The sequence below is a fragment of the Argiope bruennichi genome, chromosome X1, assembly GCF_947563725.1.
Source record: "Argiope bruennichi chromosome X1, qqArgBrue1.1, whole genome shotgun sequence".
Classification (NCBI taxonomy): Eukaryota; Metazoa; Arthropoda; class Arachnida; order Araneae; family Araneidae; genus Argiope; species Argiope bruennichi.
The window spans coordinates 31,659,331-31,947,688 of NC_079162.1; the positions used below are offsets into that span (position 1 = coordinate 31,659,331).

The 288,358-nt window shown below is 29.3% G+C and overlaps 3 protein-coding genes and 1 long non-coding RNA gene across 7 annotated transcripts; 3 read left to right on the top strand and 1 right to left on the bottom strand.

Moving 5' to 3' along the window:
* The first annotated feature begins 12,128 nt into the window (after positions 1-12,128).
* Positions 12,129-74,981, top strand: LOC129959137 (uncharacterized). The gene is made up of 7 exons (XM_056071962.1): positions 12,129-13,923; positions 58,900-59,026; positions 62,750-62,868; positions 64,794-64,949; positions 66,540-66,843; positions 72,528-72,674; positions 74,516-74,981. Exons 1-7 carry the CDS (start codon positions 12,613-12,615, stop codon positions 74,599-74,601), a joined length of 2,250 nt encoding a protein of 749 aa, XP_055927937.1. The 5' UTR covers positions 12,129-12,612; the 3' UTR covers positions 74,602-74,981.
* A 4,583-nt stretch (positions 74,982-79,564) lies between these two features.
* LOC129959491 (AT-rich interactive domain-containing protein 1A-like) lies at positions 79,565-235,157 on the bottom strand. Of its 4 annotated transcripts, none has more exons than XM_056072344.1 (18): positions 235,015-235,157; positions 228,275-228,513; positions 195,840-195,885; positions 171,798-171,843; positions 155,690-155,868; positions 139,957-140,160; positions 105,008-105,096; positions 103,344-103,460; positions 101,044-101,691; positions 99,896-100,227; positions 98,167-98,202; positions 94,944-95,132; positions 93,718-93,931; positions 91,434-92,217; positions 90,605-90,833; positions 88,794-88,968; positions 85,359-85,582; positions 79,565-84,759 (listed from the first exon to the last, which is right to left on the bottom strand). In XM_056072344.1, the coding sequence occupies exons 7-18, from the start codon at positions 105,060-105,062 to the stop codon at positions 81,979-81,981; spliced, it is 5,784 nt and encodes a 1,927-aa protein (XP_055928319.1). In that variant the 5' UTR covers positions 105,063-105,096; positions 139,957-140,160; positions 155,690-155,868; positions 171,798-171,843; positions 195,840-195,885; positions 228,275-228,513; positions 235,015-235,157; the 3' UTR covers positions 79,565-81,978. The 4 variants fall into 4 exon arrangements, with proteins under 4 accessions (XP_055928319.1, XP_055928317.1, XP_055928320.1 ...); XM_056072342.1 differs by having other exon boundaries at positions 90,605-90,836; XM_056072345.1 differs by lacking the exon at positions 98,167-98,202 and having other exon boundaries at positions 90,605-90,836.
* A 10,333-nt stretch (positions 235,158-245,490) lies between these two features.
* Positions 245,491-262,241, top strand: LOC129958879 (uncharacterized). Its single transcript, XM_056071600.1, has 5 exons — positions 245,491-245,806; positions 246,353-246,462; positions 253,261-253,296; positions 260,713-260,919; positions 261,890-262,241. Exons 2-5 carry the CDS (start codon positions 246,417-246,419, stop codon positions 262,111-262,113), a joined length of 513 nt encoding a protein of 170 aa, XP_055927575.1. The 5' UTR covers positions 245,491-245,806; positions 246,353-246,416; the 3' UTR covers positions 262,114-262,241.
* A 10,888-nt stretch (positions 262,242-273,129) lies between these two features.
* LOC129958689 (uncharacterized) lies at positions 273,130-281,646 on the top strand. Its single transcript, XR_008783281.1, has 3 exons — positions 273,130-273,381; positions 274,192-274,378; positions 277,811-281,646. It is a non-coding gene; the product is annotated as an uncharacterized LOC129958689 (long non-coding RNA).
* Positions 281,647-288,358: the final 6,712 nt, after the last annotated feature.

The following is a 288,358-nucleotide window of genomic DNA, read 5'->3' on the forward strand; positions in this document are numbered from 1 at the left end:
AATGTTTAAGAATACCAATGATAATTTCAGAAGCACCGAGAATAATCAAATAAATTGCTTATAAATTAATAAACGAGATGTTTGACTGTACTTCATGAGAGACATGTTTTAAATTTATTATTCTTTCATATCCTATTTGGTACTAAAAATAAGTTAAAGCTATTATATTTATTCCAAACTAAATCATGGAAATTAAGGGACCTAGCAGAGCCTAAAATTCAGGAAATGCCCTCTAAAATAAATATGGCTTTAAAGCTGAAATGGTTGGAACCTTGAATGTCATACCAAAAATCTTCGACAGCCTTCAAAATAAAAGGACTATTACAAGAACGTTTATTACACAATGCTGCAGGATTTCTTTTTCGAAAATAACCATAATAACAGCGTTCATTGTGTCTTCACATCACTGAATATCATCACTGATAATTCGTTCCTATTCTTGAATTCTGTTGAAACAATGAAATCTTGTGTATACTGATTATCTATCATTACCTAGTTAAGTGGTTTCAGGAAGTTTAAGCAATTTTTTTATAGTAAATATAACCTAAATCAAATCATTAATTGTTTTTCTAAATTAATTGCTTTTAGAGAAATAAATAATAATAGATTAATCCACTCAGTGCCTGAATGTTATTTTTGTTTAATTGCATTTCAGATTTAATATTATGATTAAATAGGTTTTAAAAACATTAATTTCATGGAAATCAATTCCATTGATATTATTAGATAATATCAAATATTGATAAATATTAATTTCATGGAAAGTGATAATCAATAATAATATTTTTATTAAAATGTTATAAATTATTTACCACAACACTAAATGTTTACTTACTTCGATAAATGAATGAATATGTAATAAGAAATAATTTACAAAGAGATTATAATGGTGTTTGTTATTTCCAAATCTTAGATATATCAATATCAAATTAATCATTAATGAAAAAAACTTTTATGAATATATCTCAATGGAATTTTTGAGCAAAGATAATTTTTAAATGGTTGTTCACTAAAGATTTTTTTATGTATTTTCATTTAAGACTAATAATAAAGTTTGTTTAATACACAAACAAATATAAAAAAATCCTTTATAAACATAGTTTCTAATATATATTATAAAGATCTCAGCAGAATTTAATTATATTATTCTCTTTTTTCAGCAAAATTTTAAATTAATTAAAGTATTTTATCTTATTGTTTCCGGAATAAAACTGCTTTTTTATTTAAGAATATTAAATAGATTTTCAATCAGCTTCCGAAATTCTCAATACAAGAAAAACATATTATTTCTGATTTTGATTTACGGTTGAATACGTGATTCAAATCATTCTATTTTATAATAAACACTGCACTTTAGCATAAAGAATTGCTTAAAAAGTACAAAGTTATTTTTCAGAGAAAAATTTCTCGGAGAGCGTGTAAAGTGTTCCATGATTTCAAAATATCATTCCGTCATTTCAAAATAAGAATCTTTTTTTAAAATGAAAAACCAATATATATCATTTCTTTCTTCAATTAACATCAAATCTGAGTAAAATTAATTTTATTTATAAAATGCGGATTAATGATCCGTTTTCTGTTATTCGATATTACTCAGCCGTAGGAAAATAACAAATGTTTTGTAATTTCATGGCAACACATCAATCAACCAATTAAAATGAATTATAACATATGTTGCAGCAGTAAAGCAGTTGATTGTCGAATGAATCAGTAAATGTAAGAATAACTTTCGGTGAGTTGTAACTTTTGATATACTGTGAAATCATTAGTATTTCTCATTATTCCCCCGTGTCAATACAGGTATACTAAATTTGCATGCATTCTTTGGTCATAGAGTTTTAAATACGCATTATTATTTTAGTTTTTCTAATAGACCTTCGGAAATCTCTCATAGTAAAAATTTTCCTCATGTTCTTTTTTTCACAAAAAAATGTTTCATAAAAAAATCGTAAGATGAATAACAGATATTTTTGACATCCATAGGTGAAACTAAAATATATTTATTGAATTTTCTATGTTTTTTGAAGCTTATGATAGAACAACGATTCAATAAGAGATTCCGCCTCCATTTTGTGAGGTTATGAGAAAATTAATTTTTAGAAATGATTGAAAATGTTCTTTGAATTGAGCTCTACGATACCTTTAAACAAGAGGTACTTGAATTACGCGTGTAGAATGTAGAATGAATGACTGAAATTGATAGCAGGTTTAGCTCCAAGTTGTCTATCATTATGTGCCATGAACTTTATAGCTATTAATTCTTTTGTTTCTTCATGGTCATTGCACATCTGATCATAAAGCAGCGTTAGAAAGCTATTTCATAGGCTAAGTTAGCACTTTTCTAAGTTAGCACTTTCTAATTTTCTTATACGTGTGGAAAGAATGTCTGTAATTTTTATCATTCTCTAAGAAAAATGAGAAGGCCAATCAGCTGTAAAGATGGCTGTTTCTAAGAATTCGTGACACAGTTCTAGCTCTATGCAACGGATATGTAGAGTATGGGCGTTTTTCGCGAATGAGAGCGTCAATTTTATAGCAATTATAAATTAATTTTCACTTTCAAATTAAGATATAAAATAAATATCAGAATTTGAGTACTGTTTTTTCAATTAATATGATGGAATTTGGTAAAAAATTTCTCTGCATTCTTTAATTAAGTAAAAAAAAAATTAGTTAAGTAAAATATATATATATATTTTATGAAAGAAGCACTTAAAAAAAACAGCTGTCGTTCACGAAATAAGAAAAATCCCAGAGGTAATTTCACTTTACATGTACATTTTTACCAATCTTAACTAAGTTGGAACAGGCTTAATTTAAATAGCTGCATTTATACTTTTTATTCGAAATGCATTTATTTATTATTACTTTATTCCAAAATTTATTTGAATTTGCTTGAAACTATTTTCCTATAGCTTACCTCTTCATTTACTGGGTTTTACGACAAGTTTATTTTCATTATATTGAATTGCAGATTTTTCTAGTTTTTTTTTTTTTTGACAAAAAAAATCTACTAAGCTTACTAATGAACAATTAAATAATTTTCATCGAAATAGCACAGTAAACACGATATTCTAAAAAGATGAAAAACTGGTGTTGGAATCATTTTCCAAGGAAATTCTTCCAAAAAGAAAGTAGTTGGATTTCTTCAATTTATTATACACCGATTGAAAAATGCGGTTTGCTGTCAACGCCCGTGCATCAGTGTTCTGCTATATTGCGTGACGTTAGTTAATACATTAGGAAGCAAGCTGATTACTTTTGTCGTATTCTTAAATTTGTTGTAACTTAAACGATAAAAATTGAAATGATTATGTGAAAACATAGATTTAAATGCCTTGTTTAGTTATAAAGAAGGAAATGCCAATAAAATGCCGATTAGGCATTTACTTAGCATTTTAAAGAACCTCACAAGATGGTGACTGGTGATAACGAGAACAACTTAGACTGATGACAACCAGATTTGTCATTCAAAGCATTAAAAAAATTCCTAAGTATGCAATGCAATATATTAATAAGAAAGCTAATACTTCCACAAATGGCAAAGGTTTATGTCGCTTCACATATGCTCATCTTGGGTAAAGATTGTTCTCTCTTGACCGAGAAGCAATTCGTCCGTCCAAAATCATATACGAAGAAAGCAAAAACTTAATTCAAATTTAAACCCAGTTTCAAAAATGTAAACAACAACAATTGTTTATTAATTGGAACTCATTAAGTCAATGTCAGTCAATGGAGGTCAACTATTTCTTCAAAATATTTTACAAACAGTTATTCGAGGAATGTAGCACATCTTTCAATTACCTATTGTGATGCCAACAGCAAGAATTAAGTAAGCCAAAATATTTCATTCCATATCATTTGTATATTTGAAATAATTAAAGCTAAGTGAAGTCGAGACTTTTATCCGTCTAACTCTTTCCCAAAATAGAAGTTTTTGTTAGATATGTATTGTGCTCAGCAAGAAAAATTATTAAAATTTCACGGAGACATCGGGAATTCATGAAAATGCATTGCCATTCTTTCACACATACCGCAGCATTACAAATGCATACAACTTGAAATAATAGCATTTTGATAATTCTTGGCATTTTTTATTTTTTGGACAAAATTTTAGGCAATAACTACCGGAAAGAAGATTTCTTAAGTCAAAAATAAATCTAAAATCAAATGTTTGAAAAAATCATATTATGAATGTGTAACATGTACGTATGCATTAAATGATAATACATAGGAATAAAAAATGCTTCCATTGAAATTCTGCCAACAGATTATTGGATTCCATTTTACGAATTATCCGTTAAAACTTTGAAAATACAAAACTACGGAACTTGAAACCGAAAATTGAAATTACATTTTTTGACATCAAAAGAAATTTTAATGCATTCCCTTCTTCAAAACTTAATATATTTTTGTTTAAAAAAATAGCAACTAAAATTTGGAATTTTTATTAATATTTTTATAGAAATTTTATTTAATTTTTTGTAACTGTTTTTAAAGAATAAAAGTCTCGATTTAATAACATAATAACACTATGTTTATAGGGTTACACATATACGATGAATTTTCTTTTTTGTATTTTGCTTCAGAAAATAAACATTAATGATTTACGTTATTTGAAAAACTCCTTTCACGTGAACAAAAGTTATTCGACATGTAAAATATTATAGGACTTTTTTTTCACATGCTATTCATACCTTTAATTTAGTTTAAATATTGATTTCTTTCACTTGTATCATCATTAAATTATATATTGAGCTGCATCGCAGTTTATTTCAATTTATATAAAGCTGCATTCCAGTGTAGGTTTTGAATTGCACCACACGTACGAAAAAAAGTTTCCACGTGGCATAAAAATAAAATGCTCACAGGCTGAATACTAACGAACAGTTTTGACCTTGACCTAGAAAAAAAATACCTATAAAAACAAAAAGCAGATGAAGTCACTTTCCATGAAGATGATAAACGTTTGACATACATTTACATCTATAGCAAACATTTAACAGAAGAGTTAAGACCATAATAAGAGTGCAAACAGAAAATTATAAAGACAGATATATATTTAAGATATGGTGAAATAAGATCTTTATACTCGCAATTATTAATCGAAGGAAAATTTTAAGTTCGGCCAATTGCAAAAGTATATGAACAAATAAACAATGTCAGACGCTTTAGAGAACTAGGCGGAAATAGTGAAAGAATGACCTATTGCATGTTGATATTCAAGGACAAACGTGTCATTGCCACTCCTTTCAAGCCAATTACTTGAAGCATGCAATGTCTACAGTACCTCTAGGCTATTTAGATCAGTCAGTTCTTCCGATTTCTAATTTAATATATATTTGTTATTGATAAAGGTATTAAACGGAAAAATTTCTTTGATATTTGTTGAGAGAAAGTATTCATTGAAGAACTCTGTTTCTTTTATGTGGAAATATTTTGAATGAAAAGGTCAGAATTCCCTTTCTTTGACAAGTGATTGATTTTTTCCCCCATGATTCCTGAAAGATCATCAGTATGCGGTGTTACTCATCAAAGAGTTAACGCCGATTTAATGTGTTTTTTTTTTTTTTTTTTGTGATTTTATTTAACTCATTTTTGATTTTGAGCTGTCCCGCCTCTGCACTATAAATGTACAGAACACAGAAGAATATATACTAAACTTTTCAATCAGTGTACAAAGTTTTATTTTTTCAAAAAGAAACTTTGAAGACGTTATAAAAAAATAAGAATAAAGCAAAAAAATATAACAGAAATAGTTTTAAAATTATAAACAAAAGAAATTGAATTAAATATTGTAATAAAAAATACTACATCCATAAAAATTCATAAACAAAATATAAAAACTAAAACAAAGTATAAAAATATTAGAATTTATAAAGAAAGGTATCGTGAAAAATTTATGAGTTTAAAAAAATAGAAATAATTAGTAATACTAATTTAAAAATAAGAAAAAATGCTGAACAAAGCACATTTAATTGATGCTCAAATTTTCTAAATTACAAGACTACAAATTGTTAACACTATAATTTATGCTAACAAGAATTTACAAATAATTTTGCAAACAATAAAAAAAGGCGAATATATTTAGGAATACAATTTGCATTTTACCTCCAATTAATGCAAAAACACTTTGTGATATAAAAATTATTATTGCATCCCAAAACATTTTGCTTGATTTTTTTTTACAGAATTATAATGAATAAAAATATAAATATTCAGAGATTGGTAACTAATAATAAAAAGGCAGTTATTAATTTTTAACATGATTTATTAAGAGTTTTTTTAAAAAAAATTATTAAAAACAAGATTTTCAACGAAAAATAACCCCGAGTATATTTTTAAAAATTTCATTGAAGTTAAAAGTAATAAGTTATTGAACAAAGGACAGTAAATGATGCAGACCAAAGAAAAGAAGAAAAGAAAGGTGCATAACATATCTGTAAGCTAGTGTCACATCTGTGAATTATAAAAGTTGTTTATTTCTATTATTTAGAATGTTATAATGCAATTCATAAAAATAAAATATTTTTTTAAATTTGAGATTGATTAGAAATTATATGAATTAAATTTATTTTTATCGAATATATTTACTTTTAAATACATAGAATTTTGAAATCTGTTAAACCATACAACTTTGCTTATGATTAACAGCATTATCTTGTTTTCATAAAGATTTAAATGGAATATAATTCTAATAGAGATTCAATAAGATGAAATTGAATGTTTCGACAAAAGAAGCTTGCAAAAGAAACTTCATATTGAAATCGAAACAATTACCATAGTGAATTACCATTATCTCAAATTAAACTGAAGGTCAACATAAATAATAGCATTGTCTATGGGCGTAACTAAATAAATCAGTGACTTATCAAACGTTTACACGCAATGAAACTAATTAAACTTTCATCGTGACCTAAGGAGAACACCGAAGGCTTCTAGAATAAAAGGACCACCCACTCAAGTTCAAAATGAGATTAAATGTTGGCGTTTTTATGTATAAGAAAACAACCAGAACAAGACACCTCTGCTGTAATAATGAAGATTCATGCTCGTTTCATTAACTCTTAGTTAAATAAATCATTCGTGTAGTTTCATTACACATTAATTGTTAAAAAGCGTTAGTGTTATTATATTCATATAATGCTTGTTCGGATCAATCGACCGAATTAACCTTCGGTAACAAATGCAATCATAAGATGTTTCCCACAGAGTGAAATATATGCGGAAAAGTAATTTTACAAGAAAAAAAGACTAATTATGCGTATACATTTTCTTGTGGTATTAATTTAATTCGCAATACTGCTGAGATGAATACGACTTTTTTGCTCCTAGCCATGATTAGTCTCAGTCAAAATATACACCCATCTCTTGAAAAAGACTATTGACTCTAATTAAATTTGATTTCATGGAAAGAATATAAAGTGATTCATTAATTATAATGCAGTAAATAACACTGGAGCAAGAAGAAAAAAAATTTCTCATATATTCAATTTTTTAAAAAATTTTTAGCATGATACTTTCTGGAATTTATGAGCAATCTTACAAAGTAAATGAAAAACAGTAATTCATTTTTAATTTTTTAAGAGCCTTTTAAGGTTAGAAAATTCTGCCATATATTGTTGGTCTTAGTCTACAGCCACGACGACCCGCCTACCCGAAATGGTGTAAGAACTTAAAGGTCGTCGGGGAGATGCCATATATTGTTATTATATCATTAGGGAGTGATAATGTATTAAATGAATTAAATATATCTTATAAATCTTTTTTTGGAAGCAGCTGTTTTTTTTTCCAGCTGTTCATCCCATGAGTTTCCTTTATGCTCTGTTTTGGTTGTACTGTAAACATTCTGGTAAAATTTCATTGCGAAACCTATTTCGAGAATTATTTATTCAGTGAACTAGCCATAATAAAATATTTCATCTTAATTTTTCTCGTGTAGTGAAAATGACAGTTCGCTTTGGATCTTAGTAAGGACCATACGCTTATTTCCCCTGTCTGTCTATTCTGTTAATTCTGCATAAAAATTTACTCGGTCCTATTTAAATCTCAACATCCAAATGCCAGTTTAAATAATGCATACGGTACTAGCAATATATGAAGCTCCAGCATTCTGTAGAATGACTAGGTATTTGTTTTCTGCAAAATATAAAATAAGAAAATTATTTGAATATACTATGTATTTTCCCTAGGCATTCTATAGATGCTATTTAGGCAAAATATGAAAAGAAACTGATGACAAGGCTTTATTTAAAAATGCTATTTAGAAAAAATAATAATAAAAGAGTGCCATTAAAAATATTTTATTTAAAATAAATATAGAAAAAGGATAGTAATGCAAAATAAAGTTCAAACTTTTCTTTTAAAGAAAACAAAATTGGTACCTACTTATGGTATAAAGAAAAGACTTCTATTCTGAAAATCAATTAATTTTATTTTTTATAAAAATAGCTATAAATATATTTTATAACAACCGGCTCATCAGACATCATTTAGAATCTATAGAAAATGTGTAAAATTTTTACTGTTTCTTACTTTATCTAAACTTGTCTAGGCATTCTATAGTAAGGTAGATTTGAAACTTTGCAGGTAAGACTTATAAGATAAACAGTTATAAGATAAAAGTGGCATTTGTTGCTAAAATTTTCATACTTCTTAAAATCTTTTAGCCATTCGACTTTCTCGTATTCTCAAATGAATTCCACGTACATGCGATTTTTTTACGACCATTATTTTATATCTACAATGCTCTGAATAATGTTATTTTAATTCTAATAATGCCATACGTCAATTACTTTCCAATCCGTTATAGACACATACAAGATCATTTCACAGATGCCATAATATATTGCTCAACCCTCCATTTACTGCTATTCATCCTTAAACAGTTGCCACCGCTTAAAGGATAAACAGTTGCCACCGCTTAAAGGTTTTAAATAGTTAACTTTCAATAACTTATATTTGTTCTGATGGCGTTTTAAGAAATCCTTTTAAGATGAATATCATAAGTATTTGATATAAAATCTTGCTGGAACTATCGTTAACATATTACTTTAACCATTCCGAAACTTTAGTTTGGATTCTAAACAGCCGAAAAGGGGAGTAAATACTTAATGCTTGGGCAGAAACATGAATGAATGCACGAGACTGTACTTCACTACCGGAGGCAAGATCAACAAAGCTTCTTTTCTTCCATCGTTTTAGAAGATCTTTCTTTGTTCAAAAAATATAGAATACATGTAAAATTATCACATTGGAAAGATTCAAAACATTTTAAGTACTTTGGCATTATTCTATGAAAATGTCTTTTAGACTTGCTGCTCTTTCAGCATTTTGTCATTTTTCTTTCAACCTCTTGTCCCGAAGGTCTTCTCTTCTTTCAAATTTAAAAAGGCGTAAAATACATTTGACAGTTACTGTTTCAGAAAATAAAACATTCTCATTACTTTACAGACTTGAAATTCAATAAGCTTTATTCAACTCCTTGTAGTTGAGCAGCAGACAACGTCAACCACAAAGCGAACTCGCTCTACAACAAGATAAAGACACACGAGTTTCAACATTTTTGCACTTCGCACCTTTTCAAGAAGTAGCATCAAAATATGACCTTGCGTCTCTTCTCTGAATACGTGTTTGGACATCTGTTCTACATCTATAAATTTAAGGATAAACAAATTCAGGCTTCCCTTCTTCATTTTATGTAGATAAGCCAAATACTGTAGACCGACGTGCCTTCTCTTTCAAATTGGAATCCTTGAATTTTAGAATAATGCAACTGTTAAAGATTTATTTTATTCAGCGAGAAAAATTCGTTTCTCCCAAAAATCATTTTAAAATATTGAAATACCATTTAGCGTTTCTATTTTCCTTATTTCTCAAATAGGTCGCTAGATTGTGTATTTTTTATTTCAAGAGGCAAATGCTTTTAAAATTACAGTATTAGCAGGTGTATTTCAATTGCAGTCTTTTTTTAACGAAAAAGTAATTGTTATCTTGTTGTAATTTGTTATGTATTTCGTAAAATTGAAAAAATAAGATTGTCAAATGATCCGTAATCTTTCATTTTTGACATTGTTCAGAGTCAAATTTGCAATGTTTCATAAATTTAGAATAAAAACATAAATTGCAAAAACCTCTGACTTAGTTCATACATCAAGTCACCAGACGTGCCGGGTCAGGAGAAAATATTCAGGATTTTTCGACTTTTGGTCCCGGATTTGAATTAAATGGATCAGTTTATTCCATTTCTTAATTATAATTAAATAGTTTATATTAAATAAGATGAACTAAATTCATTAAAAAAACGCTTAAAAACTCTCTTTTCCAACTTCAACAAGAATATGGTCATCGTAGTATGTTCACTCTGTGATAGAATATGGTCACCCCAGAATTTTCAATGATAAATTGTGGCTACTCTAGAGTATTCACTGTACGGCAGAATATGTTCAATTTACGATGTGCATTATATAATAGAATATAGTCACTCAAGAAGGTTCACTGTATAAAAAAATATGGTCAACCTAACACCAATTTGAATAGTATGCCTGGAGGACAAATAGTAAAAGTAACAGCAAAATAAATTTTAATAAAAAATTTAAAAAGAAACCCTAAATTTTTTAAATACATTTTTTGGCTTTTCTTTCTACATTAAAAAATTTAATAAATAACAGCTTTACTGCTTCTAATTTTTTGTATCCATTTTTAAACATGTTTTTGAATTTTGTTCATCGTCACTTCTATCATAATCCGGTTAATGTCTCGAATTCCGAGCCCGAATTCTAGAGCGTTCCCAGTTGATGTTTAAGCAATCTGATGATTTTATTCAGACCTCAATGATAATACTTCTTTAGTAATTTGGAATATTTAATTAAAAAAATTCGATGATTTTTCTACCAAAATACATGACTTGAAAAAAACAAAAGAATGAAAAAGGAAAGCATTTGTATCTAACTTGATCGATTCAAAGCGATCCATTTGATTTGATTTTCTACCACGGTTACTTTTTTAATTACGAATAATTTCAACAGCATATTGTTTTTATTTATTCTAACTTTTATATGATTTAACAAATAGCTTAATTAGATTCCATTCGAAACCTTCGTAAAAAAACAAAACTATTGTGAAAAAAAACCTTAATTTTTTGTAAACATTTCTGATTTCTCTGTACATGGTGCCAATTACGAGCTTTAAAAAACACATGCTTCTTAGTTAAAAATCACCGGAAATCTAATAAAATATAAAATATAAACAAATTCAGTAATATATTATGATTAATGAATTAATAGAAATAATTTTGCTATTAATTCATTACAATTAACTTTTTGCTTAAATTTGCTTACAATTAACTTTTAATTAATTTTAGCAGAAATTCCAAATGAAAGTGCAAGGAAAGTAAGAAAAAATATTTTAAAATTTTTATTTTGAGCATCGCCTTTTAATTAGAATCTATTAATAAAAGGATTAATAATTTATTCAAAATTACTAAAAACCTTTTCTGCTTTTTTCCATAAATGTAATAAGTTAATAAGTAAATAATTTCATAAATATTTTTTCTCAATTTTTTTTACATTATTTTAAAACAATTATATGTGAAAACATGATAGTGATTTAAAAATTAGTCAATACCCAGTATCAGATTAAATGTAATTTTCCAATCCCAGCACCGACAGAATATCTAAAGTTTCTTAATTTTAGCAATCCAATAACAAGAATGCATTTTTCAGATCACTTCAGAGAAAAAAAATGTTGGCAGTAAAAATAACAGAATTATAACATAATTTCACCAGATATTGATTTCCTCCTGACAAGATGAAAGTCTTAATTAAGAAAACTTCAATAGTGTCACTGACACATTAACAAATACGAGACGTCTTTGTTTTTCAAAATTAAAATCTTTTTCATTTTAGAATTCTTTTGCTTATTTAATAATCATTTTCCTTGCTTTATAGTCTGTGAAACTGTGAAAGCTATGTGAGCAACATATTAAGGACGCTTGCGCACACTCACACACTCCTTTCCGAAACTCGTTTGCTGACCAAATGAGTGAAAAAAAGAAAGGGAATTAAATGTAGGTCAACCCCGTGTAGACAGAACTTGTCTATCAAATTTTCTTACTTTTCACTCGAAGGCAGAGATGGAAAACACACGCTTTACTGGAACGCTTAATTGCTAGTCCATTCGTGTTGACCAAAAGCATTTCACGTTGTGATCTTCAGATTAATACGGTACGAAGCTCAGGTATCGCATGCGTTTATTGTCATGGTTGTTTACATCTGAAGGCTTATCCATCCAGTGATCTTTCTACCACTGTCTCCGTTAGCCACTTTTAAAACTTTCGATTGTTTGTAAAGAGGAGGTATTGTTTCTGTTTTGTAATCGCCGGTTTGTTTTTGTTTCTACCTTTTGCGCTTAAACAGTTTTGTGGCAGTAGCGAGTAAGTAGAGGACAGTTACTCTTAGTACTTTTTCATTGCATGAATCACTTCAAAAATTACTAAATTTATGATATACAATATTTGAAGAACTTTAAAATATTATTTGCGAATACACCAAGTAAGTGTTACAAGTTGAATCTTAAATTGTATTGTAGCCGAAGACTCATTAAATTTAAGCTATGGTGTATTTGTATTTTATATTTCTCTTATTTGTTTTAAATATTGACGTTTCGAAAGAATGTGCTCTTCCTTATTGGTGGACCGAACAATACCACATTCAGCCATTCTACCAAATATCAGGTCAACCTAAAACTACTTATAGATACCGTGAAACATTTCACAGAAGCGATCCTAACAATTTTGTGCATATTCAAGAATATAGCGAATATACTTGGTGGGAGCATGATACTTCATCTAATTCTAGAGAAACCAAACTTTCACCAGAAGATATTAATCACATGACAAACGTTATCTTTTCAAAGGATGGTAGCATTAATGGAATCATTCCCGGGAAACGTGGTGTTACTGCTGCACCAGGTAATACCAACAGAATGTCTCCTGGAGTCTTCGGTGTAAAAGGAGGGGCTCCTAGAGGTTTAGGAGTGAAAGGAGGGCCAGGGTTTGGAGTACAAGGCATGAATCCAGGTTTTGGTGGGCACGGTTTGAATCCAGGTTTTGGTGGGCAAGGTTTGAATCCAGGTTTTGGCGTGAAAGGTATAAATCCTGGTTTCGGAGTAAAAGGACTATTTCCTGAAAGTGATGGCACAAATGGAATGGTTCCCAGAGGCACCGAAGACGAATTTCAACACCGAGATGGTAATACTAATGGAATGGTTACCCGAGCTGATACGAATGGAATATTTACTCGAGGAGATACGAATGGAATTGTAACTCGAGGCGATACGAATGGAATTGTAACCCGAGGTGATACTATGACTACTCGAGCTGATACTACTGTCATGTCGACAACTCGAGCAGATACTACTACTACTAATGGAATGGTTACTCGAGCAGAAACTGAAGGAATAACTATTCCAGATGACATGAATGGAATTATGACCGATGACGATGTAATGCGAACATCAGGCATTACTCCTGAAGTTGAAACGATCAATCCTGATCGAGAGAGAAATGAAAATGAAGACTTGGATATTAATAAAAATGGAGATATTATGGATAATGACTTAGAAATGAGTGGTGCATCTAAATCATTGTCAGAACTGAGAGTAAAAGAGCCCAAAAGCAGTGGCAGTTTCTTAGGAGGATGGTTTGGTAAAAGATCTGGTCTTGAAAACGAACCATGCAAAGTGTCAGAGACAGATATTCATTCTCTTAGAAGTATGATAGAGAAAATGTTCAGCAAGCCAAGGGAACACATGATAAACCCAGAAACCAAGGAGAAGGCAAGAGAAGACATCCTAAACAAATTCCGCAATTATGGCCTGCAAGTTTGGACACAAAACTTCACTACACCACCTATTAAGCATCCAGTAAGTGCAAATTTTTGATTTACCATTATATTTTAAAAGCAAATAGTTAATATATCGAATCTTTAATGTTTTTTTCTAATTTCAAAGCTATTAAATTTTGGTCATAAATATACAGATATTTGTTTCATTTTTATTGTTGTAATTTAACACTGATTTTTCGATTTTTATTTAATATAAAAATTAATTGATAATTTTTCTTACTTTTGCTGTGAATTTTAAAATTATAAAATCATAAAAATCAATTATTAAACAATTATTTAATCATATAATAATTATATAAATTGATGATATTCAACAACTGAATGCTTCGTAACTATAATAACACGTAATAATACTAAATAATAATAAGTAACAATAACGTTCATATAAAACCTTATAAAAAGTAAATTTTATTTCTATTTTTGAAGAAATAAAACAAATGAAGTATTCATATAAATATTGAAGTGTTTCTAGAATTGGTATGATAAATTTTACCTTTTGCTAATTATTATTTAGTAACAACATTACTTTAAACAAAATTGATAGATTATTGAAAAAATGTGATAATAATTTGTTTGAAATAAATTAGTAATCTGATACGAAATATTATCCTTATATGATATGAGGAGATTACCATTATGATGAACAACTGACTTCGAAACTAACAAAAAAATTCACTAAGACATTTTTGGTACTTACTCAACAATCAACTGCATAGTTACATATTAATATATTTCCTTCCAATCTTCAACATACCTTTACTTTGACCAAAATGTTAGTTTTTTTTTGGGGGGGGGCTATAATATTAATTGCAGATACTTTTCTGAAGAGAGCCATTTAAAAATTAAGAATCGATAAGCGAATTTAATAAAACTGTTTGAGTGCTTGAATGACTTTTTATCGCAGAAATGCTAAGTCTAGATCTTTATGTTAAAATCATTGTATGTCCTTTACTGATGCAAATTAATTGATGAATTAAGCTTTAGAAAAATTAAAAAAACTTCATTAGAATTATCTAATCTACATAAAATCAATAAAGTCTATATCTGCTATAATTCATATTCATAAGATTATCCAATAAGTTTCTCTGATGGATGTGCATTGCAAAAGATATAATTTAGAAATTATGAAATTAGGATAATCGGTCAAAATTTCTCGTAAAGATAAAGCAAGTTTGAGTTCATAGTTAGGTTGAATATTATGTGGCCTATCCTAATATCTACAGTTTAGAAAATTATTTTCAAAATGTTTAATTTTGTGAATCATGTACCCATATTTAATAACTGAAAATTACTAATCAACATTCACATTCTCTTAGAATTCTTTGTTCTATTATTAATATAATATATTCTACTGCATTAATTTAATGCGGTAGAATAATATTAATATGTATTCTGTGTGAAACTTAATAGAATGTGGCAGATGTTTATACAATTCATTTATTTGTTTCTATTTTTCCTTTCTATGAATTAGCATTTGTTGTATAAATTAGGTCGCAAAAAAATTGAAATAGAAAAGCAAATGCTACTAAAGAAATCGAAGAGAGATAAATGTGTCGAATGAATAATTCAAATAAATGCAATCTTTGAAATGAAAGGACTTACTACAGGATTAATTAAATGCAAATGAGGCAGACGATATTCTGACGTTTTTCTTTTGACTTAAAAAATCAATAAAGTTTAACTGCAATATCTGCGTGAACATTTATTATATTGAATCATCTATTCTAAATAAAACAGTAGAACAAACTGGTTTTGGAATGAAATATAGAAATAACCGCCTCTAAATAAACCAGTTAGTAAACATTCGAGTTAAAATTTCGTAATCATTTTGTGATATGAACGAAATTTGAAAGTATATCTCATGTGAATCACGAAATGGCGATTTCTCACCTTTTCTGAGTAATTTAACACGATGATCACTAGCTGTCAATATTTGTTGCGAAATGTAATGGATTATAGAATATTTTAGCGGCCCTATAATAACAGTTCCATTGATAATTTATATCTTACATAAATTGAAAAAATATTTAAATTGACAATTGCACTACATGATCGTTGCACTACCGTTCATCGATTTAAAAGAGTGTGCAAATGAAAGTAAATTTTTTAAAGATAATTTTGAATCTAAATTCTGGATTAAAATTAATTAATTTAAATGTCTATTTTTTATTTTCTAAATTTAATTGTTTACTAATTTATTACTTATTACATGAAATTATTAAATTATTCAAAATCAGTCATGAAAAGGAAAAAAAATGGCTGTGTTGCAAATATGAATCCTGCCAAACCTAGATTTAAACTGTTTACTACATGTTTTCAAGCGATACGAAGCAAAATATAATGTTTTAAATTCATTCCATTTTATAGTTTCGGAATTTTGTATAACATTGCAAATATTTTGCATCTATTTTCGGGCATTACTTCTTGAGCGTAATTAAATAATTTTTCGAATTCTTAAGATGAATAAGTTACTTCCCGCTTTAGTTTGTTGTTAAAAATAGTGGATAGTTTTAAGTTATTTGGTCCTAAATTTTAAGTAGCTTAAAATAACAGGGTACACTAAACCTTTCTGTCATATTTAAAAATGATCAGAAATAATTGCTACATTATTAGGGTTTTAAATATCTACATAATAAACACAACGTTCTATTATACATGTTACAATGTATTGATTTTATGTTTTTCCTGAGTTCCGAATGTACGAATACAGATTTCTCCAGACAATTGAAATATGTGTAAATCAAAATGTGTACAGATTTTAAGTAATTTGATTTATTTATAAATATCTTTATATCTTTGTAAATATTTTATGTTGAATAGATCCTTAATATACCTATTGATGTATTTAAATAAGTTTTTGATAGTAAAAAAATATCTCAATTGCTTGAATGTTAAATTGCAGATCCGCGACTTATCTTTCAAAAACTCGTGAGGTATATGGATTTGGCGTACTACAAACTTTTTCTTATGGGGTGTACTTTTTCTTATTGTGTTTACCGGCATGTACAGTTGTTTGTACTATTGAATTGCTGCTCTTTTACTTAACTTTGCATTGTTAACCTGTGAGATCTTTAAAAACTCTATAGATAACTGTAGCCCAATTGCATCACTACATTCGTGATGGCACGATCACTTATGAGGCAAGACAAGAGCATCGTGGCCACCATCTAATAGATGGCAAGCACATCTTATTATTTAATGAAAAGGGAGGGCAATACTTTCATGTTTCTTCATCGAAATTCCCGTCTTTAAAAGATGTTTAAAATTTCGTGAAGTTGTAATCTACAGGTATATTCTTCAAGCTGGAGAGGTATGAAAATTTGCCTTTCGTAAATTGAAACCGGGACTGATATCAAAAATACCATGTCCTTCACCAAAGCCCTCTTATGACTTCCAAATGAGAAGTTATTCTTACGAAACTATGAAAATAATTAAAAAAAGAACTGATTTAATGTCTCTATGTGATTTAATATCTCTATGTTAATGTGAACTATTTGTTGTACAGATAATTTCACTGATTTCTTTCAATTGAATTTCAATAGAATGAATTGATATATCTTAATTTAATAATGAAATATTTATTATTTAAGATTCAATTTAAAAGAATTCAATTAAAATTTGTTTTAGGCTTATACATAGCATAAGTTTTAATTTTTATGAACTAGCGAATTTTCTAAAGCTATATTGAATGAATTCCTGTCCCAACATGCCTTTATAATAGATTTGATTCATTCTTAAAAATAATTGCTGATTAAGCACACTAGTATTATTAGCAACCTACATTTTTTATTAAATAAGGGTTAAATTTCACTACTTTGATAAACAAAGTAGTATATAGCAAAAACATTGCAAATACAATGGACTCCCATATTAAGTGAATTCATATAATACAATGCAGTTCGCTGTATCAAAAATAAAACAAATTTTACATTTTCACTTAGTTTTATTTTTTCATATGCGAAATATACAAAGTGAATTGTTTGTAACAGTCAAAAGATTTGAAATCAACATTTTGACAACTCTCCACGATTCAGATGTTCCCTAGTCCGAATAAACATATTTTTGGAATTATGTCTGTCTGTCGGTGAACCGATAACTCAGGAACTCTTTGAGCTTGGTGGGTGACATTTGTTATGTGAACTTAATACCAAGTTTGCAGATTTCTATCAATTTTGAACGAAATCTGTACTACGGAAGTTTGTCCGTCCGTTTTTTTTTTTTTTTTGGAGTCTATTTGAACATGATAACTACAAAATTCCAAAGGGTTAAATGGATAAAAATTAATATACAATTTTTTCATCTAAAGTACAGATTTACATCAAATTTTGAACAAAATATGAACACATTTGCACGCAAGCAAACGCAATAACTCAAAAACGTAACGATTTTGGTAAATGAAACTTAACATGTGATCTTGTAATTAAAACTTTAGTTCCATGATAAATTTTAATTTCAATCGATCAACAAAAGGCGTCCAAAATACATACTCATTATACTGCAAGTGACGAAAAAAAAAATTTCTTGATATTTTCATCTTGACAGAGTCGAAAAAACTCTTATACCAAGGATGTGATTAACACTTACTTCAAGTTTTCTATATCTATGCTGTACAGCAACTCCAATTGTACTACCAAAAAATGATAACGATGGATAAATAATTTGTTCTATTTGTTATCAGCATCATTAATTGCATATTGAAGTTTAATATGATTTTTTTTTCAAAGCTATAAATATTTTTGAAAAATTATTTACTGGCCGCTCCTTATTTTCTCATTATGGTTTACATTTTCAATAGATTAATTGAAATTTTTAAAGAGGCAAAACAATCGCATACCGGATTAAAAAGTAAAAAAAAAAATCCGCTAATTCTTAATTAATGAGATATAAAGTACGTTCGGATTTACCAAATAATCCAGTTAAAATTACTTCCCGAAAGGTAAAAATAATAATAATTTTTCAACGCGAATATTTTATGACATATTGTTGGTGTAGTTATTTTATTTTTTCGATAATTGACTATGGAATGTCTGCATTATTAAAATCGGGAAATCAGGCGTAACAGAAGCTTAGAGCGGAGTGGAACCTGATTTTTAGCATGCATTTATTTTGAAACGTTTTTTAAAAGTCTTTTGTTTCGGCCCGATTTCTTATTTTCTCTTTGTATTAGCAGAAAGATTGGATCGCATGCTTTGGAAACACCTGCGCACTATTATCAGGCAGCTGTTTCAATGCGTCTGTGAAAAAACGTAGAAAATTAAAAGGAATTATGATAGGATATTGCATTCAATATTTTTAGCTCATTTAAATGTTTGAATTTAGTTTTAGTTATATCAACGACACATTTGAATTTGAATGTTTGAAGAGTAAAAATTAGATATTTTACTTAAAAACTAAGATTGATTATAGCACCTATATAAAAAGGTAATCTGTGTGTTTTTTATAATTAGGATGATGTCTGTTTGAATATTTCTTTGATTAACGTATTTTATTAATATATTATGGTTGTTTTAGAAATTGAAATTGGTATTTTGAGAGTAACCCTTTGATCAAGACAATGCTTTTGTGCCTGGGATTAAAAATAAAATTTTTTTGAACTCAACAAGGGTTTGCATATATGGTAATTACAACAGCCTTTAGTAATGTTATTTGAAATGCATTCAATAAAAATGTAAAAGAATTACAGCTATGAGGCAATTTTATTCTTTATTTCAACTCTATCCTAACACTAAAGGCAACAAACAATTCTACCGGGGTTTTTTTCGAAATGAAGGCTGATATACTAATTTATGTTGGAGTTCTGTGTGGTTTTTTTGTAAATATTTTGTTATGGGCGTCAATCTCAATGTAGTATATTATTTGTAAAAATAATCGGTATTTCTTTAAGCGAGATCGTTCTAATAATTTACGCGGTACGAACACATAACCTTGCTATAATATAAACAATTTTTACTTAAAATTTCATTAATTATTCAAAGAATTTTTTTACAATTATTAAATTTTTAAACTCAATCATTTTCATAATGCTTAGTTTTAAAAGTATCTCTTAAATTTAGTAATTTACATCGTTATTTTGTGATATTAACGCTTCAATTATTCTGTTCGAAATTGTAAGAAATAACTCCATTGATTTATACGCTTTCGTGAATTATTCTTCGACTTCCTTGTTTTTATAAGAAGTAAAACCCTGTTAGTTCAGATTGGATGAATTTTTTGCTTTTCTTTTCGGCACCAAAAACTACTTATTTATTCTTAACCATGATAAGAGTAGGCGTTGCCAGAAAGGTAGAGTTACGATTTAAAAGTCGAATATGGAAAGTTCTCTAGTGCTGAAAACATGTAAATTATAAAAAAAATGATGATATCAATCTGACTTTTATTCTTTTGGCTGAATACTTCCTTGAGACACCTCTTTGCTACTCGAGAGGTTTCTGGAATCATGTTTCTTGAACGAAATTGGGGAACTCTCTATTTTCCGATCACCGTCTCAAGCGGTTATTCAACTCTTTAATGTTAAGTTATAGACGCTAAAGAGAGATGTACTTTTAAAAGTAGGTGGTTTGCATAGATTACCAGAAAAACAGCTTTTCTGACTTTTATTTCAGAATGTCATGATTTCGTGCAGGATTTGAATGAAAAACATCTAAAATCTAGTAATTGTAAACAAATAACTTCAGATTATGTGAGTTGAACTTTTTGCTGTATTCGTTTTTCAACAGTGATGTTGCAAGAGTTAAGAAGTTAATGCTCGCATTCATTATAATATTATATATATATATATATATATATATATATATATATATATATATATATATATATATATATATACTCTTTATTTTATTCTTTTTACGCGAAAAATTATGAATACGAAAACACTTGATTCAGTTTTTTTTAAGAAACACAAAATAAATGCTTTAGGAGCCATTTCATATAAAATAAAAGGTTTGATAATTACTTAAATATCCTAATTTCTCTCAAAACTCAAGGATTTAATGCTATTTACAGTTAATTTTTTGTGTGGAGGAGGAAGGGGGATTATTTACAAGTTATGTGTAAATAATTCACACATTGTAAGCTTTGAATTCTACAAATACAACATGCTATCAGCATTTTAGAGGAGTTGTTTGTATCGAAAATTTAAAAAAATTGGCAGTAAGTGAGCTCACCTAACATAGTTTTTCAGGCCTTAAAAATATTGATTGTGACTTTGTTTAAGATTTGATCTCATTCAACTTGATTTAGCTCATCTGACGTCTGTTAAATATCAAAGTATAAAATTTTATAAGACTGCAAAAAATGAAATAATATCCGAATTAAGAACAATTCTACATTTTTAATGGCATTTTCAGAGAAGGATCACGGTTTCTTGAGAATTCAGAGAACTGGATTAATCCCAGGGACCGATTTCTTGTATATGAACCTGATGCAATCTGCCGTCGCAGATCAAACATCTGCCACTAGTACGAGGAGGAAATTTGGATAGGAAAGCGTTCTGCTGTTGTAATCGTTATCTGACCGCGGAGTAAAAATTACATATATCACTCCAAAAATTCCTCGTGTTTTCTCAAAATGGAACTCAAGCAAATAAAATTGTAATTAATCTGCAAAATCTTTTTTGAGATAATCTTAAAAGGGGTAAATTCATACTTTCGTGTGGCATATCAAATGGGCACATTTCATTTTGCACAAGAGAAAAATATCATAATGTCAGAAGAGAGTGTAAGACAACGAGTAGCCGTTTTAGTCTTGTGACTGTGACGTCACGCAAATTAGCTCCAATAAGAAAATGATTTAATGCCATGTTTTTTCTGTTTATTTTCTGACATATTTTGAATATTTTAAAGATGAAAGGGGAAATGCAGTTATAGATGATTAACAAACTCTTGCAAAAATTATTCTATGACGAAGAAAAACGAAGAAAAAAAAAAGGACAAAAGATTGAAGAATTTGAAAATCCATTAGACTTTTATTTCGCAATAAACATCTTTTTCTTCTTTTTGTTAAGCAAGAGACTGCCCTCAAATCTAAATGGGACTGTCAATTAAACAAAGATAACCGGAAGATGATTTGAATGAAGAGAAAAACCAGGTGTAAAAAGTTTTCACTGAGCTGCTCAATATCCGGATTAGTTGATTGCCTAGCACTTAGACGACGAATTTAAATAACATAAATGGGGTAAATGAAATAAGGCCTTATCAGCTGCAACTTCCTATAAGTTTTTATTATTGTTTTTTTTTAAATTTGTAGCAAGATTTAGGTCTGGAATTCAATGAAAAATGTGCTATTACTTAGAGGGAAGTTTTGTTCTGAATCTGTTGTTGGAATAAATAATTTTGTTTACCTCACTTATAAGAACAATATAGTAATTTAAAAATGACCACCAAATGGAAAATTATCTACTAATTACTTTATGGAAAAAGCTTTCAAAAGTTTTTTCGATTTAAACAATTTCGTATTTTTAGATGGTGGTTTCAAAGAAAATGAAAAATCTATCTCATTACTACATTACAGATTTTTTAAAGATATTGATTTGTAAATTGACTATTAAATACTGAATTGAATAAATGAGCAACCAGAAAGTAAAAGAGGCAAAAATTGAATAATAAAGCATCGATCTTAAAGATGAGATTTTTAAAAATAAAGGGATAGTTAAAAGTTTCAATTAAAAAAGGAAAACCATACACTGGAAATCGAATACGGCATATAAACACATTCTTAAACAATAGGGTAAAATTAGGTTTTACAGTTAGAACCGTTATTCAACGATTATGGTAAGATTACACTTTGTTTGTATTTATGTTTGTTGTCTTGTGGATTAAAAGTGCGCTTCCTGTTTATTGAAAGGATCGGTTGTGTTGATATCTCTCAAACTGACTTTTCTACAAATATTTTAATAGTACTAAAAAATCCCACAATTTTTAAAAATAAACCAGATATTATCACAATTTTGAGTGATAGTGATTAAATTCTACGTAAATTTTTATATCTACTGCATATTTTTTTCCATTCATCACATTTTATATACATTTTATAATATATATTTTTAAAATTACAAACTTTGATTTTCTTTTACAAACGGAATTCAGCTGCTACACGTTGTAAATCGCAGTGCCGGATAATATTGTGTAAAGTTAATCATTTTCTGAAAATGTTTGGATAAACATCAGGATCATTTTTCTCATTTAAAAGAGGCTGCTTTTATTGTCTTTCAAATGAAAGCATCAAATAGTTTTCATTGTGTAAAAGTATTTTTTTTAAAATTTCGTTTAATTGATTTCTCAAAAATGAGAGATGTAATTCTCACTTGCTCAAATAAGTATAAATTTTCATAAAACAAAATGAAGAATAAATAATCTAGAAACTCTTCTTCAATTCGTATCCTCTTTGAATGACCTCTTTATCGAAAAATTTTGAAATCTTTTCTTCATTACCTAATGAGTTTGAAAGAAAATGTACCCGGAAATGTTTCAGAAACGAACGAACTTATTTTCAATTAAATTCACCGAAAAAAAATGACAAAGATGAACTGCGCAATAACAGCTAATTTAAAAACATCCATTCTTTCAATCTGTCTATTTTCAGTATTGTTTCAAAAACTTTGAATTGAATTCGTTAATTTAGAACAGATTACAATTTTTTTTATTAATCATTAAAAAGCTTTATGAAAGAAAATTTTGTTTTTCCTCTTCGTCTAGCGTGTCCATGGATATATGTTTGCAATTTAAGTACTAACTTTCTGATAAATAAATTAATTCTTATTCAAAAATATATGGACAAGATTTATAACTTTAACCGATACGTTGATTTAAATGAAAAACATGAGATTTAAATCCGAATATGATAGATATTATATAATATTGGAAATAACGCCGGTGGAAACAGAAGCTGGCAATTTATCAAGTTCAGACTAATTGTTTGAAATCTTTGTTTTAATTTTGTCTCTCCCGTAACAAAATATGAAATCATAACATTTCGTTGTTTGAGAATGCTGAAATCCATTAGTACTTTTTCTTTTTATTCTATAAATTTTTCAACTTAAAAAAAAATATTTTTAATTTTTCTTATCATTTCTTTAAATTTTATTTCCAGAATGATAAAAAATATATTTATTAATATATTGGAAAATTGGATAAATGGAAAATTACGATAAATTTTGAATTTTATTTTGAAAATCGATTTTTTTTTTCATTTCTCATTCGGATTCAACAGTGAAACCTGCAAGATGTGCCGGAGGGTTTTGACACCCCTGTTGTGGATGATGCCCCTCCCTCTTCTGGGGGCAAAAAATATTTTGTGGCAGAAATTTTCCTCGAGAAAAAATGTTGCTATTTTTTTTACAAGTAACTTTTCTTTATCTCATCAGAAACATTGCTCGATTTATTGTGCACATAAAGATAGCCGAGTCCTGAGCGTTGTTAAACGTAAATACTTTGATATCACATTCACTGGCATTTTTGAGGGCAGAAGATGTTGTTGCTTTCCGTCAATTGCATTGCAACAAATCACATGATTTTAAAGAATCGATCCGGTAAATATGTGTCATGTAGTGATTCAGAATAAACTTCAAAATCTCATGAACTTTGTATTGTAAACGGTCGTCAAAATTAGTTTTACATCATATAAAAGAAAAACTTTATAAAAGGTTTCTAAAACGTTGAATTCAGTTGCACTTATATCATTAGAACGTACTATGACTATGAGCTAGTATATCGTATTTTCTAATAAAGCGTAATAGAATTTGCCCATTTGTGGTTATATTTGTTTTGTAATATTTTTATTTATTTATTATAATTTAAAAGCCTTGTTTTTGTAATGTGAAACGTACCACTGAGTACATAAAATTGGAAGTAAAATTCTGCTCTCTATTTGCAAATATTTAAATACTTTTCAAGCCTTAAAATTTATCTGACAAGTTCTAATATTCTTCTTTAAAATCTTTGGGATAAAGATAGAAAGCAAAATGTTACATATTTAAAGAAAGCTACTGAGTTGTACAAATTATGCATATTCTCATAAGTGAATACGAAGATTTATAATTTGATTGTCTAATCCTATTTGAGTTTTTTTATCCGGATATAAAATTTAAAATGGCTTTAATTAAGGAAACATAATTAATTGATTTGTGGTTGAATTTTTCAGCAGTGGGGGTAATCATTTCTTTTGAAATTTGTACAACCAGAGAAATAGGTTGCATAGAAACAATTTCCTCTAAAGATTTTTGACAATATTTTTATATCCCGTTTACACAACAGGCTATTTAACTAAAAGATAAATAAAGATCTGTTCAAAATTTGAGAGAATATTATTACCCTCTTTGACTCTCGCCGAACAAACCGTGTTTCCCCGTCGGGCAGACCATGACCCCCTGACAAGTGGACTCTAACTTTCCTCCTATTCGCATATGTTTCCAAATCTAATTCCATTTAATCTCTGAAATATTCAGAAAATGATATTAGGGCCACGGTGATAGAATCTCATCCTCTGAATTAAGTCTGAAACATAAATATACAGATGATCCGTTATGTGGGTAGAATTAATGCGCGCTAAACATACATACTATAATGGATTCTCATCCTAGTTAGATCTGTGAAAGTCTAAAAATGAGATACGTTTTCATCTAATCAAAATTAAGTGAAGAGCTCTAGCCGAAAGAACCTATTATAAGTTTAGATGAGCCGTAAATATAATCTAAAGATAGGTTAAATTAAGTCTCTTTTCAAAGTTAAGGTCTGTGACTTCTTATATAAATTTAATAAAACCGAATAAAACATTTTTATTTGAAGAATAGTGGTTATTAGGAAATTATTCTATAAAAAATCTGTTGTATACATCATAAAATAACTCATTAATAATTCAAAAGGAAGCTAACTTAATCAAGTGAAAAATTCAGAGAATTTCTGATGATGATTTCGAGCTAATCGTCAATTCTTCCGTGACGAACAATATTTTTACAAAAGTTTTTCAACTGTATATCCATAATTGAATACTTTATTTTATATGTTCACGAGTGACGCTTTCTCTTATATTTTCCCAAAATTGCCGTAAATCATTTTATTTTTATTTCTCTCTTGGGTTTTATGGGTGTCTTTTTGCGCTTGATCAATAGCATCCATCCACTAGTATTGCGAATCAGAAGAGCAGAACTAAAACTTTCGATTAATTTTCTGTTTGTCGGTCGATAATCTCCGATTCTAAAAGACGATTAAATTATCGAAGAAAAAAGTTTTGAGCCTTTCTCTCATATAATTTTAAGCATTGAGTTTTATATATTTAATTTAATAAAACCTATATGTTTGCTGAATAAAGCCAATTTACGCGATGCCATAGTCTAATGATAAATATAATTGCGTATATCATCTAACTTCAAGCTGCCTTATGAGGCGGTGACGTCATATTCTTTTTCTTCCTGCAAAATATGCATAGATTCGAAAATTAAATAGGAAAGAAGCATGCAAAGCATATGACGTGAGCATACATCAATGCTTGGCAATCATAGAAAATTCGAGATTAATTCAAATAATGATTATTAAAATTCTGGAACGTTGACGATGCAGAATATTTATAGCAACTTTGGAGGATTCTTAAATACTTTTAATTCCATAAATAAGTTAGAATTTTCAGCTCAATAATGAAATAGGAATGTAACCAGAAAGCTTACAAGGAAGAAAAAACTGTATTGAATAGCAATTGTAAAATATCAGATTGTTCGAATTAAAAGTGCCCTGTTGAAAGGACTTTACTTGTAACAATTGAATTATAAACAGAATTCAGTTGTTATTTAATAACTATTCAGCCATAGTCTTGATATATATTAATTACATGTTTTAAGCGACATAAAAATACATATACTAATCCATTACTAAAAATCGTCAGAGGCTTCACAATGCCAATTTAATTCATGTATAAAAGGTAATATTAAACAAGGAATTCTGTGATAAAAATTATCTTCATGGGATATTTCTTTTTGCATACTTTTATACGAAATATTAAAAGAAATCTATAGGAATCGTCAAAAAACTGGAGTTCGAAATTTTGACGAATCTCCCCGTTTAAGACCTCACTGAGTTCGAAAAACACATTTTTGAAACTATGTCGGTCAGTCTTTGAACACGACAAATCAAAAACGCTTTGAACAGGGATAAAATTTGGTAAATGTCTATAAAATTTGGATTGACTGTTTCGAATTAAACATGAATTAAATTCTAACTAAACGCATCTAATTCATTTTTTCCCTTTAAAGCTGATAAATATTTAGATTAAATCTATTCCGATTTCATTAGTCTTAAAAACAGCCGCCAGAATTCTAAATCATTGCAAGCTAGTTTAGAATTCTGAATTACAAAATTAGACTCGGTAATATATTCTATCTACACAGGAATCATCCTTTCGAGAAATGCTACTACCTTATTTTTTACTCTCCATCTATTTTAGCCATGAGTTGATTTTATAAACTTTAACGATAAAGCAGAAACATAATAAATTTCAGATAAAAAAAAAAAGATTCACAAACAGAAATAAAATTCAAACAATTTCGAATGCGGAACTCATCTTCAAATAAAAGGTCGCTAGCTTACATATACATAAGCAATCATATATATTTTTCTGGGTTAATAAAACAAAAAGAAAGCTTTTTAATTGGTTTATTGTGTTATGTTAAATAAAAAAAATCCATTCAACTACTGCAAGCATTTCAAGTTAATGCTAGGTTTCATTTTTGCAGCAGAATTCCGTAATTATACTGATTTCAGCTTAAAATGATGTTTAAAATCATAATGTCGTGTTTTGTCTGCCAAATCGAAATTCGTTGAATGAAAAAAATTAAAATTTCAAAACCCATAATGATTCATAAAATTGATTTTTTTACTGGCCACTTAAGTTTCCAATTATTAAATATTCCTACTTTAAAACTTTCGATCAGGTTTCTTAAACAATGGTTTGTCCTTATTTAGTTCTACCTAATAAGGAGTGCCATACTGAACATCTTCACGGATTCAAACTGTAATTTCAATAATTCCTTGAACTACATTAGAAAGTATCACGCGATTACAGATGCTAGAAAATGAAAACAATATCTACTCTAAATTGCTGTTTTGAAATGGATATCGGATATAATGATTAGGTCATGAGGTTTCGCGAATGATTACTTATTGAAGAAGATCTGTTTATTTTTATTCAATAAAGTGTTGATGCAATAGTCTGAATCTGGGAACTCTGGGAAAAAAGAACGCGAAAGTATTTCACGTTGCAAAACTCGCCTCTAGTAGGCAGAAATGTATATCACCTGCTCTCTTCATTTTTTGCAGGCGTCAAGCCGTTATAGTTATATGATGTAAAGCCGTGCTCATTATTTTATAAATGTTGTAAGTCAATGTTCACTGGTCACACAATTTCCATCTTTCTAATGGCAATTTTTTTTTAATTATGAGAGAGTTTCTTTTTCAGGAATATGTGTGCTTGAAAACATTCTGAAAGCTATTTATTCCCTTTTTTAAAAATCAAATTCTGGTAATGTATTTTCACACACAAAAAAATTGTGATAAAATCTTTCATTTCATTCATTAAGCCTTCAACAACTCATCTATTAAAAAAAAACTTTGTTTTAATTTTATTGATTAATTAAAAATATAAAAGCAATCTTAATTCTATTTTGATATTTATTTATTAATTCATTATTATTAATAATCAGTTATTGAATTGTGTTAACTAAGGAAACTAAGGAAAAACATCTTAATTTTATTCTAAAAGACTAATTAAAAATGAGAATAAATAAAAATTTAATAGGAATAAAAAAAAAATGAATAACCTATTTTGTAGATTTTTGACAACAATATGTATTCACAAGTTAATGTTGGAATTGAGTTCCAACCAATTTAACTCTTGATGGACATTGCGTTTTAAACTACCATTCTAAGTGCTTAACCTAAATTACTGCGAATGCTCCTTTGATTTTACTATTACACGAATTCTAATAAATCAAGTATGAATGAACATATTTTAATATTTGTTTTCTAAAGCAATATTTTAAAAATTGGGAGGGTTATTATTTTATTCTGTAAAATTTTTTTTGTATGATTGTTACTGCAATTCACTTTTGTGCTTTTTTTATTAGTATTTTTTTTTTAAATTTTCTAAGCAAATAAATAACTAAATGTGATCTTGAAACATCTGCTTACGCCAGAAGCAGATGCAACGATTTTTATTTTGCCTGATATTTGTTCCCGAATCTTTTTCGCAATAGCCTCACGTATCATAGTCACGTGTCGTAAAATAAACAAACATATTAAAAAGCAGAATTTGCGAAAACCAAAGAATGTAAATATTTCTTTCTTTCTTTTGTTCGTAAACGAAAGGAAAAATTAATCTTATGCAAACTAATTCTATATTTTTAGCCAGAATTGTGTAAATTTATATAAATCTATGTAAAAAACCCGAAATAAAATAAAAAAATCATTTTGAACTTATTTTTAAATAAAATTTCTTTATTAAAATCTTTCAAATAACATGTTTAAAGTAAATTATTCAATTAATCACTAATTTATTTAAAATTAAATTTTGAAAAGCAAAAAAAAAAAAAAAAAAAAGGAATGGGATGCAAATATACCTCACTGCGCAAATCTTTATTGTTTTATGGATTTTTTAAGAATAATTAATAGTTTGTAAAAAGACATATCGGTAAATCAAAGGTTTGAAAAGCCTTGAGTTGGAGCCTTCCGTTTTGATACACAACGTGCAATTATTATAAAACACTAAACTGGGTTCGAATAAACTATGTTTTTTATGGTAAAAAAGTATTCACATTTGAGATACAGCAGAGACAAGAAAAATACGGTATTTTTCACTGGATCTAAGAATATTTTTTTGAAGTTTATACTTGTGTTATCACTTCTTTTCCAACGTTTCTTTGAAAGCCTAACAAAGCTAAAAGTCGATGATTTTCAACTGATAAGATAAATACAACATCACTTTTGAAAAGAATCAAAAGAATGAAAGCAGATTGCTTAAACAAATACAAAAGACTCGCCAGATGGATACAGTATAATTAACTTTCTGAATTTCTCGCTTTGAAAACTCTTTTGAAATTACCTTTTGTAGTTAGACGCACGAGTGTCCACTCGAAATCCTTGGCCCTTCACCAATTAAAGGAAACACGATACAATGACATTCGACTTATTCGTCGTCTTAAATAAGTTTCAAGGAGAGAAAGGTATTAATTATATGAATTTTACTCATAGCTGAAGAATTTTGCTTTGAATCTTATTTTTCTTCATTTTTGTATTGGAAATAACTTGAGGAGAAAGAATGGATATTTCTTGACTTTGAATAACAAATTCTTTTTAACGAATACGATGATTGTTCAAATAATAGTATTCTGGAAAACGTAAATTATGAATAGCAGTAGAAGAGGGATAGATTTAAAAAAGTGAAAATTCTATTCATTTTTCATGTAAGAGACCTACAAAAATGAAATAAAGATGTTTTATGATAGAATAGAGGGTATTATTGATTGGATTGTTGAAATATAATATTGTTGATCAACCCACGCTTAAAACGTTTTTTACTCAACATGATGGAATTTATTTTATGAGAAATCCTCTGCATAATTGAGTTAAAAACTCTAGAGGGAAAACAGAAGGTGTTAAAATCAACACCTTCTGTTGATTACACACCTTCAGTTCAGGTATTAATCTTAATTTTTTGTTTAAATTCGAGTAAAATATTTTGTAATTACTTCGGTAATCTATTTGCAATAACAGGGATTAAATTGTCTAAGGCTTCCACTTCCCCCAATCATGTAGTTAGCAGCTGAACATTATCCTCTGCTAAAAGACACGCTTCCTGCCTTCTTGGCTAAATGGCTCAAAGTTGACGATAAGTAGCTGCTGTTTTAAAATCTGATTTTGATGCGGTAGTACCTTGCATCTTTTTATCTTTATTTTACTTTTATACAAAAATAGTTAAATTTTATTAAAATCACGGTTCTCCTTAATAGAAATTGTCAATGTTCAAATTAAGATACAAGACTGTTAATTGTAATGTCACTTACCTTACAGAAGAAATAATTTTCCAAGGTTCAGAATCATTGCGTTCGCAGACTCCATTTTAACTCTTCCATATATCATTCTTTCGATAAGCACACAAGTATTAGCAGTTGATCCAGTTGAATTCTGGTCAGAATGTTTTTATTTTAAAAGTTTGCGCTATTTGATTCGTTTTTGCTATTATTTGGTAGCAAGTTCTCATAGAAGGCGTTTCTCTATGTAGACAAATAAATGAAATTTATGAGTCCGTTTGTTAAAACAGACACATAACAAGTTTCTGTTTCTTCCAAAATAACTAAGTAGATGAACGATACTGGCAGTCAGGTTGTAATTTAGTAGCTCAGAAATTTCTTCCTACGAGTGCTCAAGCCTTTTAACGCAGCAGCAAAATAATAAAGCAAACACAGAGAAATTTAACTTGTTTTGTTTATGTACCGTTTAAATAGGGCAACTGTTTTTTTCTGTCAACCGTTTACAAGTATTGAATCTAAAGAAATCTGATTTGTAATCCTGCATTTCGATTCATTTTCGATAGCACATTATTCTTCATACATATGTGCATCAACTTTTTACGAAATTCTTTCTCACTGGGTGGCATTCTTAGACGAGGAAACTAGGAAAATACCATTTTCCTTTTCACAAAATCTTTTCGCAGTGAAACGGTTACTCTGCTCCTGCCCGATGATGACAAATAGCTGAACCGGGGAAATCTACTATTAATGATCATCATATGTCATCATTTAGACACTTATTGCATTTACATGATACTATATAACAGTATGCTCTGAATAAAAATGAATAATTTTAAGAATGAATTATTCATAAATCGTTTTTCAAGCATTTTATTTTTTTACAGTCAAATAATAATCTGGTTAAAAGAGGGCTTAACGGATTGATTTCAACTGATGTAAACTTTCTCGCCTATCACCATTTAGGATTTCAAAAACTGTAGAATAGTCAAATTATTACTTTTAAAACTGATGCACTAATTAAAAATAAGCTCTCGGTCAATTTTTATATAGAAAATCAACAAGCATTTTAGATATAAATTTAAGGTTACAGAATTTTAATTTAGAAAAAAAGCGAAAAAATAAGAACTTCATTACTCTTTGTTAGAAAATTTTTTCTTCAATTTTTTTTTTCTATTTGCATCTTATTTTAAACGTTTTTATTACTAATAAAAGGAGCTATAATATATTAAGCGTAAGTTTTAGAAAATGCAATTAAAATTTAAAAGATAGGAGTGCTATCTTCGGATCTCAAATTTTGACGAGAAAAATTAAAAATAAACTGTTTATATGAGGATGGGTCATGGAAAATGTGTATCTTAAAGAAAAGGCGTGTACAGTTCTGTCAACTGAACTAGTTCAACCATTGTTGGAATGCCCTTGAGATATGGAAAACGTGATGATTTTTTGAAAATTCAATTGCAGTCTGACCTTGCTTTGATTTATGTATAAATTTACTTTCTAAGAAATTTTTGATGATTTTGAGCTTTTATGGTTCATTAAAAACACTTTTGGAATGATACAACAAAGGCAATTTAAAATTTAAATTATAATTTTGGTTCTAATATCTATAACTAAAAGGCTTTCCTACAAGCAAAAGATATTTTCAATTACTGCGCATCATGGCCATCACCACGTGTAACAAACGATTTATTTTCTTTTGTGATTAAACGGGAGATGAATCGTCTGTTGGATAGAAGCATTAAGGAAATTTGTTTTAGACGTTATTTGAATCAGTTTTTTTATTTGATTTGTTAAAGTGATTAGATGGAAGATTTTTTTTTGTTGAAAATATTATGAAGTGATAATGTCTATATAAATTTATAAAATTCAAATGCATCCTACATTACAAGTGAAAATTAAGATATTCATTATACAATAGCAATGAATGGTTATTGTTTGCGATGATGTGTAATTTATAACAGTTCACATAAAATAATGGTTTAATCTTTCAGTTGCTTATTTCACTTATTTTTGATGTATTTATCTTATTATTATAGAGTTGAAATATATTATACTATTATTCCTATAAATAACAACTTTATTTCAAAAGTTTTTGAATCTACTTGCAAACATTATATTTAAATAGGAATTTTTGAAAATTTTGCCCTTGGCTTTACTCTCTAATTCTAGTACAAAATCGTTATAATTATCCGGATTAATGCGGACTATATACTATTTCGGAGTCGAACATCCCCATAATTGGATAATTGTCAGAAAAATGATTAGAAAAAAAAATGAAATTTGCTCATAACATTTTAATTTGATGATTACAAAAACAATGTATTTTATATTTTGTATCTTTACATATTGTATTAAAATGTTACTTAAACCAATCAATGTCTGTTGTTTCGCTATCTTAAATTGTTTGCTTACGAAAAGATTTTGATGGGGATTTTTTTTCCTTCAAAAGGAATTTTCTCCTCCTGAATTCGGCTTAGTCCTACAGTTCTAGGCCATATTCAGTCCTTCGGCCCCGAGGCCCAGACCTAAACTCTAGACCTCAACGGCCCTTGTTATACGGATAATTGTCTTTCTCCTATAATTACAATTAGGGGGGTTTAATTGTTTTCACCATTAATACCTATCCTGAATTTATATATATATATATATATATATATATATATTTCTAGGGAGAATATCTTTTGGGAGATATCCCAAAGAATATCTTTTTGCAACCTAAAAATTGGAAAACAAATGAAGAATTGAAATAACAATTAATAATTGATGAAAAAGGGGGAAGGAGAAAAATTTTTGTTCAGTAAATTTTTAGAAAATGTTTAATTGAGTATTGTTTTCGAAATTGTTTATTCTCAAAAGTAGTGAAAATCTAAAAGAAGAAGGTGCAATGGAAGTTTTCGCGACTCGTATTAAAGAAGCTCCCAATCTAGAATATTGTGGTTCACAACTTGGACTCTCTACACAATGTAGATGCCCCTTATGAGGCAATCAGAGCTTTCTTTCATTCAGCTAAATCTGTTTTGTATAAAATTTCTAAATTGTAATAGAGTGGTGGTAAATTATTGGGGTGAAGGACCGCCATGTATGCAAGCCTGGGGTATGCTGAATCCGTGGGTTCAAAATAGTCTTCTGCTAGTCTGAATACTCTTCTGCTAGTACTTTAGATATATTAACAACTCGTTTTTGAAAGCAACACTAGCACTATTTTGAATCTCAAACTTTGAACCTGGGTCAGGTGACGAGGATGACATCTAGCTTTCACAACCATCTCCAGGCTTCCACAATTTATCCAGGGGAGGACATTTGGCCCACAACGTCGAATTTAGCGTGCACAAGGCTCATATACACTGTGGATCAGCAAGGAAATCGGGGTTCGAATCTGTAGCTCTTTGGCCCTGAAGACAAGACTTTACTACTAGGCCACACTGTCACTACTAATAAGAAAATTAGAGATTGGAATGCTAGCTCAGGTGTTGTTTCGTCATCTGACAGCGGTTCAAACGAAGACTGTGCCGGGAAAAAAAGTTGTTTCAAACGGGAAGCTAATATAATTAAATTAATCCTGATTTCTAAGGGTATTTTATATTGTAATGTATCGATAAATGCCATGTAAGTTAGGTCATTAAAATTATTAACGAAAAATTAGCAATTCAACTTATAAGTACGGTTAAGAGTATATATTGCAAACTAAGCAGACAACTTTGATAACAGTTTATAAATCAAGTTCATATAAAAAATGTACGGGTCTTTGAGTAAAATTAATAAATGAAGTATTTTCATTAATGATATCGAGTTCTTTGCCTTAAAGAATTTAATATGTGATGAAAATCATCTACGAATGGAGTATAAGATAAATTGTAAATACTCGTGCTAATGACGAAACCCCTAATCCTGCTTCCATTATCATTAGAAATATTCGAGACATGTAGCGTTATTTAATACAAAAGCTGTCCCTAAACAACAGTCAGGGGGTTCTCATTTCTCAGCAGTATTTTCAGTCCATTCGACACGATGTAGGCATGAAACACAATTCATAGGTTAATGACAGAGCTTTCAGTAAGGTAAAAAATCTATGGACTGAATCTCGGATCTATGGACTGAAACAAATTATTCCATTTCAAAAAGTTAGAATATGAAAGTAAATTATTTTCAGATTTCACATTATTTTGAAATTCCATATTATTTTTAAATTATTTTCAAATTCCACATTATTTTGAAATTTCATATTATTTGTAAATTATTTTCAGATTTTACATTATTTTGAAATTCCATATTATTTTTAAATTATTTTCAAATTCCACATTATTTTGAAATTTCATATTATTTGTAAATTATTTTCACATTTCCCATTATTTTCAAATTATTCAAATTTGAAATATTTGAAAAAAATTAGTAAAATAATTCAGTTTGAAAAACTTTTTAGGATTAGTTTGATTACAATGTCTGCTATTTTTAGGTTTTGTGTAATAATCATTCAGTTTAATATTTCTCCAGGATATGGAGTAGGCCAGCAACAACGGATGAGCAAATTTATGGAGTAATCCGAAATTGGACGAAAAATCTTTTGAAAAATTTTTGCAAACAGTATGGGATCTGGGCATAAAATTATGACTTAATAAATAGTAGATTTTTATACTGAAGAAATTGTCGGTTCACTTTTCTCACAAAAAAAGCGATAAATTATTTTAAATTTATTTTGTGCGTTGAAACAGTTCTCTTTAATTTGTGACAGCAGTTGTTTTAACATAATTTTGACTATGTAAGAAAGCAGTGAATAAAAATTTATATATTTTTTATAAATATTTTGAAAAGTTGAGAGGATGACTCATATGGAAAACCAATTCCTTCATTTCAAAATGCAGTATAAAAAATGAAATCGTGAATTGTGCCTTTTCATGCAAACTTTGAAATGATCTATTAAATAAAATAAATTAACTCGATCTATTTTAATCAAACGGACTTTGGTCACGAACACTTTCATTTTCATTTTTGAACGGTTACTAAATGTTTTATTTATATTTATTTATTAGTCATTGGACTTACCACAGCACGCACGAGCAACCAGATGTCCAAAACAGCCTTGATCCCATTGACTTTCAATTATCATTTTGAGCATGTTTTGCAACAATATCATCGCCTACAACAAGTAGGACGATAAACTCGGGCACACCCGGCCCACAAAAAAATTTTCGAAAGTGAACTTGTTTCGCCACTTAACTGAATAAATGTTGCAAAATTTTTGGTGATTGCTTTTTCATCGGCCTAAAAATTAAAACCATATTTTATTTCGATGTCAGAAAATGTTTAATATGCATTTATCACTGTCTGGCAATAATTTAAATATGCAATCCGTCAATTTAAATTGTAACACTCGTCCATCAGAGCTTGCACGCGCGGGTTTTTTATTTGTTGAAATGCTTGTCATAATATTTAGTAAGCATTTATGCCAATGTCGAGAAATTTTCTTTCATATTTATCAAATATGGTATTAATTTATCACTGTTTGGTATTAATTTGTCTTTATGTTTCAAATTAAATTATTTCCGCTCGATTAAATTCAATATATGGAATATTCAATTATCGGATGGGAAACATGATTTTTAGTTGCATGAAAATGATCTGGTTTAATTCCTCTTCAGAAAAATTTCTGTTAAGAATTTTATTTGGTTTATTTAATTTTTCATTCGTTTATAGTATTAATATAGCATTTACTTAAATTAAAAGTCGTAATTTTAAACATTTCAGAACTGAAGAGTGAAATTTAAATGTAAAGAAACTAGACTTAATTTTCATTAATTATTTAAAATTGGACGGGTATTTTAGGTAAGTGAATAAAAACTAAATAAAATTTTTAAAAAAAGCATTTTTCTTTGAATTTCTGAAAGAAAAAAGCACTAAAACCATTCCATTGACAATTTTATTTAAATAATAGTTAAGTAAAGTCACTAAAAGTCTCGGATTAATCCAAACTGTAACAATTTTATACTTCCAGTCCTGAATTGAAGAAATATTCCCAAATGTGTCCTAAATATGAATAAAATGCTTCAAAATGTCCTTTTTTTCCTTTAAAATAAATAGTTCGTATTAAAATTCTTAAAAGAAGGCTGGTTTAAAATTTTAAATTTACTTTCAGAAGAATTCTTCGAAGTTATTGTTAAGCATTAAACCAAATCGCCTGAGTCTTTCTTTCTTTCGCCACAGAATATCCCCGAACTTGGAATCTCTAGGATTCCCTGTCGGTTGAAAGGATATACGTGGGAGTATTTATTAAGATAAAAGAAATACACATAAAAAGACAAAAAAATCAATATACACAAAAAAAGACATAAATATCAATATACACATAAAAAGGCATAAATATCAATATACACATAAAAAGGCATAAAATATCGTCAATACACATAAAAAGTAACTATATACAATATTATAATGATGAGGGAGGTGTTCGGTGGGGAGTATGAGCAGATGAAATCTATTGAAGGTAATATATTCTGGAGAAGAGCTTGGTTGAGAAATGAAACGAAAATTTTATACTGGGCTTGGGTCTGGAGAAATCAATTCCTCGTTCTCTTGTAGGAACCGCACAAGATTTCTAATTTTAACCTTGGACATCTTGTTTCTCATAACGTTGGTCCACCAGATATTTTCTAGGTCGTGGATGGGTTTTTTGAGATGAAAAGATGTGGTGAGAGGGCAACTAGTGGCATAATGAAGGGGATTGCCTACTTCGCCGCAGCCACATTGATCAGATCCTTTAATATGGAATCTCTTGAAATATGAAGGGAAAGGGCCATGGCCAGTTGCAAAGATAATGTCAAGCCTATTCCAAGATGATGGGTTAAAGGACACTTTCGAGATGATTTCCTGAGTCTAGGGAATAATCGCAATTTTCTGAAATGTTATTAAATATCATGTTAGAGTCATGCTATCTCACCTTGAAAACCTCATTTCGATTGCCCATAAGGATGATAATAATAAGAATTCGCAAATCATGCAAATTTCGATCACCCATAAGGATGATTGTTCTTATTTATACTTGTTGGGAGGAAGCTTAATCATTAGTTGTAGAGTGATGCAAAGTAAAAAGTATCTACAGGGTGATTAGAGAACTGTCAGATTAATACCGCAGAGGAAGTGTAATTCTTATAGTTTAGTAATATAATATATGTACACGCTATTACACATACGAAACAAATCCTTCTGGTATATCCATAAAAACATTTCTTTAATTTTTTTTATTCATCAATTCAGGTGTGAACGAATTTTAATTGGAATCCGAGAATAATAAAATATGCATTTATTTAAAATGGTATAGAAGTACCATATAGAATTACCACATAAAAATATCGCTCATACTTTTGAGTCTATTATCAAACCACTGCATACTTACATTACAAACTGGGATTTCATCTGCAATTCGTTCTGTAGAGAAAGAGAGTTAAATAAAAGCGAACCTACAATGCCAATAACCATTAGCTAAATTATAATAAAAAATTTATATGTCGCCAAAAATCCCCATAGAAACTACAACGTTATTGGATACCTCATACTAATACGCAATATGAATCCAGAAACTCATTTCGTTGCGATAGCACTTTGACTTGGAATTTTTTAATGTTTTTATGATGTATTCGAATATTTTTTTCAGATGGTAAACACTAATGCATATATGCAGTTGTGTGGGTGTTTCAAACTCATGAATAGCTCACCAAAGTTATGTGATTGAAAAACGGCGGGAAAATGTGTAGGCCACACCTTTCGCAGCAGTTATTCAAGATGCTATTGTGCCATTAAAGGCAAGAAAAACAGTCAGTTTTGACTGCAAGATAGTAATTGCGTTTGATACAGAGTTTCGACACTTTTCTAAGAGAATTTCAAAGTAAATGAATAAGAAATGTCCTTCGAATCGTCGTTGAATTCATCCGTACATACCTGAAAGTATCTTTTAGCAGTGCATCAAAATGCTTTATTAATGCTTTACTCCCTAAAATATAGCTACAACTCTTGTTTACATTTTTCTGTTTCTTGCGCAATGAAAGATCGTATATAAGTTGCTGAAGGGAACATAATAAAGAATGGAGAACAAGATCAGAATGCATTTTAAGGAACATAACACGAAGCAAGTGTGAAATAGTTTTTCGTGAAAGAAAATTTCAATGGACAGTTGAAAAAGAGTTATTTAATATGTAGGTCACAGTGTTTCATTGCCATAAATATTTCCTACTGTTTATCTGATGCAACTTAGACAAACCAGGCTCTTGCGCCATTAAACCATACTAAATCCATCCACCCACTGTTTTTGAAAACTTAGTGGCCAATGCAAAATGTATCATCTTTATAAGACAAAACATCTTTTAACTCAGTGATTTCATTAGTATAATAAACTGATAAATAAAGTCAAAGGAAATAGTGAAGAAAAATTATTTGTGTATCTACCCTTGTCTCTTTAAAAACCAGAACGCAGCCTGTTCAAGTTTCAATTACAATGTTTATTTGTTCGGAAATTTCGTCAACAAACAAAAATTGCAACACGGCCAAATCGCTTCAGGTGCGATACATTCGGCAATATTCTGCCGTCTTTTGAAACAGATAATTTTTTAATTAGGTCAGTTAAAATTTATAAGTTCCTTGATTCTTCGCTTTCTTCATAGGTAATGAACAAAGAAATAGAAGAGACTGGTTGTCTTCAATATCAATAAATAGGTTCTAGCAATTAAATACACTTCAGTGTCGGTTCATGTACTGTTTTCGAATTTCTTGTTTCTTTCTTGCTTAACCTGTTAAGAAACCTTTGACAAACGTATAAATCTCAAAAAAATGAGCGAAGGTCTTTTCTATTAAATTCAATTATCTCATTTATCCTTAATTCTTTTTCATTTCAAAAGGAATTAAGATCGATCAATCACCATCTTTTTATTATTTTAAAACTGATAAAGATAAATGATTGAAATTAGTTTTAAAAATAATAATTATAGAATTTCATCTATTTATATTGGTGTTCAGCATATATATTAATTAGACGACCGACCACAGCTGTATTCTTTATTAATATTTTCTTTCTTTCTTTTTGTTTCTAATGTTGTTTCTCGAATGTGTATTTGTTTATAAACTAGTGGATATTTATTTTTCGGATATCTTTGAAAGCAATTCCTTAACTCCACATTTTTGAAATTCTAAAGCCTTTTCAGTAAAAACAAAAATGTATATATAATAAATTAAGTTTATCAGCTTTCTTAAAATTAATTATTTTCTAACTACTTGAATTCAAACTTCGCTTTAATTATTCAGTTGCGGTTCTTTCTCGCGTTTCTCAGCTCCAATTTCTGAAACCTTGACTGTATAATGTGTAACTGCAGTATATGTAAAAATCACACGGCTAAAATAAATGCCTGCTTACCTAAATTTCAGTAAATCTACAACTTGAAAGTATATAAGCTCTGAATTCTTTCATATGCCTTTCTTTCTCCTCTTTCTCCTTTCTTTCATATGCCTTTTTCAAATCTCTGCCTTTCTGCTGTGAGAATGTCGCTTGAGTGATGACAAAGAACTTTTAAAAACTGCTAAAATATTAATCTTTTGTTTAAAAATGAAAGAAATATTATAGTTGTGAGTTAAAGATAATACTTATCTTGCTTATTGCTTAAAAGTTTCATTTCATTATATTCATTACATTATAAAAATTTTTATGTGATGCGCTCTTCATAAAAGAATGCAAGAGTTCATTTATATGTTAAACTTTTGTTTCATAGTTAAATGGAAGAAAAATAATGAAATGAAAAATTAAAAGTATCAGGGAAAAATATTCTAAAAATAAATGCAGAAATTATTAAAAAATATTTCTCTTTCTAAATAAAAATAAAATAAAATAATTTTCTATTTAACTTTTTTCCATTTGGCACTCCACTGGCGCCGCTACGGGGACATTGAGTTTAGTGCATAATTTAAACACATATAATACATTTTTTTCCCTTCAAAAAATATAGATAGACTTTTACTGATAAATTTTGGTTGCTACTCAAAATAATTGTACTGTCTTTTAAGAAATTTAACGACGAGCAAAGCATTATAAGCATATAATTAGGGGATGCCAAAAGGGTGTTAGAATTTGTTATTTGAGACCAAATAGTCCATTATGTTAAGATAATGAGCACATTGCAATGCTTAAAATTGAATTAATAAATAAGCAAAATTTTGTAGTAATAATAATCCGAAAAAAGAAAATCTTAAATAATAATAATAATCTAGAACAGGAAATTGTATTTTATTGTTGCAAAAATCATGAAATTAAACGTGAACATACAGTTGAAATCCCTGCTATTTCAAAATTATGTGTTCCATTGTTCTTAAATCTATAAACATTTTCTGCAAGAACTTTCCTCTAAAAGCCAGAAATAAAGAAAGACATTTTCTCATTTATCACTTATGTCAACAAATGCAACCTAATAGTCCGTTATGTCATTTAATGACCGTTCACCCGCAATGGAACAAAATCCCATTAAATAGTGATAACAATAAAATTCCAGACAAAGAATGTTAAAAGCAGGGAAGGACAACAAAATTTTATGATGGTGGACAATTGAGCAACCGAACCTGTTACTCAATGTCCTAAATATCTGCTTTTTTCACGGATCGTTTACTGTCGTTTTTTTTATTGTAACAAAGAGGAGCTCATCCTGATAGATGAGCACTTTTCAAACAGGCCATCACCAGGAAAGAAAGTGACATCAATTGGTTTTGTGTTACGAACCAGTTCACTTTCGATCGTTTCATCAACTATAGGTGCACTTTGGCAGGTTGCTCAATACTTGCAAGTTGCTTCCTTTTTCTTTAATGGGTTTTTATTTTTCAATTCAATGAGGAAATTATTTTATTTTGATTATGAATTTAAAATAATAAACGAATAAAAGATAATTACAGGCCGTAAAGTTAAAATGAGTATTCATTTTTTTTATCAAGAATTCAAGCGAAAGTTAACTGGTTTTTTATTTTTCTTGCCCTACATTTTAGTTTAACACCTTCGCACAAAATGGCGCGTCTGACTCACGCTTCGAATTACAGAAGTGTTGGCTGTTTAAATTTGTAATTATGTCAAGTTAAGTTAAGCAATAATTAATTTAAAGTAAAAATTGCTTGGATACGCTTAAGTACCTAGGGCGTCCTTTACGTTCTAATAAGGATTGAAACGGCAATAAATATCTTCAGTAGGCTGAGTCATTTGATTAGATGAGTAAATAAAGTCGTTGATCAGGGAATTAAAAATACAATTTTTAATAATTTCTTTTAAATGACTTCATCTGAAGTATAGATCATGAGCTCTGGACTTCCATGTGAGATAACTCGATTATCTAAAATACTGAAAATTACCGAATCTTAATCAAAATACGTAATATCAGTAATATTCAAAATATTTTAATTACTAAACATTGACATCCATGTTAATTGTTCCTATATCTTTCCTGCAAACATGTTTCTATATCTTTCCACCATTGCTGTTTTTACTTCGGTCTTTGTATTAATGTGTTTATTCTAACATCCACTTCTCTCCAGATATGCTCTATTGGATTTAAATTCGGCGATTGGGATGGTATTTTTAGATTTTGTGGACCATTATCGAAGCATTGGGGTATAGCACTGAGAAGGTTTATAATCATTATACTGATTAAAAAAAAGGCTTTGTCCAATATTAAAGTTTTGGACTGATAATTTATTTGTTTGAATATTCTTTCATGAAATAAAGAAACATGATTCATTATTCCATCCATAAATATCAAATTACTTAGTCCTAGAACTATTACGCAATCCCACTCAAGAGCATCTCAACCATCGCGCTTTACTGTTCCAACAAAATTCTTTGGATTAAGTGTTCTTAAAGCAATATACTGATTAAAGAAGCCTAACAAAACCAAAAATGTTAAATTTTCTTTCATCTGCAAATAAGATATGATTCCAATACGTTTTGGGGCTTCTTTTTCATTAATTTCAGGAAGGAGAGATTAAGCTTTCTACTTTTTGCGCTTACAAAGACTTTTTTACAGGCTTCCAAATTTTTTTCTTTGTAATCCAGCTGATCTGAGCTCTCGTCGAACAGTTTGACGCTAAGTTTACTTTAGTTTAGTTATATTAACGTCCCGTTTTTAAAGCGACACTAGGGCTATTTTGGGACGGACCTCGTAATTTTGAACCTCGGTCAGATGACAAGGATGACACCTGAGCTGGCACCCCCTCTCGAAACTTCCACACCACACCAGCGGGAGGACGTTTGGCCCCGACTGATTTAACGTGCACCAGACTTATTTACACGGCGGTTCTTCGGTAGAATCCGGTCTCGAACCTAAAGAAATCCTTCTAAATTTGGGCTTTTTAAGACAGTCAACAAGCTAACTGGCATGTGAGAGAAATTATTGTATTCTTCAATATACTTTGACAATATGCAAGGGTAGATAAAAATAAAGGAAGGCAATTATTTCTTTCAACATTCTGAATTTATTTATTAAGAATGAAAACAGAAACGATCGTTTAGACGATTTGCAAGTAATAGATATATTCTCTGAAAAAAGGAGGTATTATAATGGATTCTTTGCATTACGTTTTTATGATTTGTGTCCAACTGAGATAAGCAGTGGAAAGAACTCGCTAGATTTTACCGTCTCCAAGAAAACTCATGTCTAGAGATTCCGTCTCTATTGATTTAGTTTAGTTTAATAATAATTAATTAACATTCCGTTTGCAAGCAACACTCAGGCTATTTTGGGACGGACCTTGTAATTTTGAACAGTGATCAGATGACGAGGACGGCACCAGAGTTGGTATCCGCCTCTTCAAACTTCCACACCATGCCAATGAGAGGACCTGTGGCCTCAAAGGATTTAACGATACCAGGCCCGCGTGCACGATGGATTTTTATTGGAAATGGGTCTCGAACTTGGAGCTCCTCTGGCCCCGAAACTGAGACATTATCACTAGGCTGCCATGGCCTCCTCCGCCTCTATTGGAAGTAATATAATGATGTAAAGTCAACAATATTTCAAATTTTATCATTTATAAAAATTTAAAACATATCAAGGTCATAATAGGTCATAATATCACATCATAATAGAAATAAGACAGCAATGGCCCGGAAATAAAGAAATGGAAATGTCTGAAACTCGATTCCACCGGAAATCCTTTGTATATGTGAGCACAATGTGTGTCTAATGTCCTATTGTGTGATGTGGAGTTGAACAGTTCTGTCTTAGATGCCATCTCCATCATCTGTCCGTCCTAAAGCAACGCCCGTGTTGTTTCAAAATGGAATATTAATTTAACTAACAAATTAAACTCTGTAATGCAAATAAGTATACAACCTTTCATTGGATATCATGGTAACTAAGATACATTAATGCGTTAACAATTGAAATCCGTTTGCTCAAATTATGTGCATATAAAGTACGAACATTCTCGAAATCCTTAACAATTTATTTAAAAATGCAAAGTAAGAAAATATTAACATTAGTTAAATTTACCAATGTTAAGAAGAATAAATGTAAGCAAGGAGAAGGAGGAATTCAGAAAACTGATTGTATCAGTAAATTGTTTTTGTGAGCAAATACATTCACTGATAAATGTAGCAACAACTGTTTTCATAAATATGAAGCTAAAATATGTGAGTTTGTATAAGACAACATTGTGCATCTCAGTTTTTGATAATAATTGTAAATATATTGATGAAAATTTTGTATTTCTGTAGATACGAATGAGATTTTAATTTTTTTTTTCTGAATACTTAGATATTTTATATGAAATGTTGAAGTGTTCGTCATCTGACTTATTCCTATCAATTTACAAGCCAATCAATAAATTTCATGACTTCACTACAAGTTAATAACATTCGACATCGGTGGAAGAATGTGACAGACCCGATTATTGATTAGAACTTATAACCAAAAAATGCTTGTAGCAGACACATTTCAATAACCCTTTCATTTTTAATTAATTAATTACAAGGACAACTGAATACATTATTCTACTTCAGTTATTTCCTACACACAGATGTTTGATTTATCCTTGAAGAAAGAACTTGAATTCATGTTTGATTATTTAACTTATTCAAAAGGGTTCCACTTACTATTTTTTATTAGCTTATTAAATATCAGTGCCTTGAAATAAATGAATAAAATACATTTTTTATTCACATTTTTATAGACTCAATAATAATTAAAATGAAATTAATACGCATGGAGAATAAGAAAGGAAACGTTTCGAAATATATAAAAATTCCACTTCTATTTATAGTTGAATAAATCATTGTTCTATCTGCGTTAGTTATTAACCTTTTTATAAAACCTCAACTAAAAACTTACCAAGTAATTATATTGTATCATATACGTGCGAAATGATCACTGAACACGAGAAGGTCGTGGTTACGATTCTAGAATCGATCCCACCAAAGATAAATTGCGAAAATTCCATAAAATTCTCTTCTGAATCTACGATATTATAAATATAACTCAAATAGTTTTGCATTTTTAATTCATTTTCGAAATTTTATTCATTTTCGAAAAAAAGATTGTTTCCTTTTTCTTCTAAAATTGAATTTTACAGAAAGCGTTTGGGTTTTGAAACCGTATAGAAATAGTTTGCTCTTTGAAACCATACAGGAATCGTTTGGACTTTTTTATTTTCTACTTTAATTCTCAAGTTTATTTATATTAAGATAATATACAAATAATTAGGCATAATTTTAAAGAAAATTTGTGGCAATTAAACAGCAATTTGTCCATCTTGTTTATCCGTCAGAATGTGAATATGAAAACTCAAAAATGTATCGAACTTAGTGAATGAAATTTTGCATACATTTCCTATCGCCACAAATGTACTTGTGTATCAAATTTTGGACTAAATACCTCAAATGACTGATTGTTGATCGAAATGTCTATTCGCATCTATATGTGGGAATAAGATGTTTCTAAACGCAACAACCCAAATAGATGAATTTTAACATGCCATCTTTTCAACAAAATTGTTTATCAGTGCCGATTTTTTTTTAACAGACATATTGACAGTGCGAGATAATGTTTTGAAATTTATACTTGGTTTCCTTCACATTATCAACATCTGCAGGTCTCAACTTAAAAAAAAACAAACAAAAAAAACATGCGGTTTTCCTCAATGATGATTTTTTTTATTTCATTTTGATTTTTCCATTTTGAAATACATTCTTAACTATTCCTTAAACTTTTATATTCTACTCACTCAAGTGTTTCCTGCACAATTCTGTCATTTAAAAAAGTTAACAACTGAAAATATCTGTAGTTAAAAAATAATATAGGCCAAGTTAAATTCGAATCACGAGTCCATAAAATAAAATTAACAGCTCAAATCAACCGCAAACAACGAGCATTTTCTTCCCGGAGCGTGAGCAAGATCCATATCATAACTGCATTTCAGTTTGTGAGAACAACTCGTTTGGTTTTTAAAATATAGTTAAAAATCAGGTTTCAGGTTTCAGTTAGAGCAGATAGAAACTCCAGGAAAACTATATATCTCGTCAGATTTTTTCGATTCATTATCACACTGCCCTTGACCAAAATAAATTTTTTACCTGCAGCGACCAACTCCTTGTCCTTCCAGCATTATGACTCTGTCACGGCAACCTGGTTTTTCCTGGTTACTTTCTGCTTCGTCTTTATTGTTCAAGGCACGACTTGAAACTACTCTCCTTTGATCTAAGTATGAATACACCCTCCTAATATGTCCATGCGATTTGTAACAAACAAGGAAAGGTTTTTAGCTAAAAATGAAAAGAAAAAACGTTTTTGACTCTGAGGATTAATATCCGATGCGTAGAAATCTACCTTGATGTCCATGTCTGACAGCATGTGAAAAGGCTTTTTCCCTTCAGAATAAACCCTTTTGTTTACGAATTCTGCGAGCTAAAATGAAAGCAGCTGCAATTAAAAATGATTAATGTAAAAATAATGGATTTGTTGTATGATAGAAAGGTGATTTTTCTGTTTAATACAACCAATTGTTATTAAATAATGAAAACAGCTGCAGTTAAAAACCTTTAATGTAAAAATAATGGATTTGTATGATAACTATTAGTCAAAGGAGGTTTTTCTGTTTACTATGACCATTTATTATTATCATTTAATGGGTTTTTCGTATTTAAATTAAGTCAATTGGGATATTTGCATTTTAATTTTTTCAGCATTGTTTAAAAATTAAGCATAATACTTAAGAAGATTAAAAAGAATTTTTTCTCACATACGAAACATTCATGTTCTAACGTATTTCAATTAGTAATTTCAAACATTTTGCAAAATAATTATCATTTGCCTCGGTGGGTTATAATTGTAGAATGTTTTTTTTTAAATAAAGTTTATACGTGATGTAAGGATATAGAGTATTTGGTAATTTTACTGATTATAAATCAGATATTTTAATGATTAATTTTATAAATAGAATAATATATTTTAAACATTTTAAAAAAATTAATGTTTATTAATAGTGGAAAATTATTTATTTCGATCATTAACTAGCAGAATAGCTTTTAAAAATTTTAAATTTTCAACTTTAAATGCTGGAAAGAGGGTTTTTTTGTATCTATTAAATATATCGTTTGTCTTTGTTCAAATATATCGTGACAATTTAAATTACGTTTACTTTTTAAAATGAAAGAATAAGAATACATTAAATCGAAATAAGATGCAAATGTTATCCCCATTCTTCGGAAATAGTTATAAAAAAGGATTGAAAGTTCTGATAGGTCTTAAATAACAAAGAAAATTTCGAGTATTATAGAATTTTTAGTAAAAAAATACTGTTAAATTAGAATAAAACAAGTATGTTTTCGGCATAAAAAAATTATATTTCGAAAAAAAACTTGAACGTTTTGATGAGTATTAAATAATTTTGCTAAAATTTGAATGTAGGTTGTTAGTAAAAGTAAGTATATTAATAAACGCTTATCATATAATAAACACTCCGTTATCCGCTGAATTCGATGTCACGTCTATCATGAATTCCATGAATAATGCGCAAAATGGCAGAAATAAGACATAAATCAACATGAAAAAGCTTTTGAACAATTTTTATTTAAAGTTGGGATTTACGCATACAATTACGATTGTATAAACAATAGATCAATGTGTTTACAAGATGTAGATTTTATTTTTCACAAAAAAAATTGGTCTTTTTTTTAGGGCTAAAGGTGACTAAAGGTTTTGCAAGAACATTTTGGGGTTAACAACCATGGATTATTAAGAGTTTATAGTAATATAAAGAAGATTCAGATTAGGATTCTGTCTTATAAAAAATTTTATTGCGTTTTATCGCAATAATTTTTTATTATGTGCATAAATTAAATTCGTTAAATATAACTGAATAAAATCTGAAGAAACTTTATTGAGAAATTTAGATTTAAATTTTAAAGCAGTTGGAGCAATCTCTCTAAAAATTCCTAGCATACTCTTTAATAGATGTACTTGTGTATTATTAACCGTATGCAACTGGCGAACAATAGTTAAAAAAAAAGCTTATTATAGAACTATCTTTGGTGATTTTTTTAGCCTAATTGCTGAGACTAGGTTAATACAAAAGTACTAGATAGACAAATCAGTATTTTGGATTTCTTATTTCGGACAGATTGAAATTGAAATGTAGCACAGAATTACAATTGTTGTCCCAAAATTTTCATATAAATCAGTGCGTTTTTTACTTATCACGTTTACATGCTTGTGAAAGTACAGACCTCTTTAGCACAGAAAGTACAGAATACATATCTACACTTTAGATCTTAAATATGTGTATCAAATTTTATCCATCTAGCTTTCTTCAATTTCTAGTTAACGTGTTTACATTCGGTCAGCTGGTCAAACAAACTTCTACTGAATGGATTTCTTTCAAAATTTAATAGATATCTACAAATTTGGAGTGCTATATACCAAATTTCATCAGTATAGCTCAAAGCGCTTTTGAATTATTTGCGTTCACAGACAGTGTGGCAATCGTAAATTGATGAGCAATGAAAATAAACATGGATTACTCACCTCGCCTGCGATCGCTTTTTCGCGCTGAAATGAAGTCACATCGAACGTACGAATCGATATTAATGCGAGTTGCTATTAAATTAAATCAATCAGTCATCAACACTGAAGAGAGGCAATCTAAAAAATACTAAGACATTTAATTATTTGAAATTATTTACAGAATTATATACATGATTTTTAGTATAAACATATGCGATGGAGCTGTAACACCACACATCTCAAAGTTCGCCGAAGAAAAAAAAAAAAAAAAGAGTTTTTTTTTTAATTTGTTTTCAGGAATTCCAGGAGTTGAGTTGTCTCAGAAGAAGTGAAAGTGCTTTTCGTGACAGACAGACATAATTCCAAAAATGTGTTCTTAGAACTTAGATAGGTCTGAAACGTGGAGATACGTCAGAATTTCGAGTTCGAGTTTTTTAATGATTACAATATTTTCTTATAGCATATATACAGTGGATAAAAAAAGTATTGGCAATTGCCTATAAATGATCATATTTGCTGACAAACTATGTTTACAAATTTTATTTTAACATAGCGATTACAGAAGGAGAAAAGACAAACAAATATAACGAAATTTTCATTTAAATATTTTTTTAGTCAAAATCTACGAGAAAATCCAAAATTTACATGATAAAAAAAGTATTGGCAAAATTATGAAATTGACAAAATTATGAGAGAAAACAAAATCAGATATGTTTAGTACTTTGTATGCATACCTTCTGCATCTATAACAGCTTGTAATCTATTTCTCATAGAGGAAACTAAGGTCTTTGTTGTACTGTTGGGAATTTTGTGCCATTCTTGCAAGAGTAAACATTTGAGGTCGTCTTTACCTGAAATTTTATGTTTCCTGATTTCTAGATCCAGCAGGTGCCATAAATTTTCAATTGGATTGATGTCAGGCGATTGAGGTGGGGTTTTTAACTGTCGAGGAGCATTGTAGAGTAGCCATTCATGGCTGAGATTCGCTGTATGCTTGGGGTCATTGTCTTGTTGAAAAACGAATGATGTTCCCAAGCCAAGATTTTGGGCACTGATTTTTAAGTTATGGCGCAAAATGTCAATGTATGTACGTGCTGTCATAATACCATCAATAAAATACAGTTTGCCAACTCCATTAGCTGCCATACAGCCCCAAACTAAGACGCTGCCTCCACCATGTTTTATAGTAGCAGTTAAATGTTGCTCTTCCAATTCAGTATTTGGTCTCCTCCCCACATATCGTCGTCCATTACTGCCGAAAATGTTAAACTTTGATTCTTCGGAAAAAATAACTGTGTTCCAAAACTCTTCGGATAAATCAACGTGGGATTTTGCGAAATCTAACCTCTTTCTCCTATTTATTGTGAGATGAATGGTTTCTTCCTAGCTGCCCTTCCATAATAACGTCCCTCGTGTAAAACATTCAGTACAGTCTGTACGCTGAAAGTCTTTTGCGAAGTGAAAACAACATCTCTAGCTATCTGGGGTGCACTTATTTTAGGGTCTTTCTTAACCTTGTTAATAATGGCACGTTTTTCTCTTGTAGAAAATATTCGAGGTCGTCCACTTCTAGTCTTAATTTCCGTTGATCCTGTTTCCTTGAACTTTTTTACAACACTTCTGACGGTAAATAAACTTATATTCAACTGCACTCCTATAGCACGATAAGTCAAACCTTCATTTCTGAGCCTAATAATCATGTTTTTAACACTAACGTCCAACTCCTTCGATTTCGAAGTCATTTTACAGCAGTAATCGCAAAATAATGCATAGACACTTTTGGAGTAGTTTTGCAGACTTTCTACCGGTAGAGTTTCTTATCAGTCGAAACACGTGACTTCAATGTAACAAAATTTGCATAGCAGTTAAAACTTCGCCAATATTTTTTTGGCATGCAAATTTTTGATTTTGAAAGAAAAAATCGTAGAAAATGCAAATTAAAATAAAAGTTTTACTATTTTTATATATCTAAGATGTCTTGCATTTAATTACGGCAGCTAAAATTGCATAACATTTTATTTATTTGTCAATATGAATAAATTAAGGCAATTGCCAATACTTTTTTTACCCACTGTACAATACTTTCTCATTGCATATATATACAATACTTTCTCATTGCATATGTATATTCTTATAATAGAAAGCAAAAAGACTAAATATTGCGAATTTAATGCATTGCATAAGAGTGGAACGCTTGTCATTAAACAGTTGATTTTCTACATTAAATAACATTTCTACATTAAAACAGATACGATTGCTTAATAAATACACCATAAGAAAATATCACATTTTTAACTTTTTGTTCTCCTTCGTTCTATCGATTTATACTCTTTTATGGCAGTTGCCATTATGTTAATACTTGGATATAACACATCAATTTCATCTTTTTTACTGAGAAATTTAATTTAGGTTACTAAATATATTTCTATGGTTTAAAAGAAAAAGGTGAGATATTAGATTCAACACTGACTTACAAGACATAATTATATAAATTAAATAGTTTTGGTTATTTTTTTCCATCAACAAAATTAATCTTTCATTTATAGTAAAATATATTATACGAAAGAAAGATTAATTTTGTTGATGTAAAATGATTTGATCTTTATTCATCGTTATTCTTTAGTTTTTTCTGAAAAAAATTCTTTGAAGCTAAAATACAAAAGAGCTCCTTGTAATGCACAAAAATATATTTTGCAAAAGGCATCGGTGATATTGTACGTATTTTTTAACATTGGGTAAAAAGTCATTTTTCATTATTAAATAGTCTGATGCTCATGGGAAGAAGACAGAATAACAGACAAAAGATAGTGCAAGGTCATGATTTAAGAAATACTAGAACCGAGACATTTGTTCGACAGTCCCAAGCACTTGTCCGTTCTAAAAAGTTCAATTATTGGATTGATAAATATTTTTTTTATTATGTGACTCAAAAATTATTTACTCCATTTTTACATGTTATGCTAATCTAGAAAATTAAATATTAACAATAAATTCAATATTTCAGCGAAAGGTTTATCTACTCATGTTACTGGAGTAGAAAAATCTCTTTTGGAAACTCAACTTCTGAATATAATTCACAGATAAAACTCCACCGAGGCTAACATTTGAATTGTTATTAAATTAATAATGATTTATTTTAAGCTAAAAATCACCCACTTACACTAGTTAATTAAGTTTAGTTTAATTAACTCCCGGGTTTTAACTATTGGAAGAATATTTTGGGTGTAGTATAATTTAATTATATTAATGTCACGTTTTGAAAGAATACGAAAACTATTTTGGAAAAAGGTTTATAAGTTTGAATTCTAATCTGATGAATAGGGCGACAACTGAGCCTGCACCTCCTCCACAAACTTCCATTCCACACTAAATGACCAATGATGCCAATGCGCACTAGGCCCATGTACATGGGATATCATAGGTGAAACCGGTTATCGAACTTGGAACCCTACGTCCTAAAGCCTAGATCCTCCCACTGCGCCTCTTGGAATATTTTCAGACAGTCCTTAGAATTTTGAATCGTGGTCAGATAACGAGGTCGACACAACAGCTGCCATTTAATTTCTAAGGTTTGAAAGTTTAAATATTTTATTTTAGTCAAATGAACTATAATGTATACCCTTATTTACCACCCATATTCTGGCGATGACTGTAAGCCTTTTAATAAATAAATAATGGTACTATCCCCGGCGACCTTTAAGGTCTTACACCCTTTCGGGTAGACGGGTCGTCGTGGGGTAGATTAAGACCAAGGTTTGAAGTCTCATTAACGAGAAAAACTTGACGTAGAACGGCTGATTTCATACGCACTAAGGTTACATAATGGCGGAATTTAGGTGGAATAGGATTCCCTCAAATCTGAAATCACGATTTTATCACCAGGCTGCTATGGTTTTTCCTTTATCAAAGAATGCAACATTAAAGATTAGATATTTTTTTTATTAAATTAAAGAATCCAGAGCAGTCTAAACCCTTACCTTACGGAAGTAAAATTTACATACCGACAGATTATTTACCTCTATTCTTATGATAAACAAGAAATACCCCAAAATCCTTATTCAATTCTTTTCATTAAATTAAAGGATTCAGTATTCATGAACTCTTTTTTTATGGGTGGCATAGGTGCTGTACTAGAATATTTTCCGTTTTATGTTAAAATCGGTACAACAGTTGTACTATTTAATTGTTATTTCAATCCCTTCATGTAGCTATTCTGAGATATATTTAAGAAGTAAGACTAAATGGCAATCTTACCTTTCTATCTATCCCTGCGGTGGCGGAGAGGCTACCTCAAACAAGGGATAAGAAGTTCCTGTCTAAATAAGTAAGTTATTATTTCCCTGGAAGGGCCAGAAAATGCGCTGTTGCCTAGTTAGCCGGTCCACTGTCGATGGGATGTACTTTTTTTTTGAAGGGTCGGTACATTGCTACTTGCAAAGGAAGCTATTATAGACTACAGAACTCGGAATTACAATTCGGAGTAACCGAATAACAGCAGTGATGTAGTCTAACCCCGGATTTCTTGACAAGGCGAGAGTAATTCCTTTATGATTATTCCTTATCCCATTGTGCCACCACATGTGCAATTATTAGATTAATGATGATTAATTATTTGTTAATGATGGAAGGCTAAACCTTGTTAATAACTCAGGTAGTCAAAAGCAAAAAAAAAACCTTACCTGAAGATGGCTTAAAAAATGGGAAACCACTTTCCTGTTTTATCTTCAAAATACTCTTTTTGAAAGAATATTTGAGATTACATCTAACTATTTTTGGAAAATTAATCATTCTAAATTACCCTAGAAATAGCTAAAAAAATTCTGTATTAATTAAAAAAGCATTCAAATTACTCTTAAGAGTGAAATAAACCTTTCTAGAATAAACAGATAATAAGACACGAAATATCCTACTCCCTAAATACTAACTAGCATTTAAAAAGGATAAAGACAACCCAATTTCAGATGTCCAAACACAAACAGAATTAACTTTCTCTACCAGAGTAATAAGCTAAATCGGCCTCAATAATACCTGCTAGTACAGGTTAAAACAGGTTACCAACCAGCATCCTACTCCTGAAATATACTGCGACATTTAAAAAAAAGATAAAAGCAACTCCATTCCAAATGCCCGTATATAAACAAGATGAGCAAGCAATACCAGACAATTCAATGTAATTTATGCTGAGATGTCTTATGTCTTCAAATATAAGAAGAAACGGCATTATCCATCTTAAGAGAAATGAACTCTAATAAAACTGCTTGAAAAGAATGCAAGTCATAGGTTACGGAATGATGGTCTCTTGTTTTTTTCAGATGTGGAAAAATTTGATTGAAATTGCTTTGACGGCTCTGAGAACCATTCTTATAGGTCTTGTTACTGTCTCACGTATGTGGGACAGTACTTCTTCTTTTGACAGCTACGAAAATAATAGTTAAAAATAAATTTTAAAAACTTTAATAAAAGAATAATTAAAACAATTTGGTTTGACAGGATTAGGGAATATGTCTGTATTCCTAAAATTTCAAAATGTGTTTTTCTAGTTTGTGCGTGTTTTCTAGTTCGATTAGTTCAGTGAGATTTTTTGATTTAAAAGTGATCATTTACATAAAAAAGATGATTTTCTAATAAGAATTATTAATTAGATGGTTCTTATGTGTATCGTTTTAGTTGTAGATTTTTAGCTCCCTTCTTGGGAGTTTCTGCTCATTGATTTGTACTTTTTGTGTCATATCGTACCAAAAATGAGTGCAAGTACGTTTTTTACACACTTTCATTTAACACATTGACTGCCGAGCGAATAATCTATGATTCACATTTACTAATTAGATGGCCCTTTCACTATTTCGGTAAAGAGATAGCAGAGAAAAAGTCATCTAATTAAATAGACGGATTCACAGGTTTGAGTTCAAATTTCAGCATGTATCTTATTTGCGGTATTAATTAGTTACATTTTTATTTGACTTAATTTCTTTCATCTTTAGCAAGATGGAATTTTGGGAATGATTTTTCTCTCATTTCTAATACTATACTAGAGTTCTGAAATTTTGTACAGTTGTGTGTCCTAGATAAAAAAAAAAAAAAAAAAAAAAAAAAAAAAAAACACTATTTTAATACTTTCCGAGCTTAATTTACTAATTAATCCATCAATATTGATTCCAAATGACAGGCGCCATCTGGTAGCAAATTTGAGAAAAAAATTATTGCAAGATCATATTATGTTTATAATAAAGAATAATGAAATATATTAAAGATGCGATCATAAATGAATCCCTAATTAATGTTATAATAAATAAAACAACATAAACATTCAATGAAAAAAATACATGAATGCGATTGAAATTACAGTATATATACGTAGAGTATTTCTATCAATCATTTACCATTTACCATTTCTATCAATCATCAATCATTTCTATCAATCAGAGTATTTCTATCAATCAGAGTATTTCTATCAATCAGAGTATTTCTATCATCACGCATTTACCATTTTGGTTTGACTATCGGATTTTTAATAAAATAATTATTTTCTACTTTTTAGTGCAGTACTTGCAAAAAATCTACGATTTTATATATATATATATATATATATATATATATAATGTTATTTTAAACTCTTAATTTAATCCAATTTAATGTTCAAGATTTTATCTTAATTTATCCCATCGTAACTTCATTCTAAAATATTCTCTTATTTCGTGATCCAATTCCACTTTCAGTTTAATTAATTCCTCTGTAAAAAATAATGCGCCATCAGAACTACGTTTCAAATGAAAGTGATACTTCGGTACCCTTGAAAAGGGGTCAAAGGTCCCTCGGTGCGTGGACGGAAATCCTATATTATATAAGGCTAGTGATCATCTGTTTTTCCTTTTTTTGCCTCTGCTTTACTTTTGTATTGGTGCCGCGCTGCGTCTAGTAAAATAATCATGTTTGTCTCCCATGAGAGAAGAGAGAGAATAAAACGAAATTAAAAATACCAAGTCTCTTCACTGCTTCGAACCTACATTCTATTTAAACCAAAATATGTTACATATTATTTAGCCGACAGGATTCAAAAACCTTACACACACACACACACACACACACACACACATAGAGAGAGAGAGAGAGAGGTTATTTTCATGTCATGATGATGATAAAATCACAGTTGCCACTAAGCTACCCCATAACTCCTCAAGTTCACACAACAAGCTAGCACTTAAATAGCTCTATGAACCAGTTGTAGCGTGGTGGTAAAGTTACAGTTGCCACTACTCAATTATATAGTTGCTCAAATTCTGTGTTCAAGCCTCGATTCCACGACATCTGTTAAATTTGCATGGGATTTGCTGCTGCGGCTGCCTGCCACATAATTCCATAGTCTAAAATTGAATCATAATTAGGTTCAGAACTAAATTCGTTATTATTATAATCAGTGACAGCTTAAGTTTATAGTAACGGGAAATTTAGGAATTAATATGAATACGCAGTGTTAAATAATCCTACATATGACGCATATATTTTTAGGAATAGCGAAAGCATTTATTTTTAACAATATTCTGCATTTTGTGTAGTAAAAATTTATTACTGCATTCAGTGGTATTTGAAGCACATAGTTTTCCATATATTGAAATGTCACTGATTATATCACTTTCAAAAAGACGTGTTGCTCTAACAAATAAAATGGAATCGAATATCCTTCCGAATTTCAACCAAAACTCTTAATATCAAGCATTAGGATAAAATTCGCTGCTATTACTGCAAAATATTTTAATTTACGATTATATTTGAGCCAGTCCATCACAAAAAGTGTTTACTCCGATAAATAGAATATTTGGCAATTTTTTGCTCTCCTACTTTTTTATAGCACGCATATTAAATTTCCATAAGTATAAAGGAACAAATAAGAAGCAAAACAAATTTACTCACATTAATAATAAAGCATAATAATTATCTAAAATACAAAGCATGATTTTTATAGCATATTCCTCTAAATACTGATATTAAATGGAATCCTATTCTTATTGAATATTCTATACATTCATAGGGAAAATCCCAAGTTTCATCGTTGCCTTTTATCTACATTAAGGCTTACAAACACGTTTCGCAGATTAGATTTCAGCAAAAAAGAATTTGTTGGACAGATAATATTACAAAACGAATTCTTCATATTATTTGCTTCCTATAGACGAATAAAAGCATTAAGAAAGTTGCTCTGTCGCATACAAAATAACTTACGTGTCCTTAACGTTATAAATGGCATTGAGTATATGACCTGCGGATGCAATAAAGTACCTTTTTATTTTGTATGTGTCTTTAGTTTTACTTCCTATATCGATAAAGTTTAAGTTTCGGTTTTATAAGTTAGTTTATAAATCAAGGTTTATTGGAAACATGAGATGCTTAAAACTTATTCTTGATTAATATTCATATTAATGGAAAATTAAATCTTTTAAAATCGAGGTTTTGGAGATGAAATAGGAAAGTGCTTATATCTTTGCTTTACCTGAAAAACCAGCGGAACTGGTCTACCCGAAAATTTCTTGCATACTCTCAAATAAATGTACTTGTATATTATTGATCATGTGCCATTGGTGAACAATGGTTATGAAATAGACTATTAGATTAACGATTAATCATTGGAATGCAATTAATACACAAATACCAGAAAACTGAATGTGTATTTTGGACGCCTTTTTTCAGACCGATTGAAACCACTATTTGTCATATAACTACAATTGGAGTCACAAAATCATATGCCTAATTTCATATATTTAAGTCAATGCGTTTTTTAGTTATTCAAGTTTACAGGCTTAGGGAAGTACAGACCAACAAATGATCAATACCTTGATTTGATTCCAAATTTGACACATATATACACTTAGGTGTTAAATCAGTGTATCAAATTTTATTCGTCTAGCTTTCTTCATTTTGTAGTTATATTTGGACAGTCGGACAGACAGATTTCCTCAGAATGGAAAAATTTCGTTCAAAATTTGACAAAAATCTAAAATTTTTGCATATAGACCTTAGGCTGAATTTCATCCATATGGAACAAAGTGCCTTTGAGTTATTTTGTTCATAGGTAGATGGCCAGACAACTTCCAAAAAATTCTAAAAAATAGTTTTTTTTTTTTTTTTTTTTTTTTAAAGAAAGAGTGGTGTGAAATGTGTAAATTTGTCAAAATCTCGAGGTCGAATTTTTTGACGACAACAAAAAACTACTTCTCCTGGTATACTTCGTATACAAAAAAAAAAAAAAAACGGCAAGTCTGGCATGAATTTTACTTTCTTTTATGAATTTAATATTTTCACTTGATGTCTCCTTCTTAAAGTAAATTTCGTATCTTAGTTCTTTCTTTATCGCTGTTTACACTGTCTTAACAAGTTTATTTAGTGTTTACATAACATTGAAAAAGAAAAATGTAATGATTTTGCTTTTAAAAAATTCTAAACTGTAAAAAATGCTATTTTACTAAGTCAATAAATAAGTTGTTTATATTATACTTTCGTTTTAAAAAAAATCGCTTATAATCCAAACATGTTCTTTACTGATGGAAAAGAAAAAATTAACGCCTTAGTTCGACTAATATTTAAAAAGAAAAATCTTTTAATTCCACACATTCTTTCTAGGAGAAATATATACGGAACGCATTATTGCATCTGTTTTTCTAAATTAACGTATTACCGAAATGATACTCGAAATTATCTGTAACTAGCAGTATTTTTTCTATAATGTCAAAACAAAGTAGAATAAAGAGAGCCGAAATCGAATCACACTTAATAATTGAAGCACTGAATACTTGCAAAAAGATTTATACCATACACTTTCTTGAACAAAATCTGATTCACAGTGAGAAAGAATAGAAGTATTTACTATGCTATGATGAACTATGAATTTAATTCTGTAATAATTATTCCAATTTAGGATTAGTGTATTTTTAAGTGTTTAGTGAAATAGCATGAAAAGGGAGTCCTATTGAGATTATTTTTCCCCTCTTAGAATGGAACCGAAGAATACAACGAAGGGGTCAATCTTGTCGGTGTTATTCCTGGATCTCAAAGAGGACGTTTGGATGATGAAATTGTTCTTGTAGGAGCTCATTATGATACAGTAGCAGATTCCAATGGTAAGACATCAGTCACCTTCATTCCAGTTTACGTGTTACATTTAGAGGCGCCAGTAATTTCAGACAAAATAATTAATTAAATAAAAAAAGTTTTAATATATTAAGTTTTTAAATGGGACTAAAAAGTGTGAAATAATTTCTTCTAGCTCCTTATATATTTATAAACCCGTCCTAATCCCATACAGATTGCCCTGAAAATTTGTTGTTGAGAATTTTAAAAATTCCCAACAACAGTTACTAGTAGAAATGAGACTAAGAGGTTATGGGGCTGGGAGAAATTATTTTATATTTTTAGTCTGTTTTAAAAACGTGATATATTAAAAAAAACATAAAAAAATATTTTATGCTTTTTAATCTAGTGTGTGTGTGAAATTTAGCAATAAATTTTTAAATGATTTTCCGATGAGATACACTCGATGATAAAATCTGTACCGAAAAGACAAGAAACCAATTAAATATTGAAATGCCATCCAGTTCTGAGCTATGTTTAATGTGTCAAATCTCTAGTTCATCGGTAAGTTAATTTAAAATCGGTTGCAAAAAATTTGTATAGAAAATACAAACAAACAAAAAAATGAATAAAAACTTTTCAAAATAAAACATGGGATACTTCGATATAATTTCTAGTCAAGGATATTTTTTTCTCAAAATGCCCCGGCATTCTGCTGCACTTTTCCCAGATTTTAGGAAGAGAGGGGCTGTATTGTGCCTTAGCAATCTGAAGAAGGGAAAATCGACTTTCAAGAAAGGAGATAATTTTATTTCGAATTGCACATAATTTTATTTCTTATAATCGACAATATATTTCATACTTCGTTGGCATGCCATTTATTACTGGATAGAATGCCAAGAATATGCTCTAAATATTAACCGTTTTATATTTCAAATAAAAATGGCAAATGGCCGGCAAAGCTTTAGAATGCCGGCTAGCAAACTTTGCTGACAATATATATATAAATAATAATAAGTTTGCTGACAACACATGTAACACGGGTTAATGGATGAAACAAAAATTTCTCAAAATGTCTGGTAGAAGATAGGTCAATATAGTCTCTATTTAAATATAATTCTCTTTATCTTTGTAAACTCTGTCAATAAAGTTGTCAGGTATTAAGAAAACGTCAATCGGAAAGATCGGCCTAATTTTTAAGAAATAAAAGAATTTATTTATCAACATATTCTTTTTATAATAAAGAAGGTATGTTATTTTCGCGTTACATATGCAAGATCTTTCGAATCTAGAAGTCTTTGAGGTGTCACTGAGTTCTAATTTCCTTTCAGAAATCGAAGGCTTATCCTTATTTGCGACAGTGGCAATTAGGGCATTCCTGTCACAATGAAAACATTAAACACCACAGGTCATTAGGTGTTTACTTCCTCCTAGAGACTTGTTCGAGAAATTTCAATGCTAATTATTCTTATTGATGTTGCAATCATGAGAGTCACTGATCTCTTATTGATTTCTTCTTTTAGCAATTATCTGTATCCCAACGTTGAATATTTGCATAGCTATTTTTTATTGTTCTATGTACTTTCATTCTACTTACTTAGAATTTCCATCATAATCTAACGACAATTTAACAGATTGTTCAGTGTCACAGTGATTCGGAGTAGAATCTATGAATCTTGGATAGGTGTCATTCGAAAGAGAATAATAATAATAAAAAGAATAGATTCAATAAAAAAAGGGGTTAATGAACTCGCATTTCCATTTATTATTCCCTTAAATATTTACGCCTTTTTATAATAATATAAATATTCAATTCTTGAAAAGGCTACTACAAACTCTTCATGTAATTTCTTTCATAAACTTTGTGTTTAGTACTATTAGTCCAGAGATGTTAAAAAAAAATTAGAAATGAATAAAATTAACAAATCTATATTAAGTATGAGCCATTTGACTTGAAAGATCGTCAGTTGATTCCTTTGCGTTAAATATTATCCCTTAAGTATTACAAATATGCATTATTTTTGAAAACGCCTTCCATAAACGTGAAGATAAGTTGATTGTAATTATTATATCGAATAAAATCTGTCAGGTATTAACAGGGTATTCATATTAAAATTTCACTTTAAAATTCCTCTATATTGAAAACTTTTGCACCAAAATTTGTCAAACTTGGAGATTGTATAAAAGAGAATCGTAGTGGTTTTTATATCCTTAATAATATTAATAATTAGCATTATTAATACCTCAGTAAGCCATATCAGGGAATAAATGGCACTGCATGCTGCATTCAGAACAGAAGATTTCGACTTAATGTAAAATCCAATATTTCTACAAATTCGAAGTGGCTAGTAAAGAAAAGAAAAAATGCAGTTTTGATGTTGAGATCTATTTATATCTGAATGAGGGGGAAGAGGCAAGAATATCTGCTGAATTTGGTTACAAGAAATTTCTAACGTTGCTAACCATATCCCATTGCATTAACCAAAGTCATCGTCCGGTGAGGTTTCACTAACAGTTTCATGACTGGATTATTCTTTGAATAGTAACCTATTGTAGTATCCATTCATACACCTTAGTTGTAGCTACGAATTTGTGTTAAGAAGATTCATGGCATTAGATCTTCAACAACTTTTCATCTTGGAGTGGTGAACTTTATGTACTATGAGGTTCCACATCACCTTGCTACATGTGTGAAAGAATTGTATAGGTAACACTGCGCAGGTCATAATCGACTAATTAAACAACAGTGTCATTGCTCGATATTTTTTCGATTCATGGTTACTTCGATCCCAGACGCCAAACTATATGATTTTTCGAATATTTGAATGTGTTATTTTAAAAATGTTTATTGTGAATTCATCAGAAATTTATTCAAATTGAAAGATGTCAGCCTTTGACATATTTGGCTAATTTCGACGAATATGAATAATGAAGTTGAAAAACGCTGTTTATTGTGACATCATTAGAAATTTACTAATTTTTTACATTTATAAACTTTATAAAGCTATAAACATTTTTATAAAATCCGTTTGATTAACTTAATGGTTAAGAACGGCTCTTGAGCCATAAAACAACCAAACCAATCAACCATTAGAAATTTATTAAAGTTGAAAGATGTCATTCCTTGACTAATTTCGCCTAATAAAGTTGCAGAAAAGGCATTGCCATCATTTTCTTTATAAAATTTTCTATGATATCAATGTCATTAATAAATCTTGACCCCCTCGCCCCATTACTACTCTCATTATTGCAGGAAATAGAACACTATGACTTCCTTAAATTTACAAATCTGATAACTTTTGAATCGATAATTTCCCTATTTCAGGGATTTCAAATTGAAATTTTAATATTAATATCTTGTATTACCTGAATGCCTCATAATACTACAAAAATAAAGAAAGAATTTTTTTAAAAAGCTGTATGCCTGATTATTATGCTTTCAGATACATTATAGCTTTAAAAAGCTGTGTGTCTGATTATTATGCTTTCAGATACATTATAGCTTTAAAAAGCTGTATGTCTGATTATTATGCCTTCAGATACATTATAGCTTTAAAAAGCTATAGCATCAATTAATAGAAATGAAAATATTCGAATGTTTTAAATTCATATCTGAAAGAGAAATTTACGCGATGCGTCGATACAAAAACACACACGATGTTTGATTTCTGTATTTTATAGTTCTCTTTTCATCATAATTAATTCGAATTTACAAATACACTTTCATTTCCTAGTGATTAAAGGCATGATTCCTTTTGTTTTTATAAATTTAGGAGTGGATGACAATGGAAGTGGATTGGCTGTTATGTTAGAAGTTGCCAGAGCTATTACAGAAGCTCGATGCAGATTGAACCATACTCTCATGTTCGTAGCTTTCGATCACGAAGAAAATGTAAGTCAGAAAATTTATCAGTAGTTTTTAATCCCTGTAGAAATAACGAGACAAAAAAAAAATTCGAATTTTTTATATATTTTATTTAGAATTTTAAATATTTCCGAATGTAACATATATCGCATTAGCAATATTATTATTTTTGTATATTTTGTAGCAAAGAATAGTTCGGTAAAAATATGAAAACATTTATTAATAAAATGAAATTTTTCAAATACTTTTATTAATGAACTGAACGATAAAAAAATCTATTCATTAAAAATCTGCAGAATGAAACAGATTATAAACTGGCAGAAATATTCTGATTAAATTCGAGCATTAATCACATTTATAATATATTTTAATTTTTTAATAAAATTTTAGGATTTCTTTTGTATGATATACTTTGTGACTTATCTTCCTATTCTCTCACACTATTATAATTTTATCTTGGATCCAGATTTTCTTTAATTTTATCTTGGATCCAGATTATCTTCCACATTTTTATTAAATGAATTATGTTTTTCATTTTAGCGCACTGAAGAAGAAACATAAAAAAAAATTCTCACTTTAATCTGTAATTGTTCGCATTTTTTAATTATAAATATGACGGAATCTTGTAATCAATATTTTTTAAAACTCCTGTCCAGATAGCGTTTTTCATATGGAACCAAAATTGAAATGAAATCAACCATTTAACTGACAATTAAATTAAAAAATATATTGATACTGTAATGCCGGAAATTCAACAATTCAACCTACACGAAGATCAAGGTTGCAATCTCGCCATTAACATTAACATTAACAGTAGCTCTGAACGATGCAGCTGAAGCAGCGCCATCTAGAGTTGTAAAACTTAAACAAAGACCTAGGGAATAATCAATATGCTACGCTGCTACCGAACGTTTCTCCTATGTTTTTCTATTTTTTTATTCATTTTTTGCACATTTTTGAAATTAATATTGTAAATTTGATCAAATATGGTAACCTTATTGATCAAATATTGATTATTTGATCAAACAACGTAACCGTAATAAGTAACTGTCACATTAATTAGACTAGTTAATGAATCCACCACAACATATTTTATTGTCATAAGGAGCACACAATGGTCAAAATTTCAGAACTCTAATAATCAATAATTCACTGAAAAGTCGATTACAAAATTCCATCTTAAAAAACACGAAAGAAGTAAAATAAAGTCTGATATAATAAACTGCTTTTCTAAAGAAAAGAATTTCCTGACATGCATTGGACGCTGTTTTAACTGATTTACTAATTATACATCCTACTAAACTGTGCTTTTCATAGTTATTTTTTTTTTCAGATAATGCTTTCAAGTTTTTTAATTCTGGATTAACATGATCCTAATATATTCAAAAGCTACAAGTATCATGATTAACATTTATTTTTTCTTACGCATGTAATAATTTTTAATAGCAGGGCCCGAATTAGCCTAATTGGGGCCGGGGCAAAAACTTCTTGGGGCCCCCTTCTGCGAAAATTTAGCTGAATTCCGCCCTTGAAAGCCATGGATTTACAAAATATAGATATTTTGTGTTCATACGATAGATAAATGAAAAAGTTAACGTAAAAATGACGGATTTTATACTGTACAGATATTTTGTTTGAAAAAAAAGTTCCTTAAAGAAGGAAACGTAAAATAAACTTTCTATTTGATTTAGGGGATCTCTCTGATGTGGGGGACAGGGCAACTGCCCCGTATGCCCCTGCCTTAGTCAGACTCTGTTTAATAGCTACAGTAACAAAAGAAAACTTTATTTATTTATTTTTTCTTTAACAAGGAACGGGTTGTATGTCTTACCCTATGGAATGGTAAATTAAAATATATAAATGATTTCGTGATGAACTAAATGTAATAATAATTTATATCCTATAAGAACATGATTGTTTATCTATTTACAAACATTGCACTTCATTTTTAGGGAGCAATGGGAAGCAATTTCTTCGTCGATCATTATTTAATCCCTGACGAACTGAAGAGAGCTCGGGCCCGTTTCCAAGGAGCTTTCATCTTAGATGGAATCATGAACTATAATGATATTCCCAATACTCAAGAACTTCCTGTGGATTACACTGAAGTAAGTAACGTTTGACTCAGAAACCGTGCCTATAATTTTTGATTCATAGTGATTTTATTCCGTAGAGGGGGGATACGCAGAAAGACCAGCGCTTTTCGGGAGTTCTTTATTAGATATGTTTTTCATTGGGCTATTCTTTCTTGATATTGATATTCATTTCCTTTTTGAATCTTACTAGTTCGCTTTAATTCGAAATCTGTGCAATGTTTCTATATATTGCTTTATAAAAAAAATGAACATTTACTCTTCCGTTTTTAATCCCTATTTTAGTAAAATTACAAACGACTGAAGCATGCGCAGAAGTGCACAGATTATGAAATCGAAAGTATCTGTGTTTGATTTAATATCATAAACATACATGGTGTATTTCCATAACTATAAATCTGGGCTAAAACTAAGAGCATTAAAAGTAAAGCGTACAGTGAAGAGACTAAACGCTGTATCCTGGGATTAATACAGTATCCCTAGTGAGAAACCTTGGAAGTCAGATTTTATCACAAGAGCTATGACAGACATTTAAAAAAGATCAATTGCAAAAGTGTAAAGAGTATCATATTTCATATAAAATTATCCTTCTCATACATCAGTTATTAATTTGAAATCTTGAAACAATTATTCTAAGTATCCTTTAATTATCATGAACTATCTTCACGAAACGGATGAAGATGATGGTTTTAAACAAACAAAAAATTGATTGATTGAACTAACATTTTAGCCAGAAATTTGTGCAGTATTGAGATATTAAGTCGCCGTTAGTTGATTGAACGGTATAGATAATTATCTGAATTCACCAGTAATTATTGATTTATAATCTATAATTCAAATTTCTGTTGGTTAATTCGAGATCAAACTAAAAATTATAAAACAAATTCTTAATATCCTAATTATTTTCATAAATAAAATATGGTCATAGCTTTTTCTCCTCAGCGAACATAATTTTTAAAGTCCTAGAATATATCGAAAATTTAACTGCTGTTCACTGTACTTAATTTAAAAACATAATAAAAAAGCAGTTTCATTTTTTTTTTTAATTTTTGAATACATTACTTGTTTTTACATATTTATAAATTTACTATACTGTTTGTATTGCAATACAATATTGTATGGCTTTTAAAATACTGCAGACATTTTAATTATTAAAATTATTACCTATTTGTTGAAATTATTAATATTATTTAAAGATTTTAATTTTAATTATTGTTATAGTTATTTATTTAAATTACTTACTGTTTATTTATCAATTTGTATTATTTATTAAAGATCGTACGTAGTAAAACCAAATCTTTACTGCCATTTTTACTGCCTCATTCCCTAACTACTTCGTTTATAGATCCCGTTTTTCTTAATTTGAAATGTCAAGTCGAAATTTTACTATAAAGTCGAATTTCCCGTCAGTGTCAAATTAGATTTGCCAAGTTCCATTGTATTTATAGAGAAAATTAATGAAAAAATAAAAAAAAATCATTAATAAAAGGAATGCTTTTCATAATTTAAGTTTATAAAGTAAAATTTTGTGATTTTAGAAATTTTGAACTAGGTATGCTTAAATTATGAAAGATTTCTTACAATTTTTTTTATTCTTTATTCTAGTCTCTTCCAGGTTTTCAATACTTTGTGAATAATACTGGTAATCGAGGTAATTTCTTAGCTATGATTTCAAGAAATGAAATGGATAACCATCTGAGTAGAAAACTAATGGACGCTTGGCAAGATCTTGGAAACCATCAATACAAGCTGTTTAATTTAGCCGTGGATATGGGCAATTCTATTCCAGATCCATCAGTCATTCAGAAACATCTGAACTTTTTAAGAAGTGATCATGCCACTTTCTGGTACCACAATTCCTCCTCTCATTTCCCGGATTCACTGAACGCTGTACTTTTGACAGACACAGGTTAGTTTAGTATATATTTTATTTAAGGTGTAACAGAAAAAATGGTCACAACTAAAAGGGGTAATAGAATATCACCTCTTTTAGTTCCTGTTCAAAGACAGAATTATTTTATTCATGTTCAAAGGCAGTATGTTCAAGCTTATCATTCATGTTCAAAGGCAGTATGTTCAGGCTTATCATCCATGTTCAAAGGCAGAAATTTTATTCATGTTCGATGGCAACATATTCAGATTTATCTTCATGTTCAAAAGCAGAATTTATTATTATTGGGGAAGAAAACAGTTTTTTTAAATTCTATTATAAAATTTCGAAAATTGAAGTAAGCTATGTTGCCAGCTAAACGACTAAATGTCAAAAACCAACTGGAATGTTTCTCTCGAAACTTTCTCACATACTTGTGCAAGTTTGAGATTCGAACTCGCAACGTTAGGGTTCGTAGCCGCGTAACAAAGCCACTAGACAAAAGTGTACACTCTCTTCCGGAGGTTGTTATCTGGCGTATGAAGTTACCACCACAATATTCCCCCACCAGTGAGTCGGTAGAGTTTATCGCGCTAGTTATGGCGAGCGACGAACGTTGTTATCGCGCCAAGTGTTATGGCGGGCGACGGCGAGCGTGTGTGAGTGGTTGCTGCCGGTAGATGAAGCCACGACATCTGAATGAAGGATGAGGTTGTTCAGAACCAGGGTCACCAATGTGCAGGTTTGAGACTCGAACTCGCAACGTTAGGGTTCGTAGCCGCGTAACAAAGCCACTAGACAAAAGTGTACACTCTCTTCCGGAGGTAGTTATTTGGCTTATGAAGTTACCACCACATACTCTTTAATACATTCGTTTGTTTATATCAATGGCGAAAAATCATTTAGAATTTTTTCTTGTCGGGTTATGAAAGGTTGTGTGAATCAGATGCCTTTCAGTAATTTGAAGAGTTTAAAATCATCTATCTCAGCTGCTATTCAATATCTATAACTCCTCAAAGACTTGCAAATGCCTATCGTGTAAATAAATATCGCTTGAATGTATTTTGCGCACTCAAAGGATCTCATGTTAATATTTATTCACTTTAGCTAATCTAGTATATAATTTTACAAATTACATTTTTTTCTATACCTTATAGTTTTTCTTTTAACCCTTTCTAAGGCCGTGGGAAGTATGCTTTCCACCAAATTTATCAATCTTTGTATGAAATTATGTAGGTTGGCATAAGTTCTGACAAATTTTTTTAGAAAGACAGAAACTCAGATGCTTCAGTTCTTTATCTCACACAAAATGATGTGTCTTGGTTTGTCACTTAATTATTAATTAACCAAATTAATTAATTAATTAATTAAATTTAATTTATCTAATAAACTAAATGAATCCCTTTTCTTATTCTAATTTCAAGCCTAAAATATTTTAACATAATATGACTAGAAAAAAATGGCCCTTTAAAGGGTTAAATAATTTTGTAAACTGTCCAAAATTTCCCAGATACCCTGTTTCACTAAAATCACATCAAAATTCGTCGATCATGAAAAATAGTATTCGACTCGAGTATTTCTGGTTATTTTCATTTAGCATGTTTAATATACGAACCGGCCGGCGACCTGGCATAGGGGTAGCGCGTCTTCCCCGTGATCTGGGCGTCCCGGGTTCGAGTCCCGGTTTGGGCATGGTTGTTCTTCTGTTGTTCTATCTGTGAGATGTGTGAATGTGCCCTCCTGTAAAAAGGGGTTGTGCAAGCGAATGAATGATGCGTGAGTGGCAAAGTCGTACTCTTGGCCCTAGTTGGCGCTGCTATAAAAAATAAGAGACGTTCCCCCTCAGGCTTAAATCGCTGTCTTCGTAACAGCGGGCTTGTCAGTGGCAAGTGCCATAAGAAACAAACAAACAAACAATATACGAACCTACCTTTTCGCTAAATTAATTGTGCGGAAAAATAGAATGCGCACGATTTTATTTGAGATCGGAAAAGCAAGATCGACATGAAGAATGTTCTTAGAATACAACACGCTTCTGGACATCTGCTTCCATTGGTGGATATCCGACTAGGCAGATTAGACAGCTGCATAGGGGGCCACAAGAAGATAAATTTAAAAAAATTATTTCCCTAATTGCCAAATAAGTACGCTTGTAAAAAAATATAAATTCGATGAGTTATAAAAATATTACAATAATGGAAACACTTTATCAAATATAATTGGTCAGGTTTCTATATACTTCATTATTGTTCAATTAGTAATTAGAATATTTATAAAACCAAATATCTGCTCTAAATTTCGATATCAAATAGTTTGGAATCATAATAAGCAAATAATGTTCACAAAGTAAATAAAATTTTTAAAAAATCAACCTAAAATAAATAACATGATAAAAATATGCTGATATGGGAAACTAAAATGACCGTTCTGTTAAAAGAGCGGCCTGATAATATGTATAGCTTTGAATTGCAGAATACATAAATTTGTCACAGCCTGCGGTATTATATAAAGCCTTTTTAAACATCTTGATAAATAAAATGTATGGAAACCAAAACAAACAAAAAAAAATCTCAACTTTGCATGTGTAAAAGATAACAAAAGGAAGAACAGCCTTGTTGTTTATCGGAAATCAAAAATAACAGTTGAAATTCAATACAGTTGAGCCTCTCCAGAAGTGCGGAGGATTCTAAAGTAGTACAAAACTCATCCCACGTGTTTTTTTTTTTTTTTTTTGTATGTTTAGTGTGAAGCTTTGAAAGGATGCAGTTATACCAAGTGCATGCTGTTATTTGATTTCTTTTTCTGGGACCATATCAAACAATAGGTGTTTGTTCCCTCTTTACCAACTGATGCCGATACACTTAAAAGACTTGTATATCTGCAGGCTTTCAAAACATCATATCAGACATGCTTGATATCGCTCGTATTTTTGATGTGCTTATAATGAACACTTATATCTGTGTTAAATTTAAATTTTCACCTGTTATTTGAAATTGCTGATGAACACGGAGGCTGTACTTCGTTTTATTTCCTTTTAACAGCCTTGCAAAATTGGAATACTCATTTATTATTACCCTGTATATATTAAAGAAATTTCACTGCAGTTATATTAGTTTCGTCTATTGAAATGTGCAATTCACGAGCCTGAAATTCATCAGGGTTGGGAATTGCACTCTTTATTTTTGAACCAGAATTAAGGATTAACATTCCTATTAAGCTGAGCCTCTTAAGAAATGAATTATAAAATTTATAAGTTTTTAAAATGTAGACGATAATTTAGGCCGTGAGTCATTTACAACCATCTTTAACCTTTCCATCCAAGAGAAGGTAAGTAGAATTTCGATCTATAATCGAATATAATCGATTTTAGAATCTTCTCCCTTTACCTCAAGTTCTGGTCTTCCATATTTTAATCGAGTACCGTAGCGCCATCTGGAGACATGATTAATGAATAAATATTTGAATTTTCTTAAATTCGGAATGTAGTTAAACACAATTAAGATGAACCGGTTAGCTGCGGAATTTATTTTTACAAGTCCCTCATTCGGTGCGTAATTAAAATCAAGCGATGACGTGTATACAAGTCGAACGCAATACAAATGGTTTCATAATAAATTTTGTGAAAAAATTACAGTAAAGCGAATAAGATTTCATTTTTATTAGATAAAAAAATAACAATTCTTTGTTCAAATGGTAATGTTCTGGAAAATTTAAAATTTCCAAAGACGCAAATATGTAGTGGTGTAGCTTGTATAAAGTTGGGGAAATGTTTTCCGAAGAGATGTAGGTTTTGCAGCTGTACTTTGTCGACAAATGCTATAGTCGACAATAGTTAAAAAAAAATCACAAAAAAGGTTTTTATTATTATTATTATAAGTACCACGTTGTTTCCACAAACCTTCATAGTTCCCGCATTTTATTTATCTTGTTAAAATTGTGATCAGGGAATACCCGATATTCAAATAAAATACAAGAAAATCCCGATATACAAGTAATGTACGGAGAATACCTGATACATTGGTGAAAATCGACTCATTTTGTAAAAAGCAATACACTGTACGGGGAATAATTTCTGTACCAAATAATTAAACTTAATTGCTTTTTAATTTATAGAGGCTTACTGGTATTAGAAAGAAAGCATACGACTAAATGATATTTATATTACATCCTGCTGAAATTTTGAGTTTTTATATCGAACTGTAATTTTTTTATTTTACATGACATGTAGACACGTCAAACGTACGTCAATAGAGTTTTGGTTCTACATGTATGCTCGTCAAATGCGCTTAACTGGTTAACAACATATTTTTTTAAAAATATAGTTCGAAAAAAGAGAAAAGGAAAATGAATTCAAAAATGATTTTTTTAATTTTCTTCCCATTATTAAAAATAAAAATTGAAGTTAATGTTATAATTGTTGGAAATAAATAAATGTAATTTACGGGGCGTGACAGACATGAGACAAATGTAACTGGGCATGCTTTTAAACAGGCTGTATGATATTGTGCTGCATTATTTCATTATGCTTCTTTTTTCACCTGCAAAAAGCTCGATAGATTCTAAAAGTATATTTGAAATATAAAACGTGAGCATGAGTTGGCTCATTAACAATTTTTGCAGCAATGAAGCATTTCGCACAATATTTCCCTCTTAAATTTCTTTAAAAGAGGGAAATATTGCGACTATTCAATAAATATATATAAATTGGTTTATAAATGAGGATAATGTATTTTGAGAAATACAGATATGAAATGCTGTTAAAAATTATCATTAAAAATCATTATTTAATTTATTTAGTTAAAGAAAAATTATTATTTAGTTTAGTTTTAATTAATTAAACAAGGTTAAAATGTAGTTAAAAATATTAATATAGAAATAAAATTCTATATTAAAGGTATTAGAAAATTTGTAATTTTATAACGTGCTATCTTTGTGAAAAAATTAATAGTATACAGCTTTATTGAATATTAAAATTCCTACAATGGTGCTATGCCGCCCATCAAAATAATTCTGCAATTTTTAACATAAAAAAACACAAAATTTTGAGAAGCATCTATTTAACTTTAAAAAATGAAGAAAATCCAGGATTCGAGAACTAGCAAAATTCACTGTATTTTCTGAAAATATTTCTTACTAATTCTTTTCCCGCGTGAGAATATATTTGAAGTGTTATGAATATTTAAAACAAATTTTATTTTGTGACCTTGAGATTGTCTTCTCTTGAGGATTGGAGGATTGCGGGATCAAGGCCCGATTTCACAAGATCCACCATATTTGTACGCTTGATACACGTTAAATTTGTCAAGCATTCTCCGAATGGAGGGTGGAGGCTCAAGTGTCGTCGTTCTTGTTTTCTGAACATGGTTAAAAAAACCATAATAAACCAAAAGAAACTATTTCTGAGTTAGCATACAAATACAATAATTAAAAAAATAGGTTTTCATTCTTGATATTTTAGATTATTTTTAGTTTTCTATAAAGAGTGTTACATGGAAGTTAAAGAACAAGGATTTCACTGTACATGAATCGAAAATCGTTCAAGAATATTCTATATTTAAAATAAGATACGTTGTATTTTCCCAACGTATTCTACTGTAAATTCGTTTTAAACGATAACTCTCTTGACTCACAGAAAAAAAAAAATATTCTGTGATTCCACGTACATACCAGAATAAGTAATTGTACATCAAACATACCTATTTGAAAAAGCATTTCCATTCCAGGACCTTTTAGAGGAAAAATGAAGGAATGCTACCACTCCAAATGTGACGACTTGACTGTCATAACTCCAGAAAAACTCCAATTTGCCAAGAAGACAGCCGATGCTTTGACAGCAACGCTAGTAGAATTGACGAGTGCCACTGGAGCGGGTAAGGAAATTTGTTTCCAAAACACACACACACACACACCCCTTTAAAATCGTAATATATATATATATATATATATATATATATATATATATATATATTAGTTCATTAGAATACAGCCTGGCTTCGTCTTTCATCATTTATATAAATGTCTTCAGTTATTTTTAATACGATCTGAAAATCTTGAGATTATAATTGTTGGCGATCTTTAACTGTTGGCGATTTGTTTTATGTGAATCACATTAGGATTACACAGACAAACGGATTATTTTTAATCACTATTGTTTGTGATAATTTTTGCAAAACGAACTGCCATTTATTAGGAACTCTACAATTGTGTAGTCCGCCAAACTGTATGGGATATTGAAACAAAATTTCTGTGTTTTCCATTTTAAGAGAATTAGGACAGAACACTTTACGTTGAACACCAAAGTTATTAACATAAAATTAGAAAGCAAAAAAATTTATATATAACAAAAACGTGACTGCATGTCAAATTTATGCATTGAAACGACAATTTATTCCTTTTGGAAGCATATTGCGCACAGCTTAATGTTATCACATGAGAACGTGCTTGGAGGGTTAAATAATTTGAAAAAAAAATCTAATAAAAAAAATCTTCATCTTTTGTTACTATGTATTATTTTCCGGCTTAAAGTCTTATGTCTGGATCAGAAATCTTGGGAAAATAGCCTTATTTTGAAATGAATCCGTTTCTCCTTTTATCCTACTTTTTGCTTTACCCCTTCACAATACATGATTTTAAAAATCTATGCATATAAAAGGTAATGTACGTTTGTGTCTTATTATAGCTATCCTCTATAGACTAAAAAATTACTGGACAGATTTTATTCAAATTTTGCATAGAAATGATGCATACAGATATATTCTCGAAAGTTTTATGATAATTTATCGAATAGTTATTTTTTATTAATTAAAAAATATTTTTAATCCCTTTGCAATTCGCGCCTTCCTTCCCCACACCGATGAGGCAAGACTTTAAAAGAGTTTCGTCGATTGTTTCAAACGAAAATATTTATTTTTTTAGTATTTTATGCATTGAAAACTAAACACTGTTATTTAATCGACTTTTCAGATTTATTCTGATGTACTTCTGAATTAAATTAAAAAAAGAATGAAGAAAATTAAAAACTTATAATTTTTATCACCACTGAAGGCATGGAAAATTAAACTCGATTTTCATGCATACGCGGTGTGAAACGGGAAAGTTAAATTTTATGAAGTTTCATAATGTGCAGTTATTTAATGTCTTGAAAGTTTCTTATTTTTCAATATTAATTGTGATGATTTTACAGCCGTGTCTTTTGTTGTTAACAAGTTATTTTTTTTTTAATTATTTTTAATTTAGTAAAATATTAATTGTAATCTCTTATCATTTGCTTTTATTTAACTGATTTGGATATCGTGGAGTTAATCTGAATGATTTTGGATTTTAAGCCGATATTTTAATTTCAATAAAAAGTTCAAAGATTATATGCATTAAAAAATTTACACATCGAATAACGTATCAATTAGTACAATATAAAAGCGATAAAATTTTATCTTGACGATATTCCGAGTATTTGAGCCTGGTGCATAGATATCCTCTAACAACATCATTTGCTACTGCACTAATTTAATTATTAAATTTAATCTAAGACTTACTTAAAATCATGGAATTCATCCAACAACAAAAGCCTAATTTTTTACGAGTAATAGTTTCAGACAATGAAAATGCATACATAAACATTAATTTAAAAATAAGAAATTTTTAAAAATAGAATTATTGAAATGTGAAAAAATAACCTTTCGCTTTCTAATTTATAATTCATTTTCATTCCTAGGTCGCCAAATTCAAGCATCTTGGCTCGTCATAACCCTTCACGCCATGGCATTATTTTATGCAGCCAAGCTTTTGCGCTACTTGTGATGGTCTTTGGATAACGAGGATTAAGGGAACTTTGCTTTTCAGTAAAACTTAAAATATTAAAGCCAAAAATAATCAATGTCTGGTCATGTTACTTTTTCGGCATTAAAGATGAATCCTTTTGACGTAAACTCCCATGATGTTATTATGAGCATAGTGTTTACTCTATTAAATTATCCGAAACATGCAGGGCATTGAAACTTTGGCATTTTCTGTGTAATTTGGTGGAAAGCTTTAGCACTGTAAAAAATTTTCCAGCAAATAAAAAGGCGAGAATATTTCTTTTTATATCAAAATCCTTTTCTGTTATTAAATTAAACCTATGCCTTCGGCGATTTGTATATGAGCTGTCTATTATGTATCTGTAAATCATTTTTAATGTGTTTTTAATTCAGAATAAAGATTTTATTAATTTGTTTAATTTTCATTCATTCATGAAAAACAATTATACGCTTTTAATTCATATATTTAAATATTATAACAAAAATCAGCATACCTTGGAACTACTGTTATTAACATATTCGAAACGGCTCATTTTTGATGTCATCTCCTGCGGCCAAAATTCTATACTGATAACTGCAATTCAATCATTGCACTGGGTTACCCGCCTGTTAGCACACACAGTATGCAATCCAATATCGAATGGGTAAATATTTGAAATTAATTGCATTGGTTAAAATATTACTTTTCAGAAAACCTGTGACAATTCACCAACAAAATTCTTTTGGGGTCTGTTTCATATTCTAAATACGGAAAATAAAAAGGTATGTTATCAGAATCTTTCAATAACCTCAGAAGCTAGAATATTTTTCAAGTACAGATGTATACGACATACCCTAAGAGATCCCTAAAATAGAAATCGCTTGACATTCACTGGGATGGGTGTAAATATTTAGACAGAAATCAACTAATAAATTATCAAATCACGGCACTGATGAAATAGTTAAATTGGTTCTAAAAGGAAGAAATCATTATTCGAAGTCTGGAATTTCATAATTCGATTTCCAGAATTCGATAATGGTCAATTTAATATTTGGATAAGATCCCACAAAGTAAGGCGAAACTTTAAACGGCCTGTATTTTTGCTTCAGATATATTGCTAAAAAGCTATGAAACAGATTCATTTCTTAAACATGAGATGAAAATTATTTATCCATAATATCCATGAGCAGAAATCGGCAATCGAGTTGTTCGAATGTCTACTGCTGTCGCCTCGTACGCCCAATAAGCATTTCCAGAAAGTTGACTGGGGGGGGGGGTAAAGGGGTGATTCTTATGTTGAACTGCTACAGCCTTAAATCATCATGAAACCATTTTCTTTTTTGTGATGAGTTTATGTTTCTTTCGATAGCTTTTGACATTCAAGGTAAGCCAAATATTTTAATCTGCTTCTTCTACATACTGCAGTTCCTTAATGACTTCAAGCGCAATTTGATTTTCACTGGGCTCTAAAAAATTGTTCCTTTTAAGTTCTCAATTTCGATTCTTTTCTTGAAAACTCCTTCTATATCAGCTTGCCCATGAAAAAGTATTAAAAATGTGTGTATTGTTTTCCACAATTGGTTGAAGCTTTTACCTTTTTCGAAATGCCCATATAAGAAAGCTAAATATTTTTAACACCTTGACTGCCTTGGGGGTCACCGGTGACAGGATCCATATAACTTACATTGTAAAAAATTCAGCGCGGCAGTCAACGTGTTAATGAATTATATCTCAGAAGCTTTGAAGAATTTAGTATAATTGCATTATTTAAAAAAGAATTCAATTCAATTAATATATAATCGCATTTATTTTTTTCTGATATGCTGTATTTTCACAAAATGAGACAAGACAGTTTTCATTTTGTTGTAACAATAATTATTTGAAACCAATTTTCTTGGATCAATACAATATATGCGCCTAACTATTCTGCAACTAATTGGAGATTTTTCTAAAATTTTTAGCGTATTCAAAATAAATTTTTGGCAACTTAAGTTTAAATCAAAAATATCTACTTCAGTAATATTAAGGGTTTTAAAATCTCGCCTCCAATGAATCCAAGGCTTAATTTAGAAAAAGAGACAAGAAATGACTTGTCTTCACAATTAAATTTTAATAACTTATAAAAACTATCTGTAATTTCCAAAGACTTTTCTTCACAACATTAGTATTTTTAAAGATTTTCAACAATGAACGACGTAATAGATTTATTAGACTGATAAAGATTTAAAATAGTATATCATTTGGGCCAAAAAAATTATTTTAACACATATCAAATTATATTTAATAGCCTATAATACTATGGCATATGATTTATAGACGGGTTTTGGAAGCTTTCCCTTTTCAACACTCTGGACTGGACATAATTTTTTACATCATCCCGAATTTATAACATTCTTTCAGCTGCTAGCACATTTACGAGCCATCTACGGCAGTAAAATTTACAAGGCGAGAAATTTTAATATAGTCTTTTTTACGAGTTCGGGGATCTTCAAATAACTAATAAAGGACTAAACAGATTGTCCAAATTCCACTCTTTTGATTCATTTCCATCTTTAAACGCATAATTTAAAATATGCAAACAATAACTGCCTATATTTATCATCTCTGATTTGTTCTTGGAGTGTGAGGAATAATTTATAGTTAACTGCCGATACATAAATTGTAATTTGCATCACCTTCATAAGATCTAACTTATTTGTGGCATTATAAAATGTTTTTAAAGTGCATTATTCATTGGTTACGGGCGCTTTCTCTACTTTAATTATTAGGCCGATTCATTATTTTCTGCGCATTCAACAATCGCCGCGAACTTTATGAAAGTCACAATTTTCGGCCTCGGAATTTTCGCTTTTGCACTGTAGATAAAACAGTTTTCACTTTCGTAAATTTTCGTGTTGGGAACTGAAATCAGGGGGAAATGAAGGCCTCAGAATAGAAATGGGGATTCTTTTACTGGTTTGAAACAAAAATCATGGCTTCTTTAAGGACCCCTAAAAGAATTATGGATATATAATGCCAGTGAGGATATTGTTAAATATAAAAGATTTTATTTTTAAGAAATGAAAACCAAACTTGGAAATTAATTATAATCGCACTATTCAGGCGAATGAATATTTATCTCATTACAAAAAAGGTTTATTTCTAATAAAAAAATGAAACAGAAACATTTAACCTTGTTAAAATAATTCTTGATTCCGTTTCTTTCCTTAACAATTATAAACAGATTTTTATAACCAAACGTAAAAATAAAATGCACCGATAAATTTAACAGTAAATGCATTATCTTATTTATATTACATTATGTTTCATATTACATTCTACGCATGACACCAATAGTTTCGTATATCGTAATCTTTTTTTAATTCAAAGAATTAAACCGCAATTTAAAATTGGCATGTAATAAATAGCACACATCAGAGACGTATCGGAAATTTTTTCAATCGATTTAAGTACATAAAGCTATTTTATTTATTAAGAAGAGATTAATTAGAAAAAAGTGGCTAAGGATGGGAGAAACAATGAAGAGGGTTAAAGGGCATTATCATCTGTTCACCGACTCGCAAGCTTCTATATTGTTTTGTTATACCAAATCTATGACAAATATATATTTAATCTAATAAAATTGTAAAATATTATTAATCCATGTTTTTTTTATTGCACAACGGAATTAGGTAATTTTTTTTTATCTGCCTGAGAGATGAAAGCATGCAAGTAGATACCTGCATATATATAATCAAAGATGCATCATTTAAATTCCGCAAGAACTATGAAATCCACTACGAAATTCTTAAAAATTTCTTTCTTATAATAAATTACTTGCATTAAATTGAAATTTATTATAAATATTTTTTGAGAAAAAATTGAAGTGTGTTAGAAAAATAACATGCAGTACCATTTTTTTAATCTTGTTAAAATATTAACTCATAACTGGTGATTATATTGTTTTTAAAGTAACGCTTTTTTTTAAAAAATTAACACTGCATTTTAATAACTGATTCACATTTATTATAAATATGAATGTGAATCAGATATAATATTTGTCAATTTATTACAATTTGAAATCATGTCAGTTCAAATACTCGATTTTCTTAAATTCTCAATTTTTTGGAAGATTGGGGAAAAAAGTTCCTATTTAGACTGTTTCAAGAGTAAAAGAATATAGTTACATATTTAAAAACTATTATCTGTTAGACTCAGTTACCAATTTTATTTACGATGCAAAATTACATTGATAAAACCCATTTTAGATGTGATAAGCTAAGCAAGCAAGGAAAATTAGAGAATGAACTATGTACTTAATTTAAAATATATGCAAAGAATCTCATCCACTTTCAAAAGATTATGCAAAATAAATTTTAAAAAATACGGCATGAACAAATTAATGCAAGCTAGCATTTAATAATAATGAGTTTTCTCTCTTATTTGCTTCACTGATTATCATTTGTGCAAATGAAAACTGCAGTTAAGACAACATAATTTATTATTTTTCATTACCATAGACTAAAATTTCAAGACAAAATTTAACATCCAAAAATAACTAAAAGCAGACAAAATCACTAAATATTTTTCTAATAGCAAGCTGCTTTAAGAAACCATTCTTTATTCTATTAAGAAACATTTTTAATTTTAAAATAAAACAACTTCAAAATGTTACACACAATAGTTTTGTATTTTGATGGTTACTAAAATTATTATCACACCATCATTTTAATAAATCCCTATTTGGTAGCTAATCTCCAAAAATTGAATTTTAAAATAAAATATTATACATGTGCTAAATATTGCAAAATTTAAAACTTCCTTTAAATATTATTATTTGCCATCGTCAAGGTAATATCTTAATTTTCGTAAAATATATCCCCTAACATAAGACATCCAATAAATTTAAAAATCTTCGTTGGAATTAATTTAGGAGTGTGTGTGGAAAAATAATATTATTTAGCATAAATGCCATCAGAAAAGTAAATGACTGAACAAAGACAAGTAATGTTCATCAATATTTACTAATCACAACAATAAAAAATTTTCCTACATATGAAAAACAGAGTATTATACAGCAATATGGAACCCAGATTGCAAAATAGCTTGAGTATTCAGCAATGGCCTCACAGTCATAATGGTGGACTTCATCCATTAATAGACACATCATTGAATAAGGTTCATATTTTCTACACAAGCCATTCATTTGTAGAATAAAACTTTTAAATTTTTGTCCAGATAAGATGAATAAAACCACTCTCTTATAGACAGTAGTTTAAAACCTCTAATATTTACACAAAATAACTCTTTACATAAATTACAAAGTGTTGTCAAATTTATAAGCTAAAAAGAGCCCCTGAAGTCTTAGATAAGTTTACATCTTTTTATCACTTACAAAAGGTAATTTGCACTGGGTAGTTTGCACAAATGTAGATATCTTTTTTTTTTCACCCTCATTGAGGTGTAGCATCACTCGACATACACAATAACACATATCATGAATAGAGATGGAAAGACAAATGCCAAAATAACGACAATAGAATTAAATTATTATGCAAACAATTATTTAAAAATGGCATATGAGAGATTTAAATATAACAAGCCAGCCTTTTAATCATGAACAAAGTTAACAGTTTACAGAAGGATATACAATTTTAATCATCCAAAGAAAATGATATTTCTACATTAGTTATGTCTGGAGTTAGTTATTATAGTTGAACATCAAACTATAATAATGTTACTTAGTAGAAAAGATGGCCATTTTCGCACTTCTTTTTATTCAAAAGCAAAGTACCTACAGACTTGATTAACAATACAAACAATCAAATCACGCAAATAAATAGATTTCATAAGCTCTGGAATAGAATGTGCAGCATATTTGTAACGAAGGAATAATTAACATATGTCAATTGAATGGTTCAGCAATAAAAATAATCTTACTAGCTAATTTATCAAAATTCAGTTAACTATAAATGATGTTTATTATATACAAACAAAACAGAAACATTTACTTTATTGTCTTTATGAATTAAACAGTTAGACAAAGAAAACTGTTCCACAAATTTTTTTGAAAATTTGGATGTGCTAAATTGTATTCTATTTTACTTTGGTATTCACAGATGTAATGATCATATCCTACTTTACTGTTTTAGCATGCATTACTACAAAAAAATGTTCGTTTAATATTAAAAACACTATTATTTAGAAGGAATCGAAAATAATACAACTTATCTTAAACAGTTTTTCAAAATAATAAGATCACAGAAATAAAATTAAAACATGAAATATAAGTGATATCTTGGCAAATAAAAAACAATAACACAAATTCCTCTGCAATCAACTGATTTTATGCAAATTTAACAAAGAAATACATTCAATGAGTATTTAAAATTTTGTAGGAACATGTCAGGTTTTAAAAAACAATGACTAACAAACGGCTATCAACATATATTCATAACACTTAACATATACAATTTTGAATGTCTTACCATCTCTCCTCATATACACATATTATAAAATATATAAAAGAAAACCTCATAAAAATAGGCCTTGGGCCTTAATTAAATACACAGATGGACAGAACATATATAACAGACGGATTTACACCAAATCCATATCGACCGGCTGGATTTATACCTATTTTCTCTTAATATGTGCTTTTTTGTCTTATTATCAATTTTATTTAAATATAACGTGCAACAATGGGGCTTCACTTCGTTAAAAACACAAGCACTTTTTGTGAAGATAGAGACAAGTATGAGTATATTACATAAAGTTTTCTAATGGGTTACATAAGCAAAGAATTGAAAAATGCATATATACGTACTTTAGAAATGGACTTCAAAAATCACAGAACAAATAAAATTTCATGAAAAATAAATAAGCAATGAAAACTTGGATATTAAATCAGATTATGAGTAAAATTTTCATAAATGTTAAAACAAAAATAATATTTTAAAGAATCAAAGACACATAAGAGAACCAAAAACTTTGGAATTTTAAAACAAGATAAATATTATCATTAAGAAAATACATTATATTTCTAAAATACTTTTGCACTACATATTTTATTCTCCTTAACATTCAGACATATACTATTCATAATGAGGCTATAGGTGTAACCTAGAGATGATAGACATATACACTAAAAGATTAATCCCAGCCGCAATACATGTACAGTAAATATTTCACACAAATTTTTTTTTCTAACAGGCAACAATCATTTCACAGAGACACAAAAAGAGTGAAGCCCCAAAGTATGTAGCATATTACTTTTAATAACATTACCTAATAATGCAGATGAAAATATCAGCTGCTTAAGTAGCACCACTGTGATATTTCTCTGCTTTTGTGAGCAACAGGTATTACAGCTTATTAAACAATGACTTAGTTCAGTGACAATACTCTTGCTTGCAATTGCTAAGAGATCGGAAGATGACTGGAAATGTCTCCCATTACATCATCAGAACAATAAAACAACACATCTGCAATGATTGCAGACAGTTCCTGGTCCATAACTTGCGACATAACAAGAGAAAGAAGTTGGGGTTGATACCTCATAAACAGCACTCGATTCTCAGGAACTAATGCTAGATTTTTTAATGTATTAGCTGCCCTTTGTACCATCCCAGGAGTTGTACCCATAAGTTCTGGTTTATCTCTCAGTTTTTTTGTACCCTGAGAACTAGCTATTTGGAAAGCGTTAGCTTCAGCTTCTTCTATGAATGCAATTAGGTAGGCTATACAACAGCTTTGCTCTGCAATTGTTCTAGCTGCAACCGTGTCTGTTTCAGAGATATTCGAAAGTAAGACAACTGCAAACTCCCGCAGTATCTGATCTTGTCCATAACTCAAACTTTTAGTTAAAAAAGCAAACAAGTTTTCAATACGAGACCATGGTGGAGTAGCAATAATGAGATCAACATTGCTTGTAAGCACAGAAAGTTTGCAAAGCGTTTCCAAACAAAGTCGCTGAGGCGACAGGACGGAGGACGGTGAACGAGATGGCAAGGGATCTTGAGCATAAGATGATGGGCACACAACCCAGTGCAATAAACCATCCAAAATAGGAAGACTCACTTCCTCAGGGAATGGTGACAGGTCTAAATGACTGGATATGTTGGATAATATAACGAGAGTATTATCACGTAACACATTAAGAGTACTCCACCACCATTCATGTTCATTTTTCAGGCTAATGCATGATTCATTCCAAGTACTATTTCCATCCAATTCTTTTTCGTATTTATGATATGCATTTTTCGCTGGCTTATGTTCATGATGTAAAAGAAGCAGTCTTCCCAATAAAACCAAAACACCTGGATTTTTACTCATTATAATGTCATTACCTGGAACGAATGATAAATTTCTCAAAATAGTAGACACACAAACACAACGACGGGATAACATTTCTTGAGAATCGCTCATAACACACAGAGCAGGCTGATCGAAACAATAGGCTTCATCCTCTAAATCTTCACAAAGAAAACGCTTACGTGATGAAAGTGATCCTCTTAATCTAGGAATATTTTCTTTATCTGATTCTGGATTTTCAATATTTTCTTTCACTTCATCACAACTTTCCTTCTTGGCATCAGGATTTTCATTTGTTTCAGTAATTTCGGATTTTTCACTATTACATTCAGGTTCAGCTTTTGATTCCTGTTCATCCCTATCAGAAATAGATGATGAACATTTAGAAGAATCTTTATTTTCAATTTCAATAACGCTATCATCACTTTCAATGCTATTTTTGTTTTCAATTTCCATAATACTAACTTTATTTTCAATTTCAATAATGCTGTCTTCATTTTCAATTTCCATAATGCTATCGTCATTTTCAATCTCAATAACACTATCATCATTTTCAACTTCAACCACGCTATCACTGTTTTCAACTTCAACGCTATCGCTATTTTCAACGTCACAACTATCGCTATTTTCAACTTCAACGTAATCGCTATTTTCACCTTCAGGGCTATAGCAATTTTCACCTTCAGGGCTATCACAATTTTCACCTTCAGGACTATCGCAATTTTCAACTTCTGGGCTATCGCAATTTTCAACTTCAGGGCTAGCGCAGTTTTCACCTTCAGGACTATCGAAGTTTACAACTTCAGGGCTATCGCAGTTTACACCTTCAGGGCTATCGCAGTTTACACCTTCAGGGCTATCGCTAATTTCAATAACGCTATCTCCTGACTCAGATGAATCTTTTTCTTCGTCAATCTTCTTATCCGAAAATTCAATCTTCTTATCCGAAAATTCAATCTTCTTATCTGAAAATTCAATCTTCTTATCCGAAAAATCAATCTTCTTGTCAATATTCGAAGAATTGCTAATTATTGAACAACTATCTTCTGCATCAATATCTGATCTCGAACATGATATTGTGGTTATTTTGCTTGTATCCAATTTACACTTTTTCAGAACAACAACTGGCTCGCCTTTGTATAAAAGAGAGGATTTCCACATCTTTGATTTATCTTTAATATCATGATTTTCATTGGTTTCTTTTGCCTTTTCATTACTCAATTCCCGGCAAAACTTAACCTTTTTGGTTTCTTCAGCAAAACAAGTTTGGATATGAGAAGTAATATCTCCTCCACCTTTTTGCCAATGCTCAGAAGTCACTTCGAAATCTTCAAAAATATCCCATGATCTTTGCGGATCAATAAGAAATAAAGCTTCATCGTACTGAATTTCTATTTTCTTTTTGCATCGCGTTTTATACGTAAAGTTCGGAGTATCCAATATTTTTGTTTTACTTTCCCAATTAAATATATCACTCGAACCTAAAGGGAACTGGTCAATGGATAACTTCTGATCAGAGATTGAAGCCTTTCCAAGCTCCATATCTTTAGCTAGATCAAATATTTTGTTAAGGAAACAACGATAATGATCCACAAGGACATTCAAAAGTCCAGGCAAATGATCTAAGTTAAAATAAACAACTGTGTTGTTGTCTGCAAGTAAAATGGCAATAGCATCCAAGGCCCAGGTGCTTTCAGCTAGTAACCCCGACTTCAAAGCTAACATCAGTCTCCAAGGATCAATAGGCCCTAATCGTTTAGCAGGACAGCGTCTTCGTTTCACAGCTACAGGTCTAATCGACTCCACAGAATTTGGAGGAAACTCAAATGGCTTTTTGACGACAGGTTGTACAGTTTGAGGAGCAGAAGGTGTCACATTCGGTTGTGGCTGAAATATCAAACAACATTTTAAAAACCAGAATAAGAAACAATAGTATAATTTGAAAAAAGGCAGGTAATAGGTCCATCAAAAGTGGTATATGTCAGTGGATACTACATTTAAGAATATCTTTAAGATGTATAAAAATATGAAATTCTATGCATTGTAATCAAATTTAAACTTAAAAAGAAGGTCAATATATTTACTACATATACATTTAACTCAAATTTTAAAATATTTTTTAAACTACTCTTTACAATCTTAAATCTGTAGTTCAGTTTCTAATGATTTGTACAATTTTAATATATAATAAATTTTGATAGTGGAATCGTATAATTTTGAAATAAAATAAAGAAAATTTACTTTCCGATACATAAGCAAATTTTATTTAAAACATTTCAGAATTTATTCTGGCTCTAAAAATATTTTTTACTGCTTCGACGAAATTCCAAGCAACCCAATCCCATTGCCTATTTCCATTCAAACGCATAACTTATGAATACAACAGAAATTCAAAACAACTGATTATGTTCTTAAAACCCTTTTATGTATTAAACAAAGTTTTTGATATATTAATGCTACAAAACAATGAAGAAAATTTGTAGTACCTGTGTTTTAGTTGTCAAAAAAGTTTGATTTTGAGTTGGAATGGGAGCAGAAACATTTTGGTGCTTATTTTGAATTTGAGATGCATTTTGAAAGGAAAGCCAAGACTTTCTTGATCTAGAAGGTTCAGGTAACTGCTTTCCTTCTGAAGTATTGACAGGTGGTTTGAGTTGAGGCCGCTGACCAACATGTTGATATTGATGTTGATTCTGTTCAGTTAACCATGCTAATAAAAATAATTAGGAAAAAAATTAGTACATAAGAAGAAAAGAATTGAACTAAATAAAAATACCCCAAAACTATTAAACTGCAAAATGAAATTATAATCCAAAAGCACAAAGTAAAAAGAAGGAGATGGAGCTCATAATCTCTTTAAAAAATGGGGGGAAATTTTATAAAAAGTGTAGCATTTTATTACAAAAAATAATTTTATAAATATACACAGAATTCACATGACAAAGTACAGTCATATAGTTAATATTTTGCAACTATGTAGAAAATTTATATTTTTTGAATGAAATAAAGAAGTCTTTCTTCTGAGAATATATGAATATTGAATGCTGTTTAATTTTAGGTAATTTTATAATTGGAACATGGATATTAATTTTAAAATTTTGTTTTATTGGGAGCTTGATTTAATTTACTTTTTATCGTATTATTTTTTTAAAATTATTGTTGAAGTTTTTATTTTAGTAGAATATTTCTGTTACTCATCTATGTTAGAGTATTTATGTACATACATTAGCAAATTTAAAGATTTATTGATATGAAATTCAATTTGGTAATTGAATAATTACTTTAGAGCACAAATTATAAATATTCAAATTTCTACAAATATACTAACACATGAATTACAGAAAATTAGTTATTCATGCGATTCGTTGCATAATTGTTACATACTATTGTGATCATTTATAGCATTACCATCGCCTCCAACTGCAACTAGCTTTTCTTTACAATCATCAAAATGTACCTTAAAAATTGTTTTTGACAGACCTTTCAAAGTGAATTTTCTTTCATCAAATTAATAGACACAAAACGGTGATAATGAAAATACAATTTTAAACTGGAAATAAGAAAAATTACATGGCGCCATTTCAGATGAATACGAAGCTTGTGGGACCATATTTGTTTAATTTTTGGCTAAAATCTCAAGAATAATAAATGCACTGAGATGACACATCACCACAGTGCGAAATCCAGCGTTTTCTTATCATATTTCCAGACTTTTCCACGAATTGCCGCATGCAAACGATGGAAAACACTCAAATAATAATTTTTATTGCCTGTCTGATCAATTGTCAGGAATTCATAAAGCACCAACCACGACAATCAAAGAAAACAGTTCATATTATGTTGATATATGAGCGACATTGACGTGATTTTTTTTAGGTCTTGCTTTATCTTTCAAGTGGCATTAACTTGATTGTTGCGCTGTGTTTGCATCAAATACATACAATATCAATAATAATATATTTCATCACTGGTAAGAATGTGTTTCAGAAAAGAACTGTTTTGAGAATGCAACTTTCGGGTCAATTGAGAAAGTTTTGTCTTTGGATCAAATTCTAAGTTCTTGGAAGAACTCTAGAAAGGACGTGTCTCAATTCTACATTATCTTTTGAAATTGCTTGATTGGAACCAAATGATATATGAACTTGTTCAATAACATTTCTTACTGTTAAACATCAATCACTAAGCACCAATTATCTGAATATCTCGATAATTAATTGAAGAGGATGGTCTTTGAGATAACACATAAATCTTGGACTATCTTTAAATTTTTAAACATATGAAATACTGTCTTTAAAAGCTTTTTGAGTCACTTCAAATGCTTTTGTTGTGAACATTTTATTGCGAAAACAAAATTTAATGCATGTTCTTTGCACAATGACATTCACCAATTCAGAATGGTGGAAAATTTCTCATCACAATTAAAAACCATTTTATTTTCAGACAACAAAATAAAATGAATTCCTGACTGTTGCTAAATATTTAAGGAAGTCGTAAAAATGTTCGATAAAAGTTTACAGACGATATCTACTATAAATGTGTTTTAAAGGAAGCACTGAAGCATTCCAGATATATTTTGATCACTGTAATGTGCTAACCCTTTCTACCTATTTAATATTCAAATCATGTCGGATTTAATTCCTCTCTCAACTATTTTAGGACAAACATAAGAATTAGTCACTGAAAATCTTCACATTGAGGGAATTTCCCTAATTTAACCCATTCGGAGAGCAGCTAATTCCTTCCTAACATATCTATATTCGCTACTCCCCCTTTCTTTAATACTATTTTTCTACCATTTTTTTAGCTATTTTAATGCTGGCAAGAAAAATGAGTATGATAATACCAAATTCTGTCATTTTATGCACTTTCCAATAACTAACCTCATGCTAAAGCATACACAAATAAGTCTTTCAGTCTGTGCATGCTCCACAATTATTATTCACCGAAGTAGATGCGATGCTTATTTTTTAATAGCAAAAAATAGATCATGAGAGACAAGCAATGAACATAAGTGTAACTCAGCGTATAGCTTACATATAAAAGAGGACAAAGATTTTACTTCAATGTCAAGCATGTGGCACACAAAAACATGTAGTTTTCAATAATTGAATAAAAGGTATGCGTGGAAGAGTTTTTGAATAGCATTAGCCATTTTTTAAAGTAAAATTTGTAGCCAAATTGAAAAGTTATAAAAATTTTGTACAAAAATTTGAATGGAACTGGCATATTTAAATTTAAGTAAAATAATTGGAAATCATTATTTTCTAGCCAGAAACGAGGTTATTTAGTAACTATAAATAATTTTATCATCCATACTCAAAGAAGTAACCTCACAGTTATCTCGTAAAAATTTATTTAAAATTTCTCACAGTTATCTCGTAAAAATTTATTTAAAATTTCTAGATATTGAATTTAAGCCCTTTGACATTTCTAAATTAAATAACTGAACTATTTGCACAAGCGCAAAAAAAAAAAAAAAAAAAAAAAAAACGCTCACAAATGCAATAAGTTTCTTATGAATATACATAAAAAATTCTTTCCTTTCAATATATCTTGAATCATCCTCAAAATTCTGCCCTATTAAATATTGGATTAAATGACACTTGTTAGAAAAGAGACTTATAAATTACTCATATAATAACCAATCTCAAATGATAGGGTTCAAGTATAGAAGTTGCTTTCATACATGAAAATTTATTTGCAAAAAAAGTAACTCTTCCAGAACAGTAACTTATTAAAACGGTAATTTATTTCCTCTTGTGAAAGAGAGCAGCAACATTATAAAAAAAATTTTAGGTAGAAAAGATGGAAATAATAATAAATAGAGGTGAGATGATGGATCAGTTTCTCTCACAATATACACTTTAAATGTTGTAAAATTAATAATAATTAATAACAACATAAATAACATTGATAATTACCTCTCTGAGGTCGATTACTGTACTGCTGGCAATAAGGTAAATTATTAAATGAATCTTTATTGTGCCCTTGCTGAGGAGCATATGCATATGTATTAGGTTTAGAAGTACAGCTGTACTGATAAGGAGTTGAACTGCCAGTGCTATCATGAGATGCAACAGTCCTGTTCCGTTCCGTCTATAATCAAAAAAATAATAGAATTAAAAGAAACAGGATTTAAAAATACAAACAACTAGAGAAAAAAAACACAGAAATCACATACATATATTTAAAAAACAAAATATCTTGTTCACCCATTCTATAGATAAAGCAGGAAAAATGTATGCTTGAAATACAAAAATGCAAAGGAAAATTTAACACACACACACACACACACACACACACACACACACACACACACACACACACACACACACACACACACACACACACACACACACACACACACACACACACACACACACACACACACACACACACACACACACACTTCTATTATATGGCATGGTATTACTCTGATTCACCCACAATACTTTTAAGAAACTGCATAATTCCCCTACAAAACTTCTTAATTTAACAAAATATTTTTTCATCGTAAAATACATTCATTATTGAGTGAAATTATTAAGTGTGATATCTTTAATAAATACGGAACAATGGGCTATGCAAAATTACAAATGTATCCACTGTGATATAGAAACTGTAGCAGATTCTAAAGTACGGTTTAGACTTTTTACTAAAACTAGTGTGTTTTATGAAATAATAATAACATCATTACATGGTTATTTAAAAATATTTTCAGGTTTCCTTTAGCCATTCCTTTCTCACCACCAATATATGCCTTATGAGCAGAGTTGAGTATATCTGATGCTTGCAAGTTATTACATATATCAAACACAAGCAGGCAGATTTTAAATGTGCTCATATGATAAAAGGCAACATTAGAATTTGAGTGCAGGAGATTCCCATTCACACCATATAAAAGAATACACTTTTTCCCTGAAATTACTTTTATAATTATTTTTAGAGAGTAATTTATATACGAAATATTTATAATTCTGAAGAGTTAATAAATTCTCAGTGGAAATTTTAATAAATATTTAATTATATATTAACTTAATCCTCTCAGAAATTTTAAAAACTTTTTCACGATCAACATAATTATTTTTACTCACTAATTTAGCATATTCACTAGACACTACCCCCGGTCTGTTTATAAAAAAAACTAAAACATTATAAAAAACATAAAAACAATACCAATGAACATCAAAATCTAGACAAAAGGTATCTGATAAATCTAATCCTACATTTAGAATATCATAGCTATCAATAGAGGTAAATCATGACAACATTATTACATTACAGATGATACCTTAGTTTAACAAAATTATAACATAAAATGGAAATGAGACGTCATTAATAATTTTGAAGTCATGCAAGAGTGGAGTAGAATTCTTTTTATAAAAAAATATATCGATGAGTAATTCTTCAATAACTGCTGTATAAACAGAGCTAATTCATCTGACATTCATACCTAAAGATTATAAAATACTTGGCAGTAAATTTGTGGAGGTACTTGCATAGAAATATGATCAGACAAAGTAAACAACATTATTTATGATTAAAAAGGATCAAATATATTTCATTTTTTATTTATGTTGAAACTGTAAACTTAAGAATTAAAAAAAAAATAGTTTTGATTGACTGTTAGAGATAATTTTAAAAATGTAATGCATTAAATATTTAAATAAAATATGAACTGAAAACCCAGTAATTACATAAGTCTAGAAATGCATGGTTATACAATACATACTTGAGTACTCGGAGGGCCTTCTGATCCACGATATGACTCATTCTGTGCATCAGAATATCTGGAATATTGACTGGACTGCATTTGCTCTTTGTTTTGGTAATCCCCTTGGTAAGGCAACTTTTGATTTGGATAAGTGTTTTGTACATGGTTCAAATATGAACCCTGGTTTCTATTTGGAAATGAGGAAGTGTCAGAATAAAATCCAGTTTCTGGAGCCTTGCTTACAGCACTACTGAAAAAAAAAATATTATATAATAATGTTTCAATACTTTCCAAATATTAGAAAAAAATACTTTTATTCAAAATTTATATTTAAATTTAATGATTTACTTTGATGATTCATTAGACATTTTGAAATGCAGACTAAATCAAATGCACAAGAACACAACCATTCAATAAATATAATTAAGTTCAACAGAAAAAAAAAATCAGACAAAAAAATTCATAAAACTTAAATATATATTAATATATAATTGTAGCTAAAATTTCTGTTTTTTTTTTTTAAACTGTAACAGAAAAATTGCAGTCAACGAAATTTATTGCCTTTAAAAAGTATGCAAAGCAAATTCTCTTCTTTATTCAAAACTATAAAACTTCAATAAAATTTAAGAATTTTTAAAACTTTTAATTTTCTGATTTCGAGACAAAATTACATTACATTACAAACATTTGTAAAGTGTTAGTGACACTTTACAAATGTTTATTTATTTAAAGATATCCTTCCTTCCATAAAACTGTTCACCCAAAAAGATACAATCAATGCATATTTTATAAATATTGTATAATTTTTTAAACAAATAATAACAGGGGGAATAAGTGATCAACTTACTTCTCAGGGATGGATTGCTGATATGACTGAGGTGCAGGTGTCGTTGGTGTGAAACATTTTGTAACAATTGGAGTTGAATCTGATGTAATAGTTTTACAAGAAGTACTGTAACTGGTTTTCATGCATGTTTTGTCCTGCAATGAATCAGTAACTGAACCAACTATAGTGACATCCATGTTCATGTTTCCAAAACTATCAGAACTAGATTTGGGAAGTTGAGAAATATCAGATTTTAGAGATGATGTATCAACTGTATTACTAACAGCCGAATATGATGCAAGCTGCTCCATTTGCTGTAAATCATTTGCTATTTGGTTTGCTACAGGCAAAGTGAGGTTTTCCTGCATTGAGCATCCTCTCCCAGAGTTATAAATATCTTGAATATTTTGACCTTGTTGTGGTGCAGAGTACTGATGAGAATAATATCCCTGCTCTTGAGGCACTGGGGTTGAGGTTGCACTTCTCCCATATCGACAAAGATTATCACTAATATTATTTGGCATGTTGTTATAACCAGCATTTCCAGTAGGATTATTTCCTTGGTAATATCTATAATTTGATGCTGAAGTTTGAGAATATTGATTGTACTGACCCTGGCCTGAGCCAGAATTGTGAGGTACATTATTAGGAGCAGTTTGAGGGTAATGCATTGCATTAGATGTACACTGGTAATCCACTGCATTATTATTACAGGGATAACGTGGATGCTGATAGGATGCTGGATATCCTGAATGATATCTTTCCATAGGTTGAGGATAACCCTGACTGTAATGAGTTTGATTTCCTGTAAATAACAGAACAAAATAAATTATCATCATTTGAAATTCTCATATCACAATGCATTTTCAAGAAATTCAGTAATAACTTTTAAGCTAAAGAATAAAAATCTGGACTATATTTGTAATAACATCCACATAAAATTAAGATAAAGATTAATAAATACTGATGGGAAATGTTTTTTACATTACAGCAATGTTTCAGTACAGCAATTTTAAGGGTTGAGAGAAATAAACTATAATTTTTCTTGAAAAGTAAGCATTGAAGTGAAAAATATATTTATATTAGATAAACTGAAATTAAGAGTAAAGCTCAAAAATAAAATCTGTTGACGGGGGGAGGGGATTTATAAAGTTATTCAAGAATAAATAATTATGCATCCAAATTGAATAAAGATATATCTGAATTTCTTATTCATGAAATATGCAGTTTCATGAAGAATTTATTTATGGAAATATTTTCTAATTTAATCTGATCAGTAATAGACATTTTACAGGAGAATATAATTGCTAAGTAAACAACTGATATTCTTTAAACAATACAATTACATTCAGAGATATCACCAAATTTTTAATTCGGACATACAAACTGCCAACCAATACTTTTAAAATTTAAGGGTCTTTCATAATGAAATTTGACTTATTATATTTAAGGGTTCTTTTTGTCCAAAAAATTTCTAAAAATCACTAAATGATTACACCAAAAACCAAAAAAGTACAGCATTAAATTGAGCATTCATGTAAAGAATAGGTTAACATAAAAACAGCGAGAATTTTTGAAATCAGCAAGAGCATAGTACGACCCTAATAAAAATAAACAAGAAAAAATCTCAGGATTCATTGAAATGTTTCCGAAGCCAAAAAGATGGTGGCGCATTTTCAGTTTGTAAATATTACTTGTATTGATTGAATGCAAGAAGCAAAATCATATGCGCTTGCTAAAAACTTGATCTTACAAGATGAATTTCCCTTAAAATATAGAGCAGGATTCACCAGCCTGACCTTGCCTCTTAATTACACCACACTGTATTTTTTGCAATATCATCATTAGAAATAGAATGATTTTTCCGAAAACAGTCAAATTCGTCACTTCATTAGTGATAAAATATTTCACAGTCATTTCATAACTGAGATGCTAATATTATGCCGTTAACTAAACTAAATTTTAACGTATTAAATAAAAATAATAAACTAAATTAAAAAGTTGATACAAAGTGCATATCACTGACGACAAAAACAGTCACAAACCTTCAGACGAAGTTCTTGGTTCTCACAGATATCAAAAATATGTATGATTATTGAAAATGAATGTAAATATGAAGGACATTTTAAAAAGAAAAAGATACATTACAAACTTTTCGAAAGCTTTTAATTTCAACAATAATATGATTCTATTCTTCAATAATTGTATATTTCAGCAAAATAAATAAATATAAAACCATACACAATCGCAACTGCACAATAAATATCCTTTTCTCTCGATTAAACGTATGAGAATTACTGCTTACCGTAACTATTAGCTGGAGAATTTTTTCCTTTCTTTCTAGATGATGCTTCAACCATGTTAATAATTGGTTGAGGATCAATTCCACCACGATCAAATTTGCATTCAAAAGGAAGCAATAACTTCATATACTGCTTACGTAACGTATAAGCAGCACTTGAAGAGGCTCCAACACCTATTGCACCAGCAATATCTTTCCAGCGCTTAGCATTTGTCACCTAAATTAGAAAAAACAAATAGTATTATAATTCATAATCGCGTAATTCTTAGTATTAATTTGCATATATAAATTAAAGAGATATAAAATGTATGCAAACAAGAAATACGTGATTTAAAATGAAATCAATTATGAATTAACAGGTTAAATATTTCTCACATCTTAAAAAAGACACGCAAAAGATCAATAAAGATATCTTGCACAAGATAACTTCAATAAGTAAACTCTTTTTAAAAATACATTTTATGAAGTAAAATATTTATCTTCCAATAAAAAATCAGTACCTTTAAATACAGTAATATATACTATAATATATAATATAAGTTCGCATTTAAAATAACTTTTTTTTGACAATGACTGGTAAAGAATAAAGTTAAGAATATATGATCAGTTTATAATTCATCAATAGTTTTTTTTTATCAGAAAAGTAAAATCATTATATTTAAACCAAGTGGCAGAATTATTGCTAAAGAATTGCATAATGATAACAATAAACTCGAAAATAAGATACTATTCCAAGATAAAAAGAGAGCAACAAATCTTCTAACACAGCATATTTTATTCATACAATAATTATTGACATAAGATTTATACAAAACATAGACAGACTCATTTGAAGTTAATTTTTGACAGATATTAAACTAATCACCAATAAAAAAATCTGAGTGCAACAGCCAGGGAAAATAATGATTTACGAACTTAGATAGATATGAAATATAGACGTTAGATAAATATTTATTTCATCACAAAGTATTACACAAGATACAAGTATTAAAAAGATGACTGAAGTAGTCCAAATTGAAATATACAACAAAATAGATTATGACTATTTTAAAAGAGAGCTAAATATAACGAATGAGTAAACTCAATGTTTGCAAAACTCATTAATTCATTTTAATTAGAAATTCAATCTATTATCTGAAAATAATCTGAAAGATACAATAACAAAGCCTCGACAGAGTCTTTTTCTACAATCTTAATGAAGTAATAAAGAATATAAAATTAACACTCACCTCAACAAATCCTCCACGTTCCTTTACAGTGAGGTACACCCGAAAAACATCCAGAGGCTGTTTACTTATGGTAGGGCACTGAGTTATAGGACTTCCTCTATCTTCATTAAATACTATTAATTTGTCAAGAAAATAGCGCCTGTCTGGTTCATCAGATAATGTATAAAGTTTCAGCAAATTTTCTGGACGCTACGAAATTAAAAAAGTTATACTAAAAATAAATTATTTACATTAAGAAGATATACAAGGTGATCAAGAAATAACAGGAGGTGTTCTGAGCCTTGTAGCTAGTTATGAACAAGGGCGAAATATAACAAAATTTGGCCACCATACACATTAAAGTATGCGGTTTCGATTTATCAAGGAAAAAAAAAAATAGTACCCAAAAACGCTGATAGGGGAAATCCTGGCGCTGCGATCGAGAACTTTATTATGTATTTTGCATATACGGGTACTTTGTGGCTCGATATCGAGAATAATAGCAAGGGTTGCTGGAATTCAAGTTATTCTGCAAGAATTCGCCGGTCGATGGCTTTGTCACTACGTGAACATATCTTATTAGTCAAGCTGTTTTATCAGCTATATGGAAATGTCCGTGCTGCTCTTCGTGAATAACGGCAGTTAAAACAGCTACGTAGAGGGCCGATGGCCATAACTAACTTAAGAAGAATGGTTGAAAGATTTGAAATAACAGGAATTCTTGATGTGCAACCAGGCCGAGGGCGTAAAAGTATCAAGCAGGAACAACTTAAAGAAGTTGCAACTGCTGTTATGGATCAGGCGATAGCTAATAAGTAGGGTACCAGCATTGCACGTTCAATATCACGACAAACTGATATCGCATTCTCGACGATGCAGAAGATATTGTGAACGATCCTGAAATTTTATCCGTATAAGATAACACCCATTAACTGATGGCACTGATCTGAATCTCGACATGTTTTGGTTATGAGGCGGTTCTGGTTCACTTGAAAGGCATTGTGTATCAAGGGCATGTGCCTGACATTCCTACTTTAAAAGATCAAATAACGTTACATGTCAGATGAATAAATGCCGATATGCCGCGAGCCACCGTCGAAAACCTCGTGTATCGCATGCAATTATTGGAACATCAAGTTGGTGGTCACCTTGCTCCAAATTTGTAAGTTGCTATGATAAACGTTTTTCATTGCTATTCGGTGTGTTGCTATTTACTGCTCCCATTGGCAGTTATGTATTCTTCTTCCCCATATTATGCACTTGCAGAGCCACAACTTCCCCTATCGGCGTTTTTGGTACTAATTTTTTTTTTCTTGATAAATCGAAACCGCATACTTTAATGTGTATGGTGGCCAAATTTTGTTATATTTCGTCCAGTACATAACACGCTACAGGACTCCGGACACCGAACATGACAAATTTATCAATACGCTTTTCCCACAGTTTAAAACTTTTGTCATCTTTTATCTGCAAATTTATCTCAAAATTATTCTGAAATTTTATTCCTTTCATACTTCTCTGAGGGTTATCATTTAATGATAAAATTTTTGATACTATCTAACCTCTAAAAAAATTAAAAGCAAAAACTGTTCCATTTTTAGAGAGAGGACCATAATTTTTCAAAGCTAAAAATTGAGAGAAGCAAAATTTCAGACTGAAGATTCAATGTATTTTAAGAAAAATTTGATCAGAGTTTGTGATGGGGGGCAGGAGACATTCCTTGTAGAAAGGAAATAAACAAGCTATTTTAATACAAATACAAATATTCCACTTTTCGGAAAAGCATACATTTCTTTGAGCTATAAATAACTGCAATGACAAGACTGAAAGATGATTGGACATGCTGATCACAATTAATTTATAATTACGAATGAATTATAATAGCAAGCATAAAAATGAGTATTATAACTTAGATAGTTTCAAATTTAAAATGTCTTTATTTTATTCCTTATTTAAACTTAATTTTATTAGGTATAAAATAAAAAGATTCAATATCGTCAGTTAATATTAGATCACTAAACGGAATGTCAAAATTTACATTACATTTTTAAAAACAATAATATCACTGTTAAGAGTCAAGTAACTGCAATATAAGGAGACCAATAAGCAATTAAGTGTAATGTCTAATTCTCTTACTTTAAACATCCTAATCTTCATTAGATATATAGCAAAGCAAAGATGCAATAAAAAGGTAATCAAAATGAACGCAGGGTAACTAAGCCATATAACAACTTTTATATGGAGGCATCTGCAGCTAAAACTAATGAATAGAATGAAAACCAAATTTCACATATATACTGTGGCAGGCACAGGAAGACGAAGAAGAAGAAAAAATTACCATTGGCAACGCCAGTCAGCGACAAAAGATGAATAATCTCAACGATGTGCGGAAAATGGATTTTGCAAAATCTGACATATGTTCAAGCAATAAAAATGCTCATTAAGAAATGAATAAAATACAATATGAAATTCAGAAAAAATAATCTTTAAATCATCATCATCCTCTGAAGAGCATGCAATTTTTGATGCGCTGCCCTAATATGTACACATATTCCATGTGCTATATGACGCTCTCTACTGATGCTTTAAATAATGTTACTTTGGTTGTTTATAACAACTGCTGTTATTCTACCAGCTAATACTAGCCTTCCTTTTATATTGGCTCTAACTCTTAGCAATCCAGTTTCCTCGAATTTTTTAACTGTACTTTTTAAAGTTATGGCAGACAAGGGACATTTAAGTAAATTCTGAATCTACCAAATTTCATTCGTATCTACAATAGTATTATACTCTCAAGTGTAAAACAGCTTAGTACAGTAAGCTAGAGTTAGGGTGATTGTGCAACTTATGCACAAATTAACAATTCAGGAACTGTTGATTGAATGTTAATTCTCTTTTATTTTCAAAAGGAATCAGTTATAATATGTGTCAGAAATTTGAATGGTCTAATTAGATCATGCAAATTTCCATTATCTTCTTAAATCATGTAAATTTCCTAGTGTGTGTGTGTGTGGTAGAAGGTCAAATATGTCTCAATATTTTATGGATTATTTTGGAACTAAAATTATTTTATCGCGGTATTCTTTTCCTGGTGCCTTCCACAGTCAATATATGAATTTGGTTCTAATTATTCACTAGTGTTAGATGGTGATGCCTCCAAAGAGGGGAAGGTATTTTATAACCACCCTGTAACTAACTCCAATCTTTAAAAATTTCAAACATAAAAAGAAACTAAATAACTAACCTTAATATTTGCAAATTCATAGTTACTGTTAGCAACCTGAAAAAAAAAGTTCATTTAATGTGATGAATAAAAGCTCATCAATATTTTATATTGAAGAAAGTGAAGTTAAGAAATCTAAATATTTTCTATGCTGAAATATCCCGTAAATGTTTTTATGAACATAAATTAAAAATAAGCAAAGATGCTTAAACCACCAAATAAAAATAGTTAAAAAAAATTATTAGCAAATATTTGCAACATAATCTTGAAAGTCTAGATTAATTGGATTTAGCAGAGCCCTGATTACCGGCTAACTGTAGCCAGCCTTTTTCATACAAAATATCGTAATAGTTTGAAGAAATTGTTTCACTGAAAAAAACATATGTACAAGCATGAACTGGCAACATTTTAGTTGCAATCAACCATTTAAATGACAGAAAAAAGGGGGGAAAAGAATTGTTTGTCTTCAATTGGAATTTATTGTTACAAAATTTTCATTACATCTTTGAGTCTATTGCTCTCCTTCCAACAGTCAGATTGTATTTTTGAGGCTAAAATTTTATACTTTACTTATAAAGATCATAATTTTAGCCAAGTAGTATGGAACAATTGCATCATCTATGCCTTCTTAAAAGGTAATTTTTATGAGTTCAAGATTTATTCTAATATTATGCCAAATAACTATCAGTACACTACAATTTAATGCAACACACATGGTTTGAAAAGCAAATTACTGTCACTAAATTCTACATTTAATATATTTACAAATAAAACGAAAATAATTTATTTGAGATAAAACTTCTTAGTTTTCCTAGGAACACTTAACTAGTCAATCAAATAAAATAAAACCACTTCATACAATAACGTCACAATGTATTAAAAGAAGGAAAATATATTTTCCCTTTTTTAACATATTAGCAGAATAAAAGTGCATTTTTCAATAGCAAATTAATAACTTCAGATAACTGCATTAAGTACAAATAAAAATAAGAACAAGAAGCGATCTTTCAGAGTCTGAATGACGAAAACAGTTTGTTTCACATAAATAGTTTTCACATAAAATTATAATTAAACATTTCAGAAAAAATATTGTTAGGAACTATTGAAAATTATTTGACTTGTTTTGTTTCTAAAGAAATTAAAGTAAAAAAAAAAAAGAAGTTTTTAAATTGAGAAGAGTAATCAATATGGATTATGCATTTGTACAGAATTAATAAGTGCCTCTTACAAACATAAACAAAGCAAATTAAATGCTGTTTTTGAAGTTTTAGACATTATACAAAGGAGCATTTCTAAACAAAACAAATATTTGTCAGATACAGAAATAATTGTTGTTTGAACATTCATAAAAGAATGGCAAGAAATAACTTCACACAGAAAGTTTTGTAAAAAATAAAATTTTGTTTCACAATAAAATTATCAATTGTGTTTTAATCCAATATGGCCAATCCTTCCACTCAAAATTCTTGTTTAAAAACACAGGTATTATTTTTTTTTTATTTCGATACAGGAAAATGTTTATATAGCTATACTAGATGCATAACAGCAATTAAAGTATCAAACAATTTTTATTAAAAAGTTAGGTAAAGTAAATTTAGTTATCATAAGCAAGCATATAGATTACATTTTTGGATAATAAATCTGAAATGCAGACTATTCACTGAAAGGAACATAGAAATATTTTGAAATAAAGAATTTGGTAATAAAAGAGAATATTAGTGAGATAATTTAAAAAAAAAATAATACTTACAGGACTAGCAGGAGTTTTGGGCCAGCCAGGACTAGAAATACACTCCAAATCATCATGGAAGGATGACATGGAAGCAGCACCGGGAGAGGATAAAGTATTTGGAGTCGGAGGATATGAAAAATTTGGTTTGGAATTCGTTTTCATTGAATTCTGTTCATCAGGTATAGATGATGATGCAGAAGCACTAGAAGCTTGGCTTCCTTCGTCTAAGTTAGCAGGAGGTTGAAGAGAATTGCCAGCATTACGATTAGACATTACATTTGGATTTGTTATTGATGATGCAGATGATGGCATATTATTTGGTACATGGCTAATAACTGATCCTGGCAAAACTAAAAAAAGTTAATAAACAAAATATTACATTTCAATTTAATTTCATTCAAAATATCAATTAATATAACAAGAAACAACCAATTTAAATTATGCATTTTGTAATTAATTGTTTATGGACAGTGAAATTTAATAAACTAAACTTAGATATATGCATTAACATTCCAACACTGAAAAATAAAAGATTTCCAAAGGCAATTCATGGTATACCTTTATTTTACATTTATCATTTGAAGCAAGATGTGTGATATTATAACCAGATCTTAGATTTGAAAAGTCTGCATTCTCAATTCACAATTAACTGCTATTATACATATGATACATTTTATAGTTAAAATCAGTTTCAACAAAGATTTCATTTTACACACTAATATAATGAAATATATGGAAATTGTATCCTCTACTAAAGAATTAATCCATATAATAGTTATTAAATTTTGTAATAGTAATTGCTTAAATTTTCTATTGTATAATTTGGACATCAAAAATAGTAGAACTTGATCAAATATTAATAAATTTATCAGTTAAAAAAAACCAGCTTAAAAGAAGTTAAATCAACTGTAGAAATTAACTCACTTGTAATGAATTTATTACAAATTGTTATAAAAAGGGGCGATATTTTTTAAGTGAATTCTTTAACATAGCAAATTGCAAATAATCTTTTTTTATTCTAAACCCAATGAACAATTATAATATTTTTTATTATAATATACGAATATAATATACTTATTATATATATATATAATATTTGGAATTTTTATTATAACTCCATTAGCAATTTTCAACAAAACAAAAAGAATTAGCCAGAAAATTCATACCAAAAGAGTTTGAAATATTCATTTTCATACTATCAGCAGAGCCATCTGGAGAAGTATTATCAATAACAGATAAGCCATCTCCTGGTAATGATGATGTTTCTGGGGGAGTGGGAATCGAAGACACCTGAGATACCTGATTTGTTGGTACCATTGAAATAGAAGGAATCAAAGTTTCTTGTGTAGGTAATGCTGATGACTGTGAGGATAATGTCTGTTGAAGCATGTAAGACTGTTCATTTTCTGCATTATTATGCACATTATAGTTGGTAACATACATGTTTTGCATAGGGTAATTACTATGGTCTCCATAGTGAGGCATCTGTGGCATTGGAGTCCCAGTATTACGAGCAACCTGAGGACTCTGAGGTACAGTTGGATGGGCTTGAGGAAGCCCAAGATTTGAATTAACATACTTTTTTGAAGAATGAATATTGTTAGATGGGTAGGCTTTGGATGCATTAACATTAGGATAATACATATTACTACTGCAACTTGTTTTAACAGAGACTTGATAATTTTGAGTTGGAACTGTGCAGGAATAGTTTGTCTGCCTTGTCATTGGATACTGAGAATAAGAGTTTGAATTTTGATCCTTTGAAACAGGTGAAACATATCTGTTGATATCATTTGATTGTGATTGGTACTGGGCTAAAAAGAAAAAAGGAGAATAAGTCGTGAGAACAAATAGCAGATATTGTAAAATGGAATCATTTAATTTTTACCTTGCTCTCAATGTAAAATAATTTCAAAAATACTGACAGCTTGATGAATGGATTAAATCTACTAAACATAGAAGTGTCTCTTAAGATTAAAAATTTAAACTCATGAATGTAAACAGATGTTAATTCTAAATCCTAAATATATTTTGAAAAACTTTATATTTTTTCAAATTTAACAAAACATAAATGCTGCCTTAAATCCTTTTTAAGAAAAAGATATTAAAAGCATTGAAGTCTTAAAAATATTACCTTTCCCACATTCAGTTTAATTGAACTAAATGTACTTTAAAAAATTTTATTAGTCAGTATATTACAATAGTACTTTAAATAACAATTTTATTTTGATTATTTCATGACTTTAGTATTATTCACAGAAAAACAGAAATATGATATATTAATTATTTAATTGATATATGAATTATGTGAAACTTTACTGTATTCACATAATTTAAATTTACATACAGAGCTAAATTAAACGACTTATAGAAAGGTTATTACAACAGTATTTATTCACTAATATTTTTTAATTTTTAGGTTATATATATTTTTAATATTTCGGTTATTAATGAAATTAATATTAAAATTTTTCTTCGGAAATACAAATAAAAAAAATCGATAAAATTCCCCAAATAAGCACAAAACTATTTGCTATTTCCTTTTACCTAGTTTTTATTAACTTTTTGAAGGAACCTTGTTAAATTCTTTCTTAATGTTTTTTATTTATGAAATTATTTTTTAAATATATATACATGTATAATGTGTGCAAAATAGTTTTGCAGACGAGCTGCCAATAAGATAACAAATTGGAAATTAAATCAATTTATTTTCCCCAGGAAGGCATAGTGAATGGGGAGAATCGCTAATACGCCACTGCTTTCATAGAGATACAAGAGAAAATGTGTGAAATTTTTCCTTTAGTGCTCTCACTAAGAGGTTTTTATAGCGATTTCTTTAACAAGCGTCGATTTAGAAAAGGGAATTTTAGGCATCTTTTGAATTTACGCCGTTGGTGCTAAGGAATTTTATTCATTTGCTCAGAGCATGAGAATTCCAGACCGCAATTTTTTACAATGCGAGTTAGAAATAATTAAATAAAAAAGTGGGATTTGGATCAGGAAATAAGAGAACAATTTAGAATAAAGTAATATGGACTAATTTAAGATAAAGAATAAGGAATTAATTGGGATGTAAATTAAATTAAGAAATATTATATCATTACAGTTTACAAAATAAAACTGTTACTAGAAGCCGAATACCCTAACTATTATTAATAATATCAAAAGAACTATCAATAATAATTAATTAAAATGAAGTTATCATATTTGTTAGCCTCTAATAGTCTTTGTCTCATTCGCATTTTCTTCTCTTTCCCATGCACACACACAAAAGACTAACTTTCTTTTTATAACATGAAAAATAGAGTAAATTAATTTCCTAACTACAGAAAATATTTACTTACGGATGCCATATGAAGAAAATAAAATCAATGTGAAATCTAAATTCAATATATAATTTATTTTAACTAAGGCTATTTAAAGTTTATGGAGGACAAGTATAGAAAGTCAAAAAGCAATTACCAACCTTGATAATAATGATTCATTTGCTGAGAATAAGGATCCATATTAGCATTTTGCCCATTGGTATTCGCACAAACTTTGTTGCCACCCCACATACCAGGCTGTAGTTGGTGACCATATCCTGAAAGGAGGATAATTTGTTTTAAAATTGAAATAATTTTTCCAAAACATCTTAGTTTATACATTATAATTATTTTATTTATTACTTAAAATTTAATTTGAAATATAGCTATCAGTTACTCAAAATCATGAAACACATGACCAAATAAATTTTCACATTATATATATAGGTAACAAATAGAATAATTTCTCATTAAAATTTAAAATACATTTCTTCAAAATTTAGAAAATACAACAAAGTACATGTAATAATAAACAGAATAGGTCAAAAATGTGTATGTCTCTTTCATGCCTATACACTGCACCTTTAGCATAACAATAAAATGTAATTTAATTAAGAAAAATTATAAACAATGCAATACAATATATAGCAATTCCTTTATTAATCAACAAGTAAAATGGAAAAGAAGAATGAAATAAAATGTATGAAATGGTTTTAATAAATTATTCGCTTTAATCTAGTCTTCTATTACAAAACATGTAAGTTTAAGTTTTTAATTCTGCTTAAACTTACAAAACGAGTTTTCAGTCACATAAATATTATTAGTTAATTATTTATAAACTGAAATTACCGTAATTTAGTTTTCGACCATAATACACAACTTCATTTGAAGTTGATCCTTATTTTGATCTTTAACGAATGCATATGATTTATTTTTGATTAAATAACACAATCTACTAAAAATATAGTATAATTTTCTAAAATCAAAACAGGCTATGATTACGAAAACTTCATAGATTGAAAGCAGATTTTGAAAAATGGAATGTTCATTCACAAAGATCAATTATATAACTAACATATTGACAAATTGTTAATGATTATTGATGCATAGTAATTCAATATTATTTTTTTCAGATGTGAAATTATAATAAATCGAAACATGCCAAAAAACATTTTATTGTTTATTTTATTATTATTAAGGAAGCAGATTCAAATTCAGTTCAAATAGCAGTGGAAAATTTAATAAACCCATCAAAACAAATGTCTAATTAAAACTCTAAATTTCCATTCATTATGCATGCCTGATTCATAATACTAAAAATCCTACTTATTTCATATTACTGCAGTATTGATAAATCGGTCGAAATGCAATAACCAGTTTTCATAGATTAATGTTTATATATGTTACACAAACAAGTATTTGAGCCTCTTTATTATAGGAGAAGCAGAAAAGTATGAGAACGAGCTGTAATTCTGCCCTATTTATTACTAGGAACTATTTATTACTAGTGCTACTAGGAAAGAAATAACTATAAGTTGAAATACTTAAAAATTACGTTAAGCAAATTTAGTATGAGGGAAAACAAAAATGGAACTTTAAATATTAAGACAAATCCTATAAAATGCATTACAGATCCTTATAATCCCAAAATGTATGATTCAATCTCTCACATATCCTTCAAACAACTGGCACTCATAGAACACTAATCAATATTACATATATAGTAGAAAGTGAGGTAGCATTTATTTAAAATAAGCAAATAATAATAGGCACTTTCAACAATACAATATAAATACGGGTTATTGTAATTAAAAAGAATACTCACTTTGCGCATTTAGCTGCGCCTGATGAGTGGCAGATTGATTCGGACTTTCCATCATTATAAATTTTCAAAAAGTTGTGAACTCAGAAAACCTAGAGAAAAAAGATACATAATATAATATAGATAATAACAACAACAAAAATAACGATTTAAGATCTTACAATAGCATTCAACAAAAATAAATACATCTAAAATTTACGATTCCTTTTCTACCATAAAGATAACAGATAAAGTACAGCAGGGTGTGTAGTGATAAACTGTTGCAAAAATTAAATACTTCTAAGCACATTTTAAGCACCTTAGCCCCCAAATATTAAGCACCTTTGTATAAGTATGCATACGTAAACTGCGTATTTTCTAAACATAGTATTATTTTTTTTTCTGTTTTATAATAATGCATAATTTTTATTGAAAAAAATTCTTAAAAAATAATTTTAAACGCTTATTTTTTAAATTTCAATATTTATTTCCGTATTTGAACGACATTCTTCTATAGTAAAATTATACTTTTTTGGATTTGACAAAAGCATAGAAAATATTACACGAATTAAGAGGAAAAAAAAACTATTACCACCAAAAAAAATTAAGTCAATTTTATAAGAATAACAATAAAGATCTGTGAGTTTTTTCAACATTTCTTAAAATAAAAATAAAATTTCTGAAAATGCCGATAAAGATGTAGAACCTCAGCATGACCAGAAATTTTGTAATTGATTTTTATATAAGCAACAACAATTAAGATCCAACATGGCTAAGGTGGAAAGAGTATTAAGTAATCATTTTAGTAGTACTCATTCTATTAAGTAATTTTATTTGCAATCTTATAAAGCTAAAAACTAAAGCATTCCTACGGCTATCATCATACAACTGGCCAAAAATGCCATGAAACTGGGGATAGAATAATGCCACGTTCTAAATAAGTTTTTTAAATAATTTTTAATAGAAAATAGCAGCAGCGTTCACAAATGATCAGACTAAAAAGAAACTGTCTTATCGCTTCTTATTTCTAAAGTGCAGTAAAAGTCTTTTTTGAACATTTAACGTTCCTAAGATTTAGTGAAAACCTGCTTTTTAATCTATAAGCGAAAATTTTTATTTAAAAAAAAATTGCAGAAGAAACTATATATATAGTTTCCGAAGAAATGAAAATGCTTTGACAAGTCCTAGTTTTCATAAATAACGAAAACAAGTTTTAAAAAATCAGCTCTGTAGTTAGAAATAAGACGGAAATAAATTAGTCAGAGCGTTTCCCCAAAACTTTCTCGCATATTGCAGAGGAATGCCTTGTGTGGCATTGCCGTACGTTACAGAATATTAACACTAGGTCGGAATTAAATATTTTTTACTGATTGATTCTATTGTGTGATCGTTGGCAAGTGTTCTGGGATTAATCTTTGGCATGTGGTTGAAAGTATCCGAAAAGCAAATCTGGCTTTTAGACTCATTCTTCCCAATTGATTAAAACAAAAATTTGACTCAAAATTACACTTATAGTCACAAAATTACATACCAAATTTGCTATATTTAAGTCGCTATATTTTTGAGTTATCGCGTTTACATATTTCTGGAAGTACAGACGGACATGTGGCGAACCCTTTGTTGGATTTGGCTCAAAATTTGATAGACGTTTATACAATAGATACTAAATCTGTGTACTAAATTTTAAGTATCTGGCTCTCTTCGTTTTATACTTATCACGCTAACTTATATTCGAACAGTCAGACAGACAAACAGATTTCCTCTAAACGGATGTTGCTGAAAATTTGATTGAAATAAATAAGTTTGGTCTAAAGACCATATACCAAATTTCATACATCTAGCTTAAAGTGTTTTTGTGTTATCATCATCACAGACAGACATTTTCCGAAAATGTGCTTTCGAATTCAAAGAGATATGAAACGTAGAGATTCTGTAAAAACTCGAGTTCGAATTTTTTGATGATGGCAATATTTTCTCTAAATTTTGTATAATAGAAAGTCAAAATGGCAATTGAAGAATTTTTTTAAAAAAGTCATTCAAAGTCAAAATGCCAATTGAAGAATTTTTTTTAAAAAGTCATTTTTGAAGCCGGAGAGAGACAATACATCGCATTGCTTCAATATTTAACAAAGTTATCAAATAAAGAATTATATTCAATAAACAAGCTTTAAAATTTTTTAAGTTTAAATAAAAGCAAAGAAAGCATTTTTTCTTTCTTTTACTACAATTTTAACAGCTGCAGAATAATGTGATTCAACAGTTCGAAGAAGCACTATCATTTTGAATTTCATTATAATAAAATTCTTAGTTATAAACTGTGTCCAAAACTAATTTCTAAGAAATTATTTTTTTTTAAAATTACATTCAACAAAAAAATTTTTTTTTAATTCAAAAGCTATTCTTTTCAAACCTTTAAAACGGCGCTAAGATAAATTTTATGTGATAATATGCTTTGATGTTATGATGAAAATACATTAAAATTCTATTTTTTTAAAAATTAAACTTCGAATTAAAAGTTTGAGAATTCTGTTCTTAGTGTGCTTCTAATGCCCCAAAAATAATTTCCCGAATTTCATGCTCCTAACTTCATTGACTTAATGCTGGGCATTGCTCAGGACAAGACTTTATATATAAAAAGAGATTTTATTGGGAAACAATTTCTATAAGTTATAAAAAGAAAACAATCATTATAAAATGATAAAACCTAAATCCAGAAAAAAAAATGTAAAAAAAACTTTAAAAAAAAAATCTTTAAAATATTTAAGTACCAGATCCAGCGGTTCCTTTTTTTTTTTTTTTTTCCCCTTCTTCGTCAAAACAAATTTGGTAAGATTAGTCCAACAAATAAAAATGTCCAAATGGATGGGGACATTCAAAAAATACCGCGAAAAATATCACGATCATTGAAATTTAAAGGCTTCAAGTTGAAATTTCATCATACTAGATTTTAAGCGATTGACTAACGTAATTATGTACCGCAATTAATTACAATTCAATACAGTACAGTTGAATAACTGTAGTAGGTCATTCAAGCGAAGTACGGAATAGTACACATTTTGCACTGCCCCTTCCAGATAACTGTTCCAGTATTTTAATAAATGGCAATGCACACTGTTGGGAAAAAAAAAAAAAAAAAAGAGAGAGAGAGAGAGAGAGGGAAGAAAACCGAAAAAAGGAGGGGATAAAAAGAATCATTAAGTGTTATCTTAATATGGAACCCCTGGAATACTTCTTAGGATTCTTCCCTTTTGTTGGTTTTCTTTTTCGATACATCCGGTAAACAAGCCTTTCGAATATTCATATTCAATTTCGAATTATCATATTCAACTTGCGGGGAAACAAAACAAAACAAAAAGCTTTCTTCGCTTCATGAGAAAATTAAACACTTTTTAATGACCTTCTCTGAAAATTAAACACATTTAAGGTGCTTAAAAATGGTTTACAAATTTAAGCACTTTTCATGACTCTACGCACCCTGTACAGTCACCTCTACACACTTTTCGCCATATCATTACTTTTAAACTTAGTTTCTCGATGAATTTGAGATTTATGTTGAAAAAAGGAAAATATCGGAGATGCGAAAGAAAATGTAAAAACGAAATTATTCCGCAAAATTAAAAAAAATAATTTAAAAAAATGCTGAAATATTTTTAGAGTCCTCAACAACGTTTCAGAACATACTCAATGCATGCAAGGGAATAAAAGGCCAAAAATGGAACTTATGCCTTAAATTATTTATTTTGTTTTAACTTACAACATTATAGATAAATAGGTTATCAAGTTATTTCCTTTATGACATCATTATTAGAAAAAAGATTATTCTTAAGAATTCGAAATAAATAAGTAATTTATAGTTGATAGAATAATAGATTTACATTTTCACATATTGAAAAATAATTATACTAAGCATCTTATCTACGTTTTCAAAATTTCTTCGTGATATTATGAAATAATTTTAAGGAAAGTGAAATTGAAAGTGAATTCACATATTCTCCTTGGATTTATAATACAATAAGATGGTAATTTCATGGAAAAATATAAAGAAACCTCACATTCCATAACCCTTATCTTAGGATAAGCATTTCATGTATGAGGATAAGAGGGCAGGGTTTGTGCCTGACATGATATTCATAACTTAATGAAGATTTGAAATTAGGTTTTCAAATATATCATCAATACCTATGAATTAAATACAAAGTAGAAGAGAAAAATACACAAGGACCTTTTCAACCTAGTACTTGATTTTGGACCTAATAAATTCATACGACTCCATTTCTATTTGAAAATTTTTACAGAGCCTCCAAAATTAGAAAGTTAAATGAGCATTAATTTAAAGATAAATAAAAATTCAAGATAATTTTCATGTAATATAATGTAATTTTATGTAAATATAATTTTAGTACACAAATATTAAAAAAAAAGCAAAATATGAAAGTGTAGTGTGAGCTTTCACAACTCCAATATTTCTATTTTCAAGTAATGTACATTTTAAAAAGGTTGGGCAAAATAAAACAGTCAGCAAGGTGCGAACGGTTCCATGGTGGACTAAGAACCAGTATTCACTGCTACAATCAGAGCATTCACATGCTTATGTTCAATAAAACTCATTTTTAATGAATTAAGGCTTTTTTTCTTGTCACAAAAAGATTAAAAAGAACCCAGTTCGTAGCGTTTGAGAAAATCTCTAAAAACAACACTCAAACAAAAGTCAATCCTATTTTGAAACAAATCATATTTACAAAATATTGTAATTGATAACAGTTTCAACCGGCGAAGCCACTGTCATAAATATTTAGTTTATCCAGCTCCACTTCCTGAAGACTGAAATTTCAAGGACTAGATAAAATATTCCTTGAGGAAATTTGACACTTATTACTTCATACGTGCAGAAAGCTATCATTTTTGTATCTTCTACCAAATTAAAAAAATACAAGGAAAATAAATATATTCAACATAAAAGTTCATAAAGCATTAAACCACAGTAATCAATTTATCGATTCAAATCAGTAAAAATAGCCATTGAAAAATAATAAAAATAACCAAAAAAGTTGTAATTAATAATACAACATTTTTTTAACCTATGTAATCTAAAACGAACTGAAGAAATCCTTTTCTTTAATTTATTTTTATTTTAAGCATATTCAATCAAGATATTTCGAAACTATTGATTCTCTATAAAATTTTCTTCTCTATACTACACTACACTCTAACAGAAGTGTATTTAATACTTTAAAGCATTTAGGATTTAATACTTTTACTTTTTGGTCATAAATATCTATTTACTTCTATCTTTAAAAAATTCATTCAAAAAATATGTTTAAGAGTTAAAAAGAATACATTTATTTCAATCTCCTTTGATTTCAAATAAATTAAACAAATAATAGGTATATTATTATCCTGATATATAATGTACAGAAAATTCTGCACAAGCATGCATTCCAAATTCAAAAATCATACCATATTTATCTCAAATTTTACAACAAGACAAAGCAATTCTTCCACGGAAAATACAAGAATGAATCTGAACTATTTTTCTAAACAATCATTGTTTAAATCAAAGTTATTTATATGTCTAATACAAATTTCTCCAAAAATCTTTTTTAAAAAACATTAAAGTCAACACAAGCCAGCTTTATTAATCTACAATAAGCTACACAACAAGGTGCAATACTAAAATATTGATATGAAGATCAGGTGCTCTAGGTACATACCATTAACTTCATTTTTTTCCCTTCAGAGAATTATTGTTCTATATCCAGTGTGTACAAACATATTAATCGAAATCCAACAGAAGCAAACAACTCACAGTTCACAACCAGCGTATACAACGATTCAAGCACATAAATGGATTCATATATACACTGCACTGACGCAAAACCTTGAGCTAAAACAATGAATAATCAACACTACATGCGCAATCATTATAATTGCATAAAAACAGTTATTACCACAAAAATAAATAAAAAAAAACTAATAGCAAAATTATATCATTAAAAATTATTGGAATGAAAAACACAGAAAATAGAACGGGAAAATCCAGGAATTTACATCCTATTAGGATGTTTGCTCATTACACGTATGACAATGAGAAATAAATGCTTACTTGCTAATTTCTATTTATTTTACTAAATGAAATGATAATAAAAAAATTAGCGTTTTCTTTCGGGAATATTCAGTTGCACTGACATAAATTGAAACAAAAATAATAACGTGAAGTAGCTTTTTTAAACTAAAATGACGCAAATAAGTTTTTTGTAAACAACGGTTCCCCCCTCCCCTTATTTTGTGATTTGTAGTTAAAATAACAATAAGGCATTTCAATTATGAAATAACATTTCCAAATTTAAACAATGAAAATTGTGTTTAAAAAAAGACTATGACGCTGGTAAAATTTTAAATTATGAAAGGAAGAAATTTTTTCATTCGCACTACAAATTTTTTTTAATGTAATTTATACTTTATAATTCTTTACAAAACAATTTTTTAAGTTCCTCATAAATCATATTAACCTGTTAACCGGGTAATTAACTTACACTGAATTCATTTCGCTTTGAAATATCTCGTCTTACCTGGTTAATAGGTTAATGCCAACTTCACATCATTTGGTATTTTCATGGATTACAGCGAAAGCAAGTAGTAGTTTTCATCAATCTTCAAGCATTGTTCATATATTCAACAGTTAAATCATGTTCATATTATGCACATGAAAATGTGGCATGTTAGTTTAATTTTGAAATCTACAACGGATCTTGCAGGAGGAAAAGAGCAAAACAATATAGAGTTAGTTGTCTTACGTTAACGTCATATTTGATATATCATTCAATATCACTTGCAGCATCGACCCATAACTGCATTTTTGTCTTTACTTCGCAATCTCTGTTTGGCTTAAATACTTTAACTTCATTCGTTTCTATTTCCGCATTTTTAAATTACATTCTTTTGAGCACAATGTGCAAAAATCATCGCATCTTTTTTGCTTATATATCCTTGGTAGACTACTAATCGAATCCGATTTATTTCCAAATACCATTGAAAAATCAATTTGCTTTTTTTTTTTCGCCATTGCACTTTCTGTAAATGCAGACACTTCCTTAAATTCTTCCGTAAAACAAATGAAAGTGGTAATTTACTATTGTTTGTAAACGAGTTCATTTGAAGAAGTATTTTTTAAAAAAGTTACAATAAGAAATATTAATGCTCAAATCTGCTAAAATAAAAATTATGAAATCGACACATTTCGCCACTAAAAATCATCGCAATTTCTGCATCCCTTGATTACTTCCTGATTCTGAACAGTACCCGCCTGGTTCTATGACAATAGTAAATTTTTCATAGTTTTCTACAGACATGCACCAGATTTAATGTTTAAGTTTTGGGAGACAAAGAAACGTCTTCTTTTTTATGAATTCTTACAATTTTTAAAAATAAATTAAGAGATGTACAGTTGCTTATCAGACTGACATAGGGCTTTAAAACTGTAAAACTCTTTGTTCAAAATGCTTTCATTTTGAAAACAGTTTTTTTAAACGCAAATAATTTTATTTTCTTTCCTTTTATCCCCATGAAATGAATTATAATAATTCCTAATGAATAATACTAATTCCTTTCTTTATCTAAGCATTCTTTATCTAAGAGGAGTTCAAAATTATAATGTGAATGCCATCAACTATTTGATTTCGAGGAAATTAATTCTAAATTTACGTGATTTTGGACTTTGTGAAAGAAAAAAAAAAAACTTTGAATGCATATTTCAAACCACTACACATTTTCTATATGGGATTATTCACTTAAGCGCATAATATAATGTACAAAAAATAATAAAAGAAGAAATTTTAAAAAAAGGAGAAAGCATGATCTTCGTTTTAAAAAAACTATCAATCCAGACAGCTTTCGTATTCTAATCTTAAAATTTCAAATGAAATAATAGTTACATAGTAAATGCGATATTTTCGCAACTAAAATATTGTCCTTCTGGCTAAAACCAATAGCAAATGTACTATTTTGAAATAAAAAGAAAGAAAACGTTTATTTTTCTTTCTCTAACTGATGTGCATATATTAGAGTACCATTTTATCTAAATAAGGATAAAATATAAGAATTTGCAAAAGACCCCTTTATCTTTCTTCCGATTTTATCAAAGAGACCCATAATTTAAAGATAAATGAATCTAGCCAATAATATTCAAAGATAAATAGAAAACTAGACAGGATAAAAAACAGAGGACGAAGAAAAAGAATAAAATATTTCTAAACTTAAAAAAAAAAAAAAAATGAAACATTGTTCCTCTCTGGATATAGTAGCAACTGCGGCAGACTGGAACTGAAGTTATCTTGAGTTCCAGACAGTGATCATAAATATTTACAGTTTCTATTCGGTCTCTTACACAATATTTGGGGGGAAAATCGCTACACTTCTTACAATGTAATAAAAATGCTAGAGAAAGAGAAAAGAGTGTTGTGTGTTTAACAGTCTGTTCCAAGTTTTTATATCAAAAAACTTAATATAAAATAATGATAAATAACAAGTATTACACAAATGCATCTTTTCACGATTAATTTTTTTTTTTTTTAGTCAGAAACTTTGGGACCAGTAGATTTTATAGAAAAGAAACAGAAAAAATAAAAAGTTTCAAGAAACCACAAAAACTATTCCTGTCAAGAAGTTCAATAATTTCTCCTTTCACGAAGTTAATATTCTAAGATAGTTTTAATGTTAAAGTTAATCCAGTCAAATATTTAAAGATGTGTTGCATAAAAATTCAGTAGAAAGTTTATTGTTAAAAATTTCTTCAGTTTAGCCGTAATATTTATCATATATAATATACATAAATTATTTCATCTTCCTGCTTTTATTGTTTCCCTTCAAAGTTCACAGCGCTTTACAGAATTTAAATTAAGTTATACTCATTTTCGTTGAATACTAAGTATTTATTTAAGTATTTGTATTATTTAAATTTACTAAGTAATTTACTAAGGCGCATAACATAAAATATTTTTCGAGCAATTCTTACGTCTCTAAATTTAGAAGTAAAGACATTTTGGTTAATAAATAGTTATTGACCCAAGGGTTAAAAATATTTTGATATTTTAATTGAATTTGGTTCTACATTAATCTTTAATACAAAAACTGTCTTTTGTTTCTAGATAATATAATAAGAAGAAAAAGCATTATGTATGGAGTAAACATACAATGCTATAACGGGTTCCACATAATGTTAAATAAAGCAAACTAATTTCACAAAATAAATTTAATCTACCCCCCCCCCACCATTTAAAACGCTATTTGAAAACAATTACGGGCTTGGGTATTTGGGAAAATAAATGCTTATGTTTAAATACATAATAAATAAATTTGCCTGATGAAAATGTTACTACCATCCGCTAACATCGAAAATCACCAGATTTTCAATGGCAACTAATAATGGAAAGTTAGAGGAAATGATATTTTATGACAGACAGAAATCGTTCCTAAACTTACAAGTTTAACCATTTAACCATTTTCTGTCCATTACAATTATCCCTCAAAGAAGGCTAGGAGAGGGATAAAAAAAATAAAAGGGATTATATAAAACTTATAATACTGGTTTTATGATGGGATTCAATTGCTTATACTAATTAATTATTATTTAAGAATTTATATATTAGAGCGCTGATTTGGGAGGATCCAATTTTTAAAAGTTAATTTATTTTTAACATTACACTTCATTATTTTTTTTTCAACTGGAAATGCATGAATGGAAAATCAATAGAGGCAAGAAATTTAACAAAAATGATTTTAAAACAGATTATGAGCTTAAAGTTTAATTCAAATTAATTTAAAACAATGCGAGTTTAATTAAAATTATGCATTAATTTTCTTTTTCTTTAAAGTTAAAAATTCGATTATGCAATTATTTCACAAGTGAGTTATTACATTATTTAAAATTATTTTATACAGGTCTAAAATATAAATAGTGTATTTAATTGTATATTATAAGCGAAGCGCCATGCAGAATTACTGTAAAAGGAGGTCTTCAGTTTCAGAATAAATGCTGAAATTTATCAAAAATCGGAAATTAAATCAATAACCTGTTTATCGCAAAGAAAAACAAACACGTGAGCTCCCCATCAATTTCATTTTAAGGCCCTTGCTTTAATCCACATATAGTAAGAAAAAAATAGAAAAATTCACCATTCGACCAACATGTTTTTTTAAAAAAAACGCTTTTTATATCGAAATATCCTGCATATTTTAGTAAGTTTCGATTAGTTCAAATGCAAACAGAAAAAAAGAAAACAAATAAAATATTCAATAGAACACGTATCCAATAGACAGAACACGGGATTGACAATGTAAACACAGCCTGACATAATAAGAGTAAAAGTGACCTTCATTTTAAAAGTAATAAAGAAGCACACACATACAAGGAAAAAAAAATTCTAAAATAAACGACCGGCGAAAGAGAAAATAATAATAATAAAATGAAAACTTTCACCACGGGGGAAAAGGTAAGAAAAAGAGCACGAGGAGAAGAGAGGAGAGCAAAAAAAAAAAAAAAAGAAGTAAAAATAAAAAAGGGGAGAATCACGGAAGAAATGATAAACAAAAGAGATCCAGAGAAAAAAGGAGAGTAGGAGAGAGGAGGTGTAAAAGGAGTTCCCCATTTGGCCGATGTCAATGGATGTGGCGGCATCTTTTCGCTCAAGGTCACAGCGGTCATCAATAACGGGAGGGGTCACGTGATGAGAGGAACGAGGACGAGGGAGTTTCCTGATTATGTGAAGATAACAGATGTGGCCACCTGTTTAAAAAAGAAACTCAGCTGATGCGGGGGTGGGGAGGGGAGAGAGACTAAAAATAGGAAGTTTCATTTTTTTTTTGACAAATGCAACTTTAAGCACGAATTAGAAGAGATGCTGGGAAAAAGAATTTAGTAATACCCTAAAATTACATATTGTAATTAAAGTTTTATGAGAAAAATAGCGCTTAATCACGATAAAAATAATTTAATACAGCTCATACAGCACTGTAGGACGTTACTGATATTCTGGTCGTTAATATTTCGCATTTTTAAACTAATAAAACTTGCCTCTGTATTGTGAGTTAGTGGAATCTTGATGCTAAAATAATGATTCACAGATATTAATTAAAAAAAAAGAGCGAGAAAGAAAATCCTACAATATAATCCCTTACAACAGTAATTCCAAATAAAACCTGACATTTTTTGGGAAAAAAATTCAAGAAATGAACATAATTTACATTGAGGCATTATAATGAAATATAATATTAAGTGCAACAAAATGAGTTTTTTATATTTGACAAAGAGTGCAATAAGAAATTTTTGTTATTTAAGCGTTTCTTTTATTTTGAATTTGAGTGGAACAATTATTACTCAACAGCACTGACATTTTCATGGTGAATTTAATTAGAACGAAAAATGTTTCGCCGAAACCCGAATAAATCTATCACTCGCATCCAAAGCAGTGCAGCTCTTGGCGTTCTGTTGTATCTAGCGATGTAACATAATTCCTAAGCATGGTTTGAGGCGTAAATCCAAAACATAAAGGGGGGGGGGATTATAATTCAAGATAGTTTAAAACGTTTATTAATTTCTCCCCCCCCTTCAGCAATAAAGTTTTTTGTATCAATAAATGTAAAAATAATGGAAGACTGAAAAAAACTAATACCTAAAATAAATATACTACATATTACAAGAAGCAGAAATTAATACTTAATTTCCACAAATATATTATTTTTGAAGTGGATTCAAAGATAACTTATGTTGCGAGACAAAAAAATGAATAAAAAAATAATAAAAGACCTATATACGCGTAAGTCAAACAAATGTATGTATAAAACATTTCTGAAGGAAAAAAAAAAGAAAAAAAGAAAAGAAATCAGCGTTGAAAATCTAATATTTCAAAAATGTTATCAACAAAATGCACAATTACTAATTATATTCAATTATCTGTAGAAATATCGATCAATTATTTATAACTGAAAATCTAAATCCTAATAAAATTATAAGACTTGTAAAGATAAAAATAAAACCACAAAGACACACAAACTATAAGAAAAATACACATTCATTTATTTTGCATTTCCAATAATGGAAATGAAAATGAACACCCACGAATGAACTTTCCTAGCTGTGTTTTAGAATAGAAAATTCCAGCTAACTGCGAAACGGAATCGATATTAACCGCCTACAACGCCCTCACCGTAGCTCTGGCGCTGTGCCGTTCCGAATGTAGCTTTCCGAAACAGCATCTCAAAACAGCTTCGGCACGTTAGAACTGAAATATCGATATTTTATATTTTGCACAATAACATGCAAAATTTATCTGAAAACAGCTGAATAGGATAGATATATCTAAAGGTTTAAGCTCTCTAAACACTGGAGAGGGTACAATCGAAGAGAAAGCAATAGCCAGAAGCGTGAAAATTTCCAATAAATAAAAATAACAGATCCTCATAAATCGCAATCGTAAATATATTGAATTTTATATCCGAAATGGCTCTTTTTTTAGAAAATACTTCGGATAAAACATAAATAATGGTTTTAACATTTAATACGTTCTAAAACGGTTAACAATATATGAAAATAAAGATGAAAGCAGAAAAGTTTGCCTACCTTATAATGTGTATTTTTGGAATGTCAAGTTTTGAAACGTAGAAAAAGAGTAGTTTTATAAATAATTTAAATAAGGATATATTTTATATTTAGTTGAGTTTAAAATTATGTCGAAAAAGGCATTATTGTACGACTCTTACAAAATACAACAGGCCTACTTTGCAGCGATCTATCCAGTATAAATACGATTTTTTCAAAATACAACAGACTTACCTTTCAGCGATCTACCCAATATAAAATAAGATTCTTTCAAAATACAACAGACTTACCTTGCAGGCCTCTAACCAACATAATGATTAAACGCAGCAACAATCGAAGTTGATTTCAAGTGAAACTCCAGCACATCCAATTAAATAGTGATTCATTTGTCCTTAAATGTTAACTTAAATAAACTTCAGTTTTAAACGTTAGAATAAGAAATTCCAATTTAAAAATTAATTTTTATTTATTTATTTTTTAATCTCATGGATATCTTTCTATATACTTTAAAGCGTGGAAACACATACAACGCCACTCACCTGCAATTCGGTCCATCCTCGACTTCAATGTTCTGTCAACTTGAGTGGCCACAAACTTAAGTAAATGGAAGGTCGAGATTGTCATGGTATAAATGATATAATAAGAATTGTGTTATGGTGGTAACTACTTCAAAATGTTATTAGTAATTCACGTCTTTCTACTTCCCTATATTTGCGCAGGAGTATATTCAGTTCGGTCTAAAAGTTAGTCTAAATACAAAAAATCTAGCAAATATATTTATTATGCTTTCATGTGTAAAATAATACACAAATGAGCCATCTAAAAAAATGATTCATTAAACTGAATATATTCTTTTTAAATAAATATCAGCAAACAATTCTGTTTTTGTATATCAAAATATACTTCAGTTGAATGTAACGGAAGTGACACTTTCACATAGTAAACTGTCGGTATAACGGAGTTTTTTCCCACCATGATCTCAGCAGAACTTATATTAGTTGGTATATATGTAGACAACAGCATCGCCCCTTCAGCAATAATAAATTTTTAAAAATCAGCCCTTTTTAGCTAGAAAATTTGTTTTTCAGCAAAACTAAAACCAATTAATGCAAAAATTACGTATTTCAAACACGTTGCGCCAATTAAGTTTTGAGATTCAATAGCTTGAAGTAGGAAAAGATAGGTTTGAGTATCTTAGGAGGTAGAAAAATAATATAATGTCACGGCATCGGGTCAGATAACTTGCAGTTAAATGCCAAACAATATGCTCAGCTACTTTTGTCCTGTGATTGTGACATTATATAAATTCATTCCATTTTAAACATATCAGAAAGTAGCGAGAAAATATTAAATGAATTTACTTTCATAACTGATAAAAATAATAATTAAAGGACCACATATTTTTTGATCCAAAATTTCACGAATTAAGTTTCTATTCTGAAAAAATAAGAGCTGATTGAAATATTAATAAATTCTGAATTAAATAAATGACTCCATTCTGATTTTTATATTTCAAATTATTTTGTCATAGTTGAATGCAAATTTATGGAATACCACCAATTATCAAAAATATTGAAAACTGCAACTAAAATGGTAATTTCATACCACTTCGTTATACCGGAGGATTAAAAGAATCTTGAATTTTTTCAAATTCACAACAGGTGGCGCAACAAGTACGAATTAACTAGTCATCTGAAATAATCGATTAACTGATAAAGGCATTCTGAAAATACTAAAACAATATATTGTCAATTCCAACGAGAGTACATAAATGTACAAAATTTCTAGCATAAATGCATTTTTGCCACATTAGGAAGTGAAGGTAAAATAGATTAAAAATTTCCTCTTTACAAATATGAAAGCAAATATTCTTTTATATTAAAACTAATTAATCGATCACCAATTTAAAACGTAAATAAATAAAAAAAAAAATACAGATAGAAATTTGCACACATATTATAACAATTTCAAATGGATATCATTGAAAACAATTTCAAAAATTTTATTTAATGCTAACAGAAAGCTTTAAACGCACACTACTTCATTTGTAAAAAAAATAAGGAATTTCCAGATTTAAATTTCACAGTAAATTTAACTGTTTGTTATTTTTTCCCCAGATATATCGAGCAAAATGATTTTTTAATACACAAAAAAACAACGATTTCAACTTAAATGATCTTAGGAAGATCAAAATTGAAACTTGAATCGCATGAAATCTTTATTTAATGGAAAATCCATTTACTGCGCACTGTAGATGGCAGTTAAAAGCTTAACATATTAAAAGAGTGCATAGCAAATAAAACATATAAAAAGACAACAGCTAAATGAACCGAATTCTGTTTCTATAAAAAATTTAGTATTGTAATATTTTGCCATGTAAAAAATGTATCTTCTCTTGTTATAAATGCAATGAAATTCGACTTTTTGACTCACCATCTTCTCAAATAAGTTTACGCTTTTGCGAGAAAACGCAAAAGAATGATAGCAACAATTATGAGCTAAACTTAAAAAATAATTTGAAACAACAACAACAACAAAAAAAAAAAAATATTCAAATGATAGCAGCATCGATGAGAAATTTTTTGTCATTAATAACGCATTTTTTAAACATTTAATTAAGAAAATTTACAAAAATATGTTTTATTTTTTCCAAATATATGCGGCGTGAGTCAAAAATTAAAATGTTTCTATTCTAAACACTATTTGTTAACTCAAAATATAAACAAAATAATTCATGTTAAAAAAAAGAAGGGAAAAAAGAAAAAGATGAAAATACTGAAGGTGGTTTGTATGGTACAAGTTGATACTTAAAAACAAGAGATTGTTAAAGTAAGAGAAGTATCATTAAAAATAATTTTCTATTTATGCTTTAATAACAAACAATTTAATCCATAATGTTGAAACGTGTATGGTTCAAATCGATGCTCTAAGGACACGGAAATTGTTTTAGGTAAGAGAGGCATCATTATATATCATTTTGTGCTTCATATTTTATCTTATTAAATTAAAAACAATTCAATTTTATTTCTTAGCTAAGTCACTAGTCAACAAACAAAACATTGAACAATTGCAGAGGCAAAGAAGCACAACTCTGTAAATACAATCTAGTTTAAAAAGACTTAATACTCAGCTTACTTCTTTAGAATAAATGGCTCACGATAATGGTGAAGGAAACCTATAATAATAAAGATAACAGTATTGTTTCCAGAATGATACAAACAACTCACACTCTATGTAGTAAAATTATTTTAAGATGCATTATCACTTAGATATTTTGTTCTAGGAGAGGCTTGTATCAACTTTGAATAATGGCACTCAGTTGAGAAATAAAATGATACAAAAACTGACATTATACGAGTTGAAGCAGTTTCAAGATTCATTATCAGCAAATAATTTTATTGACCTCTATCCTTCGCTTCTTCAAGAGATAACCAACGAAATGACGCACCAAGCAGTTAAACGACCAGCATGTAAGTCAAATTACACACTCAGACTGATAATAATGCTCATATTTCTTATGGTTAAGGGATATGTTAAAGAGGTGTTTAATTCAGAATACATTAGATCGGGAAGCTTTTAATGCATGCAAAACAACCAAGGGCTATAAACCAACCTATTTCTGATACAATAAATTTCATTTAAATTCGATATAAATTTTTCAGGCTAAACAGTATATTTTTATAGTTGAATCGATAGACGTTTTTGTTTTCCACATTTAAATTAAATCCTGAAAATAAATTATGTAATCAAAAACACCAGTGTTACTTTTATGTGAAAATTTATATTAATGAAAAATTAATTTCCGGAAACAGTCAAAATGACGAAAAGAGACAGAAACCGATCTTAACAATCTTACAAAAAAAAAAAAAAAAAAAAATCCATATTAATTATTTCAGGTTAAACAGTATATTTTTATAGATGAATCGATCGACATTTTTATTTTCCACATTTGAATTAAATCCTGAAAATAAGTTATGAAATCAAAATCACCAGCGTTACTTTTATGTGAAAATTTATATTAATGAAAAATTAATTATCGGAAACATTCAAAATGACGAGAAGAGGCAGTAAAGCAATCTTGCTTTAAAAAAAAAAAAGAAAAACGAAGAAGAAAAAAAAAAAAAAGGGAATTCCAAAAGTGAATCATCAAGTTAACTAGCGCAATCTATATTTTGTTTTCTTCGCCGAAAATCAAAATCTTTGTCACCTAATTAGGATGATTATATCATTATCAAAATGAAAAAAGAAACAATAATCTGACGGTAAATGAACTCATTAATCTAAAGAGAAGCAATTACTTTCAATAATTTGGTAGCTAAACATAAATATTTGCATAAGATTAATAGCATAATTATTCTAGTTGGTAAATAATTTTATGGAATGCGAACTGTACATACCACATTTTTATGACACGTTTTTATAATAATTGATGAGTTTTCAAGTAAATTTTAACTTAAACAATAAATTATGAAACTACAGTCATATTTTTTTTCTAACAGTTTCATTCTTTAAATTCAAAAAAGTTTGTACCAGGTCATGAAAAGTTCTTTACATAACAACAATTTTTAAAGACATCTCCATGAATGCTTATACGATTGCATATTTCAAAAAAGTAATATGTGTAACAGCAGTTAATTAAAATATGTTTAAGAACAAAACGCATATGCGTAAAGTATTAGTCTCGAATTTTAGAAATTTTCAACGATTACAAAAATATGCATTCAACTGCAATTCAATAAACAAGGTGAAATTAAAATGTATATTTTGATTCATTAAAACAAGGATTATCATAAAAGAATTTTAAGCAACTTAAAATAAACTTTAATTTTATCAAAAGGATTGTCATTGTATTTAATATTTTTTGAAGGGGGGGGGTATAAGAAAATAGTTATTTAAACTATCTTAGTTTTGTAAAGCTTTTGTTTTTACTTTCTTCTGTGTATGTTAGAAAAATTTAAAGAATAAATTTTGAAATAATTCAAAATCATAAAATAACTCCTAATACCTTCATGGATACCAATAATATATCTAATATTCATCGTGTACAACATAGAAGCACGGTCTGACTAAGGCTGGCGCATACGGGCCCCCACATCAGAAATATAAAATTTATTTTACGTTTCCCTCTTTAATGAACATTCTTCATTACTGAAGTAATGAAGCAGAGGGGGGGGGGCAAAGAAGTTTTTGTTCCGGGCCCTGCATAGAGGGATTTTTAAAAAAAAAAAACTAATTCAGTACTGTCATTTTTTTTCATCAAAAAGCAACATCTGGAAAAAATGTCTATTAACATCTATTTCCTTCGATTAATAAATGATAAACTTTTTAAGTATTTTATATAAAACAAAAATTGCAGGTTTATAAGTCGTAAATTTCCTCAACACTTATTGCTTTAGAAACGGGCAGGGGAGGGGAGGAAGAAACAAAAATGTATTTTTGATTAACATTTCTTATAACATTATCCTTTCATGTGCAGGAAAATATTTTATTTCGTAATTTGTATACTTACTTTTCAATCTCTCATAGAGACATACTTGTATGTCATGAAGTTATCTAAAGTTAGAAGCAGGCAACTACAAAGCATATATTTAGGGGGAAAAGAATAAAAACACAATGAAAGTCTTTTTCATAATATATTCATCCTGTAAGAATACGAAAGATAATATAAGTAGCGCCAAGGGGGGGGGGGTCGTTTACAACAGTTAAGCAATCGTAATAATAAACGAACCTTTCTTAAAAGGATCCTTTTTAGAACTTCTTCTTAGTTGTAGCATACAACTTACAATATTTAAAACAGGTTCCAGTCTATACCGACATAAATTTTTCTTGTTTTATCTATTTATATTAGACATCTATTCCATGACACAATATTAATATAAAAGATATAATTAAAAAATTACTTAAAGACCACATTCCTATTATACATGCGTGTTTGAAACATAAGCAGAAAGTAGGACAAATTAAGTAATTCATTATCACAGCACCAGTATTTAATCTAAACTATCGACAATATTTTATTGCTATAAAAAATTTGTTAGCGAGTTCTCGGGCAATCCCGATTCATTCAAACGTGGAATTTAGTTAAAATTAGAATTTATATCAAATTTATCCCTTCCAATAATTCTTAAAATTGATAAACAATATTTGAAACACAACATTTTCACTTCCGTAATCTTTTTTAAAGATAATGATTTTCTTTTAGTTCCCAAACTTATGCAATAATAATGTCATTATATCTGCTCATACAGGAAGTGAGTTATCATATTAAAAAAAAAATTCAATTTTTATGTTCGAATCTCGTTATATATTCCATTATTTGATGAAGTATTAGGGGGGGGGATGGAATCGAATAACCGTTACATGTAATATAGTGTTAAAAACAAAAAATCTCAGCAAATTCCAAAACATTGATAGGATTTAAAAAAAAAAATCTTAAAAATCAACAATATGTTTGTTGTTAGATATATTCAGAATGACTCAAGCAGTAACAATCCAAACTAGTTTATACAGATTATGAATTTGAAAAAAAGAGAGATGCAAAGGATATTTCAGAACTAAATTAATTTCCAAATGTCAGTGTCCAAAAATTTAAAATTTCAAGTGTGGAACTTTATGAATTATGCCATCGATTTATTTTTTGGATGATATTGCACTCATGAAATAACATCTTTAAAAATTTCCAGAAATGCTAATAACAAATAAGTTTAACAAAAATAGCTTTTAAAAACATTCCTTTATTAGTGTATTAAAATGCAGATATTTTACAAATTAGTTACTCTGTCTTAAATTTATAATTCACTATTATATTACAGAATCAAAATTTAATTAAAATAATCGATTCACTAATAATTAGGTTCTAAAAATATTAGAAAAGATTATCATAATCAAGATCACACTAGAGTATACAATTTGAAAAATGTAGCCTATCTAGCGAGTTAAAAATCCATAGCTAAATTTTATCTTCATTAAAATGAAGTTTGTCAAAAATAGAAAGTGTGATAATAAAAACAAGCTTTTGTTAGTTAAAATTCCGTCTCAGTGCAATAATAATGTGAAGTAACTTTTCATCATCAATCCACTTTATCAATTTTTATCCATTTAACATCATCAAAACAAGAATATGAGCTGTCGTTACATGAATACAGCAAATATAACTACAATCTCTGTACGTTTATATATTTACAGATAGTAAACTTTGAAAAATATCCAAAATCTGTAAAAGAAAAGAATTCACATTACTTAATTTTTTAAAAAAAAAATATCTCTCTTTTTCACTAGCATGATATAATATTACAACGCAAGAAATATTCAGTGAAGTAAATTACTCCTTATATATTTTCTCACCCACTCTTGGTCAAGAAAATCCATCTATCAAAGATTCAATGACATCCGTAATATGAATGAAATATTTACGCCTACTACAGCTGTTACTGCTTCAAATTGGTAAGCTATTACTAGAAAAAATATATATATATATATAAGATCACAATTTCACTGCCAAAAAATCAGTGACAAATTGCAAATATATTTATAAACACACACACACACATCATTAGTCTTGCCAGCTCATCCTCAAGATTAATTATATTAATAAATCATAAAGTGTCAGAAGTTTATTCTTAAATAAAACTATTGGAGCAGATCTATTTTGTACTTGTGTAAATTCTAGTATATATATTGTTAGTCCAAAATTATGAAAAATATTACATTAAATAAGAAAATGGATGAAATAAAATGAATATTTTATTATTTTAAATGTAAGTTGAAACTGAATTTTATTTGGAATAAAGGAATTTTAATCTGAGAAGTTAAAGATGGGATAGTGCGACAGTGACCTCTATATGTTTAATTTTAAGTAATAAAATTTAACAATACATCTTATACACAAAATAAAACCCTGTTATAACTTCTTTAAAAAATATCTTATCTTATTCATATATTTTAAGTTCAACATGTTAGTATGTTTTTTTTTTTTTGTTTGTTTTTTTCCCCCATGAAAAAGCGTTTGATTTTGATTTCTCTTTGTTACAACAAAGAATCGCATTAAAATATAATTCTCTATATACATAAAATAATTATTTCATATTATTTATAAATAATAAACCATACTATAGTTAATATAATTACTGTAATTTTGATAACATGATTCCATTTCGGAAGGATATATCTTGGTTAGATAATTTTGAAGGCAATTTTGCGAATTATATGTATTTAATATGGAAACTACTTCAACAAATAACGAGTTTCAGCATTTAAACATATACACTAAATTATAAAAAAATTCATTAATTAAAAAAAATTTTAAATACGATTTTTGTCAGATATAAACATATTAAATAAACTTCATAAAAATATATTCCCAACGAAAGATTTAGCATAAAATAAGTGATGCAGCAAATTGAAAATATAAGTCGATTTGAACATTAAAAAATACACAAAGAAATGATAAAAATCTTTACTAAGTAGAATTGTGTAAATAATCATCATTAGAAATTTGTTTTATGATGGCCCAACGAAAATGGAAAATATAACTTTCTTAGTAGTTCATTTAAAGAAAATAAAAGCCCAACAAAACTTTTCCACAAAATAAATATTAACTGCCAACAGAAAATTATAGTATATTTATTTTCATTTCCACAGGTTTATTTATTTTTTATATTTACTTTCAAAAATAATTAAATTAATATAAATTCTGCAAACAAATTAAAAATTCACTAAAAGAAAACTAACCGAATCAAAAATAAAAATAAATGCTATTAAAAGCATTCCTTATGTATAATAATAATAAAAAAAACAAGAACGAAAAATTTTTATGTCACACAATTAAAAACCGTAAGAAAAAAAAATTTAACAAAAAATGGATCTCTTAACTAGCTCCATATGGCTGAGCATTAAAAAAGCATAGACAAAATGTTATCAAAAAATGTATATACGAATGTTACTGGCAATGTGTGAAAATTATTATCTATAGAATGATTAAGAAAAATATGTAAAAAAAGGAGGGGGAGGAATCCCGGAAATTTCATATTTTGCTTAAGCATTCGATAAAACGGCCGATTCATATACTCTCGCTAATATACATAATAATTCATTTTTTGAAATGGTGGATGGATTTTTAAATGGAAATAAAATAGACATTTCACACTTACATAGACATGGAGCAAAATGCCAAAATGTCAAATACTGTTAAATATCAACATGGCTATTTCAAAAAATTTCATTTTCAGAAATAGCCATTTCAATTAATTTTCGATATAGCAAAGAAATGGTTATCTTTAACCAATCGAAGTCTATTAGAAAAATTTACTTACATGGATTGAATCATTCATAAAATGTCAGCACCGCCAGTGGGACTTAAGCTCCCACCCACGGGAATAGGGGCTCCGCAAAGTAGGGGTGTGGCAAGGAAAAAAAAACATACCTCTCTTCCAGGTCCAGGAATTGTTTCTAACATCACTTACAGACATTTCAAACATTCCTTTATAATAACAAAACAGCTTTATAGCAACAGACTTTGAAATAAATACCGATTTCTAATCGTTGTCAAAAAAAAAATATTGCTTATTTTTATGATTAAAAAATAGTCATCAGCTGTTTCCTGTTTAATATTTATCTGTAATAAAAAAAAAAGTAAATAAAACTAGAGTTCACACCAGTTTGAACGCACGTATGTAAATCGATGTTTATTTTATGAGATGTCAGCTCAACTGTCACCGAAAATATATTAATATTCAATAAAAAGAAAAACATGCAACCTAATTAATATTCAAACTGAAATAAATATACATACAGCTGCGGATTATATGAAGCTGTAAAGACAATGTTTTTATGGAAATAAAATTTCAAAGAATATATTATATATAATTAATACCGGTTTTTTTTGACATATGCTAATATATTTTAGTTTTAAAGTTGTCAAATTATGAAATCAACTGAAAACATGGCCATAAAGTGAAATTACTAAATGCTTAATGCAATCCATATGTTAAAAGCGAGTTTTAACATATGGATGAAATTGCTAATTTAAATTATGTGCTTGTATTTTTGGGCCTTTAAAATATTAATTCCTATTTTAGTTAACAAATACAAGAAGGAATTAAAAAAAGACTTGAAGGAAAATTGCTGGCTTGCGTTTATTATTATTATTATTATTTTATGAAACAAAGCGTCAAATATTTAAACATTAAAAATCTATTCAAAGAAAAAACACATATGTCTGACTTAAATTAACTAATATATTTATATTTAAGAATATTCTTTTACCCACTGAAAGGATGCTAAAATATAAAATTCTAAAATGTATACCTTTATTAGATTCAATTCATAAAGCTTCATTTCCTGACATTCCAAATATTAAAACCTAGCACACTAATTAACTTTTATATGTTATTCTATTATATTAAAGATTCTCAAAAAATAAATTTAATGTTAATTTCATAAAAACACGATATTATTTTATGTGTGAACTAGAACAACCATCTGATTATCTGATATAAAAATTTAAGAGTTTAATATAATTTATTTCAAAGAAGGAAACAATATCTCGAAATTATATACAAGTCCACTGTAGACTGTCAATAATTCCTATAATAGTAAACCCAATTTGGTAAATAAATGAATGAATCAACTGAGATATTAATGGTTTAAGATAACATCGGAAATTATTTGCACTACATTAAAACATTTTCGCAGGCAAATGATGAAAACAAATATTTGAGTCAAATCAACCTCAACAATTCATAACATAACAATTTTACAGAAATACATGTTTACTTTTCAGTTTAATATTTACTAAAACAAATATCTAGTAAATCTGACAAAGCATTTTTTTTTTTTAAATAAGGCAATAAATATTTTTTTATAACTGAAAGTAAATAATTTCACTAAAGAGCAGTTAAAAATGATTTTTTTTTAAATCACAGAAATGTTATTTATCAATACTGGAAAATCTGAAATCAACTAACTGATATTTATCCAAATATAACAAAAAAAGAAAGTGATAAACGCATTGATAATTTATTTTCAAAGAAAGAATCATTGATAAATTATTTTCAGAATTTCAGACTACTGGAACAATTTTTTTAAAAAAAAACTCTATTTCAAAACTGAAGTATCAACTTTTTCTTTAGAGAAAAAACAAGGAAAATAATCTTGCCTTCACAGATATTTTTACCAAGATATTATTTACTTAAAAACTGAATTATTGTATACAACCCGTACATGTTCCGTTAGCAAGCTTCACTCACTCAATTCGCTATACACTTCTTCCAAGCTTAGTTCCAACAACACTCACAAAACTCAAGCCAAAAGATGAAAATTATTTCCAAATACCGTTCAAAGGAGAAAAATAAGCATACAGTCACATCACATTCATACCATCAAAAACATTTCTCAAACACGACAAAAAATCAATTTTCAATCAAACAATATTGTAAGAATTGAAATTTAAAAAAATAGTTGTTTCCTTTAAAAACACAACACCATAAATCAATACACGGCATCCTCTTAAGGACACACCACAGGAAACTTACCAATGCAATAACAGAGAATATTAATCCATAAAAACTTAGAGATTGTGTACATTTCCTATGATCACAGCGGAACACAAGCACTTCAGAAGGGCGAAGGCAGCAAACCTCGCCAACAAGACAGATTCGCTAGTCCGGCGTAGTGCCTTCGATCGCTGCAGCACACATACACACGCGTTCCAAATATCCATGTCGAGCTCCGCTACACACTCCTCCCGCTGACACTGTATTTCACAGCAGCACAACGCTCTGTCGAGAAGGGTTGCCAACGCCACTCGATTTCTCGCCAGACACCCATTTCTAGCCAAGATTCAATACAGTTGGGAAGCTTAGATGGCGAGAGAGACACGATTTTGGCGGAATCAAAACAAACATCCATTGAATAATACTCGTACAGAAAAAGCTTGACAGCAATATGGTGTCAAGGAATGGCAAAAAAGCAAGCACCCTATACACTTTCATGCAGTCATTGATTATAAAGAGTAATTAGGAATATTATAAACATAATTCCACCATACTGCTTCTCTTTTCATTCCGAATGGTAAATTGATCGGGATTGGTTTAAAAAGTAGTATTCTATACAATGCGATTAAGCCATTTTTGAAAAATGACATGATTAACCATGATAATTAATCTGTTCTGATTAAGAAATGCTAATATTGATATATACCAAATATAACGCATATCCGAATCAAAAAACCACGACGAACAAAATGCATTACATTTCATGATTGAAATAACAAAAAATATAACTAAAGGAAGGAAACTATTTCGATCAATGATATTCTCACTTAATAAAGCAGGAAACCTGAAAATTTAAGGTTTCATAAGAAATAAATTCTCGCCAAATTGAAAATACTGGCGGTGTGGCTCGAATGGCGAGAGATCCACAACCGATACATTGCTGGAATCAAAACAGAATTCCATCGAAAATATTCGTACAGAAAAACTTTACTCTAGCACTTGTAAATGTAGTAAAAACTGATAAATAAGCATCCTACACATTTCCGTGTTGACTGAGATTATAAGGAGTGATTACGAATACGGTAATCAAAATACCAACTTATCGCTTCTCTTCTTTCTGTGAGAGATAAAATGATTACGTTTAGTTTACATTGTAATATTCGACCTGAAATATCCTTTCAAATAGCTAGAAGATTACTAAATTCATCTTGAGTGAGTAAACGTTGCCAAAGCTGTCATTTGCCAATTATAATCACCGATTCAAACAATATTATTGTCTTAAACCATGGTGAGAAGTATGCACTAAACTACATGAATGAAATAGCAAAAATATATTCAAACATACGCTAAGCTGTGGTAATTAAAATAATTTTTAATAATCAGACATATTTTTAATAAACTTTATACTTCATCAAAAAGAAATTTTTGGAAAATTTTTAAACATTCTGATGATGCAGTCTGTATGTCCAGAAATTGTATGTATTACTGGGATCAAAACAAATATAAATCAGAATAAATCGTACAGAAAAATTATATACCAGCATAAGAGATTGTAGCAAAGACTCGTAAAAAAACCAATTTACTCTTTTTCTTATCGTTTTGGAGAAAAAAGAAAAAAAAAAAAGGTTGATTACGAATTCCGCTAACAATACGTCACCTCGTTGATTCTCTTTATTCTGGCAGACAAAATGAATATATTAGACTTATAAACCATAACCTGACGCAATGCCATTTCAAAAACTAAATAGTTTGTTAATATGTTATAGAAAATACTGCTATTAAGAAAATTTATGCAAAAATATGACGATGCTCAAATTTGCACACTAAATATTAACACACGATATACATCAAATAACAAAAATATATGTGTGCATAATACTAAACCTTCAGAAATTCCAGTCTTCATAAGGAAGGAATTCTCGTTAACCCTAGATATTGTTGGTGAAGCAAGAATAACGATAAATGTCCAAATCATGTGTCGTTGGGATCAAAACAATCAACAATCTAAAAAACTCATACAACAACAACAACAACAAGAGTGAATGAAATAAGAATTGGCAAATAACCATCCTAAACACTTCCGCGATAGCTTGGATAAGGACTGATTACGAATAATATAAACAAAACCCCATTTCATCTGAGTTAGTCACCAGTCTTTTAGGATAGGAGTAAATTAGGATAAAATTATATCTGGTTTATATAGCGTTATCCAAAACATTATAATTCTTTCACAATATCTAAAGATTAATGAGCGAATCCATCGTTGATTCAAGTAAATGCTATCACAACTCAGAATAATACAAGTAATGTAAACGAATACAATGACGCTGTCAAACTAGAATACATACACAAAAGAATACGAAACAAGACCTATCAAAAACAATTGTTAGCTAATATAAATTTTATTAGCACCCATAACATCATGACACTATCACTATTCTTTTGCCATTAAATAATCTTCACACAGAGACACCCCACAGAGACACTATGATTATAAAGTCATAATCATACACATGCAAAAGTAATGTGAGTAAATATAATAACCATAGTGCTTCATATAACTGAGGCGATACCGAATCATTTTAAAAAGAAATACATATGCCAGGAATGGTTGTGTCAGATACTATTAAATTATTATCTTGTATTTGATGCTTGCTTGTAGCAGTCTATACCAATTCAGTATTTTAAATAAACAAATCATCAATTCGGTTTTATCTATACATCTCTTGAGAAAAAAGGCTAAGAGTTAACAATGTGACCATACAAGATAATTAATCAAATACAAGAATTTCGTTATTGTAATTGAACCGTTAAAAGAAAATCTATATTAAACGAAAATTATTATTTGTACTAAACACATTGCTAAATATTATTTTGTCACTGGTACTGACAGCCTCCATAAAATAAAATAATAATAATAAAAAACCGTGGCGGCAATAACGGATGTTTCAGAAATTTTAAGTTTGATATGTCTTAGGAATCCCCAGGATTAAGTCTGGAATCTTTAGGATTATAGTCAACTGGCGAAACGAAAAGACGCTTTTGTTAAAACCTCACTTAGAAGTGAAGAAAGATGTATCTCTTCGGTAGATAAATTCTTAGGACCGATAATCCATGAGATCTTCTTATGTGGCTGTCCTAATCCCGGATTTTACGTTAGCTTATTTAATCCCTTTTTCCAAATAACAAACTATCACTTTTCTCACTAAACTTGTTCCTTTCAAAATACGCATTTATCCGCGAATAATCTGCTTGTGATACATTTTCATTTTGATACTATTAGAAACAAAGTTATCGATAGAAAATTGTTTATTACAAGGAATATTTTTCATATTGTTACAACGTAATGCAAAGTAAAACATAGGGAAATTGTTTGATTCATTTCTTTCCAATCTCTGTTTAATTTTATCAAATAAATTAAATATAAGAAATTTTTCTACTTCATAAAATTTTCTGAGTTTTTAAAACTTTTTACTAAAATATTTTTTATTATATTCAAATAGACACTGGTATTTATAATTATTGTAATAATTAAGTGAACTTAAAGAACAAACAATAACCTGACCATTTATATTTCACAAAGTGTTAATTTTAACCTACTATTTTATAATTCATAGAATTTGTAATTTGTGCAGATTTATTTATTCGGAAAATAAACTAATAACAGTTTTTAATCGATCACCTTGCGGCCCTAGGTTGCTGCCTAGCTGGAAATCCAATATTGCGCTAGTCGGAAAAGAAGTTTATTGCTGAATCAGAGCTTCCTGCATTACAAAAAATATATTAATAAAAAATTATATTAATAAAAAAAACCTCATTTAACCACATAAGAAGATCTCATGGATTATCGGTCCTAAGAATTTATCTACCGAAGAGATACATCTTTCTTCACTTCTAAGTGAGGTTTTAAAATAAAAACATATTAATAAAAAACTATATATGGTATGTAATATATTTAATAACACACTCAGTCAAAATAAGATACAGTAAAAGATTTCACAATAAGCTTAGTTTTTACTTTCTCGTAAATGAATTATACAAAGAGAAGTTATTGTTCTATCTCATGATTTTGATAAAATTCCAAGTTCAGGGTTTTCTTAAGTAAGGGAAACGCATTTAAAAACAAACAAACTATATTTGCTGGCCTGTGAACAGACATACACACACAAAAAAAACTGAGATATACGGATAGAATTTGTAAGTGGCCTTTTCACCAAATGTGTAGATTTCTCGCACATTTTTTACGAAATTCGCCCACGGAAAATCGATCTGCAAGAGTGTATGAGAAAAGTAATACATGGATAAAATTGTATGCTATTTTACAATCGGAATTTTGTAATATTGTCAACGAATTGATTATCTACTGTTCAATATATTCGTGTGGACATGAACAAAATAACTCTAAAACGTAATGATCAAGATAAATTTAATTTGCTCTGTGGTCTTGTGATCAAGACCACATAGAAAATTGGCTCTATATCAATTAGGACTCACTTGGTCGAAAGTAAGGCTCCCAAAGTGCAAACTCGGTTTACATCCCATTATATTATAATGAAGGAAGCGAGCTATATTATGTCGGTATATACGAATGCCCACCAAAGGAAAATTATTTTGGGAGAGCGTGGGCTGGAAGCTTATAACCATCTCTTAGCTTTTGTTTCACACGCTGCAAAATACCATACTTCTAATGTAATGATACTATGTATAGAAGAAATGCGGGGGAAAAAATAAATACAGGAACAATAAATTTGTTATGTTTATATCGCTTAATGAAATTTAATAAAAAAAGCAATAAATAAATAACAAAATAATTATTTTTTTGTTATATTTATGGATGCTTAATGAAATTTTTGAAAAAAAAGTGAGAGAAATAAATAAATAAATAGGAATAACAAAATAATTAAAGTTTATTGTTAGTAAGGTTTTCTTTTCTGTTTATTCTTGCTTCATAGTGGATTGAAATTTGCAGTTCCAAGTTCTTTATGGGTGGCAAATTCTCTTTGTTTCATTCCGGTCCGGTTCTTAGAATTCGAAAGTCGGAGGGTGTGGTAATATCCCTTTGCGTTTCTTTTTTCCCAGTCCCGGTCGAGAGTTAAAAAAAAAAAAAAAATCGAGAGTAATAAAATCTCAGTAGTCGAGGTGGTCCCGACCTCGCAATTTTCCTGTGGGAGGATGACATCTTCATCGGGAGTATATCAGAAAGCTAAGGAAGATTTACTTCCTTTGGTTGTAAATCGTCATTTCGCTGATGTAAAAATTCTGAAATTTACTTGCGGAGTATTAAACGGTAAAAAAACTTTTAAAAGGAAATTTATATCTCAGAGGTTCCTTATATGTGATTGAGGAATATTCTCGTGGCATTGAATTTGGACAAAATTTCGCAAAGTTTTCTCTATTGGAGATTTTCAGAATATACATACATATATAATGTATGTATATTCTATTATTTAAATTACTATTACTATTAAGTACTATTAAAATTATTAGTAATATTAGTATTTTTTCATTGCATCAGTAATCAATGTTGTTACTTATGCAGTAGCTTCTGTGGGTAAAGGCCCTTGAGCACCCGAGGGCAGAAGTCTGACTTCTAGCTCATATGAAGATGACACTCACACACTCGCTTGCGCAACCCCTTTTTACAGGGTTCCCCTTTTCACACACCTCACAGATAGAACACAGGGTAAAGAACAACCCTCAGATCACGGAGAAGACGCGCTACCAATAGGCCAGGACGCCGATATCAGTAATCAATACATCACCATAAAACAAATCATTTACTAGAATAGTTTTATAGGGGGGGAATTAGACAAATTTCGAATAATTAGGACTAAGAAAGGGCTCTTTAAACAATGATAGCTAATTAATACTATGAAATCGATTATGAAATGGAAATGGTACGGCGAATGTGGCTTATGTCCCACATTATTTTCATTAGACTATGAAATTTATCACATTATTTTTAAAAAATAAAGACCATTTCTAAAATATCAAAAATCTAAGTGTTTGTGATGGTCAATCAAAATATCTTATTGTGGAATAAATGATGCTCATATAATAAAAACCAAATCGCATCCTCGTGTTATAAATGGTTTGATATATTTTAGTTTCTAATGTCCTTTCTTCCCATTTTGTTATCGAAGAAGGAATAATGTGACTTGTTTTGCAGCATTTCGAATTCAAAAATGATGATATGCCGAAAGCAAGCCACTTATATTATGATCATCTTCCCATTTTATAGTGTCATTCTTGAATTTTTTAAAAGTAATTGAAACTGAGAGTAAGGAGATGATAGCTACGCTTATCATTTCGTTATTAAATTATTCGTTTCGTTATTTCGATACTAATTTATTTATTTCATTATAAAAATGAAAAATGCCTTATCCGTTATTATCATACATTTATTTCTGAGTTTACCAACGACGAAGTAAAATGTAAGCAACGGAGGAAACAAAAATTACAATTAAAAAAAAATCTAAAAAACGTACTCGGGGGAGGGGAAATCTGAGGATACATTTTTCAGTTTTAAGATGAACCTTTCTTCAAGTCATGGAAAGTTCAAAATTTTAATCGCAAATATCTCCGCCGTATTTTACAGATAATTCCATGAATTTTTTTTCTGTGTTTTTACTATGGCATAATTGTACATTTTTCAAACTGGGATTTTTTGGCCGATGCCGTTTATTTTTTGTAATTTCCAAATTTCGTCGTTGGGGGCGCTGTAACCTGTCTCAATGAATTCAGCAAAGTCATTTTACTATATGTATACGTTAATTCACTAGCTATAAGAGAATCCGTTTTGAATTTAAAGTGCCTGAAAGGACTTTACCGATCACTTTGCATATGCATCTAAATTTATTCATTAAATGGAATTGTATTCACAAATAAAGCTAATTTGATACCTTGTAAATTTATACAAATACATCAAACAATGAAGCATCCATTTCTATAACATTGGGGTAAAAATAAAAATATTGGTTGAAACCGGTTACTTCCGGATCAAATACAATATAATTACAAAATCGTCTGAACTTCACAGCTGCAATTAACAAACAATGATACGGTACAGTGTCATTTACAGATTAAATAACGAAATGATAATGACCTTATGCATTTAGAATTGAATTTATTGGATCAGTTTCGTATTTCGTTTCAAACAATGTACTGTGTAGTATTTACGTCATGCCCGCATTTGAGGCGACTGCAGACGGGCTTCACACATAATTTCTGGAAAAATGATTATGAAAGGAGAGTACTGAATATGGTTGAAAAATGCTTCGAAACAGATGATCGCAAGAATATTTACAAGTCTGCCTGGTTGATAGAAATGAGTTGCGTTATGTCGGCGGGAAGCAGTCATTTTATACGCTAGAAACTTTATGGAATGGAACAAAGTTTTTTATCTTTGGAATAATCTGCGAAAGAAAACAGTACTTTACACTTTTAACTATCGCTTCGTTCATTAAATACGCATGAAAGAAAACCATTTTAGATTCATTTAAAATATACTATTTTAAAGAAACGATAATATAAAAATTAATTTTAAATATAACCTTATTAGGGAGAAACCAAGGATGGATTATCAAACACATAATTGCCTAGAAACGCTGCAACGATAGAGAACCCCGAAATATTTTTGAGTATATTAATTTTATAATTATGTTTAATTTACAAGATTGATGCACTTCAACTGATTGAAATTTAAAATAAGTATCCTTTAAATGTTAGAATATTATTCTAATATTAAATATTTATATTTTACAAATCTTATGTTACTTAAAATTTCTAAGAAAATACACTGCTTTATGATTAAATAATATAAGATTCGATAATTAAATAGTATTTACATTACGTTCAAATATTTTTTTGTACTATTTCGTTTAAAATTTCTTTTAAAGATGAAAATTATGCGAAACACTAAAACCAACTTTCTCAAAAGGGACCCGTAATTAAATGTTTTGTCAGTTTATTTAAAGAATTTAAATAAATCAAAAATACATGGTGTAGGAAGACGATTTAGTTCAGGCTTGAAGGGAAATATGATTTAAAATGATTGCACAAGTTCAGAAACAATAAACACAAAAAAATTGAATTAAAAGTACGAATGACATTTAAATTTTCAAAAATATACTAATTTTTTCGAATTTTCACCTAAAATATATAATGACATCCAATTTACGCTAGAACTGCTAATACTGCTTCGTTTCGGTGATGGCTGGGTGGTAGCTATACCCAACAACAAGTACAAAGATGACGACTGTATTGACTAACAGAGTGCGTCTGGTTTGAAAGCGTTTTTCTTTCAAATTTAAACGGCAGTTAATAAGCTAAGAAAATGAACCGAACGAAGGTATATATATCGTAATCCCATCTCTTTTCCCTTTTGGTAACTGATATCTTAAAATATTTTTTTAAATATATTGTCAGCGAAATTCATCCGCAAATACCTTAAAAAACCAGTGATTATACAATTATATAACAATAGCTAAAGTCACCCTAAATTTTTTTCAATAGGTGACAATGAGTTATAATGCTCCCTTCTTATATTAATTTTTTCAACTTTTTTACACATTTTTTCCAATTATCTTCCAATTTATACTTGGAAAAAGGTTATAAATCAGTAATAAAACTATATTTATTGTAATTTAATATACTGAAAGCCAAAAGAATACTGAAAACCAGAAGTGCAGCAAACCTGACATCGCAAGCAGAGAATCAATATTATTCCCATGGTGATTTAGCATATGGGTCAGTAACTGTGATATATGTCTGTAACATTTTCTCTGTTATGCTTTATAAGCAAGTATCACTCTCAAGTTGGATAACACCAAAAGTGGTACACAAAAGATGTGGATAAGTAATAAATTTCTTACAAAAATATTATACAAATATCATTTTACTTTCCTTAAAAAGATATAATTTTTTTTTTTTTTTTTTTTTTTTTTTTTTGAGAAGCAAGGGAACTAGTATAAGTTAGAAAATGCCATCAAGCAAAAAAGTCTTGAAAAAATGTAATCAAATAAAAACAAATTTTTCTTCCGATTTTAACGATAGCATGAAGCTTCGATATTTAGAAAACATTACGTTAATATATACATATAATCGGAAAGTTTGAAATCGGGTATTCTATAGAATGCTTAGGTATTTTATACAACACTAAATGAGAAACAAGTATAAAACAAATATATTTTACTTTTTATAAGAAATAAAATTAAGTACAATTTAAAATAAAATTATTTCCTTTTTGTTGAAAAAAATGGGCACATATTTTACTTAGTCTTTAATAAGAAAAGCATAAATTTCATTTCGTAAAGCTTTTGTTTTCCTTCACACATTTTAAATAAAGACCTAGACCCCCCCTTCTTTATTCCTTCCCTTTATTCACCACTACGCCACTGACATAAATTTTTTTAAAGTAAGGAAATTAGGTTAACCGCAAATTCATACTCCAAAACAAAATTTCATTAAATCTGCCCTTGAAATGGAAAAACTTCTAATTTTTCCATCTCCGGAATTTAAAGATTCGCCATAGCTAAAACTTCTCATAATCATTTTTAAATGTGATAATTATTTTGAAAAATTATAAAGTGAATTTTTTTTCAGCTAGTACATAAGTCATTTTTATATTTACAAGTATAAGAAAGGGTTTAAAACTATGACCTGAATTTTAAAAAAAGCTCTCTGTAATGTTACAGTTTCACTTCTTAAAGATAGACAACGCAAATTATAAATCGAAATTTCAAAAGTTTAATCGTCGATTATTCAAAATATACATATAAAAAAATTGGTAGTAAAATAGTCATAATTAAAAAAAAGAGTTCCATACTGAATCCAAACTATTTCGATTTTTTTTTCTGGTACATGTCAACGGAAATTCAAGAACCAAAAATTTGTTTAATAACGTTTAAATTCAAAATTACGACTTTTATCTTTACACAAATTACAGCTTACACAAAAGCCTTAGAGCACCGCTGAGGCCAAAATGTGCTAGAGGAAGAGTAAAGTAAGATCTATACTTAGTGCCTCCGTTTTACGGCTGAACAAAGTTAGCGGCAGTTTTCCAATGACTAGTCATGAAAACCGCGGCAACTTTTGTGCAGCTTGCGCAGTTTCCTTCAGGGAACTACACCATGAGGTTACGCTAATACACGTTATTAACATCATCAATCAGATATTTCACTTCGGGATACTTTTTCGTGGTTATGCCCAACTACATAAAATACCTATTATAAGTCTTAATATATGAAGTGAGTTACAACAAATTTCGAGAAAATTGTCATTTTTTTGTGTGTGAATCTTTTTGCCTTGGATGAAATAACATCTTAATTATTCTATACAGTTTGTCGGCTGACGTTATTACAGTGTCGCGTATTAATAGCAATTCGGTCCAGTTTAAAAGTTTTCAGATTTATTGGCAAGCAAGCAATAGAGAATTTAAAAATTGGGTGATTTTATGCTGAAAAAAAATCCTCCGAAGTAAAAAGGTTAATCTATAGTAAAATTCAGAAAGACGAAAGAAAAATGAAACACTGCTATAAACTAACAAAACTGTAGAATCAAATCTGATCAATGCTTTGTATAAAGCAATGGATAGTTATATGTGTGATATTAAGCTACATTTTATAATGTGTTTCACAATATGTTATCAATCTTAACAAAGCTTGTACATCTTTCATTCTTCTTCTATATATTATTTTATGTATGAGTGCCAATCTTTGATATGTTAACCACCCATATAATTCAGAGCTTTTCATTGATAAGAGCAATTGCTCTCAATTTCTTTCATTATTTCAAAAAAAAAAAAAAAAAATTGGGGGTCGGTCAAATGATTAGATTCAAGAACATCAATTTAACTGTTAAAGTAAAGGAATGGAATAAAAGTTACTTACTGCTTAGTTCTTGTTTAAGCAAATTGCTAGCCTTCGTATATATTGTAGACACTTCTTGATTGCCCAGAGAAGTTTTGACAGTAATCTTCTCCTTATTTATTTATTTATTTAAAGAACAGTTCTATTAAAGATCTTTTCAAATGTCTTCAGAGATGTCGTTGAAGTAGTTCACACTATTCAACTAATCAGGTCATTTCTTATTACCTAAAAAAAAAGTTGATAGTTAAAAAAGTGAAAACATTGAAACTCTTTAAAAGCTAATAATAAAGGAGATTTAATAAGGTACAATCATACAATAAAAATACTACCTTCCTTCTTTAAAAGCACTACCTCTTCCTTTAACATGTATGGCATTATTCGTAACATAAAAATGAATCATTTATACAATCATTCCGAGTATTAACTTCAGATAATTAGACCAGGGCTCCTTACACGTTCTTTTTTTTTTTTTTAATTCGTAAAACGTTTTATAATGAAAAACATTCTAGACGAAAACTTTTTAATTGAAGAATAAAAATAAATCAAATCTAAAATGATTATTCAGTAAATTTAAATGAAATATTCAAAATCAAGAATATCTTCTAAGCCATTTTTTAAAATCTGTTTTAAAGAATCTGAATTGATAAGATACTACAAAATTTTTCGCGACCCCGTCCGTACTCTGAGATCAAATAGTGCCGCAATCCATACTTTATGTATGAAGCACTGCTTCAAACCTTGAAATGGATTTGTTGGAACACTAATGGTTTCGTCATGACTAATATGTATTTTTGCATACCAGAGACAAATATGTTGATATAGAATGAACATACAAAACATAAAATTATCAAAATGTGACCACTGTGACGTCAAAAATGGCTGCAATCCGAAAGACGCAAGACAGTAAAGGAGGCATAATAACAATATTGACTTTACATAAGCTAGAAGATAACAGAAGGCTAGATAACACAAAACGTTCTTTTAGTCTACAACTAACACTATTAACCATTCCCGTACCTACAACTTAGATCGATTCTCATCAGTTTGGGATGCATATAAGATGAGAAAATAAGTGCAATGGTGTATGAAAGAGTGTAAAGTATATTGCATATTTCTCATGCATCCTGGCAAAATTGTCGGCTACTGCCTATAAAAATGTAAAGTATACTCAAAAATATTACCTTCTCAAAGCCCTTACAGACTGGCATACGGGATATTTAAGCCCTTCCTGCCCATTCTTATTTCATCACTCTTTAACCCTCTCACTGCCAAGTACGAGAAACCTCGTATCTAAGAGCGAAGGGCAAAACGTTCTAAATTTAACTGACAGTGTATGAATTTTCTATTAATTCAAAAGATTTGCTTTTCTAAATATCTATAAATAGCAAATGGGAAGTAAATACTTTTAAAGATATGTAAAAAAACTGGAGTAATTTTTCTTTATTCCTTATGATGCTGAAAAAGAAATGTTGCTGGGAACTAAAACTTTGCATCAATTTTCTGTTAGTTAAATTACTACACCCAAGGAGGAAAAACAAAGGAACATAAAACTAATAGATGAAACAGCATTACACGCAAATCTTTATGCAACTACATTTTACAAAGGAAGAAAAACAAAAATTCTGATTATAAATATACAATGGCTCCCGTTTAGTATGATTTTCCGAAAAATATAAATCTCAGTGACAATACATATCCGAAAGAAGGCACCATTAAAAGCAATAAATATATCGTATCAAGGTACCACCGAGATAGTAACATTTAACTATTCATAAGATTAATAAAAACATATTACAGTTACCATAATATGATTGTAATTGATGTGATAGATGCAATATTTAAGATAAGCTATACTGCATTTTATTCTGTAAATTGTACCTTTAATGTTAGGAAGTGTGTAAAATTCGTCGCCTGAAAACACTCAATTTCTATTTAAAGTACAGTAAATATTAAGCCTTTATTTCAGTCGAGGAATTGTTGACAAAATAGTTAGTTTAGACGCTTACTTATTTTATTTATTAAATATGAAATGAAGACACGTAAGAAAAATGAACAATATATACATTGATCATATTTTATAGCATTATTTTTTTTTACATAGACATGCCATTAATACAATTATTTCAGTATGTTTTCGATCATAATTTAATATTTCAGATCATTATATAATTTTTGGTAAATATTTGAGTTCCTTAAAAATTTATTTTCAAGAGTTTTACAGTACGTATATAATTCTAAAGGATATCTTAAGAGTAACATTATCAATGCAAATTTTGAAGTTGACATATAAATAATTATTATTGCAACTTCTAACGCAAAATCTTTCCAATACAATAATAGATTACATTCTTCCAAATTGTATGTCATGTTTGATGGGATATTCATAGGCAGCGAATAATCAGAAGAGTTGTGATACTTATTTGAACGAATGATGCCACAAAACTTCTAGAATTAATAAGGCAACAAATACTGAAACAAAAGTCTAAAAAGTCCCATTTCAAAATAAGGTAATCCAAACTCAAAATGCAATTTTATAGATAACAACATTCTTCAGCTCAGAAATATAAATGCATTAAGCAATTTTTCGAAAATTCGAAAAAATTCGTTCGCATGCGATCTCATACCTACAAGACAGACAAATTTCTTTACGGATTCCAACCTCTTCGAATCCACTGTCGAAAGAGAAAAAATTGCAACCCCATTTTCAGAGGTAAAATTTAACACCAATGCCAAATGTATATGCATGCAGAAAAAAAATATACAATCTAAATAATAATTTATAGAAGAAAATATATTTAATATAATTCTATAATGAATGGGTTCAAACTAAAACAGCTTTCAGAACAATTTGTTACGTAGCAAGCTTTTAAGAGTCTAATGAGATAATGTAATTTCAGAATTTCCACATTCTCGTTCATTTCCTATACGATCGCATTTTATTTGGCGCCCACACTTAAAGAACTGCTGCCACAGGCAAAAGGGAGCTGAGCTGCTGATAGAAAATAACAGCGAGGAAAGATATCGAAAAATATTTGGAAAAACAGAGGTAAAAAAAGATCATTAGTCTCGTAACAAAACAAGATAAGATTTTTTTTTTACGTTAGACGAAGCTATTACCTCAAGGTTTGAATGACAGCCATCAGTCAAAATAAAGAGGAAAAGTATTTGCAATGAATAGTCATTATCAACAGTTCGTTCACGTTTTAAACATGAGTTGTTAGAAAACTGAGAAAAAGAATGAAAGATTTTTAAAATGAAGGATTCTGTCACTCCTAAGATCTCCAGTCTAGAAAGATAGCTGCATTCATAAATGCAGGCAAATTTCAAGTTGTGCAATAACAGGAAACTACTGTAACTGTGATTAAAGCGTCGAAACGTCCTTTTCGCAAGTACTTACCAATCGACATATACCCCTTACCTACATCGCACATGAACTCTACCTAAGCTGGATGGCTCAATAGTTTTTAAGGATGAAGAATTCTGTTACTACTGAGTTCTCTAGTTTGGAAGCTCAGCTGCATCCATAAATGCTTTCAAGTTTTGAAATAGCAGGATATTACTACGACACAGATGTAAACGGTTGAAACTCATTCGTTTCAAAAGTATATACTAAATACTTCTATTGAAATACAGTACACTCCCGATTATCCGCGGAATTAGGTGGCGCGGCCGCCGCGGATAATCCGAAAAAAGCTAAAAACGGGTATAGCAAAAGAGAAAAATGTCATTCCAACTTTGAAATATCGTTTTATGTACAATAAAACGTAAAATAAACAGCAGGAAATGTTTAAATAACGCTTAATATTTTAGTATATCACTCAAAATTAACCTAAAATGCATTTTGTTAATGAAAACAGAAAAGTGCTTTGTACTTACGAGAGGCGTCAAGGATACACAGAAAAATTAATACATATGTACTGTTTTAATATTGTAATGTATTATGTAATTACAAAAGCATAACTGTAAAACTACACCTTTTTGAAGAAATCAGTCATTTGTGTTTGCTTCTTGCTTTGGAAGCATTTTCTCTTGATCCGAGATTGCATTTCTCGTAGCATAAGTTTCTCGGCCAACTCCGCACTGCACGGGTGAGTAAGAAATCATTTACTAATCAGAGGGGAAGGTTCCGAGAAGGCCCGGGATATTTTTGCCATAAATAAGCACGATGTTAGCAAATTTAACGTTTCGCTCAGTTTTGTGAACATTTTTATTTTCTTTGCTTTACGCTTGTACAAAAAAAAAAAACTTTGTGCGGCAGGCGCGGATAATCGGGAGTCTACTGTACACCGGTAATTTATTGCCAGTATACCCACACAATAAAACAATGAACAGAGTGTCGATCATTCTAAATGTCTAAAAGAACAACTTTAAAAAAAGACACCCATCATCAAAAGATTTAAATCAATGTAAAACAGAAACCGATATACACTTAATGAGAATTAACACATTAACAATTTCGTATTTAGTACAGCCAATGAATACTAATGTTGACAGTATGATACAAGACTCCAGAATAATATTCCACACAGTTAAATAATTTTGAATACCTATTTAAAAAAATTTCAAATTTGACTAGACAGTTATTTAAAATCTAATAATATATTTCCTGTGTAATAAAATACTAAATAATACTGGATTAAAAAAAATAGAAGTTGTGTGAAGAAAAACGGAGAGATGGGAAGAAAAACCCAAAGATGCTTTATAGCGGGATATGTCCCAAAGGAACTGCTTAAAATAAATATCGCTTTAAAAATAATTTTTCATGTTTTATTCTGTGTAATAAAACTATATATTTGAGAAAAGTTGTTTAATACCATGGAAATATTTCTGTAGCCCTAAGATGTGAAAAAATTCGTATTCGTCATTCAATGGTTATCAGGAGGTCGTTTTTTTATGTACTCTGAACAACTGTCACTGATTATAAATGCAATAAATGATAACAATAAATGATGTAACAAATAATAATAATAAATGAATAAATTTTGAGACCATTAGGCATCAAAGGCTTAATATATAAATAATTCAGCTCCAGAGGGTCACAAAGAAAATAACTAAAATAAGAATTAGAAGAAATACAAAATTCGGAGAAAGCAGCTCCCCCATCACACCCCAAATTCTCAATAGACAGGAAACTAAATTTTGCTTTTTCTTATATAAAGGGGAGCATTGAGATTTAAAAGAAATAAAAGAAACGTACACGCAACAGCGAAATAAAGATACTGAAATTCCAATGAACAGGCATTTATAATTCCGTGAAATATCATCGCGATCTTCATTAAAAGAGTCATTGATTCGTGAGAAAATACAGAATGCAGATTGAATGAAATTCTGTAGAAAGCAAAGAATGCGATTATCAGAGTATATTAAAATGTACTTATTAAAAGAATGTAAAAATAATGTGTTATATAAGAAATATCAAATTTGATACTTCATGAAAATATTTCACGATTTAGAATTTTTATTTTAATTTATTTATTTTAAACAAATCTAATACAGTAAAGTGAACCGGTTGGTTTAGAACTCAAATTCAACTTAAGTCTCAATTTCAGATTCAATATAAAAACAGAATAAGAATTATGAAAAACGTAGAATAATAAACAAAGTAAAATAGAAAATCAAGGACTAATCGAAAAATCACGGAAGGATGATTAATTTAAAATGTTAACAGTACAGGGGTGGAGGGAATCAAAAACAAGCAATATCATAGATCAAATCAGAAACATTAAAATAATAATATGAGATTAATATATTCATTTATTGAGAAAAATTCTTCCAATAGAAATTCAGTTAAATCAATCGATTATTATTTTACTAATAATGCAACCTGCAAGTACGAGTTAAACACTTAAACTTTACTCCTTTGAGCTTTAGGTGCAAGTAACATCCACTTCCCTCAAATGGAAGATAATAATTTATCTTTCTGCATACAAAATTTGGTTAAGTTTTTGGTCTTATCATGGGACTGTTTACTTCATGGATGAAAGACACTCTTGAAGCTCATCTGATAGTTTGATTTTCGCAAAAATAGCATCGTGATTTTATTACGAAAATGCTTTGCGCAACTCACACTTCAGTTTCTTCTGCTTTGTTTACTCGCCATGAATTCTGTTTAGTACCAATAAGACAGTCATTAAATAAACGCTGATAGATAAATTGCTAAAAAAAAAAAAGTTAAATTATCAATCGCAGAAAAAATTAAAAAAAGTATTAAAGATTAATAAACTTAAAATACATAAGTTTTTGAAGCATCTTATATTGAATTCAATGCATGCATGCGTGCGCCAAGCCAAATTAGTTTCGCAATTTATTGTATATTGTACCAGAAGAAAGAGAATATGACGTCACAACATAATGCAATATAATGCGTAATTAGATCTTATGTGACATGCGCAGTTTCCTTAGGCATGCGACTATGGCATTCGAAATACGCATTTAAAAAGTATTATAGTAGAATATATTTATAATATGTTGTTTTTTAAAACTTCTAATAAAGGAATCAGTCGCGTGCTTGATTCAGCTGCGGCGCGCCACCTCAGTTTTGGAATTCTTTGCGAAAAAATTAACGTCACGTCACAGAAAAAACAAAAGAACGTCAAAAAGAAAAAAGAACGTCACGTCACAGCACGACATAAGGTGACACGTAGTTAGATCTTAAGTAGCATGCGGCTGGGATGAATCCGAGACTTTTCGATTCACTTATATCTAATAATAGTTTTTTTTCTACAAATAATTATATTAGAAATTATATTGTGTGTGTGTGTGTAAAATTTGTAATGTTTGTAATTCTTTATTCATAGATATCATCGATATAAATAATTTAATGTTTATCAAATTATTTTCAAAATACGAGCAGAGGTATAATATAGATCAACACTTAGCATGATACACTGAACGTCTTACAAGTACAAACTATTAAAGAACAAATGGAATTCTGAGAGGAAGAATTCTTTTCATGGCATTAGAAAGGGTTAAAAGACGAGAAAAATAATTGGGAATCCTTATTTTTAATTTATATGACTATGGCACGACATTATAAAGCTCAGTAACTTTACAGGCTTAATCATTATCATAAGACTCATTCCGAGTGAAAGTATTAAAGCTTTAGGAGAACATTACTAACGGAAAAATACAGATGGGTTTATAAATAAAGTGCTGCTCTATGATATCAGCAGATAAAATTTACGACCAAAAGCGAACTCCTAATTTAGCAACTAATCGGTGATTAAGTATCAAAAGGGTGTGATTACATGGTTGGAGATAAAGAGTGAAATTGGCTCAAATTTTATTCTAGATTGCCGATGTATAATAGAATCAAATTAAAGCAGATGGTATATTTTATCAGTAGATAGACTCAAACCCTTAAGGGACTGTTAAAAAAATTCACGACATTCAAGAGTCACAATTAATGCATTAACTGTAAATTATATATAAAGGAAGCACAATGTTAAAAGTTTTTACAAAATAAGTTCGTACGATATTTTTCATGTTGAGGAAAATAAATAATTAACAAAAATTGCGTCCATATTCATGTATATCTTGCAGTGAAACGCCATTCATAGATAACACTTCAAACTTCTGTACGAAAAAAGTAAATTCCAAAGACAAAACAGATATTGAACAGACGACGGAAACAATTTTACAAGGAACTTGACTCCAGGTACGCATTCAAATTTGAAATCTCGAAAATTATTTAAGGCACAAATTTCTGAAGACTAACAAAAGCTTATTTCAAATACACTTAAGCAATTATTGTATCTTTCAGCTGGATCTAGAATTTGAATATAAGAGAGAAACAATGTACATCTTAGTACAGTTTATGTCTTTATTACCAAAGATTGTAGAGTACATTTTCATAAATGTGGATAGTCAGTAACATATCCTTAATTAAGGGCTCAGTTCAAGGGCCATCAAATAAAGACTTACAAATCTTACATATGCTCATCAAATTCCGCGTTTTTCAGTAGTACCCACATTAAGAATAAAGGAGGAAAATGATGCACCATATCATATAATTTGTCCATACCACCAATGGCTACAGAAAACAATTTCATAAATGTGGGTGGTCAATAACTCAATTCTATTAAGAGTTCAGATTAGCCTTTAAAAGGTCATTTCCTAAAGACTTACAAAATCTCATTTTAAATACGTTGATCCGATTCTCGTGTCTTACAATCCGATTCAGAATTTTAATGTAAGAGGATAACGAAGTACCCCATCACACAGTTTATATCTATACCATCAACGACTGTAAAGAACGTTTTCACAAATGTGGATGGTCAATAACGCATCGGTAAAGCAGCATAGCAAACATTATTTAATGTAAAAGGCAAATTAACACTTTTAAATGCAGAACACGTTTCTTAGGAAGGAAAATATATCTTTTCTTTCGTCACGTTTCATTCATTCACGATTCAAATTGAATAAGAAATATTACAGTGTCATAGCTGATAGTAACGAACTTAATTTGAAGTCCAAAACTTCTAACTTATGATACACATTATCGTAATTAACCTACAAGTGAAGCCAGTAGAAACAAATGATCAATGCATTTGTGGTTAGCGACTGCCACTAGAGAAGGTAAATTTCATAAATAATAGACCTGCTTAACCTTTTCAAGTCGAATATTCATTTATTATCATTAATACAGAAGAAGTTGAGATTTTAAATAGAAAAAAGTACATGACTGAAAACTTAATCTTCAGTTAACAAAGAAGTTTAGTGTGAAAAGTAACATTATATAAGCTTGTAATCAACCAAATGGTATAAAATATGAAATAATATAAACGATTAGTCGTAACTTAAATACACGAAACTAATTAGACCTTTTTTTTTTTTTATTAAAAATATTTCAACATGTAAGAAAAGATCAGCAAGTTCGAACTAAATTTCGAAAATAAAACTTTCTGCCCCCCCCCCCGTTTCTCTTCGAAGATAAGGTGGAAGGGGGGAAAGCCAAGTTATGTGATTCTATCTCATACACAAAAAAGGATAATGTGATTTCATATGTATATAAACACTTTTAAATGCAGAATTTTTACATCTAATCAAACAATGAAAAAAAAAAGTAAGAATTCTTAACTAACTAAAAGAAAAATATCAGAGTTCTGATTGGTCTTTAACATACAGTAGTATATTAATTAAAATATATTTTTAATAACTAAATTATATAGATTATTTTATTAAATATGATTATTTTATTAGTTAATTTATAAAAAAAAGGAAATTTTTAGTTATATTTTCAGAATTCAGATAAATATAGCAATCCCTTTGGTTTGTTCCTGCACTTAGCCGTCTGGGTTTTTTTCTCCTCTAATTTTATATTTACGTTACAAAACACATCTCTCTTAATCAGTCGAATTCGTCTTGAATTTCGAAAGAATACTGAAATAGCAAATCTTCTCTAAATGTTACGAAAACGAACCTTATTTATAGGAAGCTCCCAATTATTATATTTTCGAGTTATTTCAGTATTCACTGAAATAATATTTTCGAGTTATTTCAGTATTCACTGAAATAATATTTTCTAATTATTCCAATACGTCTTGAATCCTAAGAAATCCAAAAATAAACTGTAAACCGTCTTTCAAAATATACCAAGAACTAACCTTTTCTTAGGAAACTCCCAATTATAAAGCAAGTCAGAAATATCTTCTATAATTTCAATAACAAAGGAAGAGCAAATGGTCAGCTTAGAATTCAAGAAGCGAAGAAAAACATGCTCCTATTCTCTTTACATCTAAAATAAAACTCTTGCACAATTTTTCTTTTATGCCTACGCAAAAACTGTAATATTATTATATTACATATATGTAATATATTAAATTTGGTTTCTAGCTATCAAGAAAAAAGCATATATAAAAATTGAACTACTTTTTTAATATTTCAAATAAAAGGAAAAGACTTAATTCTAAAATATAAATGAGAAACAATTAATAGCTTTGATATCACGAGATATCGACATGAAATTATCCATCTGTCATGAAACTGACAACTTGAGATGCATTACAGAAACTATATTTAAATTTATATATTAAAGTGGTAATTCTAAAAGGTTTCTAGCTATCAAGAAAAACATATAAAAACTGAACTATTTTTTAAATATTTCAAATAAAAGGGGAAGACTTAATTTTAAAATGCAAATGAAAAACAATTAATAGCTTTGATATAATGAGATATCTATAGTTGTGTATTAAATGATTTAAAAACTGCCAAAAGTATCAATTCTAAAACAAACAAACGAAAATTTCTTAAATAACATTCGAGCCAAGATTTTTCTCATTTACGTATTACATAATGCATATCCTTTTTCATTTCGTATAATCAAAATTCAGTTCCAAATTAAGAATAATTGAAATCAAACAGTATTGTTCGATTTCAATTAATATTTTTTCTTACAGATTTTTATCAATAAAAATATTTTCAAGAACCGTGAATCGCAATCACAAGCTGGGGTCATACGGAGTAATATTGGCAAAGCTAAAATTCATTACGATACGTTGTATGTATCGATATTTATAAGCAAAAACAGTTCAGAAAATACTCTTAAATTAAAAAAATAATTTTTGGTAAATAAATAATATATATTTAATTTCTTTTGACTTATTATTAATTGATGACAAATTTTAGAATTTATTCTCCTGTTTTGGAATGGAGGAGGAAATTTCTGAATGAAAATTGAATTGAGAGGTTTTTTCTCCTGAAAAGGAGTCACGATAAGAAAGTCAAAAAAGCAGCTCTCTAGACCAAGGTTTTTTAAACTGTGAGTCACGATTACAAAGGAAGTCACATAGATAAAAGCTGAGGAAGCTAAAACTCTTAAAATAATACAACTTTGTTAAAAATTTCAGTATTTGTGCGGAAATCTTGATCTAAAAGATTCAACTGAAATTTTCTAAACAAATATAAATTTTCTTTTGTCTATTATTTTTTTAAAGTTCAATTTTTTTTTTATTTTTTTTTAATGTTTCAACTTGGGGATTATGGCAACATTTTTCTGATATAAACCAAATCGTAACTAAAATTTTCATTTCGTGATAGCTAACATGATTTTCACTAATAAATTCTGGACTGTGCCGAAAATTTACCTTACCGAATATCTACGCAAAAGTAGGAGCAAGTAATTACGGGAATACAAAATCACAATAATAAGAATTACATTTTATGATGACAATCATCAAGAAATTTGACATTTGTGAACATGCAGATTTTCACTTCGAAATAAAAACAAAATACAAATACTCATAAGCGAATCTGTAAAAAGCGAGAGATAATGACCTTATTTGAGAGGAACACCAAGTTAAACAAAGCAAAAATGAAAAGAGAATGTTGGAAAATTTTGACGGTCGAAATCATGAATGAAAAGTCTAATTTAAACTAATTGGACAGATGATTTAACAGGCTTGTAGATGAGTATCTGTCCTCACGATATCTGTTCCTGATTTGCCAATTATGAAAAACGGACAAAAACCGTTAGGAATGTTTCTTTCTTTCTTTTCTTTTTCTTTTATTTCTTCACAACGCTGTCTTTCTCTCACACTATCAGCTGATATTAATGATGAAACCAAATCCATTTTCCTCACATTTTACCGTGACGCGAATCCCTGCCATTATCTCGTTTGATGGTATTTTGTTTCAGTTCGGGTTTAAAGAGTTTCTCCCCCTCCCCTTCTCTCTCTCTCTTTTTTTAACCTTTATTTTTTTTCTAACACGAGAGAATAACGTATGTTACAAAGTATAAAAGAGATAATTTTTTTTTTCTTTTGATAAATCGGAAGGATAAGCATTTACTAATAGCTTCCCAAATGTAAATAAACATCTAAAATCCAGTCTCACCTCAAACAAGGTGAAACAGTTTATTTTGCTTCGATCGCGCAGCTGATAATTATCGAAGCAGCTGTGCTTATACTAAGTCTCGAGGTGTTCCTAGATTAGAAGTAGGTCAAGTAAGTGATTAATACACTGTTTTGTACAGTTAATTATTTTCATGATAAATTAATGTTTCGTTTAATATATCAAATAACTATAACTGTCTTTTATTCAAATAACGTATTTTTAATTAACATTTTTAACAGCATTAGTTTAATTGTCAACAAACTTGCGTGAAATTTTTTTTGGTGATAAAGTAATTTACAGATTTGTCTCCCCTTATAAATTTTTCGCCCTGAAATGCGGGTAAAAAAGGATGCCAAGAAGAGTAATCGTTTGTACTCCTACAGAAGACATATAATGAAATTTACGGGCTTTACGGCAAAGGCAATGCCATCCATTTTATCAACCAATTCTTAATTATACGGTAGAAGACTTTCGATTTTCTATGTTATATCTTAGATATTATAACGTACTTAAATTATACCCTAATTATACCTTATAAGACTTGAGAAACGATAACTCCAAGGTCGATGAAATAATTAAAAGAAAAGAAGAGCTCATGTAGTTATTGCCAAAATTTGAGAGGGGAAAAAATATCGTAGATAAAAAAAAAAAAATGATAATTTTCTTTAATGACTCCTGAGAATGTATTCCAAGGAAAAGAACCCTTTATTCTAAAGAAAATAATTGATAATTGAAAGTTCAGGGTAAGTATGACAAGAAAGATAAAAGATTTATATTATCTCTCCCCACTAGACTTTAAATTTTAACACTACTCGTTATATATTTATAATTAAATTATTTATTTTGTTTTATAACATCCTAGGAAATATTTTCTGAGTGCCAATAGGTAATCAGGCAATTTTAAATGCGCTTATCAGCAAAATTACTATTTATATGCTATCAAATTGCCAACTAGCAAGCATATTGCTCGAATCTGAACAACCGGCTGTCATGGCGAAAACACGGATATTGCTAAATGATTTTCACATGTACTATCAGGAAATCATGATTAGCCAACATCATAACTTCACGGGTTCTTCATTTGTACAATGTTCTCGCAATGATGAAACATAACCTATTGTCACTTTAGACATGGAAATGAAGATACAACCAAAGGTAATATCACATTAAACAAAAATACCATTATCAGTACATGAATCTACAGCTTCAATTAATAAAAACAATAAATTATATTGAAATATCAAGATACCAAATGAACCCAATTAATTTTTGCGTGGCATATATTAAATGTGCTAGGTGAATTTAATTTTGGAATACAATGTGGATCTGCCATTTGCCACTTCTAGTAACCATTACATATCACAACACAACGGAAATCAATGCTCATACACACGTTAGCAATCACTGATATAAAATAATTCAGCGATTAGTAAATATATAAGACGCAATTCTTTAAATAAATATTTTGATGCGAATATATATTATGTTACGAATAGATATACTTTTTTTTTTATATATATAGACTTTTTTTTCTTTTTTCAATTCCATAAATGCTTCGCAAACACTACGAACATTATTTTGAACATCAGAACCGAACAACTGTAAGCAAATAAAAATTTACGATAAATAATTTCAAATTAAAATTTCTCTACCCTTAGATACAATAAAAATTAATTCAACGCACGACACGGTGAATTCCTACAGATTTCATTTTCTATCAGAATCGTTTGGTTAATTTAAATGCATAATAAAAGCGTCGTTTTATTTCAAAGTAAATATCTAATATTTAAAGTTGCATTTTTTTTTTGTTTGTTTTGTTTTGTTTTTCTCCCTTCCCTTCCTTCTTCCTTTTTTTTTTTTTTCCTTTTTTTTTGTAACTCTCTCTCTCACGTGTGTATTTAATGCAAAAAGGAAAGAAAAAAAAAAAGATAATGCATTAACCACGCATTTCTATAAAATGAAATTATTAAATCCTAAATCACGACGCCGCGAAAGTTCATTTTATTAGAGGGAAAAAAAATAACAATAACGAAGCAGAAAAGTAACAAAAGATGCTTTTAGAACTGAAAGTGATGAAAATGCATTCAAATGGTCGCTCAGTCGACATAATAAAAGAATTTTCGCGTCGTTTATTTTCTTTATGATAATGTGACACATAATATGTTTTCGCATATGTTTATTTTGTTTGTTTAAACAAACAGTTTAATAAACGTATGATAAATTGCTCTTTATTTCAACACAGACATTACTACACAAAGGGGACTACTATGTTGTTATCGGTTTCAGTACAAGTATCTCTCTGGCGATTTCTGTAATTTATTATCATTCAAGATTTTAGTCTCAAAAAAATGGATAACTTTGCATATTTATTAAAAATATTTTCAAATAAAACATGGATTGAAAGAGATGATCAAAATTATTCAAAGAAGTCAGGCTTTCATATCCAAATTTTTATTATTCTCTTGAACCTAAATTTGCAATCTCATAAAATATTCTATACTACAAAAGCTTATTCACTATGTATATCACGACCTACAGAACTTTACGCAAGCCAATAGAATACAACACAAAGAATGATTTTAAATTTCAAGGAAAATTTTCAATAGCAAATCCAGCGCTGAATTGAACTGTGGCACTAATTTTAACATATGCAAGAATAAAATAAACAAAAAAAATTGATTAGTTAACAAAAGGATATATTTCAATGTTACATATCCATCTGAGAAATCTGAATGCTATAGTCATACATTACCTACTAAAATAAAAAGTTGCTACTTTTTTCTTTTTTCTTTTTTTTTTAACAAGTTATAAGCTTTTGGATTCTGAATGAAAATAACGTATAACCATTGATTTTTTATTTGAATTATTCAAAATGAGTTTTGAACTAAAGATTAAATTGAATGCCTCCAAAACTCGAACAATTTTGAAAATAAATTAGAACAATTTCTAACGATTATTTTTTTCTTTTCAGCAGCAATATTCACATAGTTGATAGTTATAAAAATAAATTCTAAAAACAAGTGAAAAAAAAATCTTAATAAAATTTATTAAAATAGAGTATAGAATACATCAAAATAAAAGTGTACATTAAATTATAATTAAAACATAGAATACATGTTAAAATAAAACCTGATTGATTTTTAATTTATTAAAGTGTAAAAAATTTTAAAAAATATTGGACAAACCAATTTACACAAAAAATAAAAATATAAATAATAGTAATAAATAACAAAATAAAAATATATCGATGTTTCCCCCCCCCCTTTTTAAAGTAATTATAAATATAAATTGTTCAAATATTTTCATTCACTTGTTTTTACTGCAAGGTTTTTTAAAACATTCTATACAAATCGGTTATTGTATACGTCAATGAAGAAAGAAATAAAAATTTTAAAAAATCCAAGGGCGAATATTTTTTTCAAGCGTCTTAAGATTATACATAAATAGCGGCCAATTAAACTTTATTAATCAATGACAAAATTAAATTCAGCCAAATGCATTCATTCGAAAATTTTCAATAAAATATTCAACATAAATTAGTAAAGTGAAATATCCCCAAAAGCGGAATTCATTTCCAAGGCCTCCATTTATGTCAGGACTAATAATTTAAGATATCTTGCATCTCAATATATTATTTTGTTCCTTCATCTCAATTTTTCGTAAAATGATATTTACATTTTTCTTCAATTTTTTTATAAGTAACGATTCGTAACTGAAAATAAACTTTTCTTTATAGGCATTCCAATTCCTTCCGTTGTTAAAATAAAGCAGTTTTGTCAAAGAGTTTTTTCATCAAAGAGACCGTGCCAATTTAGATCTAGACAGAAGAGATTCGATACTTAATTCCAGCAATGATGACCATTTATTCATTCTTTATGTTTATACTATAAACAGCCCGACTTAAGAAAGTCGACTGACTTACCGTGGGAAATAAGCTGAAGCACGTCCGCAGGGTATTAAGTAGAAAATGTGAAGGCAGGTAGCATCCAACCCTCGTTTATTCAAGTCCACGCACATAGATGGCAAAGGAATGATATCCACGCATTGATAAGCACACAATGCACATCGATGGAGAAAAAACAAAATTTTCATTCATCATACCTGTCAAATGAAACCAAATATATATACTTTAATGCATAGAAGTTGGGATTCTATTTAAAGTGGATTTAAAAAAAAAAAAAGAAAAAAAAAAGGACATAATAATAGTTATGAGCGATCAGCCGACAATAATGATATTAATTGCAATATTTCAATTTTCAATATTGAAAATGCTACGTTAAATATGATTTGAGTAAGAGTTATGTTTTTCATAAATATGGGGCAGTTATTCTGTGACCACAGAGTAAAAATTTTACCACTGTCTTTAGCAGCACGATAAAAATTTCAAAATAAACTTAATATTGTAATAATAAAAAATAAATATTAATCTTCTCATTAATAGGTTAAATCATTTATAATGGATATGTTACAATTAATATTTCCTGAATATTCATATTCAACCCTGAATGTTCAAAGTCCAAGAAAAATTAAAATAAAAAGTTAATTTAATAAATCACCAAATGAATATTTAAAGTCCATTTAAATATGTTATGCAAGTGAATATCACATCCGACAGATAGTCCGATGATTGAGTTGCGTTACATAAACGTCCAATGATGAGCAAATTGCCCTATATAAACGCGACATTAAGAAAAAAAGGAAAAGAATAAATAAAGAACAGGAAGAACGAGGGGAAAAAAAAAAGAAGAGTAAAAAAAAAAAAAAAAAAAAGGATTGGGTGGGCTAATTAGAACATCGAGAGAATCGTGCTGCCTGTCAGACGCGACTTCATCAATTACTATGTGTCTAAATCACGCTTAAACAGAGCTTTCGAAATTTACCTTTGAAATAATTCAAATGTAGGAGTATGAATTATTTCCAAACTATGCAAATTATATTTCTAAACACTGAAACAACATTCAGCATTGAAAAATTATATTCAAAAACAAGAATACAAAATGAGGTGGTAGCACAATTTAAATTACTGTAACGAATTACTATTCCACGAAAAAAACTATAGTATAAATAATATGATTTTGAATATCTTTGGAGTGAGTTTTTAAAAATCAAAAATCATCTAATAAATCTTAGAAATTACAATTGAATAAAAGATTTTCCAAAAGATAAAGAATAGGAAAATATCACTCTCTAGATATTTCAATGATTCCTCACAAAAGACAAAGAAAAAAAAAGAAGAGAACCTTTCTGAAAGCGAGTATTGAATCTAATTTCTGAAATAATGTGTTTCATTTTAAATTAAAAATGTAAAACAAAGAAAAAATTTCGTGGTATGATAAAATATATTTTATTTCGTTATGACCCTAAGTACAGGTAGTTATTTAACAAATACATTAATCTGACTGCAAATTCTATTTTAATCAGGTATTCAATACAAACGAAAAGGGGGGGGGGAATTAGGAAAAACATATCTATTAGATTTTTAAAAAAGAAAAGGAACAGAAGATAATGAGGCTATTTTTAAGTAGATACGAAAGCCGAACTAAAATATATAGAACAAACAATGCATAGCAAGACGATTTCAGACATTTTGCGATAGTGCCATTAAGTAAAACATTAACAGGCACATCGTCAAGAGAAGGCATTAATCTCCCCAAATTATCCATGTGATTACTTGTTGGAGAAATCAAAAGAGTATCAAAAATTTTGACATGAAAGAGTCGAGATTTTCAACTCGACTGAAAAGACAGGCCAAAGCACCGTTAATTAAATTCGAGACCCACGTGAGCAGACTTTATTTTGAAGGTAGAGCCGGTTTTCGGCAATATACGCATGAGAACCGCTATGTCCTTGACTGAGCGATAAAAGAGACTTACAAAGGATGGCTCGAAAATTGCAGGAATCGAGTTAACTCACACGCAATCTGCCCCTAGATAGGGCCTCTGCAATCTAACTTGCCTAGAATGTTATTTACAATGAAGGGTTTGATTGCAACGAGATGCATCGGTGAATGAATCTTTTTTTTGTATTTTCTTTTAACAAGAATGTATTCTTGACTTGGGGCGTTTTATTGAGTTGGACAGTTTATACCCGCTGCCCAACGGACCTCAAAATGTGTCATATACTGTAGAGCAGCAAGCCGTTAAGGAAGTTTGACTCAATCTGCAATTCTATTAGAAAGCAATAATGTATTGCATTAAACCAACTGTGTACTATAGTGACTTCAATGAATCATTAGCTCAGCTATAAAGATAAACGTACTATGTCGAAATTATATGTTAAATAGGGGTGTTTGGGAAAAGTACTGATACGTTTTGAATAGAGAAAATTTGAAACAAATGTTATGATTTTTTTTAACCATAGAATTTAAGTAAATGTACCAGTCCATTCAATAACATTCCAGGCAATATATATTTTTACTATACATTTTTGTTTGTTGAGTCAATTTACAGGCGAGTTGCTACTCCAGATTAGAATATGTCTGTTTTCTGCCCAAGTGAATAATATTATAATATAAACATTACTGGAATCATAAAAAATAATAAACAGCATGACAATCTAATCAGTTATCACGAAAGTGATAACTAAAAATTTAAGGTAGCATAGGGTTAAAAGTTTCTGAAGTTACGATTTTACATTCAAATTAAGAAATAATGACAACAAGAACAAAAAACAATGACAGTCAATTGGAAAAGCAATTAAAGTATTTTCAAAGCAATTTTCCAAATTTGATGTTAACTGATAGCATTTGGGTTTATAATCGCAGGCATTATTATATTTGTCGACAGATTATAAATGCCAGCTGTAAATAAATAATGTTATTATATTAATTACAAACATCCATCTTTTTCAGTTCATTTAATATAGATAATAAAATGAGCAAATAAGCATCTTTTTTTCGTATGACGATGTTCGATAATACAAGGATTTCATACTAGAACATTTAAATAATTAAATTTCTATAAATAATAGGATCCAAAGTAAATCACACTAAACAATTCATTAAAGAAAAAAACAGCATAAAACAATCAATACAGTCCTTTAGAATCGCTAATATAGATGTTTGCGAACAATCACTACAAAAGAAATGGGTGAAAAACAAACAATATAAACTTATAAAAGTATTAAAACAAAAAAGATAATTACACGCAGCGTAGTTAATTAGCATTTGTTACTGAATGAATATCCGGGAAAGTAAAAAACAAGGATATTGACATTTCAGTTTACATTCATTAGTTACATAAAATAATTTGAGGAGAAATGAGAAGATGAACTCAAATTCAATTAATATGCTGTTTTTTATTTCAAGAAAACAAATGTTTATGAATTAAATTCTGAAAAGAACACATCGAATTATAAAGAATAATAAAAAAAATTAAAAAACATTAAAGAGGGAATATGAGATGAATATTTCAGTTAACGAAACTTTATTTTTAGAAGTGATACAGGATGATAAAAAATAATCTGAGCAATAATATTCAAATCGGTTGTTTATCTCATCATTAATATAAATAAAGGAATCGTTTGCTTTTCCTTAATTTTAAATAATTTTCAGACGATATTTGCAATATCTGAAACACGATTCAACGGTTTGTCATGAACAAACAATTTATTATTTCATAAATAAAAAGGCTGACAGGAAGATATTCTGAATTAAAATGAATCATTCTCGGCGTTTTTGACTTGCAATGAATGAAATCGAACAATTCGCAGAGAAAAGTCAAATCGTTATTTACATTGTTTTAAATTTATGTCCACTGCTGACTCGTTTGCAACATGACGAAGTGAATAGCAGAAGGAAAACTACGCTTTCTTCTTTTATTTGTTGTAGGTTCATTGGTCAAATCATAATGCAATTTACTTTATACAATTATGCAATAAAAAAGTAGTACTGAGTTCTTCTGAGAATAAGAGCCTGTCTTAATTAGCTTTTTCTCAAAAAATGCTTAAGGGGCTTTTTTTTTTTTTGATGGTAAGGACTTTAAGGAAAGATAGAAAAATTTTTATTACTGACGGAAAAATGAGCCAGCCGGGATGATTAGCAAATCAGGCATCAATTCATGTTCACGGGATATACTTCAAGTCAACCGAAGCGCACTAATTTCATTTTGGAATTCAGTGTGCATTTTGCAGAAGGAAAAATGACGTGACGTAGCAAAACAGTGCAATACGATGCGCATTTAGATATCAGCTGAAGTGTAATTACGTTCATTTAGTGCCCATAACATTATTTTAGCTGACTCTATTCCTATCTCACATGTATCAAGTGCATGAAACAAAAATAAAATCAGAAGAATCGAATTTTAAAAAAATCCGGAGAAACAGAACGAACAAAAAAGAAAAATTAATAATCAGTTTTGAAACTCATTTACGTCAGCTTCACTTTCTCTAGGCAAACGAGCTTTCTTCAAATTACCGCTATTTTATTCTTGCTTCCTTAACTAAAAACGCAAAACACATTAAGTAAATACATTTCATACTTTTGAAATCGTTTCAAAAAAAATAATCAAACAGTAACCAACGCTCATTAAATTTTAATTCGAGAAACAATGAAGCAAGTTCTTTTTGATGGCAAGAAACACAAAAAATAAAAACTTTTCCAATCGCAGGTGTGAACAAGATTAAGAATAGCACTTTCAAAAGTAAAAAAATGATGGAGCTCATTAGACACGTTATTTTATTGCTTTAAAAGAGAGATTAATCATCCGCGGTTAGTTTTGAAGTAGCTCATTAGTTAAAGTAAATTTGAACAATTTAATATGGATAATTACTATAAAAAAAAGGTACATTTCCAAGCAATAAAAGGGATTCGAAGAAAAATATTTCGGGAAAGAGAACAGTGAAAATTAAGCAAATTATAAATTTTCAGTTTTTTTTTTAAATATTTTTTTATTTTTATTTATTTATTTTTGTAATCTGCCGCATGCGAAAAATTTCAAATCTGGAGAACCTGCGTTTGCTGCGAATTTATAAAATAAAGTATTTTCACTTTAAATTTTGTTTGAAAAGAAGACAAAACAATCCAAATTTCTTTTTGTATTTTTTTAATTCCAATATAAAATTACGAATATTTTATAAGAAAAGATAGATTTACGAGATACAGTTTATTTTAAAGTAAAAACAATACATTTGATAGCATTAATTTATTTAGCATGATTCTTTGCCTTCTATATGTTTTTCTTAAAGAAAGATAGCGTATTTTTCTATATTGTATGTCAGTCGGACGTTTTGGAAGACAGTGTCATATAGACATAGTTATGCAATAAAGAATCAACTCCAAAACAACATTTTCAGATAAATCTGATTTCGCCAAAGAGGGTAGGGAAAAAAATTCTAACGAAGTATTTTTTTGAAATCAATTACTGCCTTACAAATAATCTGCTGTACGATGAATTGCAGTTGATTAAACTTAAGATGGTAAATGTCTTGTATTAATGTGTAGTTTTTCTTAGTAAATTTGAAATCAGAGATGTGATGCTCTGTTTTTAACTGTGATGTGATATCTAACTTAGACTTCTTTCATGATGTTCTATTTAAAGACTGGTGCATTGAATTCAATTCAATACAGAGTTCAGTTTCTTAATCTTATTGGGGATTCGTATACCGGCTATTCAATACAACACTAATTTAGTGATGATTGAGTTAATGAATCGTACCAAATATTCAATGCAACGCTAATTCTGCGATGATAGCTTAAGATTTCATAAACCTTCAATCATTGCAATTGAAAATATCTGTTGGCTAAAAATAAGCCAACGCTATTCAGTAAAACTAATGGCTAGAAGTACTCATTTCAAAACAGAGAAAAAGAAAGATCCCCGATAAAAAAATAAAAAAAAAGTGGATACATGTTTTTCACTCATTGTCGAGATGCATATTATTAATGGTCAGTGGTCTAAGTATGCATTAAATACTAACAATTATCGTACATATCCATATACAGCAAAGATAATTATTTTATATTTAATAAAAAATTCTAATTATTTTACATATAATAAAAAATTTTAAGGCAAAAAAAAAAAATTTTTTTTAATAACAAATGTGTTTTCTAATTACCATTTGTTTTTTCTGCGTCAGCAAATGCATACTACGAGATATAGCATTGTTACGGCTACTGCTTTTTTTTTTTTTTTTTCCTACACAATTTTAAACAGAGGTTATTTAATTCTAACCAACGAGTATTTACATAGGAAAGCAGATTTTTTTTTTTAGATACTGCATTTACCTACGATTCTGAATGTCTCGGGAAAGCATAAAATATTTTAACATTCAAGATATTTTTCCTAAGCACATATGAAATTCCGACGCTGTAGATGCAAGATCGACACTGAAGTTTAATGTAATAGAAATTTCCATTCCAGTTTGCTTATAGCAAGTAAAGCAGAACGTCTTCAATTTTCCCCCCTATAAAAAAAAATCCAGCCCGTTCCTTTTTTTTTTATGCATTTTTATAGCATACCTTCTTTATAAAAGCTTTTTTTTTTTTTTTTTCAAACCTAACTGTTGGCGTCCTGGCATAGGGGTAGCGCGTCTTCCGCGTGAACTGGGCGTCCGGAGTTCGAGTGCCGGTTCGGGCATAGTTGTTCTTCTGTGTTCTATCTGTGAGGTGTGTGAATGTGCCCCCCCCCCTCTAAAAAAAGGGGTTGTGCAAGCGAATGTGATGCATTCTTGGCCCTAGTTGGCGTTACTGAAAAAACAAGGGATGCTCACTCGGCTTAATCGCTGACAGATAACTGTTAGCTGGCTTGTAAAGTGCCATAAGTCACAACAAACCTAACCAAAAAAAGTGTTTGCTATTCAATGTGATAGTTATAAAAGCCGCATAAAGAAAAAAAAAAGAAAACAGCGAAATATGTTTAAAACAGATATTTCCTATTTCACCAAAGTATTTCAATGAAAGATCGAAGCCCATGCAGTAATAGTAACATATCTATTGAATATCTGCTAAAAAACCCCACTCGTTTCTCTTTTGAATTTAAATAACTGGTAAAATACAGTTTACGACGAACATTATGTCACCAGTATAAAAATACTGTGCAAAACACCGTATCTGAAAAACTAAGAGAAACAGAGAAAATTTTCGATGAAATAACCCCTGATGTAATAATTGTCTACAAAAGGCGTAATGCGCATGACTACGCAATAATAATTGCAAGCACAATAGTAACAATTTATAACATTACATCATACCATCATTTACTAATGATTGAAGAAATTTCGAATAATTGTAAAGAAATTATTACTCACCTCATCCGAAAATTCGGAGAATTAAAAGAAGAAAATAAACTCTAGAAAATGATTCCGAGAAACAACTTTTCGCACAGTCTGATGAAGATTAAACTTAAATTTTCCAAGAAGAAATAAATGATTTTACAAAAAAAAAACAAAAAAACAAGATATTACAGTTGTTTTATATTTACACACGTAATTATTTTCAGGTTCTTCCCTGTTATTATTTCAGAAATCTATCGAATTAAAACAAATTATTTTCAAATGCTTAAAATATTTCGCCGAAATATCTCCGTGAGTCAACTCCGATTCAGAGAAATATATATATATATATAGTAGGAAAAGTTTCATCAATTAAAAAAACAAACAAACCCCAAAACTTCAATAATAGCTTAATGCTTTCTACCGACACAGACTATTTATTTTTAATTATTTTTACTAGCGCTTACATGATCTGTGAATCGCTGAAGTTAGCGGAGCTGAACGTAAACGCATATGATAATTATAAAGGTATTATTGTACATTTAAAAGTGTTAATGAAGGCATTACAAAATTCTGAGCGAGGAAAGACATCTGTATTCTACGAAAATTATAATGAATAGATTTCATAAGCATTATCCCAATTTCAATGACTAAATTTCGAAAAGTCAGATTTATATAATTTCTAAATCTTTTTTTAAAAAAAATTAATACCAAAAATCGCTCAAGCAGAACAATGTTAGTTTAAAATAATAATGATGTACAGCAAATATCACGAAATTACTATTGCACCTGGATCATCTATGTTATATTACTATTGCACCTGGATCATCTATGTTATATTACTATGCACCTGGATCAAATAAAAATGGAACAACTATATTATAAATTTGAAAAATTAATGGCTGCACAAAATGTAAATTACAGGGCGCATCTGATGCTAGCGAAGCTGAATGCAAACACACGTGACAAACATAAGAACTTTTATACTAACACTGAAATCTTTAATTAAGAATTTACCGAAATTTTAATGACTATATTTCATAGAAGCAGACATAAGCAAACAATGCTAAAATTACATTCAAAATACAGAGGTGAAAAATTATAGCTTGTACAAAAAAGAAAAAAAGGCATTGTGTTATTAATAGGAGAAATTCCCATGTGAAAAAAGCGCTGTCTTCACATGATACAAATCACAAAAGCAGAGAAGTTAATTCTAAGAAAAGTGACTGCATACATTAAAATGTTGTATGTCAATTTTTTCATAAACATTTATTGTTACAAAACACTATATAAGTTTTCTAAGTTGCGGTCAAAATGCTATATGCTGTCACAAACTGTCATTGTTTTTAGTAGTTCGAATATGAGGTTTCTGACAAAGATTTTGATAAAACACTAACAATATTTTGCACTTCAGATTGGCGAAGAGATTATGAGGATAATTGGTAAACCCACAATATATAAATATATTGGGAAAATGAAAAATTCTGAAGGAAGGAAATACAAAATATGGAAAAAGAGATGAAGATGAAGAAGCATGAAACATTTTGCTGCTAATTTTTAAAAATTTTCATTCAGACTGATTCATTTACATCGATCATAGTAAGTCTATCTACAGTAAAAAACAGAAGAAAATTTTTTGAAATAATAAATCTAGTTTATCTTTTTTAATATAATCTATTTTACGAATACGTAAAATATGAATAGAACCAAATAGGGGATATTTTATTCAATTAGAGATATTTTTTGTCGACAATCCCGACTATTTTAGCTTCTTCATAACATGAGGAAAATACAGTGAATCGATAAAAAATTTCATTAAAAAAATTAAATGGAGCATCCGAAGTCAGTAAAGCAAATTAATTTCTTTTAATACACAGATTTTGTAGTTTAAGAATAATGTTCTTTATCCTAAATAATGACGAATCTGCTTTTAAAAAAATCCCAGATGCAATCTGCAGTTTTTCACTTATAATCAAGAATTTATATACAAAAGAAGAGATAAAATACTTATGAAATCCTACTGTTTATAAACTTAATATCGATCATTGATTGACAGTTCATTTATAACACATATTTACCAAGATTGCAATATTACACATCTTTAGAATATTCTATCACGTTTGATAATCAGGACGGAAGAGACTTCCACAGCTTCCCTTTTTATTTTCTTATATAAGAAGTATGGAGAAAGTATTGTAATCGTCGAAAATTCGAACTTAAGATTTTGACGAATCTCCACGTTTCAAATCTTCCCAAGCTTGAAAAACACATTTTGGAATTATGTCTGCCAGTGAATACGATAACTCAAAACACGCTTTTAGTATAAACAAAACACGCTTTTAGTAAGCTGGAAAAACACATTTTGAAATTAAGTCTGCCAGTGAATACGATAACGCAAAACACGCTTTTAGTATACACATATGAAATTTGATATACGGTCCTTACATCAAATTTCTATATTTCAGCCCAAATTTGAGAGAAATCCATTCAGAGGAAGTCTGCATATTTGGCTGACTGAATACAAATTAAATAAACGATGATTACAAAGTAGATTTAGCTGGGTCGATAAAATGTGATTCACAAGTTTAGTACTGAAAATGTGGATACGTATTAAATTTTGAAAACTTAATAAATAAAATACGTCAAGGGGTTGACTGTCTGCCGGTCTGTACTTCTACATGCATATAAATAGTACCGTTCCAAAACGTACCAACTTAAAGTAAATGAATTATGGTTCACAGTTATCGTGTTTAACGTGTAAAATCTAATTAAATTTTGAACCAAATCAATCAACGGATTGTCCGCCTGTCAATCTGTACTTTTGCATACATGTAAACGCAGTAATTCAAAAGGGAAATGAACTTAAATGCAGGAAAATTGACATGTGACTTTGTGATTACAATTGTCATTCTATGTCAAAGTTTGGGTTCTAATCGGTCAGAAAAACAAGGCGTCCAAAATACATATTTGATTTTCAGATACTTGGTGAAGGTCACAGAAATTTTTCTATTAGTCATTGTTTTATCTTTTACATACGTCCAGTATTATTCTGAACTTCTTTTGATTCCCTTATAAAATAATAGTTAATTAGCATATTTGATGCTCATGTTTATGTAAACATTTCGTGAAGAAAAGCTTAAGATATGAAAGATCAACTATCAGCACTTTAGGAGAAGCTTGAATGTCGAAATAAACCCATTTTTAGTGTTCAGAAAGCAACCACAAAAGAGAAGTGATTCATAATAAATCATTAGAAGATTTTCGTTGGTTTTTCCATTTTAGGAAGTTCATGATTGTAATACAAAAATTTTACTTTTGACAGTAAAATGCGAAATCAAAGATTATAAAATACGCAATCATAACTTGTGATAAACAGCAATCATCATTCATTCAAAATCACTAGAAATCTTTGCTATAAACAGCTATATCAAGTGAAATAAGAATATTCATAGCTACAACTTTTTTTTTTTTTAGTTTTAAAATGTAAAAATCCTCTTCCGCTCACAAAAAAAAAAAAAAAAAAAAAAAAAAAATCGGCAGCATACTAGTGGTTGGACATTTTATTCCTTTTCAAAGTGTGGTTTAAAACACAAACTATTTAAAGCGCAGAAATTAACTTTCTAAATATTAGTATTTCACTATTTTTCCAAGCATATACTCTATTTTTAATATCTTCAAATTAAATATAATTTGAATTTTAAACGATAAGAAATCTAGAACACATTTTTAATTTAGAAGCATCTTCGAAGGTATTTAAGGCTTTTTTGAAATTTTTATATCATACATTAATTGCAATAAATGGTCAATACAGTATTGCTTTCTCTTCGTATGAGTGAAAGAAAAAAACCCAGCCCATTTGTAAAAACATAATTAGATTAAATTAAAATATAGTACATTCAAATGAACTAGCAAAATTTTTTAATAGGAGCAGTATCGTTTTACTTACTGCGAATTCAATGTCACTTTTTTTTTTTCCTATCAGTATTTTGTGGAATCATACATTTATAAATTAGAACAAACACAACAACAACAAAATTTTGCTAACAAGCCACGTGCCTTTTTATTTTTGAAAAGGATTATAAATATATTTAATTTCAATATATCGGATTAGATGAACCTTTTCTAAATTAATAACAAAATATTCATAGAAGAATTTAATTATCCCCTTACAATCTAAAGAAAAACTTTGCTCATTGATTTAGACAATACGATTTTTTAATCCCACATAAGTAGATGAAACATACGGTGGATATGCAATACCCATACATTATACTGCAGGGGGGAGGGAATTTTAACGTATTTGTTTTCTTAAACTTACAACTCGATACATGGAGGGAGGAAGGCCGAAATAAGTACGATCTGCAAGAACTTTTACAATCGGATACATCTGTTTCAATTTAAGCGTCCCCAGAAAATAATGAAAATGTATGTTTAAAACTTAAATAAAGGTGCAATTTTTAATTATTTTTAGGGTAAAAAGATTTAGTTACTGCAGTACTCGCACTATAAAAGCCAAATAGGGACGATTCTTGTGAAAATTAAAAACAATATGTATAAATTAAATTACTCGAAAATCGAATTTAACTAAAGAAATAACTGTATAAAAGATAAAAGTAAAAAATGTTTTTAAAAAAATTCAAATTTACAAAAGCTTTATTTATTTTTTCTCTCAAATTGTTAAGCAAGGGAAATAAACAAACGAAATAGTATTGTGACACTCAGATAGGTTTTAGTTTTATTGCAAAATATTGTGCCTTAAGATGGCATCCGATCTTATATTTCCTTTTCAGATTAAGTATGAAAACACTCTCGTATATTACTATAGTAGCATTCCACTACACTGCCGAAAAATACTACAACCCTACACAATCTCTCCGAACTATTTTTTTACGATAAAATGCAAGCCACCTACAAGAAAACGAAAACAAACAAGAAAAAATGTGGAAAGTCAGAATTTCTACCGAAATAAATAAAAAATAAGGACTTTCAGAGAAAACAGTTGGAGAGAAGGGAACGCTGCGCATGCGCAGAAAGCACTGTCGTTAGGATAAATATACTACGGTGGAAGAAAAAAAAAAGAATGTATATGTGAAATTCGAGTTCAGCGAATTCAATTAATAGGATCGAGTATTTCTCTTTGGGGATTATTATCGCATCTATCCAGCCTGCAGAGCACTAAAGTGAAGTTGTGCGAACGCGCATGTCGTAATACAAAAGCAATGAATAAAGCAGACTGCGAAAGCGGAGCTCCTCGTTTTAGCAAAACTGAACGCTACAGCTTTTAAGTCGTGGAGCGAGGCACAGGCGCCTGCGTACAGCAACCACTGCCAGCAACTCTCCTCAGGTCATGGTTGGATGATCAGATTAAGTGGGGAGCGGGTACATATTGCGAAAAAGTCGAACAAGAATGGATTCAGTACATGTACACTTTCAGGAATCACCATGGAAATGCACCAATATTGTAATTCTTTTCTGTTTAAAAAAAAGGATTTTTTATTAGTTAAGTAATCGAAAACATTTTTTAAGTGTACCTTTGGCAATGAATAAAGCAATTGTTATTTATAAATTCAAATAAGTTAGGATTTATGCCCAATTAAATCCTCCTGTCTCCGTTGGCGATGCTCTAAAAGATTATTATCGTCCAGTTCTAAAATAAAATTCAAATCATGACGTAAATAAAGTCAAACATTTTATACAAAAAAGCTCCATAAATTATTCAAGTTGTTCATTATATATGAAATTATCATATATGTCTGAATTAACTTGTATCTATGTACTATATGATAATGTATTTCAGTCAAACTCATAAGTTTACCACTCCGTCAGCTACTTTATTACATTTACTTTGTTTTTAAAGCCCCTATATGAAAGATCTCAACAATTATTGAGTAAATTATAACCGATAATTCCGGATACAACCGCAGAGACCTTCAGATCAAAGGGAGATTGAAATGCATTAAAGATATTTTTACAAAAGGTTGCCTTATAATAAAGGATATACATTGTTTCTAATTAAATGAATAATACCTTCATAAAATAAACAATTAAAAATACATTATAATACATTACAAGCGCTTTATTATAATATCTCAGAAAAAATTTCTTTTCCGTTATTCTTCATATTCAGCCAAAGAAATACAATTCGTGATTACAACGCACAATGAATATTTTATTGTAAGTTTCAAAATTAACCAAAAACAAGCACGCTATTAACTAAGCCTTCTAAAAGCAGTATTCGACAGTAAAAGATTCTTATATAAAATACAAATAGAGTTCATTCTTAAAATGCAGAACAATATTTAAACACAGTTTATATTTTTTCTCGCCAAAATACTTTCAGTAGTTGCCATAACTAAAACACCTAGTATTAATATCCCTATTTCATTCCTCAAATAATACCTTTTCATCCTTATAATATCTCTAATTATTGCAGATTATTACAACAACACTATTAAACAAATCCTTTAATAATGTAATTGTCTTAAGGAAACTGTTTGTCTGCTACCCAGGGCCGGATTATTAAATAAGCAAAGCAAGCCAAAGGTTCCCACAATTTTGTGGTGGCCCTGTGTCCTCAAAGCTTTCTTACGGTATTTTCAAAGTTATTAAATTTTTTGTTTAAATTTAATCATAAAGGCTAGGCAATCGAATTAATTCCAATTAAAAGCAAGTATTGATTAAATTTTGGAATATTGTTCAAGTAACATTACCAATTAATTACCATTTGCAGCTCTTGATTTATTTAATGATTCTAAAAAATATGACAGTTTATGATTTACAAAATATGGATCTTTCAGTTAAATATGATTTAAAAAGTGTTAAAAAAAGACTCGTCACTTAAAAAAAAAATTAGCACAAAATTATTTTTAAATTTTAATTGCACAATTTTTCATATGCAATACACTAAAACCAACTCTTTTGAAGAGATCCGTAATTAAATAGCTTGTTGCTTTTATTTGTCAAAATTTGTTATACAAAGCTACTTCTATAAAGACTGAATTTAAATCAATAAAAGAAATTTGGTTTTGTTGAAACTGGGGAGGAGAAAAAGTCCCCAAAAATGCATTACTTAAGGGACCCTAGAAGGTTTAATCCGACCCTGAGTACCTGTTCCATCAGATAAGAATTTTCCATCGGCATTCTTTAACGATAGTGGTATGTGAATAGGAAAAAACATTCGTTTTAGAAAAGTGTTATAATTGTGAATGTCATGATGAGTTTTAATTATGACAGTTGTATAAAATTTTTCAAATGGCTTTAAGTAAATTCCATCGATTTTGAGATAAAAAATCAGTTAATCTAATAGTGGAACAAGCCTTCACCCAATTAACAATATTATTGAAATACATGGCTTTTTAACCCTTAGTGTAGAAAAGATACACAATATTACGAAGAACTTACCAAAACAAACGGGATGTTGAAATTTTAGGAAAGTTAAAAAGTTTAATCTTAATTTAATTAACAGAAATATAAAAAAAAATTAAACGATTTTTAGATTTATTAATCTAACCCATTCAATCATCCGGCATTAAATGCTTCTGAGATCAAAGTAGAGTTCTTAAGCAGAATTCCAGACAAAATTTCTGATGTTCAAAATTTCTACAACGTAGAAAAACTATGTTAAGAATGGTAAGAAACAAAGAAAGGCTCTGAGATACATACGTCCAGGATGCTTGTGAGAACTTAATAGCGTCTGGTGTTCTTTTCAAATAATCGAACCACAATAAGATGTATTTGCAAGATACAAAGTGAACTACTAATAAACAATTTCAAAACCATTATAATTAATTAATTAATTATGATCATAGATTTTGCATTAATAGAAGCATAAACCTAGCAAAATAACTGAAATATTTTTGAATACCAATGACAAGGATGTACCATTTGGCGCTGAATGTTCTATTTGCATATGGTCCCCCGTAACTACCAACGCGCAGACGCAAAGTAAGGCAATCATGAGCCGCCATGAATAAAAATGCTAGGAAAAAGTCTTCTCCGGTTAATTCCGTTCTGCGATTCCGCGCAAGAAGTAAATTTTCCTCCAGAAGAAAAATGAAAAACTAAAAGAGGAAAATAAAGTACTTAAGCCGGTCCTCTGAGACATTCATTACTTTGTTTAGAAGTGAGACTCGATTAACCGAACTCAAATGCAGTTTTGAAGTGTCAACCGAACCAGTTAAAAAACAAAGAGCAGTCAGCCATCGCTAGACGATTTTCAGTTCCTTCTACATAAAATGAGATTTCTAAATTACAGTTAAGGCTGAATTTATGCGTTCGAAGGAATTACCAAAAAATCGTAATATACATTATTCAGAAGAAATAAGCAGAACTATCAGGTTTTTATGTATCTTAAATTCTTGAAAATATTTTTTAAAAATCCAATAACGATATGGGTTGAAAAATAAACAAGTGAAAAATGTTTTAACATTAATCTACAATATATATAACAGATGGCTAATTTTAATGGTATAGTAATAATTTTAGCTTGTGGGTGAAAACTGAGAAACAACAAATCTGACTTATTTCTAATTCTTGGAAGGAAAGCAAAACAGAAACAAGAACAGAAAGGTGGAGATATTTCTTCAAAGCATGTAAAGGAATGTATGACTTTTACCTATTGTTTTCTCTAAAATATCCTCGATTCTGAATTGGGGGGGGGGGGCATGTGAATCAAATAAAAAAAATATTTTGACAATTTTTCTGAGCAAACTATGCAGTTCCGATTTTAACCGATGTCAGCGAAGAAATGAAAACACAATTTATAAGATCTATTTTTAACATTCCAAACACAATATCTTATCAATTCTTGTGAACTAGCTTACCAGTATGGGATACACATGCGTCTTCTACAAAAGTAAACTGCAACACCTGAAAAAAATGGAAGCGATTTAGTTTATATTATAAATAACATACGAGATCATGTTCTACATCAATATAATCATCAACAATCCACGTCGATAGCACAGATATACCACTACACCACCTAAATACGCCTCTAACACATTTCAAAACAAATGAACTACTTGAATAGGATTTAGTTTCGAACACTAGTAAATTTCTAACTATATTTAAAATCTCAGGTATCTAATTTCATGGATTTCTTTCTAAAATTTGAGATGCTTCAAAAACATATTACTACATCATCCACCACAGACTCAGTCGATTGTAGTTTTGTATACATTGCAACTTAAATTTCCGCTTAATATATCAAATAGTATTGTTGCTTTTAAAAACATGCTTCAAAAATTCTAAATATAATATCTTACAATAATTCTCTGTTATCGAAATGACAATAGATACTCTGAAAGTGAAAAAAGTTAATGCCAACTAAGAAATGAGAAATTGTAATTTATGAATTTCAAAACTTAAGAAGATTTCAAGCTACTGGCAATTGCCCAAGAAGAATTCTTGGCATTTTTTAACTTTATTCTAAATAAAACAGCATATTCGGGGTTAATGTTTACAATTTGCAAGATAGAATAGAATGAAAACAACAAGTGTATTGCAAAAACACCAACAAGCATATCGGTCCGTTGCAGTCATTTGATAGCAAATTAAGGTTTAAAATCATAAATCCGTAAGTTACCATCTAAATAAAATAGCATTATAAATTTCATATTTTCTATATACATTAACTTATTTTGTAATTAGAATTTATTTCGTTCAAATAAATAGGTTCCTCGCTCAACAGAATATTATTTACTTGAATCGTAGGATATTGACGCTTTGAGTGCAAATATTGCTTTGTCGAAAACATCGGCAACGTAATATTTGTTAATGATATAAAAGAGTACTGTCTAGAAGATTTCAACTAAATGGAACTGCACTGTGAACAAAGTTATATTTTGATAAACTGGGTCTGCCATGCCAGAAGGTGAATAAAATGCAAAACTATTAAAAGTTGGAAAATGAATTCATTAATTCATTTTCTGGAAGGAGGTTTTTCTTCTGTTTTGGAACAATATAGGCCAAATACCACTTTTCAATAGAAATCTGAAACTTTATGTGGAGTTTATAAAAAAGCGCCAATAATAATTTTTAATAACTTTAAAATTCCATGTCAAGCAACAAAATTAAATTTAAAATTAATTGATCTGCACATACGAGGTTTAAGAATTTTATACACATGCATGCATATTTGTCCAGAATCAATTCCTAACGGCGAGAGGTATTTTCACGAAAGTTCGTGCACATGCTTTTCATTACCCTACAAAAAATTCCTACAGGGATAAAGCAACCCCAACCGTTTTTGGATACGTAGGGGTTAATGGTTCAACTAAATAAGTTATTATGAAACCACTCCTCCCATGCAATGTTGTAATTTCGCCGGCGGCTAAGTATTATGATGTACGTTGAATAGATTTTGAGGCCCCTTCCAGGGTCTCCAGCCACGAGGCCTCACTAGGGGCAGTGGGGTTTACTACACCCAACTTTCCCTTTCTTTGTAGAGGAGGGGAAATAAGATTTTTAAACGTATATAACAAATCGCTGGAATTAAATCGTTTTTAATCAAATTTACCGGCTGATAAGTATCTCCAACTCACCTCCCTCTTTAGGGGGTGAGTGAGTTGATATTTCTAAAAAGAAATAACAAAGAGTCCAATTGACTTAACATTTCATTTGCATATTTCAGCCAAACAGAATAAAAATTTAGTAAAGTTAAATCATTGCAAACAAAGCCTTGAAGATGACAATAACCTTTAAAATATATATGGATGTTTGCTCAAAACGGTTAGAACAATTTTGATAAAACTTAGTAAGCATAAAGTAAACTTAGTAAGTCTCACTTTCAACTGGAAATAATGAAATGATAAATGAGCCCTAACTCGCCACCGTCTAGACTGGGTAGAAGTTAATCAATGAAACACATTTAACAACAGATTTAAATGGAGAAGCTAATTAGCATAGCATTTTTATGCTCAGGATCTTTAGAAAGAAAAATGCCTAAATACTGATGTAAAAATGTAAGAAATATATAAAATACAGTAATTAAATCAAATAAATTAAATGAAATAAAAGTATTAAACTTTATTTAGTGAAATATTTTATAAGAATTTGTGAAGATTCCATAAATAAAATAATATCAAGACAGATAATGTCATTGACATATTGTTTTGTATGCAGTCTATTACAGGTATCTGATATAAAAATGACCAGGTAGATTAGTACTCTGAAAGTCACCAATAAAAAAAAAAACATTTGAAGATAAAACGATAAAACACTCGCAAGGATTTTTATTATTAGAAAGTTGTACTAATGGAGCCGGTAGTGGAGAGAAGAATAAAAAAAAAGATAAATGTGGACTGAAACAATTCGTCAATGGCAAACTTTAACCTGTAACCTCCCACACCCACCTCACATTTGCTCAGTCGCGATTAAGCACTAAAACTAGGTAACCTTCACTCAGTCCCCCTTCTTTCTCCCTATCCCCCCTCAGTACTTAACGAGTCTTTTTTTTCTTTCTCCTCAAAACCCTCTGTTTTTAATTTTTTTTTTTCCCCCTTCCCCTTTCTCATCTGAATGACATTAACTGGCTATCCTCCAGCGAAGAATTCTTTTATTTTTTTATTCAAGTGTTTAATTTCAAGTTGGGTATTTTCGTGTATCTTGTTTCTTTTCTTCCTTTTTTTTTTTTTCTTTCTTTTTCTTTTTTTTTATGTGGGAGGAAGGGGTATAGAGACAAGAATTTTATTCAGGAAAACTTAAATTTAATATATACGGATCTATCAAATTGATGTCAATCTAGAACACTTACTAATTAATGAACTGATTTTTTAAAGGGTTTAAAAAAACCTTTTATACCCTTTAAAGGGTTTTTAAAGGGTTTAAAATTTAAACACGATATAATTCGACCAGTGGCTTAGAGAGGGATGGGCAAAGGAGTGCCAAGAAAATAGTATTCTAGAGTATATTTTACATTTTCCAGGGCTAAATGAGACGGGGAGGGGCGAAAAATGAACAGTATGTCCCGAGCGCCATTTACTTTTGGCTACGACATTGGGTGCGATCCTGCCGCAGAAACATTAAATCAGTGGCGATGAGACAGAAAGTCAAGGAAAACATTCATATCCAAGCCCTAGTCATGGGAGGTTAGAAAAGAAAAATTTTTAGCATTATTTTAAATTTACATCATGTTTTAGAATCCAGATATGATGGCGTGGGCCATTTAGCCCACTCACTATGCCACTCAGAACAGAATCAACTCAGACTGAGGATAGGAGCGGGGGGAGGATAAAATTCACTATTCAGAATCTTATCCAAGTAATTTCGAATTCAGGATTTAGATCTTTATCGGAAATGAATTTACCACATTCACGGTCAGCACGATTACACCACTCAAGCATTTATCTTGTCCATAAATACAAATAATGGCTATACCCCTTAATAATAATAATGAAAAAAAAATTTAGAAAAAAAATTACAAAAGTTCTTTCTTTATTTATCAAGCCCATTAAAATATTGCTCTATAAGTAATTTTAAAGAAAAGTCACTTTAACCCAGAAGATAAAAATATCAACATTGCTATTCCAGCCCATATTTTAAAGTAGTCCATGGATGTGTTAAAAAAACTAAATTGATTTTTCTTTAACGAAAGGTAAACAGTAAATTTATTAGATAAAGAGTTGCTAACATTTTTCTGTGACTTTTTAAGGCATTTTTAATACATGCTTTTTTTTACCAAGTCTTACAAAAAAACAAAAAAAAAAAAAAAATGCGCAATGCGGCACTATGAAAAAGACTATATATATATATATGATGCACATAATAATTTATCATATTTACAAGAATTTTTACACCAACTATGAAATGAAAGGAAGATTACTACTTTTAAAAATCAAAAAAAAAAAAAAAATGATCTGAATTATATAAAGGAGTAGAAGCAAAATACTACCAACAATAAATATATATATATATATATATAAAAGACCCAGCTGAAACACATAAGCGGTCATTGCAAAAATAGTTAATGAGACATCGCGCAAAAGAATTCTTTTAGACGTTATCTGGAAATGAGTTATATGACTCGGGACATATAAACGACATTGATGTCACAGCAGCCTATTTGTAACTGCTCCTGATAACACGGTACAGTAAAGGATATATTGATTCATTTTAGAGAAAGGACAAATATAAATGTCCCCTGGCAGTAGACGCTTAGATCATCAAAAGCCTAATTCAAATCATTGCATAAAATAAGTTTAAAATTCTAATCGAAACTGGTATCATGAATAAATTAACTAGTGTAATCATTTAATGAAAAGAGCATAATATTTTTTTCCCTAATAGTACAGTAATAACATTATTAGAACGTCGTTCAAGAGAAGCTACAAAACAACGTACAAAACAACAAAAACTAGAGAATAATTTACTGCAAATCTTGGTTTAAAATGTTTTTTTTTTTTTTTTTTTTCTTTTCTTTTCTTTTACTTTAGCAGTAACACATAATGATACACATTTACTTTCCAAAAGGATTTGATTTCATAATCACCCATTAAAATACTTACATTTTCGGATAATATTTATCGATTTTAAAATAATATTTATCAATTAAAAATATTTATTGGTCTTTTTTGTAATTCGAACTTATCACTTTTATCACTTTTAATGCAATAGCCCTTCATGAGTAACCATGCATATTAAATATACAAATATAATATATTTCTAAATTTGTGTTCATTTATATAGTGTGAAATACTATTGTGGTCATTTTATTATAGGGAATGAAAACTGTCTAAGAGCTAGTTCAACGGCAATAATTCCTTTTGGTTTTGCCTTTTCAGAGAAAATAGCAAAGAAATATTTCTGATTCTTTCAATGTTATTTCGTTTCTTAAAAAAAGTTCTTTTACTTTTGATTCTCATGCTGTTTCAGTTGAGATTGCATTTAAAACATGGTTTCATTAAATTTGGTAATAAGAAAGTCGCAAAAAGAAAGGATGTGTTTTATGTTCAGAATAAGCAAAACAATAAATAAAAAAAAATTAAAAAAAACTTTGAAATGAATAGGAGAAAACGAGAACGATGTATGAACACATCCGTAAGTATACGACAAATATTAAAGAAGTTTCACTATAGAACCAGCTTTACTAATATAAGACTGCAAACCAACTTTAGGCCATATAAAAATGATATCCGTTAAGAATAATACATCAGCAGGTGATAATACATTAAGGAATGCTCAAAAAACTGAAGCAGCTCGGATTTCTTCTTCTTCAAAAAAAAAAAAAAAACAATGATTTACAAAGACTCACGTGAATTTTCTAACAAAGGTAATATTTCACAACCGGCGCTGTACTGACCATCTTTAAAAACCGGTTTGACAAGCCATAAAAATATGTAATGAAGACACTACGAGGAGTATCGATTCCTAATCAAAATTCAATGGATATCGTTTTCTATTTACAAATGCAGAATTAGCGAATATATGTGTGTGAGCCAGTATTAATAACAAATTAAAAAATAAGATATTCGATCACTGAAGCACGTGAGTATGTGCTATCATTAATTTAATTTTTTTCCTTATTTGAGGCAATTAAATAGTTGATATATCATGCAAGCTGACAAACCGTTAATGAAACGTACAGTAGCAAACCTGGCCTTTCAACACTCAGTTTTCAAAACACGTATATCATAAAGAAATATATGAGTCAGATTATTTTTTAAGTCCATCCATTAGAAGTCCATGTTTGGAAATAGTGACATTTAGCCGGTCATTTTACACCTTAAAGATTAAATAATTACACATAATGCAATTAAATTACAGTACAATATAAATGAAATAGGGAAAGACAAGGTGTGAATAATAATTTTTCGGATAAGTAAATCCATATAGAATTTCCTATCCGAGTTTAGTTAATTAAATATAAATTATACCAAAAACCAGTTATTTTATAAAAAAACAAAAGACAGAAGAAAAATAATCATTAAAATGTTATAAATTTGAAAAACAAATGAAGAACATACAGTAGATTGTCAATAATTCGCTAGATATCAGATCAAAGGACTACTGGATTAATGAAAATGTTGGATTGGTTTAGTTTTATTTTTTTAATGTATTTTACAGGTAAAAATCTACGCTTATCGCATAAAATACACAAAATTAAACAGGATATAATAAAGATTACACAATACAGTTCAAAACACAAATGTTTACATCTCTCCACGGTCACTGACACCTACAAGCAATGAACTGCTGTCCCTCCCTTACAGAAACTGCCGGATTATAAAGAGGCGTCAGATCGATACAGTGCCAGATTACTGAGCGTCTACTGGATTATAGAAAAGTGTTCAAAATAAGATATAAATTCATAATCCTATTTTAAACTTGTTTTGTTGTAACACTCAGATTTACATTTATAATTCGTAGGGCAGCAATTTGTAGTTAAATAACTACAGTACAGAATTATTTTTTACAAGGAAAAGAATTGCAATTATTAAGAAAAATTATCAATTATCTTTTATCTAATGCTAAAAGCTGGCGTTTTTACAGCCTATATTTTTCAAGCCCAGTATAACTCTACAGTATTTTTAAAATATGTTCAGTTCCATTAAATTTCCTTTCCATATCGGCAGGGAAAAAAAACAAACAAACAAAAAAAAAAAACGTTGCAATTTAGAGGCATTTAAATTTCAGGGAGTTAAACAACGGCAAATTTAATTTTTCAGATGTTTTTCCGCACACTCCAAACAACACAGAATTCCATCAAAATCCGAATTTCAGTCTAGAAACTTTTTACCTGGAGGTAGGCTTCTTATCCTTGAAAGGCCAAATAATGCATTTTCTCTCAGGAGTATCCAACACTTTTTAAGATCAGCTTTTCCTCATTCGTGGCTAGGAACATCTTTATAAGAAACTTTTCGAAAATAGTTGATATCGACAGAAGCATTTTAAGCATCTGGATTTTTAACTAAATAGATTTATTTAAAAGATAAATTTGTTAATTATCCAAAAAATGAAATGATAATTATCATTAAAATTATTTCATTTACCGGGATATATATTAAATAATTAAAACTTAAGCAATAAGATATCAATATTTAAAATGTGTCCATGAAAAAAAAGTCGGATGGCGCAATAAACTTAATGAGCTGCATCTAGAAAACAGCTATAAATGATTTTAAATCAGTTTGGTATTCTTTGAGTTTTACAGTCCTTTCAATGCACATTTAAGCATATTTATATCGCTAAAATCTAAATTAGATATGGAAATTTAAATTAATTAAAAAGGAAGTATGTAAATTATTTTTTAAATATTTTGTCATAGTTTTTATGTTTATTTCTTATACATTTTTAGAACTGCGATTTAAAAAAGAAAACGATGTAGAATAGCCAAATAGTTGTTATAAAACATGTTTAATCATTTAACATGTATCTAGTCAAATAAATAATAATAATAATAATAAAGGATTTAAAAAAAAAGAGGCATCTTTTTTTCCCATTTGATATAAAGGTTGTTTCGACAGTCTTGAAGAGGAAATTTTAAAGTCAAAATTGTAATTTATTGAATTTGGGTTTTCATAAAAGTATAGCATACAAGACAGAAAATTGTATCCATATTTGCATGATAAGTATTTTTGTCCCATAATTGAAAAAAAAAAAAAAAAGGAAGGAAGGAAGTGGATTTTTTTTCTTCTTAATTTATAATATTTATTTTTGTAAAGATAATGTAGAATTCTGATAACAGCCTATTGAGCAAATTAATTTTTAACGTTATTCAAAATATTTTTCAATCATTTTATCTGTAATGTTTATATTTACTGATATTGAATTAAATAATTGTTATCTTAAATTAAAAAAACAAACTATCAATTAAGGTTAAAATAATTTTTTTAAAAATCACCGATAAAAATTTATTTTTAAAAGGAGTATTAACGAGAAGAAAAAATAGGAAAATTATGGCAACATATAAAGTAGCTTAATGTTACTTTTGAAAACAATGCATGACGCACAATTAAGCATCATATACCATACTCTGGTATCTTTATTTACATCGATTTTAGTCTGCTGTTGTTTGTTATCGAATTCGTTCGTTTTCATTATAACTGCGGCTGATTGCTAGCTGCAAAAATATGTAATTACATGGTAACAATCAATATGGACAAAATAAATACGTACATAAAACGCGAAATAATCATTTAGAGTGGGAAAAAACAGTATGATAGTACACCATTGTCAGAAAAAATCATTTTAATTCTTCGTGATCGAATCGAACTATTCTGTTTATCAGAACGTTTGTTTTCATAAATGATTCAATGCGAAGTTGCACAAAACTGAATCACTGTTCAATGTTTCCAAAGCGTCCAATTCCTCCCATCATTTTTAATAATTTTATCAAATTTTTTAAGATTAAAATAAATGAAACAAATTATGATATGAAGAGAAAAATGATTGAAATTCAAAATTCGAAAGAAAAAAAAAATGCAAAACATTTAAACTACGCAAAATTACAACCTACAATATTTTGTTGAAAAATCAAAACAAACAAAAATTCGCCAATAAATATACTCAAGTCGAATAAATATTGACTAGGTTAATTCCACCAAGGCTAAATTTTTTAAATAATTTTACACAAAAAATAAACAAGAACCGCTAAACCACATAACAGAATAGAAATTCGCGTCTCTAGGTGTTTTTTTTCTATGTGATTTTTTTTTTTTATCTGGCAACGTGATAGCACCACGAGCAAAGCATCTCCTATCAGCACGTTGTGGATAATATGGGACCACAAAACACCCGGAACACTCGAACTTTGCTTCTTAAGATAATAGGGAAGTTTACGTTGTCATTAAGATTCCGTAGGTAATCACTAGAAATGTAATGAATAAAATCGTTTGGAAACTAACATATGAATCATTTTTTTTTAATTATTTCATTTCGTGAAGCGTCTGTCCTTACAATATTTCTTTTAAGTTCAGAAAATTTATTTGCAGCTGTAATAAAGTTTAATGGGAAAATGTAACTTTTAACATAAACTTATCTCCTAAAATACAAATTCCAAAATTTTTATATTAAAATTTTTTTTTCAAATAATCTAAAAATAATTCATTTGGTTTAGTATTCGTACAAAGGCAGTAAATTTGTACAAAAAAGGGAGACGACATAAAAGCAATTTGAAATTTCGTAGTATCTCATCGCTTTTCGTAGTTCAGAAATAAATTAGCTCTTGAGATGCGTTAACATTATAAAACATCCGTAAGTTTCGAAAATGTCTTAACAACTGTCACGAAATCACGAAAGCCTCTAAAATATCGACATATATTGTAATATATCAAAGAACCATAACTAAAATAGTCAAAATAAGGATAACAAGCAATAAAACGTTTCTTGTTTTTCATGAAAAGCAGGGGAGTGGAGGAGAAAAAGAAAAGAAAAAGAGAGAGAGAGAGAGAGAGAGAGGAGAAAAGGCATTTGGCCGGTGATAGAATGAAAATGAGAAGGCCGAAAACTCTTTTCAATTCTCCAATTGTTATTATTTTGTATTCACAGGACAGGTGCACCTATCGAGCAGTTTCATCAATCATAAAAAATAACAAGCATTGCGGCTTAATGTGCGCATAGATAGTAAGTATTTTGTTTGATGACGGAACATTGTGCGCTATTAAACGTAACACATAAATTGAGAAACTTAGTAAATTTTTTATTGTAAAAATAAGAATGCGTGATAACTCTTTTTTGCACGTGTGTGTGAACAGTGGGATAAATAATATTTAATGCAATTCACGAATAAAGAGAATTAAGAGTGCATAAATAAATAGGGTAGAATATTATGTTAATGAAGCTGAGTTGCCTATTTTTTATACGAAATGGAATTTATATATATCATCTCACTTTTTAGAATATCAGAAGATTCTTTATTTATTTATTGCAATAATTCGATTGTCTGTTTTGTTCAAACTCAACCAAGCAAAGTAAATGGATAGTTAAATAAAGGTTTACAGTTTTAAGAAGGGGGAGGGGAGCCTTTACTCTAAATTTCTAAATAAATACCACAAAACATGTTTAAATCACACAGCAATTTGCAGAACTTTGAGAAATAATTTTCAGATTACAGCTTCCATACATAGCTTAAAAATGAAACATGAGCTCTTTTTCATATAGCAAGCAGTTGTAAACGTTTACAAATGTATGTAAAAGCTTCATAAATGATGAGGATAATTTTTCATAATTCTAATTGAATAATTTTCTGAGGGCCTAAAAGCCTTTTAAGATGAAAACAGCAGTTTTCCATTAACTGCTTTCTCATTTCTAAGTAAAAACAAACTGTTTGACAACTGCAAATTTTCCACGAACCGAAAAGGCAAACATCAGATGTAAGGAGTCTTCTAAAAAAAAAGACAGAATTAAACGTTTTAGTTGACAATATTACTCGCAAAACTGATAACTCTCTAATGGGTACCATTTTAAATATTTAAATACATTATGACGTATAAAAATAAATTTCTAAAAATCCCATAGAGGACCCACTTATTTATATGAAAAATACACCACAGAGATGCTTTTAACTTTCACCCTTAGGCGCAATAATGGCTTCTCGAAAAGATAATAGTAAATTTTAGTGATAAAAAATTCATCCAACTGCGACTGTTGCGTACGCTCTTATCGTTTGAGAGAAGATAAAGCTAGGCATGTTTGTGTTGCCCCGAAACATAATGGTATGGAAGGTCCAAAAGTCCAAAGCTTTCAATTTGGTTGAAGTAAAAACACGTCGAAAAGATAACTGTAAAAAAGGAGGGAAGAAAATGCAAATGAAATCAGGAAAGGAAATCGCGTTGGACAGTTTGTATAGAGGGACATTGCTAAGCATAAGAAAATACAACCTTATACCTCTTATACCTGGTTATAGAAAACTAAAACAAGAAATGCATTCAGCATATATTACAGCAGAATATATGTGCTTAGTGTGTATATATATATATATATATATATATATATATATATATATATATATATATATATATATATATATTAGATACAAAATTGAAAACTTTCTTCATAAAAATTTCAAGAGTTAAAAGTTCAAAAAAATTGATAAATTATATTACATACATATATTTCGTAGACACAGCTTGGTTGTATTTATTCAGGAAGATGAAAGCTTTCGTCAGAGACCAAATTGTTTAATTTAATCCACGACCCTTCAGGAAATGGGACGAGAGAAGGGGATCAAGCTGGGACAAACTGGAGGGGGAGGGGGAGAGGGTCCCAGATAATTTGGAGATATTCTTATATGTGATAGTATGAGCCAACATATAAAGGAAATGAACAACATTAAAAACAATCACGATTCCGAATCATCATAGTTCACTAAGATAAATAGATCATGATTACTTTTTAAGATTATTCAATATGTAATAAAAATTAAGGAGAGGAATACTTCAGGAGTTAATTTTTGCAATTAAATCATAATTGCTTTTTTAATACGAAAACATTATTTTTAAGTAAAAATAAATAAATAAATAAAATTTTTAAAAAGGACAATTCGGATCATTTTATTAACAATCGGGAAGTATCTTTACAAGCAATAATTATGCTGCAACGAAACTTAAGGAATTGTCCCACTAATCCGAGACAAATGATCCTTTTAGTTTCATACATTTTCAAGGTATAATCATGGTATCAAGGTATGTTGATATTGATGAATCTAAAGTGTAATAAATTTTGAACAAAATAATATTAAATTTTTAAAAAAATACTCACAGGAATATGCATTAATACTTTCTTAATGTTTCTACATATTATAACAGAATATTCCAATAATATACTTGGAGAACTTAGAATTGAACAAACTCCTTACAACGAATGCCACCTTCTTTTAAGCAACTAAATAGTTAATATAAAATGAGAATTTAAAAATTATACAAATATATATTTGTGAAAAGGGAAATAAAGAAAAAGACACAATCCCCTGTTATTTATTAAAGATTAAATAACTCCTTTTTTAAAAAATAAAAGGCATAATAATAATAATGAAATAAAATAGCACTTTTTTAACAAAAATTGCTAATTTAAATAAATTACTTAAAAATATCAAACCCATAACTTAATTTTCACTATATTAAGAAAATTGCGCATTAATGCATTTCAAATAAAAGAAAATTATAATTAAGTTTTAACGAAAACAATTATGTTCGAATACGTTATAATCACTTTCTCATTTGTTACTAATAAAATAAGAAGCACACAATAATAATAAGTTTTTTCATAGTGTCATAAAATATCAATAAAGCAATCACACAAAAACTGTTCTTCATATCATAATTAAAATTTCATTTACGTGAAATAATAACAGACCTCTCCAGAATTTAAATAACTTTTCTCTGATTAGGGAGTTTTATTTAAGTACTGGCTCGTGAAATGACGCCAACAAGACCTGCTTTCTAAATGAATGAAAATAAAGCGTCTAGACATACATGTCATACGAATTTGCGCAGAGAATGCTATAAACCCAAAGAAACGATGACGGTAACCGAGTTTACAAACAAGATCGATGGGGAAGGAAATGGACGGCGGGGGGAGAGAAGAAAAAAGATAAAAACTAAAAAAAAACTTTCGTAATCTAGTATTAAAAGAGTTTTGCTTACGCGCAGGTGTCTCAACTGCTTCATTAGAAAGTAAAAATAAAAAAAATGTAGAAAAAAATAGAGCAATTATCTTCCCAAGAACTTTTTTTTTTACTCTTTTTTTTTTTTTTTTTCACTTGCTAAGTGAGTGCCTAGAGAAAGATTTGATTATAAAAAAAAAAAAAAAAGGGAAAAAAAAAAGAAATGTTTTAAACAACTGTGGTGATTCCGTTATTTAGACGTTGATTGATAGCAGTGGAAGTAATTTTATTTGTGCGCGTTTTTATTTATTTATTTTTAAATGTTAACGTTGTAGTTAGTTAGAGTAAAAAAATGAAACTATGTTATTATTTAATCTTGGAAAATGCCTCAGACAACAGCCATCAAAACAATGATTGGAACCTGACAGCGACAACACTTTTTTTTTATTATTATATTTGTACGAAAATATAAATGTCTGTAGAATGACAGCTCTTTCCTTCTGTTTGTTTTTCTTAATGGAGTTTTAGAATGCTCAACGCGAACGCTTAAGCATGTGGTCTTTTTATTTATTTTTAACATATAAAAAAGATTATAAGAATTCGGTTCAAAATTTAAAAAATAATGGATGAATTTAAATAAAAAAAAGTCTTTTTTAAAAAATGGAACATTTTATTTTCAATAAACGTAGAAGAATATTATTAAGAATTATTTAACTGATCACCCAACAATCGAATTGTAGAAAAGCATTGAATTATCTTGTTTTTAAATAAACTAACAGTCCTACTCAAGTATTTCAATTCGATATAAGAATTGCAAGCGATACATCAATATTTCAAATTTTCCATGAATTCTTATATGAATTCAGTTAGAAAATATACTGTTAAAACAGAAAGTATCGTCAAAATAATTAATAAGGAAAACAAAAAATTAGAGTTAATAATAATAATTAATTAATCTGCAGCATTCTTAACATAGCCAATCAATCTTATTTCTATAATATAAAGTATTTTCAATTACCATAAAAGTATATATATTATAGTATTCAACAAAAGTGACAACAATCAGAAAATTGAAACAAAGGCGAATTTATGGGGAGGAAAAAAAACAAACAAACAAAAAAAAAAACCTGAAGAATTGTTAAAAGAGATGGGGAATTCTTTTTATCAAACCTTTGAAAAAAAGGCAAAAAAAAAAAAAAAAGAAAAATTTGTTTTTAGACTCAAAAAATTATTAGTTGTAGTTTTTAAAAATCATTTTTTACAAATCTCATTTTTAAAAACAAAGAAAGATTATACATCAAAATGTAGCTTTTATCATAAAATAACAGTATTCAATAAATACGACGAACTTAACAATAATTTCCATAATTCAGAACATCCTTTAAACTACAATTTTCGAACAGTTCACTACATCAAAATAGATAATATATTTACACATGAAATTTTCAGTTTTTCATTAAGCTTATTCAAATGCAATATTCATACCGTTTTTCAACTTCAAAAGATTTTTATCAACATTATCTTAGTTATATAATTAATTACAAGATTATTAGATAATTAATTCTCAACATTATTTGTCAATTAAAAGAATTAATTAAATGTTAACGAAACGTTTCTTTACATGTTTTCGTCTGAAAATAACAGCGTCTATAAAAATCTCATAAACTACACCCTTTTATCAATTACTTTTATTTATTCGAAATTCTTTCAAATAAAATGACTTAGAAGCAACAATGTAGCATTTTTTTAAAAAAAGGTGATTAATAATCGCAATAAAAAATTAAACGGCTTTTATGACTTGCAGTTATACTAAGTGTTGAAAAGAATATATTCATAAATTTTAACAATTTATTAATGCATGGACTAATTATATGTTAATAACCAAAGAATATTCAAGGAAATGAACAGTAACCTGGTTTGTCATGTTGTAGCCTCAAGGCATTCTTATTGAGTCGGCTCTTCGGTGTTAATTAAGTTCACAGAATTCATTTTACAAGCATTTTCAGAAAGAATCATTGTAGCGATGAAGCTGATTCACGCTCTTGAGAGACTCATAAATTTAAATACCGATAATTAATAGTGAATAAACTTTTTAATTTTCATACTTTTCGCAAAAGTTACAATAAAAACGAAACGCTGTTCAGTGGATTAAAAATCCACTTTATTAGAAAAAAAAGAAGCTATTTAGAAAAAAAAGTGCTTAATTTATGCTCAAATAATATACGTGAAGTGTCCTGTGCCAATTTAATTTTGTACTTCAATGTGCATTTAGTCAGAACACTGCATAAGTCTACACCCTTTTTGTGTCGAATTTTTAAAAAAATTAGATTACATACGTATATACATATATTACTTGATTCTAATGTCTCTTAGATTGACTTCATTTTACAACATTTCACTAAGTTAGACACAGTTTTAAAAATAAAGATAACGCTGATTTATGGCATTGAAGTTTTTAATAATATATTCATTGCATTCTCTTTTCTGTATCTTTATATAAATCGTATGCATATTCGGAATCGTAAATATTTGTTCAGTTTAAAATATTTTTGTATATATTAATTCTTAAGACATCGAATATTCTGAAATTTTGCTACATATTAATAAGAATCATATATTCATGCGATTTTCACTATTAAAAAATATGAAAAAGAAATTAAAAAAAGCAACTTATTATATCTAAGCTTTTTATGTAATATACGTCTCGTTTATTCAAAATGCTGAAATATTTAAAGAATGTAATAGCAAAAAATAAATATTAAATACGTCTTCAAACATAATTAAGTAATTAATGGTTTAAAAAAAATTCGAAGAAAAATAAACCCTGCTAAATAAGTATAAGTTAAGTTAGAATCGAATGCTATATGGAAATTAAATGGACAGTTAAATTAAAAACAGTTAATGCAATGATTTAAGTTGGAACTGGACTTCATTTATTGAACTACATTCTACGAAAAACGTATAATTATTAAGAATTAGTTATTTACATGAAACTAAATCAAATTTCGATTTATTTATTAAAACAGTTCATTAGCTATTCGTTAAGTGTAGATGCCTGACATAGTCGTATATTTCGCTAATGCGTGTATTTTTCAAAAAACATCCCGTTCATTAATGAATAGTCTTACAAACAATTAAACCAGTATAAATTAAAAGGATATATATAGATAAAATACCCTTTAAACTAGTAAATTACCAAAAGAAATATCTAAAACAAATAATAAATAAAAGGAAATTATATAGTTTCAGTTCTGAAAATTAGCATCCAAGTTTTTCTCAACAATTTCAAATCACATGAAACTCGAGTTCAAAAGAGATTTTTGTAAATGTCAGGTCAATATGTAGGTGTAGAACTGGTATATAGTAATCTGAATGGATAAAAGGGTTTTTAAAATTTACTCGAGGACGTTATAATACCGAACAGAGCAAAATTTTGATTAACACATTGCTTAATTTTTGACGAAGGAAAGACAAAATATAAGGAACGAAGATACAAAAAGAGATGTGGGGAGAGGAGAAAGGCACGGGAAACACTTTTAGAAATGATGCTTATATTTTGTAATAATTAATTTTTTTTATTAATATATGTGAATAAACTAATAGTGTAAACACGGATAAAAGAAGCATTCTTTACTTTGGTAAAATACAAAGTTTTTCTTTTTCCTTTTAGAAAAGATATAATATTGAACATTTTCTAAAAATGTGTTCGTGTGCCTCAAAATTTTGATATCAGCACTTGAATGAAACTTTTCCCCCCAAGATTTTAAGATTACTTAAGCCAAACTCCATCAAGTTCAAAATAGATTTAAGTAAATGTCAAAACAACATGTACGTGTACAGCGGTATATGGCAATGTGAATGGATGAAGAAAAAAAAATGTTTAGAAAAAAGGGAACAATCGCGAACATAGCAAAGTTTTGATTAACACATTACTTAATTTTTTTTAAAAAGAGAAGAGACAGAGATCGAAAAGAGAGGGGGGATGGAGGAAGCGAAACACTTTTAAAAGCGGGTCGCTTGACATTTAGTCATCTCGAATGCCTGCGAAAGGACAAGAAGTGCAGAAACTCGTCGCAAATCGAAAGGCTCCGTAGAAGCGAAGAGGAAATTTCAAAAATTTGCTTCGGGAATAAGAACGAGCGAAGTTTTCGAACGAAGGGGGCAGTAGTTAAGCGAAATGAGCGAAGAGAGAAAATAGAAGCGAACGAAAAAGAAGAAGCAGTTTGCGGTAGAGGGAACCTGGCATCGGGCCAGCCGAGCCCCATTTATCACGCGCCACTGTCAATACTCTTAACTGGTAACCGTGGAACATGAGCTAGCCTCGTCGCGAGGTCCCAATCTAGGCAGCGGCTTTGTTTTCCCGCTACCCTCGCAGCGAGGTCTCAATCTACTAGTCATTAGATGCAGGGAGAGCAAGAATACGAAGGGAGAAAAAATAATAGCGTTGAAAGGACCGGTTTCCAGGACATCAAGTACCACTGGAACGCTATTAAAATAACTGCACAAAAACAAAAAAAATATAATGAACTCAAGGAATAAATATATGTATACATACAGTGGAATAAGTACCTTTTCCCCCTGGCTGCGCCAGGATTCAAAACGGCCTTACGCCCAGGCTAGATAGATAGAAATTCGACGTAGTACCGGTTCGTAAAGGTACAGAGAGCAGTAAAAAAATAGAGAGGAGGATATTAGGCAATTTTCTCGTAAAAGTAAAAGAACTCATATTTCTCGAGAGAAGCACATAACAACAAAACAATCGAAATCTTTGCTTAAAAAAATCGGGGAAAAGTATCTCTACCCCTTCTCTGTGGGTCAGAAACGAATAAAAAGAAAAACAAATAATCAAAATTAAAAATGGATTACTTGTCATATATTTCCCTGTATCTTGAACGAAGAGTGCGCAGCTCTACTAAATTAACGTGAGAAAGTGGTTCGCGAAAGCAATTAATCTTACTTGACAAATATTGAACTGTTTACTTTTTAACACAAACAGTTCATGCCCTATGTTTAAAATTTTTATAAGTAATTACATCCGTGCATGCAAATGATTTATTCTACACAAAAATGTAAACATTTTCATAAATTATTAAAATAGCTAGCTCGCTCGTTCTACTTTTTTCCTCAAGTGAGGGAACAGTATATCAAGACCGAAATTCATACACGTTTGATAAATAATAATCTAAATTAAAAAAGTAATTACTCATGAAGTTTATAAATTAAATAAACAAGCGTCAATAGCCAGATTTATTGGAGAAAAATGTATGTTGTATTTCCTTTTTACTGCAGTAATTGGTGTTTTTTATAATTAATTCATTTTTATAGATTTTTATAATTTATTAAACTCTTATCTCATTTAAAAAATAAAAATATTTAGACGAAATAAGAAAATAATCGAATATATTTATTATTCAATAGCTCGGGGAAAGAGTTGATATCACTTATTTTCTCTTAAAACCGAATTCGGTATTATGTTTTTAGGATTAATTAGATTAAATGATAGATAATCATTTCTATGAAAAAAACTACTCAAGAATTAATTAATATTTGACAGTTGTTCGCATAAACAACTAATTTTATTTACGACTTTTTAATTTAATTACGTTAATTAAGTTAAAACCTAATTTAACCTAATAAAATTTATTTTATTAAGTTTGTTTGTTCTTTTTTTTTTAAAATTCATTATTTACACATTAAATGTTATAAATTACGTCATACTATTACGTTATAAAAATTTTTACAATTAATTGATTTTTAGAAGTTTACGATTTTATTTTTCAAATACAAATATTCCAATGAAAAATAAAAATAACGGATTCCACTGTTTTCGTGATCTGAAAAAAAAAGTAGGAATGACACATTCTATCGAAGAACTGAACACCCAATTTTAAAAAAAAATTAATGGCGATTACCATTTAAAATTTGTGAGAAGTTGAATTACGCTGTTCACATTACAAGGAAAAGAACAATTACCAGTAAAAATTCAGTTTTAAAACATCCAGGAACAGGATTTTAAATTTGAAAATTAACAGAGATAATATCGATATTTTCTCTTCACAGTTTAAGGAAAATTTTACGCGTTCGGAATTTCAGGTATGTTTAAATCAGCAAATACTTCCTTCTCGGTATCTTAATGCGATTTTTTTTTCTTTTAATTTCGTGGATTTTTATGTAATCATAACTAGAAAAAAAATACATTTAGATTAAAACTATGCTACATTTTAAACATTCTTTCATATTTTAAATAAATTCGAACATTTAAACATAAGTAAAATTTTCTAAAATATACTTAATTATTATTTACTTTTCATTTTATTTGTTTTCACATCTCATTAATTTTATATCTTTTGCTCAAAAAGGATTAATCCAAAAGAACCAATTTAGATGCTTTTTATGATTCATTTATTTATTTATACCAGGCATTTGATTTAGTGCATTTCTATTATGTATTTATTTCAGAAATGAAAGCTTAGAAAATCATCAGTATCAATCATAATTTATTTATTATTTACTTTATTCATCCAGTATTTTATTTATTTATTTTGTTGTTGTTCATGAATTTCGAAGCAAAGAATTTAAACAAAAGATCTAACTGCTTCATTCAACTTAAGCACATGCGTAGAGGATTAATCAACAAACTTAAAGCAGGTCAATGGCCAAAATCAATAACTGTAACCAAAATTGGTTTACAACTTCAACATGTAAAAATTCCCGCCAGCATTTTATTTAGAGCGTTTTCAATTCTATGACTTCAGAAATAGCCTGGAGCAAATAAATGAATGAATTGTAAAAATGCGCCTACTCATAAAATAATAATCCAAGGGAGTTACAGTTTGTTATTAAATAGTACCAACATAAAAATAGTTGAATGCAAATTAAATACTAAATGAAGGATGAAAAATCCATTTAAAAATGTTCCCAAATTTCGTTTCAGCAGTTTATTCCCAGAGTTTTCATAATCCGCTTTGATTTTGTGCTTTGTTTACATTACGACTCTTCCTCAGCAAAAGATCAATTTTAAATCACACAGCGTGGAAATTTCAAGAGAAGTTGCTTTCCTGTTCATAATCGATTTGACAGTAAAAGTTTTCGTCTTTATCATTTTGATTTGATTTGTTAAGATTAACGTCTAGTTTAGAAACTTTAAAGAAAGTTATTGTGGACGGAACAAAAGAATCGGCACGTTATTCTCATGAATTTATTTACAGAGATCACAATAGCGTCATAATTTTTATAAATTTAACATAAAAATCAATGAATGAAAAACACATTTTTATCAGTTTTTTTGTAAAAAGAATTGTATTTTTTGCAATGAAATCATCAAATGAATCATTTTGAAAGTTACAGAAACAAAGCAATAAGAGCTATTAATTGCAACAGCTTTATGATCTATGAAAGTAATGAATTCTTTAAAATATAAAAGCTTTCTCTGAACTGCAAAAATAATCTGCGATTCTGTTTAAACTACAAGTTATGGCGTAACAAGCAAAGATAGACTCATAATTTTCAAAATATCAAATATTACAAAAAAAGGTTACAAAATTAAAACAATAAATCACTTAATGTGAATACATACTTCTTTTTAAATATTTATTTTATATTAATTTTTTACTTCCCTGATGTCCATAGCTGCTGATTTAAGTTCTTAATTTCAAGTAATACATATTTTTATTACATTGTTTCTTCTAAAAGAAATATTTATCCATTATCAATTCTTTTTTCTCTGGGGCATAAACATATGTTCATTATAAATGCATTAAGTTCTTGAATTCAAGTTTATATATTCTCAGTTACCGCCATCCATAAAATTTTTTGCTCATAATAATCTGATAAACATATTAAAAAAAGTTTTATATTTAATACTACCAAAAGTTATCTTTATATTTTAAATGTAATATTAATTTAATAAAAAAAAATTAACTTAATTATTAAGTCCCATACTTGAATACATTTTATGGAGTTTTCCTTTCCAGGTTTCTAACCAATTTATTTAGCCATTATTACTGTCTGATGCAGCAAAATAGACACACGCAAATGAGAAATAATTTAAATTTATTAGATCAAAAATTTAGGTTTTTATTCGTCGAACCTGGTAGTTTTATACACGAGTCGAAAAAACATGATACGCAAAAATAAAATTCGAAAGCATGACACACAGAGATTTAATGTTGATTAAAAAAGCATTTTAAACCGGGAGTTCCAAATCAGTCTAATTATTTATAAGTGAACATATATTAATTTTTTTCTCAAAAAAAAAAATCAGTTTTCTTTTGAGGAGAAAGATCATGAAAGAAAAGTTAATATGTAACCAACATAAATTGGGCAATTTTTTAAAGTCCTAATGTCCTCCATAAAAAAATGCAAGCAGTAAAAAACTAAATAATTGAATAAATCACTTAAATGAATTATCTCTAAAACATGTATGAATGTCCGAGTAGCATATAAAAACACAACAATGTAAGGCGAGTGAGACTTCGAGGCACAGCAAATGTTATTTATTACAAAAATGAAAAAGGGAGAATGCCATTACAGTACATTTCAAAGAATGAAAAACATAACCAGAGGCAGTCTAGCATTTTTATCATGAAAAACGATTAAAACGGTAAATTATAGAGCATTATTGCTTAAAAGAAAGGGAAAAGGAAAATATCTTTTTGTAATGACTGTCACGTACTTCTCGCACCTTAATCTTTCATTAGCGAATAGCCCCCTTTTTTTACTCCTCCTACTGCATTTTTTGCACTAATTTCTACACTTTTCTTCATAAAAAAACAAAAATAAATAAAAATTCTAAAGCATCCGCCCGAATCGTTTTTACCGCCCTCCCCACTTCCCTCCATGCTGTCACAAACTAAGGTCTCCTCCTCTTTTTAAAGCGATGGATTTTGTCATAATTGGATTAACGTAAAATAGCTTAAAAACTCAAGTGAAGGGTCAATATATTAATTCTTAAAGTAAATGTAAAGGCAATATTTATATTAAAAATGATATCCGGCAAGAACAAAATTCGCACACATCATGGAATATGTTCTGGCAGTATGACGGATTCGTATAACAAAAGACAATTAGGAACGAAAAAAATTTTTTTTAGAAAGATAAACTTTTAACTTTTTTAGAATTATCGTTTGCTAATTATTCCGTTCAGTAAAAACTTAAGATTAATATTTGCACAAGTAGATTTTTCTTTTAATTATCACTGCTCTGCGCTCTAAGACTGAATCGTAAAACATACATCTAGGGAAAAAAAAAAAAAACAGTTTTCTGTAAAATTACGAGATAAGAAAAGACAAACCCAAGAGTCACATTATTTTCATTTCAACATGTTCACTTCATGATCATAAAGTTCTTGAATATGGCAATAAGTTCACTTGATTTTTTTTAAATCTGAAAATATTTATTTTATTATATTATTCTTTGCCATTTAAAAATCTTAATTCAATTTTTAGTACGGAAAAAGCAGTATAAACGAAAAGTTAAGAGCTTTATACGGAATTTACTTTTTATAAATCATATTTCTTGGTTAAGATGGCATTTGCTTAGCAGGTTTACATAAAGTACTTAAAAAATAGATACTAAAATTGATCCCCCCCCCCCGTTCTCTGTCTTTCTTCTCCTTCAACTTTTACTAATAGCTGGCAACGAAAGATTTCGTCACTTTAAAGAATATTGGTTTAAAGACCGTATTCAGCCATGTTGTATTGAACACCAAGATAAAACTATTAATAAATGCGTACTTTTTGAGAAAAAAAATATAAACGCTTAAAAAATTGCAATGTATTCTGGAGCATAAAACATATAAAAATCAATCGAAATTTGCAGCTATCCGAATGCTCCAAATATTAATCTACAGACCATTTGCTTCAGCTCAAACCAAAGGAAATTGCCCTCATATATATAATAGAGTCCAGCAAGAAGCACTTTGGGCTAGAGAGCACAGATGAATTAAATATTTACAAAGATTGAATTATTTGATTAAGATGTAAAGTCGAAATTGTTTTAATGCTTGAAATTATTGTGAACAAGTTAAATAACTGACATACGGAGCGTGAACTTAAAATTTCACTTCAGCAACAGTGACTTTGAACTCGTCTTTCATTCAATTCCAACATACATCACTCACGCAAGTATGAGAACATTTTCTAAAATACAACTTTTTCGTCATGGAAAGAATTCCACTTACAATAATAATAAAGCTCCTCAACCAAGAGCATTCGCTTTAAAGGCATTTATCAAAAACAACTACACTCTGAAAAAGCTAAATTTGAAGAACGTTTTATCAATACAATAATAATATCGAGCAGTTTAGAACTAAGAATTCATGTGAGAGACACAAATATTAATTTAGAAGTATGTTGACGGTAACAGCAACAAGTATACCAACTCTGGGCAGTCATTATTTTCCCATCCTTCTCCGTACGAATCATCAAAAGCTTCATGAATACTTTCCACCTAAAAAACGCACTCTCTTCACAGTTGAGCGAACATGTGGCTGCTCCAAAATGGAAATCATCATTACAAGAAAACGGTAATGTTTTTCCGGCACAGCTGCTTTTGTTGTTGAAATATTTATACGTTCTAAAGCCAAAATCAACATTTAATTGAAAATGCAATTAAGCAGACGGTATGTAGTAGTGTTCTGTCAGTAAGATCGCAAATTCTAACTTATAAAGGGAAATAATAATAAGGTTTGTTTTCTTTCATGTCATTATTCTTTTGGCAAACTAATATTCTTAGAGCACAACCAGTATAATAATAATTTTTTTCTTCAAAAGTAGTACTTTATATCTAAAAAAATGAGTGTGAGAAAAATTTAAGAAATATAATGCAAAATAATAATAATAATAATAACTTCATGAATAAATTTTTTAAGAAGTCAAAAAGCATAGTTGTTTAACAGAACTTTGAAAATTTTCCAACATCATGTCAAAAATGTAGTTAGTAACTTATTTAATCAATTATTGAATTTTTCAATTTAAAAATACTAAAAATATACGATTAAAAATAGAGATTTATTATCATTTATGCAGATAAGGCACGGGACCATTTAATCCTTCAATTATTCAGCTGGTCAAAAATTGTCAAAATGTCTTTATTAAATAAAATGCTGACAATTGATGATCGATGAGTTGCTTCCCCCCCCCCAAGGTTCACGATTGATTCATAATGTAAATAATTTCATCGAATGGTTCACAAGTTGTTCACGAATTATGCCTTCTCAGAATACGGTTAAATAAGCCGAGTCCACACATCTAAGGCATAGTAAATTGCATAATACTAAATAAACAGCATATTTTTGAAAGGAAATAATTATAAAATCACTCACCGTTATACTCGATCTTTCCTTCTTTCTGATCTTCAGAATCAGCAATCTAGAAAAACACAAATAAAGGTATAAGTTTCCCTAAAAACTCAAACTTTTGTTTATTCTAGATGCATTTGCATCAATATATAGCTAATTAGTCTATTTCTGAGAACACTTGAGAAATCTTAACGAACAATAACTAAATGCTTAATTTTCTATAATTGTTTCAAGATTCAATAAGCATTTCAGACGAAAATATGACATGTGTAGCAATTATTTTCAACTACAGAATCTTTTTCGATGGAAGAAAAACTTAAGTAATGCAAATGGTTCTTTCGAACAGCTGGTTATTACAAGCCAGGTAAGCCATCGATATAGATAATCCAATTAATTTCTAATTAAGTTGGTTTTTCATGCTCATAATAATCAACACTTATCTGTTATTATTATATCCATGATCTGTACGTAAAATAACAGAAAAAAATGATTGTACCTATTAGTATTCTTTCAGATACAAAACATACTCAGTGGTTAATTTTAATTAATTGTTTTATCTGAAAGTTTTTCAGCACATGTTGGAAACATAGTTCAGCTTATTAGACGTTCTAAATTAGTCACATTTCTTGTTTTGATACTTATTGGAAAATACTAGACAGATGGAACGAAAATATTCCCGAGGACAGTACAAAAAAGCAGCAGTCATAAGAAAGCCACATCTTTGTGTTACGAATAAGATGATACAGATATAAGAAGGGATATTAACAAAAGGAACGCTATAGAACATTTTTATACTTTTTTTAAAAACTGTTTAAACTAAATAACGGAAAAAAGAACTTGCTTGTTAACTAAAATGGAGTGTGAAAGTCGGCAGATTCAATTCAACTAAAAGTACAGCTCCATAGATTTCAAATTTCTTGAATGAGGCTAATTACAAAATAATTCTTTTACGATGTTTTACTAAAAATTTACAAATTTAAAATTTGTTAATTTTTAGTACTACATTAAGACTCCCTCTTCCCTTCCCTGCCAAAAATTCTGTGTTGAAAAGAACTGAGATTTTTCACTGAATTCCATTTACTCCTTGCTTTTTTTTTATTTGTTATTATTTAAATTAAATTGCTAAAAATTTTTATTTCAGAGTTAGCCACTGATGGATGACATCTTGTTTTAAAGTGTGTTTAGCCAGAAACGTCAAATGTTTCTGCACTCGATATATAGCAACGAAAAAAGTCCAGAAAAGAAAAATGGCCCGTTCCAGGAAAGCCAGTAGCGAATCAGTGTGATTGATGTTGTGGACAGGTAGAGGAGAAAGACTCAGTGGTTGCGAGATGTCACGAAACGATATTCTTATCAATTAGTGAGGATTCAAAGCTTTTAGGAACAAGTAATAATTATTGGATTTATCTTGATGTTTACTACTGTCAAGATTTACCACAAACATTGCCCTTCCTGCTATCAGTACCAAAACCGAGTTCGATGCGGTTTCTTTTAGGGGCAAGGACCACACTCTGTTATTTAATTAGCTTTGAGGAAATGGCAAAACAACACATTCAACGTTATTCAGCATATCTGTTATTCGGTAATGCAATCTACATTGACGAAAAGCCATCCGAAACGAAATAAATAGTACATTAAGATTGTTTCGCGAAATAACATTAAATTGTACTTTTGGACATTCGAAACCTGCTACTTTTTCCCAAAATTTTCACCATTGCAAACGATAAGAGAAGCCATTAGGACTCAGAATATTACGCACTGTATGTTACCACTGACATTACGTAAAAGTTATTTAAATGTTAAAGAATTCTTGAAAGAACTTACTAACGAGAACCGATTTACTTGTCAGAATTGGAACATAGCGTGCTATGTATGTTCCACGTTTTCAGAGAAAATTACAGAAAAAAATAAATGGTTACACAAAAACTTAAGAAAAAGTAACTGTGTCAACGTTTTCAACAATATATAAAATTAAGAAAAATAACCGTAACAATGATTTTAGCAATATGTAATTTTAACTCCTTTGGTTCCAAGATGACATATTTGTTCTTAGAAATATATCCAAGAAAAATTCAATTTTGCATACATAAAGATTAATAAATATAAATTACAATGATTATTAATTAAAAGTTAATGAACAAATTATTATGATTATTGATTAAAAATGATTGAATACAAATTCTTATTAATTTTACGACTTAAGAAATTGTTATTTTTAATTCAAATTAATAAATACAAATTACTATGACCATTAAGTTTAGAATCTATAAATTAATTGTCTATAATAAATTTCTTAAGGGATGGACTTTTTAATGGAAAGAAATCATAAAAACTTTTTCTTAATTCAGTTTTTATAATAATATATCGGAAGAAATCGAATGAACCAGATAAAAATGAACTTCGTCGACGAAATTTCGTACCACAAATTTCATTATTATTTTTTTTTTTTTCTCAATAAGCATGGTGTGAAACAAAGAGAAAATAAAAGCTAACCATTTTTGTTTTTTCCGTATACTGGAGAATGGAAACGTCCAAATAAAAAAGTTCACACTGGGTGGATCACACAGATTCACAGAAACTGTCCACATTTTCATCAAACAATTTCTCGGGAAAAAAAATTTCTGAAGATTTTTTATTTACTTGGAACAACCTTTACAGGAGAATTTTACATACTAGAAACAAAATTCTCGAAAAATTTTTTACATGCAAGGAAAAAAAAAGAAATCAAAGAAAATGTGTCTCATTCTAATCATGTAAACAAACGAAATACAATTTTGAAAACTTAGACAATAAGAAAGACTATTTAGATACAAAATGTTTCGTATATTAAAGTTATTGGTTTCGAATTAAGTTCTATCATGCACAGGCCGGATTCGCAATATACTGTGTTGAGTCCACCTGTTGTATATACCATATATTCGCAGGCCCGCATTTAATGACTTAATTAAATTTACTGTAGTGAAAGGTAGCATAAGTGCGTCCTCAATTCCATGAATGAGTAGTCCCAGAACACGGGTTGTCCATGAATAATTAACAATGGACAATGCTCCATCTAATGAAATATAGAGGGGAAGGGAATCGTTTTTTAACAAATATTATTAGTGTCATTTTAGGAACACGTACGAGTTTTCCCGGATATATAAAAGGAAACTTTAAAATTAATCCAAGTTGATTACAAGAAGGACAATTATAAATTCGGATTCCGAGATTATTCATTTCAAAATTATTTACGAGCATCAATAGAGGATAGGCTAAAATAATTTTTATTATAATAAAAAGCCATTTTTAACTCAAATTTTAAAAAAATGTAATAATTTCAAATTATAACTATACAAATGGGTGAATCAAATGATTTTATTCAAAATCGAACACCATAACAATATTTAAGCTTTATATATTTTTATTTTTCCCTTTTATTACATTTATAACGCAATGGAATACAAAACGCATCCGATTCGCGTCATGCTGGAAATTTAAAAATCTTATCAGAAGAAATTTTGTTAAATTAGCAACAATGTCGGTTAGTTTCTCAAAGTCAAAGCCATTCAAGTACAGCAAAACATTTTCAAAATAATTCTGCTTAATAATGCAAACTGTCAGTTTTGAAACCATTAGTGCGGTTTTTTTTTTTTTTTTTTTCCCAGAGAAACTTTATTTTCAAACAAAGGTCAAATTACAGTAAACGGCATCCTCTCTCCAAATTTCCAAGTGATAGGTAAATCCACACTGAGATGGAAAACTACAAAAACTATACGGTCAAATTTATTTAAAAAATGCGTCGAAAAACAAATTAAATGCAAAATACTGATACATTAATAACATCCAAATCTAACAATAAGCATTGTTGGAATTTCAATAAATTCGTGTATAAGTATTTCCAAAGAATTCTAATTATGAAGCATAACTTGAACATTATAAAGGTAATGAAACAAAATTATTGCCTTAAGATTCCCAGATATTAGGTAATAACCGAATTCAATCATCGACAGAATGTATTACTTACTACACTTCATTTTTCCATTATTCATAATCTTTATCCATCATTTTTACATAATCTCAAATGAGAAATGAAGATTTTTATTTACAATTATCAACCATCCTTCGATTCTCGTATATTTATCAACACTTTACTATTTATCAACAAAACACGAATGATGGTTTCTATTCTTCGTTATTTTTATCGAAATCCTTATTTTAAGACAACTGTTTATTTATTTAAGACAAGAATGTATAATTCAGCCTTAGAAACAAATCCCTCACTTCCTCAATTATCTAGAGAGCACAAGAACTCAATTCTGACTAACCCAAAACATCTGACAGAATGACGGACTACAAGAAACGTCCAACAATTCTTTAAACACAACACAATCATTTTTCCATTTCTCTTTCCACTGTGAAACAGATTATGAGAGAAAAAAAAACAAAACAAACTCCAAGCTAAAACAATGAATTTCCACTGTGCGCGAGCTGTCCTTAAATATCCAACAACTTTATAAATTAGACGTGCGAAAATGATGGCTGTTCGAGCATATCATCAATCGTGTGGTTTAACAATATAATAAGAGCGTCATTAAGTCAGCGTAATTTGGTGGGTGTTCGTTTGCACTTTTCGAAGTGCAGAGTGAAATAGCCTGAAGCATACGAACTACTGTAATAATCAGGGACAAGGCTAGTATTACACAGTAAAAGATCTTTTACAGATGACGTTAGATAATAGACCATCATTCTGATTTTAGACTAGCTTCATTGAACTAAATCATAAGTCAGTCCCTTTTCGCAAATCTATGCTCGTTTCGATAGGAGCACGATACCCACTCCGCCTGCCTGGAAATGAGTATCTACAATTTTCAGAATATAACTGAAGTTTTTATAATTTTTATTCTAATTTTATTAGCCGGATTCCACCAAATATTAAATCAAACCCTTTTTCGCAAATCTACGCTTGTAGCTTCAGTATCAAGATACCCACATATATAAATGAGTTTCTAGAATGTTCATACAGTAAGTTATTTTTTATTACTATTTTTAAAATTTAGACTACATTGTTGTTTCATTGAATACAATTTCGAGGGGGGGGGGACTTTAATAATTTTATTTAATAGTTAAAGCTTTAAAAAGGTAATTGTGCAGAGAAGCTTTATATTTTAGGAATAATTATTTCAAAAACAATTTTAGTAGTTACAGATTATAATAGTTTTAGTAATTTTTCACGATTGTTATCTTGCAGCTAAAATATGAAAAGAAAATGTCTCGCAAAATAATTATTTTCAAATAGCATTCATTTAGTTAGACTGAAATCACTCAAAAATGACGTGAAAGCTTTCTAGATTTTTGAAGAAAATCTAATTTTTAAGCTATGTTATCTTCTTCATAAGTCAGTATTTTATGCTTCCGATTGCACAAAATAATAAATCTTTTAAAACATATTAATCTCTGGTCTCAATAGTATAAGTGTAATATAATAAATAATGTTTGAAATAATATATAAATATATATTCACTGACCAAATTTTCTGAATTTCTTCAATTCGAGACATCTAATCAAGAAAAAACATTAGCTTCTGTTGCGGCTATGCATTTAATCACTTCGACTAAGGATACATGCATACATGAAATTCAATAACATTCAAAGACAATATGGAAATGGATATTACTCTATAAAATAGAATGATTATTTTTAAAGAATAGTACGAATTGGGAAAAAAAACTCTTCAGAGACTAATTTTTTTTCTTCTATAAGACATAACAGATTTCATATAATGTATCGATTTTTTTTTTACCACGTAGAATTTAAAGTAAATTAAAATTAAATATTTCATATTAATTTAAAAAGTTAAACATTATTTAATCCGGAACAAAGAATCTAAGATCGGAGCTTAGAGTCACTTTAAAATAAACTATTGGAAAGCTTTATGCAAATTATCTGAACCAAGTTTCCAATGAATTTTAAATACATTTCACTAAATGCATTTGTGAAATAAATTTAATTGCTGAAACTATCATGAAAGATGTTACTTTCATTTATCACAGCGTTCACTGTCTTATAATCACTTTAAAAATAAGGAAAAAGAAGAAAGAGGAGAGGGGGGAAAAATTAAGCTTTATAGACTGTAGCAAATTATTCTTGACGATATATAACAGTATAATCCACACATCACAGATTAGTAAAGAAAATTTAATTGAATCAAAATAAATTAATGGATGTATGTAGAATTTATTTCTTGTGGTTGAAATATTAGATAACTAGGTTATGAAAGACGCTATTATAAAGCACTAACGTCCTTTTAAATGCTTAAATTACCAGACAGTGATTAAAAAAGGGGAGGGGCAGAAAGAAAAAGAAAATATCTTCCTCACTATATCTAATTTTACTTCAAAGTGATTTAAAATGGTAATAAATAAATAGAAATAATTTGAAAATTAATTCAATAAATACCAATTACTTTTGTAAATTACACGTGAAATCTATCGATTATCTTGATATTCATGAATAAGATAGCTAAAAAAATTCGCATAGAAAAGCTTCCTACTAAATCCTAATCCAGTTCGTATATTACACTTTACTGCGATTAGGATTTGAAAGGTAGAAAATATTCAACCGTCGTGAATAAAATTCCTCATTAAAAATCAATTGGACAGTTTTATTCATACAGCTATACCAGCTTTGAGTGCTAGAATATATTGAAATAACCTTTTTTATCAGCTTAAAATATGTAGATCTACGAATTACATGAATCTGAACACGTCTGTTGTATACTATTCTTATCATTCTCATCAATTTCCGATTCTTTGTATCCCCTTGATACAATAGTTAAATTATTCATAAGATCCGTAAATAATCATTATGTTAAACAGTAACCGGGCGGAAAGATTTTCAGGACAAAATGATACTTTATCTCAACTACAATGAATTACTTCAGATTAAAATAATCTTTACACAAATATTCTTACTAATTAATTGGAATAGAAATGTATTATTTATTATTTTAACTAATGTAACGGATTAAAAAAAAAGAAAAAAAGAGAGAAAATATTATCGTTTGCACGAATGTTCTTTCCTTATTCGATTTATTTGAAAACCATTCTTAGTTTTGATATAATTAATCGACCAACAACTGCAATGGATGAAAGGAATAAAAAGATAATAACCAGATTTCTCAAGCTTCAATACGAGACATTTGAAATATTGGGGAGATGTTATCTCGGGGGCAGAGGGGAAACTGGACTGTCACGAATAATCAGAAGATAATTTTTTAAGTCTAGATATTCTTTATTATTATTATTATTCACTGTAATCTATTTGCTTATTAATAAAGAAAAGGATACTCTGGATATTTTATTAAAATCTGGAATAAAAACTAAAATAGTGAGATTAAACCACGAATGACTCACGGTCAATTTATGTATGATGATTTATCGAAAAGAAAGTAAACATTTCTGAAGGCAAATGATAATTTAGAAAATAAATGTCGATCGATTAGCATTTTTCAGCTGCTTTCAATAGTAAACATTCATCAAAATGTTTCAACCGTAAAAATAAATAAGCAAACATGATTAATGGAGGAAGGAACTTCACTTTGATAAGCAAATTTCCTGCAAAATTAGAGTGGTCGTAGTTATCAAGCAGAAAAAGATGGGACACAGAATTCATCAAAAGCCATCTTTTCTTTAAAAAAAATTTAACAAAGTTAGCATTTTTATACAATTTATATACAAATTAAAAGATTATTATTTAAAAAATTGAAATACTAAAAGATGCCCAGCTATTCAGGAAAAGTCTGTCCACTTTTTATTAATAAAAAACAAAACAAACATTCCTTTATCGCTTATATTTTTAAACAATCCATAAGAATGATATGATTGTAAAATTCATTTATTATTATTTTTTTAATTATGGGAAAAGTTTGTTCACTTTTTATTAATATAAAACAAAACAAACATTCTTTTATCGTATAAATTTTTAAAAAATCAATAAACAAGATATGGTTGCATTAATTTTTTAATTTTTTTTAATTATAATTTTTACTAACGAAAGATGGAAAGAGGAAAAAAAAGGAGAAGAAACAAACGCACAACAAATCAAATTTCATTTAATATAATTTTATACAAACGGGAATTAAAAAATATTGATACATTGTTAAAAAAAATTAATGATTATGAAACAGGAAAAAAATATCTCAAATATATAGATAAAAAGTATGTTTTTAAGTGCCCCAACTTATAAATATTCATTAGAGCACCAAATAATTCAAAGGCAAAAAGAACAGCTGGTTCTTCTAATGGCGATTTCCTTTCACATAAACATACGCATAATACAATAAGTAAACACACAAATTGTTTTCATTCTCGGCATAACAGTTTGAGAGGAAAGGACATAAAGTTCAGGGTGAGTGGAAAGTTATTTTTATTTCAGTTGTACGACAATGAACTTCACGGGGTAAGAAAATAAACAAATAGTTCACTTTCGGTGTTGCATTTAGCGGAAATGCACGCAAAAAATTGGAATCCCATGGGCTATTTATTTCATAACAAACATTTTCCTGGAAGATTACAAACCCTTCCGCCTACGCTATTCTAAACATTAATTGATTTTTAGTAAACAAGTATCAAAGAATATTTTATTGATGAAGAATATTTAAAAAAAGAAAACAATGGATGAATATAAATTTATTCAAATAACAGAAGAAAAAAAATAGCTGTCATTGGAGAGAGGTGGTAGGGTAAATATCTAAAATTGGATTTGTTTTGAATTAAAAATCTCTTCGACTTTCGCATCTTGAAATAATAATTACAAAATTTGATGAATTGTCTGGAGGGGTTTCGGTATCGATTAGGTCGAAAACTAAACAGGCATTATTATTATTATTTAAATATAAAGCTACAAAATTTAATTCAACTATGCTGGGAATTTCAGAACAATACATTTTTAACAAATTATTTATCTGAATCAAAAAACAATTTCAAAATTTGGCTTCCATAGCATTGTTTTAATAATTCTTACTATTCTTCTCAAAAAAAAAAAAAGGAACACGAAATAATTATGAGATCTATACTATAAAATAAAGAATATTTGTAGGACTCTTTAGAGAACGATAAATTTATGAGTTACATGCACCATAGAATAAGTTTAATATTTTTCTTTTAATGTATCTTCTAATTAAATGCGTAAATTTTCCAATATTCTTAGTTTAAAATCCCTTTGAAACATTTATTGTAACCTATTATTCCACAAAATAATTCATAATGTGATTGAGTACCCTAATATACTTAACTGTAAGGTATTTTAGAATGTTTTGAATTATATGTAAATTTTTCTATATAATTCAAAACATTCTATTTTTAACATAACAATTTAAACATTTATTTAACATTATTATTAACATTTTATCAACATTATTATTAACATTTATTATTAACATTTTATCAACATTATTATTCACATTTATTTAACATTATAACAACATTTTATTTTAAACATAACAATTTTTATGGAAACATTATATGGAAATTTTTCTGAATAAAAATTTTTTAAACTTTTGAATAAATATTTCAAAGATCTTGGTATTTCTAATATATCTTTTAACACTTTTTAAATTAAATATCTTGGGTTGTAGACGAAATGTTGAATTTTTGATTTATTGCATTCGCGTACATTCGGATTGTCATGTCAACAAACAGTCAACCCAATGATGTATTTGGTTCAAAATCCGATACATATCTACAAATTTGATAAATAAGCTTTAAAAAAATAATAAGCTTTGATAAATAAGCATTTTCCACCATCTTACATCTTTTAATCTTGTTATCTTAATCCCGTTACATCTTTTAATTATTGTTTTCCCCTAATTAAGGATGATCAGACAAGCAAACATAATTCCAAAAAGTTTTTTTTTTTTTTTTTTTTCCCAACGAAAGGGGACCTAAAATATGGATATTCATCAAAATATTAGAATCGCACTTTTTAACAATTTCTATATTTCGAATAGCAGAAAAAAAGTTTTGCAGGGTATAGTTGAAAGATTTTTATATTATAAAAAATGCATTAAAATAATATATCAAAAGCTGACTTTAAAAAATTTACAAAAAGTCTTAAAAGATACATTTATTTACATTGTTTCTTTTCATAAAATGAATCTTGGAAGTGAGTGGAAAGTTTATCTCTAAATATTTTTTTAGAAATGGATTATTTTCAAGTCAGATCTGATCTGCATCACAATTAGAGCGTGTCTTTTTTCCCTCCCAGTCGTTAAGAAGTTTGAAATTCTGAAAAGCACTTCACAGGATTCCCAGTTTTAGAGACCGGATAAAATTCTATTAATCCACGATTTAAATTTTGGAACGTAGCATTTGAGGCTAGAAAGTAAACAATAATTTTAAAAAGAATATGGTGGATTTTAAATGTAAGCACCATTTGAAATTTCAATATATACAGAAGAATAATGATTGCGAAACGAAAGAAAATAGATGCAAATATGTCAAGTATCTTCAATAACTGTAGCAATGATTAAATTTATATTTCATGCATTTACAAATTTTGCACGATTGAAAAAAAGACGATTGTAAGGATTTTTGATACATTGTTGATTTGATAAAAATAAAGCATGACTTACTATGATTAACTAATATGTTAAAAATTAAATAAATTAAATCAAGTTTTTGAAAAATAAACATAGCATCTAGAAACAAAAATTATAAAAAACGTCGAAAATCAGGACCTCAAAATTTTTTGTGAATTAAAGAGTTTTTAAACGGAACATGTAAATAACAAAATAAAATTTAATATTGATACGAGAAATGAAATGTATTACAACTACATGACAGATTTTCAAATAAAGGTAATTTTCGTAAATATCAATAACAATAGTTTGTTAACTAATTTATTAAACTTAAGAATATTATATATTGTCAAATTTTCTGGGAAATTTTTGACTCTTGAACCTTTTACAGTCGCATTCCGTAGTTTAGTTCAATGTTACGTTGACTGAACTAAATTACGGCATAAAAGAAAATCTCTTTTCCTCGAAATTAAAAGAGAGCTATTTGCAATAAATCTCCTAAATGATCAATGGTTCGATGAAAATCATGACACCTCAAGCAGCAAACCTTCTTCAGACTTTTACGCCATACCATAAAGGAGAAGCTTCGATCCCTGATGATAGATTTACCATGTACTATGCCACATACACGGCACTTATAGGTTTAGTCTAGTCTCGAATGTGATTTTCAATTCTTAAATCAATTCTCAACCACCAAGTCATCAAACATAGTTCCAAGATGTACCAGACTACACATACGGCGCACTTTAGTAGAAACAAGGTCTCAAACCTGTGAACTTTCAATTCTGAGCCATATCTCTACCATCACACTATCAAAGCCTCAATACAATTTCCGAAATCATGAAGTAAGTCGTACTGAATGAAAGATATGAATTAATAATGTAACAAGGATCATATTTCTTATTCGCTAAAATCCCGAATAAGATGGGAAAACTAATTTCGAAAAATTCCAAATTGCTAAGAGCGGCAGGGTAATAAATTTGCTAGAACTAAAGTACTCAGACGTCCCGGGTTAACAAATTTTGATAGTTTATCATGAATTTGATTCGGATTTTACTTATATTATGCCCATATTAAAAACAATTAAATTTTTAAAGGTTCATCAAAGCAGATAATTTTATATAAAAGTTAATTATTCTTTCAAATTAATTGACAAAGCAACCAGTATTTGAAATATATGCTCTGATTTCTCATTTTATGCTATAAATGAGTATATCATATTAATAATAATAATTATTATTATTTACGAAGTTAGCATCTAAAGAATTCTAACTTTTACAATCTACAAAATAGGACCTCGTAAATAGAGCCAGTGTAATTAAATCAAGCTAAGAGGAAAATAATAGCAGAATATTTTAAATAATCTTGTTTCATTCTTCCAGTATTATTTAAAAAAATTATGATTAATTATTTCATTGTCTATAATTTTTAATTACTTTATAGGATTTTGTGAGGGACCCTTTCCCTTCCCCTAGTCAATGTCTCGAATTGCACTCTTGAGTTTTCTAGAGTATCTCGCAAATCTGGTTACATTATTAAAACGTATTTCGCACAATACATACCACTACTCGTTAAGAATATCATAATAAAGACTATTGTTAGAATTTACCCATTATGCCATTATTCCTTTATAAATTCAGAGAATTAGAACCGTATCTGTTTATACTTAATGTCAGAACAATTGGATAGATAATATAAAGCGTAATTGCGAAACTTTCTAGTGGCTTAAGTTAACATTTTATAGAAATAATAATATCTTTCGAATTTAAATACTTCTCTGGAATTCAAATATATAGACTCACTTCACACTACATTAAAAGAGAAAAATAAACGAATTCACACAGAAATGATTTTAAGGCATTATAACGCTTACCCATTTGCTTAATTAACACATTTCATAATAGCTTGAATTGGAAATCTAACAATAGCCTTTTGTTTAATAGCTTTTTGCGAGAATACTCGCATCCATTGAACGATGTATGTTTCAACACAATGAGTAGACATTAAGTTTAATCGAATTCGCTTGTTCGGGTCGCAGATAAATAAATGTTCGCTAATAAAAATGAAACCTTTTATAATCCATATCGTTACATGCATTTCACATTAAATTTCCACATTTAAAAGTATAATTTTTCCAAAAGTCATGCCAGAATTAGGCCGAGTATTCTTAAATAAAATGCGTTAAATATATTCATAAATGGCAGTTCTATTTCATCCACTTCTATAGATAATATGGAATACAGCTAGTAAGAATTCAATAACTGAAAAAATAATCTTACAGAAATGAACAACAACCTTTCAACTTGTACATAATGAGATTAAATTAATGGATGTTCCACAAAAACACATTTCATCTATTTTTTGTTACTCTCAGCTTATTAATAATACCATTTCACTTATTATTAATGGATATTTAATGTTTTACAAATTTTTTTATAAATGTATAATTTTTCCAACAAATGTAATAAATATGCAAATGTGCACTTCACATAATGAAGTATTTGCTAGAAATACAAACAATTTTTAAGCGAGATTGACTGCATATGTATCATCGTAACAAATACATGGCAGCTTTGGAATTAAAAATCAAATTGCAGCTGCTAATTCCATGTATGAAAACATAAGATGGCCACATGAAAGAGCCACCTCAATAAAACAAAGAATTTTTAAAAACAAAACAGATATATCCAGAGGAAATTCATATAGAATATAAAACTACAGACCAGAGTATCTGAAATTGTGAAATAACATTGTGAGTCTTCTTTTAGATTTTTCAAAAATAGCAGAAGAAGCATCTTCCTCGAAAGGTATTCAAAAACATTAGAGGTTCATGCACTTTTAAGTGAATTTAATTATCATTAAAAATATCCCACTTTAAAAAAATTATTTTTCAATTTTTTTCCCATCAGAAAAAAAAGCCAGAGGAAACGGTTTAGGAAACCCAACTGTTGATCAACATAGAAGATTCAATTGATTTTACCAGTTCTGTTTGAATCTTCTGAAAAGATTATGATAGATTCAAATAAACAAAGAAACAACCATTCATTCGATCTATTTTGGTACAAATACAAAACTATCGATGAAATGAAATGCAGAGAAATGCGCAGAAGCGAAATTCATAGCAACCATTCGACCAGTCAACTAAAGCACTCTCGATCAATAAATAAGAATAACTGACCGTATATTATGATACTGTAAATTAAACTTTAGAATTTAAACCGATGGATGACAAATTATAAAGCATAGTAAAATTATACTCGTCAAACAGATGTGCATACGTTTAGAGTAATTGATAGTATAGAGAGATTCTGAGATTACTAAAAGAAAGGAAAGATCTACAAAATGGTAGGGATAGGACGAGTTTTGTGGGATGCTTTGATTGTGAAGTGAAATCGAATAGAATTATGTTTAATATACTAATTTAAAATGTCAATACACCACGCCTAGATATCATGTTGCTACGAATACCACTGTTAAATGTACTTCTAATAAAATGTAGTTGTGTAGTCTGTGAACTCAATTATCTACATATAAATGCCCAATTCTAGTTTATTTTATGTCAAACCAAAATTTTAATGACCTAATTTAGTGGCGCCATCTCAATTAATTTCATGTGCATTCCTCACAGCCATTTTCCCGTCTGGTATATTTTACAGTTGCGTTTGGTGAAAACAAACCTCTGTGCTGCCATCTATTATTCAAACAATAAACTATTCTCGGAAATAAGATACCTAAAAAATATAACAGTTCGGATGAAGTTCGTATATGATAACCAATTCCAAAAACGTGTTTCTGATTGAGAAATAATGATTAATAAGTTTCTAATTAATAAAATGCGGCAGAGTTCTTTTTTTTTTAGGTTGATGTCACCTTAACGACTCTTAAATTCTTTCAATAGAGATCTTTGCTATAAGAATCCACAGTTTCGAGAAAAGATTTCAGTGCACACTTTCTATTTTGAATTCAATGGGAAAGTAAATGATAAAACAGAACAGAAGCGGTTATCACGTAAAAATTTACCATTCGCATTTTTTAAAAAAAAATAAGCAATTTTAAGTTTCAGATACAAAATTATTAACTATTTGTGGAAAGAAATGTTATCACTGAAGATGAAATAAAGCAATAAAAATTATTTTCAGAAAAGCAAAGAAAATTTTTGTCATGTAAGTATAAAACAAACAATGAAATAAATCATAATATCAACCAATGAAATAAACCATAAAGCATCAAAATATAAAAAATATTAATGCAATATCAAAATAATAAAAAAAATGTGGTGTTTGCTTTTTTTTTTCCCCTTAAATATTAACCTCATAATTAAGAGATTTCAATCAGTTAAAAATCTAAACAACTTTTTTAAAAAAGGATGAATTATTTAGCATTAAAGTACAACATTTGCATTGGTATTGATTATTACCCTAGAATTCAACCTACATTTACAAAGAGACTGAAACTCTACCTAAGTCACAAAGTAAAAATTAGTTACATTTCAATTTAATGAAATTTGATACGTGATATTAAATTTGCTAATGTCTGCTCTCAAAAATATTTCAAAAATTCAAAAGGATTCATTATATTTATCTAATTCAAAACTGCTACTTCTTTAACAAATTACTCCAGAGGACATTGAATCTTAATATTGCGTTAAAACTAAAAACGATTAACAACTCTTTTCCTGTTACTTTATAGAAAATTAGTTTTAGGGCCCAATTTATCCTGAGAGCTTTATTAGGAAAACCAAAATCACCTAGATAATAAATACTGAATTTTAAAGTTGGGAAATTCATTTGAAATTCCTTTTAGCAACATCGGAAACAAAAATTACATAAATGATTTAAACATGTCTGGAATCCTACAGAATAAGACTTTTTAAACTGTGACTTTTCCGATATTAAAAAAAAGAGAGAGAGAGAGAGAAAATCTTTTTGATAAAAAAAATCTCACTAAAATTGCCTGCATAACTATTTTCTTTTGAATTCTGTATTCGAGTTTCTTCTAATTTTTCATTAATTAACATTTAATTTTCATGTATATTTTCAATTCAAGGGGTCTCGTTTTCACTTGCTCTGCCTAAAAAGGAATAAAAAATTTTAAAGAAGCCCTGTTATAAATGCCGACTACAAGATTCAAACCAGAAAATGTTTTCAAAATTATTGCACCATCCAAAACAAATAGCTGAGAAAATTTACCAAGGGGTTAAAAGAAATAAGTAAATGTATATTATCACAAATTATTGAAGCAGCTAAATTGCATCATTTTAAGAGATTAATGCGATTAGATGAGATTAAGTCTCCAATCACCGTCGAATTTTCACTATTCTAAATGAATTGGCAGATTATTTTTATTATTTATATACAACTTGTTTAAAAGTCCAAAAAATTTAGTAACAAAGCGAGTTATTATTTAAATGGCATACTATACTATTAAACGCTACGATGGTCAAACATTTTTTTTTTTTTTTTTGAAGTTGCTAAATTTGATTAGATATTGTTTGGTACAATTAACAAGAGAATTAATTGGCAGATGATAACACTTACGAATTATTTAGGTTTGACCAAAGGAGAGAAAGGGTTAACAAAGCTAAACAGACAATGGCAGATTCCAATAATTCTTGAGTCGATTTAGTTAGGAAAGAGTTAAAGAATACAATAACATTCTTTCTCATGAAAACGTGGACTAGGTCAGGGAGATATTAAAATCATAAGCGTTGAAGACTCGAGTCCCTGAACTGTAAAATGAGCTTTCAAGAATATGCGAATAGCGTTGATGAATTATGGAGGTAATTCTTCTTCGCTATCGATTGAATTGATGCACGAGTGGCATAACATTAAAGCATCGGGAAGGATGATGCATTTTTTCCCATCAAAATTCCATCATGTATTGACCACACTTCAGTGTTATGATAAGTATTATGATTGAGATATGATAAAGTGGCTTTATGCCTTTAAGTCAAAATGAACTTCGTTTTACAAAACTGTTTTTAAATTTAATCATTAATTAAAAAATAATAATATTAAGATATTTCATCATTGCATTAATCTATAAAAAGTCATATTATTCAGCAGTTTATCGTTTCTATACATGCTTAATTTATTTCAAATCCACAATATATATATATTTCGAATTTTTTTCACAGTACATTACTGACAAAGTCATGATTTGGACTGGATCTTTTCACCGGTTTTGTTTCTAAGCATTATATTTCTATAACTTGTTTTAATTTTCTAAGAGCTAATTCTGTTACACTACCTTGTATAGTTAATTCAAATCTTTAATTTTTAACTTCTAAGTTTTTATTTAGATGTGTTTTTTCCTCGAATATCAATTACAATGGAATTACAGTTGATTGGAAGTTGATGGGGCCATAAAACTCATGTTCATGGGAATGAATTTCCTAAAATTGAATTTTTATAATAATACTTCGATTTATCCGAAAATTCGAATAAATAAAAACTAGATCTAAAAATGGGCACAGCTAAGAAAATGAATATTTTTAAGAAAAATTTGCATTAAAGGATTATTTTAGAGAAGACACAATTTTAATAAATAATATATAATAAATAAATAAGCAACAATCATTTTAAAAAATTAAAGTGATAATAATAATTAATATATATATATAAATAATAATAATAATAATAAATATATAAATAAATAATAATGAATATATAAAGTAATAATTATATATATATATATATATATATATATATATATATAAAGAATAACGAATACAATTCACATCTAAAATGTTCAAAGCTATTTGAAAATGTCAAAGATTGCTTTCGTTGATTGACAGACAAGATATACATCAAATATGAATAATGTAACGAATAAAAACGATTCAATATTATGTTAATAGTAAATTATAGGGTCTAGGGAAAAAAATTCGAATTAAAAACATGACGAATTCGAATAAAAAATTTTCCAATTAGCCAACTTTCATCGTATTTGGAATTTAAAACCAAAATTAGGGTCATAAAGTTTGTTTTGCATATTATAGAAGCCTGATTAAATCTCACTAACTAAACGGAGTTAAGTAATTTTATAAATCAAAGTTTAAATTTGAAAAATTTGAACACTAATTGAAAAATATCAACTCAAAACATATATTTTACGAACAAGAAACATTGTATTAATAAAAGGATTGCATTGCGATATCCAAAAAAAATTAAAAATTTAAAAATGTAACTGCACAACAATATGCGCACAAATTTAAAATGGAAGCTATGCATATTTTAGTAAGAAACTTCTGTAATCAGTAAAAGCTCAAAATGAGAGTGCGAAAAAAAAAAAAAAAAAACGTATTGCAATCAGTTAAATTATTGCAATCGTATTCCAATCAGTGAAAGCTCAAAATGAGAGTGCGCAAAAAGATGCAAAAAACCGCAACATCAGTCAATGCCGTAATTAATATCTGCAGACCTGAATCAGCTACACGATATTACATAACTTGCGCACAAATTTTCATTATACGGAATAATTTTGTTGGCGTTGTATGCTAATTTGAGTTCTTAAATATTTAATAATTTTAGATTGATTTACGATCTAAAAACAATTTTCTAATTATTTTCTAGGGCTATTATTATCCTACAATAATCAAAGCGCAGTATCAGCAAATTCCTTTCTAAATCTATATAAGTTCCAAATATTTTCTCAGGGTCTTTTTTTCACTGCTTTCTACCTTCCTACTCGATTCTTGATAAGACATAAAAATTGGATTATTTCGTTAAATCACGAAGAATAAAAATTGTTAAACAACTCCATGCTTGTTTCTTAAAAGAATATTTTACATATATAAGAATTACTCCATACATGCAATAATTACTGATGGTACTGTTCATAGAAATATGAATTACAATAAATATAGTAACATCATATTTTGAATTATATATGAATGCAATGAAATATCACATAGCTTTCTTTGCAGTTCTAAAATCAAATAATCACACACAATCAGTAGTTTTGAAAGATCCCTTAGCGATGTCAATTGAATAAAATTTTGAATCCAACAGGTGGAATTAAAACACAGAAAAAAAATGCGCTCATTAAAGACAGCAAAAAAATGGGAGATGTGCACAAAAAAGAAAGGAAGGTGACATTTTTTTACAACCTTGCGGTAAAAAACTCGTATGCTGTGTTAAATTGCATACCAAACACAGAAAGTACAAAAGAAAAAAAGAAGAAAAACCTTTAAGAGTTTTTTACACGTTCTTTTCTAGGAGCAATTAAAAGTTTTGTTACAAGCTGTACCAGTTTTTTTTTTTACACTATTTCTGAAGTAATTAATAAAACAGCGATACAAATAGCTCCGAATTTATAGCTGTAATTCCCTAGAGGGTCTCTTAATCCCAATTAAAATGGAAAACGTCAGCCAGAAAAATAGTTAGGAGAAATCGGAAAAAAGAAGCAAATGGGCCTTTCAAATGGAACAAAAAAAAAATCGATTTTAAGATGACGAACATAATTGTCTAACTGGTAATTACAATACAGCAGCATGAAAAAGGGCAGTTGAATTCTTTTCCAATTTAAAAATAAAATAAAAATGTCCCACCCACTGAATGGTAATTAAGATATGATTAGATATAAGATTAAGGAATGGGGATAAAAGAAAATAAAACTGATGTTTTTGAAAGGAAGTGCAATAAAAATTCTTTAACATAATTTTCTTCCGAAACCGCTCCAAAACGATATGCTATCGAATGTCGGTTCAAATTGCGATAAACCATTTATTTTAAAGATATAATATAATGGCGTAAGTCTATTATTAATAGAATTACTATAATATCTATAATCTATAATATTATTTAATATCTATAATATCAGCAAAAATAAATACATTTTAATATTTTTTTTTTGAAGGCATTGAGTATAATTGTAAACAATGATCCATGAGTATTGTTTATTCTTTATTGTATCACACGTCATTAAAGAGATTGATGAAATATCCTACAGAGAAATTAACAAGACTTTTAAAATAATAAAGGAAACAATAACACTTTTTTCTCCCACAGGAGGTTCAAAATCAACTTATGTACATCCCATCTCACGATTTACCAAGCCCCATCCTATTCGTCAATGAGTTGCGAAATACAATTTACAAGACTGAGAAAACATTGAGTCGTCCTGCTCAGTTGTGCTACTAAGAAGAATATACGCCAAAAAAGGGAAGACCGATGTACCGAAAATTCGTAGTAAGCGATGCACCACCCCGCGACGATATAAATTTTTAAACATTGAAATGAATAGGAATAAATAGCAATTAAGTCAATATAATGTATTACGTATTTCAAAACGATTTGAACGTGTCTATAAAAAAGGCATACAAAATCCTCTGAATTTAACATATAGTCTAATTGAATTGTATGAAGAGCATTAAAATGGTCGATTTTATTAATAAGTCTTAATTGTTAAGCATGAACGCTAGTCTTGATAACCCTTGCGCTCGCGAACATTGTTATTTAATGTTTTTCATGAACCAGTCGCTACAAAGTAAGCTTTCTTCTTTTTCAAATTTAATTTTTAATACTTATTTTAAAAATTAGCCATTATGATACCAGTTGAAAACGAAGAAAAACTCTTTTAGAATAGGATTATTTTTCCGTGTGCAAATTCTAATTGATAGAAAAGTACTTAAAAAAAGCATCTTACAACCCCCCCCCCCCAAGTTTGCATTTTTTCCAAAATTTACTTATGACATAATTAAGCTATCATAATGTTTGACAGTTCATTTGAGAGATATTTTTGATATTTATGCCTCTTTAATTTAAACTTTTCATCTCAAATTAAGAGTTCTTTTTTTTTTAAGGTGTTTCGAATGCATTCAGCACTAGTGAATTAACAGCACTCTGGTGGGTTATAAACTAAAATAATTATGAATTATAAGAGTAGCTAGTTTTTTTAAATAATTAAATTTATTACATTGTAATGTTTTTATTCATAGAATACAATAGAAAGTACTTAAATTAAATAAACAATCAAATTATTCACAAAATTTTAATCTCGCTCATTTGGTTACATGTTCATTGACTGACTTGTATCTTCAACTCATATTAACTCTAATTCTTTTTTTTTCCGGTAACTCTTTTCTTCCGGTAATGCATCTATCAATTATTATTTGGACTTGACATGGTTTCGATTTCAAGGGGGATGAGTAATTGAATTTTGATGTCCCAAATATATTGAAAACTATTACTTATTACAGTTAATCTGTAAAAAAAAAAAAAAAAAAAAAAAAAAACTGAAGCATTTTATTTCAATTTTTTCAATAATTATATTATAAAACTGCATGGAATCAAACACTAAACAATTCATAAATAAGAGATGGGCAATTGATATTCTAACACGATGGGCTTAAAAGGAATACTGTATCAGAAGTTATCAGTAAACTTTTGCACTACAATTAATTAATGAAAGCAAAAATATCTTAGCTCCTCAGTGCCAACCACAGACTAGCGCTCAGAACATCAATGTTCCCAATCCACAGAGAAAACAAAATAATCTTTAATGTTAGTAACAATAAGACATTTTTAAATATCCTTTTTTATTAGTATTCTAAACAGGAATTTTTAAACCAAAAACATAGAGGTCGAAATAGAATTTTAAAAACCAAAGATGCTGAAAACCATACTATGAGGCAATTAAACCACAATGAATATCATAATAAAGAAAATTCCTATGCAGTTACTAAAATGTAAATGTTAATATAGTAAATAATGGGCATTGTGGCTGTGTATGTGTATTCCACATTTCCATCTAAACAACATTGTGGAATTCAATCAAAATTTGGACGCTTATTATATAAAACACGAGAAAGAATACTGTCAACTTCTAAAAATACAAAAGTTAATTAAATATTCAATTAATTAGAAAACAAAAAAAAAGTGTATTATTTTTATCACATATTGAGCTACTTTGTCGTTATTTTAAAATTTCTCTTTTTCTTTCAATAGTCTTTTGACAATGTTTTCAATGGTCTTAATGTCGTGATTTAATCATGTTTAAAACTAAGTGAATCGCTCAAATGAATACAGCTTTTCTTATCTTCAGCATTTGTGAACAAAATTTACAGCACTATTGTAACAAATATTAATAACACATGAAAAAAGTTAGCAAATCGATGGTTTTTAAAATGATGTAATGCAATTGATATTCTAATTTTAATGGTAAGCAGACGATAAAAATATTATACATAAAAGAATTTTGAACCCGAAAAACGATTGGTATACCAATTAGTATATTATAGATGAGATCAAAATTTATATTCAGAGTATTTTTAGAGTATCTTTTTCTCGCGGTCATACGATTTTGTTTAAACTTCCATATTTTAAAATATCTTTATTATCATTTCAAAGCTTCTTGTAAAAAATCTAATATATATATATATATATATATATATATATATATATATATATATATATATATATATATATATATATATATAATAGATTTTTAATCTTGTCGGCTAAATAATATGTAACATATTTTGATTGAAGTAGAATGCAGGTTCGAAACAGTGAAGAGACCTGGTATTTTTAATTTCGTTTTATTCTATCTCGGGAGGCAAACATGATTATTTACAAAAACGCAGATTATTACAACATGATTATTACAACGCAACATGATTATTATAACGCAGTACAAAAACAGGGCAAAAAGGGCCGAAAAGGGGGGCAAGGAAAAAGGGCCGAACAAATGATCGCTCGCCTTATATAGCATAGGATTTCCGGCCACGCGCCGAGGGAATTGACACCTGTTCAAGGGTACCGAAGTATCACTCTCATTTGAAACGTAGTTCTTATGGCGCATTACTTTTACAGAGGAATTAATTAAAATTAAACCGAAAGTGGAATTGGATCACGAAATAAGAGAATATTTTAGAATGAAGTTAGAAAGGGCTAAATCAAGGTAAAGTTCCGGAAACCAATTTGGACTAAATAAAGAGTTTAAAATATCATTACATATATATATATATATATATATATATATATATATTGCAAAATTACTTTTTTTTTTGCAGTCTAAAAAACAAAATTAGATGTCGAACCCATCCATGATTCAGCATAGGTAACAAATCTACTATCATTTATTCGCGTCAAGGTTTTCTTGTGAAGTCTTACAGGGATACGCTACAGGGGTTCTCATTAAGTTCACAGTGATATTCGAATCTTAATTTGCCGAATGCGACTTGAAGTGATTCGCCTGAGTTACATCTTTCCTCATGCTGGTTCAGTCAAAAACTGTATAACCATGTCAACATGGGATTTCCAATGTTTGACGAGTAAACAAAATTAGAAGATATAAAATTTCTTTGGAATAGGTTAAAAATCTTAAGGGTTAAAGCTCAGCAAAAACGAAAATTCTAATAAAATAAACATGCATAAATAATTAGTGTTAATTTCAAAATCCCGTGCCTATCACTAATGGGTGATTATACTCCGCTGAGGGAGTGGAACAATGAGTAAGAGCAATTTCCCTGAATTATTTCTTATGTCGTTTATTATTTTGCTATTCTTAAAAAAGAATTAAAAGAAAGAAAGGATCGGATTAAAACAAAATGAAAGTCAACACTAAAAAGTGTTGACTTTCATTTTGTTTTAATCCGAAATTATGAAATATTTTTATATATTATTTTATAAAAAATAAACCTCTTCTCATCCTCCACCTGTCATCTCATCCCTACTTTGGTAAAATCAAACCGTTCGGCGCATGCGCAAAAGAGCAAAGGGTTTCATTATAGGAAAACAGACAGTAATTTACATGATATAATAAAATTTTGTAGATATTTTTAAATATTGCATTGCATCTAGTATGAATTATTGTTTAAATTCACTCTATTTTTTTTAGTATACCTTAATTAGTAATTAAATTTGCATTTAAAAATCAGCACCAAATGAATTTTCCTACTTGAAAATAAAGTCAAATGTTAACTCTATAGAGATCAAAGAGAAAGAAAATTTATGCAATAACATCCCTGATAAATAGTATTGCGAATAATCGATTATTTATCGATTTATACTGCATTTGTGTCTATGGATTGTTCTAACAACTAACGGCATTTTAAGCATGATTCATAAACATGCTTTTTCGTAGTTTTAATCGACATCAAGGACATGATAAAATCCGCACTTGTGTAAATCTGAGAAAGAGCTCATAGTGATTTTTTTTAAAGAAATGTTACATTTTTAAACGTTTGTAATAAGTGGGAAGATGACATAAAGACTTAAATGGAGTCGATTAACTTGACGTCACAGTTTCATGACAAATGTAAATAAGAATTTGATTTCGCACTTAACTACATGTTCTTTATACAAAGAAGTGATATCACGTCGTTTTTTCTCTCTTTCAAATCTGCATAGCTAGTTAATGTGCCGTGTATCAGAAAAGCCAGAATTCAGCCTCGGCCTTCATTCCCTTTAGATTAGGCCTTCAATGCATGAATCTTCAACCCAATTTAACCCCGTCATTTTCCCATGTGAGCCAAGATTTTAAGGAAAAAAAATGAACACTGCCAGCAACGAGATGTCTCGTATTTGGCATTTTAAGTACAGACGCTTACTCCCAGATATCATCTAATAAATAGTGATTTTCTTCTACGTATTAAAACGATTAGCTTTTTAATACTTCAAGATGCAATTATAATCAGCTTTTTTTATAAACCTGCCAAATTCAACACCCCCCCCCCATTTCGCTTAATGCAAACCAACTCGAATAATAAAATATCGATAACCACAGAAATGCGTAATACCTTTGCTTTTATAACAGAATGTATTATTTTATATATTTTTAATTTTATATAATATAAACCAATCCGTATTTTACAATTAACAATTCAATGGTTACATTTAAAACTGAGTTGAAGCAGTATTTTTCTTAGCCGTAAAATGTAAATTAAATTTATAAAACTGGGAGCTAAAGCAGTAAATATAATCTCTGGAAATTTACTTCTAAAAGTATTCAATCAATTAATGCGTCGCAAGAATAATTGTATTTAGTTACAGGGACGTATGCAATTAGAAGAGAAGTGAGCAACGCCCAAAGCAAAATTTAGAGCTGCAAATTTTCGGTAATTAATTGGTAATGGATTGAGAATAAGTTTAATTCAAGCATTAAAGTTACGCATTTTATATAAAATCCGTGTGCTCAAACAACTTTAATTACTAACCCAATCAAATTACTCACTGCATTTACATACTTAGCTTAATCCTCTTTGCATTAAAGAAATACTTGACTAGAATAAAAGTCATCTCTATCGGAGATATCGAACGATAATTGATAGATGAGAGAGAGAGAGAGAGAGAGAGAGAGAGAGAGAGAGAGAGAGAGAGAAATCAGATATACATTTTTTTTTCATAATTACAGATTATATAATTCCGAACTTCCAGATTAGTTACGGTTGTCGTAACTAATCAAAATGCCAGAATTTTGCTCCAAGTTTCATGAATTTTAAATTATCAAATAAGAGCAAAATAAACAAATAAATAAAAAATTTTAAAAAATGGATAAAATAATTTAATGACTTTCGGTTTTTGATGGTCAGGTTTGCAACGAATCAATGACGATAGTTTCAAATAAGTAACAAATTAGGCATATATCTTCGAGCCTGTAAGTTGTAATTATACCACGATTGTTTAACATCACTGGCGATTTCATCTATTCCCGAATAAGTCGTGTATTAAGTTTAATGAATATGTGGCTTTTAAAAAATGGATTCTGACCGTACAAGGGACCATGAAAATTTTGATGATAACGTACGCTTTTGTCCAGTTTTTCTATCATTATTCAGTGCAGAATCATTCATATTTAGTGCTCTATTTGAAAATTCATCAAACTTTAGGCATTTTTTCATTTATAATTAATTGTTTATTACTATATTTAATTTTCGTATGTAACTGGATAACAGAAGAAAAAATTCCGTACTTAATTAGCACAAGGATTCTTAAACTATGGATTCTAATAACGTGGGGTCATGCAAGCAAGCTTTGATTAATAATGCATACTTTTGACAGATAATGCATTTTAGACTGATAGTAACAACATTATTTAGAGTAGTATAGTCTAGATTTAGACATCTCGTTAGAAATTGTCAGACATCACAAAGTTTTGAATTATTAGTAATTAATTCTTCATTAACATGTTTCATTTTTGTATATTGATGCCCACGAGAGAATATTTTTTGATTTAAGATAAGATGATTTAGAAGAAAGGATTAAGAAGAAGAAAATTAAGTACTGACATAATACAACACTACCTACCATAGTGACATATACCAACACTGCCTATCTAATTCCCTTATATTTTCCAAGAATGATAAAAATTAACTATAAAGGCAATTTATTTGCCAAATTTTCTCTATTCTCCAGTGACAAATCATCCTTTACTAACGTGAAATGTTTCAGGACCATTTTGAAAATGGCATGACAGCTTTGCTGAAACAGTTTTTAACGTATTTTCAGTCATTTTTTCCCCCTCCTTCTTGTATAAAATTCCAAGGTCACAAAAATATTTATCGGGTTTCAGAGGGGGGGGGGGAATGTAATTACGGAGAAAGAAAAAAGTAATGACGGATCACAAGTTTTCCAGGACCTGGTTTTCAGTTTGCTGTAACGTTTAACAAGACCTTCTTATATAACACCTTCTATATTTGGATGTTTAATAGGCAGTTACACAACAGTTCGAGGTCAAATAACTAGCCGGGTATAAAACTCCGGAAGAATTACGCATGATTAATTTGATGCAGGCAAAGATTTACTTAAAATAGTCATCAAAATTATACTAAAGTAGAATTTTTGGAAGAAACTACTTTACTGTCGAAAGCTTTCATTTCGTTGTAATATCTGAGGATGAAAATTTTAGTTATATGGAATGAGCCAAAAACAAATGGAATATGAGAGTTTCTTTCAATTTTTAATCATTCGAATGCATAGTTAGCACTATAATGCACAATTTCGTATTTTTTTAAAAAAAATTTCTGCAAATCTATTCAAATAAGAAGGAATGCCTAAAAAGTAACAGAACTTTGTTTTTAATTCAAACTAATTAATTTAAATACTAACTGTTCAGTTAAAATTTCTTTAGTAAAAAGTTTTCAACGTTCAAATCAAAAATGTATTACGTAAATCATTTTTTTAATCAATCATTAAATAATTTAAGCTTAGTTTTTTAAGGCAAAAAATATTACCCATTTCAATATAGGATTAATATTATAACTGTCAATCAGTAAATTTTGACAGAATTAAAAAAAAAAAAATGTTTTTCGGACTCAAAGTGGAATATATAGATTTATCAATATCACAAGCTTGAATTATTTGACCACAGCAAAATTTTCTTTTGGATTACAATATTCCATATACGTGACAGTATTAAGGATACCAGAAGTTTCAAATATAACTATTATTCTTATGAATGAAACATAGAAAAGTCGTAGCACGTTAAGTTTTAAAAAGTTGCGCATCAAACATATAAAAAAACAACAATATAATATTTTATTGAAAAGTTTAAGAAGAATAAAATAAATTAAAATGTTCCTTTTTCCTTTTCACAAAGTGATAATTCTGAGTAAACAAGTTAAAAGTTTGAAATCTTTCAAAAACGAACGATCAAATAGGCATTTTCAGAATTTAATAAATTAAGTTTCAAAATGTTGAAATGCCTTTGCGTGTTAGAAGAATATAGGTTTAAACGATAGTTTTATTTAACAGAAATCAGAATTTTTAAAAAATATATATAACTTGCATCTTCATCCATATATTTTTAGATTTTCAACTTGAGAAACATATTCGCATTTTTTCTTTTAAAATTAGAGCCTCGCTATACTGTTGTTTCAAACTAAAATATCCGGTTAGAATAAATTACATTCCACTAAAAATTGGTTGTAAAAACAAAGTATCAGAAAAAGATTTTATACTTATATTTGGGAGGAAAAAAAACCCGAAGTCGAAAAGAACAACATTAAATTATCACTCCACAACGCAAGAAATATATACACTACGAAAAAAAAAAAAAATGTCGCCGAAATTCTTTTGAAACATGTTTCGAAAAAAAAAATGCATATTAAAAAAAGTTACAAATGCTTTCTTCTGAAGTTATTCCACATGAAAGAAGAAAAAAAATTCTTCAAAAGAAAGAAATCAACTTTTTTAAAAAATGAAAAAGAAAAGATATTTTGCATCCAAAACTTCTTCTAAGATAAAATGAAAGATAAAAAAGCATAAATAATCGCAGGAATATTCTGAAACTGGATTCATTTGATCAGAAGTCTAGTGATTGAGATAATATTGCAAGAACTCTGCCACACACGTGTCTCCCCCCTGCTTTGCTACTCGCTAGGCCATCCCTACCTACCGAGTGCCCTGATAGATAATTTTTTTTCCAGCTCCGAAAAAGGAAAAGTTTCTGCATAATTAAACAGACGGTAGTTTATTTTTTTCTTTCTTTTTCTTTTCTCCTCTTCTTCCTCTTCAACCCCCCCCCCCTCTTCGAAACTATGCTTTTTTTTTTTTTTTTCTTTCTAGAAAGAAGGAGAAAAGAGGGCAACATCTCCTTCCAAAGTCGAAATCGATTATTCTTTCTCAAAAATTGCAAAAGATATTCCGGAGGAGAAAGTTTCTTCATATTTAAAACAGTCAAATGAACAGAGCCAGCTATGCATAAACGCAATAAGCAGGAATCGAGAAGGGAGGGCCAGTGAATAAAAGGAATCGATCATTTTATTTTTCATTTTCTTCCTTTTCTTCAGCTTCGCTACACCTCTCAAACAGATTCCCCTTCCCTCGCACAGAATGCGAGAAATAAGTCATTTCGAAAGAAAAGGAACTTTTATGCATATAATTATAAACAAGGGAAGTTTTAAAATACAGGGTTGTGTGTAGTTCTGCTTTAGAAATCTCAAAGGAGAAAAGGTCTACAGAATAAAGAACAGATGCGTGCATTCTACTACCAATGGTGAAAGAAGGTATATTAATCTATGCCATCGCTCTTCTCCCCTACTCCCTTCCACAACACTAGTTTTAACACCTGCCTTGATGTTTAAAAAAAAGAGATATCAGTTTCGAAAATAATCCGCCCACTAAAATAAACTATTCAGAATCAATATATATTTACAGCAATATTTAATTTTCAAGATTTTTCTTTTCACAAGCACCTTTCTAGCCGGATTTTTTTTTCTTTCTTTTTCCACAAGCATATGGATAGATTCCCATACCATAAAATAATATAGAAACAAAGTAAATATTAATAATAAATGAATTTCATTAAAGCAGTTACTTTATGCACCATAAAATAAAGATTTAACCAAAAAAGTTTTTATCGTTTTCTTTAAATTTTTATTTCTAATAAAGAATGATATAGAAAATTATTTTCAAAGATTTCGGAATCCCCGAATTATACGACACGACTTTGACAATGTGTTTTCATCGAGTAATGGAAATGCAAAATTCTTTATCAACACCATTAAGTTATGACGCCTGTCTTGATATTAGAGAAATGTTTCTAACTTTGAAAATAAACATCTTATTCAGCAGTGATATTGTATTTAAAATATGTTCACATATTTTGTGCTGTATACCGAATTCTTGAAAGGAGTATTTTTAAAAAAATCACGAGCTTTTCCAAAATTTTACTGCATTTCTGAATTCTGGTATGTTAAAGACATACGTAAAATATCATAAACAGTATATCAGGTATACTTTCAGGAAACATCGATTTTCTTCCCAAAAATTCAAACAAATTTGAATCTAAGTAGTAGTTCAGTTTCGTATATGCAGAATAGAATTAATTTCGATTAGAATTAACCCTTTAAAGGGCCATTTTTTCTAGTCATATTATGTTAAAATATTTTTAGGCTTGAAATTAGAATAAAAAAAGGGATTCATTTAGCTTATTAGATAAATTTGATTTGATTAATTAATTAATTTGGATAATTAATAATTAAGTAACAAATCAAGACACATCATTTTGATTGAAATAAAGAACTGAAGCATCTAAATTTTTGTCTTTCTAAAACAATTTATCAGAACTTATGCCAACCTACAAAATTTCATACAAAGATTGATAAATTTGGTGGGAAGCATATACTTCCCACGGCCCTAGAAAAGGTTATAGCATTTCTCTTCCGATCACTGCAGAGAAATAAATAAATAAAAAAAATAAATAAAAAATCATAAAACTGATATAACTCGGCGAGAAGTCAAAAAGAACATAGGAAAATGAATATCGTAAAAAAAAGAGAAAGAACAATATGTGGTAAAATCGATATTTCTGTCAGTAAAGCTCCTTCCTTTCATTTGCATTAATTAAATTGACATTTTTGTGTTTATGACAATTGTTAGCATCTGATGCATTTCTATACCATATAGAAGTCGTAATTAATATGGATCAAGCTCATTATTAAGATGAATAATGTTTATATTAGGGATGATTCGTCTATGGTTTATTCAAACATTCAAAATGTTTTCGAGTCATACGTTTTCCCACAAAGATTTGGCCTTTTCATAACCGATAGCGTTTCACGACAATATCTGAAAAGGTTATTATAATTCTACCGCTTGGTACTGTGCACATTGACTTAAAGGAAGGTTCTTAAAAGTGCATTCATTTTTAAAATATCTAATCAACTACAATAAACAGATACTTGCACTCTAGAATCAATGATGACAATGAGCTTAACCTGTACAGTTCCTTATCAAAAGCACGCGATGCAACACTTCTTTTGAAAAGATGTCACTCTTAGAAATACTTTCCTCAAGTAATCTATTAACAAGCATTTACAGCAGACAGGAAACTATTTTGGTAAATAGTTTCTTCTAGACTCTAAATGAAAATTTCTTCCTCTTTGCCTCCCATTTGGGAAATGTTGCTAACTTTGAAAGTAATCTGCTCGCTCAACAAGCTATTCAGAATTAATACGCAATCATAGTACGAAAGAAATGATTTTAGTAAATATATTTTCTACTTCAATTTTTTTTTATTTGCTACATAGCCAGTTTATGAAAATTGGAACATTAAATGTTTTACTCAGATAACTTTCGGAAATTCAACTATGCCGTATTCTGTATTCTAAAATTCATAAATTTTCAGGATAAACATGAAAAGTAAAAAAACATCAAGTATTTATGAAGCAAATTTTCAATATTATAGCTATTTAAATAAGCCTGACAAGGATTTGTATAATTTTATATACTAAAAGTATAGTTTTCACTTTAAAATCTGCAAAAGTAGACTTAATGGAATAGATAACCGCATAGGGTGAACTATTTTCAAGAGAAAATATTGTTTAATGTAAATCTGAACATAACAATAAGATTAAAAAACATTCATTATCAAACTCACTTTATATCATTTCATTAAAATAAATTCATTCAATAAATAAATAATAAAAAAGCTGAAATAAACAGAAAGCAGGGTTTAATATTTTTCTTTCAAAGCATTTGAGTTTTATTCTTGTGATTTTATTGATATATTTCTTTTTGATATTTACATTCAATTTTTTTCTAAATTAAGAAGTATCTGGAAATTACAAACAAGATATAAACGGCTTAAATGAATACAAGATTTTTAATTTAAAACTTTATGCGATTACTTAACTATATTTGAGTATTTTTTATGTAATTCATAACTAGTTAGTTTAATCATTTTTTTCTAATTTTTTTATTTCATGCCACAATATGCAAAAAAAATGTTCATGCATTTCTTTTTATTAGTATTGTTCTTGCAATTTTTTTTATGTACCATACACTTCTGCTCTAATATTGACAAGAATAAGAAAAAATTTAACAGCTGAATATTTTAACATACTTTAGGCAACTCATGCTTCATTTCTCTACTTCTGTTAATTAAGTAACAGCTTAATACAATATTTAATTTTATTAACATTTACTGTATACATCTGACAGAGAAACACTGTCATTCTCTCTCACACACAACACAAAACAAATCAATAGTGGACGCACGCATTTTGCAGCTCTAAGCAGTGCATATTATGTGGTCTTTTCTTCCATAAGATAGTCAGTTTAGTTTCATATTTCAGCACATGTTAATATTTTTATTAATAATAAGATATATAGTTAATATTTTAGTTAGTATTTTTTATTTTATTAATTTGTGAAAATACTCTTGTTTTTATTTACTTATTATGACTCCAAGACTGTCCGGCATTCTCGTCTGTACACAATATTATTGAAAAAGATGTTCGGTTTTATACATATTCTAATAATTGAGTCAACGTAATGAAACATACAAACACCTGACTAATCATACTTGATAGTTATACTAATAATTTATCATTCACAGAATTTCTACTTTTTACAAACTTATTTATTAGGTAACTAAGAAAATCCCAAGGCCCGATCTTAGCCTAGAGGCACTGGGCGACTAACTAGTTTGCCTAATTGGAAAACTGCCTGTGAAAAGAACACTAAATTAATGTACTGTTTGCTTAACAGAAGTAAGAGAATAAAACGTAGATTTTATTCGATACGTTAATATAAGAATAGAAAAGAGACAAAAAATACAAAAATAAAATGCATGAACACCTCTACAACTTTGTAACTCACTTTGTTGTTGTAACAGTTAATTATCGATAAAAATCAAACTACATTTCATTTACATTTTATTAACACGCTCGACACCATCTAAAACTTTTCCAATCCACGATGTGATTATAAGTGAACAAACTTTTCGCAGTATATATTGTGAGATAAATACAACTGAACGGGTGAATTTCCAAATTTCAGGGTCGTACAGTTAACAACGAATTGATAGATTGATAAAACAAATATTCAACAGTTGCCAAAATAAATGAACCGAATACATAGAATTTATTTTTAATGCAAAGGGCTTTGATATAAGCTTATCCACGGTAAATCACTGAAAAATAAATTTTCATTCCAAAAGGGAAATATTAGCGTACCTGCAATTAATTAACTGCCGTGCAGCCCACTTCTTATACCAGGATGTAGAGGCCAAGACCTGATCTAGATGTTCTGTTCCACAATGCTCACAAGATTACGGCCTTTCTCAATGCCAGGTTACACCCAGCAAAGCAAGGAGTTTCAACGACCGTGATGGAGCTTACAGGATGAATTCAGAGTCCATTCATTAAGCTTTCTTACAGAACACTGGATGACAAAAAGTGTTTTCGGAAATTCTCTGAAAAAAACAAAAAAGAAAATTTTATAATTTAACGTTCTTTAATAATAGCATATAGAAATGTAAAAATTGTATCGGAGCTCATTAAACTATGAAATGTAACCCCAAATAACATATCGAATGCATTTTAAATAGCAAAAACGTTGCTATCTCCTACATTAATCAGATTCTTTGCTGTCATAGTCTCAAGTTGAAAGACAACATAGTCAAATAATGAAGGAATATTTGTTTATAAGCGTATTAAGATCTGTAGAATGAAACAACTTTCATTTCAAACATTGAATTTCATTATATGAAGCATTGATTAATGATGTTAAAATATAAATCGTGATAAAATATATGAATTACTTTTACTACATGCAACTGACGAACTGAAATCTCGCTGTTGCAGGTAGAGGAAAAACACTCTTTAAGATGTCTACAGATCTTGAGCCAGCATCGTCCACGTTGAGTCTGCCATCGTCAGCTCAGCAGGAAATTTCTGATACCTGATGATCTTTGAAACGTTCAGTTAAAGTACTTCCCCCCCCCTTGCCACCAACAAAATTTTCTATTTCAGTACTATAGGCTTAAACGAAAAAGTCAGAAAAGAATATCGCGCTTGACAATAGGCCCATTTCTCCCTCGAGATATAAGAAAAGGATAATTGCTATCGAACTGAAATTTTTATTTGCATTTTATTAAATAAATTTGTTTTTGTTTAATATTTGGATTTAAAAAGAGCGGCATTACTGTCAACATTGACAAATTTTAGATCAGAAGTCAAACCAATTCCATGTTTTCAATGTTTGATATTTCTATTTCAGTGCTTAATTCACTGGAATCATGTTTAGGATTATTGAACTACGCGTACGGATAAACAGCATACTTTTTCTCATATTGTCATATTAAACTATCATTAAAAATAGGAAGCAAAAATAATTAAGAAAATCACTTGCTTTTCAATATATATATATATATATATATATATATATATATATATATATATATATATATATATATATATATATATATATATATATATGCAGATCAGATTTAAATTACATTCTTGTCCTCTTATTATTAGTTTTTCAGTTTATTACTTTATTTCTAAAGTTGTTAAAATAAATAAATAAAATATATTTGGAAAAAAAGAAGCAGAAATCAATGAAGTAAAGAAACATAAAAAATGGCTACAATATTCTGAAACTCGATTCATTTGAACAGAAATCTCGTGATTCAGATGGTATTCCAGGAATTCTCTACACACGTGCCCTCAATATTTACTACGTCTTACGCCACCTACTTACGCCCTTCGCTATTTCATTTCTGAAAAAAATTTCAGAGACGAAAATGGTGCTACTTTCCTTTCATTGAAACCGGTCCACAAGTAGATAGTCTCGCAAAAGTTTTAAAACAAATGTTCAAAATACAGCAGGTTTAACTCAATTAGTTACATCAAGCTAAATGTAGCGTTTAAATTATGGGATATATCCCATAAAACTTCTAACACTATGAATAGAATGTCCATTCTAATATTTTGGCAACAGCCAATTTTTAAACCACCAAAGACAAACATGCACTTCAAATTGAAAAAAAAAAAAAAAATGATTGAAATGAAGTAAATAATTGTTTTTTTAAATGCTGAATATGACAATAAATATATTATTAAAAAATTATGAAATATAAATTTTTATGAAATATCCTGGTACCGATGATTGTACTTGGTAAAACATCTAGACACAATATTTTAAATAAAAAAAGTCCAATGTTTACAACCTAAAATTGAACGAGTTATGAAACTCTGTGTTCTTTAAATTTAGATAAATTCTCCAACTGAACTCAACAACCTACAAAAAGGAAAATATTTATATTGCACTAATATTTCATTAGATTCAGGAAGAAACAAAGGTTGCGGAAGAGAATCTACGATTACAGCATCTTTAATAATTGATTATCCAAACAAGCAAATTTGTTACACTACAATATAGCATAATGTGAAAAGAAAAAAAAAAAAAATTGCTTTGCGGGTGCATTTCTGTATTTCAGTTGAAGACTGTTTATGTACTAGCTCTTTAGCATTTTCATACTTTTTTTATTGAATTTTTAAACAACACAATTGCTATGACATTTTCAATTTAGTATAAACATAACTACTCAAAAAAAAAAAAAAGCTTTAATTTTAAGCAGCTTTTTCTTTGTCAGTTTCAGTCACAAACAAGTAGAACAATTTTCATTTAAAAAATTAGTGCATCAGATTTTTTATTTATTAAATATAACTAACATGGCCAAAAGCTACATAAAAAATTAAGATTTCTCTATTTTTTTCAGAGCTCATTAACTCAAAGAAACAATAAAAAAATTCTTTATTTCATTTAAGTATTTTCTCAATTCGAAGTATATAACTATCACTAACATTAAAGGAATTAGCTTTTGAACAATGATTAATATGGACACCCTGAAAATGCAGTATGTAGTTTGCAAACACAAAAAGCCTAAGACCAAATAATTAGGATAATCTATTTCGTCATCAAAAGATAATATGCAATCCAATACAAACATAAAGGAAAAAAGTTTCTGAAGCTCAGAATTTTAGAAAAATAATTTTCGACTGAACCTTCTTATCTACAGTTACACTAACATGAAGGAGAGCCACTAGGGACAGAGAATTTCAAACATTATTGATTTACCAAAATGAATAAAATGCAGTTACAGAGGGAAGAAATGTATACATAACTTACTCAAAGAGATATAGTTTATAGCTGAATGTTATATGAATTTTAACTCTACATTTTGTAAGTGATGCATATATAAATTATTCACATTTTTTACCTTTAACTCAAATTTCGCACAGGTAAATATTAAATTCTGCTTCAGAAATAAGCCTATCTCCTACCAAATGAATATTTTAGAGTTAAAAAATTCTAAAATTTTCACAATTACTGCATTCTAAATGTACATCTAACTCGGATTGTGTTTCACAGTTATTATACATTTGGTTCTGTTAGTGAAAAACTACTACAAAAATCACAAAATATAAACAAGGTGAATTTAAATAAAATTTTTTAAAATCTTTTTACAGGATAAATTTTTTTAAAAAACAGATGGTTTATTTGAGTTAAAAAGTTAAGCATTTTCATAAGTATTGCATTTTAATCTTACATATGTCTTGAGTTGCATTTTGTAGGGATTAAAAGTGTGATTTTAATTGAGAAAAAATTACTAGAAAATTAACAAAGTCTTATTAATTCACATTCTAAAAACTTCCTTTTTTACAGGATAAGCATTTGAAGAAATAGATTATTTAATTATATTCCTTAATAATTAGTTGTATAAATGAATCACACTGTTTTTTGAAAAATGTATGCTAAAAAGTAAAATAATTTTTCATATATTCAGAATAATATTAGCATTAGTATATTATTATATCATTGATGACTTATTAACCAACAGTCAGATTAACCCTGTAAACCCAAATATTAATTATAAGTAGGAAAAGGAAAATAGTTTCTATTCAGTTAAATGACTTATGACTCTGATGCAGTTTAGAAAAAGATGAACATATTTTCAAGTAACTTTTGATATCTTCTTTGCAACAAATAGTTCTGAAAAAATGCACATTTGCTCATTGTATGGTATAAGTTAAGAAAACAGCTAGATTTGAATTAACAACCTTTTTCTTTGATTTAATCATGGTTCCTTTAGTCATGTCTCAATCACTTAAAACACTCATATGATATATTTTCATTTATATTAAGATAAATATACAATTTTATATATAATTAATGATTTTCCACTCACATTCTTACAGAGAAAATGCATATTAAGTTTTTGCATTATCAATTTATGAAAAATAAACAAAATTTTCATAAAACTGATATTTAATAAATACTTTTAATCATGAATTAAATAAAATCTAAATAACATGAATAGGATGCATGTACTATATTAAAGAGACTTACAGAAGAATTTTGATTTGTTTTATAAAAGCAGCTGCAGAGAATTTCAACATTCTTCATATAACATAACCAACTCCAAACTAAACATTAATTCCAAGGCTCCAGAAGTTAAAAGTGGTTGTAAAAATACAGTTTGAATATCAGTCATGGTAAAATTTCTCATGGTAATATATAAATAAGAAATTTTACTGCATGAAAGTGTCTGAACCGATTTGTATTCATCCAAAACAATCAGAGCAATGAATGAACGACCAAATATCACTTTGCGAATGAAATGTACATTTATCTTTTATGCAATATTAATAGTTTAAACAGTGTGAGCTCATAATTGCAAAAATGCATAAAAGGTGACCTTTCATTTTTGGTTTTCATGCAGATAGAAAAAATAATATTAATGCCAATAATTCTTAAAGACATGAATGAGAATAATTCTTTTAGCATTTAACTTCATATTAAAAGTACTTCAAGCAATTTATCATAAAAACAAAATTGCACTCTGAATACCTAAGTAATTGCATTATAATACCTAAATAAATAGAGATATCCCACACATGTATGTATTAGTAACAGTTGTATGTAAAAAACTACATGCAACTACCCCACTTGTGAATGATGCCATCCATGATAACATAAACAGCAGTACCACTGAAAAATTTGTATGAAATTAAATAAATTTAACTTTAAATATAGACTTTCTTCACATAGAATACCCATTCATGATATCTGATACTAAATTCTGTTAATATATAAATAAACATTCAAAATTAGTTATATTTTAAAAAGCACATGAATCATGTTTGGGATTATTTAACTGGATGAAACAATACTCAATAAATTCTTGTCCACTGTTAACTTAGGTTGTCAACATTTATAAAAGGAAATTTATAATTGCAGCTGTTATAATGCATCTTAAAGTGAATTTCATCAGTGCATGCCTAAAAACTTCTGAAAAACTCTTTTCATCAATATCTTAATGGAAATGAAGATTATTAGTTGCAGAAATAAAATTTTGATTCATAAATGAACTGGAAAGATTTAAATAAAAAGAAAAAGAGAGAGTGAAAGAGAGACGAATCATGCCCATTAATAAGTTCCAACATCCAGAAAAATTAGTACTGTACCTCATTTCAGGTAAGGTAAAAAACTATAACAAATTATAAATTTATATACAAACTCAAATATTCTTTGATTTAAGAAGTAAAATGAAAATGTAATAGCATATATCCAGCCAAGACATTAAAATAAGTAATTAAAAAAAGCATTTAATTTAAAAAAGCATTTAATTTAAAAAAGCATTATTTTAAATCTCATACTGCCCATTATATTAATTTTAGACAAACATATTTTTATAATGATTAGTAAATTGAAAAAAAAGAAACCCAAAAAGTAAAATAGGAGAGAATCAGGTACCAGGTTTCTTGTCAAGGCAGAAAAAGTTATAAACAAACTTATTAAAACTCACAAACATACTAATATAATAAGAAATTTCTTTAAAAATTAACACATTTGACGACTTTTCATTTTTAAAAAAATTATAACTTGATGTCCTTCACCAACATGTATCCAATTCTCCCATATGGCAAGAAATATCCACACAAAAATTAAGTATATATTTACAATAAATATTAGAAACACAGTGCATTATCTATTTATGTAGATATAGTATTTTTATCTGATATAATGTTTATAATTTAACACAATATGAAGAAAGTCGAAATTGACAATTTCAGAAATAAATGATTTAGCAATATTTGGAATTTATAGTTATATCAATGATGGCCATAAGCATTATTTATGATGTATTAAGAAATGAGGTTTCAAGTCATGAAATGCTATTTTAGCAAGCATTTATTCATAAACACAAGGTAAAGATTATTGATTCGAAAATAGGACACAATGGTAGGGAATTTAAATAAACAAAATGATTTGATATGTAATGTCAGCAATAATATTATCAGAGAATTCATGCCAAACATAAAATTGTATTTTAAAGATATATAAAAACAAATGAAAATATAAAAAAAAACAAATTGAATGTTAAAAAAATATAAGGTAGAAAAAAAAACCCACAAATAATATCCATTTCTAATCCATAGATGTTGATGAAAAGAAATTACATAATCTTCTGAATATATTTGTTTTAAGAATCTTGTCTTTGAAATTATGTTTCAGAAATGGAATATATATATATAACAAGATGTGATCATTCTTAAGTAATTCTAAATCATATTTGAAGTTTGAAATGAATAAAAATATACTGCACTTGGATAATTTAATATTTTTACTTCATTGATATCCTTTAAATTTAAAAGAAATATCATGCCAAAGTGAATTTTCAGTTTAACTGTTCCATTTAAATGCTAGAATTTTTTTTTAATGTTCCATAAATAAATATATATTTTTCTATATATATTTATATAGTCATAAATTAGAACAAAGAATCGCAAAACCTCTCTAAAGTATTCATAATTGTATAATATTAACACATGAAGGAAATTTAAATGGATTATTATCGGTTCTATTTTATGAAAATTTCAATAAATTTTCAGCAAGATACACATACCTGTATATTTGGAACAAACTTTCTTTTAGATCACACAAAATTATACAGGAATACTGCGTCGAAAGCTGGCACAGTTTGATCAAAGGATCAGTAAGAACACGGAATCATCACCAGCCTAAACTAAGTGACGACTCCATGTTTATTTACTAATTGCAGACACTACTTCAACGTATTGCTGCCAGTCACCGTTAGGGATTTTAGAAACGAAACCAGCAAAAATCTCCTCCTCAGAAGTATTTGAATCATGAGCTTAAGTCTTTAGCAGTTATTTCTAGATAAATAAATACTAGATCTAAAAGCTTTTTATTTCTTTGAATAATTACCAGCTATTTTAATGTATAATTATTTTGCATATTATTTCAGGAACATATTTACAACAATAAATCAATACATCAAACTCCACCTGTCGAGAACAATTTTCACTGCCTAGTATGAAAGTAACTTATCTATAGAATTTTCGTGCGTATTAATTATATTATGTCTTGTAAGACTTTGCCATTAGGCCACAAAGCATATTATTGACATAACTATTATGCCAATTAGGCCACAAGGCTTAACTATTATGCCTTGTCTAGGATTTATATCTGGATACGAATTCACATACAATATTAACCGATTCACTCTACAATCCAAGTAGCACAGATACTGAATAATAAGTTGCTGCATTGAAACAGTGTAAAATATTAGACTTTTGTTACACTGTTCTGTACTGCAACATGAGAACTTCGAATATTGTTATTGCGCGATGTAAATTCCGATTTCCCAATATTCAAGGAGTTATAAATATTTCTATAATTATAGCATGAGAAAGTTTTTTTTTTTAAATTTCATTTTTACGCTGTATCTCTTGTCAGTCAATAATATTTGATACGCTTTATTTATATTGTTACTTCATTTGCAATATCCCGTGTGACTCGACCACAGGACCTTTTGGTCAACTATTTGGCTTTTGATCCACCGAATAATGGGAGACCTTTACCCATTTTAACGAAGTTTCTTTTAAAATGTTTGATTCGGTATGAAGCTCCGCTATGATACACCTCTACATCTGATTTGAAATACCTATGATAATCCTTTGAATTATATTATTTTTTTTTTGTTTATAATTTTACTTTAAGAATGTAATTTCAAGTCAAAGAAGGAGAGAACTTCGGGCGTAACTCATATTTGCTATCTGAATAAACCATGGAAGAAGATTAAGAAATTACTGCTTTTAAAGCTATGGAATCTGAAGAAAGTCATCATTGTTTTCCAAAACCATTTACTGTGTTTTGGATTTTATTTTATTTAAGAAACATTAAACTTCAGCTTTAATAAAAAGGTGAAATAAAAGTTATCTGTAAAAAGTGGGTTGCTCACTACAGCTCTTGATAAAATAATTTTGGCTTATTAAATATATATATATATATAGTAAAAATTGGGATGATAAACTTTTCACTTTATTAAAAACCAAATGGTTTTTTTTTAAATAGAGAGAAAGAATCAAAATCAAGATATAGCCAAATTTATCCAGGTTATACGATCACTTCAGATAAAATATGTAAAAATGAATAATAAACAGTTATATCATATTACTAATGCTTGAGTTTATAACATTTTCATCACAACGTTGACCAACCCTGTTAAATATAAAATCTATAGTTTTTGAAACATTTTTGAATGTTACTCAATATAGAGTTTTCGATATGGTATCCCCAATATTGTAAAATGCTGTACAATATTCAGTTTTTTTTATTAAAAATTGTTTTCAGTGAAATTTTTGGATTAAAATCTCAAATAAAATAAATTATTAAGCTAAAACTAAAATTTTTAGGCCAGATATATACTTCAATAATTCTTCTAAAAATTTCTTTTTCTGTTAAATATTGTAACAATATTTTTAATACAGCATTCATTATTCAAAGTATTGTTCAATATTGCCCTAAATATTGTACAATACTGTGGTGTTACTAGGAATGATTCACCACTAATATAAATAAATTATCTTCCAGTTTCACATTTCAGAGCAATATGGTATTTAAATATCGAGGCTAAGCAATATAGTATTTAGGAATCCAAGCAAATACGAAACTAGAGGGAAATACTTACACAAATGGTTTTGTTTTGGATTTCGATGCATAACCCTATATGGTGAAAAAAACAGTGCTTTCATATTTCTCTATTATGATCAACTGAGTCTAAAATTTGATGTAATTTGTTTCCTTATGTAATTTGTTGCCTTATCAAGTTATAACATTCACACACACACACTCTAATAGACAGGCCAACAGACAGTGAACCCGTTGACAGATTTTGTCTGAAATTTTATATAAATCTATACTTTTGGTGATAAAACAACAGGTATATCCATCAGTATAGATCATTGGGTTTTCAATGGTTATCGTTTCAACATACATATGGACGCATAGAAGGGTTTCGTTCAAAATTTCATAAAATCTACGCTTTTTATGTAAATATTATGTACCATATTTCACCTATTCTCATACCTATTACATTTCTATATTATCACCTTCACAAGCACATAATTATAAAAAGGATTTTTCTCGCTTCAAATCAAAACTATCTGAAAAGTAAATATATAACAAGAAAATCTCGAGATCAATTTCTTTGTGATTGCAATGCATTCACATACGAGAAAGTAAATGTTAATATCATCCAAAACAGCATTTTCGAAATAGTAAATCTACCTAAAGTTCGTAAGATTTTTTTTTTTTTTTTTTTTTTTTTTTTGCATAGGTTGATTTATCAACTAAAGTCTCTGAAATTGCTTAAAGAAACCTTCCATTAAACTGAAATGTGGAAAATGTTTTAATGATTACAGAGAGAAAAAAAAGATTTTATCCTCTGTGACCGCATACATTGCTCAATGTACAATTAAAATCAGTTCATATTTACTATGATTTCTCATCTTTTCTTGAATTAAATTTGATGTAGATAAATTTTTGATGTTGATAAGAATATCTTCATAAGTATATAAAAATAATTTCATTTAAAACCTAAATTATTTAATGTAAAATTAGCATAAATCTTCTCACCGTCGTTATTCCTAATAGATTCAGATACTGTTGTAAGCAAAATATCTTGCTCACCAGTGAAATTTTTTTCTTTCGAAGCAAAAATCACAAGTGATGTGAAATATAGCGTAGATATAGATAATGAAAAAAAAAACCCATGATTTCAAAATATGTTTATTTCACATGATGAAATAAATCAAACATTATTTATATACTTATCTGGGAACATATCGCAATTCGCGATGCAGTATTGTATTAAACCTTGTTGGGGCCAATTGGCAGTCATGTATTTGAGATAATATTCCCTATCCCCAACTTCTCATACTAGGCTATGTGTTCATTTTTAATACGCATAAAAGAAATTGTAAAAAAGTAGAAAAAATTATGACAAAATAAAAGGAAAAACACTAATTCCGAGTCAATTGAAAGAGTTGATTTCGGTATTTCACATGTACTTTTAAATTCAAATATTTTTTTAAAAAAACTTTCAACAAAAGAATGAAAAAAAGTACATCAGATTTTTAAACACAACCTCAATATTTTATTACAAAATTTAACAGAGTTGTTGATTTGCGAATCATCTATCCAAGCATAAAAAAAAAAGAAAAGAAAAATGCATCAAACTAACATGGAAGAAATTCCACGACATGGAAAGAAATCCTAAAAATAATATTTGGAAATTCAAACAGTAGTTTATTATAATTTGGATAAGTTTGAGTACAAGACATTTGTAAATCAAATAATAGTAAGGAATAAGATAATTCTGAGAAAAAATCTGTAGTACCTAGGGTCCCAAACGTTGGCAAGAACAACGGTGTTGGAAATTTTCAGAAACCTACTGCGAATTTTTTACCAAATGATGAAAAAGATTAATAAAGAGTGCCAATGATTCTAAAAGACAATGCTGATAATTCGAGAAACAAACATACAGCTCTGACGATTAAGTTTAAGGTTTATCTGCCAATGGGCTTTTATAACATCTCAGTTTTTTTTTTTTTTTTTTTTTTTACACACATGTCTTCTATAACTTTCAGGCTAGGCATTTTGTCCGAATCCACAAAATAATACAGTCACAATAAGATCCAAAAAGTTCGCTAACTCAAGATATCTGGAGATAATCGAAATATTATAAATACGTTATCTCAAATTTAATTTCATTAAGCAAAATCATTGGAAATTTTCTATACCGGCTTCAAAAAATATATTGCTATTCTTTTTATAAAATAAAAAAAAGAAAAGAAAATTTAAAAAGAATTATTTGTGGCAGTAAAATTCGAACCAACAAACTTAAAATTCGAAACAAAACAATACCAACAATAATAATAAAAAACTGTCCTAGAGATAACGCCACAACCGCTTCTAATAGCAAAGGATTATAAACCTCTCAATTCTTTATTCTCTCTTCGTTCACCTTTTGAAATGACCATCCTGTCCGAATGTATAATACGTTTCAATGGTAGTAAGTTCCAAGCAGATCTGAGTTCCAAATCTCAGTATATTAACCAAATATAATAAAAATCTTACTGAAATCTATCATCACACATGACAATATCACAAAAAGCTTCCAGTGTAATTTACATGAAATTCACTACGAAAACTTAAAAAAAATTCTTGCCGGTAGCTGATTTGAGCCAACAAACTTGAGAAATTTATGCAATCCTATTAGAGAAAAGCATTCCTATTCGAAAAATGCAGAAAGCAATATTAGAGCTGAAGAAGTTGAGAATTTAAAAACAAATTTATAGTCCTACGCGTTACTTCATAGGGGCATCAACAAGTGCATTTTACTTGGGCATCAACTTCATATTTGCTTTCAAATATCATTCGAACTCGCCATCTGGCCTAAAAGCTCAATACATTTCAATGGCAGTAAATTCCGCCAAGAATTCAGATCCAGAGGGAATGCTAGACCTCTGAAGGGGCCCATCAAAAGGCTGTAAATTTCTAGTAGACAATTTTCATCTAATTTTGCAAAATAGTTCGAAAATTTCTATCATAAATTTAGGAATCCTCTTAAGAAATTCTTTCAAAAAATGAAAGATAAAAAATCGCTCATACCATATATATTGTTACGGAATTTCTGGGGTTCTTTCGACGATTTGTTGGTCGATGAAACAAACAATCCTTTTGTAACGGACGACGACTTTTATTGAACACTAAGAAACGAATATACAGATGACAAATATACAGCTGAGACGAACAAATGCAATACACAGCAGCACACTACAGTAAACAGTAGCCCACAATTAGTAATCGGTAGTAATAGCAACCACAGCACACAAAGCGGCCAGACAGAATTCAGCAGAAGGAGGGAATCTAATTAGCTTCACTCTACGGTCTCTTCATACATCTGCAATTCACCACTGTCTCCTCGCTTTAGCTGTATCCAACTGCTGACTCACTACTACTGGCTACTCCACACTGGAGGAGACTGGCTATTCCACACACGACTCGATGCTGCTTCCACAATAAACACCAGGACTCAGCACGCAGCTCAATTCAGCAATCGCTTGATCTGCATACAACGCTTGCTCTTCGCCAACCGGCCTTTTATAGTTCCCAGGAGCCGGGTAGAGAAAGTTCTGGACCAATCAGGCGTATCTTGGTTCATATTGGCTCAGTTGCTAAGATTATGGAAGTTTCTAGTAATATTTATTTTGTAGCCCAAATCCATCAAGTTTGTCTCCAAGCTCTGATATCACTGACGCGGCACCCGATCAGCATCCACCAGAGCTGATCATTAAACGGTCTTTCCAGTGATTAAACTAACCGTGCTGGGAAGCAACATTACAGATTTGTAACAATATATTTAAAAAATCATAAAGATATCCTTTTATTAGCAGGATTTGAACTTGTGAGGCTAAAATTTATATATATAAAAATGCATGGAATTATAACTATTACTCTACAAGCTCCTTCCTTCACAAAACTTTCTAATATGCTCTGTTTAGTTTCCGGTCTTTCAATTCTACTCTAACTGCGCACCTTATATGAATATATAGCACATTACAACGGTAATAAATTGCATGCGAATGCAAGCTTCAAGCTTCTATAGATTGTCCAAATACTATAAATATCATTTTGAAATCTCTAATTACACACAGCAAACTTGTTGAAAAGTTTCCGTGGTAATTGATCGATACGTATTGAAACAATTTTACAACAGAAAAAAAAAAAAAAGGTATCTGCAAGATTTACCAACCTGACTTGCTGATAATGACCATCCTGATGATTTAAAAAGAAATATGCATTTTATTACCCTGCAAGTTAATTTTTAAGACATGCTGTGTATAAATTTCTTTGTTTATTATCATTCCTTCGAATATCATTCAACCAGAACATCTTGCCAGAATGCGCAGTATATTTCAACATCAATAAGCTCTGTGTAGGCATGAGTATTTGGCCTTTGTAGATTTTGGAAATAGTTTAAGTTAATTGCAAGAAATTTAAATTTCACTGAGGAAAATTGTCGGAAAATTTCTGTAGAAAACGTTAAGCGACTTAATTTTAAAGAAAGAAAGAAAGAAAAACATGAAATTATTGTAGCATTATGATTCAAGTCGACTCTTCAGATTGTTTGAAAAATATACATGCAATCTCATCCTTTACGTCACAGGCTCTTATGGCAGAACATCGTTTAAGAAGTCTCAATTTTCATTCATCTTTTGTACACCATCCAATCCTGGCATCTATTTGAATGCTCTATGTATTTCAATGATACTTGGAAAGTTTTTTTGTAAAGATATAATCAATATAATGTACCTGGAAAATTTAAGTTTAGAGGATGGGGCCATTGTGCCTGAATTTATCAAAGGAACATTTTATGTCAAGAAAAACATTCTCCGTGATAAATTTTTGGTTAAGTCTTTTGGATAAGGCTAACCATTAAGATTTGGGGAATGTTCACAATTCCCAAAAGCTGGTGTATTGTAGAATGGCCCGTCTTGAAACCGAACTACTTTAACCATAAAGCAATAATTTAATATTGTTGCAAAGCCCTAAACAGGGTGTTTTGGATAATGATAGCTCATTTTTTAAAAACTCATTCACATATACAAATTAAACACGAAATTTTGGATTGTATCACCATTGCTTTTATTTTAACACTCGCGGGAACCCACTAAAGGGTTACATCATTTGGCATTTTGATGGCACTACAAAATTAGTAGGTGGAACGTTATGCTGACTTATTGGCGCCAACATTCCTATCCCCTTGAAATATCATTTCAAAATCTCATGACAATTACACAAATAAAAATTCAACACATTTCTCAATTAGACAATGCAAAAATTCAACAATTATCTTTTACAGAAGAATACAGAAAATATTACACACTTAAATTTGAACATTGTATACAAAACAATTATGAAAAGAAAATGTATGAAATAATTTATATATGTACGATGAACAACTTAGAATATGTATTATATAATATTTTAAATACGAAATACAATAATTGATTACACCAGATATACATTGGTTTTATTCACATGGTAAGAAACAAATTTTTGAAATTTCTCTCTCTCTCTTTTTTTTTCTTTTACTCCTTGTGGAGCTTTTATAAATACTACTTTGCCGTCTGATCCATAAATTAAATCATGTATTCTTCCCATTGTCCACTGGCAAGGAGGAAAATTATCATCTTTTAAAAAAACCATAAAATCTTTTGAAATATTTTGTTTCTCAAACTGCCATTTGCATCTGGTTTCCAAATTATTTAAGTATTCTAATTTCCATTCTTTCCAAATTATTTGGACAGTTTTGCTCAATCTTTGCCATTGAGATAAAAGGTTATCTTTTCTCTCTGAATAATCTGGATCAGGAATACTATTTATGGAATGGCCGATTAGAAAATGCCCTGGGGTCAAAATTTCAAAATTGTTTGGATCAGATGACAAAGGTGTCAGTGGGCGACTGTTTGGAATACCTTCAATTTGAATAAAAATAGTCAAAAACTGTTCCGTTGTTAAACGCGCATTACCAACAACTCTCTTTAAATGACCTTAGAAAGATTTAATTCCCACCACTCATAAGCCACAGAAGTTAGGTGACCTTGGTGGAATAAATTTCCACATCACTTGTTCGGTTGGTAAGCAATTAGGAAGTGGCTCAGGAGGTCTACCAACCATATTTTGCAAGCGCTTTAAGTCTGAACTGGCCCCTTTGAAATTAGTTGCATTATCAGAACAAATAGAGGAATTAACACTTCTTCTGCTAAAAAAGTGTTTTAAAGTGGCAATCATTGCATCTGCAGTTAAGTCAATGACCATTTCCAAGTGGATTTCCTTAGTAGCAAAGCAAATGAAAAAAGCCACATAACATTTTTGATAATTGTCTTTTCTCTGACCCTTGTATTTAATATAGAAGGTTCTACAAAAGTCTATTCCAACATTGGTAAATGGATAACTAGGTTTAACTGTATTGGTTGAAAGATTTCCCATTATTTGGGTTACAGTTCTAAGTTTGTTTTTAGCATAAATGACGCAATCATGAATAAATTTTCTGGCTGTATTTTTGCTACATAAAGGCCAATATTCCTGTCTTACCAAATATAACAATGTTTGCGCACCGACATGTGAATATTTAAGATGAAAATGTTGCATAATTAACAAAGTGAATTTGTGATTCTTTGGAAGTAATATGGGAAACTTTTTATCATATGACGAATAAGAGTTACTTAATCTTTCTTCAAAACATTTCGCTCTAGAAATGGGTTCAAGCAACTTACCTGACTCTTGTTAACATTATCTGACCTGAATAACTCTTATAAACCTGAACAAGTTTGACTAAAGTTAACTGTTTTCCTGATTTGCATAAATCATCTCAATTTAACGCGTGAGCGCCAACTATCAGCCATTTTTGAATAATTTTTAATGGGAAAAAAATCCAAAGGCTGTCTGAACATATTCCCCCAAACTGCTATTTTTTCTGAGCATTACTTTTTTTATTATGATTTTTTGAAGTTTGTACGATTTTTTGGTGCACCCTGTAGTTATTATGTCAAACAAATCCAACATATTTTTAACTCAACAATCTATTTAAAAAATTGTGACGATTTTTATTTAGGGATGAAATATTTGAAAGAAATGCAATTAAAAAGTTCGTTTTATTTTCAGGGTTTTATTGATATTTTTCATCTTCTTCTGAATTTCGCTCTTGGTGACATATAGAATTGTCAAGTAATAATGCATACGTAATGTAAAACTAGCGTTTCCTCAAATTGTCTGAATAAATTTTGCTAACTTTTCTCAAATAACTTTTGATATTATAATCAAAAGTAGAGAGGTAACGGTACAGTTGAGTAATAAAGTTCTTTGTTGCTAGAATAAGTGAAAAGTAACGCTTTTGTAACATATAAAACAGAAATGATACCGCTCATAACGGCAGAAACAAAAATCAGGAGATAGACTTTTACAGCACCTAGGCAATCGTAATTATAAAATCTTTCTTTATCTGCATCAGAAAAAATATTTGCGTCAAATGTTTCCTGTCTCGCATTTGTGCCAAGTTGATTGTTGTATTTTATAGTGAATCCATTGGTGCAACGATGGCTATTCAAGAATACCCCTCCCCCCCCCCCAAAAAAAAGAAGCTATGGCAGTGGAATAAAATTATTCTTCTATCTTATTTGATTCTAATTTTTAATCAGGCTTATTTACCATAGTCTTGCTATGTTTTTCAATCTATTCCTTTGTTTAACATAATTTATAAAGGAAAAAGGGTTTTTAATTTAACACATAGACCCTATGCTTTTTTAAGTATCAACCGAAACAACACTATCGTCTTATCTTAAAAATAAACGCTTCTGGAGAAAAGCAAAATTCATATTTTTTTAGCTAATGAAATAAACGTAAAATCAGTTAAAAAATTTCCCAGCAATAAATGTATGTTGGCTTATGTAATTGATAATATTACATAAGGTATAAAATTAATGGAATGCCAAATATTTTACTCTCCAAAGAAACGAAGTAAGATGCGTGTGTTGCTGTTATTAAATATTAATAAATGAAGTAAGACATTATTCTTGAATTTTAGATGGAATTAATCAAATTACTTCAAAATTCTATGGAAAAGTAATTATCAGTGAACGAATAACCCTGATAACAATTTTCTTCTTCGAACAAATTATTCCCGTTAATTTATCAACCTCTACATATTTTCAAAGATCATATTATTCATCATTTTCATTTATAAAGTTATATTTGAATTCAGAAAATGTTAACGACTTTCATTTATACTGACTCATGAGAAAAGTAGGATGAAATATTGAAAAAAAAAAAAATCTAAACTAAAGAAAAATGATGATAAAAGTACCTCTTTTTGTTAGAATAGATAAGCAAGTAGATAAAAAATACTTTTTTTTAAAAAGATGATAATGCAAATGATTCATTCTTTCTTAACTTATTTGATTTGACTTCGTAATCAAGAGTATTTTATTCTACATAGCAATGTGTCGAATAATTTTAAAATAACTCATTCCATCTTGATCTGTATAGAAATATTCTAAGGGTTTCAATAACATTTTTGGGATGTAATCCATTGTTCACGCAGGCATCGTCTGAAAGCAGGTCCACAACTACGTTATTTTTATCTCACATATAGATTTTCATTGAATTATCAGTTACCGATAAGGCTTACGCATATGCTTTTGTTGTCCATCGATCTCCCTTAAGCTGGAACATGACATTTAGGTTTAACACGAACAAATTTACCAAGACATGAATTTAATGACTTTTCCATTAAAAAGGTGTTTGCCACTTGCTGCTCCACCTTGGAAGTAAGTAAATTTTTTAGTTTCCTAAATAATAATAATAAAAAAAAGATAGATAGTATTGAATGCTTAATAAATGTGAAAGCATACATATTGCGATTACATTCGGGAGAATATTTTGAGAATACAATTTAGTATTAAGAAAAGGTATACGAGTGTAATAAAATAAAATATTGTATCGTAAGATAAGAAAAGGTTTTTATGTGGTCTGCGATATTTATAATACAGATTTATACAGATTATTGCAGTAAAATAAATGAACGTTATGAGCAGTACTATTTTTGGTCTTCTGATAATTCGAATATTGACGCGCATGTGTGATTACACAAGACATATGCAATCGCTGAAAATAAGAGATGTTCAAATGATTTACGTGTTTGTTTATATTAATAATTTTTTAATTAAAAATTTTCATGAATTTTGTTGCGTGTTCTTCCAATATTATTTACTTTCATTATACTTTAAGACACTGTATTTTCCAGGAAAAAGTGTTTCAGTTTTTACTGAATTTGATATATGATGAATTTATTTTTATATTTTCTTTAATTTAAGGAAAGACAACGCCGAAATGTAGTTTTATCATCCTATCCTAAGATTATTGTAAAAGAAGAACAGAATGAATAGTATGGCAAGTTTCTTATGGTTTACCATAGTCATTGTTGGTAAGTTGATCTTTTGGATAAAAATGATAACTTTCCTTTTTCGCTATGAATTTGTCTTGCATATGTTATGAAATAGATAAAAATAAGGAAGTAATACCGGAAGAATTTTTTTTTGTATTTTGTATATTATATAAAAATGAAGAATACTAAAATTTCTCTCTAACTATCATAAAGGATGATTAGAAAGATTGCAAAAGACTTAAAACAACGACACAAACTAAATTTTAAAAAATAACGCTGATAGTTAAAAATGTAAAATCTAATCTAATAATACCATCATCACTTTCGAAAACTATAATTTGGTATTAGATATAGTATACAGATATATTTCCCAAAAGGAGAAAGAGAAACCTGCAATGACAATTGTAAAATATATATTCGCATAATTGACAAGGATGAGAGTAAATTCATGCCAAAAATCAGTACTCTTATTAGAGCTTACTGGTATTAATTAATAAGAGTTTAAACACAATATAAAGGGAGTCCACTTTCATTGTAGCCTAAATTTCTAAATCATCAGAGATAGGAATATCTGAGAGTTATTAGCCTAATTGACGACTTCAGATTTAATTTATACCGCATAAAAATTGGACTGTACTATCTTGATTGGAAAGCCAATAAGATTCCACCATAACGCACCTAGTTGAATTAATCCAATACCTTTCATGACAATAAAGAAATCTGCTCTTGCTTGTCTTCAAGAGGGCGTTAATATTTTGATTCTGTAAGCTTATCCTTTTTTGTGTAACTATTGAAGTGGAGAAATAAAATGAATAGTTAAATATGACCGGATTTTTAATGTTATTCAATAATATGAAATGGATTTTCCCAAAAGATTTATGGTTCTTGGGTGAACCACAAGCGATTTCAGAAATCGAACAGAATCTCTTAGAAAAATTGGCCGCTAGAGACTGTAATATTTGTTTGTGGTTAATTCTTTCAAAATTCAAGGTCATTTTGGTTAAATATTTATTCTACCTTTTTTTTTTCTTTCTTTTTCTGAGGTTTCAAACTTTTTTGGCTTTTGAGTTTTTTTAAAAGTTTGAACAAATTTATAAACAAACAAATAAATTATTAATATAGAAATAATGAAGTTATTTCTTTTTATTATTGCTTTTCTGCTTAATTAAAATAAAACCCAAAATAAATGGATTAATTGAAAAGAATATTGCTACGTAAAAAAGTGTTATGCGAAATTTTAAATTTGAAGGCCAAAATCAAAAAGGGAAACATAAATTTCCTTAAAAATTTAAAAAGAATAGATAACATTAATGTTTTTTTATTTTTTCATTATTGACTCAAACATCATAATAATAATTTCAAATAAGAGTACTCGTAATACTCCCGGGTGTTTTAATTCTAAATGATAAAAAAATGCTTTAAATGGCATAAGGGATTATATTTTATGCTGACTAAAAGCATAAATCTATTAAAAATTAAATTAAAAAAATACCTAATTCGCCAGCGCTATTAGTAATAGAAAAATATTCTTGATACACAAATATTTCAAGTAAAGAAGTTCACCTTTTCTGAGATTAAACCTGAATTTAAATATCACGATTTTAGAGAAATTTAATTGACCTCTTTGGTGAAGATTCCTTAAAACAACGGGTGGTGTTTACTCAAGACAGAGTCAAGTGGTTTAAAATATTGAAATTCGAAATTATTTAATTTTTATTTCCAATCGCAGAAGAGAAGAGTTTTTTTATTTAAAAACTTAAAGTGTCAAGAATTTATTTCGTAATTTAATAGGACCGAGGTACTGTATAAAAATTTAGACTTCGTACTTTTTTGTAAAAAACATATATTGACTCAAATAATATAAAACACAATTCTTTACGTTTGTGCGATTCATAGCATCACTAATGGGAGTATATTTAAAAATTAATTATAGGATTGCGACTTCCCACTACAATGAAACAATCAAAAAGATAATGGGATATGTCTCAATATTTGCTAAATTGCGCTGGTATGCTATACTCGTTTTCCCTCTGAAATTGAAATTGACATGTGCTGCCATCTAGTATACAAGATCTAAAACTCTTTTGATCCATACTCGCTTTGAAAGAAAATATACTTTCCATTCAGTATAATGCCTTCGCGCACTTTAGCAAAAATTTAGCACTTAGCCCCCATTTTACATCTGGATAAATGTCCGCTTCTATTCATCCAGTTTTGTTTCTGATATCCAAGGCTTTAAAATTAAAACAAAAAAAAATGACATTTTATCTTTTGGAGTGAAGAGGCTTTAAAAACTAATTCATATTTATAAGTAAAGGTTTTATATATTAGTGAAAAATATTTTTCTTTATTCTTTAACTAAAACAAATATCATAGCTATAAAAAGGGGGGGGGGAGGGAAATGCCCACATTGGAAATTAAATGTAGTTTGAGGTTGGAAGAGAACATTTGACATTCAGAATGAGAGTGAATAATAAATCATTTTCAGAATAGGAAGTAATACTATCTTTAAAAAATCTGAAATAGGTTTGGAAAACAAGAAGCCGAGTTTTTGTACATATTATGATTAAAAAGATAGCAACATTAATATCGTTCTTTGTTTTTTAAATCTGTATACAATGATATTGTATCTTTGGTCCAGAATACCTAAGAGCAATGTTGCTATATCTTCAAGATATTGTTAAACATCTGATATTCAAAATACATAGAAGAGGTGTATAATATCTTGTTCTTGCAGTGCAAGATAGTTAAAAAAATAATGTTACAGACAGGTTAACACTGTAGATAGTTTTAACAATGCTTATGCATGTGCGATAGTTTTATTTCAGTTATTAATTCATTTTACAAAACTCGCTGATATAAAATTGCATTTTATAATTTTTATAATGTTTAAACATTTTTAAGAAATTCAAAGTTAAAATTTTAGTTAAACTTTTTACTTATAATAAAAGTAAGCATAAAAGGGAGATGAAAAGAAGGAAGTCATCCGTTGCTAGGTTAGAAAAAAATTTTGCTCAGCATAATTTTAATTTTGGTGCTTCATCAAGAATTATTAGGTCCATTGAAAGGAAAGTAATGCGTTATATCAGTATATGACGCATAGTATATATATATATATATAAAATTAGGGTTGCTTTGATAACATCATTGTTTTTCAGGGCATATTTTTTTCTCCAAAAAGTAGATAGCTTCGACTGAGAAATTCCATACATTTTGCAATGTCAACTTGTTTTAGATTTTGATCTATATTTGAAATTATTTGTGGCTTTTCGTGAAATGCCAGTATTTAACACCCCCGTCATTGTAGATTCAAGGCTTTGATATATCAAAGATAAACTTCGAGGACCAAGTGGTCAGTTTGAAGTGCTAAAGGCGAATGAACAAATTCTACAATGTCGATTTGGCAACAGAGACACCGAACATCTATGCGCATTCAATCACTAGTTTCCCCTCCCTGACTCTGACAATAAATTACAACTCTGGCAATATATTACATTAAAGTATATCACATAACATCTTGTGATGAAAAAACATAACAGACAGATTAGGTAATTTTTACAGAGGTCAGACGATGAGGAGACTCTTGAGCTGGCACCATTTCTTCCCATTTTGAGAAGCACCGTACACCGAATTGGTTAATACGGCGGTTCTTTGATGAAATCGAGTTTTAAGTCGGGACACCCAGGTCCAAAATGTCAAAGCTTTACAAACAGGTCACCGTGGACAGCTATTCTGACGAATGAAAATGGGTCCAATGGTTAATTTGCAATACGTGGGTATGAAATGTGTGCGACAGGAAGATGTCTACAATTTGCTGCCGATAACTGAAATTTTGTTTCAGACTGATATTCATGTTGGCTAGTTAGTCTTATTTTTATTTTACTGTAAACAACGTGATAGCGTCTTTTACCATTATGCCAAATTCTTTTGTTTTAATTTTCAAACTTGCCTCATGTCATTTACAACTTGCTCTATATGCGAGGTCAATTATAACAGGTTTTGAAAAAAAAATTTCTGGTTCTAAAATTTAAAAAATAAAATGATAATATTAATTTTTTTACTGCATATCATGAATGCATAGTTTAAGTATAAAAAATTCTTTGTGACCATGGAATTTCATTTCAAAATATAAGCATTTTTCCAAAAAATGTTGCAACTAATACTGGTCTCCTCTACACAGGCTTCAATGCATATTGATCGAAGCAAAGTAATGTCATATAATTTATATATATATATATATATATATATATATATATATATATATATATATATATATATATATATATATATATATATGTGTGTGTGTGTGTGTGTGTGTGTGTGTGTGTGTGTGTGTGTGTGTGTGTGTGTCTGCGTGTTTCGGAAAATTTGAAAGAAAAATAATAAATTCCAAATTCTTTAGTTTATTATTCACTATGGAATTATATTTAATGGCTTGATGTAACTACCTTTAACTATAAGGCTTAAAATATGGCTTATAAGACTGTGAGACTTAACATATTTTTTTATGATTATTCTCTTATAGACAAGTAACGTAGTATAAATAGCCCTAGGATACAGAATATAACATGTGATAGTTGTCCATTTTTATCTTTAAAAACATAAAACGAAATATAACAGATTTATTTTTATAGAAGTGTTCCTCCTTCAAGAAAAATGCTGGTACGCGCTGCAGAAATTGTTGCCCATCTACTCTCAACCTAATATCCTAACTCAAAAATTGGCTGCAAAAATTACGTCACAAGTTTGCTTTCGCAATTAACACATGAAAAAAAATGTACTATCTTTTTTCATCAAAATTTACATAATATTTATAGGAATAACAGAAAACATTTTTAAAATGTATTTTTTGTTAAATGAAACATTAGAACAAAGTATTACTCACAGGATTCGTATCAGCTTTCATATCTTGTCTAAAAGTATGGAAAAATTGCTTTTTGATTCACGTTATTTTGCAATTATCCTTTTTCATAAAAAAAAAAAAAAAAAAAAAGCGCGCATTTTCAGTTTTTACTTTTATCTCGTGGCGCCATCTATAGATAAAAAGTAGAGTTTGAAATGGGAAAATATTACTATATTTCTTATCAGTGGGATGAAAAAATTCCACAAAGAAAACAAAGCTTAGATAACATTCAGAACAATTGCGGCTGCCTCAAATTGCAAAGCTTATAAAATAAAGTATTGATAATTATAAATAAAATAAATCAAAATTGGGGGCTCCACATGTAATCAATAATAATTGTAAATATTTTCATTATTATAAATCGATCCTTTAATATCATTATTGATTTGAAATTACTGTACGCAGAATTAATGTACGAAAAATTTGCAGTTTTATTTGTAATCCTTTCTTGACTTATGAAAATCAATTATACACTTTCAATTTCAATGTTTGTAGTTTGTACATGATAAATGGAAAGTAAAGATTATTGAATTCAACTTTTCTGCATTTTATTAAATTGAGACGATCTAATCGCGATCTTGTTGGATTTGTATAGTGCTTTATCAAATAATATAAGTAAATTAAAGAATTTAAGGTAATAAATATGCTTTGTTTCATTCGCTATACACCAACGCATTAAATTGTTTGTTAGTTTCAATAGTTCTTTATAACACAACTGTTCAAAAGTTAGAGACTATTTTCAATTTTGTGAAACTATCTTTCTGATCAGCACATATGATTTAGGATAATTTTAATTATAATACGAAAATTATGGAATTTTTTAAATTGAATACCTTATTTTCAATTAAATTTTTTTTAACGCTTTAAATAGCGAAGTAATAAGAGTTTTTTTTTTAAAAAAATAACGAATTGTTATAGCTCAGAAATAAGTAAAAATATCTTCTGATTTTACTTCAGTTTAATCAGAAATGATTTCATCTATGACTGTAAAAAAGTTTACTAACAAGTTCTTAACCATCGCAAAGCCATTTTAATACATGAACTAAGGATGACAGCTTTTTTATAGCGAACAGTATATTTTAGAAACTAAGCAAGAAAAGACTCTATGGAATTTTCTTTTTCTTTTGAATATTCATATAAATTTTATTACTGTACGTGACGAGACTGTCAAAGATTACAATCAGCTGAGGTTAGGATGATACACAATAAGGTTTTGTTATGTCACAAGTGAGAATCACTTAGAGAATGTTTATCGAATGTGTTTTTAAAAGAAATCTGCTGTATTATCGTTGTATTTGTTACATGAAAGTTCAACCCATGAACTAAAATAAATTTACTATTTTTCCTTTAGATCTTTTTTCTTAAGAAGCCATTGATTGCCTGCTGTAATTTGAAACAACATCAGGTCATTTAATAAGCTTTTCACAAGTAAAACATGATTTCAGAATTTGGATCTCAATTTTATTGTTAAAGGTTCTATAATAGTAGGAGTGACTCTACAGGAAAAATATTTATACGTTGTTTTGACTGTTTAAAATATCAAATTTGTATCAAGTTTGCATCAAACTGATAAATAATAATTTAATTAATTTTTTTAATTTCAACTTTTTAAATATATTAGTTTGTAATGTTTTTGAAATATAAAAGTTAAATATAAAAGTTAATAATAAAAGTTATAAATGTTTTGAAACTTTTTTTTTGGGGGGGGGGTAGTTGATCTAACTAAATCATCACAAAGATACATTCAGAAATTTTTGGATGAATTTTACAATTAAAATTATATTTGACCAAAAATTTAATTAATTTCTTAAATTTTAGACAACATATTTATAATCGGGGAAATTATTTTTTCTACAAAAGCCTTTTTTTATACTTTAGATTTTTTAAATTATTTTTTTAGCATTTTGGAATAAATAGCACTATTTCTTTTTCAGGAATACTGGTTTCATCTCTGGCTATGATAAGCATGGGTAAGAACGACTTTATTTTAAATGTTATTTCAAACCTATCGTTTTAGTATGTTTAGGCATATGTTAATCTTTAATGCTGAACCATGAAAATATATAGACAGCCTAAAAATTATTCAAGGATTAATATTACAGTGAAAAAATCCGTCTGGCGGATGAGAGGCGAAAAGTCTAAAGGGCTCAAGAACAGATAACGGTGCTTTATTTGGCAAGAAAGAGCGAAACACAAATAATAAAATATAAACGAAACATACACAAAGACAGAACTTTCAGTAAATAACAGCATACCAGCATTAAATTGCTATTAAGGAAACGCAATAGCATAAAGTCTTCAGAGAGAACTCACTGGAGATCAACACTCCAAAGAGAGACTTAGCTCAACGACTCTATCGACTCGACTACTACTTGTCTTTATGCCTATTTATATAACTCCAGTGAGAGTACATTGAATGTTCTTTAATGAAAGCTGGAGTCTATGCAGATATCACCAAGATTATTCGAGATTCTTCATTTTTGCAGCCAAATTCTTCTTTAAGCTGCCAAATAGTCGCCAAGGCCGGGAGTTATTAACCTGGAATCTATTGGAATCTACTCAGCATCTGTTAGTTCTATCTTTAAAACTATCTTCCTTAGAAGGTGATTTATTGCTTAAAGAAACAGTATTACAAATTCGTGACAATAACATCAAATCATATGAATATATCTATATCTATATCTATACGGGATACAATCTTACATTTACATTACATTTTTCAATGCTGGATTGTGTTTGAATCTATTTTCTCTTTATATTTAATCTAAGTCAATATTAAAGAACTTTCTATATATATTTTTAATATTTCAGTTTTTTTCTAGACGTTGATAAATATATGTTTCCAAATTTTTCCCCTTTTTCATCGCTTGCTCTGTGGAATGTAGTAGATATTATCATGCTTCTACGAATCTAATATTTAAAAAAAAACATGAAGCCGTTAAATGGATTCCATCTATTCTTGTGTAATGTAAAAACATCCAGAATTTATTCTAGGGACGAGGTTATTATTTTCATACTCATTCGTAGACATACAAGATCTTTTCCTTTCCCGCCTCTACCTCCTTTGAGTACAGCACTTATAATCATGCTTCTACGATGTCAATATAAAATACTTCTTAAAAATGAAGCTGTTTGATGGTTTCCTTTTCATTTATTCTTATATATATATATATATATATATATATATATATATATATATATATATATATATATATATATATATATATATATATATATATATATATATATATATATATATATATATATATATATATATATATATATATATATATATATATATACCAGCAAATACTCCTGAGTTATTTTTTTAATATTAACGCTTACACTTACTCATGATGTTTACAACTTATTCCTTGATTAGCGTTATAATATTAAAATTGAGGTGTATGCAACAAACATTTAATTTATTTTAAGCTATATGACCGATAACTTAATAATGTTATATTCCACAAATTTTAAACCAGCTTTCTTCCGAATTGATATTCCATGAGGAGGTAATAGCATACTTGAGGTAAATGATGCTAAAGTAATGCACTAACATCACATTCTCAGTATCCTTTGTACTGTAGAGTGGTGAAGAATAAAATATTAATTTATATTTGCAAGTTAAGCAACTAACATTTAATTACGTTGGTTACTTTAAAATATCAGAGGGATAGTATAATTCTTTATATCACTTTTCCCTGTCTTCTTTTGGACGATTTTGATGGTGTGACAAGTTACATTTTCCAGTAATATTGATTACTTCCTCTGAATATATTAATGCTATAATGGGGAGGAATATTCAGTTATCGATGGTGGCAAAATGCCATTGGCCTGTCAAGAATTTTACTTCTAAATATACGGAGTTTGGAATAAGTTTAGTTGTTTACTACTAAATATACGGAATATGTTGGGCCGATATAAAATCATTTTTTTTTCGAGACGATATACCGCGGAAAAATTGCGGTTAATAAGAAACGAAATGAGATAAAAATTTTTTAAAATTGATTAATATCTTTCGCTCTCGAGTGGAGTCTTGTCGTAGAAAAAGGCAAGACCACAAGTCATAAAAGTGGGGAAATTCAGCTATTTTTCATTCATTTTTAAAATTAAAATTTTTATTTATTTTTTTATTATAGCATTAAGTACACTTTATAAAGGTAATAATAATAATAATAATTTTAATGAAAATCATTCTATAAGTTCCGGTTTCCCCAAAGTAAAACAACAGCAACAAAAAAGAAATAGAAACAACAGAAAATTTCTTTGCTATGTAGTATTTAGTTCCCAATCATTATCATAATCTTCACGCATCATTTTGTGGATGTATTACAAATAGTTCTATATTTATGTATGACAAAAGGTTATTTAAGTCTAAAAAATATTTACTTAATTTTCCGTTTAGGTAGTCTGTTGCAAAATTCAACTCTAAATCTACTACATAATTTGTTAGTAAAGAAAAATTGTCAAAATTTCAAAAATTAAGAAAATTAAAAAAAACAAAAAACATTTCGACTACGTATATACATGGCAAAAGAAATTATTTAGATCTAAAAAGTGTTTACCTCGATTTTTTCTTTATTTCTGATAGTCTATTGCAAAACTAAACTCAAAATATACAATATCATTTGTTCAGAAATGAATGAATTTCAGTGAAATATGAATGGCAAGAATACCACCAGAAGGAGTGCTCTTCTTGAAATTTTATCGCATATACTCTCCAATGCAGGTACTATCCCTTTCCCCCGAATAAAATGGCGGTCCTTGGGTAAGGCCACAAATACCTTGCATGGCATTGCTGAACAATAGTTACGAGATACAGAGCTATGGCATGAATCTGGCATTTTTATTTATCCTGTCGTGAGAATATGCATTTTTGATGTCTTTTTAATGACCGATTGTCTCTAAAATTGGGCACGACTTACATTTGTAGTCACAAGATCACATGCCGAATTTCATTGAATTAAATCATTACATTTATACGCATGCGAAAGTACAGACAGAAAGACGGTCAACTCTTTGATAGATTTGATTCAAAATTTGATAAGAATCTACTCATTAGATGCTAAACCTGTGCATCAAATATTATTTACATAGCTCTTCATGTTTTGAGATGATCGAATCCTCTTATATTTGAACAGCAAACCTATCAAACTTCCCTTGAATGGATTTTCTTCAAAACTTGATAGAAAACTAAAAATTTGGTCTTAAGTCCATATACCAAGTTTCATCTGTCTAGTTTAAAACGTCTTTGAATTCTCGTGTTCGCAGACAGATATGATGTCAAAAATGTGCTTTTCTAATTCAGAGAGGTCTGAAATGTGGAGATCCCGAGTTAAAATTCTTTGAATATTTCAATATATTCTCTACACAAAAATGAGGTATTTCTATATATGAGGTATTTACAATATATTCTCTACACAATGTGTGAGGTATTTCTATACCTCCTTCACGAGAAAGTGAAAAGTAATGAAAATTAAGAGGCTTTCAAGTCAACAGCTCGGCAATTAAACATCTTTAACTGTTTTAAATCTTAAATGTTTTCTCCTTCTTCTCAGTAGACGATAATTGGAAGTCTGCTTTATCTGACAATGTGAGAGCATCATAGATATTATATCTTATCATGACCAAAAAACAATCAAAGTGAATCAAAAGTATCTTATCATTATTTCAGTTGACATAAAATAGGCAAAATCCTGGCCAATTGCTGCATTTCAAGCGCTTGACAACAGCAAATCAAATAGAGCACACTCCCGAGTATCCGTTTCGCGACTGTCCGGATTCCGTACTTTCCGGCTTAGTTTTCTTCTATGGTAATTAACTGAAGAAGGTATGACGTTTATTAAGCCATCTATTAATGACTTTTTCAAAACCTACAAACTGTAAGTTTTGACTCTTACCTCACAGTTAGTTACCTTTTCATATTTTTGCAATCATTTATCAGTGAAAAATAAAATCAGTTTGAGTCAATTTTCTGAAGAATTAGGTCTACGATTTATATTAATGTTTTATTTATGCTTCCGGCATTTAAGTTAAGCCTTACAGAATTTGTGTGAAAATGTGAATAATTTATATCCATTAACTTACTTTTTCTCTAATAAATTCCTGAAACGTGCATTGCAGTATATAAACTACCAGTATAGAGACTTCTATTTTAACTCGACATGTTACCGGCAACTGCTTCTATGATTCCCAAGGCCACGGCTGCGTTCACATTCTAAGTGGCTTGAAATAAATAGAAGGCTTAGTACTCAATAAGAAGTGAGAAAATACTTATTATTATAGTGAGTTTTGGTATAAAAACCTTGTCTTCTGGTATTGGTGGACAAAGAAATGAATTCATAGAACTCCACCCTATTTTTTGTTATCCGACCAGTCCTTCCGCCACATTAGGCCGGATAGTCGGGAGTGTACTGTACTCAGATGATATTTCAGTGGGAAAAAATGAAATCCCATTTTTACATCATCCATAACATAATTGTTAAACATTGAAACCAGGAAATTCTTCACAGAATCTAAAGCACGAATTTAAAATAATTCAAAAATTCGTTATCTATAAAAAAACTTGCTTAAAACTATTGCTATTTCTACGAATCCGATGCATTGGTTTTGCTCATGCTGATTATACGATGTTGATCCTATTCTGATTGACAGAAAATGCATCAAATAGAAATGATATCAATTTTAAAGTCGAGTAAGTCAACTGCGAAGAGAAAAACAGCCGAAATTTTCAGGACATTATTAATAAGACTACTTCGATAGTCAATAATTTCGGAGCCATTATTTTTTATTCCTTTATTTTTTTATTTCCTTACCCATTATTTTTATTTTGATACATGATTTTCCCAAAGTGGGAGGTAGATTCACGCGATATTCCGATTCAGAAATCACACTCACCAAAAAATGAAAAAAAAAAAAAAAAAAAAACTTAAGAGTATTTTATGAGAAATGTTTGGTTAAAAGAGTTTTACTCCGTATTTGTGCCCTCGGCATCAAAATCCGAACAGCTCTTTCCCTGAAGGGAAAGATTTGAGAGCAAAATAAAATCGTTTTCCCACCCCTAGAGGGCGTTTTGATCAGATTAAGTTGCAACTAGCCCCAGGAGGGTGTATAGGTTGGATCCGTCTCTAAGCCATGTGAAATTTATATATATTTTTCTATATGTCATGTGTCGTAGTTTTATGCCTTTAGTGTTAATAAATAATGAAAAGACAGATTTGGATCATCAGTTGAAACTAATTCGTCACAGGTAGCATTGTGAATAGTTTGAGCAACTGAATTCAGAAACGATCCAATTGCTCACACATATAATATCAGAGTTTTACTATAAATAAAACTCACAAGAGTCATCTAGTGAGAAGAAAGAGTAATATTCAGTACAAAAAAATTTAAAATATAAGATTTTAATAGCTGAAGTATTTCCTTAAAAAGATTCTTAATTTTTATTATTTTTCTTATTTTTGCATTTTGTTTTTTGTTAAGGAGTGGCGTTTTAGCATTGGAGCTTGGGTTCGTAAGAGAAAAAAAATAAAGTAAATGTCTTTTAGATCTAATTATCATTTTGCTGTGCATATCTAATGAACTATTGAAATTCACTCACAAGATTTTTTTTGTTCACCTTGTTGGGAATGTGCGCCCTGAAATTATAAACCTATTTTGATAAAATAATTCTTAATATTCTTAAAAAGTTGATTACTTAACAACTATAATGAAAAGATTGATAGAAATTATAAAATTTTAACAATTATTTAAAACCGTCGGTCTTCGCCGTATTTTATGATTTTTCAAACCCATTTAAATTGATTTCATTACTTTTTTTTATTTCTAATTAATTTGCAACTTTTCCGTGATATAACGGTACGAAAAAAAAAATATTTTTTAAAGCCCATCCTATTGCATAATCTTTAATATTAACGTGTTTTTGTTCAGTTTGGTATTTTACTGCTACAGATATAATCCAAATCCTTGTATTCTGAAACGAACAGATAATCATAATTTTCTGGAAAAACTTTTTTGAAAAAAAGAAGGGAAAATAATAATTACGAATCAGAAAAGATGCTAAAGTTTATTTTTAACTTAAAAAACATTTGAATTAGCATCTAAAAATGAATTTTAATTAGCTACAGCATTTTAAATAGTGGAACAGAATCCGTTATCTTTGAATATAAGGAATTAAACTTTCTTCACGATGCGGTGCTTCACCAACAAACAATAACTGTTGCTTTAACATTATTTGTGCGTGACACTAGTTCTGTCGAGAAGTCGTTTTCTTCACTTGTTATCTTGACTTTGATATTTGACCATGGAAGGAATCTCAAGTGAAAGTTATACTGCATTTCAACAAATTCATTGACACAACAGACATTTCAGCATTTCCGCAGACACAACGTATCAATGGTAGATTTCGATAGGCAACGCAAACAAGATCAATGAAGTAAACATTTACTCGAGTTGGGTGGATTAGACAATAGGTACAATCAAGCCTGCCATTTACTTCCAAATAAACATTTCCCACAGGTAGACATCTCGGAAGAAGCTTCCAACATGGTGGTTGGTTCTAGCCACCAATGTGGATACACGAAAAGATGGGGGTCTGGATCCTCCCATCGATGACGCGACATACTTCCTTAGGGAAGAGTTGTACCGTGACCGATGATGGGCCTTAGGACTCAAGCACAGATTCAGCCAGAGTTGCTGTTGCAGCAGTCCGGTCATTCAAGTTTTTTCATGTGCCTTCAAGCAGGTCGGAGTAATCAGTCTATGACCCCAATAATTAACTATGAGTCCCAATAAACTATTTTTAGCGCCAGTCATCATAGTAAAAGTGAATCATTCGATTCATGGTCACTACCTTCAACTTGTTTGCTTACGAATCCACTATATCATGAAAATGCCGCTCGCTCTTCAGGCCACGGTGGCTGGTGGTAAGGTTTCGTCTTTAGGACCCAAGGGTTTCAGGTTCAAGGTCCGATTCTAACCATAGTGTAAGCGGGGTTGGTGCACTTTAAATCTAACGGGACTAAATGTCTTTCTGCTGGTGTAGTGTGGAACCGTGGAGAGAGGGATGCCAGCTCAGGTGTCATCTTCATTATCTGACTGCGGGTTAAAATTACGAGTTTCGTCCCCTAATAGCCCTAGTGTTGCTTTAAAATGGGGTGTTAATATAACGAAATTAAACTAAGCCACTAGCTCTTTCCGTACTCCATCACAGAGCACATCAAAGCCAATACTCTACTGCATTTGGTATATTAACATTATTTCACCGAAATCCGGGCAAAGGTTAGCCCCAGTTAATTTGGATTCCCTAGATTCTACTGTGTTTTAATTCTTACCATCTGGCATTATTTTTTTACCCCATTCACAAACTATTTGTCTTTAAACAGGAGCTGCCTGCTGGGACTACTGTGATACTGTGCCAGTCATCGCCCAATATTTGGTAATAACAGGATCGATATTCTTTTGCCTCCTGATCTTACTGTTACTACTGACTTTTTGTATCTGCACATCCTCTGGGGATCCAAAAATAACAGGAACTCTCAAAATTGTTGTAGGAGTGTGCGTTAGTGTCATGTATTTGCTTGTTATCGCAGGTAAGATGTTTTTAAATATAGCTTCAATTTAATTTATCGAGTAAGAATTTTATAAAAAAGCCAGTATTGTAATGGTCAAACAAGATTTTGACGACATTTCATATATCAAACTTCCCTGACTCCTACAATTCCATTTTTGGAATTTTGTCAGTCTGTTTGTCTATATGTGTCAAATACTATAGCTTAAAAAAGAAGTTAGCTAGAGGGAAGAAATTTGGCAAAAAGTAATTAAACCGAAATTTTAGACGGATGCCACCAATCGAAAGCCTGCCGGTATGCAAGTCCGTATGAATGTGGATACTATAATACATCAACATAACAATCAAATAAATGAAATTTGATGCGTGATCCGTAATAATGATAAGTGATCTATAATAATGAATGTTCATTGTTTACGTGATCGCAGATAATAAAATTTGATGCGTGTGTTCAAGATCCGTCAAATGGAAAGGTAATTGTGCATTATCTAATTTATTGTCAATAGGAATATTTGATTATGTATCACTTATCAAAATTATTGTTGGTTACAAATTACTAGTCACATTATTTTGCGAAAGAATACGAGGAAGTAGAGGAGACAATTGTCTAACTTTTCATCCTTTGTCTTTTGATAGACATGCACCAACAAGAAAGTGATCAGATTTTAACCTTATTTCTTTGGCTTTACCACTGTGTTTAACAGACAGTTCAGAAGAAAATCCTAATTATATTATTTTTCTAGCTTAGAATTTATATAAATTAAATAATTTAAAATCGATCAATATATTTAATAAGTTTATATAAATAGTATTACGTTGATTTTAATTGTATAAAATTTGTATTCCTTATATCTGCGATTTATGATAAAACTGTACATGATGAAATTTTTTTAATTGCTTTTTCAGTAATCAATATAAAAATCTCTAAATTTCTTTAACGCAATTTGTGATTCATGTTACTTATATTAATTGAATTGAATTTTATTTATTAGGTACTACTGTGCTTTTCGTTCAGTCAGAAGAAGATAGGACTTGTAACAGAACTAGCACAAAAAATGAAGACTTCTTCAAAGAACAATTCAACACTACTGCTCCTCGCACCGCTGATCCTTTTTGCACCAGCACACTTCCTATATTCAGTTATAGTGTTCTCGTAGTTTTTCACGTACTTCTTTTCTTTTCGCTCCTTGTCACATTTTATGACAATTCCAAATAGCCTGAAAGCCATTTGAGCCAAAACAAGGAAGCAAAAAGAACATTTTTCTGTTTCAGGGAATTTATGAATTCATTATTTCATTTTTGTAACATAACACATTTTAAGAGAATAAAGTTATTTGTGAAAATGCAGAAAACATTTTCTCTGAGCTTTTCTTTTCACTTATCCAAGCGTCGGCTAGACACAGATAATATAAGATGGCGCGGCAACGTTGTAAAATGCAGAACTGCGTTTGGATTTCTATATCTTCGAGAAATGGATTAAGGAATTTCTGACTTTATATGTAATCCTATCTTTTCCATAATTTATGTAAGTTATATTTAAAGAGACAAAGTTACGAGGAGTTAGTTTTTGTGTTTAATTGAGATACTTTAGTTTAAAAAGTGTTTTTTCTCGTATAAAAAAATGATAAGTTGAACTCCTTTACTTAGCCTTAAATGAAATGAATACATTAAAAGAAGAAATAGTTTAATTTGAGATATTACATTGTATACAGTGGTACAAACAATTATTATTTTTAAACGAATGTTAAATATCTCCTTTGGACAATATGCTAATGTGAAGTATATTTCCACATAGTATACGATATGTTTAGCACAACTTGGCTAAATATTGCTTTTGCGCCATTTAATTTTTCAAAACCAAATCCTATCTATCTATAACCAACTTTAAGTAAAAATTACTTTGAAACTTTAGAACAAAATTTCAGGAATAAATACAACAAAGCAACTTCTAGCTGTAACAGTTTTGGAGACTTTACGGTAAATTCTTGGCTGGAGGCTTCCAGGTTCGAAACTCGATTAACAAGTGCTACTGTGTAAGCTGGAATATCGATAAGGATTCGGCTTCCGGGTTAGTAGACTCGAGGTTAGAAGCCCGATTTCATAAGTCCCCAAGAACCAAATAATCAGGAGTGGTGGATGTTAAATCCGTTTGAGTAAAGCAGCCCTCTCTGGTGAGGCTTGGAACTTAGGAAAGGGAGTACCTGTTGGGGTGTCTTTCTCGTCATGTGATCATGGTTCAAAATTACGAGGTCCTTCCCAAACTATCCTTTGTGTTACTTCAAAACGGGTCATAAATATAACTGAGCGTTGAGATCATACACATCATCAAGAAAGGCATGGCTGCATGGCTGATATTCATTAATTCTAGCAAAAATGTATCTGACAAAAATAAAATTTCACACACACACACAAGCACACGCATATATAGCTTTATTCCTGTAAAAATATTTTCTCCTTGAAAATAGCTAATAACTGGATGGCTTGGATCTTACAAGCTGAACAAGTTCGAATTCCAAAATAATGGTGGAATACAACCTGAGGTATTTAAGCTGATTGATTCTCATAATCTTTTCGTTCATCGTTTCTTGAATTACAGTAATTAAAACTAATTCAGTTATCATTAAAATAGTTAGGAAATGAGATAGTAATCCTTTGCATATCGAAAACTAATACGTAATTATACAAATGTGAATGTAAAAGATTCCTTTTAGTACTTAGAAAGGCCAAAAATAGTAATAGGTTTGTTATAACTCTTAAAAACAAACATGAGAGCTGCTACTATTATAAGGGTTTTATAATAATCATTATTCAACAAGAATGTGACAAGGACGTGGCCTTCAGAATAGCGAGTCAGACTCGATATAGGAGTGTAAAGGGTTAATGAAAATAAAACTAAATATTGGAATGCAGTTGACTTATTATTGAATTACGTTCATGGCAAGCTAAGAATATATTGTTAAAAACTGGGATTCGTAGGAGCATCATATCTGACACCATATAGTAACCGAAATTGACCTTTCATAACAATTTGACTGCTGTGTCATTCAGTATCTAACTCATCCTCTTACGACAGCTTAGTACGCTGTGATATAAATTGTAGAATGTCACTGTGAAGATAATATACATAGAGAAAGGTTTGAATGGCAATAACTCATCAGTTTCGATAGGAAAAGGTTCATAGTTTCATAATGAGAATGTAACTTTCAATTAGACATCCATTTCCTTTAAGGACAATATTAAAAAAGTACATGACCATTAGCGGTACAGCAAGATCTAACCAATTAATCTTCAGACTTGTATCAAGTACCTTATAATCTTCATATCGAATTATCACTTTTTAAAATTTTAAGTTAAATTTAAATATTCAGTGACACTACTATTTGATTAAAAATTACAAAAACACCTCAAGTAGTGTAACTTTCAATCAGACACATACTTCCTGTAAGGAAAATACAAATGTGTTTGGCCATTATCAGAATAGCAAGGTTTAACTCTTCATTTTCCTGCTTTATACGTGTGACGAATTAACGCTTTTGAACTTTTAAGATAAAATTAAATCTTTTGATGATACTATAATTGAATTAAATTGCACAAACTGCACAAATACCTTAATCTATGAATTCTTTATTGGATAAGTAGAACAACATATTTATGGAACAGGAGGTGCCATCTAATTGGGTTATAAAGATAATAGATCACTTATGGGGGTTGAAGAGCATGCCAATCAATCTACTTAAATAGGACAGCCTAATTAGTTAAGGGAATTGACATCAAAGGAATATTTTTGAAATAACTTGGAAAAAGGATATCTCGAAGGGAGCTCTTTTCCATCCGGGATTCGCACAATAATTTAGTGAGTGCACAGTTTATAGCCATACCCCAAGTGTTCCAGTGCCTTTTACAACTCATATCTAGTAGAAATCAAATTATTGCGAGGACACAAAACTGTAATAATATATTACTAGGCAATGTATTCAATATAGACATGCAGATCTCATGAAATGAATATTTTTTTGTTATACAGAAATAATAAGTATTTATTCTTTCTTTTCTTACAAAATTGAAAATTCTAATAATTATTCTGTGTATTAATATTTTATTGCATCAAACAGAATTTTATGTAATTCATCTTTAAGAAGTAAAAATTTTCTTAAAAATACACACCAATAAATATAACAAATCTCAAAAATAATGTTTTTTAATACTTTCTTTAAAAAAAAATATTTGAGAGCTGTGATAGAATTCGGACATATGAATTCGGACGCCTTATGAAAAATTAAAAAAAATATGTAATAAAATATAGAATTTTTTGGATAGCTTCTGCGTTGTTTTGTAGAATTTTACTCAGCTTAGAAAAATAGTTTTGCTCTGGAATGTATTTCTGACCCTGAAAATATTTTTCCTTCTATTTTTCTGTTAACTTAAAACCTTTTACGTTTTTCCTTTTGTGAAAGAAATAGCATATTTTTATGACATAAATAAATTAAATTTAAATAAATGTGGAATACAAAATGATTTTATTTATAACTTTCTCCAATTACATTCGAACTCCTTTAGATGTTATTTTTTTAATCCATCCCAAAAAATTTTTCAATTTTCCTGGACTCATATATAATTTCATATATTTTCATTGTCATTATTTGCTTTTCTCTATTCATGAATTTATTTTTGATCCTAATAATAAAAGACTCTTTTCCTCCGATTAAAATCTTTTTTGGAAATGCATTTAAATCCATTCATAATAACTCAAAAGAATCTCGCGGGAGCTTATTTATTAATTATAATTCAGAAACAATACGAGATTATAAAAAAATTAAAAAGAGGCAGAAATTATTGTATTGTGTTTTTCTGGAATCTTGATTTATAATTTATTCGGTTTTAATTTTCAAAGCGAATATAGATTGTTAATTAAGGACGTATATAATAACAAATGACATTTCGGTAGAACATTACTCTTATTTTATTGGATATTTATTATTAACTAAATGAAATTGTTATTTGCGGTTGCCAATTTTTTTTTTCTCGTTTAGTAAGACTCTTGCATAATAGATTTTAAAACTCCTTGCTTTATGTTTTAATTCTTACGACATAAAAGATTTTCAAATTTTTTCTCCCTTTTCTTTTGTCTACTTATTTTATTTAGAAGGATATCGATTAAGAAGAGAGGCTTACTTTTTTTATTTGGTAAGTTGGAGAACAAGGTGGGCAATTTGTGATTCCAAAATTTTTATTTATACATCTAGTATACAGCGTTTTGGTCAACATTTTTTCTTTCTTTCTTTCTTCTTATAAATTCGCATTTATGAAATACAAGAACCATTTATGTTATAGACAACGTTTAATAAAATTTCTTATTTCAGATGACAAACCAAAATATGTTTTTATTGTTGAAGTCTCCACGCATGCGGTTAATGAAGAAAAAATTATTATAAATTAAAATAAAGTTAATTTTTCATTTTAGGTTATTCAATGCAAGATAGATTTTTATGAAACGTAGTGTGAGAAATTCATTGAATTTCCCTCCATTTTTGCTAAGATTAAAAATTTTTTTCGGGATTTTCATTGTTATTTGCAATTGCAGATCCATGCTAGACAGTTAAAGTTACAGTAAATAGATTTTGAGGGATGCAGGAAAAATCAAAATACTCACATTACTCTTTAAGTTATAGTAAAAGTATTTTAGTTGAGTGTGGGTTTAGTAATGGCTTCCCTAAATTATTTTTATTTTCTACATTTAGATAGCTTTAAAAAATAATTTTTCTTAAAGGTCTAGATAAATTAAATTTATTACATATATTTATAGGTAATTATTATTTACAGTTACATTGTGCCTATGAATTGCAGTGTTATTTGTAGGTTATGTCACATTCATTATCTTCTGTAGCTATTTCGAACGGCCTTTCTGGACATGAAAGTTTTTACAAGGCTATTCAGAGAAAGATTAGCGTTACTGTGCAAGAATTTTCAATGTTTCGTCACAGGAATGCATTTCTTTTGAAATCCATTTAATCCAGCTTTGAATGCTATTTTTTTATAAAATTAATTAAAAGAATCTTTTCTAATTCATTTCAGAATAAAATTAAACGTCTGGGTAATTATTGATAAACAACAAATTTCCAATCCTGATCCTGACAGTTCCAGAAAATCAAAAGACATCTTTGGGAATTTTAAACAATTCTTGGCTGCAATCTGAAATTCAAAAACAGTTATATAAATCCACTTATAAGTCCTTTAACAAAATGCAAATTTTCAATGGAAAGAGGTAGAAGTAACTGCAGTTAAAAATTTTGACAAACTTAAGAGCCAAAATAAAAATAAATAAATAAAATAAGCTCTTAGGTTTTAGTACCAAAAGTGAGTGGCGTGGTCGATGAAACGTTGTTTACAGATATTTATGTAATAGGTTCCGATCCTGGCAGTAAGGAGTTAAGTCTAATTATTAAATAAACAAATTTCATCTGACCACACCTGCATGATGAATATGTTTAAAGGCTTGAAAATTGGCAAAACATTTTAAAAAGTTATATATGCGAAATCAGATATTTTATTAGATTTTACTTCTTTTCCAAACCCAGTTAGTTGTCAGATATATTTAAAATAATTCCTTTTTTTTAAAAAACTTTCTTCTCCCTCCCCATCCCCAGTATTTGAGTCTGTTCTAAATTTTAGTAAGTGTAATATTGATTTAAAGAACTTTTCAGTTTCTCGTATTAAAAAGAAATGAATAATATGAATACTGCCTATAAATAATGTTTGATCCACTAGTACATGCTTGTTTGTTTTCTTATGGCACTTGCCACTGACAAGCCCGCTGTTACGAAGACAGCGATTTAAGCCTGAGGGGGAACGTCTCTTATTTTTTATAGCAGCGCCAACTAGGGCCAAGAGTACGACTTTGCCACTCACGCATCACTCATTCGCTTGCACAACCCCTTTTTACAGGAGGGCACATTCACACATCTCACAGATAGAACAACAGAAGAACAACCATGCCCAAACCGGGACTCGAACCCGGGACGCCCAGATCACGGGGAAGACGCGCTACCCCTATGCCAGGACGCCGGCACTAGTACATGCAAATTACATTATCAAAAAATACATCTCCATATCACAATGATTAATAACCGATTAAAAATTAGCATTTAAATATATGTGAAAGCAATGGAAACTATTTAAATTGAACGATTGAAGACACTGAAATTTGTATTTCAAATCTTCAATTTTTAAAAAAAAATTAGAGAAAAATGCAAGATAGTATAAGTATTTGTTCATTAAACTGCGAATAAAGTTTTATCTGCAGGCACCGTATACAATAACGTTCTTTCCGCTGCTACTGTAGTGACTAATATCACTAGTTAAACTCATTAAGTTCTGAGATTTTCATCATCAAAAATTCTGATCAAGCTTAACTGCAGTGATCAACAATGCGCGGCAATGTGGCGTCCACTATATAACGGAGCCTGTCGATGGTGTACTGTACTCAAATTGCGTTTTATTCTTGATATTTTATTGCGTAGATACTGAACTTGAAACAAAGGTTTGCTCGCAGACATTGTGTCTGCCCATAATGTGGATCTTTTTATGAAATCAAATTAAATCTGCTACAAATAATAGCGGAAAACCCACAAGCCTCTGCTTGCTAGATTCTTCGAGCTTGAATATTTTGCTTATCTTTGCTTGTCACCTAAGGATTTTTAAAAACGCTACATACTCTTTATCCAAAAGAGCAAATGATGAAAATTTTCACATGCTGAATTTTAATTTGTTAATTGTGATGCTCTATGCCCATTCTTAAGCTTGATATGAATACACGGATGAAAACTGGTAGATCTAAGGCATAATCATATAAAATTCCAGAATGAATCTCAGTTCTGTAGGAAAAAGTGAAATGAATGAATTATATATTGAAGATTCGATTGTGAGATGATATGGATTCAACCATCTATGAAACTATACGATTGAGGGTTTCATTTCACAGACAATTCATCAAGTATACTGTTTAATGGGTGTCAATATTGCTGCGAGGTGTCTTGTATTTTCAGGGTGGTGTAATGTAGGTGTTTATCGAATGGGGTTCTTTTCATTCTTCGTTTTATGCTCACATACTAAATGTCAATTGAATTTTCAATATTTTATAACACAGTAAGCATTCAAATCTCTGTACATCGAATTTGAAGACTCCCGGAAAAAAATATTCGATAAATAAAATTTTAATATACGAAAACGTATATTGATACTTTTACATTTGCTTAATAAGAAGAATTCTGCATGGTTAAATTTTTAAGCTTGAAGGAGACCTGAAAGAAAGAACTATGAAAGAAATTGATTTTAAACTAGTGGGAGTGATTTCCAGAAACTTTCTCGCATACATCTTAATAACGGTGTTATCCCCACCCCCTCCGGCATAAAATTTGTCCTGAATGCTTCGAGAGCACAGTTTTTATCTTCAGAGTCCCTCATATGAGGATTTTGTGCTTCGTAGCATACTGAGAAAAGTGAATATGCATTTTAGGAGCCTTTTTATCACCCGATTAAGGTCACATTTTACACAAAACTGGAATTCTAGTAGTAAGTCCATATACCAAATTTCACTTGTATAAGTCACTGCCTTTTTTATAATATTGTGTTTGCATGAATAAAAATGCATACACAGACATAAGATCAATCCGTTAAAAGGTTTGGTTGAAAAATGTTATTCGAATCTACATTTTAGATGCTGTAACTGCGAACTAAATTTAAGTAATTCTTTTATGTTGCGTCGTAAAACGTGTTCATTGTCATTGTCAGACAGACAGCCTAACTTCCCGTAAATAGATTTCCTTCAAAACTTTACGCAAATTTGAAACTATGGTGTAACTACATTTCTTAAGCGTTTCCCAGTGCTCAGAATTCTGAAAGTGCTCAGATTTTTGTGTTATCGTATTTACAAAGTCAGACAAAATTCTAAAAATTTGTTTTTAGGCCTTAAGGGAGGTTTAAAATGACAATTTCTCACAAAATTTCGAACTTGAATTTTTCGATGATTACAATACTTTATATACTTCGTAAACAAGAAAAGAAAAATGTACAAATAAGTAGGATTTTTAAATATAGTTACTAACGTGTTTGTTGAAATTTCCTTCTTTTGTGCCGTGTCTTCATTTTTTTGCCCCTTTTTCTACTCCTTTTGTTGATCTAAGCTTTCCTGTCGCATTTAAAGATTTAAGTTTAGGGACCATACTTACTATATCTAGAACTAAACTGAAATTAAAGCTGAAAACTCGCACGTCATCTTAGAAAAAGGATTTGTAGAACATAACTTAAGAATAACATATGAATCTCTGACAAGTATTTTTTTTTTTTTGTAAATTATTTCCGATCTTCCGAGAATTTCTATTTCAGTAAGAATAGTTTTATTCTTATTTAATCTATACTCCATCCTAGAGCGAAAATGACTATATGACTACTTTTTGATTGCAATAGCTGAACATATGTTTTTGATGCAGAATGTAATCTTACAGTATATATATCTTTTACCCAATACACAGAAATTGTTCTTCTATTGCAAAATCCACGATTCCTAGAAATTCTAAATAACAGTGACTTTCCATGCATAGAACTTCCGCATTATAGCATTATTAATTTGGTGAAATTTAATCAAACCTTGGAAACAGAAGCTAACATTTTCATAATTTTATTTTGTACAAGAAGTCCAAAAGATTTTTTACGGTGCTTGCATCCCATCTGAAGAGTTTTTGGAGAACACATATTTTGCTACCATTTGGTTAAAAAGCTGTAGATTTAGTATAGATTCAAATCTACGAAATAAATTTTTCTTGTGAAGGAGTTTGATGCTTGACTTCTTCTCTGGGCAAAATTATTCGCCGCTATCGTCAAACATTTTGACGAAAGAGACCTTCAAAGTGCACAGATGTTACTTACGTATGCACTTATTTGTTAGACATTACAAAATTAGCACTTGATCTTGCCTTAATTGATTTATTTTCCCATATGCTATACATGCATTGAATTATCATATTTTTGAATCTTTTAAATGAAATTAAAGTCATATATAAAAGCTAAAATTCGGTTCAAAAATTAGGTGGAATTCATTAATATCTGAAGTGTTCTAAGGAATCTTAATTAAATCAAAATAGCAGAGTATTCTGAAAGCAAAAGGCTTCATCTTATTAGATGGTAAATAAAATAATACAGTTAAGGGATTAATGTATCGCACAATCCAATGAACGGGCTGATAATAATGTGTGAGGATAAGGAATCCATCGATTTCGGCCTGGAAATGAACCGATGAAAGCGAGATGAGACGCCATCATTATAATCCCTAGATATAGCGAGCCGATATCAAAATCCATCATCCTTTATATATTTATAGTATATAAAAATGATTTGATACGAGTTGAAAAAATAATAAGTTAAGTATAAAATTCTTGCTATGTTTGTTGATTTAAAAATAGCAAAATTTTGTAACTTTCATATTTCTTAAATTTAATAGCTAAGTCTCACGGATATAACGCCATGAATGCGTCAAAATTTTTATAACTCTTGTTTTTTGCATTCATGCAATTTTTAAATTAAGTATCAAATTAGTATTTTAATTCTTTTTTTTTGCAAAAGAATACATAAAGCTGAAATGATGAAAGTAAATTCATTAACCTGAAATATAAAGATCGGAAATGTTCTCTCCTTAACTTTGTTGTCGATATTGCTTTCTTGCGGAACTTTATAACGAAGTTGAAAAAATCAAATTCATATTTTATAAAGGCATCTCTTCTCTTTCACAGATTTCATCCAAAATTTGAAACAGATCAACAGTATTTCTTTGAAGGTTACGTGCTAAATTTCATCTATTTAGCATGTGAGATATCAGTTTCAAACATATTCAAGTTGATAGATAGACGGCGACAATTCTTTCAATGGTTTGTTCAAAAGATTGATCCAAATTTGATGCAGGGCTAGTATTTTTTTTGAAAGAATGGCAACTGAATTTTTCCCAATTTCTCAAACAAAAATTCAAAAAAGTTTTTTTTTTCCGAAATTTATTACTAAAATTAGAATTACTTAAAATTATTATAAATTTATTATTAATTATTATTGCGAATGCATTTAAAACGTGGAGAATCATCAAAGCCTCGAAATCGAGTTATCCGTCGATTAAAATACTTACTTTTTATATAATTCATACGCATATGAGAAAGTAAGAAATGCTTGAAAGGGAAAAAACTGATATCCCTCTTCTAATGATCGTGACTTTTTCATTTATTGCAGCATCAGTTAGGATGGCGAAATGCATGGTGGAAAAGTGTCCTCTTTAGGATCTAGACAATAGTGGGTTCGAGATCCAATTACACCATAGATGAGTTGAACTTGCGAACGGGCTCAATTTAAATTAATTATGTTGAGTCAATCGTCAATATGTTGAGGTAGTGTAGTGCGCCAGCTTAGTCTATTCAGACAGGGATCAAATTATAGAATTTGTATCTAGTTGTCCTCGTGTAGCTTTGAAATTGAATGCTAATTGGACAAATCAAATCGACGCTATGATTTATTTTAGGTTTTCAGGCTCAGCAAGACAGGAAAACCTATTCATATAATAGTTTAGACTGCTTTTTGATTCGAGTTAATTGAAACTAGGATCATAATAATAATAATAATAATAAACAGAAATTGTCAAAGGGTAAGTTGAAAGTGGCATTTTTACCAGAAAATATGAAAGATTAAGTATAACATCAAAACTTATAACTGAATCATGTTTGCTTGAAATTGTATGAGTATATTCTATGGAGGGGAGGGGACTCGTAATTTTGAACCTGTTCATATGACAAGATCGACATAAAACATAATACCAGAAAAATTTCCACACGACGCGTGAGGACGCTTCATCCAACATGACGAATTTAATGCGCAGGACAACATTCATGGTGGTTCTTCTACAGAATCGAATCTTGAACCTACAGTCTTCCGATACTAAACTATAACCCTATTACCAATTCTATACCGACTTTTTTTAATTAATTACAACTAAGATAAATTAAATATATTTATTTTTAAAGTTTTCGTTAATGATTAGAAATCAAGACATCTCACTTTAGTTTGACGGGAAAAAAAAGTGTCTTGGGGATTATTGAAAAGTGCCGTTCGGGAGAAGTGTTAAAAAAAAAAGAAAGGTGTAAAGTACGATCTTCGGAATACTTTTCTTTCATGTGAGTTTGTAGAATTGATTGAAACTCAGAGCTTAACAGGTAGTTATTCTCATTTGATGTTGTTAAACATATGAAAGAAAGGCGAATGAACGTAACGGCGTTCGTTAATGCTTTCATTTCTATGGATAAAGGAAACAGAAGAACACCCATTTCTGAAGCGGGTGATGTAATGACATTTGTAATTTCAATTATCACTACAGCATGTGTTGAAATCTGAACATGCTTGCAACTCGTGGTAATTTTTGGTTTTCTGCAGTTTCTGAGCAATGGATTGTCTATTCTCGGTAAGTTTGTAGCATATTACTTATATTTACATGCTCTTAATTTCTTTCATGTTTACCAAGATAGAATTTTATATTGCTTTTTTCATTCGCTTCCTTAATTTCTATGGTTTTTGTGCATTTGCGAGTTTCGGACTGTAATGTAATATTGTAATGCTTGAGTAGTATTAATTCTAATATATTAAACTGGTGTTAATTTTCTTCCCACATTAGAAGGGACTATGCTGTATCTAATTTTCAGGAAAAAAGACAGATCGCAAGATTTAATTATAAGCGCAATCGATTATGAAATGTATATTATACTATTCTTTGTAAGTTTTTCTGCTAAATAAACTTTTTGTCGACTTGCTGGGAAACGGAAAATAATTATATCAAACCCAGATGTCAATCATTGAAACTTAAGACTGATAATAAGATGATTAAGAAACAATTTTCTTTACTATTGTTTTTTTATACATTCATTAAAAATTGTTGACTTAAAATTTATCGTTCTATTAGACCTCTTATGCTGTAGGAGACAATGCATTTAATACGTTATTTGAACCTAAGTATCGAAGATTCTGGATTTAGATGTTCGAATTATACGCATCATGGCCGGCAATGCTCAAATTTTAAATTAATCTCGCAGGCTTTCAACTGGTGGTGGGTCAATTCATACAGTGTGAATCTTCAAAGATGATATCCATATATTTGCTTCCTTCCCTATTATGAAACTTGCCAAATTTTAATTTTTTCTTGTTAACGCTTAAATTGTTTTTCTAAATATTGTTTCTTTAAATTTTAATGAGAATTTTTGCTTTTATATCTTTCTAGGAGGATTCTCCAGCGTTTTATCCGCCATTTTTTGATAGTACTCAAAATATACGACGTTTTTAAAAAGCATTTGAAATTTAATGCAAGAATACTTCTTGAAAAGCGAGACAGAGCTGACAGATGTCTAGCACCACTGGTGCAACATTCATCCTCTTGAATTAAAGATGGAAGCATTCTGCATATGTAGGTAAGTGATATGCCTAGAATCTGACTTCCTGTTCTATAACTCTTGCTATTCCCAAAAGCGAAATATATTAACTTCATGCAACTAAACGCGAATTGTATTTCAAGTACGAGGTATGGTTGATAAATAACTGGATATATTTTATTTTTTATCAACTTTGGTACTTTTAATAACAGTACTCTCCTTGTCGGTCCCTACACCTCTCCATAAGAATTTTTGTCATTATCTGAAGGTTCTTTAACTCCGACATTCCACATTTTTAAATCTTAAATTTAGTTCCTCTTGCCTTCTAATAGGAAAATGAAGAATAAAGAAAAAATGGGTGACATCGGGTGATTTGGAGTTATATCTAGAGTATCTCTACTGTCAAAACATCTTGACAAGTACTGAATTAGAATTTCTGGCATTGTTCTGGCGAGGTTGTCGTAATTTTTATTTCCAAAGATCGGTTCATTTGTCCTGTTTACGTAATTAGAACCTTTAAGTAATGTTATTGGAAAGGCAATTTGACAGATGCCCTATCCATGGGCAGATACTGATATCGACACTTTTTGAACTTCTTAAAGCAAGACGTAATCTAATCTCTTCGATCTTCTTTAAGCACGTTATTTATGTCGGACAAATTTATCTTCATAAACTTGTTAAAGAGACATTTTGTCGCAAATTTTCTCAAATTTCAAGTCGAATTGCATGTTAACACGCTGCTCCTAACATTATTTGATGTAGCATACAAAAGTTAATTTTTTCATGCCACTAGGGAAAATTGGAAGTTGTTGAGAAATATATTCGCTCCCATACGAGATTTAAGTCGATTTCTGTCATTCTTGCTACTTTTGACTTATTGACTGTCTTGTACATAAAAATTGGAAGTATTTAACCTCAGAAATTCCTTTTATAAAACGAATTGCAACTTCCTATAATTCTCGTGCATTTTTTTAACATATTGCAATTCTGAGTATATGCATAACAAAAGATTTAGGTCTAAAAATATTTACTCTTTGTTGCAACACATCGCGCAAGTTCCGTAACTATACATCGCTTGTTAGCAAAGAGCCAAAGGCAAGAATACTGAAAGCAGCAAACAAAACTGAACACTCTTGGTATTAAATATTCAAGGGTTTAAAATTTCTTTGCATAGCATTTTATTCTTTTCTCCTCGAATGGTACTTGAAAGTGTGAATATCTGAGAGATCTTTCATTACAGATAATGTCTAATAGTTCACGTAAATTTTTCGCGATGATTTTGATGAACGAGCAGCCTATACGAATTTTGAGGTCCTAAGCAGAAATATAGTAAAACCTGGCTTAAATAAAACCTTTTATGGTATAAAACACATGTCACGACTTCTTTATTGGGAAAAAAAATGGCTGGATAATTTTCTAGTTAAATATTAGAATATTAATTGAAATATTCCAAATCATTAAGAGCTATAACTTTGTTTTTCTCTGACATACTTGCCTTTGATTTGGCTTATGTTGAGTTTTCTAAAATTTTCGATTGTCCAGGATCAAAATCGACGCATTTTCAGTATGGGGAAAATTGTTATTCACTGTGTTTGTAATTTTTATTGAATTTTCAGGAAGGCAATAGTTTGTTTCGCTTATTTTAAACTTGTGGTTTTGCCTTTGTAATATTTCCCGATTTTAATATTTAACTACGGCATGGTAAAAGTAATTTTTCTATTCTTAATACAAGATTGCTCTTGCATCAAATAATGTTAGTTTGCTCTTTTGAAAGCGGAATGTAACTATTAACCAGGAGCGCCGATAGCCAGTTCTAAGTATTTGCCTATTTAATAGAAGCTGAAATGTTAAATATACTTGTGATCACTGATACTAAATTTCTGCCATAAATAAAAGAACTTCCGTGTTTCATCCGGGGAGAAACAATGTCAAGTAGCAAATTTAACTGATGTTTTAAGGATTAAAGCATTTTTAAAGGTTTCGTAGTTTATCTTGTATTCCTGGTATTCTTTCTTTGACGATTGGCAATCTAATTATATAGTTCATTTCTATAATACCATTACAGTAGTACTATTTAACAAATAAAGATGACAACTTTTAGATCTAAAACTATGGATATGCGTGTTTGTCAAATTACTGGAATTAATAAAATTCTAATCGAATTATTGGAATTAAAATGCGTAAAAACTACGATTAAAAGCTGAATTAAATATTGAAGTAATTCCATGCTTTTCGTTGACTTTGTTGGGGATATACAGTCGGAAGTTACACAAATGTTCTTTTACAAATTGCTTGAGTTTAATTGCAAATGCTATAATGTAAATTAAAAATTAATAAAGCAATCGATTCTTGCGCATTTTGATTTGCACATTCAGCCTATTGCGAGATCGGAAGATATTAAACACTTCCCTCATTATATTTCTCAGCAATTTGCAAATTTTGAGCTTTACGGTGACATGAAGTTTTCTGCCCATTCTAATATAAATTCGAATTTGGAAAGATTTGGGAAGATTAGAAAATGTAGGCCACAAAATGGATGGATTTAACTCCGATTATAAGATTGTGTGTGTGTGTGTGGGGGGGGGGCGTGTCGAAGAATCTTTCGCGTCTGTTAGAATAGAAAAATGCATAGTGTTTCATATCTGAAGCTTAACTTTGAGCAATCTTTTAAAGAAGCTTATTTCAGACAAAACATAATTGGTTTAAATATGCAAATATTTAGCTTTAAATTGTTTCAAATTTAGGGAAGACAAATGCAACATTTGAATGTATAAAAGAAAAGTTGCATTTCTATAAAGGTATCGAAATGTGTTCTAATTACAGAGCTTAATTAATATCTAGATGAACTCTTTAAGTAATTCGCAAGGCATTAAGGTACCGACCCTTTAGAATCTGAAGATTTCTTTTTAATCATTGCTGCGACAAAATGCCGCTGAAATAATCGAATTTCTGGAACGCGATTATTTCAATGACCCCTTTTTTCTAGAAGCAATTTTAATGGCAATTATGAAATGTTCACAATATGACTTGAATCGCATTCAAGAAACTGCACTCCATATCATGGAATTTTAGTGTTCCACGAATTGACCATTGAATCTTTATTTTCGAATCTGTTCCGGACGTGTTCTAACTTTGAGTTAAAATATTATGTCAAGTATGAAACGGTCCGTTTAATACTTGGTTTAAAAGCATTTGCAGCAATTTTAAATATTTAATAATAATAATCATAAGAAATACTGAAGGAAAAAGATTAGTCTTTGATTAATATTGGTATGCTGTACCAAATTTCAATTCTAAAATTTAGTTTAAAAATCTAATGGAGAAAAAACATGGAACCATTTAATTTTGCAATCTACCTTGGGTACAAAATTTAACCAATGTGTCTTATTACTCAAATTGGAAACGTGTTTCATTACTTTTATGTGTTTTTTGAATCAATTCTCCTAATACTTGAATAAATTTCTTTTTCAGGCTAACATGAATGAAAAGAACGTCACTCAGGCCAAAAAATAACCAATGTTTTGAAGAATGTAGATGGAAGTTATTTTTCCGAAACTTGTGAATCTCAATTCAGATTGTATTTATCATCTGCAAGTTATTTCTAATCTCGCAGAGCTTCCTGGAGTATCAATCTGCATAAATATTCCTAAATGGAAAAGTGGAGCTAATCTTGGGTGATATTTCTTCACTTAAATTAAATAAGTTTAGAAAATAATGCTGTTTTGACAAATTTATTTTAAATGTTTCGGAGATGGTTCACAAACCCTTTCCTAGCGGTTAACGTAAAGCATTTTAAGGTTCTTGTTCAAACTATGCAAGCATAGCATGCATATTCACGTAAATCGGTAAATAACATTAACAATTTGATAATTATCTTAGTTCACACAGTTTAATTATCTTCAAGAATCTTGAAGTTTCTAAACAAGCCACACGAGTAAAACAATGGTGAAATGTTAAAATCTCAGTGAGCGAAAGCAATCAATCAAAAGTTTGAATGCACGAGTTTCGCTGGTTAAAGTCTCTGCCATTTTGACAGTAAGTGCATCTGGTTATACTTTGTATTTAGAACACTTCACTTATGTGCATTTAGGTATCTGGTATTAGATCGGGGGTCTAGTCATGAAATCTTCAAGCGATAACAAATTCCGAAAATAGGCAGTAATTTAAATATTCTTGTTAAAATGTAAACCTCGATTAAAATTAAATCGAAACAAACTATCCGAAATATTTGCATAATGGTAAAAATATTGACCTTCATCTTAACGAAGCATTTGCCTTTTTATTCTCAGTAGTGAAAACTTGCATCAGATATCGATAGTCTAAAAGTAAGCCATCCTGCTAGAACAATTAATGCGCTTTATTGCTCATGTTAATAAGACTACCTAATATGTATAAATCAAACGAATCGGTGCTTATGCAAATTGTTTAGTGGTCTGAAGAGAATACATTTCCAATCCGTTTCCGAAAGTTCTGACCCTGATATTTAAGATCTATTTTCCCATTTGTATCGAGGTGCATGTCAACTTCATAGAAAAAAAATCTACACGTTGGATTTAAAATTTGCTTCGATTTACTTTCCTATTGAATAAATCTGTAGAAATTCTGCTCGACGTTTATTCAAATTCTTCATTACTAATATGATAATGGGTTCATACAAAATACAGATAATAGGTCAAGCATTACCAACTCATTATTTTACTCCAAAAATGAATATTGGAAAATTCTTCGCGACCAGTGATAAGTCTCCGTTGAATTCGTGTATAATTGTCTTTTGACCTATTTACTTCAAAAAGCAAACTCAATAAGTAAAAAACAAATCCACACTAGCGAATTGGAGTAATTTAGGAAACTACAACGGAGAAGAATGTTAATAAGCTTCCAAAGCCCTGCATGCAATGAAATGACACGAATGTTAAAGTTTAACTTGATACTTAATTTTAGGGCAAGTTAGCGTAGATGAATATCGAATTTTCTTAAACTAAGTTTAGAAAGAAATGTTATATTTTCCGGTGTTGGAAGAATAAAGTTAAGCTTTTTTGTAAAAAGGAAGGTTGTATGCATGCTCACTGTTATAAGTTAAAACTACAGAAATGATGGGTTTTTATACAAAGTAGGAAAGCTCTCTATTATTAATAAAGAAAGCATCCATCAGCAATTCATAGAAGTTACGAAATTTCATTAATACTTTACAGAACTAACATCTAACCTAACTTATTTGAGGTATATTGAGGTGGTATTTTCTTATTCCGTACGCGAATAAATAACTCGATCGTGAAGTTTTCGCCTATAAAAGGATTCCCGGAGAATGAATTTGCCCGTCTTTGAAACAGCGGGGGGTATCTAATAAAGGAACCTTTTAAGCTTTGTAATAGGGTGTTCGGTAGAGGAAATGAGGGGATGTTTCTTTTCCCATGTAAAAGTGGAGGGAGGGATAGGCACCAGCCGGCTGGTAAAAGGGAGGGAATATTGGTTTATCCTTTAAATCTCTACAATACAAAGAAGCTTAACTTGTTCTTTCAGTTTTGGAGGTAGTGGAAAGATTCAAATTATCGTAGTAATTAATTTAAAGAACATATTAAACACTTTCTATTTTGCTTAGTTATGGCCTCTCCCGTTTCCATTCTTTCTGTAGGAAACTTAATCTACTGCAAGTTTGGTGGAAAATTAAAAAGGAATTTTCGCGGAATACTCGCTCTCTGCGAGTGTTAAATATAAAGTCTTTTATTTGAGATTATGTAGGAGCGTCGTGAATGTTTTGCTTTAGGATCTGAATATTCATTTTATGAGTAGAATAATTAGTCGGCTTTGCGTAGTCAAATATTTACTACTTCAAAGCTCATAGCAGATTTATCATCTACCTTATTAAGCATAATCGTAATGTGAAAGCCATAATTCTATTACTCAAACTTATTTCTTGCAAACATTATGCTATGTTTCGATTTTATTATAAATATAAGTAAATACAATAAGTGTGGCGCAGATTAGCAAAAGATGGCTTTTGTGGCATAAAATATAAATCGTAACTGTTGGAAACATTATCAATAAATAAGAATCGCTGTCATCGCTTGAAATTAAATCCTTTGTTCTCGTAAAGATAAATTTGCTCAGATAAACATACACCCTGTTTTTATTTCATAACAAATGATTTTCTGTTATGTATAGTGATTAATGCTTTAGTATTTAATCCTTTGCACTTAGTAATGACATCCAGTTGCTTTTCAAACTTCAGTTTCGACAGCTAAACATAGCAATACTTTATTCTTCCCAAAAGTTGCCAATTATAGTAAAAGAAACTTTCTTTGAAGAAAATTATCCAATGTCGTGAATGGAGAAAAGATGCAAACGGGTGAGTTCAAATCTGTATTGTGTGAATCTCATTTTAATCATCGAGAAAATTATAACTGAATTTAATATTTCACGTGCAAAGATACATAGAAACGGTTTTAATTAAAATAATAAACATGTAGTTTTGAAAACGTCTGCTCCATTCGCTATTTCCTTGTATTACTGAGCTTGTGCTAATACTTTATACAACTTTGAGACAAAGAACGTTTTAGTATTCTATGATGTATTCCTCGGATCATAATCAAGGTGCCAGTTTTCCTCGTACTGGAATGACGCGACTAGAAGTCCAAAAATTTTCCTAACTTAATAGAACAGTCGAAAAAATGATGCCAGGAATTATTACCCATATAGCATAACTGACTAGGAATTAAAGCCATTAACAATAGTTTCATAGTTGCAATGCTACCGTAGTCAATGTTTAAGTACATAGCATATGGAAGAATTCTTTGTTATTCAGAATATGAAACTGATACGACGTCAACATACCTTAAAACCTGCGAAAAATTGCCAAATATCTTCATGAATTCATATTTAAAATTAAGTCAAATTTTCGTACAAACAAGTATACATGTCTTATGGAAGCGCTTCAAAAATAAGCAATAAATATGACGGGCTTGAAAATCCACGCAATTTAAACTTTTAATTTGAAAATTGTTTCAATTACTTCTAAATCGATATTAACAAACGATTTGTCTACTAGATAATGCTCTTTATGAAATCGAACGATCGCGATTTAATTGTTTTGAGACTAACATTAAACTCGTAGCAATTGTCATTTTAAAAGTGAAATTTAGATTTGTTCCGTGTTCAATGGGTTTGTGAACTTCTCCAGTACAGCATATTGCAATTATGTATAGATTTATTCTCTTCCATTGTAATGTTTGTTAATGAACTGAGAGTTAATTTTGTTATATTTTGTTCTTTAGCTAAGGAGTCTTTCATGACATAAATGCTATTTAATTTTGAAGGACATTTTATGTGACCATAAAAATTATTTCATTTTATAAATGTGTTGTATAATTATCCTGAAAATTGTTGCTAGTACTAGGCAGTTAGGAAATTTCTGCCGAGTTTGATACTAGTTTATGATTAAACAATTATTTGAGATGCTGTAACTGAGTAATATGGAGGCTGGGTGATGGCGTACTTATATCGGTTTTTACTTAAAATAGTGGCATTCATGTATCTTTATATGCGCATCAATGTAAAGACTACACTTTTGAAATGGCAAAAGGGGTAAACAGTTCTTTATTTATCAAACTCTTCTACGTTTCATTGTTAAATTCTGAGCATAATGCAAAATTTTCATTTCGAAGATTGAAATATTTCTATTGAGCTTGAATTTGTAACATTGGAAGAGGTCGTTGTTAAATTATCCTCATCTTCAAATAGAACTTGCTAGTTTCATTTCTAAGTAGTAATGGAACTGGTTAATTTGTTGATTATAAGCTCGGCTTTAATAGTATCAATGCCTCTGGCCAGGCAGAATATCTGGGATTGTTTTTCCATTTTTACTGTATTTTATTTGCTACTATAATAAAACATTCGGACTATTTTTGAGTTGTCCTTGGAGTAACTGGCAGATAATCGTTGCTAAATGAGTGCCGCATCTTTAACACTGGCACGTGCTAGAAAAATTTATGCTTGAATATTTGTGTAAATCTGTAGCCCCAACTGAACACACCATTACAACACATTTAGGACAACGAGTTGCCCCTTAATGAATGGAGCGAATCTCTGTTTTCATGTTTTCTTTACAGCTGCAAACCCTGCGATTTGATTTGTTGTATCTGCTATAGGTCCTTCTCACTAAATATCGCAGTAGCTCTTGCGTTTGTAACTTCAGTTGGCTTGATAAAGGCATTATAGGTAATCTGTTTAATAGTTATAATCTTCTCGCAGTCGATTTTCTGTTGATGTATGTTTGCGTTTTCCCTAGGGTTTATAATTTGTTCATAAACTTTCTTGCTTTCCTTTTTTTCCTACTCCTTACAGGAATTATTATACCAGAAGTAGGATTTGTAGTTCTTGTTTTTATGGGGAGCCAGTTACACTTCACGAATTGAAATTGCAACCATTATTATATTTAACGAACCTTATTTTGCAATCATAGTAGTATACCCCTACTTTTTCGCCAAGTTTTTATTCCCTTAGTGGGTATCCTTTTATTGTATAGTGTATGGTAAAAAGCTGGAGTTGTAACTTTGACTTAGCAAATCCAAAATGCCGGAAAAGTTATGGCTTAAAGATTTCATAGTATGCTGGTTCTGTAGTCTTCATTCTAAGACGAGCTCTTAACAAATAGGATATAGCTGAAAATCAAAACTAATGAGCAATGTCAAATTGTCTTCGGAGAATTGCTACTGACAGAATTAAACGCGTATTTATATGCCCTAACACATGGTTTGTTCTCGATTCGTACGTAATATTGCTGAAATCAGTTTCGAAATTTACTGGAAGTAGTTCAACGATTTTACAATACGCTATGTTTTATACTATCTGAAAAATGGGAGAAAACGGTCTTCGCTGTTGACGTGAAAGATTGTATGAGTAGTGGGTGTTCCAGAAACGGATAAAGGAATGCTTTACGAATTGAAATTTGTATGCAGAATTCTTTGAAGATTTCTTTTTATGACATAAGATTAAATTTATTTTCTGAATATTAATCTGCAGCTTTAAGCATTAACTATCGAGACCAAGAAACTTCAGTGATACGCCGTATAGAATAGTCTCCAGGAGGAGCCCCACTATACGTCAAAGGATTTAATATTCCAGAGGTATAGGTTCATTATAAGCTAGGCTGAATCTATACCTCGAACTGTGAAGGCATTAGTCCTTCAAACACCTTTTTATATTTGATTGCAAGGTGAAATTATTTTGGCATATGGTCTGGATGTCCTCGTTTGCTCTGATATTTTTGTAAAACGTGCTTGAAAGTATGTTGCATGTATTATACGTGGTACATATTTTGCCGAGACGAAATTCCTTTGCTTGAGTTTCCTTTGCCTCAAATATTCAGCATATTTATGTAGGATCGTGTCCTCAATCGAAAGAAGACTACACGTTTGTCTTCTCCATATTTTAATAAACGAACACAGGACTACACGAACATTAAGCAAAAGAACAAAAGTATAGGGTTGGTTGCAGTTCAGGCGAACATAGCATGGCTGTTATCCTTCAACTTCGAAGCTCACACACTCTCGCACCAAGTGTCTTTCTTCTGCCGTTTGCCTCACTTATACTACTGCCATCTGCCGGCGAGGTAGAGGGAGTAGCATAGGGGCTCATACTACATTTATAGCAGATTAAAGGGCTAGATTATTCTCTATTTGAATGACATTCTTAATGTCATTTAAATCTGTTTTATTTTGATCGGTTATCCATTTCTCAAGATCACTTTCGTTTATCTTAAGCATTGCTTACCAGATTTTATTAAACTAAATCGGTTATCAAATATTTCGACTGCGTGGAAGGCTTTCCTGAAACTAGATTTTTTTTTCAGCTGCTTTTTAGCTTTGAACCAATCCAAAAAATAAATCATTGTTCAATATATGGATTTTACAGTTCCAACATTGTTTATAAATATATCGTGGATTGGAATATGAATTTAATTATCCTATACAGTGAAGTGTAATTGGAATTTCTGATTTTCGAGTTTACTTAATAAAGTTTTGCCTCATTTGTAGAATGAAATGAGAAATTTTCTACCCCCGTTTGATAACGTCATATTAAAAATACAATTAGGAGTGTCGACAGTATTATTTTGTTATTGGCGAGTAATTTCCTTCAACTTCGACTCGGTTTGTATTAATGTCTAAGAATAATTTACGATATGCTTTTTTCCCACACTGGGTAAACATTTCCCCCTCAGAATTGCTTATTAGATTATCTAATGATGAGTCTAAATGTAATGCGATTGAAAAATTCCCTTGTAATATGAAAACAATGCACGAGTCGAAGTGTCTGCTGGCAATGTTCATACTGAAATATTTTTGACACGTTTATAACCATTCAAGTTTGCATTTTCAGATCTGATGAACATCCCGTTTCTAGCATTAACTATGGTTGAGATATGCTTTAGGAATATATCGGAATTTATATCTTGTCATAAACTAGCGGATGGTTTAGAGTCTTCTCAGATAATAGAGAAGGGCATGAATGATCTAATTGCAAATAGAGGAATTCGTATTCGTTGAATTCATGTCGTTATAACTTGAAGATATTAGAGAACAAGTAGTGATTAATGGCGATACGTTGCACACGGCATTCTGGAGAGAAAATCCGAGTTGCATCATGCACGAGAAAGTGAATATAAATAAATTAGATTGATAAGGGGTACAGTCTGAAGCAAAAGTAGAATGTTAAGTAGGATTGGTTGTGTTAGAATTGCGGATTTGACAAATAGTTTTCACGAAAGTATTAATGGATCTTGGCAACCTTCATGTGATGTCTATTGTGGCGTAAAATGAAATCGCTTCCGGTTACACGAATGCTCGGTACGCTATAGAATACTTGTTCTTTAGCGGAATATTTATAAATACAATTATTAACCGAAAGTAAAATATTTTTTAAACCCATCTTCAGAATGGGCCATTTACTATAGATTGTCATCGCTTCAATTTAAATTTTAATGAAATTAACACTGACATGTTGGCACATATATATCAAATGAAGTTTTGACCGAGTGATGGATTCTGCAGTAGAGGAAGAAGCTTATTAAATTGCAATTTAAAAAGAAAACATTTTATGAAGATAATACCGATTCCCTGCTTTACTTTCTTCGAGAAAACTTGCCAATTTATGCGTATATTGTAGCAAAGTTCGTGCCACGAAGGCTTCCGGACACATTCAAGACATTGAAATACGCAATTGAGGTTTCCTGAGGGTTTTGGGAATGAGGACTGCATGTTGATTTTTCAGAGATTAAGAAACATTTCAAGCTGAATATCGACTTACTTGTGAATGAATTCTAATCTGTACTGATGCTGCTTAAAGGAAGATCTTGTTCTTGATGGCTCCAAGCGTTTGGGATACTATCCAAACTTAATTGTTTGAAAAGCTTTTGTTTTACATTACCATTTAAGATTAATACAGTAACTGTATGAAAAATGTAGAACAGCTCTAGATTTTTTGCATTTAATATTTGGTAAATTAATATTGAAAAGGCAATTGAATCTTTCTAAAATTTCATACTCTTAGAAATGGCATTTGAAATCGATATCGAATTTGGCGATTTATCCTTTCATCGCCCCTCTACCCCACCATAGGAAAAGAACTGTTTTTGTATAGCACACAGAATGAAAGTGTATTTTTACTATGTTCTGAAGCGTATTAATCTCGGTTTCAAATTCTGGGGATGCTCAGACGGTTTCCTGATATTCAAGAATTTACGGGCAATTTGATTACAACATTTGAGAACTGCCGTGAAAGAATAAGGGATATGGTATAAAATTTTAATACAAATCGAATGCTTCTTTTTCAGTTTTTTGGAAGATTTGGCGGTTAGACGAATTTAAGTTGCTTTAGGCAAAAATACTTCGCGTAAATCATTCGAAAAGATACGATTTAAAATATTTTTTTCTTATTTCCATCGGTAATTAATAAGGACTGCATTAATGAAAATCGGGGAAGAGATTTTTGTAATACAAATTTTTCCGTTCATTTAGTGAACTAGCATAGCTTTTTAATATATCCCATGAATCGGTGAGGATTAAATACTGGATGAATATATTTGAATAATTTGTATATCTAGAATTTTATTTGTATTTTTCGAGGAATTTAGGATTTGAGGTTCGAGCATTTCGTTTTAAAAATATTAGCCTTTGGATGGAATTTCGCCCAATTTAACTAGTTTTGCAGGTAAAATTAGACACCAAATTACTGGATGCTTGTCTTAAATTTATCATTGCCTTAACACAAATTCTAAATTGATCTGAATAGACAATTTATCTAGCGTAGCTTCACTGATCAAAGATTTATCAAATTTTAAATGCGTAAAATTTTGGAGGACAGTAACCTTGATTGACGAATGTTTGATAACGAATACTATAAACGCGACACGACGCAAAATGAACATTTAAACCGCGTGCCTAAATCGACGACTACATCAGTCAGGCTAGACGAAATTAATGCAAGAATTAAAAATTATTAAAAACAAACTTGTATACTGTAAAATTATTAGGAATTATACACAAGTAGGTTTTGTCAGAAGTCGAATCGATTCGATTTTAAAACTATTTCGATGTTTCAATAAGGCTTCCTAAAAGTAGAGGGTTAAAGAGACTTTAAAATAGTTATTAAAATTTCGCATGATCATTATAAAATCTAGGATAGCTTACATACAGTGGCTAAATCGATTTTAAAATTGTAGTAATATGGCGAACTAAATCGAGTTAAAATTGAATCATTTAGAACTTGAAGCACAGTTGCTTTAATTTTACCCCATGGGAATGCTTAAGCATCGCTCCACTGATTTTACTTTGAAACTTTAAACACAGCGGCCGAAACCTAAAAGAATTCAAGACTAACACCCTTCTGAACATTATATCCTAAAAAAACTTAATGCCACTATATATTTGGTTTGACCATCACAGTGGAAGCTCGTATTTTATAGCGGCTACTATTTCGGCAACTTTCATTCGCACGAGTACGATAAAAATAAAAGGATGAGAGAATTCTATTCATTGCTTGGATTGATGTAATTTCTAGGAGAATGCTTCAGGACTTTTTTTTACCTGGCCATTATGCTCTTAATGTATGCAAAAGGAGCTTTCCTTCGTTTCTGGATATATAACGCCATGCACCATTTCGATAGTTAAAATCTCCATCTCGTTTCAAAACTTGTAGTACTGAAATTTAAAGAAACCATTGGTAGCTTAACAGGATTCCCAAGAGTATTTAGCGACTGCACCTGTCTCTAAAAGATGGAATGCTTTTGAATTAATTACTCAGTATGCCTCTGGTATCAGTCGGAATCGTTATTTCAAACTCCCAAACCCATATTCTATACTTGCTTTTTAAAGGAAAATATCAATTTTCGTTCGAAGAATCAATTATAATTAATAGCTACTTTACCTGCCTTCGGATGTGAGTGTGGAGTCCTTGTCCCCCTTCGGGTGTGAGTGTGGAGTCCTTGTCCCCCTTCGGGTGTGAGTGTGGAGTCCTTGTCCCCCTTCGGGTGTGAGTGTGGAGTCCTTGTCCCCCTTCGGGTGTGAGTGTGGAGTCCTTGTCCCCCTTCGGGTGTGAGTGTGGAGTCCTTGTCCCCCTTCGGGTGTGAGTGTGGAGTCCTTGTCCCCCTTCGGGTGTGAGTGTGGAGTCCTTGTCCCCCTTCGGGTGTGAGTGTGGAGTCCTTGTCCCCCTTCGGGTGTGAGTGTGGAGTCCTTGTCCCCCTTCGGGTGTGAGTGTGGAGTCCTTGTCCCCCTTCGGGTGTGAGTGTGGAGTCCTTGTCCCCCTTCGGGTGTGAGTGTGGAGTCCTTGTCCCCCTTCGGGTGTGAGTGTGGAGTCCTTGTCCCCCTTCGGGTGTGAGTGTGGAGTCCTTGTCCCCCTTCGGGTGTGAGTGTGGAGTCCTTGTCCCCCTTCGGGTGTGAGTGTGGAGTCCTTGTCCCCCTTCGGGTGTGAGTGTGGAGTCCTTGTCCCCCTTCGGGTGTGAGTGTGGAGTCCTTGTCCCCCTTCGGG

Coding starts and splice junctions, on each gene's coding strand:
- LOC129959137 (XM_056071962.1), top strand. CDS start 12,613: ATGGTGTATTTGTATTTTATATTTCTCTTATTTGTTTTAAATATTGAC. Junction 62,869..64,793: donor CTTTCGATCACGAAGAAAAT/GTAAGTCAGAAA, acceptor CTTCATTTTTAG/GGAGCAATGGGAAGCAATTT. Junction 64,950..66,539: donor TTCCTGTGGATTACACTGAA/GTAAGTAACGTT, acceptor TCTTTATTCTAG/TCTCTTCCAGGTTTTCAATA.
- LOC129959491 (XM_056072342.1), bottom strand. CDS start 105,062: ATGATGGAAAGTCCGAATCAATCTGCCACTCATCAGGCGCAGCTAAAT. Junction 103,461..105,007: donor GGCGCAGCTAAATGCGCAAA/GTGAGTATTCTT, acceptor TCCTCCTTTCAG/GATATGGTCACCAACTACAG. Junction 93,932..94,943: donor AACGTGGAGGATTTGTTGAG/GTGAGTGTTAAT, acceptor TTTCTAATTTAG/GTGACAAATGCTAAGCGCTG.
- LOC129958879 (XM_056071600.1), top strand. CDS start 246,417: ATGAATAGTATGGCAAGTTTCTTATGGTTTACCATAGTCATTGTTG. Junction 253,297..260,712: donor TCTGGCTATGATAAGCATGG/GTAAGAACGACT, acceptor GTCTTTAAACAG/GAGCTGCCTGCTGGGACTAC. Junction 260,920..261,889: donor GTATTTGCTTGTTATCGCAG/GTAAGATGTTTT, acceptor TTTATTTATTAG/GTACTACTGTGCTTTTCGTT.